This window comes from Balaenoptera musculus, chromosome 2 (genome assembly GCF_009873245.2).
Source record: "Balaenoptera musculus isolate JJ_BM4_2016_0621 chromosome 2, mBalMus1.pri.v3, whole genome shotgun sequence".
NCBI classification, from domain to species: Eukaryota; Metazoa; Chordata; class Mammalia; order Artiodactyla; family Balaenopteridae; genus Balaenoptera; species Balaenoptera musculus.
Window position 1 is genome coordinate 112827059 of NC_045786.1, and position 257459 is coordinate 113084517.

The following is a 257459-nucleotide window of genomic DNA, read 5'->3' on the forward strand; positions in this document are numbered from 1 at the left end:
CTTTAACTGACTCTCTGTGCCTGTCCTATGTAATGAAGTCCAAATTACATGACCTAGTCCTTTACATTCTTTTCACAGTCTGATATGCCATGATTTTGCCTTCCATTCTTTTTTGGTGTGTGTGTGAAAATTTTTATCGTGGCAAAATATAATATATATATATATATATAACAAAAATGCTCATTTAAACAATTTTAAGTGTGCATTTCAGTGGCATTAATTGCATTCACAGTGTTGTCCATCTCTCACCACTATTGATTAATAAAACTTTTTCCATCACTCCAGAAAGAAATTCTGTAACCATTTTAAGCTATAAGTTCCATTCCCCCAGCCCCTGACCATCAATAATAATCTACTTTCTATTTCTATGAATCTGCCTATTCTAGATATTTCATATAAGTAAAATCTTATAATATTTGTCTTTTTGTGTCTGGCTCATTTCACTTAGTATCATGTTTTCAAGTCACCCATGTTGTAATAGGTATCGGTACTTCATTTCTTTTTGTGGCTGAATAATATTCTGTCATCTGTATGTACTACACTTTGTTTATTGCATTTATCTGTTGGTGGACACTGTGTTGTTTCCATCTTGGGCTATTGCGGAGAATGTTACAGTGGATATTGGTGTTGCCAGTGTGTGATTCAGTCCCTGTTTTCAATTCTTCTGTGTATACACCTGGAAGCACAAATGCTGAGTCATATGGTTGACTGCAATTCTCACAGAGTACTATGCACCCAAGGAAAAGCCCCTCTTGAAAAGGGGTTATTTTAAAGTATTAAAATTCTTATATCAGATTTTCCAAACCACACAATATCTGGGTCATTAGGAGAAAGAGGAAAGGAGCAACATTGAGAAGAAGTTGAGTTAGAAGTCATACATAAACTGACATGTCAGAAATGATCAATTTGGGAAACTAAGTTTACCTGCACTACTAAATGACTCAAATATTTTAAATAGTGATTCAGAATATTAATTTTAATTATGAAGTGTCAGGTTAATTTACTTTAATTTTGTATGATTTCATCCTGTTTAATAGGAAACATCATAATGATGGTGTTTTTCAAACTGTGGGACCTAACCCCCATTAGTGAGTTATGAAATAAATTTGTTTGCTATGACTAGCATTTAAAAAAGAAAGAAAATAGAATTGAGTAGAAAATACAAAACTGCATTGCACATAGTTAAGGGTAAACATTATTTTGTGAAACACTTGTTTCAGTTACGTGTGTGTTCTGTAAAATATTTCTTATTATGGGATATGATCAGAAAAAAAAATAGTTTGAAGACACCGGTATAATGGAAAGTCTGGGCTTTGAAATTAGCTAGAACTTGGTTTGAATCTGGGCTCTGGGTGACTTCTGCCAGTTACACGACTTCTCTTACAGCTCAATCCTCTCATCAAAAAAGGAGAGTAATAATATCTACTTCTGTTTTGTGTTTGCGAAAAGATCAGATTACTTAAGTAGAGTGCATAAAATGTAGCCAGTATTAACAAATATATAATTACTTCCAAATCTTCCCTCAAATAATGCTCTCTATGTAAAAATACTTCATTCACTAGAAGGAAGACAATATGTGTTATTGATGACTAGATCTGTTTATGCCATAGTCTACTCTGAAAGCACATCGCTCAGTCTGTTTCTGCAGTTTGGCTTAGGAAGGAGGCTTGAACACATAGTTCTTTCCCCTTCCTATTCTCAGATTGTACTTTTCTATACCATGCATTTTTGGCATTTTGTTATACGTCTGTCATATATTTTCTAATTATTTCATAGTTCTCAGCTAGTATTACAAACTTTCAAATCTCTTCTATTGCTTAAAACAGTGCTGGATGAAGTTTTATTGAGCTTTTAAAGGTCCATAGCACACCTTTTGCAAAATATCTCTTATACAAGGGGAAGCAGATGTAATCCTGATTCCACCAGTATTTCTCACTCAATCTACTCCATGCTAAACAGGTCAGTTAGGCACTGTCATGTCTCTGGGTAGTACAAGTGGAAGGTGTGAACAGAAAAACCACTTGATGTGAGGACAGTCGAAAATGAGATCCCATTTCCCCCTCCCCACTCCTATTCCCAATCGGGGAGGAGGCATTTATAAGCCCCGAGGACCACGGCCCAGAAACCTGCCGGCGTCCTGAGCTGCAGAGGCTTTCCAGCACGCACGATCTCCCGCACTGAGAGTCCTTCTTCCCAGATGAATTCTCATAGTATCACAGACGCGCGCAGTCTCGATCGATACTGGATGGCAGACGTACTCCCACCGCCAAGTGTAGGCACGGGGCGGTGGATTTAGCCGCCCTGCCGCTCTGTCGCAGCTTCTCATCAGCTCGATACAAGCAGAGGACGTTAACCCGTTCCCCGGCTGACACCCAACCGATCGCCTCCCCGTCGCCCTTCCTCTCAGCTCCGCTACCGCAGAGCCGGGTCTTTTCCGTCAGACTCCCACCCGCGGGAGGCAGCAGGGTCCCGGGCCCGCAAGGAGGGCGCTGAGAGGTGGCCTCTCCGCCAGGCACCCCAGACGGCGCCTGGAGGCCGCTGAGGCAGGGAGTGCTGAGCTTCCTCACACTCTGCACCTTACCTTCTGGCGTCTTCGCCCGGTGGGCGGCAGGGAGGCGGCAGCTGCAGGCAGCAGCTAAGCCGGGCGCCGGGGCCCGCCCGCCGCCGCCCGCCTCAGGGCCCCCTGCGAGCCCAGCCCCGAGAAAGCCCCACCCCCCGCGCCCGCTCCCACTCCTGATTGGCTGGTCCGCCGAAGGCGACCCGGCGGTCCCCCGGCCCGCGTCTCAGCTATAAAGGCGGCGGACACATGCCTGCGGCGGCGAAGCTCGGGCAGCAGCGGCGCTCGCCCGCTCTCAGACCCCGCGGCACCCCCGTTACTCCTTGCCCCCGAGCGCTCCGACTCCACCATGCCTCGGGGCTTCCTGGTAAAGCGAACTAAACGGACAGGCGGCTCGTACCGAGTGCGCCTAGCAGAGCGGGTCTTCCCCCTGCTGGGGCCCCAGGGGGCGCCGCCCTTCCCCGAGGAGGCTTCCAGTGCCCCTCAGCCCGGTGCGGAGCGGGCGGGACCCCCAACTCCGGAGGAGGAAGCGGCCCGCGAACTGTCGGGGTCGTCCTGTCGGGCGGCTGGGGTGAGCCCAGGGGCGGGCGGGCGGGAAGGCGCGGAGTGGAGGGCGGATGGCCGGGAGGGTCCCGGGCCCAGCCCGAGCCCCACGAAGCCGACGGGCGCGGACCTGCGCCGGGCGTTCTTGGAGCGCTGCCTCAGCTCGCCGGTCTCCGCTGAGTCCTTCCCCGGGGGCACCGCCACCGTGGCCGCTTTCTCCTGCTCGGTGGCGCCAGCAGTAGCACCGACCTCGCGGGAGCAGTTCCTGCTGCCGCTCCGGGCACCGTTCCCGGACCCCGCGCTCCATCCGGACCCCGCGCCCCTCGCGGCCTCCCTGCACGGCCTGAAGCGGGCCACCGGCGGCGAGCGCTGCGCCAAGGCACCTCCGGCCTGCGCGTCTGGGCCCGCGGCCGCCGGGGTCAAGAAGCCAAAGGCCATGAGGAAGTTGAGCTTCGCCGATGAAGTCACCACGTCCCCTGTGCTGGGCCTGAAGATCAAGGAGGAGGAGCCCGGAGCGCCGTCCCGGGGCCTGGGGGGCAGCCGCACGCCGCTGGGGGAGTTCATCTGCCAGCTGTGCAAGGAGCAGTACGCGGACCCCTTCGCGCTGGCTCAGCACCGCTGCTCCCGCATCGTGCGCGTCGAGTACCGCTGTCCCGAGTGCGACAAGGTCTTCAGCTGCCCTGCGAACCTCGCCTCCCATCGCCGCTGGCACAAGCCGCGTCCCGCAGCGGCCAATGCCGCCACAGTCTCCTCAGCCGACGGGAAGCTGCCCCCTTCGTCGATCTCGTCCTCCCCGGATTCCGGGGCTGTTGCTGCACCTTTCCTGGCGGAGGGGAAGGAGAACAGCCGGGCAGAGAGAACTGCGGATCAGCACCCGCAGGCCGGGGACAGCTCCGGGGCGGAGCAGCACCGGGACAGCGCCCCATCACAAGGCCTCCAGGTGTTGTCCCGCCCCGAGCCTTCGCCGCCTCAGGTCCCTTATACGGCGGGGGTGTTGGGGCGCCGGGTGCCTGAGCCGGGCGGGGTCAGTGCTGCCGGGGGACCCGAGATCTTCGTGTGCCCATATTGCCACAAAAAGTTCCGTCGCCAAGCCTATCTGCGCAAGCACCTGGCCACTCACGAGGCGGGCTCGGCCCGCGCTCTTGCCCCGGGCTTTGGCTCCGAACGCGCCGCCCCACTCGCCTTCGCTTGCCCGCTGTGCGGGGCGCGCTTCCCGTCGGCGGACATCAGGGACAAGCACCGGCTGTGGCATGCGGTCCGCGAGGAGCTGCTCCTGCCCGCTCTGGCCGGGGCGCCCCCTGAAGCACCGGGCCCAGGAGGGGCGTCCGACGGGAGTGCTCAGCAAATTTTCTCGTGCAAGCACTGCCCGTCCACTTTTTTTAGCTCCCCGGGCCTGACCCGGCACATCAATAAGTGTCACCCCTCAGAAAGTCGGCAGGTACTGCTGCTGCAGATGCCACTGCGGCCGGGCTGTTGAGGGCGAAAGACGAAGAGGATCGTGAGGGTGGCCTTGGAGCAAACAGATCATGGGAATTTCTGTGGGGCTTTCTTCAACTTGCAAGGTTACCCTTTTTCCTTCCTTTATTTTCTCTCCTAAAACTCCCAGTAGTCAACGTGCCGCCAGGGGAGCGGGCAGCGAAATGTAAAATCCCTCTCTAGAGCAGGTATGTATATGGTATAAACGTTCTCGGTCAAGAATGATCAGCTTTATATCCTTCTCACTTTCCCCACGAAAATAGGATTCCCCCTGCTCCCACCAAACTCTGGAGACCCCAATGAATCCTATATGACTTGTAATTCCTATGGAAAGTCGCAGTGAATGCGTGCATGTCTCTATCTACAAAGGATTCTAGCTACCAAAAGTGGTAGTTTTTTTCTCTCTTCTTCCTCTTGTCATCGCAGGCGCCTGTGTAGTTTCTGTCTCAATAGGGTCAGATATCTTGCATTGTATATTCTGTGAATTAAAAGTTATGTGATTGGTGCCAAACTTACGTCGGGTGGGTGGGAAATACAAGACCTGTGTCTGTGGGCAGGAAATGTTAAGATGTTTGCGCGCTTTTGGGTGATATGAGAAATCTCCCTGTAAACTTTCCTTTTCTCAATTATTAAGTCCACTCTTAAGCTAGTGTTTGGAGGTGGGGAATAGCATCTCTTTACTGGAAGGAGTTGAGACACCCCCCAAATTCTCACCTCTAGCTCTCGTGTGCAGTATTCAGGAAGATACTTTAAATCTTTCTTTAAATAGCTTTTGGGGAACATAGAACTCATTTCCTGAAGTTTGACTGTTTTAGTAGGGTTTCATCCAAATTAACGCTTCTGTTGTAATCATAATGTGTATTATATATGACACTATGTTCAGCTTAAGGAAGATGTTAATACTTCTAATCCGCTATGGAAATGAATGGCAATTCATTCAATATTTTCTTTTCAGCTGCTACCTGGTTTTGAATTTTTTTGTATTACCATATTTAGCATACATTCTGTACCTATGCCCTAATAGCCAGTTTGGGACACTGGCTGAATATTGCTTGACAGATAGCCCATATTTGTAAGATGCTTACCACCAAATAAATGTACATAGCTGGTGCTTTGTTGTGTTCTGTGTTTGTCTTAAGAATCCCATTGAACACAGCCTATTTTCAAAAGCCACACTTCTTATCTCCCCAAAGCCAGTATCCTGCTTTATAATCTTAGTGACCCATTTAGACAGAAGAAATTATATTTTGTAAATGAATGTAATGGTGCAGAAATAAAATGGGAAACTTTCCTTATATAGTATATATACTATGAAGTATGGCTGCATAGACTGAGCTCCAAAAGGCAAAGAATATGTACTATTCTTTAAATATTAAAGATACTTTACCACTCAAAAATGTCAACAGAAAATATATTTTAAATATTTTCTTCTTTTTCAAAAAGCTAGTGAATAGTTTATCTGAACATGAATAAAATGTTAACTGTGCTAATCAACTTCCGTATTTTTAAGTTGGTATTTTCACTCCATTTTGTTACATATCACCAAACCATTAGCTGTTTATTTTTTTAAGAATGAAAGCACTATAGAAATGCGTAAATAGTTACTTTATCTTTTCTGCAATTCTTCACCTTGGTTGTGGGAAACTGTCTATATTGTTTAATCTTGTTCCCAGGGACTCTCTATCCATGTTTATCCTTTATATAAGCTTTCACGGGACTTTTTAAGTAAGTTTATTTTCTACATGGTTTCATAGGAATTTGTTTTTATTTATAAGGCAATCCAAAATTTAAGTGCACAGGAACTCTGAAAGCCTGCTATAGAAACTGTCTGTAAAAAGTTTTGTTCCTGAATGTATATTACCAAAAAAAAGTAAAATTTAACAGGTCAAAGAAGCATGAGGGTGAGATAAATTGATGCTTTAACCAAGTGCATTGGGGAAAGTTTCTGGTGAGCCCTTATGAAGGTGAAAATTTTCCTGTAGTTTTAATGACTGTGGCAGGATCTCTGAGAAATAAGGTGGGGTATATCCTGAGAAGGGAATTAAAATTCATTTTTCATGATGAGCTAAGATAACCTAGGTTTATGCTTTATATCTCTCCATTAATCATACAGCCCTGCTTAAGTCTGAAAAAATATAAAACAAAATACAAAAAGACAAATCAACACTCATGGACACGAAATGATAAGAATACTTTTATTGTATTATTAAATACCATCTTTTTTCCACTGTTACAAATTTGTAGATACTACATGAATGATGATACATAATTTATATTTTATAGTTTGCCAGTATGATGTATTTACACATGCAGTTAGTACCAATGTCAGTCATGCTACATTTCCTTAGGAGATGCCTGTTCAAAACAAAATGTGAGCAAAATGTGAGCAGCTTATCTACTGTAGGAAAATACTTCTGGAGGGTGGAATGTATACCAACCCGCACGTGCAAGTTCAGTATTAACAATATTAGATTAATTTAGACTCCTGGGTCATGTTCCCTTTTCTTTGACAATAATACACATAATTTAAGCCACACACTTACTTATGTCAGAAAAGTTTTCTCCTTCTTTTCTTTTTTCCTACCCGCCCCACCCCATTCCTCCCCTTTTTGGTACTTAAGAAAGAACACAGATATACCAGGATCCAGCAGCCAATAAGGGGCCACAATCTCAAAACAGAAATGGCATTTAAAACAGTGATACCATTTAAAAAGCAAAACATTAGAAAAATATTTGGAAGCTAAACATGAATCAAAGTTCAGCACAGTGATTTTTCTGGTTTTTAGATATGTCATGGCATCACCTGCACAGCCAAGAAATGAGACATTGCTTTGGGAAGAAAAAGTTAATGCTAAAATTATTTCAGCTGGAACTTGAGATACTAAAAGACCATTTATTTTAAGTGGTTTATTTTGATAACATAAATAATCCATACACATCCTGTGTATTAACAGATCTGCAACTATTGCTACAACTTTACAAATGCTTAAATTTAAAGATGTACATTTATTTAAAAAATTATATATTTACTGAGCCATGAAGTTGTAATGGGGCACGATAAATAAAATAATGAGACTATCTGTCCAATTATATTTCGTCTCAAAGTTAATTACGAAATTAAAAGTCAAAACTACTTAGACATAATTATCTAGGGAAGGTAAAGGGTGTAGAATAAAACTCCCCACCCCGCCGCCCCCCATACGGCAGCTTGGAGTGTGGGGGGAAAACCAACCGAATAAACAACCCAAATCTAAAATACTAAGTTACAAGTTATTTAAATCCAGTGTTTTCTAAAATAAATGTTCAGGAAGGAACATGCATGTTGTTATGGCAAACACCAAGCCTGAAAGGGTTAACGCTATGTTCATGCTAAGGTGGCTACTGCTGAACACTGCTGGGCTGCTGTCTCCTTAGGATTTATTGGCTGAGCCAGAGGAACGACGCAGCTTCATGGACATGCGGCTTTTGCTAGTTCGAGGAGACATTGGTGAGGCCAGGTCAGCCCCGTCTACCTGCGTTGCTGTGGGAGTTTCACTGGGTAGAATCTCTGGGTAGGAGCCTGTGGGAAACAGCAAGAGCATTAGTGCAAGTCATCCAGCCACTCATCCTGTAAGAAATAACTTTTCTGCTACAGATCTGCAGCATGGATCCCAACCCTTAGTGAGGTCTTTTGAGAGGAAAGAGCAAGCCCCAAACTTGCTTGTTACGACAGTGATCTGGTGGCTCATGTCATCATATTAGCAAGAAAGCACCAATCATTATTTCCAGAGCCAGAACCAACCAGAGAGCTCCCCAGAAAAAGCAATGGGAAGCAAAATCTTTGGGACAGAAAGGACAGGGATCCAAAGCACCATTAGCATGCACGTTAAGGGCTTAAGAAGCAGGTGAGAAGGACCAATTCCTATCTCTAGGGTACAGGTTATAACCAAGAAAAGGGCCTTCATTGCTCAAACTTGAAAACAAAACAGCACCAAACGTTTCCAAAGAGGAACTTAGCAGTATGAGACCATTATACGTGCTAGGTAGTTAAATATGCTTTTAAGAAGGAGCCAGATAAATTCCCTGAAGAAGGAGGAGGACAAGAGCTCTCATCTGAAAGTCAGTCAAAAAAGACAAACCGATCTCTCCAAGTGTCTCAACTTAGAATTGACAAGCAACGCTTTTGTTTTCTTAAACTTTCGCAGTTACACTCTCCAGTCATAGCAAGTAGATAACCAGTAGAATTAGTAAGATATAAAAATTTGAAAGAAACAAGTTGAAATTGGAAAATTCTTCATATCATTTATTTACAAAGTAGTTCTTCACCTTTGTACTTTATTTCTGAGTTATGATTCTCTAATTCACAGCAATACTACAGAACTTTGCACACTGTAGGCTCTCAAATATTTCATGAATAAGAAATTACATTAAAAATTAAAAACCGTTCAAAAAAACAAAAAGTCTGAAAATAGAATAACAAAATTTTTAAAATTCTGTATATTTTGAGGCATTTTAATCCAGATTTCCTTGGTCTTATATACATAAAAATTATCTTTACGAGTGTCACAAACAAAGACATGTCACACAGGTTGCAGGCTTAAACTTACACAGCTCCTAACTCTGTAGGGAAACTTTTGGCATATTTGTTAGCCAGTGTAGCACCACACTGACACTTTGAGCTTGGGAATACTTATACAACTATTTCCATATAATGAAACATTTGGCTTAAACTGAAGTTATGAATATTTATAAGGAAACATAAAACTGTTCAATAAGGGGTACAGATCCTACTGAGATGTCTTAGGAAATTAAGAATGTATCTCTGTAGAACACTTAAAAGTTTTTAAGGCCAAATATTATACTTAAGAACAAACATATATTGTCAAGGAAAAAACATTTTATCACTAATCCTAATCCAGGTAAATTGCCCTCCTTTTCAAAGTAACTTCTCCAACATTCTCTTTTCTAATTGAAATGAGGTTGACCTTCAAAATACAAGAAGGACATATATTTCTGTCCACCTTTACTCTTCCTGAAGATCTGAGTTGGTTCATACTGGGCCCATACTGGAAAACCTAGAGGAGAATATGAATCCACGGACCTTTTTAGGGAAGCACTGCAGATGGATGGCAGAAGGAAGGTGAAGAGCAGTAGCTCATGCTTTGCTGGTAATGCATACTATTCCCGGCCAATCATGAGAGGCCTTCCCATGGCTGTTTACCTTGAGATGGCCAATGTTTTCTAGTGGAGGTTTTGGGAGGAAGAGAACTATCACTGCATTTCTTTCTTTGTTGTGAATGAAGAAATGGAGTAGCGAGCAGAAGTGAGAAAACAAAAGAGAAGATGGATAACAGATATGAGCGACAAAGTGCAGAATTTTACAGGTGTTAACAGAGGAGCAGAGAAGACAGTAATCAGGTTTTTATTATGAAATACGATTGGGCATGCAATGCATTAGGGTGATGAGGTTTCACAATGGACAAATGCTTTGTAAATTCAAATGTTATACTTACCCACTAACAAAACAAGTTCAAACAGGAGAAAAGAAAAGAAAAAAAAGTCTATGAGAGATTCTTTAAACATCTACCTTTTAAAGTGTTCACTGTACTGGTGGCATCACTCAGTCATAAAATCTCTAGGGCTGTACTGTCCAACATGGTAGCCACAGCCACATCACAGTTAATTAAATTAAAATTAAATATTATAATAAATGCAAAAAATTTATAAACAAATGCAAAAAATAAAATTAAATAAAAATTAAAAATTTGGCTCCTTGGTGCACTAGCCACATTTAAATTGTTTAGCAGTCACATGTGGTTAGTGGCAACCATACTGGACAGTGCAGATATAGAACATTTCCATCATCATAGAAAGTTTTATTACAGAACACTGCTTTAGAGTACGCCAAATTCAAAGAATATTTTCCTCAAAAACAGCAATTCCTCTATGTCTCCCTTACTGCCTTCAAGGTGAAACCCCCTTTCAGTCAACTGAGTCAAATCAGGCGTTTTAGTGTGTGTGGTATACAGCACCGCCTCATGTTTCAGCAAATGATGTTTGTGATAAATACTCAGCATACCCAACCTCTATGAATAATTTATGGTGGATAGATCTCAATTTTAGATTTAAAGAATAATGTGATACTTACACTTCATTTCACATCCTATTCTGCCTAAGTATTGATTTATATCACCTGAGTCATAAAGAATACTGATTTATTTATTTCTGTTGACAATATATCCTCTCAAGTATAAAGTTTAAAAAGTATGGGCTCCTATGTTTTACATACAGTATCTATTAATAACATTTTTACAGTACTCACACAGACTGTTGTCTGTATCTTGATGGAATAATAAATTGATTCATATATTGTACATTGATTACAATGAGCTATTATTACAAATAACATGATGAATATGACTTTGAGGATCTATAAAGATTGTAAAAGGGAACTCAATGCATTGTTATTTATTGTGGCTTTGATTATACTGGTTGCTGACAAGTATGACCACTTTAAAACTGCTGAAGTTACTGGACCTACTAAATATAGCCTTTAAAAATATGGTGACTTTGAAAGCAATTCTAATTAACATTGAACTAAGAGGCAGCATCATCTTAGAAAGAGCATGGGTTAGACAGACCCATGACAAGTTTGTCGTGTTACTAGATGCTGGATATTGGGCAAACTAACCTGAGACAGTTTTCTTATTTGTAAAACAGAGACAATACTAGTTATTTTGCAAAGTTGTGGGGAATGAATGCCTACATATGCAAAGATCCTGGCACATAGCAGGTATACAGTAAGTGTAGCTATATAATAAAACTACAATAAGAGCAAACATTAATAGACTTTAGATCAAAAAAGATGAGGATTAGAAAAGAAGGGATAGAAACTAGAAATATTTTTGAAGAAAATGACCACTTACAAAACATCAATTGTTAAAATGCGGAGAACACAACGTAACTGTTTAGTTTGGGGGAAAATAAAGAATATCCACTTTTATATTAATATTCCTATAAAACATAACCTTACATTAAAGGACAGATTACCCAAATAATCTTACTGCTTTAATATTGTTAAAGGAGTTGATAAGTGGTTAAGATTAGTGTGGATGCACCACTGAATGTCATAAAGTAACACATAATTTAAAATAAGATAGTACAGAAACACAGGCAAACATGAGGTTTCAAGATATTCAAGAACTACCATTATTGCAGACTTAGAACATATCAGTCTAAGCTTGTCATATTTTATCTCCTTACAAATGGGAAAACTGGGTTTAGGATAGATTAATTCATTTGAGTTCATGCAGATAAGAAATAGCAGAGCTAGAATTTAAATCCAGATCAGTCTGATTCCAAAGCCCATAGTTCTCCCACGGCAACCTTAAAACAATACTAAAAATAAATAAATAATAAAAAATGATTTTTCAATGGGTGGAAAAGTAGAGCCTTCAAAATAAAAATTTTTAACAATTTCTAATTTGCAAATATGACAGGTTACTGGGCAATTTCTCTCCTCTCTCAATATCAAGAAGGGACTGAAAATATTTAGACTAAAGGAGTAATTATAATACTTCGAGTACTCTGATGTCAGACTCTGACTTTACCAGGTGACTGTTGGTAAGGTTTTTTGTTTTTGTCTCATAGAATTGCCATGAAAATTCAGTGAGAGAATGCATGTATAGTACTTAGCACACTGCCTGGCACTCAGTAATCGCTCAATTATTATTTTCATTACACAAATTTTACATCTGAATGAATGCTCTATATGAAAACTGAGCCTAGTAATTATTGTTATAAAAGGTTAATGGACTTTATTTAAGATTAATATTATTTGCTTCTTGGTCAACAACATACAAGCCAAATTTCTAAGTTTAAAATACTGAAAAGAGAACACATTTGGCTGCTTATAATTTCAGGCTAACCTAGTGATAAATAAATATGACTATTTATTTTTAAAAACATTTGATTTTAAAAACACAGTAAACAAACTTATAGCTTATATGTTGAAGGAAACATTTTCTACTGGCACTTACAAATAATATTTAGGATATATATAAAATAACTATCTTCTGAAGAGCTACAATCTTTTCTTCCAGATCATTTCAAAGCCTGGGAAAAGGAGAAAAGTTTAATGGCTAAATTTTGATGATTCATTCCATTCAAAGATTCAAAGAGATGGGCCTGACAATCATAATACTATCTCATCTACATGTGGCATACAGATTTTGTGAATTAACAGCAAAACTGAGGTTAGAATTAAGGAAGATTAGACAGTACTCTAGGTCTTCAAAATCACTCTGTTAGATTATCTCTTATTTTGATGGCATAGAAATATTTGAATCTTATTACTAATTTTTAGAAGATTTACTTAGGAACCTATACGTTTTCTAAAGGTAATTATACAAAGTGGTATGTATGTATACGTATATTTATGTATGTATACAGAGGACCCTTGAATGTAGGGGCTAGGGGCGCCAACCCTCTATATAATGTGCCTATAACTTATAGTCAGCCCTCCATACATGCAGTTCCTCCCTATAGGTGGTTCTGGTTCCTCTGTATCTATGGTTCCGCATCCACGGATTCAACCAATCTCAAATTGTGTAGTACTGTAATGTATACTGTTGAAAAAAAAATGCATGTTTAAGTAGACCTGTGCAGTTCAAACCCATGTTGTTCAAGGGTCACCTGTACATGTATATGCATATGTGTGTATACATATGTATATGTATATACATGTGCATATATAGAGGGAGTCAAATACCAATCAATCACCCCTTTAATTTTTAAAGTATTGATACTAAAATCTCTAACTTAATTTGTAGAGGGAACAAATCCAAAGAGAGGTGCGTACTAGCTCAACTAATAGAGTATTAGCGGTAATTCTAGATATGCTACATAATAGGCATTGAAAAATACTTATGGCTGATGATAGTAAAAAGACATAATACTGGAAAAAAACTGGGTGTATTTTATATATATATATATATTTTTTTTGTTGTTGTTGTTGTTGCTATACATACATTTTCTCTGTTGCGGGCAGCACACACATTTGTGCTGGTCCTGAAGGCTCACTGCGCTGTTCAGGGTGTCACCACCCCTTACTGTTGGCCGCTCTTAAGTGTGGTGTGCATAGACCAGGCTTCCTCCTCAACAGCTGTCTTTTCCCTTTTTCCAGAATTGCTGTGTCTGGCTCTGCACATTCCTTTTCCTCCTCTTCCCCCTTTTTTTTTTTAAATTAATTTTTATTGGAGTATAGTTGCTTTACAATGTTGTGTACGTTTCTACTGTACAGCAAAATGCATCAGCTATGCATGTACATATATCCCCCCTATTTTTTGGATTTCCTTCCCATTTAGGTCACCACAGTGCATTAAGTAGAGTTCCCTGTGCTGTACAGTATACGTTCTCATTAGTTATCTATTTTATACATAGCATCAATAGTTTATATATGTCAATCCCAATCTCCCAATTCCTCCCACCCCGCCCCTTTCCCCCTTGGTATCCACACATTTGTTCTATGTGTGTATTTTTAATAAGAAAGATAACTTAATATTTACTGTGCACTTGTAGTAAAACAGGATCCTGTTTCTTCTTGTTGGCATTCTAGATTTTTGTTTTATTTAAAAAAAAAAAGATTTGGAGGGGGAGGAAAAAAAACAACTTGATTTGAAAAGACAATGTGACATTAGGGAAAAATATCTAGATTTTGTACTGCCAATATAATCTGGCCAAGAAGAGGAGTAATTTCATTTTAAAGTTTAGAGTCGGAGGAGTGGTGTTCATGAATGTTAAAAAAGAAGGTCACAGTAAAACTTTTGATATTTTCCACACACCTGCCTGACAAAGATAAAGGGATTGTTTTTCCTGTAATTTTTTTTTTAAATAAAGGACATGAAAAATCTAATAATGTTTTAATGTAGTTATGGAAGATCAACAAAGTGTGACATCACGATATCTCCCTCAGTGACCTTAGGGATAAAAATAATTTCCCTTAAGTATCAGTCTACTGCCACAGACAGAGTCCATTTTGAGAAAATACAGTTATGAAATTTATGGATCAACTATGATATACCAAAAATGTTTTTCGTATCTATTTAAATACTAAAAATTATCTAGAAAAATCCCCATTGGAGTTCAATGTCATCACAGTTGATACATTACTGTTAACCAGGAAGTAGGTTTTAAATAAGCTTGAGCCAAGTTAAGTTTTAAGCCAAACTTAAAACAGTATTTTTCCGCTACTCCACTGAATAGTATTATGTTATAGGTTTGGTTAGAAAGAATAGATTATATCCGTTATATGATTATTGTACTGGTATTCCTTTAAAATGTAATTTCAATTTATTGCATTAGTATTGATTAGTATTAGTTTATATGGATGGGGTATGCATGGGATATCTAAAGTTGATTCTCAATTGCGGTTGATTCTCGATTACAAGTTAAAAGGAAATGGGGGAAGAACAAAGGGTGTTTTGTTTGACACTTTGTCTTACCTTCAGATAAACAGAACTGATATTTAATGATCTAAATCTCAATGGGGCAAATCAATTTTATCATCATGTTAAAAAGTAATAATGAACCTAAAAATCCTCACACTATTATGTAATTTTTGCAAACCATAAGTCAGGTCCATATGGCTATTACACGGCCTATTTCATGTCTTCTCTCTCAACTCTGACTTACAACTTTAAAGGGACTTCTACATTTATGGGTTGGTTTGTGACAGGAAAATCAAAATCTGAGATGACTGGGAATAAAAAATCATTCTTCAGATATCATAATGTTTTTGCTACTGTAAAGGAGTAAATATTTCCTTTTTATATTATTGTGCTGAATTGAAAACCACTGATAAAAATTTTTATCTTTTGTAACTATTAAAGTCTGCAAAAAACCCATAAAAATGTATTAAGTAATACTGGAAAAGTTATTTACAGTGTTTAAAAACACCTTTTAAAAAATTCAAGTGCATGTTTCTAACAGTTCCTAAAGGCAAAGACAATTTAAAAAAATTAACCAAAGAGCCTTGACTTGGCTGCTGTATCATTCTTTACCTAATGTCTCAGAAAGTGAGAATACTACTTACTTCCCATGTTATACATCTGGCCAAATGTGCAGGATAACATGCAACATATAAGAAGAACATTAAGAAGAGGAATATGAAGGACTCCAGCTAGTAAACAGCTACAACATGAAAACTGACAGCCTTTATAAATTTAAGGGGAAAAGTTAGTCTGAACGTGGCCTTATTATCAATATTTTTCATTTGTGAAATTTATGGCTCAACTCTATGTATGGTACACAAAAGTGTTATTCATGTCTATTTTAATAATGTCTGATATTTTATCAGATATTCTCTATTATTAAAAATGAAATGTCCAGGTATACTTAACTAGTTTTTATTTTGTTGTTCATTGATTTATTTTTAGTATCTTTCTCTTACCATCTTTCTTATGCCGAGCTGAGTAATTTTAGATAGTGTCAACCCAGTCTAATATAATTTTCTCTTTGCTAGGTCTTTTATATAATTAATTGAAAGGGCTCCAAGTTTTTTTGTAAAATTATTTTTATAATGGCCAATTAAACGGTGACAGGAATGGAAGCTTTAATTTCATCGACTTTGAGAATTACAGTAATTTTTTTTGCAAGCAAATTAGGCCAGTAAAGGAGTACTGTGCCTCTTAAACTACTTAATATAAAGAAAACTTATACAATATGAAGAGAATCTGAAGGCTTATTATGATGAACTTCAAGTATATTGTATTCTCTTTTCCTGCTTCCCTTGAACATCATTAAAACAGTCATCTTTGTATTGCAGGTGCCTAGTATGGTGTGAGGCACACAACAGAATAACTATTTGATGAGTTAAGATACCCAATAACAATGCAACACATTACAAAATACAAAGACACACCATTTCAGTTCAGTAGTACTACATTTTCATGCTGAGAAACAAAAAGGTCAATACAACAAGGTGTAACTAACTTCAACCAAGGGTTCTATTATTAGTTATTTTTATCCCAGAACCAGTGTTAGTGTTTCATGCAGACCTAAGTTAGTAAGTATAATTCTGGAAGAAATTTAGTGACAATTTCTGAAATGTTTAGTATGAACCAGGGCAGTGTTAAGTTTGCTTATTAACTGAGTTACAAGCTTAGTGCTTGCTAATTTTTAAAAAAGGAAATGGGGGAAGAACAAAGGGTGTTTTGTTTGACACTTTGTCTTACCTTCAGATAAACAGAACTGATATTTAATGATCTAAAGAGGGAAAATAAAATAAATGAAACAATCATAAGGAGTGCAAAGTATTACAGAATAGGAAGGCCATGAGTAATTTATTTTCTTACTGATTTCTTCAAAATTAGTTAATTGTAAAAATGCAGTACCCTCTTATAATCTTTAAATATTACAAAGTAATTTACTCTGCTAAGTACTTCTAAATCTAGACCAATTATTTTAACTTTATTTGTAAAATTAGAGATGATAAGGCAATATTCTTGGCCATAAAATTTGATCCTCTGAAGTTGAGAGTGCCTGCTCAACTTGTATTTCTTTTGCAGATACTTCAGTAACGATTCCGTCAAACACAATAGTTACTGCCCATTAGCTCAGATAAAATGTAGTGTATGTGCTTTTATGAAGACTGTTGACTTTTAAAGGAACTGTATTTAGGTAAAAGAAAGTATCAATCAAATTTACAGGCCAAATATGAAAATAATGATGAAGAATATTTATATTTCAATGACTGGAAGTTTATTTAAGCAAGTTTTCCATGATTTTAAGAGTTTTTTAGAACAAAAGGGTATTGCATTTCAAGTTCCAAGAATGAACAGTAACTAATACTTGCTTTTAATCTTACCGGCATCAGATGGTAAATGATGGTAGGGAGCTGGAGAAAAAACCTGTGCTGCAAAATCTTCAAATGTCGTTGGTTCTAAATGGTGCTGGACAATCGTTTGCAGATATCGCGCTCTCTCCTCATAGCTGATTTCCTTCAGTTAAGGATGAACTTAAATGCAGCATACATTGGGAAAGAACAGATCGCATCAAAAAGGACTACTATCACTGCTAAGCCATTACTTCTTAATAAATATAATTATTCATTAACTATTCTTGCATATCATTAAAAGTACGGCTTTTTAAAGAGAAAAAAATGTAGCTTTTAACGTAAGTTTACTCTTCAGGATACCACTATACCTGGCAGCTTAACAGGAAGACATTTATTAGAAAATAATTAATAGTAAACTGTTGGAAGAAAGAAAGGTAACAGTTTACTTGGGAAAGGATTCAACTGCTATCAGGTCAGCCTAGGGCTCATCTTATCTTGTTAATCAGCTTCGATCTGCAGATGTACTCTGAAAAGCCATGCGATGAATATTATAATGCTTAAAATACTATGTCTGAAATTCTGTTTTTCATTTGTAATGATTTATTGTGAAAAGTTCCTGCATATCATCTTTTTCTAAAATCCCTGCATTTTCCCAACAATTGTTCTCATTTTGAACGGAAGACTACTGTTGCTGTAATCCACGAACTTAACTCCAGGCAGTTAAGATAAATACACAGTTGAATCTGTATGTCAGGAAAAAATACCTAGTCAATTGTAACACTGAAACAAGCAGGAATATTTGCAGAGAGTCCACAGGACTCCTACATACTGTCTAACAAAGCATCTACAGGGCACTGACACTGACAGAAAAATACTGTACTTCCCTTTCACCACATTTTCTTCTCTGATATTATTGACAAGCAACCAGTACCTTGAAGTGTTGTTGCTTTTGAACAACCCACTCCAGGCTTCCTGTTTCAGCAGGCCTGACTGTGCTGTTAGCACAGAGAGGGCGAGAAAGAGAGAGAATACTTCTGTTGTTCACGAAAGCAACTATGGAAAGGCTGTCAAAATGCAGAGCAGCAGGCAGCAACATACAATTATCAGGAAAAACTCACATGCTGACTTCATGTCGTATAGTTCCTGAACTGAGAAATCAGTTAACCTTTCTTCTACAACTTTTAAAAGTTTTCCAGCTGTACTCAGTGTGCTATGTTGATAGGCTTTACCTAAGACATTTAACTAAGTGTAAAGGATAATAAAAATTTGCTTATTGGTTCTTCTTTATTCATTGAATTTTCCCCAAAACCCATTTTAATATTTTACCCTCAAAATTCATTATTCTCTCTCTTTGTAAAATTGCAATTCAATTGTTGTAGTCCTTTAGTTCCAGAGATTGTAGACCGAGTCTACAATCAAGACCAAGAAAAAATTTTGAGAGGAAGATAATTTAAAATGTTAATTCAGTGGGAGATACCATAGCCAGTTACATTTACAAAAGATTATTGATTGAGAAAAAAAAAAAGAAGAGTTAAAGGTAAGTCTATATTCATTATGCACTTGACTTAGACTGTGATGTCTTTTGCCACCTAAATGACTTGAGTAACCTCTTCTTATACTACAATTTATTTTATGTATCAAATATTGAAATAATCTTAATTTCAGTTCCTGGCAATCCATTATTTTCAATTCTGGGGTTGAACTTCAAAAGAATTTTACTTCTGAAATGGGTAGCAACAGGACAAGATGCTATATTGAAAGGATTTTATGGAAGGATCATATAGACGTTTTTGAGTGTTAACACAGAAAAGTAATATAGCACACTTTTAAAAGAGGGTATATGGTTGTAAATGAAAGGGGATGAAACTGATGGTTCAATCTAAATAATACCACATATCTCACAACTTGTTGGAAAGTACTTTTTTCATTGGGGGAGATTCACAGCTGCCGAATTTTCTGCAGTTAATAGAGTCCTTTGATTCACAGCAGTGCCCCTTGTACAAAAAATACTGGCCTTTGTGTATTACCAGAAACTAATTTTCTATTTGGCTGAAAAGGGAAAAATGGGGTTATTGCTTCTCCCTCCTACAGAGCTTTTCATTATGCCTGATGCACTCAACTTCTAAGCTCTTCTGAGAAAAAAAATAACTGAAGAGGCAAGAGGTAGAAAAATGAGCTTGTTAGCACATTAGAAGTGAAGTATCTTGGTGGGCCCTAGAAATTCCCAGTGGTGTGTTAACTTATCACTCTATGCATGCTGGCACTGATAGTCTCCCAATTGATCACTCTCTTTTCGCACCAAAGGTGCTGCCAGGAAGCAAAGGCTGAAGGCCCACAGGAGAACAGTCTGCTATCAAAACAAGCTGTTTTTAAAAGTCTGCTTGAATGGGTAAAATGCTTCATGAAAAGTAGGGTGGAGACACCTACCTGCTTTTAAAATGCTCTACTTTCAGAGGGCCTATAAATGAAATATTTTACTTTACCTTATTATATTTACAGTTTACACAAAAATTAGGCAGAGAGAAAGCAAATTTAATATTTCTAAAGCAAGGAGATTATTAGAGCAAGAAATGAATATCTAGAGAAGATACATTTATTTTTTATTTAAAAAAATTTTTTTAACATCTTTATTAGAGTATAATTGCTTTACATCGTTGTGTTAGTTTCTGCTGTATAACAAAGTGAATCAGCTATACATATACATATATCCCCACATCCCCTCCCTCTTGTGTCTCCCTCCCACCCTCCCTGTCTCACCCCTCTAGGTGGTCACAAAGCACCAAGCTGATCTTCCTGTGCTATGCGGCTGCTTCCCACTAGCTATCTATTTTACATTTGGTAGTGTATATATGTCAATGCCACTCTCTCATGTTGTCCCAGCTTACCTTTCCTCCTCCCTGTGTCCTCAAGTCCATTCTCTACGTCTGCATCTTTATTCCTGTCCTGCCCCTAGGTTCTTAAGGATACATTCTGAAGTGTAATTCTATTTCACTATACAAAAGGAGATTCATAAAACTCTGAAGAAACCCTAATATATAAAGCTATAGAAACTAAAATTATCTGGACATAATGTATTCATTTTGCATAAAAACACATGATGTATTCAATAGAACTGCAAAAAAATCGTAATTAGAGAAAATGATGCTTTCTAAAACAATTTTTTAAAGTTGAAGTATAGCTGGCAGAGTGAAGGAAAACAATCATTAATGGTTGAATTTAAATGAAAAACTGCAACGGTTATCACAAATTAGGCAGTCCACTGTCTGAAGTTTCCTTCTGGGGGATTATTTTCAGAAAATACTGTTAGTTTAGTAAATTATTATAGACTACAGTAACTCACCTTCTAAAAGCTAAATATTCTAATTTTCCAAGTGTGATGTAGTCAAATAAATAAACAACAATATGAAAGCAACCCAATCTACAGTACTTACATCTTTTCCCCTTTTACTTTGGAAAACATATATTAAGGAGATATAATGAACTCTAAGTACTTCAACAATAGTCCTGAGTCCACAAACAAGGTTTTTTGTGATTGAGATGATGATAAAGTTCCAAACAGTGATGTTAGCATCTGCAATGGTAACCATAGTCCAAAATAGTTAACAACTCCTATATCTCCTTATAATATGTTAGACACTTATTCCTTAAAAGGCAGCTCTCTAGGGAAGAGTTATTAGTACCTATAAATTGAGTGGCATACGCAAACTTGATTGGCTAATAACAACAGGATAGCTCAAGCTATATTCCTACTGTGATTGTGTGTTGCCACTGGCATTGAAATTAAAAAAATTGAAATGGGTGAAATCATAAAAAGGTGATGGTAAACTTACAAATTCAGAACAAAATTTAAAGTACAAGTCTAAGCTGAATTAAGACGGTTTTTGCTGCAAATCTAAAACCACCCAAGCCAAAACTAGAATAAAAAGCCATTTGATAAAGGAGACTTTTAGCTGGTAGGAATCTTTAATACAGAACTAGCCAATCAAAAGAAATAACACACAGGTGCTGCAATCACAGCAATATAATTATCCACTAATCCTCCTTCCTTCTACTTTCTGTAAAAATAGAAATGGGGGGAAGGAATATTACCATTCTAAAAATAAGAAAAGGGAACTAAATGATTTTTATAGTATAAATAAATAGTTTAAACCCAATCGGTACTTCATTAATATGAAGTTAATATCAGTATTCAAGTAACTACTTTTGATTTTAAACTTATCATATGAAATAATAATGGCCCCCTGTCACTGTGTCAAGACCAGCTGTTATGAAACTAGGGTTCAGTTTCAGCCCACTCCTGGAAAGAGATGCATGAATTCTGTGCCACAGTTTCTCTGAATGTTAAATGGGGATCCCCCCACCTGCTCCTATTTATGTCATAGGGCTGATGAAGATAAAGGATATAAATATAAAGTAACCCAAAAGTCCCCCTACATCTGTGATGAAAATAGTTATTTTGACCTTTGACTCAAGTCTTTGTAAATAGCAGGTGCTGTCTCTACTAGGACAACTTTCAATATCAGTTTAAGAAATATACCTGTGTTCATGTGCAGGAACTCTGATAATCTTTCTTGTTTATGTTATGTACAAGAGGAACTTTTGACTTATTCTGGTAAGAGAAAACTCTGATTTCTCATGAGAAAAAACACTATATGAAGAAAAGAGACTGCAGACAGTTAATTAGAAACACTTTTTTCAACTTGACTAATGTATAGGGAGAACAGATAAAAGGTAGATTTGGTTTTTAAAGAAGCAACAACCCTTCATTCGCCAAAATAATTTTCTTAATAATACAATGTAATTTTGAACTGCTTTTGCTGTCAGAAAAGGCAAAACTTTCAGTTTTGTGATCATTAATTCCATGTCACGCCCAGGAGGTTGTATAAATACTTAGGTCCAATGTAATTTGTGACTAGTCTCAAAGAAATAGAAATTTGTGTGTGTAAGTATATGTACATGTGTACATGTATGTATGTTTATGTTTGTATATATGTATGTTGTACATAGCAAGAATCAATATAAAGTATAATTTTTCACAAAAAGGAGTTACGAAAATTACAGACAGACAACAAAGGCATATCATTGCTTAATTAATTTCCTCTTAAATTCAGGTTTAATGTTTTCTTTCCTAAACAAAAAAAGAAAAAACTACCGGCTCCTTTTTAAGTAAAGGCAAAGCATGAAGTGTCTATATCTGTGCTCAATAGCATAGCCTCAGGGATTTAGGGCCCATTCTGAAATTCCTGATTTAGTAAGCACTTGCCCACGCTCATATTAATGTGGTTTCTTTGCCGTTTTAGCAGTCAGGAATTTCATCTCCCTTCTCTGTATACAAAATTCCAAAAACCGTAATTGCAGGAAGAGAAAGAGTTTTACCTATTAAAAATTTCTTGCAAGTACTACTTACAATATTTACAAAGTTTGTAAGATGGTTGGTAGTTTGAAATTGGCTATGGTGGGAGTTTTCACATCATAGAACTCAAAAAATGCCACAAATCGAGGCCTCCTCCTGCTCTCCAGAGCCAGTTGTTAAGCATCAAGTGTGCCTCATTCCTCACGCTTGTTCTCCTAATAAACTAGTGGGAGACTAATGTCTGAGGGCGGAGGCCATGCCTTTTTATCTTTATATCTCTAGCACCTAGCACAGGGCCTAGCAGCACTCAATGATTGTTTATAAATTATAGAATGAATGAATAAAGTTGGTTTGGTAGTTGATTAGAAGCCTGTTATGCAGACAGCCCCCTTCCTCTAATCTCAGTTTGGCTCCCCAGAGACAAAGCCCTTTGGGGCAAATACAGTTGGGACTCTCCTAGGATTGAATTTGGAGAGAGAGTCTGGTTCCACCCCTACCCTTAATCTTGCTGACCTTCTCCGGAAGAAGAAAAAGTGAGTAAAGCACAATGTATACATATGTAAGGTGTAACATTAAAAGAAAACTGATATCAATTTCTTAAAAAATTATAATAATTGCCTACAGAAGAAATTCTGTAAATGTTGAAAGTAATTACAACTCATTACAATTTAGCATTGAAATAAACATTTTGCCCCATTGGTTGTGATAATTTTAGTTAGAATTAGAGGACGGATACAACAATGATCTACAAACATTAATGTCAGGAAACTTAGCAAAATCAGCAAAATGTTTATTCAGCAATAAGCCTTGCCTCGAAGGAGAATATAAAGATTCGCTCAGGAAAACAAAGCTGCTGACCGGTAGAGTTCGGACTAGAACCTTGGTCATTTAACAGTCCAGTGCTCTTTCTACAGACAATCTCAATGATCTGGATTTTAGATGGGAAAAAAAAAAGTATAAAAGGCATTTTAGTCAGCTCAAGGACGGCCAACACAATGACTACTAGCTTAAGTTCTATGATTGATTGGCAATTTTTCAAAAATGTTTTATACTAGAATATCATATGTAGTATAGTAATAAAAATCCATGGCATGATCTAAAATAAAACTGAGAAAATAAAAAAAACACATTTGACTTTTTAGTTCTAAAAGGCCTTGAAGTATCTTCAAACATTCTGAGGCAGTATCATTACACAGGGTCTTGAAAACATAATGAAAAATAAGAATTTTATTGAGATATAGAATATGGGTAGATATATTTTGCAAGTACATCTGCAGGATCTAATAATAATTATCAGGAGTAAAGTGGCATACTTCCCTGAAATATACAGGGCAATTAAGTATCCCATGGACTAAAAGGCACTGCTCATTTATAAAAGTAAACTATATTGCTTACTTTATAAAGAAGATCTAGTAAATTAATTAATACTCCATTTCTTTCCTACAGTAGCTAATTTCTTTAAGAAACATGCAGTCTAGTTCATATGCAGTAAAAATAAAATTCCCCTAAAAGCATGAATCTTGGAATTATTTGTACTATGTTATTAGAAATTCTGAAAATCTGCAACAGGTTATGACCAATTATTGTGTATGATTTTTATGATGCTTTATATTAATGAAATTCTTTAGTAGTTGATACTATCTACACCATGAAGGAAAAGCTGTGATTTGTCAGAGTAGACAAAGCTGGGCTTTAATCCATCCTTTTAAGCATGCTGCCAAGTCTATATTGTTTTCACTGCGTCTCAATTAGGAGACAGGCAGGACACCTGGTACTTCTTTATCTAAGTCCCATGGGCTGCCAGATGACTCAAAATCCATAACAGGTGCTAAGGCACTGTGAGGATAGTCCTATTATTGAAAGCTGGAGCTGTATAAAATTTGGACCATATATAATTGCTCATAAATCAGTCAATTACTAAATGAAAACATTAAGTAAAAAGTTGATGAGCCCAATTCTAACAAACTTCATGTAAATACATTTAAAAAGATTAACCTTAAATAAATAGGATTAAAAATTTAAACCTACCTAAAGGTTCTGAAAATCCTTCCTGATTTAATAATCTAATAATCATTGGCAGTTTCTAAAAAGGACTAACATGATTATCAAATATGTGTATCTATTACACTTTCATGAAAGTTGTATGAAACAAAACATCTAAAAGAAAAACTAAGTTACCTGGATTTCAAATTTAATGAAATTAAAATTTTGTGCTCTCCTTCTTGGTAAGATCTGCTTGAAAATATTACCATTAAGTAATAATGAGACTTTCATAGTCAACAGAGAACTGCTTCAAAATTACTAGTATTACAGTAAGAGTTTAAAAAATATTGGGGGGAGACTAGGAACAATCACTGTGTTGTTCCTCTTAGGAACAAAAATTTCAGTACATTAAGTTGAGGAAATGAATGTCTGTATTTGGACTAAATACTAAACTTGGGTTCTGTGAGAAGACTGCAAAAAGGAAAAAAATAACTAAGTGAAATTTTACAGTGTACAATTACTTAAGTGTTATCTCTACCTAAATGTGCACTAACTTAATTAAGATTTTGTTTAAATGCTATAATTATCAGGAGTACAAAAAAAGTGATTTATTATCATGGTAGTAGTTACAAAGTACAGCAAACTGTCATTTAAGACAGTGTCATAGCATCTATGATAAACAGTATATTGGCTTAAACTAATGCACTATATGCCCCCAGGGAATAATAGGCTCAGAGACTGGACTTTAACATTAAAATCTACCCATTAATCTTGACTTAACTACAATCTATTCTGCAGTAAAAGGAAGAATGGGCATTCAATGAATTACTGTTTTTGAAATATTGCACTGGTGCCCATTTACTAAAATAATTTAAGGGGACATGAAGAGATGCAATACTAGTAAATCTTACAGACTGTTACTAATTTTATAAAACATGCATTTGATTTTCCCTCAGTTTAGCAAGAACACCCCATTTTTTAAAATCTATAGATTAAAAAATTTTTCTTAAAATATTTCTCCCTGATCCTTTGAAACGACATGTTGCATAAATTACAATACTGCAGTATAATTTAGTCAAGTTAAGTTCTGCTGAAAAAAACAATCATCGATGGAAATATACTGTGGGGTCAGGATCCTGGGGGCTCTGAAAAAGCTTTAATTTTTTTTAAGTTGTAGATCATTGTTTCTTTGCATCAGAATCTCCAACTGCTTGATTAGACTGACCAGAAGAAAATGGAAAGGCCCAGAGTAGTGTTTATACAAATATCACAGCATACAATGCCTCACATAACAAAGAAACAACACTCACATTTAAAAAAGATATCCAAAATAGAATTCAAGGAGAGAAAGACAATTATGAGTGACTGAAATAGGCATTACCTACTGATTTAAATGATAAATCCAGTATTTAACCTTAAGATTTGCTTAGTGGATTATTTCAGCATTTGCGATTGTTATGCATAAAATTAATTTACATTTCTATATTAATATTGCTTATATGTATTCAGACGATATTTGGGAATTCTAAAACACACAGCATAAGCCAAATCTGTCTCTAACCTTATCTGATATATAAAATGTGCTGGTTTTAATCCACTTTCCCTTATTTTAAATTTCTATCAAGATTACAAAACATTACTTTCATTTCATTTAAAGGTAAAAATATCATGAAGCAAACCGACTTTTGCTCTGCTATAATCTGGTGGGCTGAAAATAGATAATGGCATGTTAACAAGGAATTACTACAGGTGGTTGCTTAAATATATTAATTTGCTTTCTTTTTGATAGTAGGTATGTGCTAAATAAAAGTCAACACCCTTATCAAAAGAATAAGTAAATGTAGAAACATCAATTCTACAACAGCTATTTTTGCTTCTTCTCTTTTCTGAACAGCAATTAGTAAAGCAACCCCTTCCCCTCCTCCCTAGTGCCGTCAAGCTGTTCAGAGCAGTTTGCAACTCGACAATGGTACCATTGTGAATGCTCTCTGGGCTTCCTTCCCACAGAGAGTTAAATGGGCAGTTCCTGCTGCCCATGATTGGTGTCCAGTGAAATAATACTCAAGAGCCAGGTTTTATCAGCTTCACGCCAAAGAAGTGAAGCCAGGGAACCCAAGCCTTCATATCATACTGGACCATATGCCAACCCTGATGGCCCCAAAGGTTTATCACTAAGAATCAGGATCCATCATGTCCCTTGTGAAATTTCACTTCGCATACCTTATGTGAAATGCAAAGCTTCACTAAAAACCGAACCTTCTTTGCAATTGGCATGAACAGATGGACGGTAACAGTGGTTTGGCAAGCAAAAGTTAAGATTTAAATAGGCTATATTCTAGCGTTTGAGAGGAAAAGCAGTTAGAAGAAAATGGGGAGATTTGTGATCCATAGTTTAATTTTAATTCCATTATTGAGTTATTAAAAATTCAATAGCAAAATCCCGTATATTTAGTAAAAGGAAAATAATAGATTAAAAGCACTGCAATTCCTATGTTAAACAAGGTTAGAGTAATTTCAGCTTTACATCCTTCATTCTTTGCTCTCTGAAATCCCCAAATAGCATCTGAATCTACTGCTGTTTTTCTATTTAAATAAAGACTAGAATAAAACTTACACATTATGCAGTAGGTGTAGTTAATAATAATGTGAGCATACCAGTGCACCTTCATCACTAATATCAACAACATAGCGTTTAATAGAGAGAAAAAAAAATTCCTTTTCTAGCAAAGGTCAGAAGTTAATAAAGATGGAAGTAGAGGAACTTCAAGTTTTGTTGTTTTTAGGGAACAGTCAGACAATCACCTGATAGAGTTCTCCTATTTTCTTTCTGGTACACTATGATATAACCCAACTGTCCATAGATTGGCATATATGGACCATACTGTCACACTGGATTTGAGAAAACAGGTAAAATGGTGGTACTGCTTTCTTTTCCTTTGCTATTTTTGCTGTGAAGCCAAGGTACTATCAGAACAGGATAAAAAAAACTTCATTTGTCAACAACATGTAAAAGTATAACAGTATGTAAAAACACATTTTCTGAGCTCTTGCTACATGACAGACAGGCTGCTTAGTGCTTCATGTGGATAATCTCATTTAATCCTCACAACACTACTGAGTTTGGTACTCCTTTTACAGATTAAATAAAATTAGACATAAAGACAGTGACACACTTAATAAGTGGTTCTGGACTCTGAAGCCCAGGCTGATTACCCAACAGTCAGCCTCCACATTTTTAAATATAATTAATTTATAATCAAGGACTATAATTAAGGACAGTCTATACTTACCAATACTATCTTCTGAGGAAATGATCTACAAAAGACGGTAGATACATAAAGTTATGCAGTTTCTCAATAAACTCACTTTCTTCTAACATGAAATGGCAGCAATATTGATGGGCCTCCCTAAGAGGTTTTATAATGTTCTCTCGTAATGAATGGCAAATTGCATTAGTGGAGCCAATCAATTACATTTCATTTCGTTTTGGCTCTCATACTTTTGCAACAGGTTCTTTACATTTGAGTAGTAGAACTGCAGGGATAACAAACTGTGACTAATTGAAGAACGATCATTGACTTCTGGTAATTTGTCTGATAAAGTTAAACAGAAACCCAATTCTGGCATTTACGAAAAAGTCAAATCTAAACAGATTAGAAGAAATCAAATAATATTGGTTTGGGAGGAAAGAATATTAAATCTAGGAGGAAAGTGTTTTTTAAAGATACTATTTTATTTTATAACATCCCCCAAAATGTATATTTCACAATATTATATATGTATTACATATATATATACACACATAAAGCCTCAAAATATAAATTACAAGAATTATAACAGACATGCTGCATTCCATCTACTCAAATCTCACCCTTTGAGGCTCAGATTTTCTATACATTCTTCCCTGATTTTCTTACTCCAGAGTAATGACTTTTTCCTTGGAACTCCCACAGCATCTTATCTACAACCCTACTGTGACACATTTTACCTTGTGTTATAATTTTTAGTGTACATATAATTATCTCCCCTATTAAATTATAAGATTATTGAAGAGATTACCATCTGATTTGTCTTTGCATTTCTCTCAAAATCTTTACCATTACCATTTAAGTGATCAATCAATATTTTTGATAGAAGAAAAACAGTACAGTTGCATCTTTTGACCTGGTGGTGGTAAAACTGTAATTATTCACCATATAGTATATTTAGGATTTATACTCTTTTTTCAAATTATATTTTGCAGTAAGAAAGGTTAAGAAGAAAAACTTAAGAAAATTAGGACATGGGATGTGGTTAATTTTATGTCAACTTGGCTAGGCCATGGTATCCAGTTTTTGGTCAAACACCAGCCTAGATGTTGCTGTGAAGGTATTTTTTAGATGTGAATACCATTTAAATCAGGAGAAAAGTATATCAGATTACTCTCCATAACGTGGGTGGGTCTCATCCAGTCAGTTGAAGACCTTAGGAGAAAAGATTGAGGTCCCCAAGGAAGGCAGGAATTCTATCTCCAGATGCCTTCTGACTCAGACTGCATCAACTCTACCCCAACTCCCACAGATTTCAGACTTGCCATACCCACAACCGTGTGAGCCAATTCCTTAAAATCAGTCTCTCTCTTTATGTACTTACGTATATACACACATCCTACTGATTGTTTCTCTGAGAACCTGAATACAACATGACTATATGCTGTAACTTCTGAAAATTTCTATGTATAATAAATCTCACATTAAAAAAGAAAGAGAAATAGTACATATTTGATAGCAACATATTTAACATTTATACATAGTCAAAATGTCCCTAGGATCAAAACAAATAATTACTTTAACATTTTTATTTAAGGAAAAGTCATGATAGCTAAGATCATGAAATTAATGCTTTGGAATTATTATTCCTAATACAAAAAAGCCAAAAACAAACAACAAAAAAAACCCAAACCCCACTAACACACACATACACTCTCTTTCAACAGGTAATTAATAAATAAATGATGACTAAGATCAACCTGAAATACCCCTCAGGTCCAATGGTTACTGAGAATGTGCCTACTCCTTCTCCCCAGTGATGCATTTCAGTTCTAACTGCATGATCAAACCAACAAATTGAGCTAGAGACAAAAAAAACCCCAAAAAAACCCCCCAAAAAACCTAGCTGACAAAATCAGAGGTTGCAAGAAAATGCTTTTCAAGTACAAGTAATGCAAGAAATGACAAGTGAAGTAAAGGAGAGGTTTCAAAGCTTGAAAGACAGTCATCAATACTGACAGATTACTGTAATTCTGGCTGCCAGCATGATCGATTTGGGCAGCATATGACAATCAATATTGTCCTCATTTAGTGAACAACATTAGATTCACAGATACAGAAGATGTTCCTAGGATAAAATTTAAGCTGTACTTAATGATCATAAATAGCACAATTTATGCTGTGGAATCTTCGTGGGTACTTTTACTGGGCATAAAATAACTGACACAGCAGTACAATTATCCAAATATAATTGAGTTTATTACATATTCTTTTACTCCTTCATTTCTCTTATGAGGATTAAAATAGTAACTGATGGTTTTCAAAGCCTACTTCTATCTCAGTTTTTGTTGTAATTTCTTTTGTTTTATTGATCTGTTTTAGAGCGCATGATTTTTTTTCCTTAATGGGAGCTTATCTGAATTTGTCAAAAATATACATTTAAAATTTTATTATATTTCTGAAATATGTATTTGTTATTTAAAATGAAAAGACATTTATATTTCAATATCTCAAAAACATCTAGTTGTAATTTATTGTATAAACTTTCATTTAAAAATCAAGTAATTGGGCTTCCCTTGTGGCACAGTGGTTAAGAATCCACCTGCCAATGCAGGGGACACGGGTTCAATCCCTGGTCTGGGACGATCCCACATGCTGCGGAGCAACTAAGCCCGTGCGCCACAACTACTGAGCCTGTGCTCTAGAGCCCACGAGCCACAACCACTGAAGCCCGCGTGCCTAGAGCTCATGATCCGCAACAGGAGAGGCCACCACAATGAGAAGCCCGCGCACTGCAAGGAAGAGTAGCCCCTGCTCACTGTGACAATGTGCAGCAATGAAGACCAAAAAAAAAAAAAAAAAAAAATTTTAAAAATGAATAAAATCTATCTTTAAAAAAAAAAAATCAAGTTATCGATCAGTACCTATATGAAGTTATTTCCTCCAACATTTAGAATTAATATACACCTTTGTGAATCTTTGTGAAAGATGACTACATGTTCTTCAGATTAGCAAAGGCTGAGTACCTCTATTATATACTTAAATAGTATGGGAAAATAACTTGTATATAGCTTCTAAATTCAAGCTTCTAAGTCAAGAAAAATTTGTTTGATCTGTCTGATTTAATATTTTTACTCTGATAGTTCCAGAAGTGGTTTTCCTGATAGAAGTTGCTCACATCTGCTGTGTAAATAAAGTGTTCACGTTTACTGTTTTCATCTGAAATTACCTCTCTTCATCTTAGAATTTTCTCCAATGTGCTATCTATTAACATCTCAGCAAGATTAACTATTAAGAGCTTCATGAAACAGGCCTAAAAATCCAATCCAATCAATTAACCAACCAACCAACCAACCAAACATAAAAACCCAATTAGGCAATTTCTTGCTGTTGGGTAGAGTTGTTTCATATTGACTGTAATCTTTACACATAACAGAATTAATCACTGCACAAAATAACGTACCTTATTTCATTTACTAGGTGCATCCAAATTCATTATCTCATTTATTCTTCACAACAATTCCAAGATGGGTATTAGCATCTTTTTTACAGATGAAGAAAGTTAGGTTTAGAGATTCTGGGACTTGACTAGGATCACAAGGCGGACCTCGGGTGGCATGGACATATATACACTACCAAATGTAAAATAGATAGCTAGTGGGAAGCAGCCACACGGCACAGGGAGATCAGCTCGGTGCTTTGTGACCACCTAGACGGGTGGGATAGGGAGGGTAGGAGGGAGACACAAGAGGGAGGAGATATGGGGATATATGTATATGTATAGCTGATTCACTTTGTTATAAAGCAAAAACTAACACACCATTGTAAAGCAATTGTACTCCAATAAAGATGTTAAAAAAAAAATCAATGTTTCTAACTGCAAATCCAGCTATTATACCTCTAGTGTAACATGCAAATCTGAACTAGTCCTTAAGAGTATGAATTTAGGTGCAGGTAAAAGAAATTAAGCTATATCCTCACTTTTAATTGGTATACTTGAACTACTTGGTAAGGTGTGCATTTTACATGTTGCTTGTATATCAGGCCAGAAATAGTTTGTGTTAGTTCAATAAATTGAGTTCCTATTGACACAAGAGGCAAATAGAGTTTTGTATTACAATCTAATCTTGCTCTCATCACTTTCCCAAAAGATTCAAGGCATTCTTTCAACTGTGTCTTAAATGAAATGATGGAGAACACTAACCTCAGGATGAACATCAAGATCAGGGGAACTGTAAAGACGCATAGGTCAGAAAGAAGTCAATCTCAGTAGAGTTGACAATGCGGACAAAATTAGTTTACAGATAATAATCTGCATATTCCTTGTAAGATTAGCTACCTTTCTAGAGATATTCAGGATATAATAAACTGAATCCTTACATTTCATGACAATGACCACGTCAAATCTGAGTTTTCAACTCGAAGTAAGTGAAGATGTAACCGCTACAAAAAAGAAATGCTATATAAATGACATTAAGCTTAAGCAATGTAACATGCTATGATCCACCTATAATTCCATTCCACAGTATCAGAATATGTGAGAAATTACATAGAAATCAGATTGCTTAAGTCAATTTTCATTACAAGAAGAAAACGTATGTGGTAGACTTATGATAAATCCATTTCATGTGGAATAGGACATAGGATATTTTAAAAAGCCTTCCCTGTAAAGCTTAACATCTACAGTTTATTATGTAAAAGAAAAATAATTGAAATGTTTTGAATAATGTAGAAAAAGTATATGGAAACACAAATCCATTTTAGAAAGGAATATCAGAAAACAATTTAAATTTTAAAACTGTGTGCATATTTTGCCCCAGGCAGTGTTCTAAGAATTTTACACATATTGACTCATTCAGTTCTCATAACACTACAGGCTAGATATTATTATCATTCTCATTTTATGGATAAGGAAATTGAGGCTCAGAGAGGTTAAATAACTTGCCCAAGGCTGCATAGCTGATGAAGTGGTGACCAGCATTTGAGTCCAGGTAATCTGGCTCCAGAAGCCATGTTCTTAAACACTCCATGTCCTCTCATACTTCCATGACTCTGTTTATGTCATTCCTCCGCTTGGAATGCTCTTCTTAATCTCATCTACCTGATTAATTCATTCATCCTTCAAGATTGGTTCAATCCTTACATTTCTCAGAAGTGTTTCCTGATACCACCACTCCTTGCAGCTGACTGAGACGTATCTGAAGTATTGTTATAATAATTCCAGAACATCCTGTGCATAACTCTATTACAGCACAGATACTGAAAACAATATATTTCCTCAACTAGATTGAGTACTTTGCAATGACTGTTACGGTCATCTCTGCACATCCAGATTAGCAGAACGCCTAGTACATAATGGGGCTCTAATTAATTAACCAAAAGACAAGTACTGATTAAAAGCGTATAAAAGAAAATACATCATTCAAATATCATAACTGCTTAAACATTGGGGAGGAACTCCATCATCTATATATCAATAAACAAAAACTCAAAGGTCTTAACAACACATAAGAAGTAGTTACCTTGGAAAGTAGACATATATTAGAGTAGAAACCATACTGTTAAAAAGGATACAAGTTTTGATATAATGGAATCAGCGATTTCAGAGCACGGCTTGCATTTATAGCGGTTGCTCGAACCATAATGGGTAGGACCTTTCCATTCACAATAGCACCATCAAAAAGTGGACCAAAGAAGGGAACCTGATTGAGAAATTAGAACATAATTTTATACTCGAACTGGAAAAAGGTTGTAAATAAGAAACAGTTTGCATACAAAAGTCTTTCTGCTTCCTGTTTAGTTCTTCCTTCAGTAGAAATGCTATTCAAATTCAGTTCTTTTCCATGATGGGTCATTCATACTAGGACAATAAACAAACAAAAAATGCCAGTGGTCTACAGGGTTTCCATTAAAAGAATTATATGCTTCATATAACTGACTAAATAATTTATACTACCTGCCAATTTTCAAATTTTTGTAGCCGCAATTGTATACAAAAGTCCAACACTTGGAAATAATTTACTTTTCCCCCATTGAGTAAACACAGGAAGGACACACATTCTTACAGGCAGCAAGTTAGTTTTTTATTATTTTCATGTGATGCCAGCTTTACTACCAAACCTAAAACACTTTTATTATAATTTTACTACAGAATCTAAAACACTATTTTTTATTTTATTATATGGTTTATTAGAAAAAAATCTGTCATTTTTATCAGATGACTGACAGTTTCAAAAGTATTCTGTTTGAATATGGCTGGTACAAATGGCAGCTGAAGGCAAAGACATGAGCTGTGGATAATACAGTAATTATTTTAGGCTTTGTAGCCACATATTGTCTCTGCTGTATATTCTTCTTCGATTTTTTAAAAGAGAAAAACCCATTAAAAATGTAACAAACATTCTTAGCTTGTGGGGTGTACAAAAACAACAGTAAATGGGAACTTCCACTCTGGCACTACCTAGCCTTCTTCCATTCGAATACAGTTTCTTTCTATTTTTCCTATTTTAGTGCCTTCTGAACTAGACTTAGACAATTCACATAGCTACCAGAGTCTGTGTCTCATCTCCCCCTCCATTTCCACGTTTTGATGCCTAGGCTAATTCTTCTGAAAGAGGGAAAGAAACTCACAAACCCATATAGAACTCAAAATATATTATTAAAACATAAGATAAGGAGTTCTTACCTCTGGTTTTTTCATTATCTGGATACTGAACATGTGATTTTTCATTGGGTATATTACAATAAGGACATCACCAAATTCGGTAGGAATAATTCCTCTCCTGTAGTCTCTAGTATGCTCTGACCAAACGATGTGTACTTCATCATTTCCTAAATGTCTCAACTGGAAAACCAAGAAAATAGTTCATAGTGCTCGAGAAAAGCCCTGTGAATACAGTCATACAGCTACTGACAACATACTATAAAAAGATTAAAGGGTAAAGAAGTTTTAAAAATATTTTTAAAACTTCATTTGATCATTTTTCATAACATGCGAAACACAAGCACTCAAAAGACATTAGGAGACACTGCAGAAGACCAGATAATTTTCAACTGTCTATACAGTCAATGGCAAACAGAGAAATTAGATAAAAAAGATTCGCATACAGACCAAACACTCTTCTTAACCAGCAACTGCACCAATTTTCCACTACCAAACCTTTTAAAAATTGTTTAAAAGAGTGTTTTAAAAAGTGATGGATTTAAGACTGTTCTTTTTTTCTGACCGCTCTCTGGAAGTGTTAATGAGAAGTGAAAGGGTCTAAAGGAGGCAACAGAAAGGGAAGGAAAAGAAGTAAATCATAAATATCTACTGAGTAAGAGAAAGTTGATTACATTTGCTTTAACAAATTTATTTCCAGCTTTTCTTTGACTATGAAACTTTGCCTACGAAATTCTTTCAAGTAGACTTTGTGAGATTTGTTAGACTCTCTAAAGATCTTATTTAAATATTTATAGTGCTTACGAAGGTGTTTTTGGCATTTAGAGAGTTAACATTATGATGATTAATATTATAAAAAGCAAAGCATACAAAAGTTGGATTTCTATTAAGTTATTAGAAAAATTAACTTAATATCCATCAGTACTGAGTTTTCTTCATGTAGATTACTGTTTAAACATGTATTTTAATATATCAATACAATTTGGTTATCTTAGTACATTTATTGATTCTGCCACTGCAAACATTTGAGCCCATTTTTGGTGCATATCTCACATGGGCTTTTCTATTACTTTCAGATAACCTGACATATTGTAGGCAGAAAAGTGTGGAAGAGAAAATTAGGATAAGTGTCGCCAATATTCTTAGTAGGGGCTAACATATAGGCAATTTCTGTTTTTGAAATATTGGATTTATTTTGGCTTAATGACCACAAGGCAGGAAAACAATTAAATGTGTGATTTAAACAAACAAAGGAATTAACCTTCCAATTAATGAACGGTTTTCTTCTGTCACCCTTTAACCCTGGAGTTCTTAATCTGGGTTCAAGGGATCTATGAATTTTTGCAAATTTTATTTGTGTATTTTTCTGAGAAGAAAGTCTATCACATAGGACTATATATTACAAAAAAAGCCAAGAACCAGTGTTCTAATGGCTCTTAAAAGTCCCCAACACCAATCTATCTAGAAAAGCCTAGGCATTATGAATGTCATTAAGTATTTGAAAACACGAGGTAAATCCCTGAACTTTAAAATTTATATTCCTAAGTAAGAAATGCCCCCTCTTCTTTGACAGATTATAAGATAGTGGCAGCTATTACTCTAAAGACAGTGCCCAGCTAAGTCTATAGACCAGAATCTATTATTTTAGAAATATAAAGATTTTTATTTTCTTTTAAGGAGGACTTTTTTTAGGTCTAAGTGGATTAAATAATTCTTTTTGGAAACCATAAATGTGCTTATTGCTCTAAATACATGATGATAGACCTCAAACATCAAAACAATGTTTATTTTAAGTTTTAATTATCATTATTTACAACACACACACACACCCTGAATGACATAAATGCAAGACTTGGGCTTTGTGACATTTTTAAAAACCAAAAAAGATTACACAACTCAGAAAAGCCATGGCTCTATAATTTCATTTTTAATCAAATACTTTAAAAATATCCTTCCTATACAGCCATCCCCATGTGTCAGCTTCCCTAATAGGTTTATGTTAACTGAATACAAAAGAAATGTGAAATAAATTTAACCAGGAGGGATGATCCAATCTAATTTTGATACATTAATGTCATATGCTGTACATGTTACAACAGCAGCCAGATCTAATACTAAGCTCCAGGCTATACTGAGATTTCCAAATGGCAGATTGTTCTAAGTGATATCAAGTATAATTGAAGTAATAAACGATAGTAAAAGCTGAGCACACTGTCAGGAAGAATTTAAGTATTTACTTTTTAAAATTAAATGAGTTAGGTTAGGAAAGACAAGACAACTGAAATAATGCAGGTCTCAATTTACAGAAAATTCCTTTTATTTATCTGCTACATTAACCCTTGAACTCTTGCCAAACCTATCTATAATTTCTAGTGCCCACTTATCTAAAGAAATGAGAGAAAAGGGCAACTGTAGTTTTATTTTATAATGAAAGCTTGTCTTCAAATATCTACCACAGAGTATTAAAAAGTCTCTTATGGAAGTTTAACAGAAAAGAGTAATATATTTTTTCCAGGATGTTGTAATGCAGATATTTGTGGCATAGAACCATGCATATAAACAAAGTCATTTAAAACATGTTCAATCATTTTAAGGAAAAAGCTTCAAGAACATCCCTTATCATTTTTATCCAAATGCTAAAAAAGCAATTATTTTATGCTGTTATGTTGAGGCATGTTTTTATATCTTTATGTCTTTAAACCCTGCTATAAAATAATTAAACAAATTGAGAAATTGCTAATCATTGCCATGTATCTTAGAATTTTTGAAGACTACTGAAAATATGAATTTTGAGTGGTTAACAGTTAATAGAAACTTCAGAAGTGTGTTTGACATTTGACATAAATACTTTATATAGTATTTGATGTTTTAAATTATTTTATCTATTCCTTATATTTTACAGACTTAAAGGGTTGTGTCTTATGTATACTCAGCAGGGTTTTTCCATACTCTGAAAACTCTCAAAGGAGTTCCTACCTGCATGTTTTTGTACCCAGATGCGAATCACTTCTGAAATAGAGTATAAGAATTCTGTACATGGGATAGGTCTGTTAAAATGACTGGCAACGAAAGTACTCTTCCAAATTCACTTTGACTGCTGTTGAAGTCATTTTGGAATTCAAGGTATATAACATAAGCTGCAGATTATCATTATCAATTTATGAAGATAAAATAGTTTAATGAAATTCAACACATATAAAATTGAAGTCCTCAGTACATTATAGAATATTAGCACTGGAAGAGACATTAAAGCTCTAATTTCCCACACAATACAGGAACTCCCAGTGCAATATCCCTGACAAGTAATCCTGCCTCTGCTTGAATATTTCTAGGGTTGGGAAGTTTACAGATTCACAAATTAGCCCATTCATTTTAAAAGAGCTACAATCGTTAGAACCTACTTTACAGTAAGCCAAAATCTGCCTTCCCAAAGCTAGTTCTTCCAAAATAAGACTTATACCAAACAAACCCAATCTATATTTCACATATTATCTTTTCAAATATTTGAAGATTGGTCAAATATATAACTCAACTTTTCTAGGTTAAAAGTGTTCCTCTTTTTATACTTTACAAACTTATTCATCCTGGATTATAATAATCCTGGATTATTACCTCAGTTTATTGATGTTTCTATTAAATTGTGGTATCTGAAATAGAATATAATATCAATATATGCTATAATACAACCAGCCCACAGTGGGACTACTTCCTTTGTTCTGTTCACTCAATTATTTTCTGCATTTTTACAACACTGGCTCAAACGGAAGCTGTAGTCAATTCAAACCCTTAAGACTTTTTCTTACGAAGTTCTTTTAAGCGGGTACAACAGACTACTAGAACTAGAGAGGATTTCTAGTATGTATTCTTAATAAACTTTAACTTACCAGGTTCCGATTATCTTAAAGCCTATCAAGGCCTTTTGTTAGCATGATTCTTCTATTCAGTATGTTGGCTCTGCCTTTTCCAGATTTGGGTTATCCTTAAATTCAAATTCTTGTGTCTTTATTTAGATTTTGGATAAAAATGTCAAATGGGACAGGTTTGTGTAAGAGTCATTACAGATGTCCTTCCTGGTTAAATGAATATCCAACATTTATTAAATACTTACTATTTCTGAGTGCTTTGTGATAATTTATTTAATTTTCAAAACAATGCTACAAGATAAGTATAATTATTATTGACCTTATTTTTACAGGTGAGGAATTGAAGCTTTGTAACTTGCCTAAGGTCACGTAACTAATAAGTGGCAGAGCCAAGATTGAAACCCAAGCAGGCTAGTTTCAGAAACCATACTTTAACCACCTCCCTCTATTGCCTCTCATTATATAATTAATTTCTCTAGATATAATTACAGAACCAGTCATGAACATACTTATTGAACTATTATTAAGACCACATTTCTTCAACTTGTCCACAACAAACGACTTAGTTAAATGCTTTATACTGTCTATGGCCTTCCCTGATGTAGTAATCCTATTAAAACAAATTAAGTTACTTTGATGTGATTTGTTATGGTGAACTCATGGTAGCTCCTAGTGATCACTACTTCATTACCTAAGTGCTCACAAACCATCTGTTTAATAATCCTATTTTGCCAGGCACTGACATGGAGCTCATGAATGTTAGTAATTTTTGTGGTTGGTGGCCTGTTCCGTGTCCTTTTATGAAAATCAGATGTTTGCCTATCTATGGCAGTGTTCTTATTTTCCATAATTATCAGTAGAGATTCCAGAGTCAATTCTAGATTTCCTCAGTGAAATATCATTCATTTGGAGTTAGAGACTAGAATTCATGTAATATAACTATATCATCTGTTTTACAAAATCAACTTACCCCCTTGACGTCCTCATTTCTGTTAAAAACACCTAAAAACTTAATTATAATTACTCAGAGTCAAAACCTGAAAGTCTTCAATTTCTGATTTCCTTACAGTATCTCTAACAAGCTCTTCATTAAAAAAAAAAAAGTATTATGTTCTGTTTTTGTACTTTCCTTCCTATTTCCTCAACTGTTGCTCTAGATCAGATGCTAGTCATCCTACACAGCTGGACTAGTTCATGAGTTCTTAAAAGGCCTTCTCTCCTCCTTCCCTCTCTCCTTCCTATCTACCTCTTTCAAACAGCAAATATTGAGAGCTGACTAAACGCACTGCACAAGCTATTAAAGATACAACGGTGAGGAAAAACAGACATATTTTCTGCTCTCACATAGCTTTAAGTCCAGTGGAGAGAGAGTAAAATAAACTAAGCAATTAATGAATAATTAACAGTAGAGATTATGCTCTAAACACACCTCTCTGAATGCAAATAACAAAGACAACTGATCTATAATGGCACTTGAAGAATGCATAGAAGTTAGTTAGGTTAGGCAGTTACTTCACGAGACAGTGGTATACATGTAGAAATTGAAACTGAGTTGATACTCACTGCCCCAAGTCCTCATTCTTTGCCCCTCACCTTCCAGACACTCACATAGCAAAACATAAACTATCATATACTCCTCAATCATGTGAAAAAACATACTCTCATACATTTTCACAATTCACTTGCTGTCTGGATCATTCATTCTTAGTAATTAGGAAAAGCTTCTTGAAGCAATAGGCACGGCATCTAGTACACAATACTTTAGCAGAGTGGGCACTCAATAAATATGCTATTAAAAAGATAATGTCACAGTACTTACTTAGCAAATTGTTTTCTATCATTACATAGTGCACAGCATAAAAATACAATTATCTGCAATTATGGCTTTATTTAAATATGCCACTTTGATGGTGACACGTGCTATACAAATATAAAATAGGGTAATGTGATAGTGTTACTGGATAGAGAGGGCTTCTTTAGCTAGGATGATCTGGAAAGGTCTCTCTGAGGAACTGTCATGTGAGTCTGAGAACAGAACAATGAGGATGAAAAAGTCTGATAATGTGACGAAAGAGCATTTCAAATGGAAAAAAAAGGTAAGTGCACAGCCCCTGAGATGGGAATGAGCTTGACATGATGGCAGGTTAGAATGACAGCCAGTGAGGCCAGATTGTGGTAAGTGAAAAGGAAAGTGACAGAAGATGAGATCAGAGAGGTAGGCAGGCAAGTGGCCAAATCCTGTAGGGCACTGAAGGCCATAGTAAGGAATTAGAATTTTATTCTGTATGCAATGAGAAGCCACTGCTATACCATCCAAATTAAACCATTCACAGTGCTGAGATAAATCTGCTCTGAACCATTTATACTTCCTTGTTTATCTTCATTTCTTGTCATCAGGAGTATATTTATAGAAATCGGGGTTAAAGGCAGAGTCTATTATATTAAAACAGAATTATTTTACGTAATGTGGCTAGATTTAGGAGTAAAACCATGTGTATAATTCCATAGCATTTATTAACTATTACATTAACTACACTTCTACTAAAACAATGAAAACATTTTTGTTATTATTCCTTAAGTTTGTTTTTCAATTCCTTTTCCAGACTATATTAGCATATAGTTCTTTGGAAAGTAAAGTATATTTTAATTGTATTTCTAGATAAAATAAAGAAAAATGGATTTAAATTTATAATCAGACTAAGCAGTTCGACAGAGCTCATTTATTTGCGAAACTATTGTAACCAAATTTCAAAACAAAAAACGAACTGCTGTCCAGTACACTAACAATATTTCAGAGGGAACTGACTTCTTTCCCCTCTTTTAGGGGGTCCAGGAAATGAAAGATAGGCTAGAGAGTCCAACTAAAAGTAGGTTACAATTATCTCAACTTGATCTTCATCAAACTCCTAAAAGGATGATTCAGCTACCTATGAAGCAGAGTATCAGCAAGTGGCTACAACAAGGAGACAGAGGAAATGAGACAAGCTCCTGTGAACACTTTATACCAATGCTTGCAGCACTTTTGATTTTTAGGGGTGAATAAACTCAGTTAAGTGGAAATTATTTTTAACCATTTTCTGTCAATCTTCCTCAGGTAGAGAGAATTTATAGAACAGATGGCTTGGACTGGAGTTATATCAGGATTTTTAATATGGTGGCGTAGTATTTCTAAGAGAGACTACTTTGTTAGACTGAAAGTTTGGTTAATTTGTTAAAAAAAAAGTATAGTCTATGTTGTAAAAATTCTGTCGCTACCATTTTGATCCTTGAAAAAGCCTTTCTTCACAAGAAATAAAATGCTAACACTTAAAGAGGTTCAAAGATATTTACCTCTCATTCTGAGAAAATAAAATGCTTAAAAATAATTTACAAAATCACCACATGATATTTTAAACATAAAGTGAAAACTAAAATTAGTTTCTATAAAACAGATATAAATGATTTTCTCCTATCAAGTTTAAAACAAAGAACCAGAGTCATACATAATTCTACCTTGCCAGAGGCACGGCTATTTCTTTAAACTGACTGTTGACTATCTAATTTAATTAGAGGTATTAAACTCCACGCTGAGGTCAACAAGCCTTACTTCCTTCAATATTACACTTCAACCAGTGCTCATTAATGTGTCTACTGAATGGATTAACACACCTAAAGATATATGTACAAAGGAAAGGGGGACAACCTAATGATATCCAATTGTTCATTTGTAACAGGACACATGTTCTAGGCCTCAACTTATTACCACTAATGTGGAATTTATTAAATTCAGGAGAAAAAATACCAATACAGAAAGTGATTTTTTTATTAAGGAAAACTGGTATAAGACAACTGGTTTCTATGATTAAGTTTAAGGATTTAACCTTTTATTGAAAAGAAATTGATACTGTAATAGAGATAAAATATAAGACTGTTACTTAGGAAAATCTTACATACTAGGACTCTGAAGAGCAGTAAGGGCAAGAATCACAGAGAATAGGGAAAAGGAAAACTCAGTATATAGAGAAATAAATGTTACTTTTTAAAAATTTCTATGAAAAGAAGGTTTAGAATAATTTATACTGAATTATGAGACTGGGTAAATTTTTCCTTTCTACTGAATTAAGTGAAATATTGCTTCAATTTAGCCCCAACCTTGATAAGAGTAGATTTTACTTAAAGTTACTTAAATTACTACTTGAGAAAATAAGAGAACTATACCTTCCAAAATGATACCACTTTATTACATATTGTTTACAATTTTGACAGGTTTTGTTTTTATCTGGTAGGTATTATACATGTGAAAGAAGTTATGTTTTGAAATTTTCTCACTATAACAAACAAACCCTTTAAATTGCTCTATTTAAGTAAAAAAAAGCCTATCTAGCCAGGATAATTTTCTTCAATAAAACAGGTATAGTTACTTTGACAACTAATATAATAGCATGCTTGCATTATAAATTTTTAAAAAATTATAAACATATGCTTGCATTTTAAAAAGTTACATTATTTCTGGCATCTCAATACTAAACAATTGGAATACTATGCCATGTAATTCCCTGCAGTCCTTCTCTAATAATTTGAAACAAAACCAAAAAACTAAATAATTGGAAAAAAATACTTGTACTATTCCACTTGGTAAATTGCTAAACAATTTTACATTTAGAATTAATTAGCTTAAAGGGGGGAAAAAAACCCACAAAATTTTCTTCTAGGGTGTTATGTCAGCAAAATGGTGGACCAAGCAAGCTCTTGTTTCTCCACAGAGACATTGAAAAAACATGATTATATACAGAAAACCCTGATTCCACAACAAAACCTGTTAGAACTAATATATGAATTCAGCAAAGTTGCACAATACAAAATTAACACACAAAAATCAGCTGCATTTTTAACAATGAACAATTCAAAAAGGAAATTATAAAAACAATTCCATTTATAATTGCATCAGAAAGAATAAAATTCTAAGGCATAAATTTAACTAAGGAGGAGAAAGGCATGTATGTTGAAAACTACAAAATATTGCTGAAAGAAATGAAAGACTACATAAATAAATGGAAAGATATCCCATGTTCATGGATTGGAAGGTTTAATATTATTAAAATGACAAAACTACTTAAAGTGATCCAAAGATTCAATGCAATCCTATCAAAATCCCAACACGGTTTTTCATAGAAATAGAAAAACCCATCTTAAAATTCATATGGAATCTCAAGAGACTCTGAATAGTAAAAGCAATCTTGAAAAAGAAGAATGAAGTTGTAGAACTCACATTACTTAATTTCAAAACTTACTACAAAGCTACAGTAATTAAAGCATTTAATTAAAGCAAAAGGACATTCAGACCAATGGAATAGAACAGGGAGCCCAGAAATAAAGCTTTGCATAGATGACCAATTGATTTTTGACAAGGATGCCAAGATCATTCAATAAAGGAATGTGTAGTCTTTTAAACAAATGGTGGTGGGACAAATGGATAGCCACGTGCAAAAGAATGAAGTCAGACTTTTATCTCATACTATACACAAAGAATAACTAAAAATGGATCCAAAATCTAAATGTAAAAGCTAAAACTATAATACTCTTAGACAAAAACATACGGGAAAATATTCACAACATTGGATTTAGCAATGATTTCTTGAACTGATACCAGAAGCAGAAGCAACAAAAGAAAACATAGATAAATTGAGCTCCATCAAAATAAAAACTTCTGTGCCTCAAAGGACACTATCAAGAGAGTGAAAAGACAACCCCAAAAATGAGAGAAAAATATTTGCTAGTCATATATCTGATAAGAGATTAACATCTAGAATATATAAAGAACTCCAACAACACAACAAGAAAATTACAAATAACCTAATTTAAAAAAATGAGTAAAAGAGCTGAACAGACATTTCTCCAAAGAAGATATACAAATGGCCAATAAGCACATGAAAAGAGGCACATCATTAGTCATTAGGGAAATGCAAGTCAAAACCACAAAGCATAATACTTTGTGCCTATTAGGATAGCTAATAACAAGTGTTGGCAAGGATGTGGAAAAACTGGAACTCGTGCATTGCTGGGAGAAACGTCAAATGGCACAGTCACTGTGGAAAACAGTTTGACAGTTCCTTTAGAAAGCTCAACATATAATTTCCATATTACCCAGCAATTCAACTCATAGGTCTATACCTAAAAGAACTGAAGACAGGGATTAAAACAAATACCTGCAGGACAATGTTCATTGCAGCATTATTCACAACAGCTAAAAAGTGGAAACAACCCAGTGTCTATTGATAGATAAATGGATAGACAAAATGTATATATGTATCATGGGATACTATTCAGCCATAAAAATGATGAAATTCTGACATGCTTTAACATCAATGAAGCTTGAAAACATTATGCTAAGTGAAGTAAGACACAAAAGGACAAGTACTGTATGATTCCAACTTATATGAGGTATCTAGAACTGGAAAATTAAAAGAGAAAGAAAGAAAATTAGAGGTTACTAGGGGCTGGGTGGAGGGGTTAGTGGAGAGTTATTGTTAATGGATACAGAGTTTCTGTTTGGGAGAATAAAGTTCTGAGGTTTCGAGTTTGAAGCCTGGCATGTAAGGAGATTATAAGTTACCACTCTGTCCTATCAACAAGTAAAAAGCTAAACAACTGAAAAATCAACTACAGTACTCTTCTTAGATCAGAGAATTGAGGTCATAGGGAAAACTGCTGCCCCAAAATTGGACAGACAGGCATATATGAAGAACAACAACTTAACAGAGCAGAAACCTCTGTAGGAACCAGTGCCAGAGTAGGAAAACCTGAAATGTAGTTGACAAACTGCTGGAGACTCAGTGTGAAGAAGAATGAGAGAATGAAAACGCATCAGAACCAGAGTCAGATATGGTAGGGATGTTGGAATTACAACTATGATTAATATGCTAAGGGAACTAATGGAAAAAGTTGTCAAAGTATGGATGGATGAACAGATGGATAATGTAAGCAGAGAGATGGACATTCTCAGAAAGAATCAAAAAGAAATGCTAGAGATAAAAAAAATATGTAAGTGAAATGAGGAAAGCCTCTGATGGGCTCATTAGTAAACTGGACATGGCTGAGGAAAGAATCTCTGAGCTTGAGGATATAACAATAGAAACTTCTAAAACTGAAAACCAAAGAGAAAAAGACCAAAAAAAAAAAAAACCATAACAGAGTATCCAAGAACTGTGGGACAACCACAAAAGTGTAACATTTATGTATAGAAGGAGAAGAAAGAGAGAAAGAAACAGAAGAAATATTTGAAGCAATAAGGATTGAGAATTGCCCCAAATTAATGTTAGACACCTAAAAACAGATCCAGGAAGCTCAGAGAACACTAAGCAGGATAAATGGCCCCCAAACTACAACCAGGCATATCACATGCAAACTTCAGAAAATCACAGATGAAAAAATCTTGAGAAAAGCCAGAGGGGGGAAAAACATTTTACCTATGGAGGAGCAAAGATAAGGATTACATGTGACTTCTCCTCAGAAATCATGCAAGCAAGAAGAGAGTGGAGTGAAATATTTAAGTGCTGAGAGAAAACTCTACTAATCTAGAATTCTGTACCCTGTGAAATTATCCTTCAAAAGTAAAGAAGAATAAAGACATTCTCAGACAAACAAAAATTGAGGGAATTTGCTGCCAGTAGACCCGCCTTACAAGAAATGCCTTTTCAGAGGGAAGGAAAACAATATAGGAAAGAAATTCAGATCTACATATAGAAAGGAAGAGCATCGGAGAATCAATAATTGAAGGCAAAATAAAAATTTAATTTTCTTATTCTTAATTAATCTAACACATAGCAGTTTGTTCAAGATTATAAATGGCAACAATGTATTTGATAATGTATGCTTATGTATACACATGGTTATGTATAAGTGAAATAAATGATAGCAATGACACAAGGGATAGGAGGGAAGAAATAGGCATACTGTGCTATTATAAGGTACTTGCAGTGAACCAGTATAGTATTATTTGAAAGTGGACTTAGATTAGTTGCAAATGTATAGTACAAACTCTAGGGCAAGAACTGGAAAAAAATTTAAAAAGAAAAAAATATAAATGATATGCTAAGAAAGGAGAGAAGATGGAATCGTAAAATGCTCAATTATAACCACAAATGGCAGAAAAAATGTAAAATAATCCAATTATATTAATGATCACTTTAAATGTCAATGGTCCAAATACACAGAGATTGTCAGAGCGGATCAAAAAAAACAAGCCCCAACTGTGTGGGGCTTGAAACCAACTTCACAAGAAACCAACTTTAAATATAAAGATACATATAGATTAAAAGTAAAGGGATGGAGAAAGATATACCATGATACCACTAATAAGAAAGCAGGAGTAGCTATACTAATTTTAGACAGAGCACACTTCAGAGCAAGGAAAGTTATCAGGGATAAAGAGTGGCATAATCTAATGATTAAGAGGTCAGTATTCCAAGAAGACGTAACCAATCCTTAAGGTGTATATGCCTAACAACAGAGTGCCAAAATATGTGACTCAAAAACTGATAGAACTGCAAGGAAAATAAAAGAATCCACTATTATAGTTGGAGACTTTAATACCCCTCTCAGAAAAGGAGAGATCCAAGCAGGCAGAAAATTGGTAAGGATATAGTTGAACTCAACAGCTCCATCAATCAACTGAATATAATTGACATTCATAGACTATTTCATTCAGCAATAGCAGATCACACATTCTTCCCAGACTCACATGGAACATTCACCAGATAGACTACATCTGGGCCATAAAACACACCTTAACAAATTAAAAAAAATAGAAATCATATGATGTCTGCTCTCAGACCACGATGGAATTAAACTAGAAATCAATAACAAAAAGATAGCTGGTAAAGCCCAAAATACTTGGAAATTGAACAACACAGTTCTAAGTAACACATGGGTCAAAGAATTCTCATGAGAAAATACAAAATATTTTGAACCAAGTGAAAATGAAAAAGTTCTGGAAATGGATACTTGTGATGGTTGTACAACACTGTAAATGTACTTTATACCAAAGAACTGTACATTTAAAAATGGTTAAAATGATAAATTTTGTTTTATATATATTTTTCCACAATAAAAAAATTTCTATACTTATAGATGAAATAAACTATTAGTGTTCAAGGTTTAATCCCTCAACATTCTCTAATAAATCCAGTACTTAAACATTTCACCATTTAAGGGTATAATTTTAATTAGAACTCAACCATTTAACAATTCTTAAATGGTGTTATCTCCAAAATTAATTTTGCTATGATAATGGATTGTTAAACATCCATTTCAGACTCTTCTTAAATAATTAAGGACAGACCTTTGTGACTGTTGTGAAGGAAATAAGAAATCTTACTTATTTGAGATATTTCTACAAAGGCTGCAGGAATAAAATTTCAAGTACTTTTTAACCATCAGGTTTAATATACTGAAGTAAAAATATCCTGATATAAGTTTCATTAAAAAAAAATTTCAACAAAAAATGATATACTTTGTTCTGCTCTTATATTTGCAATTGAAAATACTATTAATTTTAGACTCTTTTGAAAAGGAAATGAGGGTTTTCTTTTGCTCCGGGGTTTGAAAGTTGTATCCATGGAGCCATGAAAATGAGGATCACTGCCAAGTCCTAATGTTTAAAATAATTTATCTTTTTGCACTATACTCATAATTGCCTCTAATTTGAGTATGGCTTATTTTCATACAAATTTAAAATGAGGTGATGGAAGAAAGTGCTTAATTGAAGGTTTTTTTAAATTTTATTTTAACATCTTTATTGGAGTATAATTGCTTTACAATGGTGTGTTAGTTTCTGCTTTATAACAAAGTGAATCAGTTATACATATACATATGTTCCCATATCTCTTCCCTCTTGCGTCTCCCTCCCTCCCAACCTCCCTATCCCACCCCTCTAGGTGATCACAAAGCACCGAGCTGATCTCCCTGTGCTATGCGGCTGCTTCCCACTAGCTATCTATTTTACGTTTGGTAGTGTATATATGTCCATGCCGCTCTCTCACTTTGTCACAGCTTACTCTTCCCCCTCCCCGTATCCTCAAGTCCATTCTCTAGTAGGTCTGTGTCTTTATTTCTGTCTTACCCCTAGGTTCTTCATGACCTTTTTTTTTTTCCTTAAATTCCATATATATGTGTTAGCATACGGTATTTGTTTTTCTCTTTCCGACTTACTTCACTCTGTATGACAGACTCTAGGTCCATCCACCTCACTACAAATATCTCAATTTCATTTCTTTTTATGGCTGAGTAATATTCCATTGTATATATGTGCCACATCTTCTTTATCCATTCATCCGATGATGGACACTTAGGTTGCTTCCATGTCCTGGCTATTGTAAACAGAGCTGCAATGAACATTGTGGTACATGACTCTTTTTGAATTATGGTTTTCTCAGGGTATATGCCCAGTAGTGGGATTGCTGGGTCGTATGGTAGTTCTATTTGTAGTTTTTTAAGGAACCTCCATACTGTTTTCCATAGTGGCTGTATCAATTTACATTCCCACCAACAGTGCAAGAGTGTTCCCTTTTCTCCACACCCTCTCCAGCATTTATTGTTTCTAGAGTTTTTGATGATGGCCATTCTGACCGGTGTGACATGATATCTCATTGTAGTTTGATTTGCATTTCTCTAATGATTAATGATGTTGAGCATTCTTTCATATGTTTGTTGGCAATCTGTATATCTTCTTTGGAGAAATGTCTATTTAGGTCTTCTGGCCATTTTTGGATTGGGTTGTTTGTTTTTTTGTTATTGAGCTGCATGAGCTGCTTGTAAATCTTGGAGATTAATCCTTTGTCAGTTGCTTCATTTGCAAATATTTTCTCCCATTCTGAGGGCTATCTTTTGGTCTTGTTTATGGTTTCCTTTGCTGTGCAAAAGCTTTTCAGTTTCATTAGGTCCCATTTGTTTATTTTTGTTTTTATTTCCATTTCTCTAGGAGGTGGGTCAAAAAGGATCTTGCTGTGATTTATGTCATAGAGTGTTCTGCCTATGTTTTCCTCTAAGAGTTTGATAGTGTCTGGCCTTACATTTAGGTCTTTAATCCATTTTGAGTTTATTTTTGTGTATGGTGTTAGGGAGTGTTCTAATTTCATACTTTTACATGTACCTGTCCAGTTTTCCCAGCACCACTTATTGAAGAGGCTGTCTTTTCTCCACTGTATATTCTTGCCTCCTTTATCAAAGATAAGGTGACCATATGTGCGTGGGTTTATCTCTGGGCTTTCTATCCTGTTCCATTGATCTATATTTCTGTTTTTGTGCCAGTACCATACTGTCTTGATTACTGTAGCTAATTGAAGTTTTAACGAAGTTTTACTCCAATCCAACTCTTCACCATTTTCTTGTCAGTATTCATGTCTCATTCTGTACTTCTAAAAACCACATGCCAAGATATTCTATATCAAATCTGTTACTAAATATACTTACTTTCCTACACATCAATTACCTCCACCTTTACTACACATTCCAATCTAATCAGCATCCATATATTAGTTGTTCTAACCATTACTCATTTAGTAGGCAATTTCTAACAGTATTCTAAAATGTAAACAAAAGGCATCAAGGGTACTGAATCAATCTTACAAAATATTTGAGAGGAATTCTGAAGTTCCTTTTCAAGAGTATAAGGATAACACTGTTTTCATAGGCTATTAATGAAGTGTGAAGAGATTCGATATCAGGCAACATGATAACAGAGTATCAAGTAAAATGATCTATGATATTAAGTTGGTTACATTCAGCAGTAGTTTTGAATAAATTGAGGAGTAGGAAGAAGAAGAGAAGATAAAGAAATGTTGGACAAGGTTTCACTTTAAGAAAATGTTTCTCCCTAAAAAAATTAAACATGGATTGGACACACACAACTTTATTCTGCGGTATGTCTGTGTCACTAGAGTGATTTTTGAATGCTGGTGCTGGCTACAGCAAAATGGTGGCGTAGGTTTTAAAAGACATGGCCCATCAAAACCATTCCACTATATCTCTCATAAATATTCTAAGGCAGTAAAATCTATTTTAATGAATTAATGCTTATTTTATCTGCTATATTAGTTTTAGTTAAAATTTATGAGAGAGCACGTTATATTTTAAGTGATTTGTAATAATTTACATTTTAATTTTTTTCCTCTCCCTCAATCAATATAAACGTTATATCTCTCTGTGTGTGGGGTCTTGAATTATAATTTCACCAATCTGAACATATACAGAAGTTTTTCAATTTGTCAGATGCCCATTTTCTTGAAGGCAAATGCTTTGTTAAGACTATAACTTTCAATCATATCATTAAAGAAAACAGAGTTTACTCTGCAACAATACTGTTTCTGAAGACACTACTGGGTGAAGAATGGAGTACTCAGAAATAGTTCTTGATCAATTAGATGACTTGCTTACATATTTTATGTATTACTAAGATTTTAACTCTGAGCACTTTTTTTCTTAGCACTTACTTTTTTGGTCAAAGAGTCATCAGAATCAGAAGGCATTCTTGTTGATACGTGAAATATTACTTCAACTGTAGAGGTAGCAAAATATGGTGTGGTCAATCCAGTGCTTTTATTTCTTTGTAGTCCTCCCATGAAACCACAATGGTTTGTAAGATTTACCTAGAAGCAATGAAAAGACACATAATATTAATTAACAAAACAAAACTAAAAACCTCACTATGGAAAAAGACTCAAATTTCTCACTTTGCAAAACACATGAGGAATGAAGTCTTCTGCATGTTATCAACTATGGCTTGACCCAGAATTATTAGTTAGAGCTATTCAATTCACACTGGTAGATTTTCTTAAGTATTTGAGGGTCCCTAATTAGCAGGAACTAATTAGCAAAGAAATCAATCGCTGTGCACTATGCATCTCTTGTTAGGTTACGAGGTGCTAAATGGTAACGGCTGTGGGAGACGCCGAGGGCAGAGAGTAGAAACCAAGTGGCAAAAATCAAGACTGGAAATGATTTGGGGATAAGTTAAAACAGTAATGTCACTTTGATAAAATGATTAATTGTGTCATATTTACTCATCGAAATTGGCTTCCTAATTATTAGTACCTATCATAGCTCAGAACAAAAATACAAAAATGTAGAACTTAACTACACTTCAAATGCATTAAAAAAACTACAAATTAATCTGTGCAAAGTCTTTTAAATCTCCTTTTTTCCTGATTATAAATATGATATATTTACTATCAGGGTCGTTGCACTGGACGATATCCCCTGGACTTGTGTTTGATGCACAGAAGCCAGCAACTTGTGTTCATTGTAGAAAACCAAAGAAATATTGTAAAGAAAAAACAAAATTTAAACACTGCTTGTATCACTCCATTCAGAGAAACCAGATATGCACCTGCTTGTAAAAAACAAAATATAAATATGTGAAAAAGTGGAAACCTATAAAAACAAATTTCTGCACCGTGTGAACTGAACACACCCCAACTATCAATATCAGTTACTAATGGCTGAATGTATGAATAACAAGTTAGTTTTTATGCCATTACTACAAGATTTCCTCAATCATTTATATTTTAAATTTATTTTTTAACTCAGTAATACATTCATACAATTAAAAGTTCAAAAGATACAGCAAAATTTTTCCTTCCATATCTCTCATCTCTAGCTACTCAGTTCCACTCCAAGAAAGCAATTTAAGTATGCTTCCAAAAATGTTCTCTATATACAATTAAAATTTTAAAGGTATGTATGCACATATACACATGTATGTATGTACACATGTGCACACACAACACGGATACACAATGTTCTGCACCTTGCTTTTTTGCATTTAAAATACCTTGAAAAATACTCCTTATTAGTAAGTAAAGAGCCTTCTTATTTTTTTTTCATCGCTTCACAGAAGTCCCTTTTCTTGATGTACAATAATTTAACTAGCGCTCTACTTGACGGATATTTAGGCTTTCCCAATCTTTTGCTATCACAGTCAATGCTACGATGAATAACACTGAACACATGTCATGCTGTGTTTGTGAAAGTAGATCTGTAGGACAGATAGTCAAAAGTGGAAATGTAAGTCAAAGGGCATGTGCACTTCTAATTTTGAAACCGACTACCAAATTGCTCTCCATAGATGGTACCAACAGTGCATGAGAGTGCCTGTTTCCCTCATATGCTCTCAAATATATTATCAAACTTTATGACCTTTGCTAATCTGTTAGGTTAAAAAATGGTATCTTAGTATACATTTTTGTTCTGTTTTGTTTTAGTGAGAAAGTTATTTACTTTCAGGTCAATTCTCTGATTATGTAAAGGAGAAAGTCTCAGTTTAGTGCTCCTTTGCTATAAATAATTCTGTAACAGTTGCAGATCTCTATTTTTTAATTAAATGTTTTATCTGGAGGTAATTATAGATTTACACAAAGTTTTAAGAAATAACAGAGATCCTATGTAACCTTTACCCAGATTCCCCAATGCAAATTCATATTATAACCAGGATACTGATATTGACATGATTCAGAGACAACATTTTCATCACCACAAGGATTCCGTGTTGCCCTGTTACATGAGCAACACTCACTTCCGTCCTACCCTACCCTCCTTTTTAACGCCTGGCAATCAATCACCAACCTGTTCTTTACTACTAAAACTGTCATTCCAAGAATGTTATATAAGTGGAATTATATGGCATGTAACCTTTCCAAGCATTTGGAGATTTTGCCATTATCTTTCTGTTCATGATTTCAAGTTTGATCCTACTGTATATGGAGAAAACACTGTATGATTTCAATGCTTTTAAACTTGCTGAAGTTTGTTTTAATGGTCCATATATGGCCTATCTTGGTATATGTTCCATGGGCACTTGAAAATAATATGTATTATGGTATTGGTGGGTGGAGTGTTCTATAAATGGCAATTAGATTCTGTTGGTTGGTGGTGGTGTTGAGTCCTTCTATATACTTGCTGATTTTCTGTCTACTACTTTCAGTTGTTGAGAGGGGGGTGAAATCTCCATTTATAATTGTGAATTTGTCTATTTCTTCTTTCAGTTCTATCAGCTTTGCTTCACATATTTTGCAGTTCTGTTGTTTGCTGCACACACATTTAGGATTGTTAAGTCTTCTTAGTGGACTGACCCTTTTATCACTGTTATATAATGTTCCCCCATCTCTGGTAGTTTTCTTGCTCTGAAGCCTACCTTATGTAATATTAATTCAGCCACTCTGGCGTTCCTTTGATTAAGGTTTGCACAATATAATTTTTTCTATCCATTTACTTTCTACCAGCCTATATTGTTATATTTGAAGTGAGTTTCTTTTACAAAGCACATAGGTGAGTCACGTTTTTTAATCCACTCTGCCATTTTTATTTTTTTATAATTATTTATTTATTTATTTTTGGCTATGTTGGGTCTTCATTGCTGCGTGCGGGCTTCCTCTAGTTGTGGCGAGCAGGGGCTACTCTTCGTTGCGGTGCGTGGGCTTCTCACTGCGGTGGCTTCTCCTGCTGTGGAGCACGGGCTCTAGGTGCACGGGCTTCAGTAGTTGTGGCTTGCGGGCTCCAGAGCACAGGCTCAGTAGTTGTGGCGCTCGGGCTTAGTTGCTCTGTGGCATGTGGGATCTTCCTGGCCCAGGGCTCGAACCCGTGTCCCTTGCACTGGCAGGCGGATTCTTAACCACTGCGCCACTAGGGAAGCCCCACTCTGCCAATTTTTAATTGGTATATTTACATCATTCATATTTCTTGTAATGACTGATACATTAGAGCTTAAGCTCACCATTTTATTTTTTGTTTTCTGTTTATTTTCTCTGTTTTATTTTTCTTGCCCCCTATGGGTTACTTGAACATATTCTAGAATTCCATTTTTATTTATCATTTTTTGAGTGTACTTTTGTTATATGTTTTTTACTGGTTGTTCTTGGTATTATACTATATGTACATACCTTATCACAGTCTACTGATGTTGTCATTTTACCAGTTTGAGTGAAATACAGAAACCCTACCTCACTTTATGTCCTTTTACCCTCCCTTGTTTGTAATATAATTGCCATTAATATTTTCATGGCATTACATTTATTTATTTATTTTTTTGCAGCATGCAGGATCTTAGTTCCCCGACCAGGGATCGAACCCGTGCCCCTGGTATTGGGAGCATGAAGTCTTAACCACTGGACTGCCAGGGAAGTCCCTGGCATTACATTTAGAAACACATCAGGTAGTAAAATAATTTTTGCATCAACCATCAAACATAATTAAGAAAACTCAAGAGGAGAAGTAAATTTAGTGTATTTACCCATATTTTTTCTTTCCATGCTCTTTCTTCCTGATGTTCCAAAGTTCCTGCTATCATTTCATTTCTGTTAACAGAACTTCTATCAGTGGTTCTTTTAGGGCACGTCTGCTGGCAACAAATTCTCTAAGTTTTCCTTCATCTGAGAATGTTGTGCTTCATTCCTTAGCTAACTACAGGATTCTGGGTTGACAGTTTTTTTCTTTTAACACTTGAAAAATATTATGTCGCCTCCTCTGGCCACCACAGTTTCTGATGAGAAATTCACTATCATTCTAATTGTACCCATATAGATAGGTACAAGTTTCCTCTGGATACTTCTGAAATTTTTTTGCCTTTAGTTTTCAGAAGTTTAATTATGATGTGTCTTAGTATGGATCTCTTTCCATATATCCTATTTGGTTTTCACCAGGTTCTTCAATCTGTAGCTTTATTAGCTTTATTTCTCTTGCCAAATTTGGGAAGTTCTCAACATTATCTCTCAAAGTAGTTTTCAGACCCAATCTCTTTATCCTCTCCTTCTGGGACTCACAATAACAGGAATGTTAGATTTTTTGTCATAGTCCCACAGGTCTGTTCATTGCTCTGTTCACCGTCTTTATGTCTATTCTCTCTCTGCTGTCCAGATTAACTTTTACTGTTCTAGGCTCCAATTTACTAATTCTTTCTGTACCCTCATTTCCACCTGACTCTGTTGCTGGGCCAATCTACTGAGTTTTTTATTTCAGTTATTGTATTTTCAATTCTAAAATTTCCATTTATCTTGTATTTCTTTGCACAAACTTTCTATTTTTCATTTGTTTCAACTGTGTTCCCAATTGCTTGTTGAAGCATTTCTAATATAGTCACTTTAAAATCTTTGTCATCTTGTGTTGGCATCTATTGCCTTCTTTTCATTCAGTTTGAGACCTTCCTGGTTCTTGGTATAATTTTTGGTTGAAGCCTGGACATTTTCATATTACAAGACCATGAATCTTATTTAAACCTTCTGTTTTAGGTGGCTGTTTTGCGACACAGCTCCAGAGAAGCGGGGGCTTTCAGCCTCATTATGGCCAGGTGGAGGTAGGAGTTCTGACTTCCTTTGTGGTAGCCACTGACACAGCAGTGGAGGTGGTCTCATTATCACTGGGTGATGGTGAAGGGCCTAATTCTCCACTAGACCTCCTCTGACTCCAGTGTAGAGGGGGAGGGGCACCTCATTATGCCTGGGTGGGGCCAAAATTCCAGGTTCCTCATGTAGTCTCCACTGACACTGTGGTGTTAGACATGGATGGGGGACTTGTTACCAGTTGGCAGAGATGAAACTCTTAGCTTTCTGTTTGGTCTTCTCTGATACTATCTTACTCCAGGGTGATGTTCGGGATGCCTCATTATAGTCATTTATTTATTGACTGATTGATTGATTTTTGGCTGCGTTGGGTCTTCATTGCTGCACACGGGCTTTCTCTAGTTGTGGTGAGCGGGCTTCTCATTGCAGTGGCTTCTCTTGTTGTGGAGCATGGGCTCTAGGCGCGTGGGCTTCAGTAGTTGTGGCACGTGGGCTCAGTAGCTGTGGCTCGCAGGCTCTAGAGCACAGGCTCAGTAGTTGCGGTGCACAGGCTTAGTTGGTCCGCGGCATGTGGAATCTTCCCAAACCAGGGCTCGAACCCGTGTCCCCTGCACTGGCAGGTGGATTCTTAACCACTGTGTCACCAGGGAATTCCCCTCATTATAGTCTTGTAAGGGTAGAAGTCTAGGCTTCCTAACCCACTTTTGTTGTCAGGGGTGGGGATGAGGGTCACAGTATTTTCTATGATGTTTGGTTGGCGTAGAGCAGTTACTGTTTAAATGTTTTCTATCTTTCCAGGTTGCTCCTTTCCTGATCCTTTGGTTAGAGTGGGCTTTTGTTGGGGTTTTTTTTGTCCTGCGCTTGTTGATATTTCTAGGTTGCTGGCTTCTTCAACTCCAAGTCCAAGATATATGAGGCAAAAAGAAAACCTGAGGACTCACCATCATGTCATTCCTTGGTCCTGAAGTCCTGTTGGTCTATCTTCTTTTCTCCACCTTTCAGAGTCTTCTTATGTTTGTTTTACATGTAATGTCCAGGGTTTTTGTTGTACTTAGTGTGAGGAATAGGGAGAGTGTATCTACTTGATCTTCCCAGAAGTGAGAGTTCCCATTGCACAACTTAGTAGACTTTAGTATATTCACAGATAAGTACAATCATCACTACAGTCAATTTTATAACATTTTCATCACTTAAAAAGAAACACTATATACCCTTTAGCTGTCACCATAATATTCCCTCATCCTTGCAACCAGACCTAAGCAACAAATAATGTGCTTTACATAGCTATATAATACCTCTTGTAGATATTTCATATAAATGGATACATGATGTTTGTGACTGGTTTCTTTCATTTACCATGTTTCTAAGGTACATCCACACTGTAGCACATGTCAGTACTTCATTCCTCTTTATGGCTAAATACCATTATGTGGATATACCGCATTATGTTTATCCATCTGAATAATGCTGCTATAAATATTCATGTAAAAGTTTTTGTGCAGACATACATTTTCATTCCCCTTGGGTATATACCTAAAAGTGGAACTTCTGGTCATATTCAATGATTTACTGTTTCATGAGCTGCCAGATCATTTTCCACAGTGGCTGCACCATTTCACATTCCTACTAGCAGTATATGAGGGTTCAGATTACTCTGAATCCTAGCCTACAGTTATTACCTGACTTTTTGATTCTAGCCAACCTAATGGGTGTGAAGTGGTATCTCACTGTGATTTTGATTTCCATTTCTCTGATAATGATGTCGAACATTTTTTCAGGTACTTACTGATCATCTGTATATCTTCTTTGGAAAAATGTTTATTCCGATCCTTTGGCCATTTTTAAATTGGGTTGCCTTCTAATTATTGATTTGGATGAGTTCTTTGTATATTTTAGATACAAGTCCCTTATCACATATATGACTTGCAATTATTTTCTCCAATTCTGTGGGTTATCTTTTCACTTTGTTAATGGTGTCCTTTGATGCACAAAAGTTTAAATTTTGATGAAGTCCAATTTATTTATTTTCCTTTGTTGCTCATGTTTTAGTGTCATATCTAAGAATACCTTTTGTTAGTTATGTCTCAATAAAGCTGGAAAAAAAGAACCCACTGCCAAATTCAAGGTCATAAAGATTTACCCCTATATTGTCTTCTAAGAATTTTACAATTTTAGCTCTTACATTTAGGTCTTTGATCCATTTTGAGTTAATTTTTGTATATAGTGTGAGGTAAGATTCCAACTTCATTCTTTTGCTTGCAGCTATCCAGCTACTCCAACACCATCTGTTGAAAGGACTTTCTCCACTGGATGGTCTTGGCACCCTTGTTGAAAATCAGTTGACAACAGACGTGTGGGTTTATTTCTGGAATCTCAATTCTATTTCATTAATTGATATATGTATCCTTAGTGCAAGTAACTCGCTGTTTGGTTAGAGCTGCTTTGTACTAAGTTTTGAAATCAGGAAGTGTGAGTAGTCCTAATTTGTTCTTTTTCAAATGTCCCTTGCTTTTACTAATACTTTTCTAGTTTGTTTTTTTAACAGGACATATATTTGTAACATTTCTTTACACTTTCCAAACCACGTTCACATACATAATCTCAAATGAACTTCATATTATATATCTGTTGGGTAAAAAAGCATACTGCTTTTGACAAATAAGCAAAAGGCCAAGAGAGCTCAAGTAACTCAGTGAAATAGCAGGTTAGATAAGCTATAAAAATACATATTGAATGCTAAAGGTTTATGCATTGGACACTGTGCAAGGACTGGGATTTAAAAGGAAAAACCAGGAAGATGAAAGAGCCTGCCCTATAGGAACTTACAGTCTAGTGCAGTGGTCTTCAATAATTTTGCTCATGTACTCTCTACAAGAATATTGAGAAACTGTGTATTAAATTGACAACTACGATGAAAATTGTCATCATAAGTTTAAGCTGTTACAAAAGATACAATTTCCAGTATACTGTATGTTATATCTATATACTTTAAATATATTTTCATCAAAATCTTAGAGCACAAATTTGGCTAATATATATAAAATGTCTGCTATTAATGACAAATCAATCAGCCACATCAAATTCACTTTCTGTTAGAACGTCTGACTCATAATTTTACAATTTAAATAAACATACTAATACAAATCTCTATGACAAACACCTCACTTCTGAGTTATAATTCTAAGATAGGCAGATTTGGTTCAGGAACTTCAACATGAGTTGGTTGCCGGGATGACATAAAGTACAGCACCTTTCAATATTTCCTGCTTTGCCATTAGAGACACTCTCTCTCAGGAACATGCCCTCTTGAATGAACTGTCCCTTTTTTGGTGCCAAACCTTCCAGGGCAATGTAGGATTCAGGTGAGTAACAAGTATGCCTTTCTTTTACAAAGACGAAGAACAGAAAAGGAGAGGCAAGAGACTGTAGAAGGGTTCTCAGGAATTAATTGTAGTAAAGTTGAGGATCTAGAAACTTATCTCCTCAAAACTAATCTAGCCGACATGCCCCCTAGAATCCTTGGGATAGCCCTAGGATATTCATATCTTCGTTTGAAGATCACTAGTCCAGCGGTCGGTCACAACTGTGAGGAAAATCCAGATCTTTTAAGTCTATGAGTTTAGCACACTCTGACAATACAGTGAATGATAAAACAGTCAAAAATTTTCCAAGTCCCAACTGCTGCTGTCTTTGTAGATGAGATATAAGGCAGAAACAATATCAAACCCATTGTTATGTTGTTGAGTCTCCTAAAATAATGCTTCTAAAATAAGCTAGAAAGAAAAAGAAAACCACTCCTTCCAAATAGAAATAAAATGATATTTGTATAATTTAAAAACAATACCTCCCAACCAAGACCAGCTACAAAATCTTCATATGCTTGACTTCCTCCTGTATTGGTGAGAATGGAATGTTTGTCTTCTTGTCCTTCAGCAACATAAAATACTGCAATCTTGTGCGTCTCTCGGCTATAAAACAAAAGATTTCACCATTCACTTAATCATTAATTTATCCATTCATTCATCCAATAATTAACTTCTAAATATGTGGCAATAAAAAGATGAAAATGAATTAAACCTTATAATCTACTAAGGGAAACAAGTAATTATAAGTAAAAAATTATAAAAGTTACAAAATTGCACTCGGAACAGAAGAAAAGGATGATTACTTCTGACTGAGAAACAGAGAGAAACTTAAAGGAGAAGGTAATATTAAGCTGGGTGAAGGTAAGTAAGATTTGACAAATTAAGGAGAGAAAGTATCAGGAAAGACACACAGGTGTGAATGCACAAAGCATCTGAAGAGCTGCCTGTTGTGCAATGTGGCTGAATCCCAGAGTTAAAAGGACTGTGTTTTAGAAATAAAATTAAGGAGGAGTACAGAGATGAGTGAGAAATGATCCATTTCTCCAAAGTACATATAAGAAATGTATACACAAATATTATAAAACTGTATGGAGTAACTGACAAGTTATTAGACATTTTAGTTTTAGTTCTCCCTAAAATTAAAAATGCTCATAAAAGCAAATTTCTTGTATGAAATTTGGCTTTCCAAGCTAACTAGAAACTAAACAATGACCCAAGCAAACAACAACCACCAATGTACTTTTGATTCAAAGACACAAAGTAGAAAGTAAAAGAAATAGACGAAGATGCTATGCAAACAGTAACCAAGAGGGCCAGCGTAGCTATATTAATATTAAACTTGTAAATAAAAATGTTATAGGTAGTTCACAGAGAGACATCCTAGGGTGGAGTGGGGGTTGGTTTGGGTAGGTGGGGTTCCTTTTTCCTTTCTGTGTATGTCATTAATCTGACAATTCTCACTCCTCCCCACTGGCCTGTCCCCATTCCTCGTATTTGTACGGTTCAAGCAATAAAGACACTCATTTCAGGAAAAAAAAAGTTATAAAAGATAAAGATATATTTCATAATGTTAAAGGTCCTTATAACAGGAAGATATGAAAATTAAAAACATATGCACCCAACAACAGAGCTTCAAAATACATGAAGCAGAATCAGACAGAACTGAAGGCAGAAATAGCTATTTCTATAATCATAGCTGGAGACTTCAATACCTCACTTTCAATAATGGACAAACAACTAAGAGAATATCAACAAGGAAACAGAAGACTTGAATAATAGTATATACATACCTAAAGAACACTCCACCCAACAGTAGCAGAAAAACACATTCTCCTCAAGCAAACCTCGAATATCTTTCAGGATAGACCATATGGTAGGCCACAGAACAAGCCTCAATACATCTGAAATAACTGAAACCATGCAAAGTATGTTTTCTAATCACAATAGAATAAAATTAGAAATCAATAAAAGAAGAAAATTTACAAATATGTAGAAATGAAAAGATGTACTCCTAAATAAGTGATAAGTCAAAGAATAAATCTCAAGGGAAATTAGAAAAAAAAACTTAGAGATGAATGAAAATGAAAATATAATACAACAAAACTGATGGCATGCAGGTAAAGCAGGGCTCATTGGTAAATTTATGGACATAAATGCCTATATTAAAAAAAAGAAAAAGATCTCACATCAAAAACTAAACCTTCCACCTTAAGAAACTAGAAAAAGAAGAGCAACTAAACTCAAAGCAAGCAGAAAGAGGACAATAATAAAGACTAGTGTGGAAATAAATGAAACAGAACAGAAAAACAGGAGAAAAATTTTAAATTGGTTCTTTGAGATGTTAAACAAAATCAACCTATAGCCAGAATGAGCAAGAAAAAAAGACTCAATTTACTAAAATCAGGAATGAAAGGAGAGACATCACTACATACCGTATAGAAACAAAAAGGATTATTAAGGAATACTATCAACAATTGTATGCCCAAAATTAGATAATTAGATTAAACGGACAAATTCTTAGAAAGACACAAATTATTAAAACCAACTCAAGGGAAAATAGGATATCAGAATAGTTCAATAACAACTAAACAAACTGAATTAGTAATCTGATTGAAAAGGAAGTAGTAAAACTACTTCCACTTGCAGATGAGATGATTCTGTGTATAGAAAATCCTAAGGAATCCACTAAAAAGCTATTAGAGCTAATAAATGACTTCAGAAAGGATTCAGGATATAATATCAACATACGAAAATCAACTGTATTTTTATAAACTAACATGAACAATCCAAAAACAAAATTAAGAAAGCTATTTCTTTTATAACAGCATCAAAAATAATAAAAATACTTAGGTATATATTTAACAAAAGTACACAACTTATACTCTGAAAGCTACATTGTTGAAAAAAATTGAAGATCTTAAAAAAAAAATCCCATATTCATGGACTGAAAAACTTAATATTGTTAAGATAATATTTCCCAAATTGATCTACAAATTTAATTCAAGTGCTACCAAAGTCCCAGCTCCCTTTTTTTGTAGAAATTGATAAGCTGATCCTAAAATTCACAGGAAAATGCAAAAAATCCCAAACAGCCAAAATAATCTTGAAAAAGAAGAACAAAGTCAGAGGACTCATAATTCCCAATTTTAAAACCTACTACAAAACTACAGCAGTCAATGGACTGTGGTACTACCACAGCAGAAACATATAGCTCTATATGGAATAGAATCTTGGGGTCCTGAAATAAACCTTTATGTTTATCATCAATTGCTTTTTGCAACGGTACCAAGCCAATTCAATGGGGGAAAAAATAGTGTTCTCAGCAAACGGTGCTGAGGGAACTGGATATCTACAATGCAGTTGTAGATATCCAATGAAGTTGGATTCTTACCTCATACCATATACAGAAATTAAATTAAAAAGCATCATAGACCTAAAAATAAGGTCTAAAACTATGAGAGTCTCATAAAGAAGTTTACACAACTATAAAATGTCCGTGTAAAAGCTACATGAATGTTCACAGTAGCATTATTCATAACAGCTGGAAAGTGAAACTAATGCAAATGTCCATCAAGAGATGAATGGATAAACAAAATAAAGGATATTCACACAATGGAATATTATTCAGGAATAAGAAGAAATGAAGTGCTGACACATCCTGCAACATGGATGAATTTTGAAAACACTGTGCTAAGAAGCCTGCCACAAAAGACCACATATGTTTGATTCCTATTATATGAAATATCCAGAATAGGCAAATCTATAGAGACAGAAAGTAGATTAGTGTTGTCTAGAGATGGGGAGTAGGGGGTGATGTTTGGGGGTAATAGAGAGTGACTGGTAATGGGTATGAGGTTTCTTTTTGAAGGAAATATTCTAAAATTAGATTGCTGTGATAGTTGTCTGTGAATATACTAAAAACATGTACACTTTAAATGAGTGAATTTTATGGTATGTGAATTACATCTCAATAAAGCTGTTAGAATTCAAGTTGGAAGTATGACCTACTATGTGTAAATTCTGATCCTGGCAGAAAGGGGACCTCTCAGTGTTCTCAATTTCCTAGGTAAAGGGCTATCAGCTAGAACTCATAAATCACAATTTATAAAATTGAGAAGAGTTGCATAGAAATGTTCACCTAATACTATATAAATCAAAAAGAGAAATACATGAGCCATATAGGAAAAATTAGAAAATAAATCTTTAAAATGCAAAAGTAAAAGTGAAATCACCTTTATATTATCTGTCCTTTTTAAAATTTGAAAAAGCAGAGTTTAGCTGCTCTTTTATATCAAATTTTAATTTTTCAGCATTCCTTCTTATTTTTCTACTTACTAACTACTTCTACTCAATGCTTGGTATATACTGATTGCCATTAGATTAGTATGTACCACAACAGTGAATGAGGTAAAAAGATTAGAAAAAATGAGATTACTGAACTTGCAGGCATAAATATTCTACAATATGTCCAGTACTGGCAAAATATTATGAGCTTACTACTGGAAAATTCAAAGTGAAATATGCTAAGTTATAAGCACTTCTGATTCCCTGTATATACATTGCAACAGAAATAATAATACAAATAATTTGGAGATTTGAAATTTAAAAATCTGATGGTTCAACAATGAGGAATAGGAATCAGTTAATCTAGTCAAAGGAAACAAAGGATCTACAAATGGTCTGGAGAGATAAGACTATAAAGAAAGTAACTTTTCATTTTCTTCCACCCTAATCCTCCAGACAAGTAATCAGGTTTGTTTCCAGGTTCTTGGCTTAAGAAGAAGCTCAAAGTTGCCTTACTGTCACATAATTAGAATGTATTTTTATCTGAACCCAATATGTTAGAAAAAGAAAGGAAACTTGTTTTCATTATTTAATTTGTTTAAAAAAGCAAAATAAATGTCATGTGTTCATGTGGTATACAATATAAAAAAGAAAACCTATGCTGTCTCAAGGAAGATGTCCTTCATATATTCCAGGTACATATGAGAATGGAAGTAGTTTAGCAGGAGCCAAGAAGTAGAAAAGCATAAGGTAATGTAAAGAAGCCATGAATAGCCAAGACTGGCTGGTATGGCCTGAGTTCTAGACTAAGGAGTCTGGTCAGGCACTGGGAAGTCACTAAGGAATAAAAAAAAATTTTACTTTAGAAAAATTATTCTTGTGGTGAATACTGTCTAGATGGTGAAGAGTTAGAAGATGAGAGAGTTGTTTTAACTCTCTCCAAAAGAAGTAATAAGGACATGAATCAAGAAGTTGGGAGCAGGAAAAGCAAAGAAGAGATAGAAGTGAGAAATAATAAGAAGAAAGAACTGACATAATGATAAATACTAAGGGCAAGGGAAAGGAAATGGTCAAGTGTGGGTGACACTGAAATGGTACTTCTAAATATAATCGAGAAGATTAGGGGGAGGATGTTACTTGGGAAAGAACTGATGACCTGCAAACAGAAGTAAGGAGGCAGGTAAAAAATTGTAATAAGCAGCTACAAAATCATGACTGAGAATGAAGAGATAGGAGTACATGGACAGAAAAGAATGGGGTTGAGAAGATATGAGAGATATCCCAGTGAGAAGGAAAACTATGTTAGGGGAGAAGGCAGCAGAAAATGAGCCAGTGAAGACAAACTAGAAATAACTAGTTTAGCAGGAGCCAAGTAGAAAAATATTAGGTAATGTAAAGAAACCATAAATGGCCAAGATTGGCTGGTATGGCCTGAGTTCTAGACTAAAGAGTCTGGTCAGCCATTTGGAAGTCACTAAGGAATAAAATAAAAATTTTACTTTAGAAAGTTTTACTTTAGAACAAAGTAATTTAACATGACTTTAGAAGCCAGGGGAGAAGAACATTTTAAAGAGAGAACAGACAACAGTACTGAACTTTTAGGGGATATAATACTCAGAAGTTTTTAGGGCAGAAACTATTCTGTATTATATTGTAATGAGTATACACGTCATTATACATTTGTTAAAACTCATACAATGTACAACACCAAGAGTGAATCTAATATAAACTTCAGTTAATAATAATATATCAATATTGGCTCATCAATTTTAACAAATGTACCATACTGACACAAGATAAAAAAAATAGGGGTAACTATGTATAGGGGGAAAGAGGGTATGTAGGAATGCTCTGTATTTTGCAATTGATTATTTTGTAAATCTAAAACAGCTGTAATTTTTTTAAGTGCCTATTAAATTAATTAAATTTAATTAATTAGATAAATCAAGGAGGCTGGAGAGGATGGAGAAAACTTTAGACTTGATGGTCAGGATACTAACCTTCAAAAGGATAGTTTCAGTAGAGCAGTAGAGGTCTGAGGACACATGGTGAGCAAGACAGCAAAAGAGGTATGATTTGTGCCCCCAATGACTTTGGTACCATCTAGTACCAAAGATAAATTATTATGGGGAAGAATTAGGATATGAGAACTCAGAGACTAGTTAGAGGGTTTTAATTTTACAACTGTCTTGGAAAGAATATCTAAGAAATAATAATAATATTAATACAGTGTGATAAATACTATGACAGGAAAGTGTTATAGGGATCTGTGACAGCCCATGGAAGGATAGCCAAACATAGGGTGGAAGGAACTGGGGAGGAAGGTAAAGGGTTAGCAGTAGCTTAGGGAAAGGCTTTTCAGAAAAAATGATGTTTAAGCTAAGACTAAAACAATGGACAGGATCTACACTCAGCAAAAAATTTAGAGCGTAAGACTATTTCATTGTTAAATAATAAACAATAAAACTCAGACAGATAACATTCAATTCTAGAAGAAAAAGAACAATATAAAGCTTATAAACAAGAAATAACAGTAATTAAAGAGTTAAAAAACAGAACATAATAGAATATGATAAATGAGAAACTGTTTCTTTGAAAAGATTAAGTAGATTATTTGCATCCAAAAAAAAAAAGCCCACTGTAATGGTGGTGCATAATTCATTTACAAATATAGCTTAAAAGTTAAAAAACGTTTTAAAAGAAACCATAATTACAATAATTTGTTATTTAATACACAATACAAAAAAGATGGAAATTGTAACACCAATAACCTAAAACGTGAGGGAAGAAGTAAAAGTATAAAGGTTCTGTATGCTGTATATAAAGCAAATATTAATAGAAAAGGAAATAAACAGCAATACAGTAATAGCTGGGGGTTTTAATATCCCACTCTCAATAATGGACAGATTATCCAGACAGAGACTCAAAAAGAAACAGTGATTTGAACAACACTATATACCTAACAGACATACACAGAACATTCTGTCCAACAGCAGCAGAATATACACTTTCAAGTGCACAAGAACATTTTCTAGGATAGATAACGTGTTAGGATGCAAAACAAGTCTCAACAAATTCAAGAAGCTAGAAATTATATCAAGTATCTTTTCCAAACACAATGGAATTAAAGTAGAAATCAATAACAAGAGAAAAGCCAGAAAGTTCACAGACACATAGAAATTAAACAACACACTCCTGAACAACCAATGGATCAAAGAAGAAATCAAAAGGGAAATTTAAAAAAATCTTGAGACAAACAAAATAGAAATACCACACTGAAAGTATGAAATATAGCAAGTTCCAAGAGGGAAGTTTGTAATGATAAACACGTACATTAAGAAAAAGAAAGATCTCAAATAAACAGCTTAACTTTATACCTAAAGGAACTAGAAAAAGAAGAATAAACTAATCCCAAAGTTAACAGAAAAGGGGAAATAATAAAGATTAGAGCATAAATAAATAAAATAGAGAATAGGAAAACAGAAAATATGAAGCAAACCAACAGTTGGTTCTTTGAAAAGATAAACCAATTGAGAAATAAATGGTATTGGGAAAACTGGACATTCACGTGCAAAAGAATTAAACTGGACCCTTGTCTTACACCACTCACAAAAATTAACTTGAAATGGATTAAAGACTTAAATCTAAGACCTGAAACCATAAAACTCCTCAAATGAAAATAAAGGGTAAGTTCCTGGACATTGGTCTTGTCTATGACTTTATGGATATAACACCCAAAGCTCAAGCAACAAAAACAAAACAAAAACAAAAACAAAAATAAACAAGTGGGATTACATCAAACTAAAAAGCTGCACAGCAAAAGAAAGGATAAACAAAATGAAAAGGTAACCGACAGAGTGGAAGAAAATACTTGCAAATTACATTTCTGATAATATAAGAAACTCATTCAACTCAATTGCAATAAAACACTTATAATACAATTAAAAAATGGGCAAAGGACATGAATAGATATTTTTCTAAAAATGATATTCAAATGGCCAAGAGGTACATGAAAAAGTACTTAACATCACTAGTCATCAGGAAAATGGAAATGAAAAACCACACTGAAATATCACCTCATACCCAGTAGAATGGCTATTATCAAAAAGACAAGCGATAAGTGTTGGAGGGGATGTGGAGAGAAGGGAACCCTCGTGCACTGTTGGTGGGAATGTAAACTGGTGCAGTCAACTCTGGAAAAAGTATGGAGGTTCCTCAAAAAATTAAAAATAGAACTACCACGTGATCTGGCAATCCCACTTCTGGGAATATATCCAAAGGAAATGAAAATACTAACTGGAAAAGATATCTGCACCCCTGTGTTCACAGCAGCATTATTTACAATAGCCAAGGTATGGAAACAATCTAAGTGCCCACAGATGGATGAATGGATTAGGAAAATGTGGTATTTACAACGGGATTCAACCATAAAAAAGAAGGAAATCCTGGCATTTGTGACAACATGGTTGAACTCTGAGGGCATTATGCTAAGAGAAATAAGTCAGACAGAGAAAGACAAATATTGCATGTTCTCACTTATATGTGAAATCTAAAAAATCTAGATTCACAGAAACTGAGATCAGATTGGGCGGAGGATGGGTAAAGGGGGTCAAAGGGTACAAATTTCCAGCTATAGGATGAAAAAGTTTGGGGGTGTAATGTACATTACAGTTACTATAGTTAACAATACTGTATTGTATATTTGAAAGTTGCTATGAATGCATTTTTACAGTTCTCACAACAAAAACTGTAGCTAAGTGAAGTGATGATGTAGTAACTAACATTGTTGTGGTAATCATTTTGCAATATATAAAAAATCATTATGTTTAAACCTTAAACTTACATGATGTTATATGTCAATTATATCTCAATACAGCTAGGGGTCAAAAAAACCTTTGAAGGGATGACATGGGAATACAGAAATTAATTATATATATTAAAAAAAGAGAAAAAGAAAAGCCCTACAAAACTGAGAAAAGGAATGTAGCAGAGAATTATGACACCATGTATGAATCTCTACTAAATATCTTTTGAAATCTCAGTGAAATTGAGTTTTGTAAAAAAAAAAAATAGCCCTGAAATGGACCCAAGAGGTAAAAGAAAAACTGAAAAGACTAATAATGACGAAACAAATGGAAATAATTGAATTCTACTAATTCTTCAAATTTTCAAATAGATAATATTCATTTATGAAGCTGGCTGTAATGTTAATTCTGAAAACATTAGAACAGGCAAAAAATTAAACTATAAAATATTCTAATAGATAACCATGCCCTAATTAAAAATGAAATTCTAATAAATTTTAGCCCAACAGGAAGTCAAAGGACCCAGTAAGGTTTATCCCAAGAATGCAAGAATTATTTAATATTAGCATCTAGTTATATACATCAACTAGTTAAGAAAGCAAAAGCTGAATATAAAAATATATAAAAACCTGAATAGGTGCTGAAAAGGATTCTGATAACATTTAACAACCTTTCATTATGAAATTTCCTAGAAAACAGGCTACTTTCTCAGAATGATAAAAATGATGTATTTCAAACTGACAACCAATATTTTACTTAAGTATGAAACAGAAGAGTCATTTCCATTAAAAGCAGAAAAGACAAGGATGGCCACTCCTCCTATAACTATTTAACACTGTAGTGGCAAGTTTTAGTCAGTGCATCAGACATGATGATATAAGAAATAACGGCATAACTTTTCGAAAAGAGATGACTTGCAGAAATGATTATATACCTAAGCAAATCCTAAGAGTGAGACAACTATAAAATGTTTAAAATCAACAAGAGAGGGACTTCCCTGGTGGCGCAGTGGTTAAGAATCTGCCTGCCGGAGATCAGCTCGGTGCTTTGTGACCACGTAGAGGGGTGGGATAGGGAGGATGTAAGGGAGACGCAAGAGGGAGGAGATATGGGGATATATGTATATGTATAGCTGATTCACTCTGTTATAAAGCAGAAACTAACACACCATTGTAATTATACTCCAATAAAGATGTTAAAAAAAGGGAAAAAAAGAAAAAAAGAAAAAAAAGAGTTAAAATAAAATTGAAATAATAATATTAGTATATTTGATCAAAAAAAAAAAAAAAAAGAATCTGCTTGTCAATGCAGGGGACACGGGTTCGAGCCCTGGTCCACGAAGCTCCCACATGCCATGGAGCAACTAAGCCCATGCGCCACAACTACTGAAGCCTGTGCTCCGCAACAAGAGAAGCCACCACAATGAGAAGCCCGCGCACCGCAAGGAAGAGTAGCCCCCGCTCGCCACAACTAGAGAAAGCCTGCACACAGCAACAAAGACCCAATACAGCCAAAAATAAATAAATAAATTTATTTAAAAAAAAAATCAACAAGAGAATTCATAAAAGTACTTGGATACAAAATATAACGGGGGGAAAGATTCTATTCAGAATAGCAACACAAAAGTAAAACACCCCTAAAGGTAATGTCTGGGTATCAGAATAAATAAAAAACACTCCATGATTGTGAAAGGGAAGAATGATGATAATAAATGTGTTTATTCTTCCCATAGGAAAGTTTTATTGTAAATCAAATCAAAATAGCAATGGGATTTTTTTTTTTCTGGAAAACAACAGCATAATTCTAATCAATAACATGTTTCTGGAAGAAAAAACAGGTGAGAACATGTAAGAAAAGAAGAATGTGTGTGGGTGGGGTGAGGAAGAAGACTGAGCCTATCAGATACTACATTATAAAGCTACAATAAATTAAACAGTAACATCTCCACAAGATTGATAGACCAATCAATAGAAATGAACAGATAGCTTTGCAACAGCTTAATATTTGATAAAGACAATATCAAATCAATGGGAAAGATATGGATTATTTAACAAATTATAGAAATAGACTATTTTCCAACATTCAAGGTGGTTCCATTTCTCATTCCATAAATCAAAATGCATTCCAGAAGGAATAAAGAATTAAATATAAAATAATTACCACTCTAACCAAATACTTAAAAATCTAGAAGGAAATGTAACAATGTTTAATTGATTTCAAGACAGAACTCTCTAAGCACAGCAAACAATTGAAGAAATTAAAAAAAAAAGATTGAGAGATATAATTACTACAGAAAAATGGGTTGTTAAACAACCTGAAGTTGTTGAAAACTGAAAGCCAAACGACTAACTAGGAGAACTCCCACAATAATACAAAGTTAATCCTTAACACATACACATACGTAAAACAGCTCTTACAATTAAGAAAAATTCCTAAATAGAAAAACAGAAAAAGGACACTAAGAGAATTTAGAAATTTTTTACAAATATATGAAAAATATTAACTTCACTAGTAATTAAAAACTATAAATTAATGAGATACCATGATTTGCCCCTCAAATTATAAAGGTTAAGAAAATGTCATCAATATCTTTTGCTGGACAGGCTGAAGTTATACAGCGTTGGTAGGATTAGAAATCAGTGCTTAATGGAAAGCAATTTTATAATATATATGGCCTGAAATAAGTCCTTATGCTTTGACCTAATAATTCTATTTCTAGGAATCTATTCTAGGGCAAGAAATTAAAAACAACTCAAATGTCCAAAAATCATAGAACTTGGTGCCATAGAATTTTTTTTGAAGAAGATCAAAATGGCTGAGAAAATGCTAATATAGCGTTTTCTAAAAGACATAACTTATTATTCATTACTATGATTCCAGTTTTGTAAAACAAACAAAAATCATACATATGTCTATCAAAAAGAAAGACTGAAAATATATAAAGAAATGCTAACAAGTCTTATGAATAACAATAGTTTTATTTTTCTGTTTTATATTTTCTATAATAACCAAATAAATTATATATTATTTAAAAAAATTATTCTGAGAAAAGCTGAAAACAACAAAAACCAGTTAGGAATGACAGGAAATGAATAAAAAATTATATTTTTCTATAAATTTGGTAGTAAAAGGCATGAAAGGGATGTACTATAGCTTGAAAGGATAGTAACTGAGGAAAGTTTTGTTTTGTTTTGTTTTAAAGGCAGATAACAAACATGCTTATGGTAAGAGAAGTAAGTAGAAATACAAGATAAAGAAGGGATAACTTTTTGAAGATCCTACAGCAGGCTGAGAAAGTAGGAAGCAGAAGTATAGAAAGAAAAAAAGGCTTTTCTGATGCGGAAAGTGAGCAAGAGAAGATGGCTCAATACAGAAAATTTTAAAAGACAAAGATGTAAGGCCTATTTGTTTTGATGTGGGACAGGTCTGAATCATCTTCACTTTGCATTCCTGTAGAATAGTGATGGCAGGGTGAATGGCCTGTTACAAACTAGTTTCCCAATCGTCAGAATCACTGGATTTAATTAATGAACATATGTGACTAACCTGTGTTAAAATGTGAGTGTGTGGAGGAAGAAGAAAGGTTAAGAACTACTGTTCTAGCAGATTGTCTTTCACATAGGTCAAACCTTTGAACTGAATTCTTATGAGGTTAGAGGAGAGATGACCTTTTGACTATAATGCCGGGCTTGAGGAACAAAGAAGTGGTTTATAACAATTACTCTGAGAAGTAAAAGTGAACAAGGGATAAAAAATTTGCCAAACAGCAGAGATGGCATTGTTAAAGTAAAGGTGCATGAATATACAGTAACTCTATATCACACTGGTTTGATAATTTTCTCTAGTAATGTACTGCTGCCCAGGAGTAGAGAAAGCAGATGTTAGGAATGATTCTGATTAGAGAAATGGTTATGGAAATATATATATATATATATATATATATAAAAACTTAAGCAGAAGAACAGTTTTGAGGGTGCAAGATAAGGCATTTTAAAAATGGTTGACAATATGTGAGTTTGCTGGACAGAAAGGTAAGCGGAATCAGAGCTGGGTGGACAAACTGACTGTGGGAACAGGAAAAGCAAAAAACTGAAGACAAAAGTATAAAACACCAGTCGAGTGTTTATTATTTATAAACAATCCAAAGATACCAAACATTTAAATGCAGCTGTACGTTTTTCTAAAAATGTTATTTCTAAGGTATATATAAATGAAAAACAGTTTCTGCTCAGAAAGTTATAATTCAACAATACAGTATTATTCACACATGAACAGAGAAATAGCTGACAGGTGCCAGAGATAAACCTGAAAATTTCCCAACAACTTACCACTGTCTTGAGTCCAAGTTCCTAAGTTCTCTAAGTAGTTTTTCATTTTTCTTCAGGAGATGAAAGCTCCTCCTAAATAGAGAGATTTATAAACATTTTCATCACGTTTGCAGTGAATGACATGACAGTCCCGGAAATACTTTCCAGTCTACTCATGCAATTCTTATACTTTTCTTGCCTTTTCATACTTCTAACACAAAGGAGAACAGACCCTAAAAAAAATGTAAAGAATATATGTCATTATTTCTACCCAGGCCCTCATACATTTCTGCTAGTGGATCATAATCTACTGGCCACTTAAATGTTTCCTTGCAGATGCTGTGAGTTTCCCAAACTCATATTCAGGAAAATGGATAAAAATACTTATAGGTTCCTTCTCAAGAGTTTCATAAAAATATGTGAGAAAATTGTTCCTCATGAGAAATAAAATATTCACAAAATCTAAATCATTACCAAATAAGGATGTGTAATCCAGATGGAATTTGTTTTTTTTCTTGTTTTACATTATATGTATTTTTTTACACTACAAAGCAGTGTGTAAATTTTACCAAATACATTATATAGGTGCTAAATTATGTATAAATTATATTCATGAAGTCAGTGCTTGCTGTGGTTAAATATAGCTTCCCATCTTTAATTTTTCTCAAGAGACAATGTATGGACCATTCTACAGCAAAAGAGAGTAGAATGAATTTATATTAGTGGCAATTACCTGTATGTAGACATACCATAAGGCGAATTGTTTTCCTGACATAACATGGCTTTCCCATAAGGCAGAGGATACGCCCTTCTAATAAATGGAAGGGTTTAAACCAAGTAAGATTATAAACACTAGGTAAGCAAGTAGAATTCCAATTCAGTGCTTCACATGCATTTGAATTACTTTAAGATTTATTCATCCAGTGATATCTGAGCTCCCCTTCTACTACAAACTGAACAAAAAACAATACATTCAATATGCTTCTTCTTCCACTTCCCTACAGCTTTTAGTGTCATCGAAATTTTAAAAATCAATTTTAAAGATAAATTTTAAAATATTTTTAATATTTAAAAATATTAATAATGCTTTACATTAGTGTACAATTTTAGTATTTTATATACATTATCTAATTTAATTCTTACCATTATGTGAGGTGGGAGTTATTTCCTCAATTTGCAGACTGTAACCCGAGGCTCAAAGTTTAAGTGACTCTAACCTGGATCTTCTGCTTTAAGTCTCATGCCTTTTCATTTAACTCCTACCTAACTTACTTCAAAACTCTGTGTGTGTATTGCAAGTTTTTAATGAGGTTTTGAAATATGCATAAGAGAAAACAAAATTAAAAAAAATGAAATCCAGATTCTTTTCTTGATTTGATGCTAAATCCTGAGTTAATTTCTCTGATATAAACAAGAAATGATCATATCGCTGTTTGTCTAAAAAAAAAAGTTAGGCTTACATGACATAATAAGAAATATACATTTGGGCTGTGTCCCCAGTTCCTGACACAGAGGTCCTAAAACCCTTGTAATTTCCTGAGTGCTGGAGGTGACAGGAGAGTCTTACACAGACCTCCTAAAACCTTTGGAATTTCTTGGGTAATAAGAGCATCTTTTGTTCTAATAAGGTGACTCTTGGTGGTGTCCTGGATAACTTCAGGCTGGTGCCTCATCACCAGAAAGAGCAAGCCATGATTAGAATCTTGAAACTTTCGGCCCCACATCTGGGGAGAGAGAGGAACTGGAGACTGAGTTAATAATCAATCATGCCTACATGATAAGACCTCCATGAAAATCCCTAAATTATGGGATTTGGAGAGCCTCCAGGTTGGTGAACACATTCAATGTGCTGGGAGGGTGGCACACTGCAACTCCACAGGGACAGAAATTTCCAAACCTGGAATCCTTCCAAACTTTACCTTATGTACCTCTTCATCTGGCTGTTCATCTGTATCCTTTAACTATCCTTTGTAATAAACTGATAAATATAAGTAAATGTTTTACGAATCATTATAGTTAATTTTCAAACCCAAGAAGGGGGTTGTAGGAACCCCTGATTTACAGCCAGTTGCCCAGAAGTATGGGTGACCCAGACCTGCAATTGATGTCTAAAGTGGGGGGGCAGTCTTGTTGGTCTGAGCCCTTAACTTGTCTGTGCTAACTCCAGGTATTGTTGAAACTGCTTGGTGTGAAAAACTCACACATTTGGTGTTAGAAGTGTTATAAGAAAAAACAGTTTTTCCTATTAGCTTACATGAAGGTTGGAAAAAACAAGATTTTTTTCAATTATATGAGCTATGAGTTCTAAGTCAGATAGTTATACTAGTCATTATGAAAATGTTAAAGTTAATTTATTACATTAAGTTATCTTTTTATTACCTTGAAACCTGACTATGACTCAGTAGACTCAAAAAAAAAAAAAAGAAAATCTGCCCACCGGTCAAAGAACTAATTGGTAAGTTAAAATTTAGCGAGGGAAAGAACAGAGACTAAAATGCTGATCATAAGATGAATAAGACTAATATTTTTTTAAAAAATGAAAAGTTTCTCCTTTATTCTTACCTTTTGTCCCAGGAATTCATTCCCAATATACTAAGAAGCAATCTGCAATAATAAAATGCTGACTGAGGTTTCTGAGGTGTTGGTTCATCTTGCTCCACAGCTTTCATGTTTAAGTCATTAAAGTGTTTCTCAACAAATTCTTTTTCCTCTGTATGCTGCTTAAGGATAGCGTTAATAACATCATTTTCCTGTTTTTCAGAAATGCACACAGGCTGTGGAGCAGGAATATTAAGTGAGACTCCAGTTCTCTGTAAGCATTCAGGACTAGTTACACCTAAATACTGCAAAAGCTCATCAAGAACATCTTCTTCATCTCTTATTGTATCCCAAGTTGGTACAGTTTCTCTAAATCTTCTTCTAAACTGGAGGGAAACCCCATCTTTAACTGTTATATCTTCTAAGCATTCATGAGATGTAGAAGGCTCTTCTGGCTTCTCTTGGTGAGACAATGAAAGTATAAGAGATGTAGGTTCTGACAAACCACTTACAAGAGGTGGTCCATACAGGATGGCAGAATCCCATGAATATTTTCCAGAAAGATCACGTACTATAATCCTGACATTTGAATTGGCTGATGCAAGGCCAGCAGATAAACCTCCTCCAGGTATACTCTCTTCAGATCTGATCTGGATACAGGACACTAAGGTTGTATTGTTCAACACAAAGAACTGAATATTTGGACTCTCAAAGAGTTCAGGAGAAAGTTCAGTGCTTTCACTGTAATGATTGTCGTGATTTTCACACACCTGACTTGTTAACATAGCAGGACCACCACTCATTGGATAATGGCCCAAGTGATTTACCAGATGTGTAATAACAGTGCGGGCAGCTATAGAGATTAATCCTTGTTGCATTTGAGTTTTCACTAGAAATAAAAAATATAATAAGTGAGTGGGAATACTGCTGCTTCCTAGGAAGTCATATAAGAATGAAACATTAGACAACAAATGGGGATTCCATCACATTATCAAAATCACATTCAAATATTTGAGTAAATATTAATATTTTCAATTTAGAGTATGTACTACAAGAATGATAGCAAAGAAGAAGAAAACTGTTCTTTGATGAAGTTTTGTTCATTTTTATAAGAAAGCCCTTTTTGAAATTTTTGCTTATGGATTCATAATTTAAACTGAGGCTCTTAAATGTACATCATACCTTCAAAGAAGGTTCAAAAGTGTTATAAATCACTTGAAATCACTTAGCACCCAGATTAAAAAGTCAATGAAATCCAACTGATAAGTTTCTTATATTATAAGAAGATTCAGAAACATAGTTTGCAGCATGCCTTAAACGTCATTTAATTATGGCTTTTATGGATGATGTAAAAGTGTCAGAAAAAAGTGATCTTTCACTAAACTTTAGGAGTCAGGATCAATTTAAACAGTGAGTCAGTGTAGCCAGCATATGCCGAGGAAACTTTATTTTAAAGGAAAAAATATTTTATGGCCTGCTTATTTTTCTAAGGCATTAAAGAGATCAGGAGCATATCTATATGAGTAACTTAAAAAACAAACAAACAAACATAGGAAATGGTAAAAGAGAAAACTCAAAGAATATAGTAGTAAGAGGCCTGAAGAGGCAAGGTGCCTAATGTCAGGACCTGAAGGAGGAGGAAAAAGGAGGGGAGGGTGGAAGGAAAACAAAGAATACAGAAAGAGAGTAAAGGGAGAAAGGAGGAAGTGGAGATAGACAATAACTTGTCCAAGCCCACTAGCCAAAGGCTGCTAGTGTGATTCTATAGAGGGTTGATGTGGAAGCCAGTTATGTAATGAGTGGTGTCAGGAAGTGGGGACAACTGGGTTAACTTGATACTTTTTATCTAGGAGGTGGGAGGATAGTTGTCATTAGTAAAGACATACTAATCATTCATGTTAGGAGAGGACGTTCAGTTGTGTGTTTGTGTGTGTGTTGATAGTGTTCTTGTCTGTCTTATATACAAGGTTACAGAATAATCATGTCTCTGTATTGTTCTACCACAGTGATATTGTCTGAGCATTGTTTATGCTCTGAAAGTTAATCATTTGGGAATACTATGGCCTAGCTACCAGAATAAATATAGATTTGAAAATGTCCTGATGATCAAAGTATTACCTACATAAAATAAATTCCTTAATTTCGAGTGTACTTTGTGAGGAATTTCAGTAACTATATAGAATTGTGTAACCACCAACACAATCAATATACAGTAAAATTCTCACATCAAAGGAAGATAAATTTTATTTTATGTAAATTATACCTCAATAAACTCAACTTTAAAAAGTTTATAAGGGAACTAGGTTGTGCACTGCTGATATGATTACTTAAAAAGAGGCAAGAAAGAAGAACAATGTTATATTTTCGAGGCTGTAGCCCTCAAGATTCAGAACCAACACCACTGGGTACAGGCAAAGAGTCAGGAACAAATCAGCTGCTATGCCATTAATACCGATTAATATCTTCTCCATTATTCCAACTATAAAAAAGAACAGTTTTCTGTGGACTTTGGTTGATTTTGAAATGTTACTGAGTGTCAAACTTCTAATCTTCCATAATCAAGTTTTATTTTACATACATGTATATATAAACATTTTTCAGTTTACTTAAAAAGTTCCAATTACATTGAGCTGTTCTTTGATGATAGTATGGCTAGCTCTGAAAATGAGCTATTCAACACTAGATAACAACACTGAATGATTAACCTTAATTCAATCCTACATTTTCAAGACCTATTATGGTAAAGTAAAAAGAGATGCCACTGAATGATGAGAAACAGAGGGGTGATTTGAATCTAGTGCCTGCTTTTGCTTCTCTGATTATAGCTTAGATTTTAATGAGTGTTCACACTGTAAGAGGCCTTGCAGATAATCTAGCCAATACTTCTCATTTTGCACTTGAGGGTTCACAGAAGTTCACTGATTACACTTAAAAAATAAATTTAGATTTCAGAAGTAGGTAGAAGCATTTTCTTTCCTAAGCTGCTTCTCTAAATTCAGGATATATATATATTTATATAAAGGTACAGAAACCTCTCAATTTGTTAATTTGGCAGTTAGGTTTATGTAGATTTTTTTTTGAATCGTAAGCTACAGAACATACATATCTTTCTTCTATATATCTCAGATATAAAGAAAACATATGAAATTCTCTAATGTAGAAATTCAAAATGAAATTCTAAAATAACCAGCCTTGTGAGAAAATGCAAAATGAAGATATCGATGCTTCTAAGGCTTTGTGTAACTAGCATTCATTTAAAAAAGTCTATTCAAGGTTGTCTTTTCATATTGTCAGATTAAACAAACCCTACAGCATTTGCAGCAAACCCGTAATTACTGATTATTATGGCATACAAAAGCAGCAAGACATAAAAAGCTGCTGCAATTCACCACACTGTAATAGAACATGCAGAGGAAGTTAATTTTGGCAAATGCTTTAAATATGAGCTTTGCATAATGTGTATAGGTGAAACTATAATTAAGACAGAATGAATTCTTTGGAGCCTCCTTTCACTCTGACCCTGCAAATGATGACTTTTTGCTAATAAGACTACTGCCATTTGACAAAAAGCCAACTTCACTACCTTGCTTTATTCTTTAGTAAATTTAATAATTACAGCTACTCCTGCCAATAATTCTCAAATCAGACTCGTTCAATCCAATACTGAGCTTATTAGGGACACTCTATGTTTAGAAATCTTTGGCCAAAAAAGTACTTGAAGATGATGAAGCATGCCTTAGACAAGGGCACAATGATTAGCCATTTCTGCCACATTAAAAAAACCCCACAGCATGTAGTCACTACAGACCACAGAATCACCTGCTGCTAGCTCACAGCTGTTCCTAAAAGGTTCTGCATTTATCTGGTCCTTAATTCCTTTAAGAAAGTCCAAAGGGAACAACTTTAATACATTTAGAGAATAGCACCCTACAGAGTATTTGGTATCAATATAAAGCTCATCTGTTTAAAACCTTTACACCTTTCCGTCTTTTACAGTGACTGTTAATGGCACAGTAAATTTGCATGAAATACATTAAAACTTCCCTTTACATAAGTAAACTATTTCACTGTTTAAGAAATACACTATCTTGCCCTGAATCAAACTTTATCATTTTACACCTTTAAAAATGCAAAAAGCAAAGAATATTTTCATATAACTTTGTCTTTAAGTAAAATAAACACTGTATTGTACTATGCCAAATCTAAAGAAATAATTATAAGTCACCTATATCAATTATTGTCTGAATTATTTTTCCTATATTCCTATTTCACTTGTATGTATGTGTTCTAGACAAATTATCAGCTATTTGTGGTCAACCCAAAACCCTAGCCCTATTTCCTTGATGTGTAACTTTATATCCTCACTTGCATTCTATGTCTTCAATCCATTACCACGGCCACATCCTAAACGTTTTAATCATTTATAACTATTCTGCCTTTAAAAATCAAACTCTTCCTTGATAGTTTACTCTTTGACCACAACCTCCTAGTCTAGTGATTTCCCAATTTTGTTTTGTAGAGCCTGGGAGAGGGCTGTTGCAGATGAATGGGAGGGAAGTCAGCAGAATCCCTGCTGCAGCTCTACTTTAAGAAGTTTTACAAAGTGGACTTCCTTGTGAAATTTATTTGAAGAGCTTCCACTGCTTCAAAATTCATTTAATAAACCACTGTCCTAACATACTGATATGCTCAGTGGTTCTCAACCTTGGCTGCATATTAATCACCTGCAAGGTTTTAAAAATCCCAGCAATCCCAGATCAATATTACCAAAATCTCTGTGGATGGGACCAGACATCAGTATTGTAATATGCAGCCAAGGCTGAGAATCACTGTTCTAATTTGTTATTAACAACCACATCTACTTTCTGACTCACTGCATCACCTCTACTTTCTTCCAGCTTATCACCCATTTCCTAGCATCAGTTCAATCCTTACCAACCCTAGATTCTATAACTAAACCATATATCAATATTCTGAAAGCCATTGTTCCCTTGTATATCTGCCAGATCCACGTTACTGAATGTTGACTGGTGCAACCAAAACTTTGCAGTTTCCATTTTCTACTGGGCCCTCAGTAACTTCTGTCAGTCCCCTTAATTTACTTCCACCTTCTTCTTTCTGGTCGCAGAAGAAGGGCTAATATTAACACCTAATCTTTCCAGCTCACCTCTCAGGAACTTCACTCTATTAATGATCCCCTTACTACCTTCCTTCTCAGCTTATCATTGAGTTTAACTCTGTCTTTAGAACTCCTTTAATCCTGAATAATCTTTTAACTTATCTATTGTTTTATCATTTTTCTTTGCTTTTTTAAAATAAAAAAGTCAAGCTTTTTTAAAGAGCACTTTTGACACATGGCTCTACTTCCTTAACTTCTGCTTGCTCTTCAACCCACAGCCATCCACTTCTGTCTCCTACTTTTCTGCTGAAACTAAAGTAGATATATTCGTCAGTCTTTTTGTACTTGATATCTCTATCATTTAATACCATTGGCCAGTCTTTAAAAAAATCTTTCTCTTCTCTTTGTTTCTGAGAAACTACTCTCTCCTGGTTTTCCTTCCTTTCCAACTTTTTCTTCTCAGAATACACACACCCATGTAAATACATATTCCTAACAAAGACCCCTCTGCTAAGACCTAGATCTGCATGTACAATCAATTGTCCACTAGATCTCTTCATATGAATATACAACAGGCACTCTAAGCTAAACCATTTCCAATACTGCCCTCCTGATTTTCCCTCCTAATCCTCTAAACTTTCTCATATTCTTAGTCTAGCTTAGGGAAAATATAACCAATTTAACCCTTTAGCAACTCTTGCTTGGCCTATTGCAACAGCATCATGATTGGTCTCTCTGATCCTGAGTTAACCACCCTAAAATCAATCTAACATACTAGAGATCAGCAAACTTTTTCTGCAAGGGGACAGAGAGTAAATTATCTTCAGCTTTATGGGCCATGCTATCTCTGTCCCAACTACTCAACACTACTATTACTACACAAAAGCAGCCATAATGACACATAAATGAAGAGCATGGATGTGTCTCAATAAAACTTTATTTATAGAAACAGGTGGCAGGCATGGGCCATAGTTTGCTGACTCCTGTAAAATACTACTGTCAAAGTGCTCTTAATACTAATTTTATCATGTATATCAGTGGGCCCCAACCTTTCTGGCACCAGGGACCAGTTTCATGAAAGACAACTTTCCCACAGATGGGGGGTGGGGTGGGGAAGGATGGTTCAGGTGGTAATGGGAGTGATGGGGAGCAGCAGATGAAGCTTCGCTTGCTCACCCGCCGCTCACCTCCTGCTGCGCAGCCTAGTTCCTAACAGGCCGCAGACCGGTACCAGTCTGTGGCCCGGGGGTTGGGGACCCCTGATGTATATCACCTCCTTAAAACCCTTCAGTAATTGCTGGGTTCCTCTGGGCTACCCCTGTATCTTGAATGTACTTTTGTTTTTATATGTACTCATATCATAAGGTTATTTGTTTACATCTTTCCCTTATATCAGAGAGTAAACTCTCTGAATGTAAAAACAGTGTGGTTAAAGAACTTATCAGAATAACTTAGAAGTATAAAGGGTATGTCATCACATATAATCTTAGGAATTGTGTATCTTAAGTTGTTTCTTAAACTAAAAATGAACTTAGCTATAACATACATGTCAAGGTAAACAATTACAAAGTAAGATATATTATCCTCCAGTATTTCTACCCAGGCCTCAAATCATACCTTGGGAGAACCCAAGCAACAATACTGTCCTGAAGAGAATTCATTTTACCTTCTGTTACTGGCTGGAGTTTAGAAGATCGTTCCGAATCAGGAGAGTGCAGAGGTTCAGGCTCTTTTAGGCTTTCCAAATGCATAAAAGGATCATAATCTACAGATGCCAAATCAGAGAGGCTTAATGGAAAATACCTTGGATTGCTAAAACACTGAGATCCATAAACACACCCATGTAATACCTGAAAATACAGGGGAAAAAACATACCAAGTTTTCCTTTTAAGTGAAAATAAATAAAGAAAGAAAAAGGAGAAAACAAGTCAACTGCTAATACAAGTACGTGACAAAAATTTTAAATATTTAAACACTTAGCTCTTCAATCAAGGTAAAATTTAATCTAAAAAAGAAGAATGAGCAAAATTTAACTAATGATTCTCATATTCAACAAAGACTTCTTTCAAAATTTTGCAATGAAACAACAGTGTCTTGTAAGAAGTAACTTTTTAATTATCCCTCGGTACCGTAAGATAAATCTATGTTCTTAGAAAATACCTAGCTCAGGGTTTCCCTGGTGGTGCAGTGGTTAAGAATCCGCCTGCCAATGCAGGAGACACGGGTTCGACCCCTGGTCCAGGAAGATCCCACATGCCACGGAGCAACTAAGCCCGTGCGCCACAACTACTGAGCCTGCACTCTAGAGCCTGCAAGCCACAAATACTGAGCCCGTGTGCCACAACTACTGAAGTCCGCACGCCTAGAGCCCGTGCTCTGCAACAAGAGAAGTCACCACAATGAGAAGCCCACACACCGCAACTAAGAGTAGCCCCTGCTCGCCGCAACTAGAGAAAGCCCAAGCACAGCAACGAAGACCCAACGGAAGACCCAACACAGCCAAAAATAAATAAATAAATAAATAAATTTATTAAAAATAAATACCTAGCTATAAAACAATGAAAATGTAATACTAAGAAATGTTATTTCTTTAGGTTTTAAAAACCCTTGGTTACCAAATAAATAATAACGCAAAGAAGTTTACCTTATAAATACAGTTGAGGACAGATTTTTCTATTTTATCATTTTCTGCTCCTGTAGCATGGACTGGTTGGAGCAGTGTCTTTAGAGGTAAGGCCATGATCCAGTCCAGAAGGCACAGAAGTAAGGATACCACCAACTGAAACAACAACAAAAAAGATCATTATTATTGTAAACTCATGAAATAAGAGTTTAATACTTAACAGAAATTCACCAACTTATCTTTTGTTTTCCAAAATGTATTTCAGGAACTATGAACTAAGTTTCACCATTAATATTTACCTAGACCTAAATGATTTTAAGATGTATATGAACATTACTGTGGGTTTCTCCCTTATATTTTAGGGCAAGCACAATGAAACCTTAAGCATAATAAAAACAGGAACGTTAAAATTATTATTATTATTTTTAAATTAATTAATTAATTTTTGGCTATGTTGGGTCTTCATTGCTGCACATGGGCTTTCTCTAGTTGTGGTGAGCAGGGGCTACTCTTCGTTGTGGTATGCGGGCTTCTCATTGCGGTGGCTTCTCTTGTTGTGGAGCATGGGCTCTAGGCACGTGGGCTTCAGTAGTTGTGACTCACGGGCTCTAGAGCACAGGCTCAGTAGTTGTGGCACACGGGCTTAGTTGCTCCACGGCACGTGGGATCTTCCCACACCAGGGATCGAACCCGTGTCCCCTGCATTGGTAGGCGGATTCTTAACCACTGTGTCACCAGGAAAGCCCCCAAATTATTTTTAAACAAACATAAAAACACTGAGCTTAAAAGACAACAGACATCAATTAGCTATTCTTACGTAATGCAAAAGAAATGGAACACAAATGAAAGGCTTTAGTTCATATGTATTACAATCATTTCCACATTTCTTGTCTAATTTAACACCTCACTGAGCAACCTGCCAGAAAGACTATCTTAACCACTTTCTGATACTGTTACTAATTACATTAAATGAATCTTTCTACTGGACACGTTTAAACTGATGGATGATATAAACAAAACACTGTTATCCAAAATGTAGAGTAAAACAGCAGTATCTCTGTGGTCCATTTTATTGAATAAAGAATCACAATTAGTACCATAAAAGTGTCAATCAAGTAGCAATAAGAGATCCACTGATCTTTAGAATCAAAGACCAACTCTCTAACTCAAAGAGTAATGCTGGCCTAAATCTCCCAACACACCCTCCAAAAGAACAATAAAGAACAAAAAGAACCAATAAAATATCACAAAGCCCACATCCTCAAAAACAGAACATTTAAAATTCAATTATCTGTGAGTAGAAAATACACACAGCAAATCCAACAAGCTTTTACCCATTCTCCCACTGCAAGCTTTCATGAAGAGTGAGGGTCGTTTGGGTAAGCTGTAAAAGAGAGAAAGGAACTAGGTACAAACCAAAAAACCAAGCCCAAAAAAAAGGTCTACCCTAAGTGTGAGAATAATGAAAAACATATACTGGTAGATAAGAGTACTGAGTAGAAGGAAAGTATTTAAAAGTACTGCAGGAAAGGTAATACTTTGGGGGAGAAAAATGTTAAAAGGGAATGGAGAAACACCTTGTGGAAAACATAATGTGAAAAGAAAAATCAAAAGAGAAATTTAGGACCTTGCAAGATTTTTACAATTTTTTAAAACTGATGGTTCTGTAATTCTTCTCCCACCTTAGTGTCATCCAATAAAAACACTATACTTTGTTAAACTGCCAGAAGAGGGAGCTCTTGAAATAGGAATCTTATAAACCACCCCAAGCCACCAACCTTGTCCACAGAAAGGCAGACACAGTCTTCATCTATACAAAACTACTATAAATAGAAAACAGAAAATGAGAATCTTAAGAAATTCAGCTGATGAAAATTCCTGCCCACCAAAACCAATAATGAAGCAGAAGAAAACTATAACACAACCTTCTAATCTAAATTAAATATTGTCAAATAAGCATTTAGGTATAGGCAACAACAAGGAAAATCCCATCTTAAATCAGGAATTTAAAAAACTAAGATGAAATAGACCAAAAAGGGAAGAACTGATTCAAGTCAGGAAAGAAAACTAAAAAACGATAAAATGATATTAGAAATGAAGCCCAAGTTATAAGATGCCTAAGGAAAAATAAGTTTGAAAAATATAAAAATAAATTTAATAAGGGGCATTGAATAAAGAGAACAAAAGTGAGACAAAGAAAAAGGTAAAAAATGTCAGAGAGAAATGACTGAAATGGAAGACAGAAAAAGAATATCCTATTCACTTAAATGTGGAGTCCCCAAAATCTACATATTGACAAGGCCTACCAGATCCAGGACAAACTGACCTGCAATAATCAACTCTAATACATATCCTGGTAAAACTTGAAAAGTAAGATCTAAAAAAAGAAATATATATGTGCGTGCATGTGTGTGTGTGTGTGTGTGTATCTCCTTAGAGCCTCCAGGAAAAAAGATGAAATAACTTACAAGGACAAGAGAATAAAAATGGCATCAGATTTCTCAAAAACAGTATACAAGCAAGGCAACATTAAAAAAAAAAGAAAAACCTCAAGGAAAATAAGTGTGAACCAAGGATTCCATATCTAGCCAAGCTACTTTTCAAGTATCTTGTTGTTACAGAAAAAATTTTATATATGTAAGAGCTCAGGGAATTCTGCATTCATGAGCCCATCTTGAAGAATAAAGATGAACTTCATTTAACCAAGAAGTTGACTGAGGAACTTCAGTAAAAAGTCTAACAGTGAGTATCTGATATATTTAGTTATGGATCTAAGATTTTTTAAAAATGTAGAATGAGTGTAGAAGAATCATTTGTTATATGACATATGCTAAATGTTACGTGCAGACATAAAGGAACTAAAAATGAAGGTGAAGAGAGAGAAGTAACATAAGCTCACTTATTAACATATAGGCAACATATGGGAGATAAAGGATACCATTAAATAATCACAAACCATATAGTATAACAGGTTAAGAAAGCAAGGGAACAAAGACATTAAAAAAAGTATACATATAAAGGTAACTACAAGAAAAAAGTACAAAGTTTCCTGAATACCAAAAGAATTTTAAGAAGAACAAAGGAAATACATCATGCAGAGAAAGAAACACAGAAAATATAATATGCATAATAATCATAAAATAAAATGACAGAGGTAAGACAAAAAATACAATATATCATAAAAATGGGTTTAACTTGCCTAATAAAAGAAAAAGATTTTCAATTTGGCTCACAAAGCAAGACCCAAGTATGTGTTGTATTCAAGAGATATAGTTAAACAAAAAGATTCAGAAAGGCTAAAACTAAAGAGATGGAAAAAGGTACACCAGGTAAATTAGAATTCAAACCAAAAAGCATTAATGTTAAAGCTATAATTCAAAATGAAGATAAAACAGTTATGAATATCTATGTATAAAATAACAGTGACTACAAAGGAAAAACTACAGTAGATGCAAGGAAATATAGAAATATTAATAGAAGACTTTAACACACCACTCTCAGTACAAGACAGGTCAAGAAGACAAAATATAGTCCACATTAACAAAAGTTGAGATCTTTAAAAATGTTTATCAATAGTAAAATGATTTTGTCACCAAAAGAGTTTGAAAACTGCTAGTATAGAAAGTTAAGAAACAGACCCAAGTAATTATGGAACTTGATTATTCATTAAGGGGCAAAGAGGAACTTTTTAATAAAGGGAACTCAGAAATCTGGTTATCCATTTAGAAAAACAACAAAAATTAGATCCTTATCTCAAAACACAGAAAATAAACTTCAAATGGATGAGGGGTAAAAGTGTAAACAATGAAGCTGTATAAGTACTAGAAGAAAACATGAAAAGGTTTTCTACCTATGGCTCAAAATCTAGATACCTAATGAAGTAAAAGATTGATTAACTGACTTACATAAAAAACTCCCTAATATGTAAACATATGAGGGAAAAATACCAAAATATGACTGAAAATGTAAAAACATATGAATGGACAATTCACAAAAATAAAGTAAAAAATTAGGCCATTAATAAATATGAGAAGATATTCAACTTCACTTATAAAAAGAGAAAGGTAAATGAAAACTACACTGAAATACTATTGTTCCCCTATCAAATTGGCAAAAATTTAAAAATATGTCATACTCTGTGGTTAGGCTCTGGGGAAACATACTCTCATAGTGTATGCTTGTGGGAATGCCAATATTTAACATAATTACATTATCTGTTTACCTTTTGACCCAGCAATTCCACTTCTAGGAATACACCCTGAAGACACATTCCAACAATGTAAAAATATACAGACATAAAGTTAGTCACTGCAGCATTGCTTGTAACTGCAAAATTCTGAAAATAATCTCTATGTCCATACATAGAAGAATGACTGGAATAAATTATGAAATTTATAAATTATGGTGCACTCCTTCAATGGAGTACTAATACTACACAGCTACAAAAAAGAACATGGAAGACCTCTATGAATTTATTTATTGTGAATTTCCAGAATATACTGTCAAGTGAAAAACCGAAAGTACCAATGAATATCTAGACTACTATACTTTTGTGTAACAAACAAGAAGAAAAAAGAAAATACAGATGTATCTGCTCCTCTGTACAAAAATAAACGAAGGATGGATAAACCACAGACAAATAAATAAATAAAAACAACAGGGATGGGGAAAAAAAATCTCTAAAACGGAATATAAACAGCAACGTGCCTGTTAACAACTGCTTCTTTGTCTCATATAGTTCTATGGGAGTTGTGAACGCAAGCCCCTTTGGCTTTCAGAGCCAGGTGATTTGGGGACCTATCCTTGGGTGGCAGGCTTAAAAGGTGGGGTGCTAGACGTATGGGCTAAACCCTTCTCTCCTCAGAGAGAAGGTGGGAATTGGGGGCTTCCTCCTGACTGTACGGAGCTCTGCTAGGGTGGTGTTTAAGGCAAGAGTGTGTTGCAGCCTTTCCTACCTATTTTTGATGTGGGTATTTTCTTAGTCACTTGATGTGTAGAGGTCACCTGACTAGTTTCTGGATTTCTCTCAGAGGGAATTGCTCCATGTGTAGCTGTATCTTCCATGGGTCCAAGGGAGGAGGAAAATTCAGCAGCCTTCTATGTCACTACGTTGGTGACCCCCCTCTCTGCCTGTTCTTTAACTGCTATCTTCAAGGTGTTATACTTTGCTAACACTTCTTACTCTACGGCTTCACCTTAAGTGATCTCATATATTCTCACAGTTTAACAGAACTCATGTGTTGACAATGCCAACAAGAAATCTCAGTGTTACCACTTCTTAATCATATTGTGTTGAAATATCAAGTATGTTTTATTACATATGTTCTGCCCATTATTTACAGAACTCTGCAGCTGTAATTATGTTTCTGGACCTATTCTCAGTTATTTTCAGGCATAAACAAGACCATAACAAGTAAAAAATTATAAATGGACAGAATATCCTCCCAGGTTCCTTACAACCCTAAAATTCAAAGACTTTATCAGATAACCATGATTAACTTGAGATATAAACTAAAATGTGATTTAGTTACACTTAAATAATGGAAAGCTATATTTCAAATTATTTTAAACACAAGATTAATTAATGTTTCCCATGTAAATAGATATACCTTCACAGTTTTAAAATATAAGTATCTTACTAGATAACCACATATTAAATATTAAAAAATTTAAATTACCCTCTTATCCAGTTCATAAGATGAAGCTTCTGTACTTGGCAAAAGATGGGTAATAGTGGCTATTAGAATCTGTAGGAAATAAAGAAAATAGCTCAAAATATGTCAAACTAATGGTGCATCCTAAAACTTAAACAATAATGCTAAAGTGATACAAAATCTACTGCTGAAAGTTTATCCAAAATATATTAACATTGTTATTTCAAAGTAATTTTTAATAGGTCAGCTTTTCACGTACACTTAACTATCAATCATTTACAATCCTAATGTACAGAACCAAAGTTATATATGCTCTGTTAACTATAAATCGATTTCTTAAAAATTCAAGTCATGAATCAATATGTATAAACATACAAATAATATATGTTCTGATAGAAAAATGAGAAGACATAGATAAGCAAAAAGATTTATAAAAACCATCTGTAATTTATCACTCAAGACATCTACTTTGCTCAACAAATTAGGTATAGAAGGGATGTATCTCAACATAATAAACACCATATATGACAAGCCCAAAGCTAACACCATACTCAAAAGATAAAAAGTTAATATCCTTTCCTCTAAAGTCAGGAACAAGATAAGGATGCTCACAACTGCCATTTCTATTCAACACAGTACTGGAAGCCCTACCACAGCAATTAGGCAAGAAAAAGAAATAAAAGGCATCCAAATCTGAAAGGAAGAAGTAAAATTATTTCTGTTTGTACATGACATGATCTTATATATAGAAAATCCTAAAATTCCACCAAAAAAAAAAATGTCAGAACTCATAAATGAATTCAGTAAAGCTGCAGGATGCAAAATCAACATACAAAAATCAGCTGCATTTCTATACGCCAACAATAAACTATCACAAAGAGAAATTAAGAAAGCTATCCCATTTACAACAGCATCAAAATCAATAAAATACTTAGGAATAAATTTAACCAAGGATAAGACTTATATGCTGAAAACTAGAAAACACTAGTGAATGTAGCTGAAGACACAAATAAATAGAAAGATATTCCATGTCATAGATGGGGAAGAATTAATATTGTTCAATTGTTCACACTACCACAGTGGTCTACAGATTCAATGCAACTGAATGCAAAATTCCAGTGGTGTTTTTCTCAGAAATAGAAAAAAACTATCCTAAAATTTGAATGGAACCACAAAAAAACCCAAAGAGCCAAAGCAATCTTGAGAAAGAAGAACAAAGCTGGAGGCGTCACACTTCCTGATTTCAAGCTTTATTATAAAGCTTCAGTAATCAAAATATGGTACTGACAGTAAGGTACTGACGTAAAAACAGGCACACAGACCAGTGCATTAGAATAAAGCCTAGACATAAACCCACGCATACAGTCAACTAATCTTTGACAAGGGTCCAAGAACACACACACAATGTTGAGAAAACTGGATATCCATGTGCAAAAGAATGAGACTGGACCCCTATTTTATACCACTCATAACAATTAACTTGAAATGGATCAAAGGCTTAATATAAAGACCTGAAACCATAAAACTCCTAGAAGAAAACATAGGAAAAGGCTCCTTAACATGGGTCTTGGTAATGATTTTTTTGGAAATCATACCTAAAGCAGAAGCAATAACAAAAATATAAACAAGTGGCACTACATAAACTAAAAGCTTCTGCACAGCAAATGAAACCATCAATAAAGTGAAAAGATAACTTACAGAATGGAAAAAAATATTTGCAAACCATATATCTGATTAGGCGTTAATATCCAAAATATACAAGGAACTTATACCCCCAATAGCAAAACTAACTAACTAAATTTATAAATGGGCAAAGGATCTGAATAGACATTTTTCCAAAGACATACAAGTGGCCAACAGGAACATGAAAAGGTATTCAACATTGGTAATCATCAGGAAAATGCAAATCAAAACCACAATGAAATATCACCTCACATTTGTTAGGATGGCTATTTTTAAAAAGACAAGAGAGAACAGATGTTGGCGAGGATGTGGAAAAAAGGGAACCCTTATACACTATTGGTGGGAATGTAAACTGATACAGCCATTATGGAAAACAGTATGAAGGTTCCTCAAAAATTAAAAATAGAACTACCATATAATACCACTCCTAGGTATATATCAGAAGGAAATGAAATCAGTATCTCAAAGAGATACCTGCACACCCATGTTCACTGCAGTATTATTTACAATAGCCAAGATATAGAACAGCCCACATGCCTTTCGAAAGATGAACAGATAAAGAAACTGTGGTGTACACATATACACAATGGAATATTATTCAGCCATAGAAAAGAAGAAAATCCTGCCATTCATGACAACATGAAAGAACCTGGAGTGCATTACGCTAAGTGAAATAAGCCAGACAAAGACAAATATTGTATGGTATCACTTATATGTGGAAAAGTAAAAAAAGCTGATTTTATAGAAACAGAATAGTGGTTGCCAGGGTCTGGGGTCTAGTGAACTGAGGAGATGTAGGTCAAAGGGTACAAATTTTCAGTTATAAAAATAATAAGTTCTGGGGCTTCACTGGTGGCGCAGTGGTTGAGAATCTGCCTGCCAATGCAGGGGACACGGGTTCGAGCCCTGGTCTGGGAAGATCCCACATGCCGCGGAGCAACTAGGCCCGTGAGCCAAAATTACTGAGCCTGCGCGTCTGGAGCCTGTGCTCCGCAACAAGAGAGGCCGCGATAATGAGAGGCCCACGCACCGCGATGAAGAGTGGCCCCCACTTGCCGCAACTAGAGAAAGCCCTCGCACAGAAACGAAGACCTAACACAGCCATAAATAAATTAATTAATTAATTAAAAAAAAAAAGTTCTGAGGATTTAATGTATAGTACAGTAACTACAGTTAATCGTACAGTACTGAATATCTTAAAGTTGCTAAGAGTAGACCTTAAGCATTCTCACCATAAAAAAATGTTAACAATGTGAGGTAATGGATATGTTAATTATCTTGATCTTGGTAACCCTTCTACAATATCAAATCATTATGTTATATACTTTAATATAATACAATTATATTTATCAATTATTCCCCAATAAAGTTGGGGGAAAATAAAGAAATTTACTCTCATCTTCCCAGATATTTCAGTATATATACTTGTAAATATATGCCTTTTTTTTAAAGAAAGATTTTATAATGTGGCTTTTTAAATTAACATATATTATACACTGAACAGAATATGAATAAAATTGATACAGAGAATATGAAATAAAAGACCTTATTAAAAGAAAGCAAACATTCTTATAGTGTTATTATTTACCCTGGAAATTTCTTGATCTCATTCAATTTTTTAATGTGCATGTTAAAAATGTATAGAGGTAAATTTATTGTATTTTTATTATATGCTATTAAATTTTTATAAATGATTGTTTCAAGTAGAAAAATTTCTCTAAACATAATTTATACCATAAAAGGCTTTACAGACAGTTACAGGAAGATAGAGAAGATGAAAAGGCAGAGGGCTATGTACCAGATGAAGGAACAAGAAAAAACCCCAGAAAAACAACTAAATGAAGTGGAGATAGGCAACCTTCCAGAAAAAGAATTCAGAATAATGATAGTGAAGATGATCCAGGACCTCGGAATAAGAATGGAGGCAAAGATTGAGAAGATGCAAGAAATGATTAACAAAGACCTAGAAGAATTAAAGAACAAACAAACAGAGATGACCAATACAATAACTGAAATGAAAACTACACTAGAAGGAATCAATAGCAGAATAACTGAGGCAGAAGAACGGATAAGTGACCTGGAAGACAGAATGGTGGAATTCACTGCTGCAGAACAGACTAAAGAAAAAAGAATGAAAAGAAATGAAGACAGCCTATGAGACCTCTGGGACAAGATTAAACGCAACAACATTCGCATTATAGGGGTCCCAAAAGGAGAAGAGAGAGAGAAAGGACCAGAGAAAATATTTGAAGAGATTATAGTCGGAAACTTCCCTAACATGGGAAAGGAAATAGCCACCCAAGTCCAGGAAGCGCAGAGAGTCCCATACAGAATAAACCCAAGGAGAAACACGCCGAGACACATAGTAATCAAAGTGGCAAAAAATTAAAGACAAAGAAAAATTATTGAAAGCAGCAAGGGAAAAACAACAAATAACATACAAGGGAACTCCCATAAGGTTAACAGCTGATTTCTCAGCAGAAACTCTGCAAGCCAGAAGGGAGTGGCATGATATACTTAAAGTGATGAAAGGGAAGAACCTACAACCAAGATTACTCTACCCGGCAAGGATCTCATTTAGATTTGATGGAGAAATCAAAAGCTTTAGAGACAAGCAAAAGCTAAGAGAATTCAGCACCACCAAACCAGCTCTACAACAAATGCTAAAGGAACTTCTCTAAGTGGGAAACACAAGAGAAGAAAAGGACCTACAAAAACAAACCCAAAACAGTTAAGAAAATGGTCATAGGAACATACATATCGATAATTACCTTAAACGTGAATGGATTAAATGCCCCAACCAAAAGACACAGACTGGCTGAATGGATACAAAAACAAGACCCATATATATGCTGTCTACAAGAGACCCACTTTAGACCTAGGGACACATACAGACTGAAAGTGAGGGGATGGAAAAAGATATTCCATGCAAATGGAAATCAAAAGAAAGCTGGAGTAGCTATCCTCATATCAGATAAAATAGGCTTTAAAGTAAAGAATGTTACAAGAGACAAGGAAGGACACTACATAATGATCCAGGGATCAACCCAAGAAGAAGATATAACAATTATAAATATATATGCACCCAACATAGGAGCACCTCAATACATAAGGCAACTGCTAACAGCTATAAAAGAGGAAATCGACAGTAACACAATAATAGTGGGGGACTTTAACACCTCACTTACACCAATGGACAGATCATCCAAAATGAAAATAAATAAGGAAACAGAAGCTTTAAATGACACAATAGACCAGATAGATTTAATTGATATATATAGGACATTCCATCCAAAAACAGCAGATTACACGTTCTTCTCAAGTGCGCACGGAACATTCTCCAGGATAGATCACATCTTGGGTCACAAATCAAGCCTTGGTAAATTTAAGAAAATTGAAATCATATCAAGCATCTTTTCTGACCACAACGCTATGAGATTAGAAATGAATTACAGGGAAAAAAACGTAAAAAAGACAAACACATGGAGGCTAAACAATACGTTACTAAATAACCAAGAGATCACTGAAGAAATCAAAGAGGAAATAAAAAAATACCTAGAGACAAATGACAATGAAAACACGACAACCCAAAACCTATGGGATGCAGCAAAAGCAGTTCTAAGAGGGAAGTTTATAGCTATACAAGCCTACCTAAAGAAACAAGAAAAATCTCAAGTAAACAATCTAACCTCACACCTAAAGAAACTAGAGAAAGAAGAACAAACAAAACCCAAAGTTAGCAGAAGGAAAGAAATCATAAAGATCAGAGCAGAAATAAATGAAATAGAAACAAAGAAAACAATAGCAAAGATCAATAAAACTAAAAGTTGGTTCTTTGAGAAGATAAACAAAATTGATAAGCCATTAGCCAGACTCATCAAGAAAAAGAGGGAGAGGACTCAAATCAATAAAATCAGAAATGAAAAAGGAGAAGTTACAACAGACACCGCAGAAATACAAAGCATCCTAAGAGACTACTACAAGCAACTTTATGCCAATAAAATGGACAACCTGGAAGAAATGGACAAACTCTTAGAAAGGTATAACCTTCTAAGACTGAACCAGGAAGAAACAGCAAATATGAACAGATCAATCACAAGTAATGAAATTGAAACTGTGATTAAAAATCTTCCAAAAAACAAAAGTCCAGGACCAGATGGCTTCACAGGTGAATTCTATCAAACATTTAGAGAAGAGCTAACACCCATCCTTCTCAAACTCTGCCAAAAAATTGCAGAGGAAGGGACACTCCCAAACTCATTCTATGAGGCCACCATCACCCTGATACCAAAACCAGACAAAGACACTACAAAAAAAGAAAATTACAGACCAATATCACTGATGAATACAGATGCAAAAATCCTCTACAAAATACTAGCAAACAGAATCCAACAACACGTTAAAAGGATCATACACTACGATCAAGTGGGATTTATCCCAGGGATGCAAGGATTCTTCAATATACGCAAATCAATCAGTGTGATACACCATATTAACAAATTGAAGAATAAAAACCATATGATCATCTCAATAGATGCAGAAAAAGCTTTTGACAAAATTCAACACCCATTTCTGATAAAAACTCTCCAGAAAGTGGGCATAGAGGGAACCTACCTCAACATAATAAAGGCCATATATGACAAACCCACAGCAAACATCATTCTCAATGGTGAAAAACTGAAAGCATTTCCTCTAAGATCAGGAACGAGACAAGGATGTCCACTCTCACCACTATTATTCAACATAGTTCTGGAAGTCCTAGCCACGGCAATCAGAGAAGAAAAAGAAATAAAAGGAACACAAATTGGAAAAGAAGAAGTAGAACTGTCACTGTTTGCGGATGACATGATACTATACATAGAGAATCCTAAAACTGCCACCAGAAAACTGCTAGAGCTAATTAATGAATATGGTAAAGTTGCAGGATACAAAATTAATGCACAGAAATCTCTTGCATTCCTATACACTAATGATGAAGAATCTGAAAGAGAAATTATGGAAACACTCCCATTTACCATTGCAACAAAAAGAATAAAATACCTAGGAACAAACCTACCTAGGGAGACAAAAGACCTGTATGCAGAAAACTATAAGACACTGATGAAAGAAATTAAAGATGATACCAACAGATGGAGAGATATACCATGTTCTTGGATTGGAAGAATCAACATTGTGAAAATGACTATACTACCCAAAGCAATCTATAGATTCAATGCAATCCCTATCAAATTACCAATGGCATATTTTACGGAGCTAGAACAAATCATCTTAAAATTTGTATGGAGACACAAAAGACCCCGAATAGCCAAAGCAGTCTGGAGGGAAAAAAATGGAGCTGGAGGAATCAGACTCCCTGACTTCAGATTATACTACAAAGCTACAGTAATCAAGACAATATGGTACTGGCACAAAAACAGAAACATAGATCAATGGAACAAGATAGAAAGCCCAGAGATTAACCCACGCACCTATGGTCAACTAATCTATGACAAAGGAGGCAAAGATATACAATGGAGAAAAGACAGTCTCTTCAATAAGTGGTGCTGGGAAAACTGGACAGCTACATGTAAAAGAATGAAATTAGAATACTCCCTAACACCATACACAAAAATAAACTCAAAATGGATTCGAGACCTAAATATAAGACTGGACACTATAAAACTCTTCGAGGAAAACATAGGATGAACACTCTTTGACATAAATCACAGCAAGATCTTTTTTGATCCACCTCCTAGAGTAATGGAAATAAAAACAAAAATAAACAAGTGAGACCTAATGAAACTTCAAAGCTTTTGCACAGCAAAGGAAACCATAAACAAGACGAAAAGACAACCCTCAGAATGGGAGAAAATATTTGCAAATGAATCAACGAACAAAGGATTAATCTCCAAAATATATAAACAGCTCATTCAGCTCAATATTAAAGAAACAAACACCCCAATCCAAAAATGGGCAGAAGACCTAAATAGACATTTCTCCAAAGAAGACATACAGACGGCCACGAAGCACATGAAAAGATGCTCAACATCGCTAATTATTAGAGAAATGCAAATCAAAACTACAATGAGGTATCACCTCACTCCTGTTAGAATGGGCATCATCAGAAAATCTACAAACAACAAATGCTGGAGAGGGTGTGGAGAAAAGGGAAACCTCTTGCACTGTTGGTGGGAATGTAAATTGATACAGCCACTATGGAGAACAATATGGAGGTTCCTTAAAAAACTAAAAATAGAATTACCATATGACCCAGCAATCCCACTACTGGGCATATACCCAGAGAAAACCGTAATTCAAAAAGATACATGCACCCGAATGTTCATTGCAGCACTATTTACAATAGCCAGGTCATGGAAGCAACCTAAATGCCCATCAACAGACGAATGGATAAAGAAGTTGTGGTACATATATACAATGGAATATTACTCAGCCATAAAAAGGAACGAAATTGAGTCATTTGTTGAGACGTGGATGGATCTAGAGACTGTCATACAGAGTGAAGTAAGTCAGAAAGAGAAAAACAAATATCGTATATTAATGCATGTATGTGGAACCTAGAAAAATGGTACAGATGAGCCGGTTTGCAGGGCAGAAGTTGAGACACAGATGTAGAGAATGGACATATGGACACCAAGGGGGGAAAACTGCGGTGGGGTGGGGATGGTGGTGTGCTGAATTGGGCGATTGGGATTGACATGTATACACTGATGTGTATAAAACTGATGCCTAATAAGAACCTGCAGTATAAAAAAACAAACAAAACAACTAATACTAAACTTTCATTGTGTTATTTGTATGGAAATATGTTAACATAAATGTTTCAGACAAAAAAAAAAAAAAAAGGCTTTACACACTAATAGAATCTAGTATATTAGATTAATACTTAATACTAGTAATAGCATTGGGCTTCTATTCCTAACTATGTAAGTAGGTAACCATTAGTGAAATGCTCTACTATTTTAGAATTTCATCTCTTCATTCAATTAGAGGTAAAGTATAACCATTTATCCATAGGCACTGGCCACTATAATGTACAGTGAAGCAATCTGCAAAAACTCTAAGAATTACTTAGATAAGTATTAATAATATACAAACTGATGAAGAAAATAAGGGAAAGGATTTGGAGGCCTTCAAATGAACAAAAAAAATATGCTTACTTAAAGAACACCTTAACTTTCAATAGAATAATCAATCTTAAAGGGTAAAATTTTCGAGTTTTAAAATTTCAAATGTTTTAATACTAATAGACATATATATGAACATTCACATTTACATCCAGTTATCATGTCCTGCATGATAATGATGGTAGCTGCTGCCAACATTTATTAAAATTTATGTCCCATCACTTTTATGGCAAAAAGTGCTCAGCGTGTTACATATATTTTCTCATTTAGTCTTCAGAGCAACTCTGTGAGGTAGGTATTTTTACCCCAAATGTAAAGATAAAGAAAGCCAGAATTTAGAGGACTGAGTAATTTGTTGATAGTTACAAAGTTAGTAAATGGCAGAGTCAGGGGTTAGTTAAACCAGGTCTAACCTTCAAACCCAACCTCTTAACCATAATACTATATTCAACTCAACAGATTATTTACCTAAGGGATTCTACATGCAAGTCATCCTAGGCATAAAAAATAATTTTAAAAAATGCCATTGTCTTAAAGAAGCTCAGAATTTTTTTAAAAAAATATTTATTATTTGGTTGCATCGGGTCTTAGTTGCGGCACGCAGGCTCCTTAGTTGCGGCTCACAGGCTCCTTAGTTGTGGCATGCAAACTCTTAGTTGCGGCACGCATGTGGGATCTCGTTCCCTGACCAGGGATCAAACCTGGGCCCCCTGCATTGGGAGCATGGAATCTTATCCACTGCACCACCAGGGAAGTCCCAAGAAGCTTAGAATTTTTTTTTTTTTTTTTTTTTTTTTTTGCCGCTGCAAAAAGCTTTATTGTTTCCATTTGGAGCTTAGAATTTTTACACAAATATATTTAGTGCTAAAGTAGGGCCTGGCGACATGGTTGAGTGGGAAAAGTCTAGACTTGAAATTTTACAGACTTGGGTTTGAACCCTGTTTCTACCCTGTTAGCTTATGACTTTATATAGTTGCTATCTCCTCAGTTCTCTCATCTTAAATAAAGGGAGGAGAGGAGGCAGGGATAACAGTCCACCTCAAATGACTTTTTACGAATTAAATGAGGTAACATATGAAAAGGTGACTAGTATAGTGACTGATACATGGTAGTATATAGCAATATTAATTACTATCTTTCCTAAAAATGTTATAAAAATATGAAGATAAGAAAGATAAATTCTGGTTGGAGAGAACAAGTAAGGATTCTTATTTTTTGAGGAGATGGTATTTAAACCAATCACTGAAAGATGCGGGGGGGGGGCAGGTAGAGAAAAGTAAAACATCTTAGGTAAGAAGAAGAGAGTGAGGGGTATGTTTAGGGGATAATAGCTGACTCAGGTGCCTAGACTACAGGGTATTTCATAAAAGGAATCGGTACATGATTCTGAAAAGATGGGTTGGGTCCTCATCTGGAGGCCTCGAATTAATTCCCAGCTAAAGAGTTTGGGTCTTACTTTATAGACAAAGGAAAACCACTCAGAGATTTTGTTTGTTTGTTTGTTCTTCAGGAAAGTGACATAAGAGTCATGTCAGTGTGAATGATGACTTGGAGGGGATGACCTCAGAAGCCAGGAAACCAGTTTAGAAGGTTATTATAGTATCTCAAGAAAGAAATAATTAAGGGCTGAAAAATGTCATGTATTGTAGGAAGCATAGAACACACAGAATTAAAAAAATAAAAAATAAAAATAAACCACTTCATAAATGACTGGCTGAAGAGGAAAGGAAAGGAATGAATCAAAATAATCTCCTGATTTTGGTAACTGGAGGGATGGTATGTTTTCTAACCTAAGACAGGGAATGAAGCCTAATATACATTATAAAGACAACAGCAATGATAAATTTACATGTAGCATTTAAAACCAACCACATAATCTCTTAACATAATATAGAAAGGGACTGTCATGAACTTTGATATCTCAAAAAAGTACCCTGAGTGGCCATTATTTAGCTATACAAAATTTAAAGAAAACTATTAAATAATTTTATATCTCAAGGTATCCAAATCTAAGGATCTTTAACAAGTCATAATAAGAAATAAATGAGAAATTACTTACTTGAATAATTTTCAAGGGAGAATCAGGCTGGTAAATCTGAAGTCTAGGTACATAATGAACCAGCATGTGAAGCATGTTACAAGCTACATGGGCTACTGTTTTATTTGTAAACTGTAATAATAAGAAGAAAAAAACAAAAACAAAAAAGCACTGTTATAAAAAATTTCTTCCTGATATTATTCATCTCTGCATTAGCTGCTAAAAAATTTTAAATTGTATACATGCTTATTTTTGTCATTCTATATTTGTGTTTATTAAAATATTATTAGGAAGATAAATATACACCTGCAAAATGAAAAAATCATAACACATTCCAAAGATATAATTAATTTTATTTTTTCTTTGTAACGTTTGACTGTCCTCATTAAAGTTTTACTCCATTTTCTCTTACCTAGATTTCTGGAATGGCCTCTAAACTGCTAATCTTGTTATCCCATCTTTCCCCATTGCAATCTACTTACTATACTCAATACTTCCATATTATCTTCTGAAGAACTGTTCTGATGCTGACGTTCTCTATGCTTAAAAATCTTAGGTGACTCCCCAGTGGTATAAAGTCAAACTTTTTATGCTTATCTCTCTATGACCAAATCTCACCCACTCTTCAAGCCCTGACCACATACTTCCTCTTTCCAAAGTCTTCTCTGATACCTAAGTCAAAGTGACCTCTGCTTTCTCTGAACTCAATCAGCAGTTTATATGCACCACTCATTTAGTTCTCTCAGCTTTTTATATTTTATGACACTTATTTTCATCTTTTTCAGCCATCATATTATTAATCTCTTCAATCTAGTATTTATATTTCTTTTTCATTCTGGTATTCCTCACTCTGCCTAGCAAAGCACCTCAAACATAGTATATACTCAGAAATATCCGTCAAATAAGTAATATTTGTACTTTGTGTGTTTAGAGTTCTATACAGATATTATAATACAAGTCTTAGGACAAAAAATAATATCACTCATCTTTTTACAAATAAAAAATATCCATTTATTCATTCAGACTCTCCAAATAATCAGGTTATTATTTCTGAGCAAATCTTATTCTGGTCACAAAGAGGGCATTTAACTTGAATGATAAAGCCAAAAATTGAATAGCTCAAGAATTCAGGAAGTAATAAAGATCGAAGGGTAGGTTACAAAAATACTGATTAAGAAATGATGAAAAGCCCTACAAATGTTGTTAAATGACTGGTTTCCTTTTTTAGAAGTCATCCATATGTATCTTAAAGACAAAGCCAAATACATAAAATTTGAGATAAAATAGGTCATCACCAAGATATCCTAAAATCAAGAGTAGAACTATTCTTAAGGAAAAAGTCGGAATCAAAGAAATAATGTAATAATAAATTAATGAAAATATCTATTAAATGTTTTATTCTGTAAGGGCACAATATATAATTAACATTTAGAGAAAAATAATCATGCATTCTATACTATCTTAATATAGTCCACTAAATATTTATTTATTTATTTACTTACCTTTAAGGAAACACAAATTACATTCAGAGCTTCCTTAATTTGAGGATGATGAGACTCATGGACTAGTTCTTCACAAATCCAAATACCTAAACTGCAAAGTGCTACACATCTGCAGAAAAGGCAACCAATAATGATATAAATAAAAGTGGATGAGCGTTTAAATGAAATGACACCACCACCACAACCAAAACACCCACAACCAACCAACCCAGAGTGAACATGCACTGTTTAGGTGAATTAATCAATTTGTTACTCTGCTAATTAATCAATTTATTACTGTTAATTAATAAATTTGTTACTTAGGAAGATAAAGTGGAGGAAAGCACATCCCCCAAACTCTAAGCCTTATTTTTTTTAACTTAATTTAATTTTTATTTTATATTGGAGTATAGTTGATTTACAATATTGTGTTTCAGGGTATACAACAAAGTGATTCAGTTATACATATACATACATCCATTCTTTTTCAGATTCTTTTCCCATATAGGTTATTACAGAATATTGAGTAGAGTTCCCTGTTCTAAGCCTTATTTTCAACTATAATTTATTACCAAGATCATAGGTGGGGATAACACACAGGATCTTTCTAACAAACCCATACTGATAAATTGATATTGTCATAAAGCTTCCCAAACAAATATGCAACACGCTTTCAAAAAGGAAAGAGTGGGGACTTCCCTGGTGGCACAGTGGTTAAGAATCCGCCTGCCAATGCAGGGGACACAGGTTTGAGTCCTGGTTCGGGAAGATCCCACATGCCGTGGAGCAACTAAGCCCGTGTGCCACAACTACTGAACCCGCGTGCCACAACTACTGAAGCCCGAGCACCTAGAGCCCATGCTCTGCAACAAGAGAAGCCACCACAATAAGAAGCCCATGCACCACAACCAAGAGTAGCCCCTGTTCGCCACAACTAGAAAAAGCCTGCGGGCAGCAACGAAGACCCGACGCAGACAAAAATAAACAAATTTTTTTTTTTTTTTAAAAAAAGGAAAGTGTAATGTTATTGACTGATAGCAGCAGTCAGTAAGATATTATTTTCATATCTTTTACATTTAACATAGCTAGATACAAATTCTTTTTAAAACAAATTGGGACCACAAATAAAATTTATACACTTTATAAAGGAATTCCAACAGAAACAGAACTTGGAGAATCTTTGTTCTGTTTCCTAATGTCTTGTGAAACTTCAGTTCCCTACTTCAACTGAGTTTCAGCTTGAAGAAAGTAATCTGATGATCAGAATCAGTAAAAATTCTATTAGTGTGTTCATGTATAAGCTTCTGATGAAGCATACAATGTTTCTGAGTATTAAAAAAAAGTCAGCTCCTTCTAGTTTCCTGATATATCTTGCATGTCCTGATACTGATATTCTTAAATTAAATTCAGTAGAATGCTAAATTTCAGAACAATTCAATGCAGAAATATTTTTCTTCCTGAACATAATGGATCAGAAGTTAAGTCCCTTCTTTCAGTCTATCAGTGTTAATGCTACTAATTTACTATCAAAACTATAGAAAGTCTTCTATGTGAGGTCTACAGCTTCCTTTCTTCTCTACTGTTGTCCACCCATCAATCTTATGTAACATTTATAGATCTAAATAACCAAGTGACAGGTTTAGCAGTGGAAGGAGCTGTAATCCTAAAATAACAATAAACTGTGAAGTGAAGCAAAGTTCTCCATAGATGCAGCTAACTAAAGCCACAGTAAAAGGCACAGACTGGGAGGACAAATGCTTAAGTTTTTGTTTTTTGGTTTTTGCTTTATAAAGGTTAAGATCAGTTTTTGTGTGTGCGTGTGTGTGTACAGTTTCCTACATTCTTCAAGATGTCAAAATAATCTAGATTATTCCCAGTATGGCTCAACTTTCTGCTACTAGTCAGATTCTGGGGTATAAGCTTCTAAGCTTATATGTTAGGCAACATGCTGATTTAAATCAACCTTTTTGATAAAAGTTTAGTAACACAGACAAAATGCCACAGTTTTCACTTCTTAATGAGGTATTTAAAAACAAAAACATTTTAAAATCTTATTATTTACATTCTATTTTTAAAAAATATCCTGATTAAATATTTATAAATATTAATATATACTATTTTCTTAGATATATTACTTTCTACAATAAAAATATTTTAATTCAATTTAACAAACATTCATTGGGTAACTAGTACCATATTTCAAGGTACTACATAAGAGACAGTGACAAATATAATCTGAAGGGAAAGCAAAACCTACTTAAATACAATTAAAAGAAATCATTTTGGACACAGAAGGTGAAGATACTGAAGGAGGTGACTAGGATTTTATTTTTTTACTGAAGGGAAGGTTCATATTTAAATAATGAAAAAAAGTATTTAATCATCCAAATAATTTAAATTTGTGACTTAGAATAGCTTTTGAGTATCTGAAACAATCTGGACTGCTAAATAATTCAGTTAACTTCTAAAATAAAAACTACAAACACAGAATAGCCATGTCAAGTCTTAAGAATATCTGACTTACCGTGCAGGACCAGAGGGCTCATCTCTTGCCGAGCTTAATACAGTTTTGATTATAAGTTCCTAAAATGAAGGAGAAATAGTAGCAATGACTAAGATTTTTCATTCATTTATTTAACAAATATTTATTAAATAGCCACCACGGACCCAGGCACTGTGTCAGGCGCTAGGGATACAATAGCAAAATAAAACAGACATTTTTCGTTCTCATGTACATACTTTTAGTATATTCCAATGTTATTCATAAAATTAGATAAATAAATAAAACAATGGTATGGTCTGAATGTTTGTGCCCCCCCCCCAAATTCGTACGTTGCAATCCTAACCCCTGAAGATGATGGTACTAGGAGGTACTTAGGCCATGAGAGTGGGGCCTTTATGAATGGGATGAATGCTCTTATAAATAAGAGAGACTCCCACAGAGTTCCCTAAGCACCTTCTACTCTGTGAGGACACAGCAAGAAGGCACCGGCTATGAACCAGGAAGAGGGCCTTCACCAGAATGTGATTATGCTAGAGCCTTGATTTTGGACTTAGCCTCCAGAACTGTGAGAAATAAATTTCTGTCACTTATAAGCTACCCAGTCTGTAGTATTTTGTTATAGCAGACAAATGATTTTTGAAATTTATCACCAAATGTATATGTTCAAAAACTTTTTTCCTGATTAGAAGAGTGATAAAATGCTCACTATAAAGATAATTAAAGCAGATTTAATAGCTCAAAGGTATGAACAAAACTTTTCACGACTTTGAGAATTATTATTTAAAAGAAAGCTTCCTCTTCTTATGTGTGAGTTTTGGGATAAGTGCTAGTTAATAGTTAATATGGTTTTTAAAAATCATTCAATTATTCACTCATTAAGGATTTATCAGCTATATAGATTGTAAGCTCCTTAGAGGAGTAACATTCTACTTATCTTTGTGAATTTAGCACCTAGCCCAATGGCTAGCAATTAATAGGTACTTGGAAGCTACCTATTGTTTAAGCCCAAGAGCTTTCTATGTAATAGTTTTATTTTGGTTTTTTTAAAAAATCACTTCAGCCATTACTGCCTATACAATGGCCAGCAAAGGACAAGGCCGCTCTGATCATACAAATCACATACAGTAGGCTAGGCTAAGCCCAAAGAAACTCAAAACGGCCTAAGCAAATTGAAACTCTTACCTATCTTTGACCTTCAGGATCTTCTGAAAATAGAAGAAACCAAAGCCATTACATCCCTGAAGACCAAAGGTCAATTTGTATAGTTTTAATTAAATATCATTATAAATTTGCATCGGCCCCTACAATTTTATGTTTAAGTGAAGTTCACTTGTTTAACAAATGTTTTCGGAGTATATTCTACATGCCAAGCAATGTGTTAAGCTCTGAGGATATAGCAGTAACTAAGACCTTGTGGTACTTATTTGTCTAAAGTATAAATCAGACACTGAAAAATAATTACAAGTGTGATTAAATGCTGCACAGAGAAATACAGGTGGTATGGGAAGTATATGCAAAACTACTGACAAAAATTTGATTTAAAACATTTCTTTCAGAGAAAGCACAAGTTTAAAAAAAAATCATCAGCATGACTTCTGAGGAGACAGAACGCCCCTCTCTCGTCCCTTCTTTATTCTCTTTTCCCTTCTAATTCTAGGGCCAATTCAGGTCAAACAGAGACCATCTGGCAATTACTATAACAAGCACAACTTCTTAGGACTGTTAAACCTGTGGGAATTTATAATACATGGGCATTCAGTTAGAGACAGGTCTTGACTTAGTGACGGAATTATTCACTACCAGGCACATTGCTGGGTCCAGAGCACTAAGTGCCTTTATCCTAACTAGGAGACCTGATCACACCACTCCCCTCTACCTTGGTCTAAGAATTACTGAGTCCAGAGGACTAAGGATGCTGATCATGTCACACCTTCACCTTCAAACAGAGGCTGACCTCTACAGAGGCACAAAACAACTTTTCACCAATTTTTTTTACTCGAAATTTTTAAAAAGGCTTGTAAACAACAATTAGGGTATGTCTACTCCTAATTAGACACTATCTTTTTTTTTTTTTTTTTTAAAGATTTACTATCTGGGTAAGCAATTGTATAGACAGTTCAATTTTGCACCATCTCTTACTCAAGCCTGTTAATGCTTCAGGTACATGGGATCTCCACCCCAATTCCACAGTTTCCTATAGCAGAATAGAATATTCCATTACATTGTTTGATTCATCACCTTGGAAAACTGGGAGAAGGAGACAGTCAAATATGCAGGTCGAGTGCTATCTCAATCTTAGAAGCCTTACATTAGCAGCATAGTATATGGCTCATGGGATTTCAATAAATGTTCAGTGAGTGAATGAATGAATCCTAAGATAATGACATGTGAGTGGGTTCAATAATGAGAAAATGTTTCCAAAGTAATAGTTATAAAAAAAAAAGGTTATGTTCCTAATGGACATTCCAGCCTTTGTGTCTGAGGGGTACAGCTGGCTAAAGTTCTTCAACAATTGCGTGGATTTCGAGAGGAAAATGAAGAACACAAATTTTACTTAATATACTGCTATGATTATAAAGTCATTTAAACGCTAAAAATTAGCACCTAATTTCTTACCTTAACATCTGTAAATTGAGACACAGCAATATCAGGAATGTTGGGATGGAGAGCAGGCAGTTCACAATATAAGTTGGGAAAGCAAACCAAAGATCCAAGAAGAACTTGTGCTTCCACTCTTGGTGCCTATGTATTGGATTTTAAAAATCTTTAATTATCAGAAAAATTACTGTATTACCTAACCAGATTACACAGCGAAGTCAGAGTACAAGACAAAATTCAAAAAGGAAAGGGGAACACAAAAAGATTAGGTTTTCATCTATACTTTCCACATAAACTACTGTTATTCTCAATAAATGCAATGAACAAATAGTAGAGCTTTCTTTAAGAGCAGCTAATAAGCAGAAATGTGGGTACAGCTAATGAGTATGTAGACAGGAATACAGTTTTAGCTAACAGCATAAAATTACCCTAATTTTGAGGAAAAATATAAATACTTTCATTCTAAAGGCAGCTCACACATCGTAACATATTGTTCTAATGAGCAGAAGACTCATGGTCTCTAGATTATATCCGTTACTATCTAAGGATGAATAAAGTAACTAAGGATGAAAATGGTCACTATATCTTCAAGACACCGGCATTAGTCTAGATATGTTTTATGATCTTATGCACATGATAAAAACACTACCTATACTACTTACTAAAAACAAAATTAGAAATTATGCTTGGACTGCAGATGAAGGTAACTTTTCATCTTTTTTCCTTAGCTGTATTAAGCCATTTCTGAAGTATCAGCACTGAACATTTCTTTTTTCCTCTGCCTTCTTGCATGCCCACCTAACATCAACAGCCACCTACTGATAAATTCCTTTGTTTACTAAAATATCTAAAAATTGATTTATATGTTTAATAACACCTAACAAGAATGCTAAAACCAATCTATTAGAAATATAAAACTTCTTCTATTTCCATAAAACAAGAACCTATCTCCAAAGGATTTCCTTGTTAATAAATGTTATAACAGAGGTGATGGAGTAGTATTCTATTATGATTTTCAACAAAACAACTCATTTCCATATTAAAAAAATAATCTAGATTTACAGATACAAGGCCAGCAGCATAATGGGGTGGGGTAAGCTCACACCCACCATCCCGATTTAAAATCAATTTTACTATAAAAATGAAACTGAAAAAAAAAACCCCAATATTTAATGATAGAGATTAGCTAAGGGTTTTTCTTTAAAGTTGGATAAAAAAACTGGGAATATTCATTCAGGTATGTGGGGCATAATGGGAGGCAAAACTGGAATGGAACTGTAATTAAGAAAGGCAAAACCTAATCAAATTACTTTGAAATCTGCCTGGGGGCGGGGGGATTAACAAAAGGAAGATGATATGTGTGGGATCTAAAATGAAACTCCAAAGAGCAAGATTTAGACTGTGTATCTCCAACACCGTCCAGCGGAAAAGACTGCCCAAAACCTTACAGTGGAGATGTGTCAGGTTTACTTCTTGTAATGATTTGGCTTCCTAGGCAGGCTTTCTCAATAGGTGTTCCTCATAAGAACCACAGAGAACAGAAAACAACTGTTTTTTAAATTTTCCCAAGGATGTTACATAAGTAGTATCCTTCTAGATAGGAGGAAGGTTTAGTCACATAAAATGGATGCCTAAGGACATCAGGACTGTAGGAAATGTGCCGACTACTCATCTGGAGTAATCAGCTAACTGAAAAGTTATAGTTTTCATAGTAAATGCATAAAAAAATGGCATTGGTTTATGCATCAGGCTCCTCTGAGTTCTATCAGCTTTTGCCAGTATCCAAGAGATTGATAATCTGTGTACTCTGATAATACTACAATAGCCTTGTAACTTGTTTAGCGTATTTAGTTTGTCTTCCATTTAATCTATCTCCAGTTTAATACACTTATTTAACATTAGCAAAGCACAGATTTAATCATCTCTCTCCCTACTTTAAAAAATTCAACTGTTTATCTAATATAAAATATAGCATTATAATCTGATCCCCGGCATTAATAGACCCTCCAAGATAGAGTCTAAAGCAGTGCTTCTCAATCTTTACTGTCCATACCGATTATTTGGGATATAGTTAAAATGTATATTCTGTTTCAGTAGGTCTGGGATGAGGTCTGAGATTCTGCATGCCAAATGTTTCTGGTGTGCAGACCACATTTTGGGTAGCTGGGATCTAAAGTACCTTTCTGTTCTTTGTGTCCACTACTCTCTAGTTAGACTAACTAGCTTGTAAACAAAATGAATTATTTGTCATTCCTAGGACACAGCTTACTCATGCCTGTTTCCCTATGCCTGGAATACCTTCCCCCTTCTCCATTTTCACTCTTAAGAATACTACTAATCTTTCACGGACCTACTCAAATATCTTTTCCATGGAACCTCCTGATATCCCTTAAAAAAAAAGATCTCTCCTCTGTCTTAATTACCAAATAATTTTATTTTGTTTAACAAACACTTAAACTGCACATACAATGTGTCATATAATGTTCCAACCATGTTACAAATATTAACTCAAATCCCCATAAAATAACCAGATGAGGAAGGTTACCTCCATTTTATAGATGAAGAAACTTAGACACAGAGAAATCAAGTAACTTGCACAAGATCTCACAGCTAATTAAGTGGCAGAGCTGGGATTTGAACCCATGCTTTTAACCACTATGCTAAGCTCCTCCTACTGGTACCTCTTTGTTGTCCTACATTCTATAGTTGTTAATATATTTTTCTATCTTCCCAGCAGCAGACTATATGTTCCCTGAGTACAATGTGTATCTCATTTATTCTATATCCTTCTATATTCCACCCAAAGGAACACTTTGTACACAAGGGGAAACAAAAGTTTAATAACCACAAAAGGGCTTAGCACCATGTTGAACACATACTAAGTGCTGAATATATATTTACAGATTCAATTAATAAATACCTATAACCATGATGCTGTGCCAGGCCCTGAAGATACCAAGATAAGTAAGACATGATCACTGTTCTCCAGGAACTAGGGAAACAGGGTTAATAACTAGCTATAAATATGGGTTGTTCTCTTATTTGCACATTTCCTCTAGGTGACTGTATCCAGTTTCATGGCTTTCAATAGCATCTGTAAGCTAATGTCTCCCAGCTTTCCATTTTTGGTCCAGACATCTCCTTTGAGGTCCTGACTTGTACATACAGTGGCCCTTCTGACATCTCATGGGTGTCTAACAGGCAGCTTCCTATGCCCCAAACAGAACTCCTTTTCATTCACTGTTGGTCTTTTGCAGCTTATAAATGAAATAACATATGTTAAACTGCTTTGCAAGTTATAAAGCACTAGTCAAGTATGACTGATTTTTCTTTCCCAAATACTTTTAGTTTTTCTCAGTAGACGTTCAATTATTTCTCATTTATACTTTGTTCCAGGGTGATCTTTCTAAAATACCAATGTGATCATGTCACTCTGCTTAAAATCTTTCAACGGCCACTCATTCTTTCCTTAGGATGAAATCTAACCTCTTGAGTACTAGAAACAGAGTTACTGCCTTCCTCCTTAGTTCACTTCTGCCACTTATATCTGAACATGTTCCAGTTATACTAAGTTACCTGGCATTGTCTCACAGCTCCAAACTGTATGAAAAATCCTCACATGCTGTTTTAGAGTTTACTCCTACAGCATATTTCTGGGTTACCTCACCTATATTTCTTTCTTCTCTTTTGCTATATAGCTCATTGCCCATTTTCAAAATTTTCTTCCCTCCCTGTTTGTTTCTTTAGATTTCCTCAATTTTAAATTGTTTTGCTTATCAGATTTAACCCATTTTTGTAGCTCCTGGGTCAATTTATCAAATAATTTTAGTACTTTCTTACACTTCAGAATTGTTTACTTTTTTTTTTTTTTTAAAGTGGGAGAGACAATCAATTCTAATTAAATTACGTATCTTCCTGAACATCAGTTTGTTATATTTTATCAACAATGGCTCTTCCTTTGTTGCTCTGTTAGCTGAATCTTGGTTAACCACAGTTTGTTATATTGTGAAGGACAGGAAATAAAAACTTACATTGAGAAAAGCTGAAGAAGCCACTCTACCAGCTGCTACAATAAAATCCATAATAAGCATTGTGGCACCAGGCAAACCAAGTGAAAAAAATTGAGGTGAGCAGTGCTTGATGATTGTATTGACAATATCCTTAGGAATAAAGAAAAGAGGAGAAGAAAAATATCACAAATGTAATCTTGGGTATCAGCTAATCAATATCCTTAAAAATAGACAATGTATGAAATAATGAAACAGGTAATAACTATAACTGGTTGGCTAACTGGAAAGACTAATTTTAATTCTTCCAAAGAATCCATGCTTAGTACTATATTTTGTCACGGGAAAGTAAACTGAAAACACTTTTTTTTTTTAACTGACATCAATACAGCATTATTTTTTCACCCTAGAGAGCCAGTTAGAAGGGGCTCTGCTTCGGAGGGTTAAAAATAAGGCCCATGTCATCCGTTAGACTCACCTGGAGGGACTGTTAAACCACAGACTGGTGGGTTCTACCATCAGATTACTAACTGAGTAAGTCTGGGATGGGGTCAAGAATTTACATTTCTGACAAGTTCCTGTATGATGCTAATGCTATTTATTAGCATCATTTTATTTTAGCAACAATTTTATTTCATCTGAAAGCAGCATTCTACTTTATTATTGGTTTGCAGAATAATAAGGTCCCCACTGAAGTTTCTATTCTCTTTTCATCAACACCTTCCCACCATCCCCCCCTTCCCAAGGCAACCTGGAAAGCAACAGCAAACTTTGCTGTGTTGGACCTTCCTTCACAAGGAAGGATGCTCCAAATGGTCCCCTTGCCACGTGGAACTGAAGAAGCTGAGGATAAGCCCGGGCAAAAATGTGGTCCACTGACTGCTGAGTCAAAATACATTACAGCTTAGGACACAGACACCAGAAGCAAATATTTTGAAATAAATCTGAAAGCAAAGGTTAAAAATGTTGACAACAACATACACACTTAGCTTTCTTCTCATTTCTGTTTCTTGCTTTAAAGGTTTTCTTATTCTCTGCCCGAATATTTGTTGACTTGGGAACTGATGAAAGGACAGAGATGAAAAAAAAACTTTTGTCTGTGACCTTACTCTTTGGCTTATGTTCATTAAAATGATAAAACCGGAAAAAAAAAATAAATAAGGCCCATGTGTTGTAAAACTTAATTGCAGAGTAGTTCCTTCTGCCACCTATTTGCTTCCATGTGATAACTCTGATGTCTGAAGTTGCATGACCTGTTATGTGGCAACTGGAGAAATTCTCTTTTTTAGAAAAATTGAAGTCCTTTGATGATAGACATCTAGCCTCAGAAATCCAGACGTAGGCATTTTTAAGGGAATATTCTCAACTTGGTTATTCATTCATTTTGCCCTTTGGAATTTACCATGAGGATGCAGTATAGCAGGCTGTATTACTCAATCCAATTTAAATGAAAGCTCTTTATCCAGTAATTAAGAATATCACTTTATTTGAGACATGTTTATAAGGTAGAAAACTATAATTATTTCAAATTAACACAAGAAGTTTTTTCACTTTTCAGAAAGATACATTATTATCATCTTTTAATATTAATTTAATGCTCCTGAAATGAACTGCAAGTGAAATTTAACTACGTTATGATTACAAACATTTACATTACTTTGACCAGCAACTTCCTATACTTTTCAGTTTTATGGCCAGGATCAAGACCCGTGAAGTCATGTTCTAGAGACATATTTATGACTATCTAATGTAATGACTATATTGATGCAAATCAATATACTTGTCACTATGGTAATACAATTTATAAAAATAAGAAAATGTGATGTGCTGACTCTTAGAGTAGGAAAAAACCTCTGACTGCTGCATGACTAGCTGAGCAAATACATAAGTCCCAAGTGCCAGTTATCAAGTAACAATTACAAAATACCTAAGAATAAGTACATTAGGACATTAAAGGAAGATGTTGTCAGCGTAAGCAAAGGATGTTTTAATCTCTTCAAAAAGTGAACAGTTCGTATAACATTAGAAGAAAGATGCACTTAATAATCAAGTCAATCTCCCAACTACAATAGCTTGTTTTGAAACTATGTTTCAGAATAAATGAGGTTATAAATGGAATAAATCTGTAAATAAATTACAATATAAGGGAATGTTTTTAATTCTACACCTTGAAAGTCAAGAGTTAAACAGAATAAAGAATCAAAGATAAACTTATAAAGCGACTTGTTAGAAAGTACATATATTTACCTGATCAATATGAAGTAATCCACAGTGCATTATATTGTAGAAGTGTGTTAGGAAATCTCTATTTGGAGAAACATCTTGTCTTCTTTTCATTGTATTACAAATAAGTTTATAGGCGTGTAATTTACCTTGTTTATATTTATCAGTTAACATGGTTGCCTACAATTGAAAGATGTTGTTTTTAATACTCAAAACCAAATAGTGTTTGTTAAATACTGAAACAATTGAATATAGCAAGCAATATATTTGTTTTCATTTATTTCTATGTTGGCCCATTTTCTTTAATGAACTAAATATCAGGATTACTGAAATTATTTTTATCATTAAAATGATACAGTGTAGGTGTGAATAACTTATACACTGTTTCACTTAGGAAAATGCACCAAACACATCAAATAATACTTAAAAGAATTAGTTCTTTAGAAGTACATAGCATATTCTATAACACAAAACTGAGGTTTACATTTCATTTAAATACAATAAAAACATAATTTACTACATTCATTTTTGTTTTAGCAATAAAAATGATGCAACCTAAATAATAATTTTGCTAGGCCCACTCTCCTCTCTATATAACCCCTAATGGCTAGTTAAAAATTAAGTGCTCTACAGGGAACTATATTCAATATCCTGTGATAAACCATAACGGAAAACAACATGAAAAAGTATGTATATATATATGTATAACTGAAGCGCTTTGCTTGCTGTAGAGTAGAAATTAACACAACATTGTAAATCAACTATACTTCAGTAAATTTTAACAAAAGCTAAAAAACACAAAAACACACAAAAAACAAAACTAAGTGCTCTAGAAGACTACACAATAGTCTTCTCTCTCTCTGCTGTTTGAGACTGACCACATACTTATTTACTAAATGAAACTTTTTAATTAATATTTTATATATTAAGCTTACCTTGAAAAGCCAAGGTGTAAGAATTCTCAGTGGAGGAATTAAAACCGGTGGAGAAGGCGAGGTCAGGTTATCAGTTGAAATACCAAGGTTATCTCTAATCTGTAATTTTCAAATAAAATGCAACAAACTTATGAAAAGTGTTCTCTTTCCCAGTTTGTTTTACCTTAAACTTGAGATCTAGTTCCTACCACTAACTATATATTTAAACATGGTTAAGGCATCAGTTCGTAGTGCGGGGGTGGATGTTATCTAAGGCTTTTTCCCTACTTCTTAATACTTTATTTTTCTTTCCTTCTCCCTTTTCATCTTTTTCTTTTTTACCTTAGCTAGATTCTGCCAAAGTTCACAGAGGTAATCAAAAACTTGAGCATGTATTTCAGGATCCATAATAGCGTTGACATCTCCCAAAATACCCAGCATTCTTCGCCACATTACAGTAGCAACATCAGCATGCCATCCTGTGAGAGTTCCCCCTGCCATCACACTACAGCATTCAGATGGAAATTCACTGATTTCTATAGAAAAAAATAATTCACTGGTGTCAGTAATTTTTCTAGAGAATTGATCACAAAAACACATAGGAGTCAAATTAATAATCTTAAATATCTACAAAAGTGAATAAAAGAAATGTTAAGATGCATCAGTGTTATTTTTTCCTGGTAAGGTCAAAACCTCGCTAGTTCATAATTCCTTATTTTGACAATAATTACTTATACAATAGTGCATCTATCTAGATTTAACTTAGGAGAAAATGATGCAGATACCAGATGGAGAAATTTACGTTTGACATAAAGATCATATTTATAAATACATACTCTCTCTTTTACCTAATAGCTACTTCAAGTTCCATCATCAAATTAACAGAAAAATCTCAGGCTGAAGGCAGATCCTGTAGGAAGTCTTCCTAAGCTTATTTCTTTGTAATTAAACCTTCCGAAGAAATATATTTCTATATTTCACAATTAAGTCAGGCCTAGCCTTAAAAGGGATATCACAATGGCATGAAAAAAATAATTTAAATATAATCTAAAATTTCCATAATTACATTTCTTTTGTTTATTAATATTGGCATGATATAGACATATAGGTAACCTAGGGTCTTAGTCTCATTTCTGTCACTAATTATGTGATATTGTACAAATTATTTAATAACCTCCCTAAAGCTACAGCTCCTCATCTGTAAAATAGATGGTTTAGGTAGGTATCACTATAGATCTCCTCCAGCTTAAAAAAGAAAAAAAAAAGCCATCATTCTATGCAATGTATATAATGGAAAAGGCAAAATCATTAGAAAGTCAGTAAAAACTTTTTCCTGCTTGATAATATCTCAGTGTACTGATAATTTACAAAGTCACACACAGTATATGTACATCCTTTACTCTTAATGTTTAACTTTTTTCTCTGCATGTAAAGTGTGCAATAACTGAGTATATTATTAAAAAGTTACTGGACAGTCTTTCACAATAATAAAAACAGGTTTCTGGTGTAAATTCACTAAAATAAAAATTTAAGAAAATACTACAGGGTTAACCATCACTGTTAACCTCTCCCTATTCTACAGAACCTTAATAATATAGTGATAACTCAACTGATTGGTAACTATGAAGGATATTATTGGAACAACTGAGGATGACTGACTATAGACTAAAATTGCAATGATGTATCAATGTTAAATATCCTGAACGTGGTCCTTATATTATGGTTATGCAGGAAATGTATACTTATTCTTAGGACATACCTGCTGAAGTGTTTAGGTGTAAAGGGTCTGATACTTGCAATTCACTCTTAAATGGCTCAGAAAAAAAAAAGGGTTGTTTTAATGCGTGTGTGTGTGTGTGTGTGTGTGTGTGTGTGTGTGTGTGTGTATAGGTAGAGAGAAAGATAAAGTGGTAAAATATTAACAACTGGTGAATTTATCTGAAGGATTTATGGGTATTCATTTTACTAGTCTTGCAACTTTTCCATGAGTTTGAAATTTTTTCCAAATGTTGGGGAAAAAGCTGAAAATAAAAACCAAAAAACCAAAAAACTGCAGGCCAAGAGGAGGAAAGAAAAGGTCAGAAATAATCTACAAACCAGAAAATTAGGGCTATGTAATTGCAAGGTAATTGCATATTAAGAGAATGAGTACCTTAAAAGGGGGGGCGGGGGGGGGGGGTGGGCAGAAGTCACACGGTTTTAAATTTCTTCCTTTGGCCAGAGAGTAAATGTGCTGCATTACCAATGAAAACTAGTATTTTATATTATTCATTATAAATATCTTATCAACTGTGTCCTTGACCAAATTTTCTGGCATATTTGCAAAATGACTTTTTATCCTGATGCTTGTTATATGATGCAGAACTTAACAAAAATAACTTTTTATTAACTTGCAGTTTCTAAGGCTTCCTAGTCACTTTTAAACATTTACTTAAATATAAAAATACTTCATTTGGACTGCCTACTTTGATTCAGCAGGTTCTTCAGATAAAATATTAAGAATAACGATGCCAAATTATGTATTTCCTGCTTTAGGAAACGGTATCATAAATGATAATATAACATACAAAAATAATGTAACCACTAATACCAGGACTATAATCAACTATAATAAAATATCAAATAACAAAAAACAGAATGCAAATATCTTTCCTAAGGGCAAGAAAAAAAATGTTATACTAATTAATTTCCCAAAGACAGAAAAGTCCAAAAGACTTACAATAATATTGACATAACATATATAAAATAATCAAATTTAAGATGCCTTATTTAAGATCTCCTGACACTAATGCCCTGAAAGAAAAAAATGGCAAAGATCTAATTTCCAAATATTGCCTAGGTCATCTGGCGTCTGCAGAACAGAGTGGTGGAGCTTCTCATCGAGCTGTAGATCCTTCTGTTCCATGTGATCTATATTCAGTGTGGAAGGAGAAGGTGTCTGTGACCTGGATCCCAGAGCTGAATGGACTGGAGAGGCACTTTCTGAACCTGTAAATATAATTTCATAAAATTACCACAAAGAATATATTCAAAACCCTCCACCTAAGATGTAATGCTTAAAAGCCCAATAAAACACAAATTGAAAACATCAAAAGATAAATCAGGTTATAAACTGGCCAAAGAGGTCAATAAGATCATAATACTGTACAAGATTTCATAGCTAGCAGTCTCATTCCATGTCTACTATGGGACTAGTGTGGAATGAGAACTGGACATACCAATTAATAGGGGCCATCAGTGAGAGCAAGAATGCCTATACTTCCATTCCTGGTCCAGCTACAGAAACTCTGGTACCCACTGCTACTTTATTTCACTTACTTCAGGCTTGAGGCAATTCAGGAGAAGAGAAACTTGCCCATTGCTATATGCCACTAACATTGCTAGCCTTGACATCTTTCATTTAAAAGCATATTTTTGAGAGTCAGCTATGGTTTTGCATATATTAGCACTTAATTCCTTTTTTATTGCTGAGTACCATTTCAATGAATACTGGATGAATGAATACATTACAATTTGATTATTCATTCACTGGTTAATGGATATTTGGACTATTTTCAATTTAGCTACTGTGAATAATGCTGTTATGAACTTTCACATACAAATGTTTGAAATAAATACCTAGGAATGGTCATATGGTAAATGTATGTTTAATTTTAAAAGATACTGCCGTATCTTTGCAGAGTGGCCCTACCATTTTGCATTCCCATTATAATAATGTAATGTATGATATTTCCAGTTGCTCCACACTCTCTTTAACACTAGTATTGTGTTTTTAACTTGAGCTGATTTATTATGTGTATAGTGGTACCTTACGGATTATTTATATTCCCTGGTTACTAGTAATGTTGAGTATCTTTTCATCCAAATTTTCATCTAAGTTTATGTTTAAGAACAACTACAGTAAAAGGTGTTTACTGTAAAATAAGAATTCTTCTTTGAGTAGTAACTTAAATTCTGTAACGATCAGACTGTGGATCCAACCAAACTGGCTCCTATCTTCCACTCAGCCCTCATTCTGCAATGGGCAGGCTAAAGTTCTTACTTATCCTCTGGTAGAAAAGATGTGGAAAAGAAGAATGTGAAAACATAGGATGGGTTCCTGCCTGTTGAGTATTTCACTGGCCAAATTCCACCAGTTTGATTTGGCTGAAGAAATGTGCCTAATTCAGACATGCAGACATCACTGCTCCAGTCTTTCAAGTTCCAGCCAACCACAGGATGCAAAAACCACCCTATTGGGGCTTCCCTGGTGGCGCAGTGGTTGAGAATCTGCCTGCCAGTGCAGGGGACACGGGTTCGAGCCCTGGTCTGGGAAGATCCCACATGCCGCGGAGCAACTGGGCCCGTGAGCCACAGCTGCTGAGCCTGCGCGTCTGGAGCCTGTGCTCCGCAACAAGAGAGGCCGCGATACTGAGAGGCCCGCGCACCGCGATGAAGAGTGGCCCCCGCTCGCCGCAACTAGAGAAAGCCCTCGCGCAGAAATGAAGACCCAACACAGTCAAAAATAAATTAGTTGATTAATTAAAAAAAAAAAAAAAAACCACCCCATTGATATTTCATCCATCATCCATCAAAGGGGCGTCAAACTGCAGTCGGAACCAGAGTGAATCTGGATGATACAGTGGAACTCTTGCAGTGCGGGCCGCAGGCTGCTCAGGCTGCCTCTGGTCACTGTACTGCTCTTGGGATAATGTGACCCTGCCTTTCACGACTCAATTTCTTGGACCCCACTTGTCATATTACTGTCAGGTTTGACCACACATAAAAAGTTGCTGAAAAGCATAATTTACTGTATTAATTTACTGTAATACAGTCTATTAGTCTATTGACAGACCTTATTTTAGGCAGTGTGCTTTATGTTTTCAATAATAAACAGTTTACCAAAGAAATCTACAAAAATCTAGGCTAACTCTGAAAATCAATGAAAAAGGTAAAGTGCAAGTACCTCAACTTTTTTTGGTTATTTATTTAAAAATTGCTGCAGGAAATGCTCTGGTGCAAACACACACAAAATTCTGCGTACGGTATTAGGAGTTCATAGAGTTCCCTGAAGCTTATCCATGTGGGCTCCAGGTCAAGAAACTCTTATATTAATGTGTTTTTCCCTCCATTGTTACATAAAGATGAGTGAAAAAAATAATACTTAAATAGTAATAAGTAATACATAAAATCTATCAAATACAAGTCTGAAAAGGTTCTTTGGTGGCTTAAAAAAAATGCATTTAAGGAATACACTCCCTTGAGTATCTTTACCAGTAACCGTTGCAACTTCAGTACAAAAAGCTTGTTGATTAAGACTGCTTGTTTCCGAATCGATGTGAAGTGTGGTTAGACTAGCCACTTCTTGCTCTTCAGCACTCTGATAATGGCCAGAACCTGAATCCACATCAGCAGAGGATGCATTCCCAGTATCAGCTCCAAAGCCAAAATCTATAGGAAGAAGAAATGCTAGTGTACAGAAGTTCCAATTACAAAACAAAAATATTTACAAAAGAGACACAGCTACTTCATCAAAATAATTAAATATGAACATTGCCCCCAAATTTATTCTATTTACATACCACTCAGGCAACGGTAAATAATGTTAACACTTTGAAGTTTATAATTAGAAACAAGTTTTTAAAGATCCTCATAGCCTATTATTAACAAAAATAATGATAAAAGGACAGAGACATACAATATATCATCACTATTCTTATCCCTCTTTTCTGATAGCTGGAAATATACTTAACTGCTTTTCAAGTTTTATAATCTCTAGAAGAGAGATATATATAATAAAAATGCCACATATGTGGTAAGAGTCATTTTTCTCTCAAATCATATTTCCAGTCCAAGATCAGAGTAGTATATAATCCATGACGGCAAGAAACATAATTCTCCAATGCATCTCCCAGCTCTTCACAAAGTTGGTTCCCAAGATTTCGACTTTCTTCTTTTAAATTTTGGTACCCTTCACTGATTGCCAAGTGTAATACAGAATTACAGCAGAAAAGCTATGTGGTAGTAATATAGCACCAAATAATATCACTGATGTCATTTTAACATGAAGCAATTATTCAAGTAAGGTTCTGGGTACCAGAGCATTGAACGTAACTGTACCGAACATGCTGAAGCACTGACCATAACTAGATAGTGGTCCCCAAATACGACTGCATGAAATAGTCCAACTCATAACCATGACTGCCCTTTATTCTAACACCAAGTCCATCCTTTTTCCTGTCTATGTGTCTGGTCTTAAAATATCATTTGTTCTATGAAAGAACAGTGTTTTTTGTTTTTTAAATGCCTTTAGTTGGCAAAATAAAGAGGCCTCAACTTGAAGTGATTCCCTAAAAAGTCTTTTGGAGTTTCACTGAAAATGAAATCAAAATACGTATATGGGAACCCCTAAGTAATGTTAGAGAGGAATATGATGGTTACGTAAACTGTCAGTCAGTCTCGAACAGAAAACAAATCAACAAAAACCGTACTGCTCAAACAGAAAAAAGATACTTGCTGTCAAATTTTCGGCCATCATATTGGAAAGCGCTGAAAGAATCCGAATGACTGTCTGAGCTGATGAGATCACTGCTCCCTGCACTGGCAGGAGAAGTCCATTCTGAGGGCACACCTGGGTCATCAATAGGGCGCATTGGGTTCTGCTTGTTTAGAATATCAGGGAGGTCTTTGGGAATTTCGAGGCTACCTGGACTACTTCCTCTTCTTGTCATAGTCTAAAAATTCAAGAAACATTTTACCATTAAAAAAGTTTTTTTGAATTCTCATTAAGCATCTGAAATCTTTAATTTCCAAGACAATCATCACAATAAATGTTGAAATTTAGGGCATGAAGTAGGAGGGGGGGAAACACTAACTGAAGACTCTATGTAACTGTATGGAGCTGGATCCTGAACTACTGTTGGTCTGGCTAAAGCAAAGACCCAAATACCATTTGGTGCTGGGCCCGAGACCCTGAAGCCTCAAAAGGATCCATGGAGTGAATATTAAGATAAGATAGTAGGAAGAGCAAAGTATTCAAATGGAAAAAAAAGAGGCAAATGGAAGAGGGAATTCCCTGGCGGTCCAGTGGTTAGGACCCTGCACTTCCACTGCAGGGGGCATGGGTTTGATCCCTGGTGGGGGAACTAAGGGATTCCTGAAAGCTGTGCAGTGCAGCCAAAAAAAAAAAAAAAAAAAGAAAAGAAAAGAGAAAAAGAAACAAATGGAAGAGATAATGGAGGGAGGGAAGAATGACAGCAAGGATGTCATTCTATGATGATTACATATAATGATTCTATAACTTTTTTTCCCACTCAAGGAAAAAAACTTAAAAAAAAAAAAAAAAAAGGAAAATGTAACGGAGCTACAGACTTTCACTAAAGTGACAAGTTGAAATCTAAATGGAATGTTGTCCTTTAAAAAAAGCAATTCCCCATATATTTATCTTTCCTTGACAATTAAGCATCATTAGGACTAAAACTGCTTCTATTTTCATTTTGCCTTAATTCTAATACTCAAGATGAAGATAACTTTAAAATCTATTCCAAAGTTATCTGTAATGATTAAGTAACTGATGTTAGCATGCTATCAAAATGGTGTGAGTTGGGCCAGAAGACCTCCATGGTTATCTTTCCTGCTGAGGGCTGGCAACAGGCATCAGAGTACTCTAAGAGCAAAGATGAAAAAACAGAGAAAGAACTAGGAAGGTAGTGGCTTATACCTCAGGAGCTGAGCACACAGGTATCCCAAATCGTCACCCTGGTCAAAACTAAAAGCCTGCTTGTTTTAGGTCTTTGAATAAAAAATACTATAAAAAATATAATTTAAAAATCTTCATTCAAAAAAGGGTTGAATTTGGGGTGAGGGCTAATTTGAAAAAAATTTTCCACATGTATATCATTTACATATCATATACATATATATACATATACATATATATGTACATATCTTTTAGTTTCTCTACCCTCCTCTCTAAAATCAAATAAATAAAATAACACTTACTGAGGCATTACCACTTCGAAGTCGTTCTGCTATAAACTCATCCATCAGATCAGGAACATTAGCATTGCTGCTGCCAATATCACTACTAAGAGGGGGCAGTTTTGTGCTCATGTCCTCTTTATTGACTAAAAATAAATAAATAACTATATATAGTGAAGAAAGACTTAACTACATTTCCTAAATTTAAAACAAAAACAGCCAAAAAATTACCTATGCCATATCAATTATTTGCCAAACATGCATCTACGAATAATTTCTCTCCTTTTAGATTTAATTTTAAGAATTAGTAAATTGATATTTACTTTATTTAACTAAGCAGATGTTAGTCAATCTTCAGTATAACCTTAAACAGCAAGAAAGCTTATAGATAAGCACTAGTTGAAGTTAGGTTAATATTGCCTATAAAGAAACTGGTATATTTTTCTTTCTTCCTGCCTCTGCTTCTATTTGGAGTCTTAATAATTTATAATTCCATTTTCCCCAAAGAATATTTGCAAGAAATATATCCCTTGAATTTAAGTTTAGATATTAATAAATTAAAATTCTATGATTTTGACATAATGTTGTTTCTATTCACTACAAATCTAATTTTATGCTTTAAGAAAAAAGAGATTTATTTTCACAAAGATTTTTCTGTTTAAAAAAACCCCCCACAATAGTTATTTTGATTCTTTTATGACTACATTATGGTTTACATTAACAAGAAAGTTTTAAACTTGGGAAACTAACTTACAGAAAATGATATTTACTTATTTCACTATTATGCTGTTGAAAAGGTGATTTCTCTGCAACCAAAGGATATCAACACTGTTTATATTCCTAATGAACTACAAAGCATTTCAGGTTAAGAAAATATACTGGTCAGGAAATCACTCTGAAACACCATTATCTTTATGCTACTTGGCCAGGCTTTTTTAAGCTGTCAAATACTGCCCTCAAGTGGCATTAATGGCTCAGTGCAAGATGCAGCGTTCTGTTAATCATGCTAACAAAACCATGTTAAACAAATAAAATCAAAACCTACCTTACTGCTGAAAGTTAATTTTCTATAACTGTGAAGTTATTTTAAATTTGAATCAACATAAGAGAAAACAGTTACCATCATCTTGCTTTCTGTAATCTGTCCATAGAGGTTCCATATTTAAATCATGATTGGCTATCATGAAACCTTTATGCACATCTAAAATCTCAGAAAAAAGAAAGTAACGATAAGTGTTTTAAGGATATAACTTGCATTCTATACAAATGAATGCAAAACTAAAAAGCCTACAGCTTGTTTGCAAATGGTGTAAATGAAAAGTAACTGAGTCCACTTTGAGGTTTAAGAAATAATTTCCTCTTCAATGACAGTTAACTAAAAATGTTGGTGTTGGTTGTAGGACCTTGATTTCCATTATGTTATATCATGTCACAGTAATCTACCAAGAAAAAGATAAAATCAAGTAAATCAGCAGTAAAAATAAATGAACCCAATTATATAGAGCTGGGGCCCTTTTAAATGTAAACCATTGCGGGGGGTGGGGCAGGGGAGAAAGTATTCCAACTCCTCGGTAAACTTAATTTCAAGGTTCATGTAGTACACACTCAGAAAAATATCTGATTTAGATAGCCTTTGGAAGGTCATTAAATTTTCCTGTATGTCCCTCTTTCCTATCTTGTTCAGCAGCAAAGAGGTTTAACTAAATGCTTTATAAGGGAAATTAGTAATTTAAATAAACATTTTATGCTGGGAAAAATACAGCTGGGGAAAGGCGCATGCATAACCAAACAGAGAAAGCAGTGACCATCCCAAAGCTTTTTGATTGCTTATAGCTTGCTTCAGTTGCATTAAGCCAAACTGGTGCTGTCTTTCTCCTTTTGCGCTCTGCACACTGTTAGTGCTCACCTGCAGCTTTCCTTCCAAAATAGCCCATTACATGACTGTACAGATCCCTCAGTGGAGCCTCTGGTGGCATTCTGTTCTGCCTCTGTGGGGAAACATTTGCCTTCGGCTTCGAAAGAGCATGTACAACAGTTTTATAAACGCCACCCAGGGAGCCCTGCTGTAGTCCTGCCTCATGACTTGACGACTTAATAGTACTACGACTACCTCCTAACTGATTACTAGCAATTCCTTCTTTTTGTAATATGGCGGTGGGGATCTCTGTAGATTCCTTAATTGTCTTGCTACTTACTGACGCCGTGTCTAGAGGCCTGTACACACCGGGTTTCACTAGCTCAGTGACACTGTTTGAGCTGGCGTGGGGGCTGCTGATGCTGCTATTGCTGCTGCTACTAAAGCCACTGAGCTTCCGCAGCCTCATCTTCCACGGAGCCTCTTTGCTTTCCAGAGGATTATAAAACTGAACTGACTCAGTAGATGGTCTAAAAGTAACGTGAACACTATTTCGTTTTTTAGAAGCAATTTTCATGATTTTGGCTCTATGAGTTACTGTTTCAGACAAGCTCCTTTTAGTTGGAGAAAGCTTGCTAGTGCTTGTAACATGAGGCATTCTGTGGTTAACAGGTGCTTTTAGAGTAGTTTTCTTGGCATGCAAAACATGTGGGACAATGATTTTTTCATTAATTTGCATACCCTTAACCTTTTCAGCTAGTGTTATATCTATACAGGCATCTAATTCTGTGGCCGTTTGTCTATACAGATGTTTCCTCTTTTCTTTATCACAAGGGCTACCCGAACTAGGTTCCGATGACTGTTTATCACTGTTTAGTTGTTTACATTTTTCAGAAGTTTTTGTTCTCATAAAGCTGTCTAACTGGTTGGGTGCACCGTTATTCATGAAGACAGCTGAGTTTGATTCTTTTTGAAACTGTGTGTTTTCAGGAGTCCCAACAAAGGAGGTGGTATTTTCTGATTTACTTTCCTGGTCTATGTGTTCTAATTTATCTAAGGATGATCTTTCATCCCTATTTGCTGCAATAATCACTTCCTGTGAAGCTACATCTTTACCTAACTCGTTTTTACTATGACTTTCCTGGTTTTCCTTAAAATATTCTTTCAGGGAGGAAAGAAGATCATCATCTCCTTCAAGGTCAATGTACTGGATTTGTTCAAAAGCTGAATCTGCAAGTTCTACTGGATCTATTAAGTGACAAAGATGGTCATATATGCTATCACCAACTTCCAGAGAAGACTCTCTACTATGAGTATCAGTGATGTGGCTTTCAGTGGATCTAGTTATTGAAGAAGCCTCTGTGGAACTCTGCAAGCTTGGTGCATGACGGGATGAACTGTCAATTACAGGAACTGCACCTTTGGCTCGTTCAACAGTGAATGGTTCCAAGATGTCAGAAGTGCTGCTACTTCGAGGCAATGGCTGCTCCTCACTCAAAGCACCAAAAACTTCATTTCCAGTGTCTTCGCTTTGTGAAAAATGTCTGACTCTAGTTGAACGAGGAAGTATTTGAGCATCATCAATATCTGTAAAAAAGAAAAATTACAGAGTAGGAACTATACGAATATGAAAAATAAGTATTAATTTCAACCATACCCTAAGCATATGCTTAAAAATAAAAATTTTTGAGATTTTTTGTAAGCTCAATGAAAGAAAATCTACTAAAAATACAAATCTGTTTTTAAATAATGATGTGCACAAGCCAATATAGCATGTAGTATAAATGAATTAGAAAACTACCAGAATACATTTTAATATGTTAACATGCATAGAAATAGACAGTGAGGTGATGAAACATTTGGAAGTGCAGTTAAAGATAGAGCTGTGCCAATAAATCCAGCAATTCAAGCTTGCTATTCAATTTTTTGTACTTATTTAAGTTCCAAGCAGAAAAAGTAGATCTTAACACAAAAAAGCTGATCTAAATATCCCATTGCAGAATCTTATAGGGTCTTATAAATTCCTGTTTCCTTCCTTACCAGGCAAGAGGCATCACCTTTTCTTCAAATCTTGCTTATCTATTTGATCACAGATTACACATGGAAATCTCCACCCTCTTCCTAAAGTTCTCTTTGTCAGGAAACTATTTATCTGTTCTACTGAGGTATTTTACTTTATTTAATTATAGTATTAAAATCTATTCATCCTATCAAATAAAACTAATACATTGCTAAAAAAAATTAATTGTACTTTTTCATTTCTGACACAAACACCATTAATCTACTAGGAAGAAACATTCTCTGCCTATCACTGGCCCATTCCATTAAATAACCATCAAACCCTAAAAACTGTACCTATGGCTTCTTACATTTCTTTTAAAGAATTACAAATTTTAGAGTCAAAATGGACATCATAGATTATTTAACTCTCTCACCGAGGAAACTGAGGTCCAAAGAGATGAAGCCACTCTCTCAAATTTGAGAAGCAGGTTTAGTGTTCAACGTCATTATATTGTTTTTACTGCCTCAAGTGCTAAGTATATGGTAAATCCTCAAAAATATTTACGAAATTGAAAATCGCAATATGAAATACTATTTAGCTGTAGAGATATACACAAATCACACATTTTAGAAGTAAAATACCATGTCTATGAATCTATCATGACCTTTAACATTACCTAGAAATAAATAAAAAAAATTTTTCAGAAGCCAGAAAAATATAATGAAAAAAGGACACAGAGTCAAAAAGTCAGATGTTGGGTACCCATTAGGCTTGTAATGCAAAGATTATAAATAACAGAACTATAACTGATCAAAATGAGAAGATTTAGATCCAGAGTAAAGCAGTTACTTGTCCAAGATCACAGATATACTTATTGATGGTGTTAGGTCTAAAACTTTGGTTTTCTTACTCCAGACTCTGACACCAGTTTTCTCATTTATAAGATGGGGATAGTAATTAAAAATATTCTCAGGATCCATGCAATGGATGAAAAGAGGCTAGTCCTTCTGCTATTTCACTCATATCCCTTTCTCTGTATGAGGTCCAAAAGGAGCCACCTTATACTAAATTCAGATCAAGAGAAGTTTGTAATATACTAAGACTGCACTATATTCCTGAAGATATACATTTGGACTCCCAATGTGGGTCAAATACAAAATATCTCCTAAAGTTGAAACAATTTCTTGTTATCATTAAGTTGAGGAGAATACAACACTTTAAAAAAATGTTGGCTTTCTTCTTCACGCACTACACTTAGAATTCTTCTAAATGAAAAAGCAAGCATTTCCTCAGAAACTTTGTATTTATGCATTATACTCCATTTATTACTGTAGCAGATAAGTAATGCATATTTGTGTATCTTGACGAATGCTAAGTATTTTGGTTTATCTCCCATAATACGTCATAAGAACCTCTGCCTAGAGATCATACTCACATACTGGTAGAAGGAAAGCATGTCTTTTATATTAAAAATTAGTAGCTGCTAATTACTAAAATATGAAGCTAGTTCCTCAGGGGGAAAAAAACCTCTTAATCTGTAATACTAACATACCACTAGAAAATTTAAATAATTTCTAAAATGAGGTATAGAAAAAAGTGCCAAAATCCCTTTTACCAAAGTTAAATTCTATTCTCGGTTAATCATAAACACTAGCTATCAGTAATAATATTTTTACAGCTCCTGAATTCACAAAATCATTTATATTACTTTATGTAGAAACTGATGCCATTTAGAAGCTCGTTTTTTCTGAATTACCTAAAGGAAATGACAATGTCCTTCATGTAATTAAAAAAAACTTTTTTTGCCTATTTGGGCTATAATGGCAATGTACCTTCAAGGTAAGTTAAGAACTATAGAATATCTATGTTTCTGATTCTATTATTAGCAGAGGCTAGTAAAAATTCTACATCTTTTTATGACTAGATGTTCAATTTGTAGGTAATTCAAAGCAGTATGCACATCATTGAAATCATATGAAAAGACAGAAAAGCAATAAACCAAGCCCAAATAATTAACTTTAATTTTAGACCACTAAAATTTAAAACACTAAACTATCTTCTACTCTTATCCTTCTAATATTGTTTCCCTGACTCTTAAATTCTGGAAATAGACAAATGACCAATATTTTTTTTATAAGAAAATTATACAGTTTTGTTTGCAAACATGTTATATAATGCCGTGTTTAAGTTAGATTCAAACTTTTCTTGTGATGTACTTTTAAAAATATTAACACAAATTATTTCAACAACAACAAAAAATCTAATTTAGAATTATGCTAGCTAGAATCTGCTGGTTTTCTAGGTGGAAACGCTGTAAAAGGTTACTATCACATATTGATGATGAGAAGAAATAAATTCCTTGATTGTGCAAAGAACCTGCTTGTTTGATTAGAGATAGAAAATTCTCCTCCTGATTAGGCAGAATTTAGGAACAGGATGGGGCATGAGACATACCATCTTCTTTCTCCTGATACTCAGAAAATAGAAGCAGAGAGATCAAAATATTTTGCTCTACAGTGCTCAATTCAAATACTGAAGTATTGTTAATAACCTTAGCAGTCTACATAATATGGCCTAGACAGACTAGAATCTAACAGCATCAAATATGGCAAACAAATGAGCAGTTTTGAGAACTAACTGGAAGAAAGTGGGTTTGTAAACTTTATTTCAGGGTGAGACACCCACAGTACTTGATTAGAAAATAATAAGAAACAGTTGCAAAAGTCAGTTGCCCACCATGCCTATGTTCTTTTACATCCCTTCTATCACGAAAGTATTATTTCTGACAGTAAAAGCTAATTTGCTTAAGAATAATTATTGAGATTTCTGACTTCTGTTTATCAGGAAAATAAAGACTGAAAGACGGGGCTACCATATGTGTAAAACTACAGTCTAGTGTAGAAGAGAGGACAGGAAAAACGTGCCTGCCCAGACACCAGCACTACCTGCAGAGCTTTAAAAAATAAACTAAGATACTCCTGCAACCCACAGGATATTATATCAAAACCTGAGACAGGAACCTGGGAAGAAACATTTGTTCAACATCAGATGAGTCTAATGTTAAGAACTAAAGTCACTGACAGTGTCAGTGCCCTTGAAATAGTCCCCAGAACTTAAGAAAAACTCTCCAACGATATTCAGCTATTCAACTAGTTTAGTCTATCTATATATAGCTATACCATACAGCATCACGTTCACAACAACATAGGTTGAATGGTCATCTAACCAAGAATACTAGAGGAGAAAAAAGGGCTGGATAAAAATAGAGTACACTGAAAACTGACAGCCACTTCTTAGAAAACGTAGTATGTTAAAATAAACAAACGTAAAAGGAATTAAAAGAAGTGCCTTTTTACCCCGTAAGTATTCAAGAGTATCAAGTAAATATTTTTCTGGAAAACTCTACTTCTAACCAAAAGCTAGAGTGATTCTCTATGGGTAGTTTCATTGTCTTATTGGTGAAACAGTTATAGAAACCTCAACTCCTGAGCTTAGATGACGCATCCAGGAAATATATTATTATGAGTTCAATTAAGCCTGCTCATAGCAGGCGGAGAGAGAAAACTATGAAGAACAATTTCTTCTTTTATGTAGTTCACTTACCTTTTTAATTCTGAATTATATACCTCCTCTTGGTTTGAGAGAAATCTGTGATCTTAGGGATGGTGAAAGGGACTTTACCTGAAATAACATTATTAATAAAAATGCACCTTCCCTCACATAAGCCTATAGTCAATTAGAAAGTAAGAGGGTACAAAGATAGGTTGTTAAAAAAAACCCCAGCAACCTCACCAAAAGTGGCAACGTCAGGGAAATACTCCTAAGAAGAGTATAGGAAAGCACCCAAGAATGCACCATAACTTTCTCTGAGCTAGCACATTTTGCATAGTAAGCACAGTTGACCCTTTAACAACACGGCTTTGAGCTGTGCAGGTCCTCTTATTTGTGGATTTTTACCAGTAAATATGTACTGCAGCACAACACTACGTGCAGTTGGTTGAATCTGCCCATGTGAAACCACAAAAATGGAGGGCCCACTGTAAAGTTATACATGGATTTTGGACAACGTGAAAGGTCGGCACCCCTAACCCCTGCGTTGTTCAAGGGTCAACTGTATATTCAACACAAATTTGCTTCAGTCTAAAAGACAAGGCACTGTATGATCTTAGTCATACAAAAAATTTTTTTAAAAAGAAAAAAACTGATCTATGGTGATACAAATTACAAACTCTGTGTGTGTGTGTGTGTGTGTGTGTGTGTGTGTGTGTGTGAGAGAGAGAGAGAGAGTGACTGACTCGAAAGTGTCACTAGGGAATTATGGGGGTAATGGAAACATTATACTTTGTCTGGGGTGAAAGATGATGGGAGGGTGTACAATTCTCAAAACTCACTGAACTGAACCCAGGAACTATGCATTTTATTATATGTTAATTAAGCCTTATTAAAGAGCAGACCATCCCAATACTGGAGATCAAGGACCTGAGGCAGAAGTGCAAAGCTGACCAGGTTTTGAGGCTTCTTAGAAATTGGGGCTTCACAGAATGGTTGCTTTATTTGGTTTAAAAGTGAGTTGAGTTCTTAGAATTCTATATGCTATTATAATCTAATATAAATACAAAGATTTATTAGAAAACAACTTTTAGATTATGTACTTTTCTCAATTACTGATTCCCCTGGCTTAAGTTCCATTACTATAGATGATGAAGAATGCATTATTCAAGATTTACCATATAGTTAGTCAAATAATGACATTATAAATATACATTACCACTTCACTTAACCACCTGAGAAGAAAAAATCAAACATGAACAGAAAAAAAAACTGACCATTTACAACCCAAAATATTGGTCATTGGCACAGCACTAAACTTAGCACTTCCAGAATGAACTGCAAGGATAGCATTAGAGTTCAAATAACTCAAAATGTTGATTGCTCAACCACTTTCCCAATTTCCCACACCTCCCCCAAAGAAATTAACTTTGAAGAGTTTATTTGATTAAGCAAAATTTGAAAGCAGAAGGATTAAAAAGTGAAAAAGGTGGTGCAGAAATTAGCAGAGGTGGCACTACCTGAAAGCTCATCAGAAAGGGGAGTGAGAACAATATCAGGCAAGAAGGGTTTGGAAGTATGGATCAGAACAGGAGCACTTTTAGCACTGCGTATATAGGCCGATGGCAGAGCACATTCACCAATGGATCGGCTTCTCATGGCTTTAAAAAAGGAAAAGAAAGAAGTGGGGAAGGAAAAAAGAAGTGACTATAATGAAAGGCTTGTGTCACAGAAAAAGCAGCAACAGAGAAAACTAAAAGATACAAAGGAAGGAAATCTTAAATTAAAACATTTCAGCACGGCAAATACTGGCAAGCTGTAAGAAAAGAAATCAGAGAACACATACAACATTTCCAATGTAAATTTTTTGGTGTAAAGCAGGAAAATGTTTTTTTTATTATTAGCAGTTACAATGGTATAGCATTAAAAACAGCAGACACTTTAATTAGCACTATGTTCTCAAAACCAAAGGTTGAAAAGTTCATCGAATGGAAACACTGAAAAGAACCAATATTAACAGTTCCAAGAAATTTTAGGTACCATATTTGGGCATTTCTCTGAGCCACTCTGAGGCAATTCTGAGCCATTCTTCTTAATGAAGCTGAATTCCAAGAACAAATTCTTTCTTTCATACTTTTTCCTAATAAAGTTTCAAAGTCACTCATAGGTCTTTTTTAGAGAATTTTATGTACTTCATAATCTAAAGAATTAAATCTCATGGTTAGTATTTGTTCCTGGTAAAAGAACGCTTGATCAAATCAGTACCTCCTATTTATATTAAAGTTAACAGTATAATTTTAAAATTTTAAGTAAAAACACAGAAAATAGAATTTGCAATCAGCATGAAGAATCGAGTTATTGAGAAAAATAAGTTTATGCTTATTCAAATCTTAAGCATATTATGTAAAAATTTAAAAGATTAAATTTTTAAAGACAAAAAACTTAAAAACTGGAATTTTTTTTAAAAAATTGCATTTGTAGTTGTATTTGGTAATTTCTTAAAAGTAACCAGTTCACAAAATTAAAGACAAATTCTGACACACTTAGAAATAATCAAGTTTATACTTCCCAAATATTTTTTAACTTAACTTTTAGTTTAGAGATTCTTGAATAAATGAAGGTATGTATGAATGGAGAATTTAAAAGAAACAATATTGCATAATAACCAGTGTAACAGTGACACTGATAAAAAAAAATACATATATTTGAATGTTACCATCAATTCAAAATCTTAGATTTTTCTGATTATTAGAAACAGCTGGTTCCCCGATGCCTAAATCCCTTAGGCTGTCACATAAGGCCTTTGCAATCCAGCTGCAATATCCACGGAAACTTCTCCTTCTGTTCTCCCATGTTGCTGCCACACAGAATTTTATACTGTTTCTTGCAGATTTCATGCTCTTTTTACAACAACATGGCCCTGAGAGTTCATAATATATTTGGTCTTCTTTTCTTCTTGACACTCCTTCATACATAAAATGTCATATCATCTGTGATGCTTTTAAGACTCTCCCACATAATTAACTTACTAGCAATACAGCAATTACCAAAACAAACAAGAATTCCTTCTTTTACAAAGCTTACAATCTATTTTTAGTGGACTGTATGTTTATATGTCAGCCTCCTAACTTTTCAAAGGCAAAAACTTATCTTTATCTTCTTATCTTTATAACTCTGGTGCCTGGCACATATGAGTTCAATAAATCCTTACTGAATGAGTATCTGTATTTGGGCAGCACAGCATAATCATTTGAAAAAAAAAGTTTTCATTGTGAACATACAGAGGAGAAAACCAAAAAAAGTATTAACCAAAAACTAGATGTATGTCATAGAGTTATAACTGGAAAAGGATAATTAGAGAGTCCCTAATCCCCAAATTTATTAACGTTGGCAAAATAAAGGATTCTTTAAGAGCAGCTTTCAGGTAAATTTATGTGCAGCAAAACATGGAAGGTTGGAACATATTAAGAAAAGGCAACAACATGCCTTCAGTGTATGACTTTCTGTATAATGTATTAAAGATAAGTATATTTTAAAATTGAAACCATATACAAAATGTCAGAATCTGACCCTACTCGTGATTTCCTGCTAGCTTCTTCTCCCTCTCGTGAAAGTGACCGACAATTTTATAATCCAATTTGAAATAAAAGTTACGTTGACTTCAAGGTAATCATTTCTTAAAACTTATTAGAGCAAAGACAAACACATAGGTAAAACTTGAAGTGCTGCTTATCAACACAAAAGGTAAAATGCCACCTACAGTTATAATCAGATGTGATTTTTAGAGATATTACTTTTAAAACTAAGTTGAATCAAATTTTCGATTCCACAGATGAATTACAAGTTTCTTGATTTTTTTCCCTTGGGTTAGATAATTCCTTGGAGATAACAATTCCTTCTATTCCTTCTTTCCCACCACCAACCTGAAGGAAGAGCTTGGGCATTTCCCTTGGAACTTCTCCCATTATCACAATGGTGTAAGTTTGTGTTCTGATCCTGAATGAATTCTTCAGAAGTGCACCTCTCCATCTGCTACTATACTACAGGTCTTTATGCATACCTGGAAATCTGTCAAGTGCCTCACAGCTGGGCAACCTATGCTACAGAAAATGACTTAATGAATTAGCTCCTGGGATTTTGGGGATTTACTAATCTAAAGCTTAGATCAGAGAATCTCTGTAAAGCCACTGAAACTGGTCTAACTTCAGTTAATTACCCTACAATAGTCTCTAAGTGTTCAAGTGAAAGGAAGAGTCACACGACTCTCACTTTAAATCAAAAGCTAGAAATGATTAAGTTTAGCAAGGAAGGCATGTCAAAAGCCAAGACAGGCCGAAAGCTAGACTGCTTGCTCCAAACAGCCAAGCTGTGACTGCAAAAAAGGAAAAGTTCTTGAAGGAAGTTAACAGTGAAAAGGCGAATGATAGAAAGCAAAACAGCCGTATTGCTGACATGGAGAAAGTTTTAGTTGTCTCGAAAGAAGAGCAAACCAGCCACAAGATTCTCTCAAGCCAAATCCTAATCCAGAGCCAGGTCCTAACTCTCTTCAGTTCTAGGAAGGCTGAGAGAGGTGAGGAAGCTGCAGAAGAAAAGCATGAAGCTAGCAGAGTTGGTTCATGAGATTTAAGGAAAGAAGCCATCTTCATAACATAAAAGTGCAAGTGGAAGCAGCAAGTGGTGATGTAGAAGCTGCAGCAAGCTATCCAAAAGATCTAACTAAGATCATTTAATGAATGTGGCTACACAACAGATTTTCAATGTGGACGTTAACAGCCTTCTATTGGAAGAAGATGCCATTGAGGACTTCCATAACTAGAGAGGAGGAGTCAATGCCTGGCTTCAAAGCTTCAAAGCTTCAAAGCACAGGCTGGCCCTCTTGTTAGGGGCTAATGCACCTGGGGACTTCAAGTTCAAGCCAATGCTCATTTACCATTCTGAAAATCCTGGGGCCCTTAAGAATTACGCTAAATCTACTCTGTGCTCTACCAGTGGAACAACAAAGCCTGGATGACAGCACATCTGTTTGTAAGATGGTTTACTGAATATTTTAAGCCCCACTGTCAAGACCTACTGCTCAGAAAAGATTCCTTTCAAAGTATTATTGCTCATTGACAATGCACCTGGTCACCCAAGAGCTCTGATGGAGGTGTGCAATGAGATTCACACTGTTTTCATGTCTGCTAACACAACATCCATTCTGCAGCCCATGGATCAAAGAATTATTTCAACTTTCAAGTCTTATTCTTTAAGATACATTTCATAAGGCTATAGCTGCTATAGATGGTGACTGCTCTGATGAATCTGGGCAAAGTATCGATACACTGAAAACCTTCTGGAAACAAGAAAACCATTCTAGATGCCATTAAGAACAATGTGATTCATGGGAAGAGGCCAAAATGTCAACATTAACAGGAGTTTGGAAGAAGTTAATTCCGATCCTCATGGATGACTTTAGTGGAGGAAGTAACTGCAAATGTGGTAGAAAGCACAACAGAACTAGCCTGAGGATGGGACTGAGATAAAACTCAGTCTCAAGATAAAACTTTGAAAAGGAGTTTCTTCTTATGAGTGAGCAAAGAAAAGTGGTTTCTTGAGGTGGAATCTACTCCTGGTGAAGATGCTGTGAAGACTGTTGAAATGAGAACAAAGGATTTAGAATATTATGTAAGTTTAGTGGATAAAGCTGTGGCAGGGTTTGAGGGGACTGACTCCAATTCTGAAAGAAATTCTAGTGAGTAAAATGCGATAAAACATCATTGCATACTACAGAGAAATCGTTTGTGTAAGGAAGAGTCAACCAATGCTGCAAACTCCCTTAATGGTCTTACTTTAAGAAACTGTCACAGCCACCCCAACCTTCAGCAACCACCACCCTGATCAGTCAGCAGCCACCAGCAAAAAGACTATGAAGTGCTGAAGATTCAGACTCATGGTTACCATTTTTGGGCAATATTTTAAATTAAGGTATGTAACATTGTTTCTTTAGACATAATGCTACTGAACACTTAACAGACTGCAGTGTAGTGTAAACATAACCTTTATATGCACTGGGAAACCAAAAAATTCGTGTGACCCGCTTTATAGGGATATTTGCTTTATTGTGGTGGTCTGGAACCAAACCTGCACTATCTCCTGAGGTCTGCCTGTACACTTTAATTTTTAAAAAGCAGTTCCAGGTTTACGGGAAAATTGAGTGGCAAGTACAAAGAGTTCCAATATATCCCCTTCTTCTCCCACCGCCACCTCGAGTTTCCCCAAGTACTGACATCTTTCATTGGTATGGTACATTTTCTACAACTGATGAGCTAATACTGATACAGTGTCATTAACAAAATCCACAGTTTACATTAGGGATCACTCTTTGTGTTGTACATTCTATGGGCTTTTGACAAACGTATAACATGTATACACCATTACGGTATCATACAGAATACTTTCACTGCTCTAAAAACCCACTGTGCTCCACCTATTCGTCCCTTCTTGTTGCCCTGCTCCCCACCTCCACCTCTGGCAATCAGTAATCTTTTTATTGTCTCTTTAGTTTTCCCTTTTCCAGAATATCATATAGTTGGAATCATAGTGTATGTAACCTTTTCAGATTGGCTTCTTTCACTTAGCAATATGCATCCGGAGCTCCTCCATATTTTTTCCATGGCCTGATAGCTCACTTCTTATTTTCAAAGAATAATATTCCACTGTGTGGATGTACCACTGTTTGTTAATTCATTCACCTATTTAAGAATATCTTGGTTGATTCCAAGTTCTGGCATAAATTCCGAGTTTACGAATAAAGCTGCTTCAAATATTTGAGTGCCAATGTTTGTGTGGACATACGTTTTCAACTTACCTGGGTAAATGCCAAGGATGGTTTGATTCTATGGTAAGAGTATGTTTAGTTTTCTAGGAAACTACCAAACTGTCTTCCAAAGTGGCTGTACCATTCCCACGAGCAATGAGAGTTACTGTTGCTCCATATCCTTGTCAGCATTTCATGTTGTCAGTGTTCTGGATTTCAGCCATTCTAATAGATATGTAGTGGTATCTCATTGTTTTAAGGGCAATTTAATTCCAAATCCTATAGATTAAACCTACAGACATATCTGCATGTAAGCACAAAGTATAGAAATATACATAACTATATTCTGTACCATTTTTAACAGCACAAAATTGGAAATAAACTAAAAGTCCATCTTCAGGATACAGGTTAAATTATGGTACTGACATGTAATGAAATCTGATGCAAGGAGTTCAACATTTTCTAGTATTAGTATTTTCCAACTTTATGCAGCTACCTTTCTAAACAAAATTTGTAATGCTTTAACTTTTTTTTTTTAACATCTTTATTGGAGTATAATTGCTTTACAATGGTGTGTTAGTTTCTGCTTTATGACAAAGTGGATCAGCTATACATACACATATATCCCCATATCTCTCCCCACTTGCGTCTCCCTCCGTCCCACCCTCCCTATCCCACCCCTCTAGGTGGTCACAAAGCACCGAGCTGATCTCCCTGTGCTATGCAGCTGCTTCCCACTAGCTATTGGTTTTACATTTGGTAGTGTATATATGCCCATGCCACTCTCTCTCTTTGTCCCAGCTTATCCTTCCCCCTCCCTGTGTCCTCAAGTCCATTCTCTAGTAGGTCAGCATGTTTATTCCCGTCCTACCCCTAGTTTCTTCATGACCATTTTTTTTTTTTTAAGATTCCATACGTATGTGTTAGCATACAGTATTTGTTTTTCTCTTTCTGACTTACTTCACTCTGTATGACAGACTCTAGGTCCATCCACCTCACTACAAATAACTTAATTTTGTTTCTTCTTATGGCTGAGTAATATTCCATTGTATATATGTGCCACATCTTCTTTATCCATTCATCTGTTGATGGACACTTAGGTTGCTTCCATGTCCTGGCTATTGTAAATAGAGCTGCAATGAACATTGTGGTACATGACTTTTTGAATTATGGTTTTCTCAGGGTATATGCCCAGTAGTGGGATTGCTGGGTCGTATGGCAGTTCTATTTTCAGTTTTTTAAGGAACCTCCATACTGTTCTCCACAGTGGCTGTACCAATTTACATTCCCACCAACAGTGCAAGAGGGTTCCCTTTTCTCCACACCCTCTCCAGAATCTATTGTTTGTAGATTTTTTGATGATGGCCATTCTGATGATAATGAGATGATATCTCATTGTAGTTTTGATTTGCATTTCTCTAACGATTAATGATGTTGAGCATTCTTTCATGTGTTTGTTGGCAATCTGTATATCTTCTTTGGAGAAATGTCTATTTAGGTCTTCTGCCCATTTTTGGATTGGGTTGTTTTTTTGATAGTGAGATGTATGAGCTGCTTGTAAATTTTGGAGATTAATCCTTTGTCAGTTGCTTCATTTGCAAATATTTTCTCCCATTCTGAGGGTTGTCTTTTCGTCTTGTTTATGGTTTCCTTTGCTGTGGTAATGCTTTAACTTTTTATTTGATAGGTTAGTCCAATGAGCAAGCCAGGCAAGACTGTTTTAACATAGGTATCAGAAAGTAATCATAGTCAGCTATACTTTTAAGATGAGTATTTTACTCACACATGCTTTTATAAAGATTAGAAATACGCCAACATGTTAGCAATGATTTCTTCTCATTAGACACCTAATATGCTTTTGCGCTTCCTTAAACTTTACTTTCCACACTAAGCATAAATTACTTCCATAATCAGAAAAATATATATATATATGGAACTTTTTAAAAAGATTCTAGTTTTAAGTAAAATTTTAAAATTAAAAGAACAATTCCTTCTTAACCAATATAGAAATATTTTCTATAAATGTGACATTAACATAAAATGAAGAAAGGCATTTCAGATGTAATCAACATCTTCCCAAGAATTTCAAAATGTAATTCTATACCAAAATTAAATTATATTAATTTTTATCCATCAATATCCTTTTTCCTTGTATAATCTCTCATTCTTCTGGCTTGACATATACAATCCATATATTCTACGGTTATTTTATAGGCAGAAGACAATTGTGAAAATATTCTTTTGAACAATTTTAAACATTTTTAATTCTTCTAAAATCTTTAATTTCCCTATTCTCTTTCTACTTTTGTTTCTTCCTTTAGAACTGTAATTCTTAACACTTCAGAACCCATCATTTCATAGAAGACATATCCTACAACAATGCTTTTCAATTTTTTAAAAATAGTAGTGTTTTTCACTGATTACCATCAAATATAGATATATTCCCACAGAAAATTCTCCTTCCACAGAATCACAGATTGCAAAGCCTGAAGTAACGTCAAGCAATTTTGTTTCAGGCATGTGAGATATTATCATACCCACTATACAGATGAAGTAAATAAAGCCTAGAAAGTTCAGTAAATTATTCAAGGTTATCTAACTATTTAGTGATGAAAGAGTGAAAAAAAAGATCAGGACAAAGTCCTTGTTTTTCCTTGCAGCACTCTTTCTACTACAATGAAGACCAAGTTATAAATCTCTGAGAGGAAAAGGAATAAGATGGTAACTAGGTCTACAGTATGCTGAGTGATCCTACATCCAGAAATTCTTCCCATCATAGAAATTTCTTCCATGCTTGTTAAAGGCAGCAAGGAACCTAACAATATACTCCACCTTGGCCTCAGCTGTCTACAAGTAGAGAGCATGAATTCCTCACTGGAAGTTTGTGAAGCCAATATAATTGTATAATTGTAGCACTGAAAATAAGCTACCTAATTTTCCATGTTTATGAGTATATTCACTTAGTAGAAACTATATCAATTAATACATGAGTTCTGTTAAGTGAATCAGAGTCCTACTTCTTCAATTCTGTAAAGTAACGGTTTAAAATTATTGGTATCAACAGTAAAATAAACTACATAAAAACAATAATGTAAGATACATCTTAATAGCATAAAGCGATAACACAGCATGTCATCGGACTCCAAGTATTACTGAAAAAAATGTTTTCCTACGGAAGTTTTTCATTTAACAACAAAAGCCAACGGATAAGAAAACGGTGTATTTATATACATTGTTACTAAGGACTATAAACGTATTGCCCCATACAATTCTCATGATTTTAAAGAGTACATACCAACAGTTTTTTGCCGTACTATACTCCTCGCCTTTTCCGTTCCTGGGGAACCAGTGGTTGTTGCACTTCTCTGTCTCATTGGGGCTTGGCCAGGCTGATCACGACTCCATCCTCTAGAAAATGACTTGTCAACTGAAACTTTCTGAAATTCATGTCCCACTCCTAGAAATGCAGATTTTCAATCTCAGTGTACTGTCACCATATCAATAATCTCTTCGAATTATGTGTGCCACTTTGCCTCAGACTCTTAGGTTTACTCATAAAGTAACTAGATAAAATGCTTGCGTACTATAAGGTTTTTCTGAACTTCATTTTCATGTTCCAAAACGGAGGCAAATTTTTAAAAATACAACATCAACAATAAACGATTATAAATCCTCTGCCACCCACTTGCTTCATATAGAAGTGAAACATTTGGACAGGCAAAAAAAGGACAGAAAACGAGCTAACCAAAATCCATCCTGTGGTGGAAGTTACTCTATCTCTACCTGCCAATAATAGCCACTTGGAAAATAAACAGTCCAGGAAAAAGTAGTTTGGTCACACACTCAGCACTCTGGACTATTGTTAAGTATGAAATGTGACTCAGATGTAATCTCTAGATAGCAACTAATTATTAAGAGTGAAAAATACTAGCAAACCCAGAATTATAAGGACATGTTTTTATGATATAATCACTATGTTACTGTCCCTCTCCAGCTTTTTAACATTAGGCAGGTATACAATCCACATTCAGGAAATGTTTGCTTTTGTTAAAACTAAGAAAATGCTTTTAAAAGAATTTCTCACACAATTCTTTTTAAATAGAGTAACATGAAATCACCTTCTATGTTTCAATAAAAAATTGTGTATGATAAAAAGGAAGAGTGTTTTATAAATCTCCATTTTGGTTAATTATTAAAAATATAATATTTAAGATTCTGAATTATTTATGTAACTTTAGCTAGATATGTACAGAACAACATACAGAGTACTTTATTTCTTATCAAAATTACTGTTGAATTTAAGGCTCTTCAAGAACAATTACAAGGTACCTACATGCTTCACTGTTGAAAATTTTTAACCTTCAGGGTAAATTAAGAGAATAATTAAGAGAAAATATAACTTTTATCTTCACACCTCTCCCTGGCTTGATTTTCCCAGACCAAATTATTTAAACAAATTTATATGGAGCACCTTTGTGAACAACTCTTACCTTTCCCTTTGTGCTTTTTTTGTTTCTGTTCACTCAGCTTATCCAATGGTAAATCACTGAGATCCAAACTATATAAATTTCTAGCTAAAACTTTAGTTAGTGTCTCCATAGTCAGTGACCATTCAGTGGCTAACTCTTCCCAATAGGTCAACGATGACAATACTGAGAGTAAGTCATCCCAAAGTTCTCGGGAGATGTACACATTTAGATTTGCTTTAATCCAGGCAACTATAAGAGTCTATAAAGACAAATAATCAGAAATAACAATGAAATATATTCAAAATCAATTATTAAAAAATTACACCAAAACAAGCAGAACTTTAAATCATATAATATCCATGATATCCTTTCTTGGTACATAATACTTACAAAAGTAATTCAAGCACTCATTAGTACCTACTATAAATTTCAACAACTGCCAATTCCCAACATTCTGGCATTAGGACAAGTTACCAAAACTGAAAAGAAATCTCCCTAAAGTTTAACTACCCTTCATGCTGCATTATGTTAATGTTAAGTAAATGTTGTTTAAAAAGAGATAGAAGTCTCCACACTATTACGTGTTGAAATTATTGAGTAGTTAGTAGTTATTGAACTAAAACAACAAAACCTACATTCTCAAATTAAAGATGGGAATCACTAACTATACAATTTGAATATTCTAAAAAAAAAAAAAGTTACTAGAGATATATTTAACTTACTGAAACGTGTTTTTGAAAACTTATACGTAAACTGAAGGATAAAATTAAATTTCATTTTAAAGACACCAGAGGAATTAAAGGTGTTCTGTAACAAATCCAATCACAGAATAAAAAACTTATTGATAAAAGGGCAGAAATTACTGACCAGGCTGTACCCCTGAGACTTTATAGATTTCTACCAAAGATATAATCCTCCTACTGAAGAAATAAGTCCCAAAATAAAAGTTTTTCAAAAGTTTAACTCAACCAATTTTACTAAGGAATTCACATAAATTTATACATTAAATATAAAGATAAAAATGAGCAGAGTTTATGAAATTAAACAGTAGTAACTAGTGGCCCTCCATTCTATTTTTAAACATTCAGAGTACAAAAAAGTTATTCCATGTAGCAAGCTAAAATTTTACCTTCCAATAGTGCCCACCATTGGGTTAGTTCTAACAGTGGCGGTGGGGGTGGAGAACTCATGAAGTCAAGAGGAGATTAGATAATAAATGTAGCTGGTTTCAAAGACTTATTCACTACCTTCACAGAATTTTAGGTGAACTAGCATATCTGGGGAAAAAATAATCATTTGAATGGCTACACTAATGGCCAAGAATGAGAGCTGAGAGAGCTTTTATCCTTGACATTAAGAACCATTTTATCCATGTATTTGTATTTAATGTGTCATCCTTAAAAAATACTACTTTGCTTTCTATTTTCCAAATAATCCATGATACATTTAAAGTCAGTACTCTATCCTTAGGTTGGGAAACACAACATATAATTCCTACCACTGATACTTCAAATGAAGATGTGAAGAGATTAAAGTCTTCCAGAATAGCATGGTAAGAAAGAATCGTGATTTACTTCCTTTTCTTTACTACAGAACGACTTAAAGTCTTGTTTTTCTAACAAACCCAGAGACCTGGAAACTCATAATGCAAACAATCAAGCCATTATCATGAAGCCTTCTGGCAGCTTTTTGCAATCATACATAAGTGTACCACACAAGAGATAAATATAATCAGCTTGTTTTAACACTTTTTTCACAGACCTGATTGATATTTCCTCTACTCTATTAGGTTGTGAGTTTGTATGTATGGCAAATAGTCTATTTAGATAAGCAACTTTTATTTGGCTCTACAAAAAATTATTTAATATGAAATGCTTTCTGATTTAAAGCTTTCTTCCCAGGTAGTAAGTTCAGGGCTCAATAAGTCTTAAGAAAAAATACATATCTATCCACCTATTTATCTATTTATTTATTTATTTTTATTGCCTGGAAAAGTGGTCCTGCAAGTCGACCTGCCAAAGTCATGTTTTTTTTCCCCTGGAACTGTAGAAAAGCTTGTGATGGCATCTTCAGTACAGACTCCGTGACTCTGAGCAACACAAGCAGCATCTGTTCCCTTAAAGTAAAAAAATTAATTAATGTTTCCTTTTTGCACATGTTTGCTTTTGGTTAATGAATAACTTTCAAATTAATATTTGTTATAAAAATGTTATTATCTTTCAATAACTCAAATACCAAATATCTTTCAAAATTTTAGAATTCTTTAAATATTAAAATATAAAATTCCATTTTATAAATCTATACCAGCCATTTTTAAGCCATTTCTCAGCCACAATACCCCTCACCAAATAAAAATGTATACAACAGCTGATGAATTGGGAGTGAGAATATGGAGACTGCTCCCATTCCTCCACCCCACAAATCAAATAGTGACCTTAGGGAGCTGTCTGAAGAACACTCATCTGTCTAAACAATACAATTCTACCTTGATACCTGTCCATCTCATCCATCTTTACAATATGGAGAACAACTGCATACCTAGAATTGTACCAGGTTCAATTTCAAAAATTACATGATATTTTAAGACTAACAGATCACAATGAGCCTGACAAGTAATTAAGAACCATCACTCTATTGCTTCTTTCCATCCTTTTTCGTTTGGCCATCTTTCAATTCTTTATCCTCTTTGTGAACTGCAAGTCAAGCCAACCCTATTATATTATCCTTATCTTGTCTCTTCCTCTTAGATGCTTAATATTAAGACCATAAAACTACCTTATTTGCACCTGATAATTCAAAAACTGATGCAACCACATCCAAAAACATAAAAGTCTGACAAGGGGATTTCAGTTGGGTGTATAGTCAGACTAACAACCCAAGTCTATCAAGCCTCCTCCTCTCTGGCTTATTTGCAGGCCCATTCTAGGCATAGCAATATGTGGGACAGTCCATGTGAGAAATGCGACAGAGGCAGCAAGAAATCCCAGATCTAATATCATGGTTTTTCTGGGAAGTAAGGGCAGAATTAAATATAAAAGTATCACTCAATGAAAAATATCCTGAATTTATTAACCAAACAAACGTATGCATTCAACTCATAAAAATCAGAGGTAACACGTTTGTAACCTTAGGCTTCTAGCTAGCTTCACTATATGAAATGAAAAGCCATTTAAAGTCAACCACATATTCAGTAAAGAATAGGTTTTCCAAATAAATCTTTCTGATTTGTGGTCAAACCATAATTCACTCATATATTATTAGATAACTTTTCACTTTGTAATACAATAATGATTTTAATTCATGAAGTCTTATAAATTCGATGTAAATATGTGAGAAATCTTTCATAAATGCTATGACTTCATGGGAACTTATAAAATTTTTAAAAATTCTAAAATTGTGTTCCACATAGCAAGTCTCTCACTTTAACCTGGACCAACAGCACTGATTCAAAGCATATAAAAAGAAAAAACGGGGAAGGACTAACAAAAGAATGGTCAGTAGGACCACAGTTCAAATTTATGCTATGTGAACAATGATAAATTACTTAATCTCTTTGTGCCTAAGAATCACCATGTAAAATTATCTACCTCATAGGGTGCTACAAGGATTAAGAAAGAAAATAGATGTAAAAAGATTAAAAAGATACCTGACACAGAAAAAGTGCTCCAAATCAGTTAATAACTACTTCTAGATGTAACTATATCAATATTACGTTAATCAAAAGTTTTTTCAAAATAAAACCATTTTCCCATATGTAACAAAACACAAAGTAGGCATATTCTTTGACTAAGTACTCCCAGTTTTTAAGAATGACTCAAAAGAGGAAAATTGTATACATACAAGGATGTTCATTATCCTCCCCTCCTCCAACAACAAAATAAGTAACTACATATCCAGCAACAGGTGATTAGTTAAGAAAATTATGGTACATACATATGGCATAATACTATGTGACTGTGTGTGTGGTTTGGTGAACCAGATGTTCACCAAAGGGCAAACAATAATTACCTCTAGAGAGTGAGCTATTGGGCAACTTTTATTTTCTTTTTAAAACTTTTCTTTGTTTGAATTTTACAATGAACATGTATCATTTTTACAGAAACCGAAGAACTGCTCTTCTCATCTCTCTAAAAGGCCTCTTTTTTCATTCAATTAAACAAATATTTATAGAGTATGAATAATATATGATACTATGTTAAGAAATGTAGGAAATATAAAAACAAGACAACCAGTATATATACCTTTTAGGGCGTCTCAATTCAGTGAGGTAAATGGACATTTTACAAGTAATTTAGGAACTAAGACAATTTTGACAAGATCTACAACAGAGGTACAAATACAGAATGAAAGGAAGTGAGCTGAAAAAATAAGGCTATGTGGAAAAAGGAAGGTAGAATCTAAGGACAGTTATGGTAACAATAGGAAAAGATGACAGGAATCAGACACTCTAAAGAAAAGTTCAGACTGTGCTCAAGAGACAGCAATTTGATAAAGCTGGGAGGTAGTATCTCATTCTGCAGGGTGGAGTTTAGGCTTGAGAAAGGACTGGAAAAGTACTCAGGAGCCTGACTGTACACAGTCTTGAATGCCAGGTTGAGGAATCAGGCATTCATACATTCAATCATTTACTTATTCATTCATTCACACATATAAATTCATTTATTCATACATGCATGTCAGTATTCATTCCTGGGGGTGGCGGGCAGTGGGGGAGGCCATCACATGCCCACTTTAGAAAGATAAACAAAGGCATCTTGTGGCAGTTTGATCAAAGATGCTTGAGATAAAGTGAAGGAGACCACTGTGTCATCATGATTATTACATAAAATATTATATTTATTCACTCATTCATTCAATAATAGAAGCCTGTACAATGTTGTTACAAGCCCTCTTCACAGGCACTATTCCTCTAGAATTTACTATGCTCATATACACAATAAAAAAAAAAAAAGATAAGTATTTTTACCAGGTCTTTTTGTCCATTGATACTTGCACAACCATGAACCGATAAATGTTAAGAGTTCGTTTACACATATCTGTGTGCTCATCCAGAAGATTTTTTATCTCATTTGCAGGTTCAAGAAGAAATATATTTGAGGAGTTTATAATAAACACCTAAGATAAAAGAAATCATTAGTGATTCGTTACAGAATTTCAATGGGAAATTTCTTATTCAAAGGGAAAACAACTCAAGATGCTGATAACTAGGTGATCTACAACAAACTTAAAAGCATTAGACTGCAGGTTAATTCTAACCCTGCTTCTACCACCAGCTTGATATTGGAAATTTAAGCTCATTAAATCTATTTTTATGTTTATCTAGACAAATATAAAAGTACTAGTAGGCACCCGAAAAAAATAAGCCAAGTGAAAAACAGCATATTTTAAAAGTGAGGGCGCTTTAATATAACAACCTGATTGTTGTCATAAAATGAAAAGAACAATAAAAATTAAAAATCGTTTAGGATAAAAGATGATACCTCAATCAAGATGGACTTTCTGAATGAGGTGTTCAAAACCATCTATTCTCTTTTTTCATGTTTATTGACTAGGTGTGCATATCTGTTTTGGTAGTAATAGACTGCATGAACAGACTGCATATTATAGTACTACTAATCAGGGCCCATCAATATGTATTAATTAAATTCATTATAATCAAATCATTAATTGTATTTTGTTACTGAGGAGAAAGTTGTTATAATGGTGACAGGTATGTGCAAAGGTTTTCAAAGACACTTTGGAGGAACAGAACATTACATCTATTGTGAATCTAGGACATTTACATTTTCTACACCCATAATTCTGATTTAAATCCCCTGGATGAACTCCATGGCAAAATACAGTTGTAAAATCATGTAAGAAAAGGACATTAAGCTAACTTTAAAATCGAGAAAAGAGCTGACTCTGTAAGTCTAGCAACACTGACTAAGAAAAGCAAAAAAGAGGCACAAATAACATTAGAAATAAAATACGGACATACCTACATAGCCAGTAGAGAATTTTAAAATGATAGTTCAGTGAATAACTTTATGTCAATAAAATTGAAAATTTAATAAAATGGAGTAGTTTTTAGATAAAACATAAATAGCCAAAACTGACTCAAGAAGAAATACAAAAGACGTATACATCAATACCATAAAAGAAAGTGAACTGGTAATCAAAGTATCCCTGATCCATCCCTAAACACCAGGCCTACACTGCTTTACAGGCAGAGTTTTGCCCAGCCTTCCCAGTAGATGATCCCTATTTTACACAAGCTGTTTCAGAGACAAATAAACTACCCAATTTATTTTTATAAGACTATAATCCAGTTATCAAAAACAGACAAGGATTACATAAGAAAAGTAAGGAAGAGACCAATAACACTTATGAACATATAGACAAAAATCTTCAAAAAACAGTAGCAACTCAAATTGATCAAAATATAATACTTTATGACCAAGTAGTTATTTACTCCAGAAATGTAAGGATGCCTTGACACTGGAAAAGTCTATTAATATACTATATCCTATCAACAGATTAAAATGGAAAAAAGTACGATCATCACAATGCATAAAGAAAAAGCATTTAGCACTTATTCATTATTTTTTTTAAATTTAGCAAACTAAGAAAAAAGGTAAAATTCCTTAATCTGAAAAATAATATTTATCAAGAACTACAGCAAATGTTATAACAGCAATTGAACCTGAAAAGTTCTGCCTGAACCTGAGACATTTGGAAGTAGTGCCAAAAGCCAAGAACAAGACAAGGGTACTCAATGTCACCTCATTGTCCCGGGAAACCCAGTAAGCAAAGGTGGCAGGGTGCAGAGAATGGATATAAATATGGGTGACTTAAAAAAGAAAAAGCAAAGCTCAACCATGTAGCAACATGGAAGAAAACCATTCCAAAGAAAAGGAAAAGCAAGTTTAAAGGACCTGAGCAAGTTTAAAGGACCGGTGACAGCTGGCCTAGCATATCTGAGAAACAGCAAGAAGTACAGAGTGAAGTGAGGAAGGGGAAAAGCAGTGGGAGAGACGTTGAGAAACAGCCAGAGCATGTGAAGCAGAGCTTCTCACACTGCCAGTGGTGAGGGAACAGGTTTTCCCCCCAATCTTACAGAACAATCCTATTATAAAATACAATTTAAAAAATGAATAGGTAAAAGGAAATGAAAAAAAGACTTTTCATCAGAATCAAGAGACATTAAATGACTTAGTTTCTAAACTCTCACTCTCAATTTTGTAAATACCTTGTGGACCAGCACTAGTCTGTGGGCCACACTCTGAGGAGCAATGATGTAAAGGCCTGATAGACCATTGGGAAGAACTTTGTTTTTATGCTTAGTGATCAGGAAAAGCCACCAGAGGGTTCAGAGCAGAAAAATAACATGATCCGACTTACATTTTACAGGATCCCTCTGGCTACTGTGTTGAGAATATACCAGGATGATGGATGGGCAAGACCAGAAGCAAGAATACTAATTAGAAATTTACTGCAATAACCCAGATGAAAGATGACTGAGGCTTGAACACAAGACGTAGTGAGTGCTGAATAGCAGTCAGATTCTGCATACATTCTGAAAGTTGACAGGATTTGTCGTCAAATTAGATATAAGATATAAAAGAAATACAGGAAATTAGATGGCCTGAGCAACTGAAAAACAGCTGCCATCAAATGAAGCAAGGAAAGCTGCAGGAAGAGCATGTTTGTTGAACAAGGTGAGAAGCCAAGTTTTAGATATGTCAAGTTTGAGATATCTATTAGATCTTCAAGTGAAGATGACAACTTGGCATTTGAATATTTGAGTTCAGGACTCATAGAGTTCAGATAAGAAGTCTCAGACTAGAGATAAAATGTAGAAGTTGCAGTATATAGATGACATTTAAAGCCATAGGAATGGATGAGATCAACAAGAGAGTAAGTTTACATAGAAAAGAGATCTGAGAGCTGATTCCTGGGCACTTCAACATGAAAAGTTGAGAGATATATTGAAAAATCAGTAAAAAAAAAAAAAAAAAAAAAAAAAATCTGAGAAGAGGCCAGTGAGTTAGGAGAAACACAGGAGGGTATGCTACTCTGAAGGCCAGATGAAGAAGGGTTTCAACAGCGAGGGAATGATATACTCTGTAAAATACTCCAGACAACTCTAGTAAAATTAGGATTGAAAAACATCCATTCGATTTAACAATGGGGAGGTCACATGTGGCCTTGACAAAAATAGTATGGTTTAAAAAAATGAATGAATATAATGAACTAAAAATCAATAACACAAAGACAAACAATCCAAAAGAATAATGGAAAAAGCATGTTAACAGGCAATTCATACATGAGAAAAGATGCTCAATTTCAGTAGTGATGAAGGAAAAGCAAATTGAAACAGGGAAACACGAACTAAAAAAAAAATGAGACAACATTTCACACACACAGGAGCAGCAAAAATTAAAATCTGACTATACAAGTAATGAGGAAGATATAAGGAAATGAGAACTTACAAGCACTACTGGAGGGAATGTAAATTATTATAACCATGCTGGAGAACAATTTGGCAAATAACAGTAAAGTAAAGCTGATAATGTACAAATGCTCCAACCCAGTAATTCCACTTCTATGTATATATCCTAGGGAAATTCTCCCACATGTGCCCAAAAATACATATACAGCATGTTTGATGTAGCATTATCTGGAATACTGAGAAACTGGAAACAAAAAACCATCAACAGAAAAATGAATAAATAAAATATGAAATAATCATAAATTGTAATACCACAAAGTAGTTTAAAATGAATTAACTATGGCTATGTATCAACAACAAATCTCAAAAACATAATGGTTAATGCAAAAAGTTGCAGATGACAGTACACCAGGACACAATTTATATAAATTTTAAAATTGTCTAGAAAAAAAAATGTAATGTTTATCAATATACATTATGAAGTGAAATGAAAGTTAAGGGAGAAACAAAATTAATATGGCATAATGATAAGTAATAAATGTGGGTGGTGAGTTCATTATATTTTAAAAATTACACTGAAATACTGAATTTTATATTTTAAATATTTAATGATTTTTATTTTATTTTTAAAAAACAAACAACAAGTGATCTACCTGCAAAACTGCTTGGGCACCAGCTCGTATGTTCTGTTCTATGGCTTCTTCAGAAGCATTATGAAGAACATCTTGGTAGGTGCCATTTTTTGCCCAAGTGGAATTTCGAACATGATCAGCAATACTGGTCCCATTTTCCTGAAGCAAAATATCAAGTTTTTAATATTTCATCAATTAAGAATGCTGTGACAAGTCAGTAAGCTGAAGAAGTAAACTGGAAACTACTGGGTCCCTCTGCTAAACATCTTCTCAAAATAGAAGATACCCTATTTGACTACAAAAACAGCGTATAGGTGCACTGTAAAAAAGGTTCTCACTGACAAAAATACAAAGAAAGTAAAAAAAAATCATCCATAAGGACCAGCCAGAAATTGTATTATTTCAGATATAGACATTTTTCTATCTATCTAATGTATAAACCTCCCTTCTGTACATTTACACACTCAAGAATGGGATCATATTATTTACAGCTTTGTAAAAGATAAATTCTGTTGTAAAGTAAATAAATGCCAGAATCCAAATGACTTTAATAAAACAATAGAAAATAGCTTCTATTTATCCTACTTAAGAGTAGTAAAATTCCTATTATCCGAAGACAGATGAATACTGCTACTTCAAACCACTAACACTGCAGCTTTCTGCTTGAGTTTGGCTGTCAAAGTCCTGCTGACTACGGAGCTCCCTCAGTCAAACAGAAATTTCACTCAGAGTTGATCCCTTTTTTAAAGTTTCTCTCTAGTTTCTTTCTGCTTTTGGTCACTCACCAGTATCTTCAAATACTTTTTTTTAATACATATTTTGCTTAGAGCTTACAATTTTAATATATGGGAGGTTCAGTCTAATATAAACTATTGTTTCATTACCAGAAGCAGTACTGGAACTTAGTGCTGTCCGAGTAGCCAATACAATATGCCACGGTCTGATCTATAGCTTTCTCTCAAGCTCCATACTTCTATGATCAGGTATCTTCCGAACAGTTCTTCCTGAATGACCCACAAGCACCTCAACTTCAAGATACTTAAAAGTAAATTTACATAACCATGCCCTCCCCTTCCTACCAACTCCTATAGCCTCCTTGGCCGCCGTCACCACCACCGCACTCGCACTTATTTTCTCTCCTATTCATGTGCGAATGGCAACTACCCTGGTTGCAATAAAAAGAAACTTGGGACACCTTTTCGTTCTTCACACCCAATTAATCATCAAAATACTGGTTTCACCACCAAAGGAGCTCATTTATCTGTCTTCTCCCTTATATTCCCATTGTAACTGCCACTGTCCTTTATCAGGTACTTATTATCTCACTTCTGATACTTCCTAACTAGTGTCCTTGCCTCCAGACTGACCTCTAATCTATCTTCCACTCTGAGCTTGGTATGAGCCTTCTGAAATATGTAACTATTAATGCCATTTTTCTATTCATAATCTTTCCAGTGTCTAGAATGTAATCAAAGTCCACTACAATGGCACACAAGTTACTAAACAGAGCCTAGTTCTTGTCTATCTCACATTTCTTACCACTCTCAACCACCTGCTCTTAGCTACAGCCAAATAAAAGTCTTCTCAGTGTCTCTTACATCTTTGTAGAAGTTATTCACACTGTGTGGCTCCTTTCCCACTTGTTACCTGCTCTTTGTATTATACTACTTCCTCACTGAAGCCTTTCTTAGGCAGAATTAGGTATTCCCTCTTTCACGCTGTAGGATCGTAGCAATAATATTGTTTTATAATACTTAAATTTGCATGCTTGTCTTCTTGCTAAATCATTGTTACATACAGATAGAAATGATGTCTTTTCATATTTCTATCTCTAACACTTGTTCTCAAAATGGGCATCACATATTTTAGATAGCACTCAAACTTGTCAGAGTGTTTTGTTGTCACAAGAATTGAGAATATCACTGGGATTTAATGGGATAAGCCAGGTAATGCTAAACATACAACAAGGCACATGACAGTCTGCACATATACAAACTGTCCTGTACTCTGCATGTCTTTCAAATGTGTCACAGACACTTTGTGAATAAGAAATCCATTAATAATTAATTATCTGAATCTGTAACAACTCCATTTTATAATTAACACCAAATTTTAAATGATTTATATACATATATATCGAATTTACCAGAAATACAAATCAATGAAAGATTACAACTTTTGTTTTTTGGTTCACGCCATTAGCAAGAAATCACATCTCTAATGGCAACACTGGTGAAGTATTTAAGGAGCCAATAGAACACAACTATGCAATACACCTACATCACCCTGCATTTGTAGCTTCCTTCCTTCTGGCTTTCCTCCCTCCTTTCTACTGCTTGTTTTTTAACTATGTATGTAGGTAGATTTATTATCTATCATTTTTATTTAAGGATACTAAATGACAGAGGGTAGGCTCGGTATTGAGCTATAAATTCATAACAAAAAACTAGAGGAGAACAAGTTATTTAGACTGATAGGTTTATTTTCTAGCTTGATGCAAAAACTGCATGTTTTTGCTGGTACATAACAAATACAACTGTGAATATTCTTTCATAATTTATATAATTTTATTTACTTCAATTATATTTCTTAGTTTCATTTTTTCCCTCTAGAACTAGGGGAGGATGCCATATATACATGTATACTTATATATGTATGATAGATATATACATATATATCATATATACATGTATATATGTATGATATATACATATATATCATATATACATATTCATACATATATAAATATTGAGTCATTGAATCCCTATAGAATGTTGCCTATTCACTTATATGTTAATATCCTGAAAAAAATCCACTGATGAAGTTAAATTAACCACCAAGGTGATACCAAGTCACTCCTATCTGGATTTAGTAAGATATATGTCAATATCAGAGTGTAACTTTTTGGTGAGAACCTGACCAATGGCAAGTGTGAAACACAAACCAGAATACTCTGAATTCTTTCTTGGGAATTTTTGCACTAGAGCTGACTGCAGAATAAAAAACAACTTGACCTGTTAAGTAAGCTGGTCTGTGAAAAGAAGCACTGCAGTTTACTCACAGAGGGGAAAGAATGAGATAAGAGACAGCACGAGTGGAATTTGGGTCCCTGGTTCCATTTACTCCTGAAGTCTAAATGAATAAGACAGACAAGGGGGGATTGCACTTTGGTAATCACTCTAAGATGCACTGGGGGATCTTAGCTCCCCAACCAGGGATCGAACCCAGGCCTAGCAGTGAAAGCACCGAGTCCTAACCACTGGACAGAAAGGGAATTCCCACCACACTTTTAAATATTATACCTTTTATAATAGCATCTAACTTTGATCCAGGCAATGACTTAAAGAATCAGAATACAACCTCTTTTAAAGTTGTCACATCAAAGAGCTTTGGTATAGGGTACTGAGGTAACTGTTACATTAACTAAATTGCAAAATATAACTGACCCTTGAACAACACTGGGTTTAGGGCGCCAACCCTCCGAGCAGTCAAAAATCTGCGTACGACTTATAGTTGGCTCTCAGTATCCAAGGTTCCTCTGTGTCTGAAAGATTCAACCAACTATGGATCATGCGGTACTGTAGTACTTATTCAATATTATTGAAAAAATCCTTGTATAAATGGACCCACACAGTTCAAACCCATGTTGCTCAAGGATCAACTGTATACTCAAAGGTATCTTTACCTTCCCATTTATCCCGTATTATCTCACTCTGTGAAAATCTAATCCATTAAACATATTAAAATACGTAAGTCTTATTTTACCTCTTCTCTCTTTTCTCCTTCTTCCATTGAAATATCATGGTCTGTGACATTGTCAATGCATGGTAAGTCTGAAGAGGAGATCACAATTTCTTCAGGCTCTTGCATGAACAAAGGCTTTTCCTCTTGCTGGATCCATTCTTGATATACTTTTACCACTTTTCTCATAGCTGCTGCTTCACAAATTGGTAATAAAAATGCCTAGTGAAAAAAAAAACGAGAGAATATAGATAATGATACCTTTTACTTTGCCACAACCCACTAACACATACATTTCTATCTTGTTATAAAATGTGAGATATAAATGATTTTTAAAGAGTTAAAGTCAACCAATTCATGGTCAGAAAAAAACCTTTTGTCTCCAAATAATTTGTAAATACATTAAGATAGAAATACTTTTGGTAGGGAGACACTGATTTCCAGCACAAGGAGCAAAGATTTGTTTCAACTGTACTATCTCAGAATGAACATATTCCTTGCAACTATGCTCCTAAAAGCTTAATGTAAATACACCTTTTCATAATAAATCACATTTTTGTAACTTATATTATTAGGCTTTTTAAAATTAACATTAAAATGAATTTTGATAAAAAGATTTTAATCAAAAAACAAAAATTATGACTCTGAGGAGTAATAAAAATACCATGTAACGAGGCAACTTAGCTTTTCTAAGAGTATTTTTTAAAAAGTTACATCTTTCTTCTTTCATTTTACATATATAAAGTTATACAAGTTAAATAATAAGGCAAAAAATACTTAGAAAGTTAAAAGAATATCTTACAGTTATTCTTTCCTTAGGTACTTTCAGGTTCCCTTAAGTTTTAAAAAAGTATGTATCTTCCTCATCACAAAAACATAGTCACATGAAAAAAAAAACTTTTTATACAATTCATACTTGCATAAATAAAGCAATAAAAATACTCTTAATCTCACTATCCAAAGTCCTTCCCTTATGCACGTTTGTGTTTATGTGTTAACATTTTCACTTTACTTTTTTACAAATAGAATTTGACTTTTCTTTATTTTTACAACCACTACCTATTAATTTCAACTGTAAAAATCACAAGACCTTTACCTAAAACCTGCCACTTTCTACTCTAGAATTATCAGTAGGTGTATTTAATAATAATCATGGGGTTAAATGACTTTATCTGATTGAAACTAGCCAAGAAAATCAGGTTCCTGAGATAACGATGAAAAGTTAATGTGTAATATCAACATATTTAATGTTCTTTGGTAATCCTTTTATTTATTTGCTATTATTGATTCCCTAGCAAACTACTGCGTTGGCCAAAAGGTTCCTTCAGTTTTTTCCATAAGATGGCTCTAGCAGCACTTAGTTGTCTTTAACTTCATTCCAAACAATTTCGTTAGATTGTATGTGACAGTTGTCATATCAGCGTGCATTTTAAAAAAGACTTATCAAAATTGGTAATTTTTGTGTAGCCATTTTAATATTGAAGATAGAAGAAAAAAGCAACATTTTCAGCATATTATGCTTTATTATTTCAAGAAAGGTAAAAACTTAACTGAAATGCAAAAAAAGATTTCTATGGTGTATGGAGAAGGTGCTGTGACCTATCAAACATGTCAAAAATAGTTTGTGAAGTTCGCACTGGCGATTTCTCGCTGGACAATGCTCCAGGGTCGGGTAGACCAGTTGAAGTTGAGAGCGACCAAATCGAGACATTAATTGAGAACAATCAACATTATACCATGCAGGAGACAGCCAATATACTCAAAATATCCAAATCAAGCACTGAAAATCATTTGCATCATCTTAGTTACGTTCATCACTTTGATGTTTGGGTTCCACGTAAGTTAAGCGAAAATACCTTCTTGACCGTATTTCTGCATGCAATTCTCTACTGAAACATAACGAAAATGTTCCATTTTTAAAACAAATTGTGATGGGCGAAGAAAAGTGGATACTATACAATAATGTGGAACAGAAGAGATCATGGGGCAAGTGAAATGAACCACCACCAACCACACCAAAGGCCCGTCTTCATCCAAAGAAGGTGATGTTGTGTATATTGGGACTGGAAGGGAGTCCTCTATTATGAGCTCCTTCCAGAAAACCAAACGATTAATTCCAACAAGTACTGCTCCCAATTAGACCAACTGAAGGCAGCACTTGACGAAAAGCGTCCAGAATTAGTCAACAGAAAGCGAATAATCTTCCATCAGGATAATGCAAGACCACATGTTTCTTTGATGACCAGGCAAAAACTGTTAAAGCTTGCCTGGGAAGTTCTCATTCATCTGCCGTATTCATCAGAAATTGCACCTTCAGATTTCCATTTATTTTGGTCTTTACAAAATTCTCTTAATGGAAAAAATTTCCATTTCCTGGAAGACTGTAAAAGGCACCTGGAACAGTTCTTTGTTCAAAAAGATAAAACGTTTTGGTAAGATGGAATTATGAAGTTGCCTGGAAAATGGCAGAAAGTAGTGGAACAAAAGGGTGAATACATTGTTCAATAAAGTTCTTGGTGAAAATGGAAAATGTCTTTTATTTTTACTTAAAAACTGAAGGCACTTTTTGGCCAATCCAATACATTACTTGCTACTTTCCTCCATCTAACAAACCCATTCCAAATTCTCATTCTTAAGTGCCAGCAGCTTAATGGTCAATGGCATAATTTTGATCATCATTGCCTGCTCTAAGACTATTTTACAACTGAAGCAACAGCTCGGCCTTCCTTAAAGATTTAAAAACAAACAAACAAACAAACAAAAAATCCTCAAATAATCTCCAAAAAGTTCTATTCTCAGATACTGAAAAATTAACTTAAAAAAAAATTAGCATGGGAATTCGCTTTATTTTCTGCTCATTTTTGCTATGAACTGAAAACTGCTCTAAAAAAAAGTTTACTAATTTTAAAAATATTAGATCCATAGCTAAGATCTTCATTATTGCATAAATTATCACACTATATCCCAAATGGCTGGATGAATCTACTAAAGACTAGAGTGTATATATATGACATTTGTCCTTACAGACCCCTACACTGATTTTGCCGACACCCTAAATAAGGATCTTGAGGAAAGACTGATGTTAGCCATGGCTAAAAATCTGATGCATATAAACTAGAGGGCCATTTTATACATTTACAATGAGAAATGGTTGTCTCAGACCAGAAAATTCAAATCCATATTGGCACCTCATCTTTCTACAAAGAAGAACTACTCACAATCAGACATAAGTATTAATTGATAATAAGGGAAACTGTCATCATAGGCAAGAATATTTGAATCAATGTGCTCAGCAAATTTTCTCTCTGTAGGTAGACCTGCATGAGGCCACCTCCAGTTTTATGGTTCTATGACCATAAAACTACATCATAACCAGACAACTACATGGAGGAAGAATCAAAATAGGAGATGGAAAAAATCAAATATCTGATGGTATCAGCTTAAGATAACCTGGTACATACAGTTTTCTAATAATTGGCTTTGCCAATGGGGTCTGATTTACTGGTAGCTAAGGCTCTCTTCTTCACTGAAAAAACACTAACAAAACATGTTGATCTCTGATTATTCTTTTAATGTGCTTCCATTATTAATCAACCCAGATTGTGACAGACACATTCTTTAAAATGTAATCAAATACAGTGAGCGTTTAGCAGACCTGGGAATTTTTTGTCTCCTTAAAGCAGTGGTTTGCATTTTGGTCTCAGAACCCCTAATCTGCTATATGTTAACACAAATAACACATTTTCCAAATTAAAAGAAGAGTGGCATTATTTTACATTTTTGCAAATCTCCTTAATGTTTAGCTTAATATAGAAGACAGTTGGATTCTCTTATCTGCTTGCTTCTACATTAAATCTGATACAATATCACATGTCAGGTATCCTCTGGAAAACTTCACAGTACACTTGTGAAACAATAAGAGTGAAAAAGGTTTTGACCTTACAAACCTCAAAAGATCCTGGAGATTTCTCATGAGCCCCAGATTATACTTTGCCACCCACTGACTTCGGAAAAAAAATTATGCGTATGTATGTATGTTTATATTTTTTAAATTTACATACATATAAAATAAATCTGTGGTGCTTTTAAAGGTTAAACTCTTGATGTGTTATATTTACCTCATATCAAAGTACTTGGGGCTCCTCACTGTAGCCTCCAAGTACTAACAACATAAAGCACAATAAATGGGTTTCCTTATGAAATAGAGGGTTAATGTCTGGAGTCCATTTATGCCTATTCTATTGGATATGGAGAACAATTTTATCAAATATAAAATATCAATTTTATCAAATAATTTGGGCATTCATGTTTTACAGTTGTATCTTTGTTTTAAAGACACGTAACAATATAAATACCTTCATCTGAGATAGAACTCACAATCATTAAACTGGCCCTAAAAAAAACCATTATCAGCTATATAACAAATCAGCTCAAGACAGCTTCTAGAAATACATGTTAGCCCTCAGCTAGGACTGACAAAGTGCCCAGCACTCAACAGTTACTGAGCTTGATTCATTCACCAAATATTTATTAGGTGCATAACTCACTGCCATGCACTATGGCTACAATGATGAATGAGAAAGAGAAGTATTCATGGAGGGTAATATGAAAGATCAAAATTAAACAAACATTCAAAAAAATAATTATAAAACTCAGGAGAGGTACTATGAAGAAGAGTACAGCTTTCAAAAACATCGTTAAAAAAGAGGTACTTACTGTGTGTGTGTGAGTGTGTGTGTGTGTGTGTGTGCGCGCGTGCACATGTGTGGGCAGGTGCTTCTACCTGTCTGTGGGTAGGTGGGTGAATGGGTGAGGGTGGTCATGGAAGACTTTTCTAGTGTAGTCACATTTAAGCTATGACCTAAAGGTTGAGTAGCCAGGTGAGAAGGGGAGGCAGGAAGGATAGAGAGGAAAGAGGGGAAGGTTGAAGGACAAAAGTTCAGATAGGGAAACAGTAAGTGTTAACAGCTATGAGGATGAAATTATTTGAAAGATGAAAAGTAAAGACATTTCTACTAAAACTATTTACCTATAAAGGACTTGTGCTCTAGCTGGGATTGCTAAGGGCAAGATCATTCTATGCCCATATACCTGATAATTAATGGAATATTTCTGCCTATACTATAATACATTGTGGAACATATGAGCCTTCAAAATCACGAAAAACTATTACACAGATTCTCAATTTTGCAAATTTATCATCAGTATTAAGCAGGTAAAAATAGCTTTCCTAATACAATCTAATCTTCAAAATTGATTTCTTTTCAAAACATGAATGATTCATTGGAGTCACCATCCTAAAATCTATTTTTCCTTAACTTTTACCTTAAAAATCACTTTAAAAAAAATAGCTGTTACAATAAAAATAACATCTCAGAGAACTTCAGTTCCCAGCAATATCATAAAAAAGATATCCTGGAATCTACCTGCACAGAACACCTAAAAATTATCACAAAAAAATGTAATATACATATTTAAAAGAATGGCTCAGCTTGTGAGGATATTCTGAGTCTAGAACAAAATGGAAGTATTAATCTAGAGAGGCGAAATAATCAATGCAGCTGCTGGGTGCTGCCCTGGACAGCCTCCAGAGCTTTGGTTTAAAAGGCCAACTGTATGGAGGGGAGAGACAGATCAGAGTCCTACGTATAAAGCTGATAACAATGAAGGCTACATCCTCAATACAAAGGTGAGCTAGGAGGGAAGAAAAAAACTTGACTCCAGAGAAGAGTCAGTGAGGAAACTTGTCTGTTGACTTGGGGTAAGGAAATATGAGAGAAGAACAGCCTTCCCTGCAAATTCATATTCTCAGGCTGGCCATCACCTAACTTTGAGTGCTGCAAAGTGAGAAGAATCATAAGCTAAGAATTGTAATTTAAAGTAAACCAAGGTTGACAGGACCCCTGAACACCTGAGAGAAGCAAGTGCAAATCCTCTCTGGAGAAACACATCCTTCAACCCAGGTTTCAAAGTAATTTCCACAAAATTCCAAAGAAATGTAAGCTCTTAACACAAAAATCCAAAACAAATGAGGGCGAGTAAACAGAAACAACAAGGCCAGAACTGCAAAAACTTAAGTTACTGGAATTACTGGAATAAGGAATATTAAATAAGTATTTTAATACATTTTAATTTAGAAGAAAATGAAAATATGAACAAAGAATAAGCCACTGCAAAAAATGACTAGACAGATATTAAAAAAACAACCAAATACAACTTTTAGAAATTAAAATATAAAGAGCATCATAAAAAACACAATAGGGGAATTCTGTTTCCAAGAGTGTCATGGACCAGGTAACCTGACCAACCTTACAACTAAAAATACAAAAATAATACATTTTTAAAAAAACTTTAATCTTCTTAAATGCATTGGTGAGCCATAAAATAGGAAGAAATATTTGAAAATAAAAACCTACATAAAGGGCTTCCCTGGTGGCGCAGTGGTTGAGAATCTGCCTGCTAATGCAGGGGACACGGGTTCGAGCCCTGGTCTGGGAAGATCCCACATGCCACGGAGCGGCTGGGCCCGTGAGCCACAACTACTGAGCCTGCGCGTCTGGAGCCTGTGCCCCGCAACGGGAGGGGCCGCGATAGTGAAAGGCCCGCGCACCGCGATGAAGAGCGGTCCCCGCACCGCGATGAAGAGTGGCCCCCACTTGCCGCAACTAGAGAAAGCCCTCGCACGAACCGAAGACCCAGCACAACTAAAAATAAATAAATAAATAAAAATAAAAGTAGCTAAAAGGAGGAGGAAATTATTTAAAAAAAAAAAAAAAAAACCTACATAAAGTCCAAACTCAAGAGAGGTCTTAGGTGTAGCAATAAAGCTGACTTTCACTTTGAATGAAACCAATTACTTTTATGGAACTACTGGGGCAAGGAAGGAAGAACAATAGGAAACCTCCAAACAAATTCGGGGTTCCAAAGAACTATATATCATCAGTGTGATGCTGAATTAGAAATAAACCCACCTCACTAAAAGTCTGCAAGGAAAACTGCCCATATTTAGATGCAAAGTAGATAACAGAAACCTTGTCATAAACACTCACCAAAAGCTAGTCTTAATACAGGTTTATACTGTACATTCATATTATCTGGCTGGCTTAAACTTCAAATCAAGAATTCAGTTTAATGTGAAGTTGGAAGTGTTTCCTTGCATCTATGTGAAGCAAATGCAATTCCTCTCTGGAGCAATCAACCTTTAATAAACCAAATCAAGAAACAGTCATAAGCAGCAAAAGCTCAGAATCAAGGTTCTGAATTTCTGAAATCACAAAATAGTGCAAGAAATATTACAAGATATTGCAAGAGAATATAGCATCATGAGAAGGAGCATTCAGAAACAAAATATGGCAGAATCAGACCTATAAAGACCTCAGGAATATTAGGGTGATCAATCAATATAAAATAAATAAGTTTCATATTAATACATAAAATGTAAGTAATGAACTAGAGACCATAAAATTGACCAAGCAGACTGGCCAACTTCCAGAAACAGCTGTAATTAGAAAGAAAGTATCCGGAATGTAGCACAGAGAGACAATGTGATGGAAAATATATATGAGAGGTCAGCAGACGTATGAAGTGGGAAAGGTCTAACACACATCTTGAAAGGCAAGAAAAAAATGGGACAGAGGCAATGTTTAAAGAGAGAATGGCTGGAAAATTTCCAGAATTGTCAAATTATACTAATCCATAATTACAGTATCCCCAAAGTATCCCCTGAAGAATAAATAAAAGGAAATCTAGACCTGGACATACCACAGTAAAATACAAAATGCCAAATGCTAAAAAAAGGTACAAAAAGAGCCAGAGAAAAGATAACTGCATTAAAAGTTCAACTGTTGATTGACATCTCAACAGCAACAATGTAAAACAGAAAAGTGGGAAAGCATCTGAGTGCCCTAAATGTACTAGATGAAAATAACTGTCAATCTAGAATTTTATGTCCAGGGGAAAAAGTACTTCAAGAATGTGAGCAAAATAAAGACATTTTCAGAGCAAAAACTTGTGTTTGCAAGCAACGGACATCCAAAAGTAAATTCTAAATGATGAACTTCAAGCAGAGTGGGTTGGCCAAAAAGTGCCTTCGGTTTTTAAAGTAAAACTAAAAGACACATTTTCCATTTTCACCAAGAACTTTATTGAATAACGTATTCATCCTTTTGTTCTGCTACCTTCTGCCATTTTTCAGGCAACTTCATAATTGAAGTTGCCTGAAAAACTTATCTTTTTCCCAAAACTTTTTATCTTTTTGAGCAAAGAACTGTTCCAGGTGCCTTTTACAGGCTCCAGGGAATTGAAATTTTTTCCATTAAGAGAATTTTGTAAAGACCAAAATAAATGGAAATCTGAAGGTGCAGTGTCTGGTGAATACGGCAGATGAATCAGAACTTCCCAGCAAAGCTGTAATGGTTTTTTCCTGGTCATCAAAGAAACACGTGGTCTTGCATTATCCTGATGGAACATAATGCATTTTCTACTTACTAATTTTGGAGGCTTTTCGTCGAGGGCTGCTTTCAGTTGGTCTAACGGGGAGCAGTACTTGTTGGAATTAATCGTTTGGTTTTCCGGAAGGAGCTCATAATAGAGGACTCCCTTCCAACCCCAATATATAAAACATCACCTTCTGGATGAAGATGGGCCTTTGGTGTGGTTGGTGGTGGTTCATTTTGCTTGCCCCACGATCTCTTCCGTTCCACGTTGTTGTACAGTATCTGCTTTTCATCCCCCGTCACAATTTGTTTTAAAAATGGAATGTTTTCATTACATTTTAAGTAGAGAATCACATGCGGAAATACAGTCAAGGTTTTTTTTCGTTTAACTTATGTGGAACCCAAACACCAAAGCAATGAACATAACCAAGCAGGTGCAAATGATTTTCAATGCCTGATTTGGATATTTTGAGTATACTGGCTATCTCCTGCATGGTATAACATTGATTGTTCTCAATTAATGTCTTGATTTGATTGCTATCAACTTCAACTGGTCTACCCGACCCTGGAGCATCGTCCAGTGAGAAATATCTAGAATGAAACTTTGCACACCACTTTTTAAAAAAAATATTTATTTATTTATTTGGCTGCGCCAGGTCCTAGTTGTGGTGTGTGGGGTCTTGGTTGCGGTATGTGGGATCTAGTTCCCTGACCAGGGATCGAACCCAGGCCTCCTGCATTGGGAGCGTGGAGTCTTAACCACTGGACCACCAGGGAAGTCCCCGCAAACCACTTTTGACTTGTTTGATAGGTCACAGCACCTTCTTCAAACACCGCAGAAATCTTTTTTTTGCATTTCAGTTGCGTTTTTACCTTTCTTGAAATAGTAAAGCATAATACGCTGAAAACGTTGATTTTTTCTTCTATCTTCAATATTAAAATGGCTACACAAAAATTCACCGATTTTGATAAGTCTTTTTTTAAATGCACACTGGTATGACAATTGTCACATACAATCTAACAAAACTGTTTCAAATGAAGTTAAAAACAACTAAGTGCTGCTAGAGCCATCTTATGGAAAAAACCAAACGAACCTTTTGGCCAACGGAATAAATGGAAGATCTGAAAAGGGAGAAATCATAATCAAAAGAAGTGATGAATATAACTAAATGTAAATCAATATTGAATGCACAGAATAATAATATTACTGAGTTAAAATACAAACATGCAAAATAGAAATGAATTATTTGGTAACAACAATGTATAAGTTAGGGGGAGAAATTAGAGTAATAATGTTCTACGATCCTTGTATTGATTAGGAAGAGGGTAAAAAAACACTAACTTTATATTTGGAAAGTGAAGTATGTATGCTAAAATTTATATAGTAATCACTAAAGGAAAAGGAATAGAGTAAAACTTTCAAACCAAGTGATGGGGAGGAGGAGGATACAGAATGAAAAAACATCAATTAAAAACAAAGCAAAAAATAAGGGAATTATGAAAAAAATACGGACATAAGAAAAATAAAAAGAACAAAATAAGATAGTATCAATAAATCCAAACATATCAGTAATTATAATAAATATTCGTTAAAAGACAAAGATTTTTAAAAATCCAACCATATTTACAAGAGACATATAAAATGTAATGACATAAAAGGGCTGAAAATAAAAGGATTTTAAAAAAATATACATGAGGCTAATTATAATAAAAAGAAAGTGGTACAAATGCACTACAAGTAGATAAAGTAAGACTACTACAAGTAGACTTTAAGCAAAAATAATTGCTACAGATGAAAAGGGCCATAAATAAAAGGCTTAACTCACCAAGAAGATATAAAATTATAAATATGTATGTACTTAATTACAAAGCTTCAAAATACATAAAGGAAAATTTATGGAACTACAAAGAAAAAAATAGACAAATCACCATCAGAATATAAGATTTTAACACACCCTTCTCCATAACTGTGAGGTCAAGCTAACCAAAAATCTTAAGTAAGAATATAGAAAAGCTGACTAACGCAATAATAAGCTTGATCTAACAGACTTTAATAATCATGAATTCCACAGAAAAGAATACATTCTCTTCTAACACACAGGACATTTACGGAGGCTGACTACATAGTGATTATACAGACTATATTCTCTGACCAAAAGAATCACATTAGAAATCTGTAAGAAAAAAGAAAACTAGAAAAATCTTATATGTTTGGGAGACAGACACTGCTAAATAACTCATAAATCAAAGAAAATTAGAAAATTTTTAGAAGTGAATAATAACAAAAATGCTATACATGGATGTTTGTAGACTGTAGCTAAAACAGCATTAAGAGGTAAATTAATAGCCTCAAAAATGCTTATATGAGAAAAATGTGAGGCTAATTAATTAACTAGGAAAAGAACCATCAAATAAAATCAAGAAAAGCAGAAATAACAAGGAGCAAAAATTAATAAAAGAGAAAACCCACATAAAACACATAGGATCAACAAAGCCAAAAGCTCATTCTTTGCAAAGACTAATAAAACTGACAAATCTCTGGTAAGAATCATCAAGAAAAAAAGCAAACAAGGAACAAATACTAACAGGAATGACAAGGGGAAACATGAATATAAATGCCCCAGAGATTAAAAAGATTATAAGAGAATGTATTTAAAAACAAATGTAATGAACAAATTCCTAGAAAAACGAACACACTCAAGCTGACTCAAGAACTAGAAAACCTGAATAGTTCTTTAAGCTTTAAATTTTCCCACAAATATTCCAACCGTATTTGTCAAATATCTTTCCTTTCACATTTGTCATATATTCTGTCAAAACAAACCTTAAACTTGGCAACTAAGAATCACTGCCAAAGCTGGACAAAATGCTACAGCAAGTTTGTTTCTTTAACTTAGATTGACAAAGCTAATGCTGCCTCATGCTTTCTTTTACATATCAATAAACGTGTAGGAGATGAGGATCTGCTTTGCCTGGAGAGCTCCCTGGCATGTGAAGGCAATGTGGCACAGAATAAACAGCACTGACATGGGAACCAGGATCTGGAAGTCTTAGTCCTGGATCTACCACTTACTTGCTGTGAGACTTGAATGATCCCCTTCAGCTACAAAACTCAATGATGTTTACCTGCAAAAGTTAAGTACCTTTGCTATTAAGAGCAAATGATTGGTTTTCATAAGGTTTATTTTCCCATAAAATTTCTATGTAATTGAGAATGTGCACTTAGGAATTTCTAGCTATCTTTACGTGAAATAGCTTTTATTTGTTTTCCTTCCCTCTCTTTCTTTATTTTATTCCCCAAATAATATCTGCCTTAAGCAAATTTAATTTCGGAATGTCTTAAAGGACAAAACTGAGCCTCCAAGGGGAGGATAAAGACAATGAAAACATCGCTTCTTATATTCATAAACCATTTTTTATTGATGTTAGAGTGAAAGATAACATAATTTTACTATAATTTATTAATCAAATGGTAGGAAGAAAAGTTTCAAACCATAAAGTGAGTCACTAAGAAAATTATTCTGATAACAGAAGGAATATTGGAGGGGAGGGGATAATTATTAAACTAAAGTTACCATAAACTAAAAATATAAATAATTGAAAATATTAAAGAATTAGATGTAATAAACCAAAAAACTAAATATGAACTTTAAAAAACATTTCCATGAAGAATAAATTTTAAATAGCTTAAAGTCAGTATATTCAATATTAAAAGCAAAAGTCTATATTACAAATTAAAAATACTGAGAGGTATTTTACCTGACGAAATATCTCTGTGACAAAGTTTACATTACTTCTTTTAGAAGAAAAAACTCTGCGAACTATTTCAATGTCTGTGAGATGTTCTTCATCAATACTACAGAGACTAGAAGAGCTAGGTTCTCGCTCCGTGAGAGTGCTTGTGTTGGAATGAGACTGCTCGGGTTCTGTAGTTCTATCTGTTTTATCGGCATTATCATTTTTGTTTTCTTCTCTGGATACCAAACTAGCAGCTGCTCTCTAAAATAAAAACAAAAACGGGAGAATATCATAACCATTTAAATCAATATTTTGTCTTCAAATAGCAAATACTGACAAAATCCAAAGCATTCCATAAGTAACTTACAGCATTGTTTAGAATCTATGCACAGAGTTTCATTTAGAATCTGTTCTAAATAGTTAAATGGCAATGAAATAACTTAATATCTAAGTGATATAGTGATACTCACTAATCATCTATTCAATTAAGTTTATTTTTCAGTATGTTCGCAGAACAAGTTACTAATTAAACTGGGTAAAAGAATAATGCCAAATGGAGTCAGCTCAGCTCATCAATAATAAATAAATACCTTAATTCTGGAATATTTATTCAGTAAGTTTTAATGTGTAAATTCATCTCTATTTTACCTTAGACAAAAATTATACAAAGGAGGACTTCCCTGGTGGGAAAAAACTTAAAAAAACAAAGGAGGACTTCCCTGGTGGCGCAGTGGTTAAGAATCTGCCCTGCCAATGCAGGGGACACGGGTTTGATCCCTGGTCCAGGAAGATCCCACATGCCACAGAGCAACTAAGCCCATGTGCCACAACTACTGACCCTGCGCCCTAGAGCCCACGCACCACAACTACTGAGCCTGCATGCCACAACTACTGAAGCCTGCATGCCTAGAGCCCGTGCTCCACAACAAGAGAAGCCACTGCAATAAGAAGCCCACGCACTGCAATAAAGAGTAGCCCCCGCTCTCTGCAACTACAGAAAGCCTGTGAGCAGCAATGAAGACCCAACACAGCCATAAATAAATAAATAAATAAATAAATAAATAAATAAATTTATTTTAAAAAAATAGAAAAATTATGACAGAAAAAGTAGAAATGAAGCTAAAATAAAATACATATTAGAAAACTCTACATTCTAGTAACAACAATTTTCACCATGACTGAAGATGATGGCTAAGCCTAGAGAAAAAGTTAAAGGCTTAAGGCAGTAATAAAGAAATTACTACCATGATATGATAGGAGTAGCACTATTCTGTGGTATGATAAATTACTTTCTGGTACATTATTCAATATTTGGTCTCAATTTTGTCACCTATAAAATAAAAGAGTTTAAGTAAGTATGTAGATGATCTCAAATATGCTTCCCAATTTTAAAAAATCTCTAATTTTTAGTTTACTGAGCTCTGGCATCAGATAAAATAGTTCTGCTTGAGAGTTTCTACACTTAAAAATTCTTTGTAGAGAACCTAGAACAACATTTTGAGGAAAACACATCACATAATCTGCTATAGATAAATAAAAGGCCAGGGGGAATATAAGTCAAATTTTCTGAACACTAATGAACACACTTTGTACCTCCACTTAATTTTTAAAGGATTTAAGAAGTTGTATAAAAAGCACACACATATAAAATATTTTTAAAACTAAATGAGGAAATCCGAGAAAAGGAAAACAAAATAGTTTAAAAAACTGCAAAAAAACCAAAAACAAAAAAACACTGCAATATAGACAATTTCAGGAAAAAACACACATTGAGAGAGGAGAGGAAAGTGAAAAAGAAGTGTGAAAAAGAGGGAAATGGTTTAATTAAAAATAACAGAATTTTAAATATTAGTCCGTCCATAATACAGCTGTGTAACTTTACATTGCATTTCTAGAGTCAGTGTTCTTCGTGAAAAGAAGTGACATGAGATGGAGACAGGACTTTAAAACAGCACTCTGCGAATACCTAGAAATCTAAAATGAACTACGAAGGTCATCTGATTGCAAATTGTTTCAACTGCAAGAATTTGCACAATTCAGAATATTTTTATTTGTACAATTCAGGATGTTTTTAGTACTGTACAATTAACATAAAATATAGAAATAAGCTGAGACTTGTATGTGACTGAAATTATCTTCTATACCTTACAGGTTTTATTTTTTTATTAAGGAAACTATTGGTTCTATAATAATTGTTAAAATTCGGATTTATAAAATACATTTATACAAAGAAAATATCATTGTTATTTGTTTTAAATGTGTTCTACAACTAAGGCAACTGAAATCAGTGGACAAATCCCTAAAGCCATGTCTAACTTTAAGAAGCTTACTCTAGGGCTTCCCTGGTGGTGCAGTGGTTGAGAATCCGCCTGCCAGTGCAGGGGACACGGGTTCAATCTCTGGTCCAGGAAGATCCCACAAGCTGCGGAGCAACTAAGCCCATGCACCACAACTACTGAGCCTGTTCTCTAGAGCCCGTAAGCCACAACTACTGAGCTTGTGTGCTGCAACTACTGAAGCCCTCACACCTGGAGCCTGTGCTCCGCAACAAGAGAAGCCACCGCAATGAGAAGCCTGCGCACTGCAACAAAGAGTAGCCCCCCGCTCGCCGCAACTACAGAAAGCCCGTGCACAGCAATGAAGACCCAACACAGACAAAAATAAATAAATTTATTAAAAAAAAAAGCTTACTCTATGTGTGTATTACCTGAATATTCTTTGGCAAGACTTCACCTTCCATCCCAGGAATATGAGGTCCTGTATGTGGCTTTGGCTCCAGCCAGAATGAAACCAGCCAACGAATGACAATAACACGAGCCTTAATGAAAGGCTCCTTTGTACAATAGATTGCTTCATTGGTTTCAGCATCCTTCTTTATCATGACATAATGTGGCTTTGGTCTCATCTGTGGGATATCTATGCAAAATAAAACGAAAACCAAAATAAGAAAGAAATTATGCTTAGATAAATCTATTTTTTAAATATTTGAGAAAACATTGTGATAATGTTCTGGTTTAAGAAACAGAATTAGTACATTTTAAAATAATTTGCTAGATATTAGCATGGGATCTAGAAGACTGAACCATATACAGCTGATATATGGAAACATGTCTTTTTGCAAAATATCACTAAAAAATCATTAAAAGTACAAAGAAACTTCCAGAGCCATTTAAAATTAATGAGACCTTACTTCAATTAACCTAAGTCTGAAACACATATTTTGACATCATACAAAGTATTAGAATTTTTACAGCAAAATTATTTTTAAAGCAAATATTGTTCCCAATGGTAAAGGTTTGCTACTCTAATTTAAATCATTTCTACTAGCCCTAATGGCTTTGCCTAAGCTTGTTAGCTGCCTCATCTTGGCAGAGCTTAAAACAGAAACATCTTTGTGCAAAAAGGACACTTCCACATACAGGCTGTCAATGCCTTCTATACATGGCAGAGGTCTACTTCTAACCCAGGGCTGTCCTTGAGGCTATAGCTTCAAGATTCCAACAGACACTTTGGCACAGTCACTAAATACTGGACAAGATATGATCAGAATATACAACAATGTAATTATTCATACAGAATTTGCAAAAGACATAGAAATTGAACCCACCCAGAGGGACCTTTGAAAATATTTATAACATGGTTAAAAGATCATACCAAACATTAGAATTAAGTTTAATTTATAATCATAAATATTTCTGGTAGGCTAACTTCTCCAGTAGGTGATATCCAGAGAATAAGTTTTTTAAAAATCTCTTCACTCTCAATGAAAACTTTCTACTAATAAAACTGCACTTTCAGTATGAATCACAGTATAATATCTCCAATTAATCAATATAAATTAAATGTTATCAGTTTTCTGCAGGTAACAAATGCTAACCTTACACTGAGGAATGTTTTATTCTTATGTGTAATATTTTAGAAAATTCCAAAGAATACCTACCAAGTACAGGATGATATAAACTGTTCTCTTTACAGATGTTTGGAAAAATATAAGGCAAGTAATATTTCTTAAAATGTGAAAACAAAAATGAAAATCCTCTTTCTTGGTTTTCTTTGTTCTTCCATTCTAAACTTTTTACCTAAAATTAAACAAACAATTAGAATCATTCCAAGAGAAAGAAATTATTAGCTGTTATAAACAAGCTTGTAAAAGGTTACTTAAGCAATAAAATAAACTGTTACACTGCAAAGATATATAGCTAAATATATGTGTATGTACATATATATATGCACATATAAAAAGTGGTCTAGTACCATGCAAATGCATTATACAGTTGACCCTTGAATAACTCAGGGGTTGGGGTGCTGACCCTGCGTGTGCACTTGAAAATCCATGTGTAACTTTACAGTCGGCCCTCCATATCTGCAGATTCAACCAACAGTGGATTGTGTAGTACCAGAGATCATATTTACTGGAAAAAAATCTGTGTATAAGTGGACCTATATTGTTCAAAGGTCAAGGATACATGTTATCTTTCAAAAATCTTGTAAGTTAAAATGTGCTCTGGAAAACTGTCAAAGTTGACTTAAAACTCGGCTCTACTACTGAGAAAGCTGCTAATGTTCTTTCCTCTTTCCCACTTCCTGAATAATTCAGCCTAAAAGTCATACAAAATAGGCATATGTGAGAGGAAGGAAGAGAAGGTATGAAATAGTGGCAGTCAAGTGCAGGTGATCAGAGCCTGACCACAGGAGGCATTCATGAACGGGGTATAACAGAGGCAGTAGCCCAAGGGGGACCCAGAGCCTGAGAGGGGTGAGGACAGTATCCATAAGTGTAGAGGGGAGTAAACAAGAGGGGGCAGAGTTGTAAAATACAGGGTGTGAAAATTCCAGTAGGGTGAGGAAGATATGTAAGTAGGGGGATAGTAAAGGCCCAGAGTGTACCACAGTGAGCTACTACTACACAGTAACTTTAGAATGGCTAAAATTACAGACTGACCATACCAACTGTTGGTGAGGATATGAAGCAACTTTAAGTCTCATACATTGCTGGTGGAATACAAAAAGCTACAACCATTTGGAAAAATATTTGGCAGTGTCTTAAAAAGTCAAAATATGCCTACCATACAACCCAGCCATTCCACTACTAGGTATTTACCCAAGGGAAAAGAAAGTTTATATTCACACAAAGACTTGTTTACCAATATTCATACCAGTTTTATTTGTAATAGCCAAAAACTGGAAACAACTCACATTACCATCAACAGGTAACTGGATAACAAATCATAGTACATCCATACAATGAAAAGCTACTCAGCAATAAAAGGGACCAAACTATTGATACATACAATAATATGATTTTTAAAATAATTATGCTGAAAAATAGAGAAGCCAAACCAAAAAAAAAAGGAGGTACCATACGATTCCATTTATCAGAAAATGCAAACAATAGTGAAAGCAGTCAGATTAAAGTTGCCTGGGGATGGGATGATGGGGGGTGGGGCAGGTAGAGAAGGGTGGATTACAAAGGGATCTGAGAACATTTAGGGGTGATAGATGTGTTCATTATCTTGATTGTAGTGATGGTTTCATGGTTGTATACATGTAATAAGATTTATCAAATTGTACTTTTCAAACATTACAGTTTACTGTATGTCAAATATATCTCAATAAACCAGTAAAACAAGTTTAAAAATCCACATGAAGTACAAAAGTTTTTTTTTTAAAGAAAAACTGGTAATAATCACAGTAACAATAACTACCCACCACTGAATACCTACTATATGTCATGCATTTGTTTATTCTAAGTACTATGCACTAATTACTTAAGCCCCAAACACCAAAATGGGATAGGTATTATTTTTTATCTCTACTTTAAGCACAGAGAGGTTAAGTAATTTGCCAAAAGTCACACTATCAGTAAGATGTAGAGTCAGTATTCAAACCCTGGCAATCTCATTCAGGATCCAAATTGACTTCATAATGTTTGTTTCTGAGGCACAAGGAACTTCTGTGTTTGGAACAGTTACAAGAAATGTGTATATGCTAAAAGTGTTTTCATCAATAAGGATATTCACATTTCATATATAGAGATGAATAGGTTACCTTACGAAATACACGCACCTAAGGACTTCCCTGGTGGTCCAGTGGTAAAGAATCTGCCTTACAATGCAGGGGACGCGGGTTCGAAACCTGGTCAGGGAACTAAGATCCCACATGCTGCAGGGCAACTAAGCCTGCATGCCACAACTACTGACTTGCACGCCTCAACTAGAGAGCCCGCGAGCTGCAAACTACAGAGCCCACACGCCCTGGAGCCTGTGCACCACAACTAGGAAGAGAAAAAAAAACCCTCACGCCGCAACTAGAGAGAAGCCCGTGCACCGCAACGAAACATCCCGCATGCCTCAACGAAGATCCCTTGTGCCACAACTAAGACCTAATGCAGCCAATAAATAAATAAATAAATAAATAAATTTATTTACTTAAAAAAAAAAAAGTAAAAATTTGTTACTTCTCCTTCAGTAAAATAAGCAAATATCTACTGTGACAGAATAATGGTAAGGGGGGAAAAATGATTACCCACAGGATAGTAAGGAGGGTGATATAAAAGAAGATGACACATACCTGAATTACTATATATTTTAAAAGTGCTTCAAGAAAATAGCTTGTTAGATCTTCTTGTCCTTTATCTCCTGATTGTGGGGGGACAAGCGGAGTGATTTCTTCTATAGTGACTTGAGCTATCCGAAGACAAAAGAAAAGTTTAGTATAATTACAAAACAAATTTAACAATATGATAATATGGCCCAAATAAAACTTAACTACAAAACAGAAAAGCAAAGAATACTGCTTGAAAACATTCTGATGATTGAAATTTGAAATAAATCTGAGGTCATCCTGATAGCCCATCACAAAAACCATAAACTTTAATAATCAACTGTTTCATGAACCCTTGATCGAGGAAATGTGACACAGGGATGGACAGATATTGAGGGATTAAGAGTGAATAATGTCTCACCTGAAAAAGAACTGCTCGTGATATTTTAAAATTCAGATTGAGTGTCCACTACAAAATTCCATAAATATGATGAGAAACATTAATAATAATGTGCTTATTCATCAATTAAAGAACAATCTGATTACTCTAGGTAATGACCATGCTTACTCTTTAAGGTAGCCCCTTTATTCAAAGGATGAAACACTATTTCCCTCTCAAAAAGAAAGAGAAGTTAGCATCTTAGTTTCTTGACTATGAAAGTCCACTTGTAAAATAAGAAACTTTCACATTTTTCAACTTTTCACATATTCAAAAACATTGATTATAACAAAAGCAAATTCAAGAAAATCAACCCACAACTAGCTACATTTTCTTAAATACTTCCCAGGCAACACAATCAGTACCTGGTTTAGCACAGGCAGGTTCCTAAACCTACTTCTCAGTAAATAGCAGCCAAGTAATTAAGCCCAAAGAGATGGATTTTTTTTAGTCCTCTTTGCACAAAGTAAAACATATTTGTACTTCAATGTACATCCAAATTAACTCAAGGATACAAGCTGATACATGAAAATTCAAAATTAAAGATAAATATAAATGTAAAATGGCCTGTATTAAACATGTTTCTAATACTTTGATATCTGGGGTCTTGCAGGCCCTAGTGAGAAAGCCCCTCCCAGAGCTAGCTAATTCCTAGAGAAAACTATGGGCCAGAGAGTTTGCCTTTCATATGCAAACCAAACAACCTGGAGCCCATATCTCTACCACTTCCTCTGCTGGGCTCTCACACTCAGGGTTACTTACTAGTTCCCTAACCTAATGACCCCCAGGGCTAAGTACCAGACAACAAGAGACAACCCCTATGCCCCAGAGCCTGCTAAAATTATCCAAACTAGCCAGTCTTCAACTTGCTCACCCTGCTTCACACATTCCCGCCTGCAGAAACCACAAAAGGGCTCTTGCCCATGATACCCACCCCTACCCTCAAGCCCCCACCACGCCCAACTAACCCTGGTGCTTCCCTGTGTGGCCACCCTCCCGGGTGTGGCACACTCCCTCCTACTGGGAACATGAGTAACAAACTATCTTTTTAATGGCAATCATCTCCTGATCTGTTGGTCTCATTATACCTGGATGATAAAACCTACACGTTATTTTTTTAATTTTTATTTATTTACTTTTTTACTGAAGTATAATTGACATACAACATTATACAAGTTCCAGGCATATGACATAATGATTCAACATTTGTATGCACTGCAAAATGATCACCCCAATCTGTGACCATACAAAATTACAAAAATAATTGTTTCTTGTGATAAGAACTTCTAATATTTATTTTCTTAGCAACTTTCAAAGTTGCAAAATATTATCGACTACAGTCCCCATGCTGTACATTACATCCCTGTGACTTATTTACTTTATGACTAGAAGTTTGTAACTCTTGATCCCCTTCACCCATTTTGCCCAACCTCAACCCCTATGCCCCACCCCTCTGGCAACCACCAATCCCTTCTCTGTATCTGTGAGTTTGGTTTTATAAAACCTACATTTAAAAACATGGCCTTAGATTATCCAGTTAAAAATGTACAGGGACTTCCCTGGTGGCACAGTGGTTAAGAATTCACCTGCCAATGCAGGGGACATGGGTTTGAGCCCTGGTCTGGGAAGATCCAACATGCCATGGAGCAACTAAGCCCATGCGCCACAACTACTGAGCCTGTGCTCTAGAGCCCGTGAGCCAAAAATACTGAGTCTGTGTGCCACAACTACTGAAGCCTGTGTGCCTAGAGCCCGTGCTCCCCAAAAAGAGAAGCCACCACACTGCAATGAAGAGTAGCCCCCGCTCGACACAACTAGAGAAAGCCCACGCGCAGCAACAAAGACCCAACACAGCCAAAAATAAATAAATTAATAATTTTTTTTTAAAAAGGTACGGACATTTAAAAATATCTATTAACAAACTACACAGAAATTTTTAAATTAATGATGGAAAAGATCGTATGAATCTTACTTTCTTGAAGGTTGAGTGGAGGATTAATGAGATTATCTAAAGTTCGAGGTCCATACTCAGATTGTGGTGCTGAAAATCCAGGGATTAAGCATGAAAACATCCAAAGCTGTTCTTTGCTACAGTTATTCTGAAGAGCTTGCAACCATAATAAGAAAAGACGAACACCTTCCCGCCTAATCTAAAATGAAAAAAATGGAAAACAGTATTTTTATTTAAAATGGAAATACTTTCCTCCTTTCAGGCCAGAATTCTCTAGAAGATGATTACCGAATGATACTCTGCAAAGGAGAGGAAGAAAAGGAAGGAAGGAGGGAGATGGAGAGAGAATTATAACCATGACAATTTACTGAACCCTCATTATTTATAAATCTAAATTTATGGATTTTGAACAAAATAACTTGGTCTCTATTTAAAGCCATCAGGTAATCTATTTATGCTATAATTTCCATTTGTAAAAAGTCAAAATCATTTCCTTATTTACTTCCCTCCTTCCCATAATCACCACTCTAATCCAAGAAGCAAGGACAGAGGGCAATGACTATTCCTTGCTATAATGAGTTTGGTAAAAGGAGGAATGGTCATGGGGATCCTGATACACTGCTAACTCAATGCTCTTGACCTTAAAAAGATTATCAGTCTGAAATTATCTCATTTACTTAATTTGCTTCCAAAGGGCAAAGCAGGAATTCTGGCCTATTACTGTATTTTTAAGCAACTAGAACAATGCCCCATACACAGAAAATACGTATTTAAATCAAGGGCATGCTCTTCCAGGAAGAGAAGAGGAGAAAATAGAGGAAACTTCAAATCTCCCCAGTAAAACACAAGTTCTTCAGTAACCTAATCTCACTGGTAGGCTTTGCAAACAGCCACTGCCAAAGCTATTCAACTGCTGCCACCCTCACAGTTTAGTTAGAAACAGACAAAGATGTAGGAAAGCTTATCCCTTTGTACTGCTATACCCAAGCCTTGACACCAAAAAGTACCTACTATATGAGACTTTTATCCAACCTATACCAAGATGCTTTTGGACTGGGTAAGCTTTTCTTACCACAAGCACAATGAGATAAGGAAAAGGGGAAAAAAAAAAAAGAGAACAAAACCATTTTTTAATAGATGCCCTACTTCCCTCTACATCTAACAATACCTATGATAAAATGAAGAATAATTTGTTGAATGGCTAAATAGTTTTTGTCTTCTGGGGACCACAAAGCAAAGTACAGTCGTCCCTCGGTATCTAGGGAGGGTTTGGCTTCCAGGACCTCCCCCACCATGGATACCAAAATCAGCAGACCCTCAAGTCCCTTACATGGAACTGGCATGGATGGCATGGATGTGGAACCCATGGATATGGAGAGGTGACTGTATTTCTGCTGAATGAGTCCATGCAGTGGTAAAACTACAAAAGTTTTCCAATAGCCTGGTCAGCCTGATACATACTGAGTATGTTGCTGTTTTTTAAGTGAATTCACTTCAATTAAGGGAACTGAAGATTATTCAAAATTATTTAGGAAAAAGTTGATGTAGGCAGTATAGCAATTTGACTGAATGCTTTACTCAGTTTTTAAAAAGCCATAGAAAAGAAATATAATTACATTATACCTTCAAGGAGTTTCCTGTGTGTAGTAGTTTCTTTAAAATCAATCCTGAAAAGAAAACATGATTTTAAACATTCATATCTTATTTGTTTCTAAATGTCAGAGTTCTCGGTCAGACTTGAAAACACTTTAAAAACAAGTCCTTGGCAACCTCCAAATTATTCTTGGTGACCTTAACATCCCTCTGGCCATAATCTTGGGACAGAAGGGCATATAAAAAGTCACCTTTTTAAACACATGGTTTATTTCAATTAAACATTATTTATCCTATCAAAACAAACCCTAAACCCAAAATTGCATGTAATACAACAATCTACATGTATCTTTTACTTAGACTAAGAATATAATTAAATACTTTCACCATCACTAATACAAATAAAAACCACTGTAGAAAATTTCCATTTAGTTAACCACATGAACATCTATAACTGTAGTTATTTCTTAGCAAATATTTCCATTGTACTAATTTTCCTTTTCAAAATACGCAAAACGATCTTTAATAGTCCTTTTTCTTTTGAATTACACAATATTTCAAATCTACAATAAAATAATGAAATAACATTCACAGACATCCAGATGTCCACCATTTGGTCTGAACAAATCTAAACACAGTCCCATGTTTCCTATAATTTCAAAATTTCACTTATTTATATTATCTATAATGTTTCATGTAACAGTACAAGCATCATTGAAGCCACCTGTGAACCCATCCTGAGTCATTTTCCTCCTTCCTTCCCCAGAGGAAACCATTATCCAGATTTTGGTATTAATTATTTCCAAAAATATTTTATGTTATTACTACTTATTTATAAATCCATAAAATATTTGGAATTAGTTTCTATGTTTAAAACTTACACCAGTAACAAAATTTTCTCCATAGCTATTTGTTCTAATCTTGCATTTTTATTCTTTCTAGTAACATCAGGATTATATATATATCATATATTTATATGTATGAAATACATAATATATATATTTACATATACAGAAGCATATGAGATTGTGATAACACATTGTTGGCAACACAAAACACTAGCAGATGCTCTAATATTTGCCAGTCTGAGTGTTACATATCTCAATAATGTCATTTGATGTTTCCTAATGACACTGAACATTTTTTCATTTGGCTGTTCAAGTTTCTGCAAATTGCCTGTCATATCCTTTGTATATTTTTAAACTGGGTTATTTTGTTTTGTTTTGTTTAATATAAGAGTTCCTTACACATATTGGCTACTAATTCTATGTCAGGTCTATGAATTGGAAATGTATTCTTGACTGGGATGGTAGTATCGTCTGACGTACCAAATTTTTAAATTTCAATATAGTCAATTCACGAATGTTTTTCTTTATGTGTACTTACTGTGTCTAAAGAAATACTTCCCTACCTTAAAGTTATGAAGATAAACCAAAGAGTCTCATCAAAAAGTTTTAAAGTGTTGTTTTTCACATTTAAGTCCTGAAATCCATCAGAAATTTATTTCTGTGTGTGGCAATAACAGAATTTCCCCTCCCCAAATAGGTAACCAATTGTAGTACCTTTTCAGATTTTATAATGAAATGAAATGCTGTCTCAATCATATTTCAAGTTTCCATATATCAGCCTAGGTCTTTGGCTGGCCTTAATGTCCTTTTCCATTAGTCTACTTGTCCATCTCTGTCATACCAATGATACTGTCTTAATTATTAATATTATAACTTTATAATACATCTTGTTATTGGTTATAGTAATATTCAACAACACCATCTTCTCTCTCCCATTTGTTATATTTCCAAGTTGCTTTGGCTTTGATTTTCCATATAAATTTTAGGATAAACTTGTTGGGCTACATTAAAAAGTCACTACAGGAATTCTGGATAAGAACTGTTATCTTTATACCATCAAGCCTATCATCCATGAATAATGTACAAGATTCCATTTTTTCGAGTTCTTTCTTGTTCTTCAATAATCACTTCATTGTCATAAATTAATCTAATATTTAAAATGACTATGGAATACACATTCTCAAGCATACTGGAACATTCTCTAGGAGAGACTATATTCTGGGCCATGAAATGTCTCAAAATTTTTTTAAAGATTATGATCATATAAAGCGTATTTTCTGGCCACAAAGGAATTAAGTTAGAAATCACAACAGAAAGAAATCTGTGATACCATCAAATATTTGAATATTTAAAAAACAAAAACACTCTTAAGTTATGGATCAAAGAGATCAAAAGGGAGATCAAAAAAATATTTTCAACTGAATAAAAATGAAAACACAACATACTAAAACTTATGGGGTAAGCTAAAAGCAAAGCTTACAGGGAAGTCTGCTGCCTTGGATGCCTATATCAGAAAAGAAGAAAGGTATTAAATTAATATTCTAGACTTCCACCTTAAGAAAATACATATAGACAAGCAAATTAAACCCAAAGCAAGCAAGATTTTTAAAAATATAAAAGATTAGAATGGAAATCAATGAAATAGGAAGCAGAAAAAGACTAGAGAAAATCAACAATACCAAAGTTAGTTCTTTGAAATGACCAACATTAATGACAAATGCTGAGCTAGAGAAGTCAATAAAATAAAAGAGACACAAATTACCAAATTCAGAAATGAAAGAGGGGACATCACTACTGACCCTATAGGAATGAAAAGGGTTATTATAAAAGAGTAACTTGAACAACTTTACACCAACAAATTAGGCAGCGTTAATGAAACAAATTCCTAGAAAGATACAAATTATCCAAACTGACTCAAAAAGGAATATAGGGCTTCCCTGGTGGCGCAGTGGTTCAGAGTCCGCCTGCCAATGCAGGGGACACGGATTCGAGCCCTGGTCTGGGAAGATCCCACATGCCGCGGAGCAACTTGGCCCGTGAGCCACAACTACTGAGCCTGCGCTCTAGAGCCCGCGAGCCGCGGCTGCTGAGCCCACATGCCACTGCTGAAGCCCACGCACCTAGAGCCCGTGCTCCACAACGGGAGAGGCCGCCGCAGTGAGAAGCCCACGCACCGCAAAGAAGAGTGGCCCCCGCTCGCCGCAAGTGGAGAAAGCCCGCGCACAGCAGCGAGGACCCAACGCAGCCAAAAATAAATAAATAAATAGATAAATAAATAAAATTTAAAAAACAAAAAAAGGAATATAAAGTAACAATTACAAATCTCCTCACAAAGAAAAGCCCAACTCTAAATGGCTTTACTTGTGAATTCGACCAAATATTTTAAAAGGATGTAGTATCAATTGTTCACAAACTCAGAAAATAAATGAGGGAACACTTCCCAATCTATGTCCATGGCTATTATTATCTTAATAAAGCCAGACAAAGACCTCACAAAAGAACACTACAGTGTTAAATATCCCTCATAAACATAGAGGCAAAAATCTTTAATAAATTATTAGCAAACTAAAATTAGCAATATAATAAAAAGACTATATAGAAATGGTAACCAATTGGGATTTATCTCAGGGATGCAAAGTTGGTTTAACATATGAAAAGCAATTTGCGAAATACACAATATTAATAGAATAAATGACAAAACCACTAATAATGCTGCCTATGATCATGTCAATAGAAGAAAAAGCATCTGACAAAATACAATGCCCATGCATGATTAAAAACTCTCATCAAAACAGGATAGAAGAGAACTTCAACTTGATAAACAGTATCTATAAAAATAGCTAACATCGCCAGGGAAGAATGATCTTCAGGAAGTACTGAAGAAGAAGACAAAGGGTTTGAGAATTACACAGGATGAAACTTAAATACTTATTTATATGTGAAATAGGATTCTGCATTGAATCTAGATTCTGCCAGGACATATGTGTGATCCTGAGGAATCACTTAACTTCCCTGAGCCTCAGTTTCCTCAAATATAGAGTAAGTGAAAATAAAACTTAAAAAAAAAAAAAAAGCTAACATCATACATAATGGTGAAAGACTGAATGCTTTCTCCTTTACATCAGGAATAATATAAGGATGTCTAGTTTTACCACTTTTATTCACTAGTGTACTAGAGGAACAATAAACAAAAAAGAAATAAGAAATTAAAGGTACCAGATTAAAAATTTAAAAGTAAAACTATTTGCAGTTGACATGATCCTATACGTAGAAAATCAAAAGGAATCTACAATAAAACAAATAAAATAAACAAGTTATAATAAACTAGAAACAATACAAATGTCCATTAATTGCTGAGTAAATAAACAAAATATGGTATAGCCATACAACAGAATAGTATACGATAAAAAGGAATGCTTATATATGCTATAATATGGAAAAAAAATATATGTTAAGTGAAGGAGGCCAGATGTAAACTATTACAAATTGTATGATTTCATTTACATGAAATGTCCAAAAAAGACAAATTTATTGAAGACAGAAAGCAGATTGGTGGTGGCAAAGGCAACTGACTGTAAATGGGCTCAAAGAACTATTTTAGGGTAATGGCAATGTTCTAAAACAAGACTGTGGTGACTCTAAATATTTACTAAAAATTAATAAATTATTTATTTAAACGAGTGATTTTTATCTAAGTAAATTATACCTCAAAAAAGCTACTTTTAAAAAATCAACTAGAGTCACTGATTTATTTTTCTATATATACAAGACAAAAAAGAAAGGAAACAGAGTTTTAGGATTCTCTGGGTGACAAAGAAAAGTGACCAATTACGTATTGTCTCAAGTTGGACATTTACTAGAATATTATTAATCATGACAACCAGATAGCCCAAAGGTCGTTTAGAAATCGAAGACTACATTCCTCAGGAAATAGAATAAACTTTAGAAGTTCAGCTGTCTCAAAAAAGTTTCTTCCCAGATAACCTTCAAGGACATTTTAATGATTATGAAATAAAAAATAGGATTTCACTATTCTATTGAGCACCTTATCATGTGATTATTAGCAATTCACATATCTTCTTTGGTGTGATAACTATGCAAATATTTTCCCTATTTAAAAAATTGACTTGTCTTATTACTGAGTTGCCAGAGTTCTTCATATATTAAGGGTACATCATTTTTAGTCTTGAGCTTTATCTAAAAAGTTTATTCTAAAAGGCTTTATTATTTAGAATTCTGTGGTTTTTTAGCCCCTGCATCAATAGCCATCCTATATGTCCAGAGTTCCTTTTGTTTCCAGAACTGCTAATTGGGATGACTTACAGTTTCAAAGCCTCAGAAATTTCATTTGCTATAACTAACAATTGTAGGTTCTAAATAAATATATGACTCTTTTTTAAGAGAAAAAAATACAATTTTTACAAATGAATACAAGGCCTATAACATTCTACTTCAACAATGTAGATGTGGTGGCCATCTGTATATTCACCACAAGAGAAGGGTCATGAGAATCACTAGCAATCAGCAATCAGTCATCATTAAGACACTGAACCAAAGCCAGAAATTGCCTATCTGCAGATTCCTTTTTCAACCAAGGGGGGAAAAAATGTCTTATAATGAGAGCTCAAGAGTCCTGTGGTGATGCTATGATTGTTAAAGAAACAGACTCCAAGCCAGCAAGCACCTTGGCTTAGCTCCTGGTAAGAGAAAGTCTATGACCTCCTGCCCACTTGGTCTTTCACAATAATCCACAGCAGGGTTGCTTATTTTTTCTTTCCCTGTTTTCTTTTCAGCTTCATTTCATGATCTGGGAAGCTCTACTTCGTCTCTTCAAGCAGTAAGCTTAACTCCAGTTCCCTCCTTTTTTATTAATACACTGCTTGCTTTCAAACCTGGAACCCATGGCTTTCGCTCTATGTGGCACTTTGTTACCTTCTCTTCCATTTTTGATTACAGAATGTTTATTCTGATGCTGAGTCTGCTTTTATTTTTTTGGCTTTATAGTTTCATCATCATTGCTAACATATTCAGAGTAAATGAACAGGTGGATCAAAGAAATTTCATATGCCACTTTTATTGGAAATCCTTCATGTATGTTTTTATCTTATATTCCCAGTAAGCCTAGTTCTGTATTCTTTATTTTGTTTTTACTAAAGCATAAACTATGAACTCATTTCAAATAATGACCAACCCATTAAAGAGTATTTTCATATATTATCATTTACTTCAAATATGAAATACATATTTAAATTACTTACCAATACTATGAAACTGCCATCGCTGATGAATTCTTTCTGGAAGAAGTTGTAAAATTTTCTAAAAATCAATATGAATAAAACAAAGAAAAGTATGAAAAGCAAGTAACACGTCCTCATCTTGAGCAATGTGAAAAATTAAACAAAGAGCTTACACAAAGCCTTTAAGAGTTTCTTACATAAAAGACAGCATTACAAATACAAAATAGTCTTTGAGCTAATCTGATGGTACTGGCACTACTTCAGCGCTGGCATACTGATTAGTATTTGAAAACTCCAGAAAACAACAAGCTATATTAACAAAGACTTGGAACAGGAAATTAATGAAATTTATCTTTTACTATGATGTGAAAAGTAAGTATACTTCTCTTTAGTGAATAAATACTAACTTTAATATATATATATATACATTTTTAACATCTTTATTAGAGTATAATTGCTTTACAATGGTGTGTTAGTTTCTGCTTTATAACAAAGTGAATCAGTTATACATATACATATGTTCCCATCTCTCTTCCCTCTTGCGTCTCCCTCCCTCCCACCCTCCCCATCCCACCCCTGTAGGTGGTCACAAAGCACCGAGCTGATCTCCCTGTGCTATGTGGCTGCTTCCCACTAGCTATCTATTCTACATTTGGTAGTATATTTTTAAATGCTCATTTACTATTCTTAGAATTTCTGCATTGTGGATAATACTGTTTTAAATTCTTTTAGATATTAATATTAGTGACGTTTTCTCTCCAAGCAGTTCTTTTTTTTTTTTTTAATAAATTTATTTATTTATTTTTGACTGCATTGTGTCTTCGTTGCTGCACGCAGGCTTTCTCTAGTTGTGGCAAGTGGGGTCTACTCTTTGTTGCGGTGCGCGGGCTTCTCATTGTGGTGGCTTCTCTTGTTGCGGAGCACAGGCTCTAGGTGCACAGGCTTCAGTAGTTGTGGCACACGGGCTCAGTAGTTGTGGCTCACAGGCTCTAGAGCACAGGCTCAGAAGTTGTGGCACACGGGCTTAGTTGCTCCGCGGCATGTGGGATCTTCCCAGACCAGGGCTTGAACCCGTGTCCCCCGCATTGGCAGGCGGATTCTTAACCACTGCATCACCAGGGAAGCCCGGTCTCCAAGCAGTTCTTTCTCTTACTTTGATAAATCTTACAGGGAAAATATTTTGCTTCCACAAAAATCCTATCAAATACTTGTACTAAATTAATTCATGTGAACCCAAAGATACTTATATGTTATGATGGCTATGGGTATGAGAACAAAATTTTAAGATTCAGGAGCCCTATAGTTAAGCTAACATATATAGACTTTCACAAGTTGGGAATAAACACTTTTTACATATAATACTTTCAAAATTTTGTCTATATTTTCCTTTATATATTGCACCTGTGTGGATTATTCTAGTTCAACAGCTGCCTTATTATGCTGCTGAACTACGTTCTCAACACTCATCTGCTTGCTGAATGACATTTGTGTGCGTTTGTTATTATTGCTGCTCTATTATAATTATTTAGAATCACCATTAATTGAATGTTCATAAGGACCAAACACTAGACACTTTATGTAATGATATCTCATTAATCCTCACAACCATCCTAAAAGGAGTGTTCATTGATCTCATTTGACAAATAAAGAAATGGGTTAAGTAATGTGCTTAGGTTAGAAAAGGAAAAATGGAGATTCCAACTTCCATATGCCTATTTCCAAAACTTGTGCTTTTATACTATTCTGTTCAAAGAACAGTATGCATGTTTTTATACTTCTCTATCTTCCTTTTGATGTAATCTTCTTTAGTCCCTTCTCATATAATAGGATGATGAAGAAATTATAAAGTTCTTCACAGATAGATGCTATTCCCACATGAGACACATAAACTTCTTCACCTCTGCCCTCCTATTTCTCTCATACTTAGCCAACAACTGTATAATTATATTTATGGTGTTGTGGAAAGAGATAAAATTATAGAAAATTAAAAAGACAAGTTTGTGAACCACTCGAAAGTACTCCTAAATTATCACTATTAAATTATAGTTTAGATTTAATCCCATATAAAATGTAAATTTAAATATATTCATCTTTTTTATTCAGTCATATAAAGATGAAAGAAATCATGTGTACTCTTAACTACACAGAAGAAAGCAGAATATAAATCCTATGTCATACTGACATTACATAATGATGCCTTTTATTCCAGAAAAAGGAAATCATTTTATTTATAATTTTTTCTTTAAATCATCATTAGTCTCTAAAGGTGGAGGTCAGATATTATTGTCCCCATTATAAGTAGAAAAACATCAGCACACAGGTCAAATATTTTTTCCAAAAGATGAAAACCCTATATCTAACATCTCTTTTCCTAACGAAATTTAGTGACTGATTACAAACATTTCTGTTCAAAGAGTAACAAATGATCAGTATATATTACATACAGGAAAATAAGTATTATTTTTTAACAGAAGGAATATTCTGAAAGAGCTTCTATTAACTAGTCAATCATCTCAGTTTCCTGAATATAGGGCAAGCATGAATGTCCGAAGGAACACTTTCCAGGAATTATCATCTTGCTTTCTCTGTACATACTTTTACTCTTTCTCAAAATATTCATGTTTTAATATTTCCCTTGTAAACAGTTCATGCAAACACTTGGGGAGGTAAATATAAGCAAATTCCTCAGGGTTAATGACTAATGAAAATTAACTGCAGAACAGGTACCAACACCAGTTACTTCTGTCTGGAACTCTTAAAAAAAAAAAACAAACTTTCTTTTTTTCAGCTGTGACTAACTCAGCAACTAAGAGGGGGATCAAATTCTTCAATTCTTCTAAACCATACTAAAATAGTCAACATACAAAATAGTGAATTATCTTTAATTAGCAGTGGATAGAATAGTTCAATCTTTAGAAACTGATTTCTAAATTCTTTACTATGCTTTTCAAGACACAAGGTCTAATCGTGACTTTCTCCAGTTCTCTAAAATTCTCAATAAAGATCAGAATACTCCTATCACTATTTGATTTGAAAGACAGAATGAAGAGCATGGGGTTATTTGAAAAGCATGTGTGTCCCTCATTTTCATCATTGTGCCAAAAATGAAACAAATTTTAGCAGAGTATCAAATGTTGTTTCCTTCTGTTTATTTAGCAATAAAATTTGTCCCACCCCCAATCCAAAGTAAATGTAGTAGAACAACATATTTATAAAAGATTTAAAACTATTTATACAAGAAGTTGTCAATGAAAAAGCAGTTAAAGCAGAAACTATAAACTCCTTAGGTATTGTAACAGGTCCATGAATTTACCCTCTCAAGTAAGAATGTTTTGGTTTTTTTTTTTTTTTTTTAATTCTCCATTTGTGTAAATCTCCCACAAATTAAAATTTTCTTGTTTGCAAACACAGTGAATATTGTACCAACTGTGGTATCAAATGCATAAAAACATAATTTTATCTGTACCTAAAAATAATATGTGTACCTCAGAAAATAATTAAGAATTAAGTCAGGTATATTTTTAGGTTAAAAAGTGCAACTCAGTTTTTGAAAAGCATGGTAGATTCACAGTGTTTTTTAATATTCAATATATTCCTTGTATGTTCCAAAAATTAATTTTGGAAAATAAGTTACATTGGCAGGTACTTACCTCAAAAATAAAAAGTATAGCATCCAATTCCTCCCTTTGAGACTTGTGACCTAAAACATTTTTATAAAAAAATATTTTAAACATTATCATTTTGTTCTCAATGTCAACAACCACTTAAAAAGCTTAAAATATTTCAAGCACTGAAGTTTTTTTTCTCAGTGATTCTTTAATAAAATGTTTAAAGTGTATTCTGTTCAATGTATAGACAATATCATAGCATCTCTCTCTACTCTTTTTAGACTGTTAAATTCAGATTCTACACATTTATGTCTACAAACAAATCATAATATATTGTGGAGAACTCTAAATGAACTCTAAAAATGAATTTATGAAAATGACTGCTCAAACCTGACATATGCCCCTAGGGCAGAGCAAAGGTGAGAAAACAAGTAAACCTGACCAGAGAAAAAGGAAATCTAAGCCTTTTCAAAATAATAAGGATATTACTACTAACCCATAGTGTGAGAGGGGTGTCTACAAGCTGTCTAACAAAAAGAAGTGAAATAATACTAAAATTCCAATGTCCAAGAGTATATTTTTAAGTGAATGTTTATGACAATTATTTGAAGCATCAACATAAGCCAAGACTGATTTAAATCTTACGTTTCTGTTTAAGACTAGCTTCAATAGTAACAAAATTCTCAAAAAACACATAATATATATGTGAAAAAATGTTGGTCAAAAAAACTGTTTTAGATCGATGGACTCTGCATTCTCTGAAAAATAAATGAAAACACGTTTTTAGTGATTACTATTATATCACGTTTCAGCAAATATGTATTGTGGCATGTTTCCTTCAAAAATGTCAAGAACTGCTCTTAAAATTCTATTAAAATATTTAAGAGATGTGTTTATACATTTATATCCTTGTTCTCACAACTTAGCTTTTAAAGATTTTAGTTTTAATTTTAAAAACTGGTCAAATCAGGTTATCATAATCTGTTGTTACTAAAAGAAAACAATGCCTCAGAAAGTTTAATCCAAAATCATTAAAAAAGAATTTCTATTTTCAATTCACAGCTATGCTCTCCTAACTTTTCCCCCGACAGTTAAAAATCAGTATTTTCTAAGCGTAATATACATGGTCTAAAATACATTGACTTTAAATATCTAACAATAGGCTTTGCAAATAGGCATTTAAGTATTAACAAAACTCAGGTAATACTCTTCTATAAGACTGTCAGTATAGTCCAAGGGCAGAGAAACTGAACATTTAACTGTATGCAGAGCAGAAAGTGTTGGGTACTAACACCAAAAATTACTTTCAAAACTCAATGAGGGGTGAAGTGGTGGTGAAGAAGAAATGCCCTGACAGAGAATGTATTATCTGAAAGACCTCTAAGAACAGGAAGGACTCTGACATAAAGTGGTGGGTTTGAATGAGAAGACATTCTCGGCAATAAACAAAGACATGAAGTGAGGAAAGCAGGATAGGATGCAGAAAAATAATTCATTTTGGCTAGCTTTGAGCATTTTGATAAAAATAAAATAGAAAAAGTATCCTTGATATGTCAAAAAATATCATAAGTGCAAACTAAGGAAATGGGATTTATTATTTAAAGCAAGATATCTACATCGTAGGTGTATATGTACTTATGCATTTTATTGTTTGGTTTATTTTCGGGGGGTGAGAAAGTTGGGGAAAAAGGGGAGGAAATTAAGAACTTTTACTTTATATACTTACTCCTACTATTCAATTCCTTTACAAAAAGCACGTCTCTTTTATAATAACAAATTTGAAAAAGGCAACTGGAAAAACAAAGATTTTTTTGAACCTGGGAGTAAAATGAAGAATAAACTAATAGGGCTTCCCTGGTGGTGCAGTGGTTGAGAGTCTGCCTGCCAATGCAGGGGACACGGTTCGAGCCCTGGTCTGGGAGATCCCACATGGCCGAAGCGTAGCGGCTAGGCCCGTGAGCCACAATTACTGAGCCTGCGCGTCTGGAGCCTATGCTCCGCAACAAGAGAGGCCGCGATAGTGAGAGGCCGGCGCACCGCGATGAAGAGTGGCCCCCGCTTGCCACAACTAGAGAAAGCCCTCGCACAGAAACGAAGACCCAACACAGCCAAAAATAAATAAATAAATTAAAAAAAAAAAAAAAAAAAAGAATAAACTAATAACTGCTGATAAACTCAAGTTAAAGGTAAACATCAATTAATTTCTTGGAATGCTCTAAGGCTGAATGGAAGATTTCAGAATAAAGTTAAATAGTAACAACACACAGACAGCACTTTAAACTCTGGTGTATTATCTTACCCTAGGAATATTCATAAATCTTTAATGACATCTCATCTACGGAATTTTCCAAGACTGTTTCCCCTTTTGTTTTGCCTCCCCAAGGAAGGAATGGATGCCCTCTCCTCTCTATTCCCTTGTGTCTCTACATTTCTCTCTCATGGAAATAATTATGTCTCAAGTGTTTCCTTGTCTTTTCTTCCAGGACTAGTCTATAGTTTCTTTAGGATAGAAAGTGCGTCTACCTTAGTATTTCCAAAACCTAAGCACAGGGCTGAGCACATATGTATCCAATGTGTTTTATTATTAATCAAATAAATTATTTTAATGTTATTGTATTCATTTTGTAGCTTGGAAATTTTTTATCTTAATTTTATTTTTATTTAGACTGCATAACCTACTGACAGGCAAACTAGCACTGCTTCATCTTGACTGGAATTAGAACACCCAGATTCCATTCCTACCTGTAACACTATCTGTGTACATTTTCACAGAACTGGGGGAAAAAATAATAGTAATGGCTAACACAAACAATGTTTTCTATATGCCAGACACTCTTCTAAGTCCTTTACAGAAATTAATTCCTAAAGTCCTCAGAACAACACTATGAAATAAGTACTACTATTATCCCTAACTCTAAAGATGAGAAAACAGGTATAGAGAGTTTAAGTAATTCAGTTGGTAAGAAAACAGAGTCATGGATTTAAACTCCACACAGCCTGGATTTAGTGCCCATGCTCTTAAACCTCTATGTTATTCAGTTTCAGTGTAATATTGATACATCTATAAGAAAAATAAGAAAAGAACACTAGTAGTTTATCTGTTTATCGCCTGTAAGAAGATAAGAATAATTGTCATTGAATACGAGTTAAACATATTTTAGAGACTACCAAAATAAAACAATACACTGAGATAAACAGGAAAAGTATTCTGTTTGCCCCACTGAGTAGTTTGACGTAACAAAGAACTACGAAATGAGAATGAAATAGACTGCTATAATTACCACTAATTTCCTGAAATTAATGTTTTCAAAACAAAAACTAATGTCCCAGGGGAAAGAAGAAAATGAGAACAATAACAAGGAAAACAAAAAATCAAAACAAAACAAAAGCAAACATGAATCAACATCAAGATTTTGCAACATAATTTAGGAGCCAAGATAGTCTCTCTCAATTTCCTTCCCATACCGCATGTTACACAAAGCCTGGAAACTAAATACTTGCTAATAAAAAATACTGCATCAAAATTAGGTCTCAATTTGTTTTTTACTCTGTATCTATTTGTAATGAACTAGTTAGCAAATAAAAACTCTTATAAAAATTTTTGTTCACCATTCACAAATTTACGTAGTGGGGGAAAACGGGAAGAAAACACAAAAAAGGTGGATATAAGAGAATAAGCCGGTTTCACTTATTTAAAAAGAAGTCTCTCTAAAAAAACAGTAACACAGAAGGAAGGAAAATATAAAAGGAAGGAAATCCACAAGAAAGAGATTATGGAAAAACTTCTACCCAATACCTTTCCCCCAAAAATGCCCCATAACCCATTGTTTTCTCTTTTTGTGAATGCCTCCATTACTTTTAGTCAGCATGGCTCCTATTATGTCCACATTAGTTAGTACAATTGCCCTCGGTATCAGCAGGTGATGGTTCCAGGAACCCATCAGATGCCAAAATCCGAGGATGCTTCAAGTCCCTTATATACAATGACATAGTATTTGCATATAATCTATGCACATCCTCCCACACACTCTAGATTACTTATAATACCGGATACAATGTAAATGCTATGTAAATAGTTGCCTGGGTGCAGCAAATTCAAGTTTTGCTTTCTGGAATTCTCCAGAATTTTTTTTCCTGAATATTTTTGATCCAAAGTAGGTTGAATCTGAGGATGTGGACCCAACCCTTCCAAAATGGAGTGCCAACTGTATCATTCTCTTACAGATACTAGGATGCTCTTTGGAGCAGAAAGCATGCCTTAGCTTCTTTTATCTTCCAAATTTTTTCAAAATTTTAATCTGAGGAAGTGCTTTGCATAGTGCTAAACTGATGGTTGGCACTAAAAAAAGTTTAAGCATTCAAAAACTTCCATTTTTAGAAATACTTCTGTTTGATTTGCAATGTTGTGAATTAGTATTTCCTTAAAGAAAATCAAATAAACATTTCAAACCACAAATTAAGATTGAAGTTTCTGAGATTTTAAAAAAACTGATTCAGGCTTAGGAATGCTTTGAAGACCTTTGGGAATACTAACTTTAAGTAGCAAAATAGTTCTAGACTTCATTTAGTTTTCACAAATAAAATTTCAGTTGTCTCTAGGATCTTTTTATGAATAAGCTTCAAGAACCTAATTAATATATTTACTTCCTACTACATCTTTTGAAGACATCTAAGCTCTATAACAAACCTATAATTAAAAATTACAAAATTCAGAAGGCCAGTTTACCTGACCTTAAATTTCAGATACCTGTACTAAATACTTCCCTAGAAAAGTTATCACATAACCCACGCTAGAAGACCAAAAATTCAACAAATTTTGTAATACCATCATTCTTCTTCCTCATCTATTAAAAAAAAAAAAAGCCACCATTTAGAACTTTTCCTCAAATGATGGCATTATAATACACTAATCTGTGAAAGTGTTATCACAAGTAATCTGCTCCTATAATAAAGTACTGAAAAAATGCAAATTATTGCCTTAAAATAATCAATAATAATGAGAACTGATCCAACAATACAGTGAGTAACACAAAAAACCCTCTAATTGCAGAGACACAGAAATGCTGGATAAAAATAAAATAATACAGCTCAAAAAAAAAAAAGTAAGAGGAGAAGGAGTAGAAGTGAAGACAAGAGAGTAAGTAGGAAAGGAGGAAGTGGGATGGAGGAAGAGGTGCCATGAGGGAGAGGAGGATGGTGAGAATGTGGTATAGAGAAAGGCAGGGAGGGGTTTGAAGGGGAAATATGGAGGAAAGTAGATGGGACAGGAAGTAAGGATGAGGAGAAGGGAGAATGCCTAAGGGAAAAGAACACAAAAATGTAGTATAAAATATAGCAATATGGAGTCAAGCACAAATAAGGGGGAAGCAGAAAATAAGAGGAAAACAGAGAAAGAAGGTGCAAGAGAGAAGAAGGGGTAAAACCACACAAATAGGCTGGAAAATTATAAACAATACATTATCAAGTTCTAAGAAAAGAGGAGCGTATATGAGAAGGGAGAAGAAATTGAGAAAAGGGAGGAAGAGAAGGGAGACAAAAGGAGGAAACAGAGAAATAGTAAGTTGGAAGACAGACTAATGCTATTACTCAGAATGTAGCACAGAAAAATAATAAGATGGAAACAGACTGCCTGAGAAGTTCCAAGAACAAAGATAAAATGTAAGCAATATTCAAAGAAATAAGGTCTGAGTACTATCTAAAATTGGTGAAATATGTAAATAAATCTTCAGACTGAAAAAGCATAGTGATTCCCAAGCAGGATGAACACAAATCCACACACGGTCACATCCTAACTCCACAAACAAAATGGAAATATTAAAACCAAGAAAAGTTACCTACATAGAAATATCAAAACTAACAACAGACTTCTCATCAGCCCAATAGAGGCAAGAAGACAATGCAATTTTATATTGAAAGAACTAAGGGAAAATAATAATCATCCTAAAATTCTAATTCAGCTAAACTACTGTTCAATAAGATGAACATGAAAATTAAAAAAAGGCATTTTCTAACATACTTAGAGTTTAACACTTAAAAACCCTCACTCAAAGAATTACAAAAGATAGATTTCTGAATGCATAGAAATAAAGTCACATGGGAGGGTGAGAAGCAAGAAGCAAAGATGAGCTAAGAAACTGGAAAATGTGTGGGTAAATCTCAATGAGCACTGACTGTTAACAAAAGTACTAATGCAAAAGGTTACTAACAAGGAGGAAGTAAAATAATGGGCAAAAATGTGAAAGATGAAACAAATGCTGGAGAATTTTAAGATCTTATTTAACAGGACAGTAGAAACAGTGATGAACTCTAGACTTCAATATTAGTATGCTACTGAAGTTTTTGAGTTACCAATAAGAGAATAACAACAATGCATAACTTCTAATCATTAGAAGGGAAAAAGAATATAGAAAAGCTTATCAATCTAACAGACATGAGTAAAGAAAAGCACCCCAAAAAAGTAAATGAGGTGACAGAAATAAATATAAATATACAAGTAATTACAAAAAAGTTAATGGATTAAATACCACAGTTAAGAAAGAGCTGTAATCATACTGGATTTAAAAACACACAAAAAAGTCAAGCTACAAAGTATTTACTAAGAAAAGTATTTTTAACCCAAATACTAACCAAAAATACCAACAGTAATCACGCAAGAGACAAACAGTAAACATTAAGGCAAGAATTACTACAATTAAAGAGGTCAATGTATTTTGACAAAAGGCTCTATTTACCAGGAAGCTTTAATTTCAATTTTGCATGAAGAGTTACAAAAAGCAAAAGCTGACAGATTTCTAAGGAAAAGCAAACCCGTTTAAAGTGTGGTAGCTTTTAACACATCTGTCTCATATTTAACAGAAGTAAGTAGTTAAGTATACACAAGATTTGAACAACAAAAGGAGCACTTTACCTGTAACACTCAAAATTCAAGAGAGTATAAATCTTCTTCTCACGTAAAAGTAAGGTATTTATAAAAACTGAATTACTGGGGACGTCCCTGGTGGTCCAGTGGGTTAAGACTCTGTACTCCCAAAGCAGGGAGCCCGGGTTCAATCCCTGGTCAGGGAACTAGATCCTGCACGCCGCAACTAATACCCTACGTGGCGCAACTAAAAAAGCCCGCATGCCACAACTAAAAAGAGCCCACATGCAGCAAGGAAGATCCTGCACGCGGAAACAAAGATCCTGAATGCTGCAACTCAGACCCAGCACAGCCAAATAAAAAAGTAAAAAAATAAATACATAAATATTAAAAACAAAAAAAGTTTAAAAACTGAACTAGTAAGGACACAAACTAAACAGAAAAAGAACCAAGAATAACTTAGCACATACCATGCTCTCTGACCAAAATGAACTAAAATTAAGAATTAATAGGGGCTTCCCTGGTGGCGCAGTGGTTGAGAATCTGCCTGCCAATGCAGGGGACATGGGTTCGAGCCCTGTTCTGGGAAGATCCCACATGCCACGGAGCAACTGGGCCCGTGAGCCACAACTACTGAGCCTGCGCGTCTGGAGCCTGTGCTCCGCAACAAGAGAGGCCGCGATAGTGAGAGGCCCGCACACTGCGATGAAGAGTGGCCCCCGCTTGCTGCAACTAGAGAAAGCCCTCGCACAGAAACGAAGATCCAACACAGCCAAAATAAATAAATTAATTAATTTTTTTAAAAAAAGAATAACTACGGACTTCCCTGGTGGCACAGTGGTTAAGAATCCGCCTGCCAGAGGAGGAGCTTCAAGATGGCGGAAGAGTAAAACGCGGAGATCACCTTCCTCCCCACAAATACATCAGAAATACATCTACATGTGGAACAGCTCCTACAGAACACCTACTGAACACTCGCAGAAGACCTCAGACTTCCCAAAAGGCAAGAAACTCCCCAACTACCTGGGTAGGGCAAGAGAAAAAGAAAAAACAGAGACAAAAGAATAGGGACGGGACCTGCACCAGTGGGAGGGAGCTGTGAAGGAGGAAAGGTTTCCACACACTAGGAAGCCCCTTCGCGGGCAGAGACTGCGGGTGGCGGAGGGGGAAAGCTTCGGAGCCACGGAGGAGAGCGCAGCTACAGGGGTTCAGAGGGCAAAGCGGAGAGATTCCCACACAGAGGATCCGGCCGACCAGCACTCAGCAGCCGGAGAGGCTTGTCTGCTCACCTGCCGGGGCGGGCGGGGGCTGGGAGCTGAGGCTCGGGCTTCGGTCGTATCCCAGGGAGAGGACTGGGGCTGGCTGCGTGAACACAGCCTTAAGGGGGCCAGTGCGCCACAGCTAGCCGGGAGGGAGTCCGGGAAAAAGTCTGGAGCTGCCGAAGAGGCAAGACACTTTTTCTTGCCCCTTTGTTTCCTGGTGCGTGAGGAGGGGATTAAGGGCACAGCTTAAAGGAGCTCCAGGGACAGGCGCGAGCTGCGGCTATCAGCGCGGACCCCAGAGACAGGTATGAGACGCTAAGGTTGCTGCTGCAGCCACCAAGAAGACTGTGTGCCAGCACAGGTCACTATCCACACCTCCCCTGCAGGGAGCCTGTGCAGCCCACCACTGCCAGGGTCCCGTGATCCAGGGACAGCTTCACCGGGAGAACGCACGGTGCGCTTCACACTGGTGCAACGTCATGCTGGCCTCTGCCACCGCAGGCTCGCCCCGCATTCCATACCCCTCCCTCCCCCCGGCCTGAGTGAGCCAAAGCCCCCGAATCAGCTGCTCCTTTAACCCCGTTCTGTCTGAGTGAAGAACAGACGCCCTCAGGCGACCTACATGCAGAGGCGGGGCCAAATCCAAAGCTGAACCCCAGGAGCTGTGCGAACAAAGAAGAGAAAGGGAAATCTCTCCCAGCAGCCTCAGGAGCAGCGGATTAAATCTCCACAATCAACTTGATGTACCCTGCAACTGTGGAGTACCTGAATAGACAACGAATCATCCCAAATTGAGGAGGTGGACTTTGGGAGCAACGATATATATATATTTTTCCCTTTTTCTCTTCTTGTGACTGTGAATGTGTATCCTTCTGTGTATGATTTTGTCTGTATAGCGTTGCTTTTACCATTTGTCCTAGGATTCTGTCTGTCCGTTGTTTTTTTTTTTTAAGCATAGTTTGTAGTGCTTGTTATCATTGGTGGATTTGTTTTTTGGTTTGGTCACTCTCTTCTTTCTTTCCTTTTTTTTTAAATTTTTATTACTTAAAAACAATTTTTTAAATAATTATTTCTTATTTTTTATTTTAATAATTTTTATTTTATTTTATTTTCTTCTTTCTTTCTTTTCTCCCTTTTATTCTAAGCCATGTGGATGAAAGGCTCTTGGTGCTCCAACCAGGCGTCAGGGCTGTGCCTCTGAGGTGGGAGAGCCAACTTCAGGACATTGGTCCACAAGAGACCTTGCAGCTCCACGTAATATCAAACGGCGAAAACCTCCCAGAGATCTCCATCTCAATGCCAAGACACAGCTCCACTCAACGACTACCAAGGTACAGTGCTGGACACCCTATGCCAAACAACTAGCAAGACAGGAGCACAACCCTACCCATTAGCAGAGAGGCTGCCTAAAATAATAATAAGGCCACAGACACTCCAAAACACACCACCAGAGGTGGACATGCCCACCAGAAAGAAAAGATCCAGCCTCATCCACCAGAACACAGGCACTAGTCCCCTCCACCAGGAAGCCTACACAACTCACTGAACCAACCTTAGCCACTGGGGGCAGACACCAAAAACAACAGGAACTACGAACCTGCAGCCTGTGAAAAGGAGACCCCAAACACAGTAAGTTAAGCAAAATGAGAAAACAGAGAAACACACAGCAGATGAAGGAGCAAGGTAAAAACCCACCAGACCTAACAGATGAAGAGGAAATAGGCAGTCTACCTGAAAAAGAATTCAGAGTAATGACAGTCAACATGATCCAAAATCTTGGAAATAGAATGGAGAAAATACAAGAAACGTTTAACAGGGAACTAGAAGAACTAAAGAGCAAACAAACAATGGTGAACAACACAATAAATGAAAATAAAAATTCTCTAGAAGGAATCAATAGCAGAATAACTGAGGCAGAAGAATTGGTAAGTGACCTGGAAGATAAAATAGTGGAAATAACTACTACAGAGCAGAATAAAGAAAAAAGAATGAAAAGAACTGAGAACAGTCTCAGAGACCTCTGGGACAACATTAAACGCACCAACATCCGAATTATAGGGGTCCCAGAAGAAGAAGAGAAAAAGAAAGGGATTGAGAAAATATTTGAAGAGATTATAGTTGAAAACTTCTCTAATATGGGAAAGGAAACAGTTAATCAAGTCCAGGCAGCACAGAGTCCCACACAGGATAAATCCAAGGAGAAACACGCCAAGACACATATTAATCAAACTATCAAAAATTAAATACAAAGAAAAAATATTAAAAGCAGCAAGAGAAAAACAGCAAATAACATACAAGGGAATCCCCATAAGGTTAACAGCTGATCTTTCAGCAGAAACTCTACAAGCCAGAAGGGAGTGGCAGGACATATTTAAACTGATGAAGAGGAAAAAACCTACAACCAAGATTACTCTACCCAGCAAGGATCTCATGCAGATTTGATGGAGAAATTAAAACCTTTACAGACGAACAAAAGCTAAGGGAATTCAGCACCACAAAACCACCTTTACAACAAATGCTAAAGGAACTTCTCTAGGCAGGAAACACCAGAGAAGGAAAAGACCTACAATAACAAACTCAAAACAATTAAGAAAATGGTAATAGGAACATATATATCAATAATTACCTTAAATGTAAATGGATTAAATGCTCCAACCAAAAGACATAGACTGGCTGAATGGATATAAAAACAAGACCTGTATATATGCTGTCTACAAGAGACCCACTTCAGACCTAGGGACACATACAGACTGAAAGTGAGGGGATGGAAAAAAGATACTCCATGCAAATGGAAATCAAAAGAAAGGTGGAGTAGCAATTCTCGTATCAGACAAAATAGACCTTAAAACAAAGACTATTACAAGAGACAAAGAAGGACACGACATAATGATCAAGGGATCAATCCAAGAAGATAAAACAATTGTAAATATTTATGAACCCAACATAGGAGCACCTCAATACATAAGGCAAATACTAACAGCCATAAAAGGGGAAATCGACAGTAACACAATCATAGTAGGGGACTTTAACACCCCACTTTCACCAATGGACAGATCATCCAAAATGAAATTAAATAAGGAAACACAAGCTTTAAATGATACATTAAACAAGATGGACTTAATGACTTAATTGATATTTATAGGAAATTCCATCCAAAAACAACAGAAAACCCTTTCCTCTCAAGTGCTCATGGAACATTCTCCAGGATAGATCATATCTTGGGTCACAAATCAAGCCTTGGTAAATTTAAGAAAATTGAAATCGTATCAAGTATCTTTTCCGACCACAACGCTATGAGACTAGGTATCAATTACAGGAAAAAATCTGTAAAAAATACAAACACATGGAGACTAAACAATACACTACTTAATAACCAAGAGATCACTGAAGAAATCAAAGAGGAAATCAAAAAATACCTAGACAAATGACAATGAAAACATGACGACCCAAAACCTATGGGATGCAGCAAGAGCAGTTCTAAGAGGGCAGTTTATAGCAGTACAATCCTACCTCAAGAAACAAGAAACATCTCAAATAAACAACCTAACATTACACCTAAAGCAATTAGAGAAAGAAGACCAAAAAAACCCCAAAGTTAGCAGAATGAAAGAAATCATAAAGATCAGATCAGAAATAAATGAAAAAGAAATGAAGGAAACAATAACAAAGATCAATAACACTAAAAGCTGGTTCGTTGAGAAGATAAACAAAATTGATAAACCATTAGCTATACTCATCAAGAAGTAAAGGGAGAAGACTCAAATCAACAGGATTAGAAATGAAAAAGGAGAAGTAACAACTGACACTGCAGAAATACAAAGGATCATGAGACATTACTACAAGCAACTATATGCCAATAAAATGGACAACCTGGAAGAAAGCAAACTCTTAGAAATGCACAACCTTCTGAGACTGAACCAGGAAGAAACAGAAAATATGAACAGACCAATCACAAGCACTGAAATTGAAACTGTGATTTAAAATCTTCCAACAAACAAAAGCCCAGGACCAGATGACTTCACAGGCAAATTCTATCAAACATTTAGAGAAGAGCTAACACCTATCCTTCTCAAACTCTTCCAAAATATAGCAGAGGGAGGAACACTCCCAAACTCATTCTACGAGGCCACCATCACCCTGATACCAAAACCAGACAAAGATGCCACAAAGAAAGAAAACTACAGGCCAATATCACTGATGAACATAGATGCAAAAATCCTCAACAAAATACTAGCAAACAGAATCCAACAGCACATTAAAAGGATCATACACCATGATCAAGTGGGGTTTATCCCAGGAATGCAAGGATTCTTCAAGATACGCAAATCAATCAATGTGATACACCATATTAACAAATTGAAGGAGAAAAACCATATGATCATCTTAATAGATGCAGAGAAAGCTTTCGACAAAATTCAACACCCATTTATGATAAAAACCCTCCAGAAAGTAGGCATAGAGGGAACTTTGCTCAACATAATAAAGGTCATATACCCACAGCCAACATTGTCCTCAATGGTGAAAAACTGAAACCATTTCCACTAAGATCAGGAACAAGACAAGGCTGCCCACTCTCACCACTATTATTCAACATAGTTTTGGAAGTTTTAACCACAGCAATCAGAGAAGAAAAATAAATAAAAGGAATCCAAATCAGAAAAGAAGAAGTAAAGCTGTCACTGTTTGCAGATGACATGATACTATACATAGAGAATCCTAAAGATGGTACTAGAAAACTACTAGAGCTAATCAATGAATCTGATAAAGTTGCAGGATACAAAATTACTGCACAGAAATCTCTTGCATTCCTATACACTAATCATGAAAAATCTGAAAGAGAAATTAAGGAAACACTCCTATTTACTATTGCAACAAAAAGAATAAAATACCTAGGAATAAACCTACCTAAGGAGACGAAAGACCTGTATGCAGAAAACTATAAGATATTGATGAAAAAAATTAAAGATGATACAAACAGATGGAGAGATATACTGTGTTCTTGGATTGGAGGAATCAACATTTTGAAAATGACTATACTACCCAAAGCAATCTACAGATTCAATGCAATCCCTATCAAACTACCAATGGCATTTTTCAAGAACTAGAACAAAAAATTTCACAATTTGCATGGAAACACAGAACACCCCGAATAGCCAAAGCAATCTTGAGAAAGAAAAATGGAGCTGGAGGAATCAGGCTCCCAGACTTCAGACTATACTACAAAGCTACAGTAAGCCAGACAGTATGGTATTGCCACAAAAACAGAAATATAGATCAATGGAACAGGATAGAAAGTCCAGAGATAAACCCATGCACATATGGTCACCTTATCTTTGATAAAGCAGGTGAGAATATACAATGGAGAAAAGACAGCCTCTTCAATAAGTGGTGCTTGGAAAACTGGACCGCTACATGTAAAAGAATGAAATTAGAACATTCCCTAACACCATACACAAAAATAAACTCAAAATGAATTAAAGACCTAAATGTAAGGCCAGACACTATCAAAGTCTTAGAGGAAAACATAGGAAGAACACTCTTTTGAACATAAATCACAGCAAGATCCTTTTTGACCCACTCCTAGAGAAATGGAATGAAACAAAATAAACAAATGGGACCTAATGAAACTTAAAAGCTTTTGCCACCGTAAAGGAAAACATAAACAAGACAAAGAAACAACCCTCAGAATGGGAGAAAATATTTGCAAATGAAGCAAGTGACAAAGGATAATCTCCAAAATATACAAGCAGCTCATGCAGCTCAATATCAAAAAAACAAATGACCCACTCCAAAAATGGGCAGAAGACCTAAATAGACATTTCTCCAAAGAAGATATACAGATTGCCAACAAACACATAAAAGGATGCTCAACATCACTGATCAGTAGAGAAATGCAAATCAAAACTACAATGAGGTATCACCTCACACCACTCAGAACAGCCATGATCCAAAAGTCTACAAACAATAAATTCTGGAAAAGATGTGGAGAAAAGGGAACCCTCTTGCAGTGTTGGTGGGAATGTAAATTGATACAGCCGCTATGGAGAATAGTATGGAGGTTCCTTAAAAAACTAAAAATAGAACTACCATATGACCCAGCAATCCCACTACTGGGCATATACCTTCAGAAAACCATAATTCAAAAAGACTCATGTACCACAATGTTCACTGCAGCACTATTTACAATAGTCAGAACATGGAGGCAACCTAAGTGTCCATGACAGATGAATGGATAAAGAAGATGTGGCACATGTATACAATGGAATATTAGCCATAAAAAGAAACAAAATTGAGTTATTTGTAGTGAGGTGGATGGACCTAGAGTCTGTCATACAGAGTGGAGTAAGTCAGAAAGAGAAAAATAAATACCATATGCTAACACATATATATGGAATCTAACAAAGAAAAAAAAATGGTTCTAAGAACTTCGGGGCAGGACAAGAATAAAGACACAGACATAGAGAATGGACTTGAGGACACGGGGAGGGGGAAGGGTAAGCTGTGAGGAAGTGAGAGGTTGGCATGGACACATATACACTAACAAATGTAAAACAGATAGCTAGTGGGAAGCATCCACATAGTACACGGAGATCAGCTCGGTGCTTTGTGACCACCTAAAGGGGTGGGATAGGGATGGTGGGAGGGAGATGCAAGAGGCAGGGGATACAGGGATATATGTATACGTACAGCTGATTCCCTTTGTTATACAGCAGAAACTAACACACCATTGTAAAGCAATTATACTCCAATAAAGATGTTAAAAAAAAAAAGAAAAAGGTAGAGGAAACAGATGAAATTAATTTGAATGTATTATATTTAATCAATATATCAAAAATATTATTTCAATATATAATAAAAATAAAAATTATTAGTGACATAAAAAACCTATAAACATAAAGTAAAATAAAAATTATTCTCTTGCCTTCAAAGATTCGACATAGGCACGGAGGAAATGAGATACAGTGAAAAAGGGAATCTAATAAAGATACAATGTCTGATTTAAGAGCAACGTCAATTCTGTTTTATCAAACATACTATAAGCATAGAGACATAAAGATAAGGCAAAGGCAAACAGTTATAATCACTTATGTTTACTTAATAGTTTACATTTGCATAGATAGCACTTTTACAGTTACACAAACATGATCTGACTCATTCTCCACGAATATATTTTTGAAATAGGTATATTATCTCCACCTTCTGAGGAAATTAAGCCTGAGAGAAGTTAGGTAACAAGTCCAGGTCACACAAAGCTATTAAACAGTTCCAAATCAGCTTTTCTGAGCCCTCAATCAACACCACCATATTAGCTACACTTCAGGTGGTACGCCAAAGCATAATATAACCTTGTGACCAATTTTAATCAAATTCATTCTGAAAGAACAGTATTTTTAAAGAATTATTTGAAAGCTACACAGTCCTGTAGAGGCTTAGATAGATATTCTGAAGTTTTAGGACAGATAGTGAAAATTTTTAGTTTGATACTTCATGACCTCTTACCTGAATTTTATTAGTAGCCTCCTACCTAATCTCACACCATTTGAAGCCCACTTTTTATCCATCCTCCACATACTGCTACCAGAATAATTTACCAAACCTGAGTCCAACTACCGGTATCACTCATCAGCTTAAAATACTTAAGGGGTTTCCCACTGTAACAGGATAAGCTGGGTTCCTTCATATGATATACAAGTCCTATTTTTCTTCCCTAACGTCCTAATATCTTGTCTACTACCCACTACACAGTAAGGAACTAAATAAATTATGATACATCCATACAAATGAATAGGCAGCCACTAAAAATATTCATAAAAGAACATTTTAATAAAACTGAAAAACATTAAGTATTTATAGTTTAAAAAGCAAGTTATAAGTAGGTAATATCAGTGAGTTAGTGGAATAAGGAACTCTGAAAATCTCTTCCTCTGTTAAAAACAACTAAACAAAAGCAAAAACAGTAAAAATCAACCTTTTCGGAGACCTGGAAATTAATCAAAGGCTCGCAACAATCAAGCACATTTTTTCAAGAAAAATGGATGAATCTCAGTAAGAACAGTTAGCTCTGTGGCATTTCAAACTTACTCTGTTCCCATTCTCCATCCTCATCTCCATAGCAGCATTAAAAACCAACAGCCCAGGATCACAGTGAGAAACAGCAGCCTATGGGTCACTGGAGGAGTCAGAACAGAACTGGAGTTCTTTCAAAGCCTCACTCTAAGAGAAATGTCAATATTTGACTTATCTAGCTGCTCCTTCGAAAATCCAGCTTGCAAAGCTTGTCTTTATTTGAGGTAACTCAGAACTCACACACTGCAACAGCTTTTCCCCTGGAGACATTTGTGGGAAACAATCAGTGGCAATTACTTAACACCACAGCTGCCTGAGGCAGCAACCACTGATGAGGCAAACAACTAACCAAAAAAAAACTTAAAAGGAAAAATATAGGGAATGTGCTATCCACAGGGAACTTTAAAGAGCTATGACATATTAAGGGGATTATAGAAAGCCATGTGCTGAGCTGCAAGCATACTAAGGAAAGTCTGGAAAAAGATTTAAACTTTCACCTCTGTCTGATCTTGAGGTTACACAAGAAAGATGTGAAGGCTAAAAAAGTATTGTAAACTGTTTCTTGAATACTGACAGTATGTCCCAATACACACAGAGAGCCCTTTGGCAAAGACTAGGAAACTTACTGACTCCAGGCTTGTAAGGAAGTATCTGTGCAGTCATTAGCTGACCACTAAGTTGAACGAGTAAAGAATGCAGTGGTCACATAGGAGAAAGAAAATACACTGCACAGAGTTAGTTCAGGAAAGTCATTAAAGAATCACACAGCAACAATAACAACAGAAACAACAACAAACCCTGGGGGAGAGGGAGAAAGTGGTTTCCAGAGTTGCTGTATTATTTAAAATGTCAGTTTATCAACAAAATTACAAGACACACAAAGAAACAAGAAAGTATGCCCCTGCTGCGGAGCAACTAAGCCCGTGCACCACAACTGCTGAGCCTGTGCTCTACAGCCTGTGAGCCACAACTACTGAGCCCACGTGCCACAACTACTGAAGCCACATACCTAGAGCCTGGGCTCCACAACAAAGAGAAGCCACTGCAACGAGAAGCCCATGCACCACAACGAAGAGGAGCCCCCACTCATCGCAACTAGAGAAAGCCCGCGTGCAGCAAGGAAGACCCAACGCAGCCAAAAATAAATAAGTAAATATAAATAATTTTTTTTTTAAAAAAAGGAAAGTATGCCCCAGCTCTCATGTGGAGGCAGGGAAGTTTGGCCTTTGGGAATGATCACTAAGACTCACAAAGGAGACCTGGGCCTTGGGCTCCCAGAGAAAAAGAAGAAGAAAAAGAAAGTAGTCAAAGAACCAGAGACTCAATACTAGGTTTTAAATAGTGACAATTATTTCACAGAGATCTGTCCCACAAGAGCCACACCACCCTCGAAGAATGTGGTCCAAGAGCAGGCACCCAAAATGCCTCTAGTGAAGAAAAAGAATGGTCATAGCCCTGTCTGTGAGGAGCCCCTAGAACCTGAGGCCACGTTACATGCTGGACGGACTGAGCCGTCACCCAGCCCCAGGAAGCAGGCACTTGGTCCATGCAAGTCACTCAATGGGGAGAAGAGGAAGTCCATGTCCCCTGGCTTGAGGGTGAAGACCTCCCCAGACCCCAAGCAGGTCGAGGAGGTATCAGAGTTGGCAAGAAGCTCAAAAAACACAAGAAGGAGAAAAGGCCCAGGAAGCTACAGCCTTCTCAGCCAGGGACCCTTGGTTCTGAGAGGTCAGGGATGCTTTGTACACTTGCTCAGTTGGGAAAGATGGCATCTGGGAACAGGCAGCCTCGGGACAGAAACAGAAGTAGGGGAGCCCCAGGGAACACAACGCAAAGATGAAGCAATGTGAAGATGAAGGAGAAAAAGAAAATCCACCAGGAGGGACATACCCCTCCTGGGGCACCCTGAGCTCTCCAGGTCCGGGGTGAGCAGCCCTAGGAAAGAAAGTAAAAAGAAGCCAGTCAAAGTTGAAGCTCCAGAATACATCCCAATAGGAGATGGCCCCAAGGCTCCTGTGAAGAAGAAAATGAAGTCCAAGAAAATGGCAGAGCAGGCAGACACTGAGCAGCCAGCTCTAAAGAGGAAGAAGAGGCAGGAGAGCAGAGGAGGAGGAGAACCTTGGGACGAGGAGCCCAACACGGACTTGGAGGTGGTGTTGGAAAAGAAAGGCAACATGGACAAGGCACACATAGGCCAGGTGCGGCCTGGTCCTCATCCCTCCCGTGCATCTTCCCTCCCCTAGATGCACACTCGCCTCCTGCCAAGCCACAAGATCCTGGTCCCAGAGGCATTAGGGACTCCAAAGGCCACCAGGCCAGCCTCTGCCACACCTCCAGCGGCAGGGAGCCCATGGTCTCCAACACTTCATGCCACGACTTTGGCTGAGGGGCTTTCTGGTCCTTCAGAATCCCGGGCTGAGGCTGTCCTCCTAGTAACTGCTGCAGGGGGAGAAGAGGACACGTGCTCTGCCCGGCCCACGCGTGGCCACCTCCTCGCCTCCATTCAGGAGCATTTTTTTTTGCCTTTCACAGCTTTATTTAAATATAATTGATATACAATAATCTGCACATATTTAAGGTGAACAATTTGATGAGTTTTGACATATGTATGCATCCAGGAAACCAGATAAACAATTAAGGTAATGAACATAGCCATGATTTGCAAAGTTACCTTGTGCCCCTTTGTAATCCATCCCTTCCTTCCCCATCCCCAGATAACCACTACTACTCTGTCACTATGAATTAGCTTGCATTTTCTAGAATTTGTATATAATTGGGACTATAGAGTATTTACTCTTTTTTAAACTGGCTTTTCACTTAGCATAATCATTTTGAGATTTATCTATATTGTTGCATGTATCAATAATTTGTTCCTTGTTATCAGCTGTCCAATATTTCTAGCATTGTTTTGATGTTAAAATCGTTTTCATTTCTCAATTGAATTGCCTAGGCACCTTTGTAAAAAATCAACTGACTGTGACCAAAACAAAACAAAAGTATGCCTGATGTACAGGAGAAAGATCAGTCAATAGAAACTGTCCCTGAGGAAGAACAAACATTAGATCTACTAGGCAAACACTATCATCTGTTTTAAATATGTTCCACAAAATAAAGGAAACCATGTCTAAAGAACTAAAGGAAAGTGTGAGAATGGTATCTCACCAAGGAGAGGATATCAATAATGAGGCAGAAATTATGTTTTAAATAAAAGAGTTTAAAAGTACAATACAAAATAAAAAGTTCACTAAAAGCTCAAGAGCACATCTGAACTGGCAAAATAAAAAATTAGCAAACTCAAAAGATATTAGGTTAGTTGAGATTATCCAGTCTCATGAACAGAATTTAAAAATAATGAAGAAAAATGAACAGAGCCTCAGAGACTTCTAAGTCACCATCAAATGCAGCAATACACATATAACAGGAGACCCAGGAGAGAAAAGAGAGAAAGAGACAGAAAAATTTCAAGAAATAATGGCTGAAAATTTTCCAAATTTCATGAAAAACATTTATGTGGACATTTAAGAAACTCAATAAGTTAGAAGTAGAATAAACTCAGAGACCCGTATCTAAGCACATCATAACAAAACTGTCAAAAGATAACAACAAAAAGAATCTTGAGAGCACCAAGAGACAAGCAACACATCAGTTAACAAGAAAGCCTCAATAAGAAAAATATCTGATTTGTCATCAGAAAACAGGAAGGCCAGAAATCACTGAGATGACATAGTCAAAGAGCTTAAAGAAAACACCTGGCAACCAGGAATTCTATACCCAGCAAAACTGTCCTCAAAAATTAAGGCAAAATTAAGGCATCCCCAGGTATATCAAAACTGAGAGAATTTGTTGCTAGCAGGTCTGTCCTATAAAAATTACTAAAGTGAGTCTATCAAGATGAAATGAAAGGATTCTAGATAGTAACTCAAATCCACTGTAAAAAATACTTTGACCTGTAAATGAAAAAACAACATACCAAATATATGGCATCCCACTAAAACAGTGCTTAGAGGTAAATTTATAGCTTTAATAAACACCTTGATGCAGATCTCAAAATCAATAACCTAATGTTCCACTTTAAAAAACTAGAAAACAAAAAGCAAAAGCATGTGGAAGAAAGGAAATAATAAAGATTAGAATGGAGATAAGTAAAATAGAGAAAAAAAACAATACCAAGAAATCAATGAAAGCAAAATTAGTTCTTTGAAAAGATAACAACATTGACAAATCTTTGGCTAGACTATCCAATATAAAGAGAGATATGATTCAAATTACCAATCTGGAAAAGAGAACATTACTACCAATCTTACAGTAATAGAAAATATCTTAAGGGAATACTATGAGCATTTGTTGTTAGCAAGTTAGGTAACCTACATGGAATGGACAAATTCAAAGAAAAGACATAAAATGAACTACCAAAACTGACTCAAGAAGAAATAGAAAATCTGAATAGATCTATAAAAAGTAAAAAGACGGACTGAGTAATAAAGAAAACTGACCTCAAAGAAAAGTCCAGGCCCAAATGGCTTCATAGGTGAATTCTATCAACTCTTCCAAAGAATAGAGAAGAGAACACTTTCAAACTGTATCAATGAGGCCAATATTACCCTCATTCCAAAATCAGACAAAAACATTACAAGAAAAGAAAACTACAGAGCCATATTCCCTATGAATAAAGACACAAAAATCCTCAACAGAATACTAGAAAACTGAATATGGCAATATATTAAAAGAGTTATACATCATGACCAAGTGGGATTTATGCCAGAATGCAAGCTCAGTTCAACATACAGAAATCAATCAATGCAATACACCATATTAATAAAAAGATCAAAACCTACGTGATAGTCTCAACAGACACAGAAAAAGTACTTGACGATAGCCAACATCCCTTAATGATAAAGAAACTCAAAAAGTTAGGAATAAAAAGTAATGTCCTCAATCTGATAAAGGGCATCTATGAAAAACCCACACCTAACTACATACTGACTGGTAAAAGACCAAAAGTTCTACCCTTAAAAACATGAACAAGACAACGATGTCTGCTTTTGCCACTTTTATTCAACACTGTACAGGAAGTTCTAGCCAAAGAAATTAGACATGAAAATAAATAAAAATCATATACACTATAAAGTGAGAAGCATTACATCTCTATTCACAAATGGCGTGATTTTGTATATAAAAAATTCTAAGGAATACACACACACACAAATCTATAAAAGCTAATAAACAAGTTCAGCTAGGTTGAAGAATACAAGATGAATATACAAAATCAATTGCATTTTTACCCACCACCAATGAATAATTCAAAAGTGAAATTAAGGAAACAACTTCATTTACAAAGCACAAAAGGAATAAAATACTTGGGAATAAATCTAACAAAAGAAATGTAAGATTTGTACACTGAAAACTATAAAACATCAGTGAAAGAGATTAAAGAAGATCTAAACTAACTGAAAGACATTCTATGTTCATGGATAGGAAGACACAATATTGTTAAGATAGCAATGTTCTCCCAAATATATCTAAAGATTAAATGCAACCTCTATCAAAATCCCAAGTGGCTCTTTTGCAGAAATTGAAAAGCTGATCCTAAAATTCATAGGAAAACACAGGGGACCCAGAATAATCAAAACAATCTTGAAAAAGAAGAACATCAAAAGGTACCAGCTTCCAGTTATAAAATAAATAAGTCATGGGGAATGTACAGCATGTGTGACTACAGTTAATACTGTATTGCATATCTGAGAAGTGCTAAGAATAGATCTTAAAAGTTGTCACCACAAGAAAAGAAAAATGTTGTAATTATGTATCTGGTGACAAACATCAACTATACAAATATCAAATCATGTTGTACACCTGAAACTAACATAATGTTATGTACCAATAATACCATAATATTTCAACTGAAAAAAAGAGAAGAAAAAGAAGAACAAAGCTGGAGAATTGACACTTTCCAGTTTCTAAGCTTACTACAAATTACAGTGATCAAGATAGGGTGGTGCTGCTATAAGGATAAACATACAGATGAGTGGAATAAAGTTGAGAGTCCAGAAATAAACTCTTACACTGATGGTCAAATGATTTTAAACAAGGGTATTACGACAACTCAACAGGGGAAAAACAGTTTTTTCAACAAATGGTGCTGTGACGACTGAATATCCATATGCAAAAGAATGAAGCAGGGTTACTACCTCATACCATATACAAAAATTAACTCAAAATGGACCAAAGCCCTAAATGTAAAAGCTAAAACTATAAAACTCTTAGAAGAAAACATGATCTTGGACTAGTCAACTGTTTCTTAGATATGACACCAAATTCACAAGAAACAATAAAAAATAAACTGGACTTCATCAAAACTCAAAATTGTTTTACCTCAAAGGGCATTGTAAAAAAAATGAAAAGACAATCTACAGAATAAGAGAAAATATTTGCAAATTGTGTATCTGACAAAAGAAACAATAACCCAATTAAAAATAGGCAAAGGATTTGAACAGACATTTCTCCAAAGGAGGTATACAAACGGTTAATAAGCACACGAAAAGATACTCAACCTCATTAGCCATCAGGGAAATGCAAATCAAAATCAAAATGTGATACCACTACCCATCCACTATGATACCAGATACTATACCCAGATAGTAACAAGTGTTGGGAAATTACAATACCTTCATACATTGCTGGTGGAATGTAAATTATGCAGCTACTTTGGAAATGGTTTGGCAATTCCTCAAAAAGGTAAATATGGAATTAACATATTACCCAGCAATTCAACTCCTAGAACAGTATATACCCAAGAATTGAAAACATATGACCACACAAATGTTCATATCATTATTCATAACAGTAAAAAAGTGGAAACAACCCAAATGGCCATCAACTGATGAAGAGATAAATAAAATATGGTATATCTATAGTTATTATTCAGCCATAAAAAGGAATGAAATACTGTTACATGCTAAAACATGGATGAACCTTGAAAACATTGTTAAGTGAAAGAAGCCAGACACAAAAACCACATATTTTGTGATTCCATTTATATGAAACATCTAGAGTGGTCAAATACATAGAGATAGAAGTAAATTAATGGTTGCCAGGGTTAGAGAGTAAGGGTAATGGGGAGTGACTACTAACGGGTGTAGGTTTCTGTTTTACTGATCTATCTCTTTTAGCTAGCCTAACATTCAACTCCTCGACATCCCAATTTGTGAGATCTGCCAGACCCTATCTGACTAACTAAATCTGAAAGCTAGAACTTCTTGGCTAGTCTGAAAAGAATTAATCTGAAAAGAAATAGAATTAATGGAAATCAGACTGAAAAAATATTTTTTTCCTAAATCTAGAAATTGCAAACTGTTATATCACCAATTACAGATGTTTACTTCAAGCAAATGTATTACCTTCACTTTTACAGGGCCAAAGATTAGCCAGTTCCTAGTATACAACTATTATATAAAATACTGTCTTCTTTGTTTGTTTTTTTAATTGAGTAGTCAGACAATAGGAGAGCAATCAAAATACAGTACTACTAATGTTCTGGATTCAGTTCTATACCTCCAAAATAGAAAATAGTTTCTCAATTCATATCCCTAAACTCAAAGGCATCCTTCTGAATACTGAAAATAGTTAAACATATGCATATTTTAAAATGAGTAAGGGGAAGTAAATACTATTACACTAGGAAAAGAAAATATACTTTAAAACAACAGAGATTAAAAGCAGAATGAGTTAGAATGGGAAAAGTTAATTTTAAACACTGTATAGACCATGCTTCTCAAATTATCTATAAAGGGACAGTTTTTTTTAATTCCAATTCAACGTAAACCAAAGCTTTACAATAAATTACTAGAAAATAGTGAAAAGCACCTAGAATGGTCTATACTCTATTCAACGAGACAAGTCCCTAATCACACTATTGGATGTCACAGCATTATCAAATTGAGATGAGCTTCTCAACACCTCAATTTCTGCACTTAACATGTTACAGACCTGTAATGAACAGCCGGTAAACTAGCACCAGTCTGCAGGCTACATTTTGAGTAACAGTAGTACTGACTGGGAAGGAATGATGCAGAAGTTTTGATGTATAGGCTGAGTAGCCTTGACACTGGTACGGGAGGTGAGAAATCTGTTCCTGCAATGAATTCACCAATAAAACATGATTTCAAAAAGTAGAATGATATAGTCAGAGAAGTGGCATAATCTCTACTTCCTAAATTCTCGTTAAAACCTGGTTACCAAATCTCATAAATCATCTCCCCATATTATCTCCCACATACTCAATCCTTTCTATTCACCTTGCCATTAAATCATAATTTCTAGGGTGAGGCCTGATATCTTTAGTTTTTAAAAGCTTGGATGCCCACTGCCTTCAACATTCTTGCACTCATAGCTGTGCTCTTATCATTACCTTCCCCCAAACTGCTCTTCTTTTACTTCTATCTACTGAAATTTTAATCGTCTTTCAAGGTACACCTCAAACGACCCAGCTTCATGAAGCTTTCTCCAAGGCCTCTCATTTATATATGATCCTCTGTCTTTAATACTCATAACATGTTTCATATTTGGCATGATTCTCTTACTATACCATCAACTCCTTTATTCCTTTGCAGTTGCCCAAAACCTAGCAAAGCACTATATATAGTTAGTTATTCAAATGGTTGCTCAGATCTATTATTTTCAGATTTTTAAAGAAATAAATGGAAGCAAAGATGAATAATCATTTTTCTTAAAGACAATTTACAAGAAATGGCATGATTACAAGAAGCAGCTTACAGTAACAACCAACTTGCCTCTAGAAGGCCCTAAGGACAACTGATGGGAAAAAAAAAAAAAAAAAAAGACTGGGAACCTTGAAGCTACCGATTTGAAAAAATTCAGACAATGACAACAAATTTTCGGTAACACAAATACACCTTTTACTAGATAGGCTACTTTAGTCTGGGGTGGTGAAGCAAAGAATAATTTTGCTAAGTGATGTAATTTAAAGATTTCTTTATGTTTATGCAAAATAAAATACCAACAACGAATTTCATTTCCTTTCATTCGTTCAATTCTTTGCTTTCCCAAAATATAACTTTTAAATAAGTCACTCTCTAATTTACCCATTTTTAATAGGTTAAAGACTGAAAATAAAGTACAGAATCTAGACCATCATCAAGTTATTCAGAGGTTTGTACTCTATTTTTTAAAAACAAACTTTGCTTGACTTTGAATAGGTCATAATATCTGATTCAATTTTATCACCTTTAAGGTTCCAATTAAAATTGGAATGTTTTAAATTCTTCCATAAATTCTGTGCTTCAAATGCATTTTTTTCATGTAATCTTCCAATAATACCTGAGATGTTACTATTTTAATTTTACAGACAGGCAAAGTATCTATAAAGTGTTAAGTAAATAATATAGCTGAGATCAGAACACAGATATTATGACTTCCCCCACTATATCACCCTGCTTACGAGCCATTTAATACTCAAGTTTCCGTGGGGATCAATTACTATCTGCCACACTGGTCTGTTGAAAAACTTAAAGTCAGGTAACACATGTAAAATGCTTGGTCCACAACCTGTCACATATAAATGTTCAAAAACATTAACTCTTATTTCCAATATATGACAGCTGCTTCTATAAAAATGTTTTTCTTTAAAAACTTCCCAAAGATAATGAAGAGATGGAACCATTATTCATTAAGTAATATGAGAATGCTAACAATTCCTGAGAATCATAATGTTCAACTAAAGGAACATACCTAAATTCTAAAATCAACCCCCAAATAATATTTAGATTAGTTCAAATTTTTCACTATTCTAAACAACACTGCAGTGATCCTACACACTCATCCACTTACTTCCTTACAAAAAATACTAAGAGGGACTTCCCTGATGGCACAGTGGTTAAGAATCTGCCTGCCAATGCAGGGGACACGGGTTCGAGCCCTGGTCCAGCGAGATCCCACATGCCGCGGAGCAACTAAGCCCGTGCGCCACAACTACTGAACCTGCACTCCAGAGCCCGCAAGCCACAACTACTGAGCCCAAGTGCCACAACTACTGAAGCCCGCACACCTAGAGCCCATGCTCTGCAACAAGAGAAGCCACTGCAGTGAGAAACCCGTGCACTGCAACAAAGAGTAGCCCCCGCTCACCACAACTAGAGAAAGCCCACGCAAAGCAATGAAGACCCAGCACAGCCAAAAATAAAATAAATAAATTTATAAAAAAAAAAAAAAAGAAAAAATACTAAGAAATGGAAGTGCTGGTTTCAAAGCATATACATATGTACATTTAAAATTTTGACAGTTAACAAACTGCCCTCTAATTTAGATTCAGCCAGTAATGTATGAGAGAATCTCTTTCCATAGTTCATATATTTTTAACAGTCCATAAATTAAGGAAATTAATGTCTTTAAATGTTGCAAGTGTTTCTTAGTCTGCTGTTCGTCTTTTATCTCTGTTAATGATGGGTTTTACTATTAGAAATTTAAAATGTTTTATAAAAGCAAATTTACCAATCATTTTCATGACAATTTCTAACTTTGGTGTGAGTTTTAAGAGTTGTCTTCCTTATCCCAATATTTCAAATATATTTTCTTAATTTGCCTTCCATTTTATACTGAAGAATCAAAATAATGTAGAACATATTCTGTTATAAGATAAAAGTAGTGATCTATAAATGTTTTTATCCAAATGAATTCTTTCCTCCTAATCTTTAAACCACCATTTAATGAAGTGGTCACATGTGCTCCTTCTGCAGCAAACAGAAGTCATCCCTTTTAAATGTACCTATTCTTTTTTTGGTTTTGGTTTCTGTTTTTTTTTTTTTTTTTGCGCCGCACTGCACAGCATGCGGGATCCTAGTTCCCCGACCAGGGATCGAACCTGCGTTCCCCTGCATTGGAAGCACAGAGTCTTAACCACTGGCCCACCAGGGAAGTCCCTAAATGTACCTATTCTTGACCATAAAAAAGATGTGCAAATCTTTCTTAGAGAAAAATATAAATTTTTTTATTTACAACCTTTAAGGAAAGCCTAATAAAATAAATGCAGACCCCTTGGGATAGGAAGAATACAGCTGACCCTTGAACAAGACAGGTTTGAACTGCACAAATCCACTTATACATGAATTTTTTTCAATAGTAAATACTACAGCACTACACAATCCACAGTTGATTGTACCTGTGGATGCAGAAGCAGGGATATGGAAGGCCGACTATAAGTTACATGCTGATTTTCAACTGTGTGGAGGGTTGGTGCCCCTAACACCCATGCCGTTCTAGGGTCAACTGTAGACATACTACAGATGTCAATCTCCTTTAAATTAAACCTATGGATTCAAGGCAATACAATTTTAAAAATCCTAACAATATTATTCACAGAATTTAACAAGCTGATTCTCAAATTCATATGGAAAAGCAAAAGGCCAAAACACTAACAGATTTATATTAGCCTCCTGTGGCTGCTGTGACACATTAGAGCCACAAACTCAGTATTCGGTTCCATCTCCACATCTCCGTCTCCTCTGTGTCCGTCTACAAGTCAGTTTATTCTGTTAGATTGGGGGGGAGTGGGTGGTATACACTTCAAAGATGACATGTTGTTGTGCTCACCAGACAAAAGTTTTTAAAAAGTTAGATTTTATATAAGGGTCATGAAGATTTCTTTCAGTAATGGTGAAGATTATCTCATAACCTCTGCCATAATGCCATAAATATTTTTCATGTAACGTCCTATTTTTTTGTTTTTCTTTGTTTTGCTGTTTCACATAGGACAGACTTTAGATTCTGAGCCAGTTTTTTTGCACAGGTCCTTCAGGTAACCCAAGGATTCTTTCTGATCAGAATACTGACTTTAAACCTTTTTTCTACCATTCTTAATTGAAAGGAAGTTACTCACAGAAGAGCAACTTTGCTCTCCTCATACCTAATATATTCATTCATGAACTACATAATATTTACTAAGCACCTTTCATATGCCAGGCACTATGCTGAGTCTAGGGATATGAAGTTGAAGAGACACACTTCTACTCTCCGGAAGGCTGTAAGATACAGGCATGCAAATAAGTAATTACACTGTAATAAATAACCAAATTACTAGAAGTAAGTAAGAAAAGTCCCTATGCCTACCAGATGATAGAGAAGACTTCACCAAAGCTCTACAGATTTTCCCCTGAGACTGAAGGAAGAGTAAAGGCTTTCAGTTATAAGTATGATTTTCTTCCCCTGCTTTTTCTTTAATACAATTGCCATCTTACATAATATACTATTAGGTGCCTTCTTAGTAGCATCTGATCTACTTTCTCATTGCACCAGCGGGCTTCCTAGAATAGAATTCTTATTACCACTCACATTCATGTAATACTGCTCTTACGTGAAGTATAGCTAACTCATGGTTGGTCCATAATTAATGGGTAGTGGTATTTTCTAAAAATGGATTAATGCACACATCCAAACCATATTAAGTTTTCAATTTAGAGTTCATACAAAGTCTACTTCCTTTCTATAGTAGTTATCACTCCAGACTGCAGTTTTGAAATCCAATAAGTGGGATTATTATTTTGTTGTTGATGCTTCGTTCTTTCTTCCTCCTTCCTTCCTCCCTCTTATTCTTTCTTTCTTAATAAGAAGGTTAAAAGAAATGGGTTATTAATGACGGTACAGTAAATAACATTAGCAAAAGCACAGGCATCACAGAAAGTGATGTCTCATTCAATATTACTGAAATGTAAAATACCAGAGAGGGGTAACAAGAGGTTGAAGAAGATAATGTGACTAAGATAAATTTTTCTTTTTCTACCACATTGTCAAAGATGAAAGTTTCATGTCTTAGTAACCTCGAAGATGGTGGTGCCATTTACACAAATAGAAAAAAAAGAAAGAATGAAAACAATTTAGATTGTGTAGACATTTGATCTTAGAAAGAATAGATCTAACAAACATACTAATCACCTATTTTTCTATTTTCTCCAAAATCTATTTCTACTGCATGATCCTTCTAAAAGAAGACACATTAAATAATATATGAACATACATATATATACAAATTGTGATTGAATTTAGAATCCAGAAAAAACAATGTTTTAACTAAAAAAAAAAAAAAAAAAAAAAGAAAGAAAGAAAGAAAAAAGTATGCTTTCAGAATTTTCTAGGACACTGAAAACTTGTAACCCAACATGTTTCTCTTTTCACTTTGGCTGCCAGGAAATCTAAGAACCAAATTCAATGCCTTATAGCTATAATCAGCTCATCTCTGGAACCTGATAATGTTACCTTTAAGTAATGGCTCTTCGGTTGCTTGTTTTATCACTAATTGTTCTATTCCACATTTTATTCAGTCCTATAAGCCATGTAAAATTCTTTGGATGCAATAAAATCCTTAATGAAAGAAATGTTAATGCAAAAATGGCTTACAATATTTTGAAACAGCTTGTTTTACTAAGCAAATTAATCAGCAATATTGTTTATGCAAATAATCTGCTCAGTAAATCACTTCTTCATACACAAAGATAAAACATTTCAATGAAGTCAAATTAATTTTTTAAATCAGTAAGAGTCAAATTAAAGAATATAAAGAGTTTATACAAATTAAAGAATGTAAAGAGTCTAATGACATGTATATAGGATAACTTGCTAACTCTGCACATCAAATCCTAAGAACATATTCAAATATCAAGTTAGTTTATTCTTATAGGCAGTTTACAGTTCACAATGACTCCTACACATTTTCAGATTTCCAGGCATATCTGTTCCAAGCTAATCTATACCACTTTCAAGTTATTTACTTAATGAACATAAACAGTACTTGTTTCTTTTATACATTACTTTTTATACCTAATGAACACTGTTTTTTATTTTTCTAAGATATTTTAATCTGATTTTCTTTCTGAAAACATTAATATATTCAGGCTGGAGAACAATTAGATATTTTTCACAGATATAGTCAATAATCAATTGATCATAAATTTCTTCTCTGAATGTAAAAAAGTAAAAAAATGGGGGCCAAGTTGCTTTGTATGAAGCCAATTTTCAGTCTCATTCATTTAAGAGAACCTCTTATTATCGGCATCTGATGTCCAGTGTCTTGAAAATTGTTGTTTATGTTTCAGGGGTTTTTTTGTTCTTTTGTTTGTCTGTTTCAAGCAGATACGAACATCAGATAAGGAAAGTCATTCCTGACATATGGCAAACAAAGGAGGTATACCTTCAGCTACTCCAGTTTAATGTCTTAAGAGTTTCCAGCCCATGGTGAGAGGAAAGGGAATCCAGGCAGAGCCAGTGGAATCCATGAGTTGAGAAAATGAGCTGATAGTGCAAGGAAACCAAGGTAATTAGAGTCCACAGGACAGAGCACCAAAGAGGAGAGAGCTGTACACAGTGAGATCCTCGAAGACTGGAGAGGGTTCTCTTTCAGTATGATCATAAATACTTGCAAGGAAACTTCCCAAGACAGGAAAAAGTACTATGCGAGAGAATATGGGAGAACAGTACCAGATGCTCACATAAGCTGGGGAACAGTGCCTGTTCCCAAGAGCGGGGCTACAAAAAATCCCTCATACCTGTGGGCACTGAATAGAATACTCAGGAAGGTATTGCCTCACAGTAGGTAATAATTATCCCTAGATGGATCCACTCAACAAACCCTAAAAGCAAAACCTGAAATGATCAAACTGTTTTCAAGTAATTTAACTGCATCCCAGTAAAAAGCTCAAGAATTTATAGGAATACAAAAATATCCAGAAGCTAAGAAGGTAAAATTCAAATATGAGACATCCAAAGGTTACTCAGCATACAAAGAAGCAAGAAAACAACCCAGGATGAGAAGAACAATCAACTGATGGAAACTGACCCAGAATAGATAGAGATGTTAGAATGAGCAGAGAGGATATTAAGTTATTTTACTTGTATTCCATATGTTCAAGAAGCTAAGAAGATATACAGACAATATAATTTTATACACACACACACACAAAATGAACTAGATAAAAACTACATCTAAGATGAAAAATAAACTAGTGTGATTAATGGCAGATTGCATGTAGCAGAAGAGACTAGTAAATTTGAAGAGTAGAAATAGGAACTACTCAAGATAAAACACAGAAGAATATAAAAAAATGAAAAGAATATCAGTTCTTTTCAGAAAGCTATGAGTCCCTCCAATATACTAATAATACTTCCTAATATATGAACCTGATATTAATATTCAATATACTAATAAATGAAATAAATAAAAGAATAAATAAGTAAAAGTACGGAGGGGAGAAATAACTGGCGGAAAATGGCCAAAAATTTTCCAAACTTTATGAAAACTCTAAACCCACACATCTAAGAATCTTGAGGAACCCCATGGCAAGAAATATTGAGAAAACTGCACCATGGCACATCATAATCAAATTGCTCAAAACCAGTGATGAAGAGAAAATCTTAAAAGCAGCCAGAAAAAAAGAAAAAAGAAAAAAATATATATATATACAGAGTAAGATAAAGATGACAGGGCCCAGGGCCCCAGCGCCCAGGCCATGGCGGTGGCAGCAGCAGCGGCAGGAGCTGCTGTCTGAGCAGCGGCTGCGGACCGAGCGAACTCGGCCGGGGAGCCCGGGCCCCAGGAGAGGCGCTGCGGCGGCGGGAGCGCAGACGGCTGGAGGCTGTCTACCTCTCCTCCTCCCCGGCGGTGGAGCCCTCGTGGGGGGGGGGGGTCTGTGCCCGGTCACCATGACGACGCTGGCGAATGCCCAGAATGCCAGCAAAAGGTGGGAACTGAGTCTGTATGAGCTCCACCGGACCCCTCAGATGTGCCAGAGAGGTAGAGCAAGTATTACTATCTTCATTTGAAAGACAGTAAACAGGCTGAAATTACCTTCCCCGTTCCTCAGTTCAGCATGATAGGTAAGTGCATGTAAGACTCACCTTCGGAGTTTATTAAAAAATGGAATTCCCGGGCTTCCCTGGTGGCGCAGTGGTTGAGAATCTGCCTGCCGATGCAGGGGACAGGGGTTCGAGCCCTGGTCTGGGAAGATCCCACATGCCGCAGAGCAACTGGGCCCGTGAGCCACAATTACTGAGCCTGCGCGTCTGGAGCCTGTGCTCCGCAACAAGAGAGGCCGCGATAGTGAGAGGCCCGCGCACCGTGATGAAGAGTGGCCCCCACCTGCCACAACTAGAGAAAGCCCTCGCAGAGAAACGAAGTCCCAACACAGCCATAAATAAAATAAATAAATTAATTTAAAAAAAAAAAAAAATGGAATTCCCGCTGGCCCCTACCTGTAACATTGTGATACAGTAATGGGATGGGACCCTAGAATCTGCATTTTTAACATGCATCCTAGGGGATTGTTATATAGGTAGTACCAGGACTGTACTGTAAGAAATTCTGTTGACCAAGTAAGTGTTCCACAGATGGAAAATCTGTGCCATGCCCATCCCCAGGCCTATCACCAAACCTTAGATCCTCCTATTCCAAAGCTCCTACTCTAAGAATTCCCAATTTCCTCAAGTGGCCAACGTGAGGTACCCAGATTGTGACATCTCACTGTATTTCTCAAGACTCCAATTTCATGGACCACTTGTTTCTAAAACCCCTTTCCCCCAAACCAACCCACCGCCTTTCCACTCATCGACACCTCCAGGAAGCCATCATGGATGGCACAGAGACTGCAGTTTCCCCTCGGTCGCTGCATTCAGAGGTCATGTGCCCCATCTGCCTGGACACGCTGAAGAATACGATGACAACCAAGGAGTGCCTCCACCGATTCTGCTCTGATAGCACTGTCACGGCCCTGCACAGCAGGAACAAAGAGTGCCCTACCTGCCGAAAGAAGCTGGTATCCAAGCGGTCTCTGCAGCCAGACCCCAACTTCGATGCTCTGATCTCTAAGATCTACCCCAGCGGGGAGGAATATGAGGCCCACCAAGACAGGGTGCTCATCCACCTCAGCCGCCTGTACAACCAGCAGGTGCTGAGCTCCAGCACTGAGGAGGGGCTGTGCATGCAGGCCATGCACAGGGCCCAGCGTGTGAGACGGCCGATGCCTGGGTCAGATCAGACCACAACGATGAGTTGGGGGGAAGGAGAGCCGGGGGAGGGAGAGGGGAATGGAGAGGACGTGAGCTCAGACTCCGCCCCTGACTCTGCCCCAGGCCCTGCTCCCAAGCGACCCCGTAGAGGGGGCGCCGGGGGAGCAGTGTAGGGACAGGGGGAGGTGGCACTGGTGGGGTGGGTGCAAGTGCCGGTTCTGAAGACTCTGGTGACTGGGGAGGGACCCTGGGAGGGGGAACCCTGCCCCCCCCAAGCCCTCCCGGGGCTCCCAGTCCCCCAGAGCCAGGTGGCGAAATTGAGCTCGTGTTCCGGCCCCACCCCCTGCTCGTGGAGAAGGGAGAATACTGCCAGACTAGGTGTGTGAAGACAACTGGGAATGCCACAGTGGACCATCTCTCCAAGTACTTGGCCCTGCGCACTGCCCTCGAACAGAGGCAGCAGCAAGAGGCAGGGGAGCCAGGAGGGCCTGGAGGGGGTGCCTCTGACGCCGGAGAACCTGATGGGGGAGGCGGGGAGGGTAGGGGTGCCGGAGGAGGTGACGGCCCTGAGGAGCCTGCCTTGCCCAGTCTGGAGGGTGTCAGTGAAAAGCAGTATACCATCTACATCGCCCCCCGGGGTGGAGCTTTCACGAAACTGAATGGCTTGCTGACCCTGGAGCACATGAATGAGAAGTTCTGGAAAGTGTCCCGACCACTGGAGCTCTGCTACGCCCTCACCAAGGATCCAAAGTGACCCCGCAAGGGGACAGCCAGAGGATGGGGACCATGGGGTGTCCCTGAGTCCTGGCCCACCACCCAGCTTCTTTGTCCCCCAGAGCCCCTGAGCCTGGCCAGCCAGCAAGAGGACACAAATGAGGATAAGTGGCTTTTATACAAAGTATCTATATCAGATTCTTCTATATTGTACAGAGTGGGGCCTGCACCCCCATCTACTGCCTCTTCTGTTGCCCCCAACCTCCCATCCATGCAAGATGTTGGGAAGGGTGAAGAGCCCTTCCCTTCATGCCCTTCTACCAACAACAACAAATTTGCTTTTTTCCTCTTTGGGGGAAAAAAAAAAAAAAAAAAAGATGACAGCAGACTTCTTATCAGAAACAATGCAAGCAAAAAGACAGTGGAGTAAAATCTTTAAAGGACAAAGGAAAAAAGCCATCAACCAAGAATTCTAATAATAGCAAAACATCTTTCAAAAAAGAAGGAAAAATAAAGACTTTTTAACATAAACAAAAGCATAGCGAATCCATCACCAGCAGACCATCATTACAAAAGAAATGTTAAAGGAAATCCTTCCAACAAAAACAAAATGATGCTGGCTGGCTGGAAATATCTATCTCTGCAAAGGAATGAAGAGCACTGGAAATGGTACCACATGGGTAAATGTATATCTTTTTCCTCATTATTTAAAAGTATCTAAAAGATAACTGCTTGCTTAGACAAAACAAACTATTATAGGGTTTACAACATGTATCAATATAAGTAAATGTATGATCAAAAAAGTATAAAGGCTGGGAAGAGAAATGAAAGCACACTCTGTAAAGTTCTTACACAACATGAGAAGTGGTAGAATATCACTTAATAGTAAGTAGACTCTGGGAAGTTGAAGATATATAAATCATACTATAAATCATATAGCAACAACTAAAATAATAAAAGATTATAGCTAATAAGACAAAGAAATTTTTTAAAAATCATAAATTTATTCAACTAACATAAAAAAAGGGAAAAAAGAAAACTAAGAAAAGATAAGCCAAATAGAAAACAGCAAGATAATAGACACAAACTTAAATCAAACTCAAACAAATCAATAATAACTTTAAATGTATGTCATCCAGATCTAAATGGCAAGTTATTGGTCTGAATCTGAAAAGAACAATTACAAGTAACAAGACTAAATCAGTAATCCAAAACCTCCTAACAAAGAAATGTCCAGAACCAGATGGCTTCACTGGTGAATTCTGCCAAACATTTAAAGAATTCATACCAATCCTTCTCAAACTCTTTTCCATATAATGGAAACAGAGGGAATACTTCCAAACTCATTTTGCAAAGCTAGCATTACCCTGATAACATAACCAGACAAAATCACTACAAAGAAAGAAAAAAAAAAGAAAAGAACATTACAGGCCAATATACCTGAAAAACATAGATCCTCAACAAAACATTGGCAAACCAAACGCAATAATATATTAAAAGGATCATAACCATGATTAAGCGGGATTTATTCCAGGCATGCGAGAATGGTTCAAACATCACAAGTTAACCAATGTGATTCACAGATTCACAAAATGAAGGTTAAAAGTCATATGATCATCTCAACAGATACAGAAAAAGCATTTAAAAAAAACTCAACATCACATTCATAATAAATACTCTCAACAAACTGGGTATAGAGGGAATGTACTGCCACATAATAAAGGTCACATATGACAAGTCTACAGCTAACATCATATTCAGTGGTGAAAAGCTGAAAGAGCAAGATGCCCACTTTCATCACTCCTATTCAACACAGTATTGGAAGTCCTAGCCAGAGCAATTCGGCAAGAAGAGGCAAGAAGAAAAAATAAAAGCCACCCAAATCTGAAAGGACGAAGTATACCTGTTTCTATTTGCAGATGACATGATCTTATAATATAGAAAACCCTAAAGACTCCACTAGAAAACTATCAGAACTAATAAATGAATTCAGTACAATTACACAATACAAAATCAACATACAAAAATCAGTTGTGTGGAAATGTAAATTTGTGCAGTCACTATGAAAAATAGCATAAAGGTTCCTCAAAAAGTTAACAATAGAGAGACTTTCCTGGCGGTCCAGTGGTTAAGACTCCGCGCTTCCACTGCAGGGGGCATGGGTTCGATCCCTGGTCGGGGAACTAAGATCCCATGTCAGGCGGCATGGCCAAGAAATTAAAAAAAAAAAAAAATTGTTTAAAAAAAACGGGGGACTTCCCTTGTGGCGCAGTGGTTAAGAATCTGCCTGCCAATGCAGGGGACGCAGGTTCAATCCATGGTCTATGAAGATCCCACATGCCGCGGAGCAACTAAGCCCACATGACACAACTACTGAGCCTGCGCTCTAGAGCCCACAAGCCACAACTAGTGAGCCCGTGCACCACAACTACTGAAGCCCACATGCCTAGAGCCTGTGCTCTGCAACGAGAAGCCACCGCAATGAGAAGCCCATGCACCACAACGAAGAGTAGCCCCCACTCGCCACAACTAGAGAAAGCCCACGTGCAGCAACGAAGACCCAACACAGCCAAAAATAAGTAAATTAATTAATTAACTAATTTTTTTTAAAAATTAACAATAGAACTACCACATGATCCAGCAATTCCACTTCTGGGTATATACCCAAAGGAAACGAAACCACTACTTTGAAGGGATATCTGCACTCCCATGTTCACTGCAGCATTATTTACAACAGTCAAGACATGGAAACAACCTAAGTGCCTGGCAACAGATGAATGGATAAAGAAAATGTGATATATATTCGTTTGTATGGACATGTGTATGTCCATACAAAGGAATATTATTCAGTCAAAAAAAAGAGAAGAAAATCCTGTCATTTGCTACAGCATAGGTAGACTTTGAGGGCATCACGCTAAGTGAAATAAGACAGAGAAAGACAAATATTGTATGATCTCACTTATATGTGAAATTTAAAGACAGCAAACTCATAGAAACAGAGAACAGAATGGTGGTTGACGCAGGGGGTAGGGGTGGGGAAAATGGGCAAAGAGAGTGAAAAGGTATAAATTTTTAGTTATAAGATAAATAAATTCTGGGGATGTAATGAACAGCACAGTGACAAAGAACAAAAAAGTCATCCAAACATCTCAATTCAAAGGCCGAGAGTCTTAAATTAGATTAAAAATTAAGACTCAAATATATACTGCCACCAAGAAATCCACTTTATATAAAGAAACAAATAGATTAAAAAGACAGGAAAATATATACTAGTCAATGAAAGCAGAAGTCTATATATTACTATCAAAGTAGATTCCAGAGCAAAGACTATTATTACCAAGGTTAAAGATATCATTTTGTAATGCTAAAGAACTCAATTTATCAAGAGGAAATAATAACCCTAAATGTTTAGACACCTAATAACAGAGCTTCAAAATACATTAAGCAAAATCTGATAGAACTCAAAAAGAAATAGACAAACCCCCAATTACAGTCAGAAATTTCAGCCACCCCCTCAATAATTTGTAAAAACAAGGAGACAAATTCAGCAAGGATATAGGAGACCTGAACAATACTATCAAACAACTTATCCTAACTGACATTTTTCAAACACTCAACCCACCAACAGCAGAATATATACTGTTTTCAAGTGAATATGGAACATCCATCAAGTTAAAACATATTCCTGACTGTCAAATTTTGATAAATTTTAAAGAATTCAAGTCATAAAACATATGTTTTCTGACTATAATGAAATCAAATTAGAAATCAATAACAGAAAGATATCAGGATAATCCACCAATATTTGAAGCTAAAAAACACACTTGTAAATAACCCATGGATCAAAGAAGAAATCAAAAGGGAAGTTAGAATGCATTCTGGACCTAGCTGTAAATGAAAATACAAAATACCATAATTTGTGGGATGCTGTTTAGGGGAAAATTTATATCACCAAATGCCTACATTAGAAAGAAAAAAGGTCTCAAATCAATAACCTCAGTTTACACTTTAAGAACCTAGAAAAAGAGCAAATTAAACTAAAACTAAGTAGAAAAAGGGAATAATAAAGACCAAAGCAGAAATCAATGAAATAAAAACAGAAAAACAGAGAAAAATCAATGAAGCCACAAACTGGTCCTTCTAGACGATCAATAAAAGAGATAAGCCTCCAGCCAGAGTCATCAGGAAAGAAAGACAAATTAGGAATAAGAGGGGTGACATCATCACAGATTCTATAGATATCAAAGGACAATAACGGAGCATTATGAACAACTTTATACCTATAAATTTGACAACTTATATGAAATAGGAAAATCCCTTGAAAGATACAAACTACCAATGTTCTTTCAAGAAGAAACAGATAACCTGAACAGCCCTCTATTAAAATAGTTAAAAACCTTCCCTCAAAGAAAACTCCATATCTAGATGGCTTCATTGGTGAATTCAAACAAACATTTAAGGAAAAAAAATGATAACAATTTTACATGAACAATTCCAGAAAACTGAAAAGAAAGGAATGCTTCTCAATTAATACTGTGAGGCTAACATTACCTGTTATAAAAAAGCAAAAACATTACAAGAAAAGTATAGACCAATATCCCTCACAAACATAATTACAAAATTACAAACATTTTAGAGTATCAAATCCAACAATATATAAAAATGACAAGATATCACAATCAAGTTAGGTTTGCAGAGGACTGCAGAGTTGATTTAACACTTGAAAATCCATGATTATAATTTATCACATTAACAGAATGAAAAAAAATTTTAAAACCTGTTAATCTCAATAGAAACAGAAAAAGCATTTGACATATCTAATATCTATTCTTGATGAAAACTCTCAGCAAACTAGAAAAAGAATAAAACTTTCTCAACATGACAAAGGGCATCTATAAAAAACCTACAATTAACATCATATTGTATGGTAAAAAACTGATCACTTTACCCTTAAGATCAAGAAAAAGACAAGGATGTCCACTCTCACCACTTCTATTCTACACTGTGCTAGAGATTCCAATAAGTTCAAGACAAGAAAAAGATATAAAGGCATCCAGGTTAAAAAGAAGCAAGACCATCTTTATTCACAGACAATGAGATCATGCATGTAAAAAAAAAAAATCCCATGAAATCTATAAAATACTAATAGAACTAATAAGTGAGTTTAGCAAGGTTTCATGATACAAGCTCAATATACGAAAATCAACTGCATTTCCTTTTACTAGCGATCAGAAATAGTCATGAAGGGGCTTCCCCGGTGGTGCAGTGGTTAAGAGTCCGCCTGCCAGTGCAGGGGACACGGGTTCAATCCCTGGTCTGGGAAGATCCCACATGCCGCAGAGCAATTAAGCCCATGTGCCACAACTACTGAGCCTGAGTTCTAGAGCCCGCAAGCCACAACTACTGAGCCCATGCGTCTAGAGCCCATGCTCGGCAACAAGAGAGGCCACCTCAATGAGAGGCCCACGTACCGCAACAAAGAGTGGCCCCCACTCACCACAACTAGAGAAAAGCCCGTGCGCAGCAACGAAAACCCAACGCAGACAAAAATAAATAAAATAATTTTTTTTTTAAAAATGGTTATGAAGATATCATTTACAACGGTATCAAAAGTAGAAAATATTTAGGGATAAGTGACAAAAGATGTCTAAGACCTGTAGATTAAAAAGTATAAAACGCTGCTAGAGAAATTAAAGAAGCCCTATATAAAATCAAGAAACATACCTTGTTCATGAGTCAGAGAATTCAATATTGTCAATTTTTCCCAAAGTGACCTACAAATTCATCACAATCCCGATCAAAACCCCAGCAAGAATTTGTTTGTTTATTTATTTTTAAGAAATTGACAAGCTAATCTTAAAACTCATATGGGAAGGTAAAGGATCTGGCATAGCTCCCTCCCCCCGCTCAAAGAAAACACAAACCTTTGAAAAAGAAGAACAAAGTTGGAGGGACAACACCATCTAATTTCAAGATGTATTATCAAGTTATGGTAACAACAACAAAAAAAACCACTGTGGTACAGGCATCAACACAAACAAATAGATCACCAGAACAAAACAGAGTCCCAAAATAGATCCATACATATATAGACAACTGAGTTTTGGAAAAAGTACAAAGGCAATTCAGTGGAGAAAGGGCAGTCGTTTTCAACAAATGGTGCTGGAAAATTTGGATATCCATATGCAAAAAAATAAACTTCAATCCATACCTCAAACCATATTTGCAGAGTTAACTCAGGATGGATCACAGACCTAAATATAGATCCTAAAATTTTAAAACTCTAGAAGAAAACATAGGAGAAAATTTTTGTGACCTTGACTTTGGGCAAAGATTTCAGATACAACACCAAAAGCATGAACCATAAAAGAAAAACGTGACATATTGACTTTATCAAAATTAAGAATTCCTACTCCTTCTACGAAAATAAGAGAATTAAAAGACATCCAAAGACTGGGGAAAAAAAAAATCTTTGCCAATCATGTATCTGATAAAGTACTTGTATCCAGAATATATACAGAATTTTCAAAACTAAATAAGAAAGCAAACAACTCAATTTAAAAATAGGTGAAAGATTAGAACTTGATTTCAGCAAAGAAGTTATACAATGGCAAATTAAGCACATGAAAAGAAGGTCAATGTTATTAGATATCAGGGAAACACTAATTATATCCACTACATAACTTATTATAGTGGCTGACAAGAAAAAGAAATACCATACCAAGTGGTGTTGGTGCATTTGTGGAGGAACTAGAACTCTCACATACTGCTTGTAAGGATGTAAAATGGTAAAAAAACAAAAAACAGTATATCAGCTTCTAAAAAGAAACACACAACTGCCATAGGATCCATCCATGCCATTCCTAAGTATTTATTCCAAGAGAAAAGAAAGCATATGTCTATATAACAGGTACATCTCACAGCAGTTTTATATGGAATAGTCCAAAACTGAAAACCCACATGTCCATCAACATGTGAATGGGATAATCAAATTATAGCATATCCATACAATGAAATATTACTCAGCAATAAGAGCAAAGTACTATAGATATGCCACCACAAAACAAATACAGAGGAATTTCAAAGTATGCTGAGTAGAAAAACCAATCAAAAAAGAGTAAATACTGTTAATTCCATATATATAAAAAATACAAACTAACGTAGAGGAGAGCAGATCAGTGGTTGCCCAGGGAAGGGGTAGGATGGCAGGCAAGTAAGGATGAGAGGAAGGGATTACAAAGGGGCAAAAGGAAACTTTGAGAGGTCACAGATATATTTATTTTCTTGATTGTCTATGTTCCTTATCTTGATTGTCATGATGGCTTCACAAGGTATATGTATGTCAAAACTATGTATATGTATAGGTATATGTATGTACTCAATTACCCCATTGTTCATAGCAGCATTATTTATAATTGCCAAAACATGGAAACAACCTAAGTGTCCATCAATGGATGAATGGATAAAGAAGATATGGTGTATAAACACAATGGAATGCTACTTAGCCATAAAAAAGAATAAAATTTTGCCATTTGTAGCAACCTGGGTGGACTTGGAGGGTATTACGCTAAGTGAAATAAGTCAGAGAAAGACAAATACTGTATGATATCACTTATATGTGGAATCTAAAAAATACAACAAAACAGTGAATATAACAAAAAAAGCAGACTCACAGATATAGAGAACTAGTAGTCACCAGTGGGGAGAGGGAAGGGGGGAGGCGCAATATAGGGGTAGGGGATTAAGAGGTACAAACTACTATGCATAAAATAAGCTAAAAGCATATATTGTACAACATGGAGAATATAGCCAATATTTTATAACTATAAATGGAGTATAACCTTTAAAAATTGTGAATCACTGTATTGTACACCTGTAACTTATATAATACTGTACATCACCTGTACTTCAATTTTTGAAAAAGCATTCAATTATATGCTTTAAATATGTGTGATTTATTTTCTGTCAATTATACCTCAATAAAGCTACTAAAAAGAATGATCCAACAATAATCAATATATTTATTAGCTAAATAAGCGCTTATCTTTTTTTTTAAGTTGAGAAGACTGAACTGTTACCTTGCCATACCAGAAAATTATCAATAACATTTAGTCAATATCCACTTTATGCCAAGAATTATGTTAGCCACTTAGTTAGATACTAAGTTACCTGCTAACTTACTATAATTTTCTTAAGGCCATTAATTGTAAAAAAAACCGAAAAACAAAGGGGGCAGGGGGAGAGGACAACATGAAACTTTAGCAACTAGACAAGGCCTTATTTCTATTTTTTAATAATTCTAACTTCCAGTTCCTAAAAATCAAACACACAGCAATATCAATAAACACAGTAGATTTAAATCTAAATCCTCCAAGTTCTATAAATTCAGCTGCAATTGTCCTTTAGTGGGAACACATGCCAGGACAAAGGCTTACACCAGATGTTTAAATTATGTTCTCATATATTGGGATGCACTGAATTCTATAAATACCCTGAGTGAATGGCAGTTCGATTTAAAGGTTAAAAATACAGTTTAGATGGGACCAAACAAAAATAAAAATCCTGGGTAACTGGCGATGCCCCATTATTCTGCGAACTAGTTTCCTCACAGTGTTTACTTTATGTAAAACCTGCACTTAACTTGCAAAAAGGATCTGAAGTGGCTCTCCCATCTGCAAAATGGGAGACCTCTAAGACACCTTTCAGTCTTTGCCATTCTACTCTCTCCCACTCATTTTCTTAGGAACCACATTAATCATATTTCAAACAAAGTAACTGTAACCACTTAAAGATACAGAATATTTTATTCAATTAATTAATATGTTAGAACCAAGTGCAGGATTTGGAGGTCCATCTGTTTTTGTTCTACATTTTGACAAGGTTTACCTCAGCACCATTTACATCTGAAGCTAGAATATTGTTGTGAGGGATTATCCTGTGCGTTTCAAGATGTTTAGCAGCATACCTGCTACCCACTAGATGCCAGTAGCACCTCTCTCCAACTGTGACAACTGAAAGTGTCTCCAGACATTCTCACTGTCCCCACGGGAGCAAAACTGTCCCTGGTTGAGAATTACTGTTCTAAAATGAGTGCAGTAATCTCTCTGTATGGACCTCCTCCACTCACGGGGCAGGGAGTCTGAAAGCACAAAGTCCTCCATTTGAAGGTTCTTAAGGATATTTTAAATGTTTATGTACAGTATATGCTCCATTTAAAAATAAATAAAATAAATTTCTAAAAAGCAAAGGGTTTTTTTTTGTAAAAAAAACTGTTTTGTTTTCAAACTGAGAAAGCTAGGCACTAAAAAATATCTGATATGTATGACCTCTTAATTTAGACCACGTCTCCAGGGTGGAAAAAAAACTTCTATGCCAAAGAAGTATATATGAACCATTTCTTAACCATTCCATAACTAAAGAACTGTGGCAGTTAATTTAGGAAATGTCAATACTCTATTGGAACTCAACTTTATAGCTCTGCCATTACCCAGCCTACAGTTTGTCCCAAGTAGGTATCAAATTCCATTAAGTCTTCAATTTCAAACTGCCATTATCTGTGATAAATCTCCTACATCCACACATTAACTTTCCCTGTCTCAGTCTCCTAGCCAAATTTTTCTTCAACAGCTTAACTCTCAAGTAGAATTTAAATAAAAAGATGACAATCTCAACTATATTTAGAAGATTTATATTTTCTTGAAAAAATCTTTTTACATTGCTAAACTGGATTTAACTGCTTTCTTACTATTCCACAGGAATAAACACAATTTACTTGTGATATAGATTTGCTGCCATCAAGGTAGAAAGAGTAAAAATCAAACTGGAGACATGAAATCTGGGTTCCAGTTCTGGCTCTGCCTCCTAGTAGCTGGATGACCACTTAACATTCCCGAACTTCAGCTTTCTCATTTGTAAAAAATGGAGGATAATAATTTAACTAACTCTAGAGTTATTGTGAGGATTAATTATAATTTATGTGAAGTCATTCTGTAAACAGTAAAGTACCATACAAATGTTAGGTATTGGTGTTGTCCTGTTGGTATGAGTAAACCATATAGTAGAGAAACATGCACCTAAAATAAAAGACTTATGTCACTGAATAAACGTCATTTTTCGAAACGAACATTCTTTAGGAAGAGAGCCTGAGATGATAAACTCTGAACTAGGATTCAAGCATCTGGGTTCTAAACTCAGTTCTGCCATTAACTCTCTGCATCAACAAAGGCAAACTAACTTTCCTCTTCACCTCAAATTTCATCTAAAAAGAGCCAAGTATTGGACCAGTTGTTCCTTAAGTATTATTACAGCCCTTACCAGCCCGAGAAATGACCAAGCGTCCAAAAAATTCCTTTAACACCATATCCACAAGTCAAGAGCAGTTTGGTCGGCCAGCAAAACAGAGGGCAACAGACGGTAAGAAAATTTTAATTAAAAATAGAATTCTATATAATTCTCGAAAAGCAAAGGAAGCTATAAACTACCTTGTTTTCTATAATTAATAATAGTTGCACCTTTAAATGATAGTAATTATGAACAAGGTGCATTAACAAGGGCGGGTCTCTTTCCCACAAGCTTTTTGGGAACCACCCATTTCCCAAAGAGGTATAACTGCTTCCTCTTTGCTCTCCTTAGCCAAGAAATTTGAAAGATTAAGGCTTATATTGTCTGAGAGATTTTTTTTTTTTCATTTCACTTGGGTGGGGATGGCGGTAGTCATCTGACAAACATATCCTATAAACACCATTATCCGCAACACCAAGTCTCCCTAAAGTCTAAAAATAATCTAAGTCTTTAGAGTAATAAGTTTTTAAAAAAGAGTTCGGGTTATTAACTCAAAATGAGAAAACCCCGTGTTAGTGGGACTAGTGTTTGCCAACTGCCAAGGGTTCCCTTCCCCAAATTATCCGCCCTCCCGCGTCTCTGCAGAGGCGACGCCTCGCCCTCTACTCCCGCATCAAGCCAGGGCGGAGGGACAGTCCCCAGGGGCTCCCAGGAGAGGGAAGGCCGGACAACCCAGGCCTCCGGGCGCCACCACCCCTCGCCCCTCACCGATGACAATGCGCAGGTGCTTGAGGCGGGTCAGCGCGTCCTTCTTGGTGTCCAGCACCTTCTGGGTAGACTTCTTCACGTCTCCGTGCGGCTTCTTGGAGAACATCCTGCCTCCGCTACGGCCGACTCCGGCCCCCTCCCGGCCCGGTCCCGGCGGCGGAAAGTGGAGGGAATGGGCGGGCAGGAGACTAGCGTGAGCGGCTCATTCACTCCCCAGCCTTGCGGGCCCCGGCGCGGCTGACTCCTTCCAGATCCAGGCCAGGGCCGCCACCTCCACCCGCCTCGCGCGGCGGCTGCAAAGCACCTTCGGCTCCGGCTCCAATATGGCGGCTCCCCTCTCCCAGCCCTGCACGGAGCAAAGGAGACCCGGGCGGGTCGACCGCCTTCGCCGCCGCCGCGGCCGCCGCTCGCCGCCACAGGCCGGGGCCCGGTACCCAGGACCCGGAGCCGCGGAGGTGGGGCTCTCGGCGGCAGCAGCACCACTCCTCTCTCCCTGAGGCCCCCTTAAGGTTAAAGATTCTTTAGCAGCTTAGACTCTGTAGAGGCCGACGCGGAGACTGAGCGTGGTGATGGGGTTTCACGACTTTGCCGTCGGTGGCGAATGGTCCCCGTGGCAACCGCCTTCTGACGTCAAGGGTTCTTGACGTCATGCCAGCGTGAGATCACCCGGGACATTACTCTCCTTTGGTTTCCTGTGTAAGCAGGCAGAGGAGTCCGAGAAAGTCAGGGAAGATAATTCCTGCGTGCGCTGTTGTAAGCCTAGTGACTCCTAGACAAGCTCCCCGAGTAGTTTTTGTTTTTAAAGGTCCTCCGCCTGTCTCTGCTGTTTACTATGTAAATTAAGAAGTAACTTAAGAACATAACACCAAAACATCAAAGCAGATGTGCAATATATTTTAGGTGCTAATTCTGAAGGCTTTGGTTGTAACACCCCATCATTTCCTTAATTTGAGTTTTGTTTAAAGGATTTTTGTTTGTTTTGCAAAGTGATGATTTACAATTTACTGTAGTTTAGAGACTTGTAGGGTTATAGTACATCCTCTTGGTAAAAATTATCTTGCACAAATAAATGAATTCTCCAAAAAGCATGCCGTAACAAAGAAAAATTACAGGGAAAAGAAATCTGAATAACTTTAAGCGTTAATTTTCTTGATATGTAGAGTTCACAAATCCAGGAGAAAATTGCTAAGGTACAGGTAGAAAAGTTAGTAAGGACATGAAAAAAAAAAATCACAGAAGTCTATACTCAACTAAAATGTGAAAAATGTTCACACTCACGGATAATTTTTAAAAATCAAATTAAAACAATGTTTCTTTTTACACAAATTTTAAACAGCTTTATTGAGGTATACTTGATATACAATAAACTGCACATTTTCGAATTGTACAGTTTGGTAATTTGGACATTTGCATACACCCATGAAAACATAAGCACAATCAAAATATTGATCACGAAGGGGCCTCTTGCCCCTTTGTAATCCCTCCCTTCCATCGCCCCACCTCTGGTGCACCAGCAACCACTGATCTGCCTTCTGTCACCCGGAGTTTGCATTTTCTAGAGTTTTATAGACGTGTAAGCATACGGTATACGCTTTTTGTCTGGCTTCTTGCGCTCAGTATAGTTTAATTTTTAATAATGAAATACTTCATCAGTCAAAATAGGAAAGTTTGTTTTTAAATTAGCCATCTTACTGCTGGTAAAGGCAGCAGCAGAAACTCCTATTGCTTGCCAGAAAGAAGCACTAATTACTACAAAATTTTGCATTATGTATCAAGACACTTAAAAATATTTATATAGGGGCTTCCCTGGTGGCGCACTGGTTGAGAGTCTGCCTGCCAATACAGGGGACACGGGTTCGAGCCCTGGTCTGGGAAGATCCCACATGCCGCGGAGCAACTAGGCCCGTGAGCCACAATTACTGAGCCTGCGCGTCTGAAGCCTGTGCTCCGCAACAGGAGAGGCCGCGATAGTGAGAGGCCCGCGCATGGCGATGAAGAGTGGCCCCCATTTTCCGCAATTAGAGAAAGCCCTCGCACAGAAACGAAGACCCAACACAGCCATAAATAAATTAAATAAAATAAATAAATTAATTAAATTTTTAAAAAAATGTTTATATATATTTTGATTCATTAGTTTCACGTTTAGAACCCTACTCTAAAATAGGAGAAATGGGAAAAATATTTATGTAAAAATATTAAAGCATGATTTATAACATTGAAAAATTGGAAACTGTGAATGTCCATCAGAGAGGAGATAAACATCCAGTAGGTGGAATGACATACAGCCATGAAAATTATTAATATGAAGACTTTTCAATGACATGGAAAATACTCAAGAAAATATTAAGTGAAAAAGCAATACAAAGCTGAAAATATGTTATCAAAACTGTGAAAGAAATTATGCATATAAAAAGTAGTTAGAAAAAAGATTCAAAAAATCCAGACTTGTGATTATATCTGCAAAGTGAAATCACAGGTGATTTTATTTTCTTTATATTTTGCTTAGTTTTTTTTTACTAAAATTTTTTACTATATTGCTTTCACAACTTAAAAAACAAAAATCTTTTTAAAGAAAATTAAGAATATCTAATGTACCAATTTTAAACTCACAGAACAAATTAAGATGTATGTGTAGGAATAGAAACTCCTTGAAAACAAAGGCTTTTTAAAAAAAATTATCACATGTCCTACTATAGTATAGAATAAATATTTGTTGATTTTTAAATTATGTTTACATTACAAAATGGTCTCTTTTGGTAGTATAAGAGTCATCCAACCCCATGATTCTGACTATCATTTATTTGGTAGTCAGATAGGACTACCTGTGTCCCTATCTGTAACCCAAGTCTCTTTTTGGAGCTTCCACGAGCTACTCAGATTCAGTACATACAAAACAGCACTCATCATCTTTGTCCTCCCCCCTCCCAAACCTGATCTTCCTCCTTCATCAAATATCTTTACTGATATTATCACTATCCGCTCAGTTTTTCAATCCAAAAACTACTATCATCTTTTTTTTTTTTTTTGGCTGTGTTGGGTCTTCGTTGCTGTGCACGGGCTTTCTCTAGTTGCGGCGAGCGGGGGCCACTCTTCTTTGCCGTACACAGGCTTCTTATTCCATGGCTTCCCTTGCGGAGCATGGGCTCCAGGTGCTCAGGCTTCAGTAGTTGCAGCACGTGGGCTCAGTAGTTAAGGTGCACGGGCTCTAGGGTGCGCAGGCTCAGTAGTTGTGGCTCGTGGGCTCTAGAGCACAGGCTCAGTAGTTGTGGTGCATGGGCTTAGTTGCTCCACAGCATGTCCCAGAAGGGATCAAACCCGTGTCCCCTGCATTGGCAGGCGGATTCTCAACCACTGGGCCACCAGGGAAGTCCCAGAAACCAGTATCATCTTAAGGCTTCTTCTTCTCCTCTCTTGTCCAATCAGTTACCAAGACCTGATGATTCTACTTCCTAAATATTTCTTGATTTAGTCCTCTTCTCTCCATTATCACAACCTTTGTTCAGGCTCAGGGCTTCACCATTTGTAGCCACGTATGCTAGAAACGGCATTGGTTTCCTCCACCCCCACATCTTAGTAGAATTTGAGCATCCACTCTTTTTTAAGTAAATTTTAAGAGTTAAAAAAATAAAAAGCCCAATAGTCCTCTCTTCTTGCAATCAGTACTTGAATATCTATGTTAATGAAGAAAAGATGTGGCATGGATAAATCAAGACATCATTTCTCTTTCTTTTCTTTTTTTTTTTTTGGTATGGTTTATGGTTTACGGATACATGTTTGCTTAAGGATATATTTTATAGTTAGGAAATGCACAACACTTTGGATCAAAAAACAACCCATATTGAGGGACTAACTTCAAAGAAGCTTTAAACATGTCCAGATTTTATACCTTGCTCCCACTTCATAGTGATTATAACCAATCCCTAAGTTTGTTAAGATGACGCAGGAAAAGCAGACCTAGACTGTTGCTCTTTCTAAACTTACTGAAGTGGAGATTAAAAAATAAAAAGTAATTAGCCACATTGATTGCAGTGGAGATATGTTGGCTTGCTACCTTCTGATAATCATACCCAGATTTTCCTTTGGAAAGCCACCCCTCTCTTGGTCTCATTTGATCTCCTGCCACACTGCCCCCTTTAGACTTCAGTATTCTAGCACCCTGGGCAAAGCAAGTGTGTTAGGGATGGGCACATGACCAGGTCAGTCTAATAAAACTCTCTCCTACAGCTATTGGAAAAGAGAAGCTCTTTTTTTTTCCAGGATGAAGTCCTGGAACTGCTAGGAACCAACATGTGAAAAGAATCTGCTGGGGATAAAGCCAACACTCTGAGAACAGAGGGTATATTTAAAAGGAGAGTAAGTGTTGAATTGCTTGGGCATTTGGATCCAACTTGCCTGAAGTACCATGATCTTTTCTATTTCACAGGTCAGTGTAGTCCTTATTTTGTTTAAGCCAGTTTCAGTTGGGTTTCAGTAACTTGCAATATGAAAAGTTCCTGACTTACACATTTTAAAGATATCCTGCTAGGCTGAATATGGAGTGGAAATTTTAAAAGAAAGAAAAAAAAAAGAACTGCTTGAAAACAATACTGCAGCCCTCTTCTGAAGTCCTCCAGCAGCACTTGCTTTTTCTCTACCATGACACTCACCATATTTTATGTTATAGTCATTCTATGCTTCATCTCCCTTATATTAGGCTGTAATCTCTCTTTAAGGCAGGTTTTAAAATTTTTTCCTATGTTGCATAATTCCAGGCTCCAAGAGTTGCTTTCTCTCCCTGTTTCCCTCTCTGGGTCTTTTTCTCTCTCTGTCTCTGTCTCTCTCTTTCTCTGCTCTCTCCAGCAGTACCTGGCATGAGGTAGGCACTCAATACATATTTATGGAAAGAATGAGTAAACGCTAGGCACTCAGTATATGCTTACTGAATTTATGCAAATATAATAGAGTTGCTGTTTCTGCAGTCAATTCGGGAATAGTCCTCTGCTGGAGAGGATGGTGGAAGAAGGACAAAGAAGGGAGAAACAATGCTCAACAGGGGCAGACCAGAACGTAAGCAAAGCCAGTCTTTTACCTTTCGCGTTTTGATTCACAGGGAAATGTGTTCTATGCTTTCCTTAGGGTTTGAGGTAGAATCTTTTTTAATCTTTTATGTTGATCTATTTCAACTGTGAGGGTTAAATAGCTATTAGGGTCTTAAAATATTAGAATGAGGTACATGGTTGAGACAAGAATAAAGATGCAAGGAATAGGGAAAAAGAAAAGTAGTCTTTATTAAATATTTCCATGATTTATCCATGAAAATGAACATAAGTTTTGGTTCTCAGAGACTCAAGCAGAAAGATAAACTTGGAGGCTAACATTTTGGGCAATTCATTCTGTCATAAATCTATTATCAAGAATCTTTTCACGTACTATTCATGTGTTTTTGTGGGGTTTTTTTGTCCCCACCACGTGGCATGCAGAACTTCCCCGCCTAGGGATTGAACCCAGGCCCCCTGCTTTGGAAGCACAGAGTATTAACCACTGGGCCACCAGGGAAGTCCTGTGTTTTCTTTCTTATATATATATTTTTTTTTTTTCTATTTGCTATATCATATCCCAGTTGTTTTGTTTTGTTTTTTCCTGCAAACAACAACAAAAAGATTTTAAGAAGAGCTATATGTTTTCTGCAAAATTAATCTTGCTTTCCTTTTCTATTACTTGTATACTTTTTTTTTTCCTCTTTCCTTATTTGTACCTCATATAAACATGGCTATGCTGTTGGTTTTTCCTCTGCAAAGAAAAATTCAAGATATCCTATTACATTGGTGGAGTCACCCAAAGAATCTGCAATAGCTGGGAAAAAAATCGGTAAAATTCTGAATGGCATAAATTGAAATTGTTCCTGGAAACATTCCTCTGTAAAATAATTTCATTAAGAGTGAGTCTGCTTGTGTGCAGACCTGCTTTCCTCACCCAGATCAATAGCCCTGTCCAAAACACAATGAAATATTTGATTAGCATAGAAAAATTTAAAAATTCAGCTAAGAAGAGAGCTGTAAGACTTTTGCCAAAATTATGTCAAAAAAACCCCCAATACTTTGCTTAATAGTAGCTTATTGCAATGACAACATATCCTTTTTTTTTTAAGTTTACAAAAATTTATTCATTTCCCACATGCATGGCTTGTATATTTGTATCATCAAAGTTACAGAGCTTGTTTTGAGGTATGATATGGTGGGAACATAAATGAATTATTCAAGGGATTTGGGTTCTAGTTCCTCTCAGCATCAGTTTTTTCACTAGTAAAGTCAGGATAAGGTATGCTCTCAGTGATTTGTGAAATTCAGGAAATAATAGTGTTTTCAGTCGTGATCTTTGGAATTAGATAGATCTAAATTGGACCTTTGATTTTAAAACTTACTTTCTCAGGGATCTCTGGCATATAGTTTAGTCTCTCTGAGCCTCATTTTCCTCATATGTAAACCACACCATTAATTGTGATAATTAGGTAAGAAATGGTATGGAAAGTTACTTCTAAAATGGCTGACACATCTTATAATGCTCCTCTCCTTTCCTTCATAGATTTTTTTTTTAACATCTTTATTGGAGTATAATTGCTTACAATGGTGCGTTCGTTGCTGCTGTATAACAGTGAATCAGCTATACGTATACATATATCCCCATATCTCCTCCCTCTTGAACCTCCCTCCCACCCTCCCTATCCCACCCCTCTAGGTGGTCAAAAAGCACTGAGCTGATCTCCCCGTGCGACGCAGCTGCTTCCTGCTAGCTATCGATTTTATATTTAGTAGTGTATGTATATCAGCGCTACTCTCTCACTTCGTCCCAGCTTACCCTTCCCTCTCCCCGTGTCCTCAAGTCCATTCTCTACGTCTGCGTCGTTATTCCTGTCCTGCCCCTAGGTTCTTCAGAACCATTTTTTCTTTTTTTTTTTAGATTCCATACATATGTGTTAGCATATGGTATTTCATTTTCTCTTTCTGACTTACTTCACCCTGTATGACAGACTCTAGGTCCACCTACCTCACTGCAATTAACTTAACTCATTTCTTTTTATGGCTGAGTAATATTCCATTGTATATATGTGCCATATCTCCTTTATCCATTCATCTGTCGATGGACACTTAGGTTGGTTCCATGTCCTGGCTATTGTAAATAGTGCTGCAATGAACATTGGGGTACATGACTCTTTTTGAATTATGGTTTTCTCAGGGTATATGCCCAGTAGTGGGATTGCTGGGTCATTTGGTAGCTTTGTTTTTAGTTTTTTAAGGAACCTCCATACTGTTCTCCATAGTGGCTATATCAATTTACATTCCCACCAACAGTGCAAGAGAGTTCCCTTTTCTCTACACCCTCTCCAGCATTTGTTGTTCATAGATTTTTTGATGATGGCCATTCTGACTGGTGTGAGGCAAAACCTCATTGTGGTTTTGATTTGCATTTCTCTAATGATCAGTGATGTTGAGCATCCTTTCATGTGTCTGTTGGCAATCTGTGTATCTTCTTTGGAGAAATGTCTATTTAGGTCTTCTGGCCATTTTTGGATTGGGTTGTTTGTTTTTTTGATATTGAGCTGCATGAGCTGCTTGTATATTTTGGAGATTAATCCTTTGTCAGTTGCTTCATTTGCAAATACTTTCTCCCATTCTGAGGGTTGTCTTTTCATCTTGTTTGTGGTTTCCTTTGCTGTGCAAAAGCTTTTAAGTTTCGTTAGGTCCCATTTGTTTATTTTTGTTTTTATTTCCATTTCTCTAGGAGGTGGGTCAAAAGCGATCATGCTGTGATTTATGTCATAGAGTGTTCTGCCTATGTTTTCCTCTAAGAGTTTTATAGTGTCTGGCCGTACATTTAGGTCTTTAATCCATTTTGAGTTTATTTTTGTGTATGGTGTTAGGAAGTGTTCTAGTTTCATTCTTTGACATGTAACTGTCCAGTTTTCCCAGCACCATTTATTGAAGAAGCTGTTTTTCTCCATTGTATACTCTTGCCTCCTTTATCAAAGAGAGGGTGACCATATGTGCGTGGGTTTATCTCTGGGCTTTCTATCCTGTTCCATTGATCTATATTTCTGTTTTTGTGGCAATACCATACTGTCTGGCTTACTGTAGCTTTGTAGTATAGTCTGAAGTCTGGGAGCCTGATTCCTCCAGCTCTGTTTTTCTGTCTCAAGATTGCTTTGGCTGTTCGGGGTGTTTTGTGTTTCCATACAAATTGTGAAATTTTTTGTTCTAGTTCTTGAAAAATGCCATTGGTAGCTTGATAGGGATTGCATTGAATCTGTAGACTGCTTTGGGTAGTATAGTCATTTTCACAATGTTGATTCTTCCATTCCAAAAACATGGTATATTTCTCCATCTGTTTGTATCATCTTTAATTTCTTTCATCAGTGTCTTATAGTTTTCTGCATACAGGTCTTTTGTCTCCTTAGGTAGGTTTATTCCTAGGTAATTTATTCTTTTTGCTGCAATGGTAAATGGGAGTGTTTCCTTAATTTCTCTTTCAGATTTTTGATCATTAGTGTATAGGAATGCAAGAGATTTCTGTGCATTAATTTTGTATCCTGCTACTTTACCAAATTCATTGATTAGCTCTAGTAGTTTTCTGGTAGCATCTTTAGGATTCTCTATGTATAGTATCATGTCATCTGCAAACAGTGACAGTTTTACTTCTTTTCTGATTTGGATTCCTTTTATTTCTTTTTCTTGTTTGATTGCTGTGCCTAAAACTTCCAAAACTATGTTCAATAATAGTGGAGAGAGTGGGCATCTTTGTCTTGTGCCTGCTATTGGAGGAAATGGTTTCAGTATTTCACCATTGAGAATGATGTTGGCTGTGGGTTTGTCATATATGTCCTTTATTATGTTGAGGTAAGTTCCCTCTATACCTACTTTCTGGAGAGTTTTTATCATAAATGGGTGTTAAATTTTGTTGAAAGCTTTTTCTGCATCTATTGAGATTATCATATGGTTTTTTTTTTTTAAATTTATTTATTTATTTATTTATTTATGGCTGTGTTGGGTCTTCGTTTCTGTGCGAGGGCTTTGTCCAGTTGCGGCAAGCGGGGGCCACTCTTCATCGCGGTGCGCGGGCCCCTCATTATTGCGGCCTCTCTTGTTGCGGAGCACAGGCTCCAGACGCGCAGGCTCAGTAATTGTGGCTCACGGGCCTAGTTGCTCCGCGGCATGTGGGATCTCCCCAGACCAGGGCTCGAACCCGTGTCCCCTGCATTGGCAGGCAGATTCTCAACCACTGCGCCACCAGGGAAGCCCTATCATATGGTTTTTATCCTTCAGCTTGTTAATATGGTGTTTCACATTGAATGATTTGCGTATATTGAAGAATCCTTGCATTCCTGGGATAAACCCCACTTGATCATGGTGTATGATCCTTTTAATATGCTGTTGGATTCTGTTTGCTAGTATTTTGTTGAGGATTTTTGCATCTATGTTCAACAATGATATTGGTCTGTAGGTGTCTTTTTTTTTTTATATATTTGTCTGGTTTAGTATCAGGGTGATGGTGGCCTTGTGGAAAGAGTTTGGAAGTGTTCGTTCCTCCCTCTGCTATATTTTGGAAGAGTTTGTGAAGGATAGGTGTTGTTAGCTCTCTAAATATTTGATAGAATTCACATGTAAAGCCATCTGGTCCTGGGCTTTTGTTTGTGGGAAGATTTTTAATCACAGCTTCAATTTCAGTGCTTGTGATTGGTCTGTTTATATTTTCTATGTCTTCCTGGTTCAGTGTCAGAAGGTTGTGCTTTTCTAAGAATTTGTCCATTTCTTCCAAGTTTTCCATTTTATTGGCATATAGTTGCTTGTAGTAATCCCTCATTATTCTTTGTATTTCTGCAGTGTCAGCCATTACTTCTCCTTTTTCATTTCTAATTCTGTTGATTTGAGTCTTCTCCCTTTTTATCTTGATGAGCCTGGCTAGTGGTTTATCAATTTTGTTTATCTTCTCAAAGAATCATCTTTTAGGGCTTCCCTGGTGGCGCAGTGGTTGAGAATCTGCCTGCCAATGCAGGGGACATGGGTTCGAGCCCTGGTCTGGGAAGATCCCACATGCTGCGGAGCAACTGGGCCCGTGAGCCACAATTACTGAGTCTGCGCGTCTGGAGCCTGTACTCCGCAACAAGAGGGGCCGCGATAGTGAGAGGCCCGCGCACCGCGATGAAGAGTGGCCCCCGCTTGCCACAACTAGAGAAAGTCCTCGCACAGAAACGAAGACCCAACACAGCCATAAATAAATAAAAATAAATAAATTTAAAAAAACAAAACAAAAACAAAACACAGAGGCCCCCCATCACTGCTCATGAAACCATTGTTTAAAAAAAAAAAAAAAAAAAAAAGAATCATCTTTTAGTTTTATTGATCTTTGCTATTGGTTCCTTCTTTTCTTTTTCATTTATTTCTGATCTGATATTTATGATTTCTTTCATTCTGCTAACTTTGGGTATTTTTTGTTTTTCTTTCTCTAACTGCTTTAGGTGTAGGGTTAGGTTGTTTATTTGTGATTTTTCTTGTTTCTTGAAATAAGATTGTATTGCTATAAACTTCCCCCCCAGAACTGCTTTTGCTGCATCCCATAGGTTTTGGGTCATCATGTTTTCATTGTCATTTGTTTCTAGGTGTTTTTTGATTTATTCAGTGATCTCTTGGTTATTTAGTAGTGTATAGTTTAGCCTCCATGTTTTTGTATATTTTACAATTTTTTCCTGTGATTGATATCTAGTCTCACAGCGTTGTGGTAACAAAAGATGCTTGATACGATTTCAATTTTCTTAAATTTACCAAGGCATGATTTGTGACCCAAGATGTGATCTATCTTGGAGAATGTTCCATGAGCACTTGAGAAGAAAGTGTATTCTGTTGTTTTTGGATGGAATGTCCTGTAAATATCAATTAAGTCCATCTTGTGTAATGTATCATTTAAAGCTTGTGTTTCCTTATTTATTTTCATTTTGGATGATCTGTCCATTGGTGAAAGTGGAGTGTTAAAGTCCCCTACTATGATTGTCAATTTCCCCTTTTATGGCTGTTAGCATTTGCCTTATGTATTGAGGTGCTCCTATGTTGGGTGCATAAATATTTACAATTGTTATATCTTCTTCTTGGATTGATCCCTAGATCATTATGTAGTGTCCTTCACTGTCTCTTGTAATAGTCTTCATTTTAAAGTCTATTTTGTCTGATATGAGAATTGCTACTCCAGCTTTTTTTTGATTTCCATTTGCATGGAATATCTTTGTCCATCCCCTCACTTTCAGTCTGTATGTGTCCCTAGGTCTGAAGTGGGTCTTTTGTAGACAGCATATATACAGGTCTTGTTTTTCTATCCATTCAGCCAGTCTATGTCTTTTGGTTGGAGCATTTAATCCATTTACATTTAAGGTAATTATTGATATATATGTTCCTATTACCATTTTCTTAATTGTTTTGGGTTTTTTATTGTAGGTCTTTTCCTTCTCTGGTGTTTGCTGCCTAGAGAAGTTCCTTTAGCATTTGTTGTAAAGCTGGTTTGGTGGTGTTGAATTCTCTAAACTTTTGCTTATCTGTAAAGGTTTCAATTTCTCTGTCGAATCTGAATGAAATCCTTGCTGGGTAGAGTAATCTTGGTTGTAGGTTTTTCCCTTTCATCACTTTAAATATGTCCTGTCACTCCTTTCTGGCTTGCAGAGTTTCTGCTGAAAGTTCAGCTGTTAACCTTATGGGGATTCCCTTGTATGTTATTTGTTGCTTTTCCCTTGCTGCTTTTAATATTTTTTCTTTGTATTTAATTTTTGATCGTTTGATTAATATGTGTCTTGGCGTGTTTCTCCTTAGATTTATCCTGTATGGGACTCTCTGTGCTTCCTGGACTTGATTGACTATTTCCTTTCCTATATTAGGGAAGTTTTCAACTATAATCTCTTCCAATATTTTCTCAGACCCTTTCTTTTTCTTTTCCTCTTCTTGGACCCCTATAATTCGAATGTTGGTGTGTTTAATGTTGTCCCAGAGGTCTCTGAGACTGTCCTCAGTTCTTTTCATTCTTTTTTCTTTATTCTGCTCTGCAGTATTATTTCCACTATTTTATCTTCCAGGTCTCTTATCCGTTCTTCTGCCTCAGTTATTCTGCCTTCGATTCCTTCTAGAGAATTTTTAATTTCATTTATTGTGTTGTTTATCATTGTTTGTTTGCTCTTTAGTTCTTCTAAGTCCCTGTTAAACGTTTCTTGTGTTTTCTCCACTCTTTTTCCAAGATTTTAGATATCTTTATTATTATTATTCTTAATTCTTTTTCAGGTAGACTGCCTATTTCATCTTCATTTGTTTGGTGTGGTGGGTTTTTACCTTGTTCCTTCATCTGCTGCATATTGCTCTATCTTTTCATTTTGCTTAACTTACTTACTGTGTTTGGGGTCTCCTTTTCGCAGGCTGCAGGTTTGTACTTCCTGTTGTTTTTGGTGTCTGCCCCCAGTGGGCAAGGTTTGTTCAGTGGCTTGTGTAGGCTTCCTGGTGGAGGGGACTGCTGCCTGTGTTCTGGTGGGTGGGGCTGGATTTTTGTCTTTCTGGTGGGCAGGGCTGTGTCCATTGGTGTGTTTTTGGGTGTCTGTGAACTTAGTATGATTTTAGGCAGCCTCTCTGCTAATGGGTGGGGTTGTGTTCCTGTCTTGCTAGTTGTTTGGCATGGGGCGTCCAGCACTGGAGCTTGCTGGCCGTTGGATGGAACTGGGTCTTAGCATTGAGACAGAGATCTCTGGGAGAGCTCTCGCCGACTGCTATTACGTGAGGCCAGGAGGTCTCTGGTGGTCCAATGTCCTGAACTCAGCTCTCCCACCTCAGAGGCTCAGGCCTGACACCGGGCTGGAGCACCAAGACACTGTCAGTCACACAGCTGCCTTGAGTCATGTGTACTGTGTTTCGATGGTCTCAACACCACAGTGCTCTCTCAGGGCTCTCTACTTGAAGTAGCTCCCACTGTGGAAACTCCCTTCATAGAAGTTTAACAGAGCAATTTGTGTAATTGTTTAAAAATGTGCTCTCCCACTATCCTGTATCCCATCTTCTTGCAAAATACCCTGTACAAAATGCCCTCAGTAGTGCTTCCCTGGTGGTGCAGTGGTTAAGAATCCGCCTGCCAGTGCAGGGGACACGGGTTCGAGCCCTGGTCCGGGAAGATCCCACATAACGTGGAGCAACTAAGCCCGTGCGCCACAAGTATTGAGCCTGTGTGCCACAACTACTGAAGCCTGTGCACCTAGAGCCTGTGCTCTGCAACAAGCACTGCAATGCGAAGCCCACGCACCACAATGAAGAGTAGCCCCCGCTCACCACAACTAGAGAAAGCTCGCACGCAGTAACGAAGACCCAATGCAGCCAAAAATAAATAAATAAATTAATTAATTAATTTAAAAAAAAAGCCCTCAATAAATATCTGTTGTATGGAAGAATGAGTGTCAGTTCCCCTCCCTTTCTCTTGCAAGGCACTCAGTAAATGTTTAGTAAATGAATGAAATAATTTTAGAAAATAAAAATTGTAACATATCATTAATAACAATTACATGGCTGGCATACCTGAGGAAAAAAGGAAACACTATTGCAAAACAAAGTGGTATTCATGTAACTTAGAGATAGCATGCCCAGCCCACTGCCTGATTTTCTCTATAAAAGTATAAGCTTTCCCCACTGGAGACATATTTATTTCGAAAAGAAAAACTCAGAAAATTCTTTTTGAAATATTGCTTGTGAAAACTAGAATTCAAACTTAAGTTTAAAATCATGAACATCCCAAGAAAAATAGGTCATCATCAATCTCCCAAATGTGAGTGTTACATTACTATTTATTATAAAGTCAGGTTTATTCAAATTTAAGAGATTTTTAAAAACTAATAGATTTTTAAAATAGACTTTATTTCTGTAGTTTAGTTTTAGGTTCACAGCGAGAGGAAGATGCAGAGATTTCCTATAGGCTCTCTCCCCCCACACATGCACAGCCTCCCCCATTTAGCAACATTCCCCACAAGAGTGGTACCTTTGTTACAGTTGGTGAACCTACATTGACATATCATTTTCACCCAAAAACCATAGTTTACATTAGGGTTTGCTTTTGGTGATACCCATTTTATGGGTTTGGACAAATGTATAATGACATGTGTCCACTATTATAGTATCATACAGAGTATTTTCATATCCCTAAATATCCTTTGTGCTCCACCTATTCATCCCTCCCTCTAACCCCTGGCAACCACTGATCTTTTTACTGAACAGACTTATTTTTTAAAACAATTTAAAATGTACAGGAAAATTGGGCCAATAGTATGGAGAGTGCCCATTTGCCCAACTGCTGCAGTTTCCCCTGTTATTAACGTCTTATATTAGTATGGTATATTTATTACATTTAAAAAACCAGTAATGATATGTTATTATTAATTAAACTCTATAGTTTTATTTTTATCTAATGTCCTTTTTCTGTTCCATGATCTTATCCAGGATACCTTATTACATTTAGTTATTATTTCTCCTTAGGCTCCCTTTGGCTGTGATAATTTCTCATATTTTCCTTGGTTTTGATGACCTTAAGAGTTTTGAGGAGTACTGGTCTGGTTTATTGAAGGATGCCCTTCTACTGAAATTTGTCAGATGTTTTTCTCATGATTAGAGTAAGGTTTTGGGTTTGGGGGAGGAAGATCACAGAGGTAAAGTACCATTTTCATCACATCATATCAATGGTACATGCTATCATCCTGACCTCCACTGTTGATGTTGACCTAGATCACCTGACCGAAGTATTGTCAGGTTTCTTTAATGTAAAGTGTTTTGTTTTGTTTTGTTTTGTTTTTGGCTTTTCCATACCATAATCTTTGGAGGGAAATCACTGTGTGCAGTCATTATTAGCTGATTACATTTTATTATAAAAGCTGTACATTTACTTCCAGTACTTTAGACATGGTATCTGTTTTAGTTTCATTACTTGTGAATGAGAAGGTTGAAATTCCAACTGTGTTGCAATAGTAACAGGAGAATGCTTACCAATTGAATCCTAATGAGACATGAATGGCAAGGAAATGAAGTTAGCAGTTAGAAAATTAAGAACCAAAAGAAGTGATCAAGAGAGAGACCAGCAGTTCTCAAAGCTCTTTGTCTCAGGATCAAAATTATTGAGGACCCCCAAAGAGCTTTTGCTAATTTATTACATTATTAAAAATTAAATCTGAGGAAACTACAAAATCCAGATGAAAGAAATCAACTATATAAATAAGTGGAGAGATATTTCATGTTCATGGAATGGAGCATTCAATTTTTTAAAGATGTCAATTCTTCCCAACTTGATCTATAGAGTGAACACAATACAAATCAAAATTCCAGGAAGCTATTTTGTAGGTATCAACACATTGATTCTAAAATTTATGTGGAGGGACTTCCCTGGTGGTCGAGTGGTTAAGATTCTGAGCTTCCATTGCAGGGGGCGTGGGTTCAATCACTGGTCGGGGAACTAAGATCCCGCATGCCGTGCAGTGTGGCCAGATAAATAAATAATAAAAAAATTAAAGTTTATGTGGAAAGGCAAAAGATCCAGAATAGACAACACAACACTGAAAAAGAATAAAGTTGCTACAACCTGATTTCAAAACTCACTATACAACTATAGTAATCAAGAGAGTGTGGTACTGGTGAAAGAATAGACACAGCAATCAATGGAACAGAATACGGAGCCCAGAAATAGACCACACAAATATAGTCAACTGGCATTTGACAAAGGAGCAAAGGCAATTCAATGGAGAAAAAATAATCTTTTCAACAAATGTGCTGAAACAAGTGACATCCACATGCAAAAAAATAAGCCTAGACACAGACCTTACACCTTTCACAAAAGTTAACTCAAAACGGAGGATACATAAAAGTAAAGTGCAAAACTGTAAAACTACTAAAAGAAAACAGAAAATCTAGGTGAGCTTTCATTTGGTGATGAGTTTTTAGGTATAGCACCAAAAGCATAACCCATGACAGAAAAAAATTGATGTTAGATTTTATTAAAATTAAAGTTTCTGCTGTGGGAAAGACACGGTTAAGAGAATCGCAAGATAAGCCATAGACTTACAGAAAATCTTTGCAAAACACATATCTGAAAAAGGACTTGTTTAAAACATGTTGGGTTGGCCAAAATTATCGTTTGTTTTTTTCTGCAAGATGGCTCTAGTAGCACTTAGTTGTCTTTAACTTCATTTGAAACAATTTTGTTAGATTGTATTGTGACAGCTGTCATATCAGTGTGCATTTAAAAAAAACTTATCAAAATTGGTGAATTTTTGTGTAGTCATTATAATATTGAAGATGGAAGAAAAAAACAACATTTCTGGCATATTATGCCTTTTGAGAAAGGTAAAAAAGCAACTGAAACACAAAAAAGATTTGTTCAGTGTATGGATAAGGTGCTGTGACTGATTGAACGTGTCAAAAGTGGTTTGTGAAGTTTCATGCTGGAGATTTCTCTCTGGATGATGCTCCAGGGTCGGTTAGAACAGTTGAAGTTGATAGTGATCAAACTGAGACATTAACTGAGAACAATCAATGTTATACCATGTGGGAGATAGCCGTTATACCCAAAATATCCAAATCAAGCGTGGAAAATCATTTGCACCAGCTTGGTTATGTTCATCACTTTGATGTTTGGGTCCCACATAAATTAAGCAAGAAAAACCTTCTTGACCGTATTTCCACATGCAAGTCTCTACTGAAACATAATGAAAACGTTCCGTTTTTAAAACAAAATGTGACGGGTGATGAAAAGTGGATACTGTACAATAATGTGGAACAGAAGAGATCGTGGGGCAAGCAAAATGAACCACCACCAACCACACCAAAGGCCGGTCTTCATCCATAGAAGGTGATGTTGTATATATTGGGATTGGAAGGGAGTCCTCTATTATGAGCTCCTTCCGGAAAACCAAACGATTAATTCCAACAAGTACTGCTCCCAATTAGACCAACTGAAAGCAGCCCTTGACGAAAATCCTCCAGAATTAGTCAACAGAAAATGCATAATCTTCCATCAGGATAATGGAAGACTGCATGTTTCTTTGATGACCAGGCAAAAACTGTTACAGCTTGGCTGGGAAGTTCTGATTCATCTGCTGTATTCACCAGACATTGCACCTTTGGATTTCCATTTATTTAGCTCTTTACAAAATTCTCTTAATGGAAAAAATTTCAATTCCCTGGAAGACGGTAAAAGGCACATGGAATAGTTCTTTGCTCAAAAAGATAAAAAGTTTTGGGAAGATGGAATTATGAAGTTGCCTGAAAAATGGCAGAAGGTAGTGGAACAAAAGGCTGAATACATTATTCAATAAAGTTTTGGTGAAAATAAAAAATGTGTCTTTTGTTTTTACCTAAAAACCGAAGGAACCTTTTGGCCAACCCAATACAGAGAACTCTCAAGAAAACAAGTGACCCAGTTAAAAAATGGGCAAAATACTGGATAGACACCTTACCAAAGAAGATATACAGATGGCAAATAAGCATATGAAAAGATCCTCAATATCATTTATCATTAGGGAATTACAAATGAAAACAACAGTAAGATACTATTGCACACATATTAGAATGACCAAAATTCAAAACAAATGCTGCATCAAATGCTGGTGGGAATGCAGAGCACAGGAACTGTTATTCATTGCTGGTGGGACTGTAAAACGGTACAACCTGCTTTGGAAGACAGATTGGCAGTTTCTTATAAAGTTAAACATATTCTTACAATATGATCCAGCAATTACACTCCAAGATATTTACCCAATTGATTTGAAAATATGACCTCACCAAAATTTGCACACAAATATTTGTATTATCTTTATTCACAACTCCAAGAATTGGAAGAACCAAGATATCCTTCAATAGGTGAGTGAATAAAAAAACTGTGTTCCACCCATACAATGGGATACTATTCATCAACGAAAAAAATCAAGCCATGAAAACACAGGAATGAATCTTAAGTGTTTATTACTAAGTGAAAGAAGCCAGTCAGAAAAGGCCACATACTTTATGATTTTAATTATACGACATTCTGGAAAAGGCAATATTATAGCAACAGTAAAAATCAGTGGTTGCCAGAGGCTTGGAGAAGAGGAAAGAGGGGTGATTAGGTGAAGCATTGGGGATTTTTTAGGATGGTGAAATAATCCTATATGGTATTGTAATTGTGGATACTTGACTCTATGCATTTATCAGTACTCATAGAACCTTATAGAACATAGAATGAACCGTAATATATGCAAATTAAAAAATTCAATTAGAAGGTCAGAGGATCCCAGGTTGGAACACAGAATGTGACAAAGTAACTGTATTACAATGTATGCAACAGCTTCACTGAAGAAGGTAGGGAAAACATACTCACTTGAAAATGAGAGGAATCTGTAAGACTTAAAGACTAAAGAAAATGTACGTAAACACTGTACTCTAGTTGATTAAGTCTTTTTCCCATGGGGGTATGGCTTAAGAGTTTTGATACTGGTATACATGTATATTGGAATTAAATAATTATGTAAGTGGATGGCCGATGGTGGGACCCAAGCTTCTTCTTGTTGGAGTGGGAATTTTTCAGATAAGCCCAGGGAGGAAGGTAGAATCATCCGTGTGGTAGTGGATTTGAGTTGGAGGCATCATCAGGAACTCATGTTTAGCTTAATATAGATACAGGCTTCCCTGGTGGCGCAGTGGTTGAGAATCTGCCTGCTAACGCAGGGACACGGGTTCGAGCCCTGGTCTGGGAAGATCCCACATGCCGCGGAGCAACTAGGCCCGTGAGCCACAACTACTGAGCCTGCGCGTCTGGAGCCTGTGCTCCGCAACAAGAGAGGCCGTGATAATGAGAGGCCTGTGCACCGTGATGAAGAGTGGCCCCCACTTGCCACAACTAGAGAAAGCCCTCGCACAGAAACGAAGACCCAACACAGCCAAAAATAAATAAATAAAAATTAAAAAAAAATAGATACAGATAGTTACATATATAAATATTTATAGACAGGAATATAGATGGATTAGTAAACACATTTATATTTCCTTGCTCATCAGCTGAGAGGGCTTAGAAGCAATGACACCCTAGTAGCAGCAAACACACCTAACACCCAGATGTTGGTTTTTTTAATACCATTTTCCAATTAAAAAAAAAAAAAAAAAAAGAAACAAGGCTCTTTGGAATACTGCCTGGTTCTAGGCCTGGAGCTGATTCTAGGTCTCATATACAAGATGAGCCTGGGGCTTCCCTGGTGGCGCAGTGGTCGAGAATCTGCCTGCTAACGCAGGGACACGGGTTCGAGCCCTGGTCTGGGAAGATCCCACATGCCGCGGAGCAACTGGGCCCGTGAGCCACAATTACTGAGCCTGCGCGTCTGGAGCCTGTGCTCTGCAACAAGAGAGGCCGCGATAGTGAGAGGCCCGCGCACCGCGATGAAGAGTGGCCCCCGCTTGTCGCAACTAGAGAAAGCCCTCACACAGAAACGAAGACCCAACGCAGCCAAAAATAAATAAATAAATAAATAAATAAATAAATAAATAAATAAATAAATAAATAAATAAATAAATAAATAAATAAATAAATAAAAAAGATGAGCCTGGAACATTTTGTAGTGACAGAAATAAGGAAATGCTACACACACACACATATACACACACACGCACAGATTATAGGAGTACATCAACTGAAAGAGCACCAAATGGTCAAAGTTGAGACAATGTGAACAACAAAATAAATAAAGGAGTATTTGATTATAACACAAAATATAAAATAAACATCCATGAGTCCATACTGATATAAATAATGACTGAATAAAAAATAAATGAGGGAGAAGAGACAAATCTCCCATGCAAAAAGAATTCCAAAGAATTTATGTAGATACCCAAGGAGACGGAGAATAACTCCCCACTTCTTAGGTGTGGTCTGCACGTAACGAGTTTCTTCCAAAGAGTACAGTATGGAAGGGGCAGGGGGAGTAACTTTACAGTGGAGAAAGGGGATTTTTTTTTGTAAACTCTATTGTACTCTTATTCATTTATTTATTTATTTGGCTGCTCAGGGTCTTAGTTGCGGCACGCGGGATCTTCATTGCGGCACGCGGGGTGTTTTTAATTGCGGCATGCGGGATCTTTTTTCTTATTTTTAGTCGCGGCATGCGGGATCTAGTTCCTGGACCAGGGATCAAACCCGGGCCCCCTGCATCGGGAGTGCAGAGTCTTAACCGCTGGACCACCAGGGAAGTCCCCAAAAGGGGAATATTTTAATATTTTTTTTCAGATAATTGTGGTCACTATGCTAAAACTAACCTAAACTAAAACTCAACGATTGGTGCTTTCTTAAAGATTAGTTGTAATGTGGATTATGAAAGCATATCGGTAAACTTTTTGTATTCTTTACATTAAAATCTTGTACTTTAAATGGATCTTTTACCCATGCATAATTTTGTAACATTATACATTTGCCATTTGGAAAATAATTGTTCACTGATATACAGATATTCCAAATGTTAATACATTTCATTAAACAATATAAGTATTTTAAAAAGCATATACATCAGAAAATCCTTTAAGTATTAAAAAGTTGTCATGATCACTATGGTGAATAAAAGTTTTCCAAATTCCTAATTATCATTTGGAAGCTTGAATTTTATCTTTGGTAACAAATACTGTCACTTGTTTTACTAAAAGTGACAGGCTCACTTTGTTTGATTTTTTGTGAAAATATTTGCCAAATAACCAAGTCTGAATAACTATAGTTTGTCAGCTCTTTCAAGTAAAAATGCCATTCCTTGAATCAAGTTGCTAGGTTAGCTCACAACTCAATTGCACAAGTGCTTTTCCTGAAGACCACCATTGTACTTCAGTATGTAGGTTTTGCCACAGAAAATATTAAAAAGATGTACTCACTGCTTGGGATCTCATAAAGAGTAATTTTTCCTGCTTCATCAAGGACATTCGTAAGTGAAAGTGGCAATGAAGAATACAATGAATATTAGTATGGTTTGGTACCACTGCCATCATGCTATTGTGCCAACCATTTTACCTATCATTGCTTTTGCATCATCGGTTCCAATGTCAATACATTTTGTAATTTCTTTCCGTTTAATTTCACAGATTATGATTGAATTTTTAGAGAAAACAGGTAACATTCACACACAAGTCAAGAAGCATTAGAAGAACTAGGAATGTAATCCACAACGCGATAAATATAATTAACACTGCTGTATGTTATGTGTGAAAGTTGAGTGTAAATTCTAAAGAGTTCTCATTGCAAGGAAAAATATATTTTTCTATTTCTTTAATTTTATACCTATATGAGATGATGGATGTTCCCTAAACTTATTGTGATCATCACTTCTTGTAAATGAAATCATTATGATGTATACCTTAAACATTTGCAGTGCTGTAAAGTATATCTCAATGAAACTGGAAGAAAAAAAAGAAGCACTGGAAGAAATTTTATGATTGGTTAAGGACAGAGAGCGCTGAAAATAATATACAGTGAGTATAGAACTTCTTGAGTGAAATATATTTTTCATGAGATTTGTTGATGCAAAGGCTGTTGACATTATTTATTAGCGTAAGGAAATAAATCGAATTCAAAGAGAAGGGAGTTAAGTAAACTATGTTGTATATCCTCTTTCTCATGCCCCATATTTAATCCATTATTAAGTTTTGTTGATTTTTATCTCCCACTATCTCAAATTTGTCCATTTCTTTTCTCCACACAGCCTCTACTCCTGTCCAAGCCACCACTATCTTACCTCAACATCTGATTGACTTATTCCTTTCCCTTGTTCCTATCCAGTCCATTTTCCAATAACCAGTGATCTGATCTTAAATTAATGTAATCTTACCGCTAGTCTAATCTTTTTTTTCTAAAGATCTGATCTTAAATTAATGTAATCTTACCACTAGTCTAATCGTATAATCCTGTCCTATAAACTTCCTAAGGGCAACCCACTGCATTTAGGATCAAAAAATAAATAAAAATCATATATCCTTACTGTAATCTACCAGGCCCTGTGAGATGTGGCCTTTCCCTAACTTACCAACCTCACCTCGTACCCCTTTCACCCTTAAATGCTGACTGTCCATAGTGATCTCTTAATTCCTCAAACATGAACATGAGAAAGCTCTTTTCTACATCAGGACTTTTACATATGCCGTTCCCTCAGTTTATAATATTCCCCCTTCCCTTCCTTCTAGATGGGCTAATTCCAACCTATCTCTCAGGTATTAGCTGAAATATTACTACTTTGGAGAGGTCTTACCTGACACCCACTCCCACAGGTCTCTGTGTTATACTCTCATAACACCAGCAGAGAGTGTACCTTAATTTGTATAGTTAACTTTTTAATATTTATCTCTTTACTTTTCTCTAAGCTCTGTGCAAGCAGAGGCTGTATCTGTTTTGTTCATCGATGAATCTCTTGAAACCACAGTACCTGACATATATACATTCAATAAATATTATAGTTAATATAGAAGTGAATATGAGAGGGGACTTTTGCAAGAATAGATAAGAAATTATGACGGGAGATTTAAAAATATTTCATTCACTGCTTCCATTTAAAAAACACACACATTTTAAAGAAAAGAAAATTAACTGTCTGTTGTAGTCAGAACTCTTTCAACCGAAAAGTAACGAATAACCAATCAAAACCGCTTCAATAAGAAGAGGAATTCAGGGACTTCCCTGGAGGTCCAGTGGTTAAGACTCCACAAAGAAAAGGAATTCATTGGTTCATGTAACTGAAAGTCTAAGGATTAACATTGAACACACGTGGATGCAGGTGCTTAAATAATGTCATCAGGAATCTTCTATTTTAGCTTTGCTTTTCCTTTCTGTTGGTTCCCATGCCTGCCTCCCTGTTTCCCCCAGTCATGTATGGAGGGAGAAATGGCCCTAGTAAAGCTAGGCTCATAGGCTTAATAGAACTTTTAATTTCAAAAGACGGAAACTTCTTCCTGATAGAGCCAATAAAAGTTCTGGCAATGCCCATCATGGCCTAGGTTGGTCCACATGTCCATCCCTGAACCAGGAGAATATAATATTCTGATTGGTCACCTGAACCATATGGGATGAATGGAGCAGAGGGGGCTCTCGAAGGGAAAATCAAGGAACTATTGCTTCAAAAAGGGGATAGATACTGAGGAGGCTAGAAGATACCCACTTTAACTATACAGAAAAATTATCTGAAGAGGAAAAATACACATTAAAAATAAAACTGCATATAAAATACTTGCCCTTGAGAAAAATCTTAAGAGAAAAGGAAAATTTCTCTACTAAAAAAAAAAAAATCAGATATTGACTACAGAAAAGCACATGATAATTTGAGCTATGAGATAGTGGAATAATAATAATAATAATAATAATAATAATATAAATATGCTAATAGGAATGTTATCAAATTTATAGTTGAACTAATCCAAGAACTAATTTCTGCAAATAGACAATTAATACAAGGTTGGGCCCTGTACCAGTCAACAGGCTATTTCAAGCACCTTTAGATGGTTTCATTCTTAAGCAATTGAAATCATGGTCTCATATCATTGATAATAAATTGGTCTCATTTAGTTGTCAATGTAGATCTCTGAAGACCTAGATTTAGTTTGAATGATTAAAATGTTTACGCTGATTTGAATATTAGCCATTAGTCGCTGCCTCTGGTCTCCTGCGTTTGTTTTTCAAGTTATCATCATCTGGCCTGGGTCAATCAGCAGCAAGGTTTGTGGATGTATAGCTGATGTCTCAGCTCCACCACGTGGTAGTGGTTGGAATTAAGTTTGCATCCCTTTAGGGGCAGGATCTGCTGATTAAAAACAAGTAAGCACAAGGAATATAATGAGTGTAAATCAGAGTAAAAAATGGGCGTATAGCTTCCTTCCTATATCTACTTTATTCCAGACAAAGATGACATTGAAAATTATATACACAGAAATTTTAATCTTTTCTTCCTGTCCCTTAGGATATACTCCCTGGATTCACATGCCCCACTTTGGAGACCACTGACCTAGAGAAATCCTCACACACATGCCCCAAAGGATAAATACATGAATATTCATTGAGGCAACTGTTTTTAATAATGAAAAAATTGGAAGCAACCTAACTGTCCATTAACAGGTAAGTGAGTAAAGTTTTTAATATTCATTCAATGGAATATATGTACTCAAGGGACTACCTTAGAGCAGGTTAAAATAACTGGATTAGAGCTACCTGTATCATAATAGATACATCTCAGAAACATTGCTGAGGGACTGGTGGTCCAGTGGTTAAGACTTCGCGCTCCCAACGCAGGGGGCCCAGATTCGACCCCTGGTCAGGGAACTAGATCCTGCATGCCGCAACTAAAGATCCCGTGTGCTGCAACTAAGACCCAGTGCAGCCAAATAAATAAATAAATACATATTAAAAAATTGTTGAGGAAAAAGGAAGTTGTAGCATGATATGTAGTGTATGAGACCACTTTAAAACATGTTACACAATCCTTTCTATTATTTATGGATACATAATATACAAAAATGGTACGTACACATGCATGGCAATCAAAAACACTGAAGTCAGAATAATGGTTACTCTGGAGAGGGAAGGAGAAAACTGGGACTGAAGAGGGGTCTGGAGCAAATGTGGTAAAATTCTAAGATTTGACAAAGCTTAGAGAGCAATACTGTGTTATATATATATAATATTCTGAATACCTTTCTATGTGTTTAAATTATCATGTAATATTAAAATATTTAATAAGACAGATTGAAAAAACATTACCCCAAAGAAGGTATGGGAGGAAAACTAGAAAGAAAAAGCCAGAATTATTTTATCTCTACTCTGTACCAGAGCAAACCAAGTAGGAAATGGAGTGGTATAGGATTATTTACATGAATACTGTAATGACCAAGGATTATGATAGGCATACCGTGGGAGAGAATGAACCAAGAGCTAAAATCTTCAAAAAATGAGGGGGAGTGAGTCTGGGCGGTATGTACATGACAGCCACAAGTAGAGATACTATGTGGTATATGCTGATGACAAACTGGGGTTTTTTTTGGGGGGAATGATCGTCTAGAAGGAACAAGGGGGACATGGAGCATACCTACTCCATGACAAGGCTCAGTGGGAGTAGGGGTGCAAAGGAAGCAGAGTCCTAGGGGAGAGCCATGTTCCCTTTAGAACAAGAAAGTTAAGGGAACATTTCAGAGAAGAAGGTGATGATATAGTAGATTTTGCTGATGACCGTCCATGAGTTTTAGAAGGCTTTCAATAAATGAGTGCGTATGAATGGATTAATGAAAAGTGAGATTTAAAATGTATCTAATGATTGTGTAAGCCCTACATGAAATGTAAAGTGCTACATAAATGGAAGGCATCATTCCTATCTATTAATATGCCTCGATTGAGGAAACTTCATTCTGTGTTCATGGTTTTCTTCACATTAATTTGTACTTTCTAAATTGACAATATTCTTTTCCAGCCTTATTCATTTATTTCCCACTTATGGTTCCTCTTACACTCCCTAGGCATCTTTTCTAAAATCTGTTTGGGGAGAGGAGAGAGAAATTATCCTTTTAAGCAAAACACCATCATGCAACTCTAATTGTATAATCTTCCATTATTTTGTCTGCCTTAAACATAAATATAATGATGACAGGAATTTTAGAGCTGGAAGATAACTTATTTTATTTATTTATTTATTTATTTATTTATTTATTTATTTATTTATGGCTGCATTGGGTCTTTGTTGCTGCACGCGGGCTTTCTTTAGTTGAGGCGAGCGGGGGTTACTCTTTGTTGCGGTGTGCAGGCTTCTCATTGTGGTGGCTCCTCTTGTTGTGGAGCACGGGCTCTAGGCGCGCCGTCTTCAGTAGTTGTGGCATGCGGGCTTCAGTAGTTGTGGCTTGCAGGCTCAGTAGTTGCGGCATGCAGGCCCTAGAGCAGGTGGGCTTCAGTAGTTGTGGCGTGTGGGCTCAGTAGTTGTGGCACACAGGCTTAGTTGCTCCATGGCATGTGGGATCTTCCAGGACCAAGGCTAGAACCTGTGTCCCCTGCATTGGCAGGCGGATTCTTAACCACTGCGCCACCAGGGAAACCCCAGAAGAGAACTTAAAGATAATGTTAATACAAACTTCTCATTTTACAACTGACCAGAGATTGTGTGATTTGCCAAATTGAATTGTCTGATTACTAGCAGAACCAGGGCTAGAATCTATGCCTCCTCTCCAACTTCCTCCTGTTTTTCTTTAAACAGCAGAAACAGAGAAAGCACCTGTTACAGGGGCACTGTATACTGGTAGTTGAGTGCAGGCTCTGATGTCAGACTACTCAAATTCAAATCTTAAATCTGCTATTTATTAGCTGTGTGGCCTTGGCCAAGTAACCTAACTGCTCTGAGCTTCAGTTTCCACATCTACAAAATGGAAGGCATAATTATATCTACTTCATAGAGTTGTTACAAGGATTAAATGAATTAATGTACTTAAAGCATGTAACAGTGCTTGGCACATAAAGTGACCAGAAATCTAAGCGACTGTTACTATTTAGCACATACTCTGCTAGCTGCTGATATAACAGAGATTAACAGAGGCCAGGGATTTTACCCACAGCTGTTTTTGTTTGGTCTGGAGTTTAATAAACCAAACCAAACCAAAACAACAGCAAAAAAAAAAAATGCACTTGAGATAATGTTTACAAATCTGGTTATTTCACAGAGATCTAAATTTCCAGTTTCTCTTGAAAACTGGAAGGTCTGACATCTAGGCCAGAATTCTGATGTAGCAACGATTGGCTGGAGCTAAAAGCAGCTGCCCCGCTTTAGTCCACACCACTCACATAATGTACGTGCATGTACTCACATGCTTGCCTCTGAAATTGCATCCCAGACTAAGACAGTCCCTGTTCTCAAGGAATTCACAATCCAATAGGTGAGATGCATCTGCTAAACAATTCACAATACAGTGTGACAGAAACAAGTACAAAGTTGCAAAGTAGAAAGTATAGTAGCAGCCTGAAGGAACAGGAGTGTGTACTGAATGGTGGAGGTGCTGCTGGTGATGAATGTTGTCAAGAAAGTGGCTTTGAAAAAAAGGAGTGGAAGAGGGTTGCAGAGAGAATAGGATATGCAAAAACATTGAAATGGGAAACAATTTGTGTGTTTATCAATTGAGGAGTGCAGTTTTGGAGACTACAGTAAGAAGAGTAAGCTGACAAGTAGGCTGATACTAGATAATAAAAGCCCCATAATTTGGATTTAAGCCAAGAGATGGATAGCCCTTGAAATGTTTTCTGTCATTAAATTCCAAATCTAACTTTAATGCATTTATGCTTGGATACTCTTACCATTCTCTGTCAAATGTCTTTGGGCCTTGTGTTTGAGAAATGCTGTACAACCCACAATATTCTATGAAATCTCTTTCAATAGCAAATTGCCACTTCAGGAAGAAGCCCTGTCTTTATAATTGATAAAATACCGTTTTTAGGTTTGTCTGTAAGTAAAGTTTCCTCATCTGTAAAATGGGTATAATAATAGCACCTACCTCAGGGCTATTAAATTGAGAATTTAACTCAATATAACTTATTTAAAGAACTTACCAGGGTACCTGATATAGAGTAAAAG

The 257459-nt window shown here is 35.6% G+C and overlaps 3 protein-coding genes and 1 pseudogene across 3 annotated transcripts; 3 read left to right on the forward strand and 1 right to left on the reverse strand.

Annotated features, from left to right (window-relative positions):
- The first annotated feature begins 2906 nt into the window (after positions 1-2906).
- On the forward strand, positions 2907-4577 carry INSM2 (INSM transcriptional repressor 2). The gene has a single exon (XM_036845099.1). The coding sequence runs from the start codon at positions 2907-2909 to the stop codon at positions 4575-4577; it is 1671 nt and encodes a 556-aa protein (XP_036700994.1).
- Positions 4578-6757: 2180 nt separating this feature from the next.
- Positions 6758-230985, reverse strand: RALGAPA1 (Ral GTPase activating protein catalytic subunit alpha 1). Its single transcript, XM_036842171.1, is given in 43 exon segments — positions 6758-8135; positions 16789-16819; positions 17421-17545; positions 33549-33676; positions 34660-34818; positions 50966-51121; positions 59649-59772; positions 72587-72658; positions 75128-75992; positions 81889-82072; positions 82868-83002; positions 88525-88593; positions 99367-99477; positions 100848-100956; positions 103351-103409; positions 105946-106071; positions 109959-110087; positions 112182-112337; positions 113093-113191; positions 113414-113607; positions 115907-116059; positions 118325-118501; positions 119568-119784; positions 121052-121176; positions 122937-124472; positions 129957-130097; positions 138528-138689; positions 139723-139960; positions 141688-141817; positions 144668-144816; positions 148789-148926; positions 152533-152730; positions 164703-164942; positions 167389-167597; positions 168622-168760; positions 171252-171367; positions 173636-173813; positions 175238-175281; positions 181314-181371; positions 184943-184992; positions 185546-185623; positions 185626-185658; positions 229856-230985. Coding segments are annotated over 42 exon segments (7623 nt in total). The 5' UTR covers positions 229962-230985; the 3' UTR covers positions 6758-8135; positions 16789-16811.
- Positions 202321-203413, forward strand: LOC118889997 (annotated as a pseudogene).
- LOC118889996 (E3 ubiquitin-protein ligase RING1-like) lies at positions 216639-219024 on the forward strand. The gene is given in 3 exon segments (XM_036842174.1): positions 216639-216872; positions 217709-218254; positions 218257-219024. Coding segments are annotated over 3 exon segments (1218 nt in total). The 5' UTR covers positions 216639-216790; the 3' UTR covers positions 218847-219024.
- Positions 230986-257459: the final 26474 nt, after the last annotated feature.

Excerpts from the sequence above, each read along its gene's own strand:
- INSM2 (XM_036845099.1), top strand. The coding sequence starts at position 2,907 with ATGCCTCGGGGCTTCCTGGTAAAGCGAACTAAACGGACAGGCGGCTCG.